The sequence below is a fragment of the Sus scrofa genome, chromosome 1, assembly GCF_054392235.1.
Source record: "Sus scrofa isolate SSC_HxYL_T2T_F1_AM1 chromosome 1, Sscrofa_HxYL_maternal_Yorkshire_Landrace_v2.0, whole genome shotgun sequence".
NCBI classification, from domain to species: Eukaryota; Metazoa; Chordata; class Mammalia; order Artiodactyla; family Suidae; genus Sus; species Sus scrofa.
The window spans coordinates 113,245,260-113,533,617 of NC_139383.1; the positions used below are offsets into that span (position 1 = coordinate 113,245,260).

At 38.3% G+C, this 288,358-nt stretch overlaps 3 protein-coding genes across 6 annotated transcripts; all 3 read left to right on the forward strand.

The window, feature by feature from the left end:
- Nucleotides 1–7,461: 7,461 nt before the first annotated feature.
- LOC146406302 (uncharacterized) lies at nt 7,462–142,239 on the forward strand. Of its 3 annotated transcripts, none has more exons than XM_084966689.1 (6): nt 7,462–7,733; nt 114,336–114,417; nt 120,121–120,272; nt 131,583–131,714; nt 136,311–136,475; nt 139,117–142,239. In XM_084966689.1, the coding sequence occupies exons 4-6, from the start codon at nt 131,658–131,660 to the stop codon at nt 140,389–140,391; spliced, it is 1,497 nt and encodes a 498-aa protein (XP_084822815.1). In that variant the 5' UTR covers nt 7,462–7,733; nt 114,336–114,417; nt 120,121–120,272; nt 131,583–131,657; the 3' UTR covers nt 140,392–142,239. The 3 variants fall into 3 exon arrangements, with proteins under 3 accessions (XP_084822815.1, XP_084822819.1, XP_084822818.1); XM_084966693.1 differs by lacking the exons at nt 7,462–7,733; nt 131,583–131,714 and adding exons at nt 7,810–8,032; nt 66,264–66,329 and having other exon boundaries at nt 138,392–142,017; XM_084966692.1 differs by lacking the exon at nt 7,462–7,733 and adding an exon at nt 66,284–66,329.
- A 2,913-nt stretch (nt 142,240–145,152) lies between these two features.
- On the forward strand, nt 145,153–205,064 carry DYNAP (dynactin associated protein). 2 transcript variants are annotated; one of them, XM_085003317.1, is made up of 5 exons: nt 145,153–145,313; nt 172,788–172,939; nt 194,601–194,724; nt 196,631–196,795; nt 202,242–205,064. In XM_085003317.1, exons 3-5 carry the CDS (start codon nt 194,668–194,670, stop codon nt 202,842–202,844), a joined length of 825 nt encoding a protein of 274 aa, XP_084859443.1. In that variant the 5' UTR covers nt 145,153–145,313; nt 172,788–172,939; nt 194,601–194,667; the 3' UTR covers nt 202,845–205,064. The 2 variants fall into 2 exon arrangements, with proteins under 2 accessions (XP_084859443.1, XP_084859446.1); XM_085003320.1 differs by lacking the exons at nt 145,153–145,313; nt 194,601–194,724 and having other exon boundaries at nt 172,903–172,939.
- Nucleotides 205,065–235,398: 30,334 nt separating this feature from the next.
- On the forward strand, nt 235,399–248,735 carry LOC106508962 (uncharacterized). Its single transcript, XM_013992880.3, has 3 exons — nt 235,399–235,534; nt 245,249–245,329; nt 246,194–248,735. Exons 1-3 carry the CDS (start codon nt 235,478–235,480, stop codon nt 246,536–246,538), a joined length of 483 nt encoding a protein of 160 aa, XP_013848334.1. The 5' UTR covers nt 235,399–235,477; the 3' UTR covers nt 246,539–248,735.
- The last annotated feature ends 39,623 nt before the right edge of the window (nt 248,736–288,358 follow it).

The window sequence follows — 288,358 nt, forward strand, 5'->3', positions numbered from 1 at the left end:
TCCTTGGAACAGAATAGGAAGACACTGGAGGGTCCAGAAAAGAATAGCGATGTCAAAGAGATGAGAGACCATGTTTTCTCCACTGTACTTAAGTTGGAACTGTTGGGAAAAAAGAAGTTAAGGGATGACTTAGAACGATGAGGTTATACAGCTGAAGCCACATATCATTTGGTGTCAATGCTTTAATTTGCAGAAATACCCAGTGAGACCTGATAAGGGTAAGCGAGCCAGTTTGCTATCTCAGTAAGATAGCTGAGATCAGAGTCCAGATCTTTTGAGGTGCCTCCCACCTTCTGTGTAGAGTTTTTTGATTATTGTCTTCAAGTGTGTAAAAGCAGAACTCTATACTAGAAAATGTACCATCTTCAAATGGGAGAGGTGGCTTCTGTTACCTCCACATCAGCAGCCCCAGGGCCAGCACTGCTTCTCCTTTTTGGAGCCTCCGAGGTACCAGAGCCTGGCCCCAGCTGCCTCTCTAAAGAAGTGATCAGAGTCTCCTGAGATCACAGGTCACTGTTCCTATCTACCCAAGTATTCACTGCTTGTGTTTTCATTTTAAATTTTTATTAAACAACTTTTATACATAACAAAAAATTTACCATTTTAAATGTATGATTCAGTGGCATTCAGTATATTCACATTGTTGTGCAGCCATCACCCCATCCAGAATATTTTCATCATCCCAAACCAAAACATATCCCAAACACAAACACAGAAATACCCTTGAAATGCTAACTCTCCACTCCTCTCTCCCCCCAGCTCCTATAACCTTTATTTTCTGTCTCTATGAATTTGTCTATTCTACATACCTTATGTAAGTGGAATATCAGACATAAAGAAGACGTGGCCTCAGGAAATGTGTAATTTATTTACTTTTTGTCCTTTGTCTTTTCTGAGGGCCCTGGCACATGGAGCTTCCCAGACTAGGGGTCTAATTGGAGCTGTTGTCGCTGGCCTACGCCACAGCCACAGCAACGATGGATCCTTAACCCACTGAGCGAGGCCTGGGATCAAACCCACAACCTCATGGTTCCTAGTCAGATTCATTTCCGCTGTGCCATGATGGGAACTCTAGGAAATGTGTAATTTTAAATGTTTCTTATTCAGTTCTATATTTTTCTTCCCTCCCTCCCCTTCCCTGTATTAACCCAGCCCTTATCAAAAATGTTTATTCATTCAGACTATGTTAGAGGAGTACATAGTAGCAGAGATGAAAGAAAATTAAAGAGGTGCATCTACATTACGCCTTCATATTTCCAGAGATAGCAACACTCTAGAAACATTCTTGCATTCCAGGATCCTAACAGTCCTTGACTCTCACATTTTTCACAACCCTCATAAATTGCTTTTCCCCTACTTTTTTCAGCATTCTACTCCCTAAAGTTTAAACATCCAGATAAGTGTTTGAATTCAGTTTTTTTTTTTTTTTTTTTTAAGTTAACAAGAAACCTCAAGTGCCCTCAGCAGGTGTTTTTTACATCTCTTATCTTGGTTCAGAAATGCCCAACTTCACCCTGCTGGCAATAAATCTATCCTTTTATTGTCTTAGTCTATTAAATTCAGATTCTTCCTTGGTTCAGAGTATGGAATAGCTTTCACTGAAAGGAAGCAAGCTTTGATGTTCAGGCTAAATGGATATTGTACCATGTGGGCCAGCAGTGGTGAGAAGGGGCCTGGACTCATGGAATGTCAGCCAAGGTATTAGCACACATCCCAAACGCCCACCTTGGATGTTGGGTCAATGAAGACATTTAAGAAATTGAAATAATTACCTAGAAAAAATTTTGCAAAGGAAAGAATATCTTTTTTGGGGGGGGTCTTTTCAGGAAATTTCACAAGTAAGAGGCAGTTTTTAATTTGTTTTTGTTTTGGTGTTAAGTATGTAGTGTGCTGTAGCTGTTATTGTCAAGGATAAATTAAATACAAATAGAACAATTACTACTAAAGTTGGTTTCAAGTGATTTGTTCAAAGCCTTTAAATGTCCCCTGTAACTAGATAACTTTTCCCCAGAATCAGTACCACTCAGACAGTTACTGTCCTGGGAGACAGTTTTGTTTTTCTTTGTAAGGAGTTATAGATAGTAAAAGCCAAGAGGAAGAAATTTCTGTCAACCAAGATGGATTGTCCTTTCAAATGTACTTTCTGAGACTATGTTGTAAAATAAACCACTGGAGACGAATTTATAAGTTTATAGTTCCTACCTGGCCTGGGTATGGGAAGGAGTTCTTAAATATATAGACAGCTACAGAACAGAGAGAAGGAGGAATACATTCAAGAAACGGAAAAACTGGAGTTCCTACTGTGATGCAGTGGAAATGAATCCATGTTGTTGCGGGTTCGATCCCTGGCCTTGCTCAGTGGGTTAAGTATCTGGCATTGCCGTGAGCTGTGGTATAAGCCAGCAGCAGCTCCGATTCAACCCCTAGCCTAGGAACCTCCATATGTCTCAGGTGCAGCCCTAAAAAGAAAAAAAAAAAAAAAAAAAAAAAAAAAAAAAAAAAGGGAAAGGAAAAACTGTGATTTTACTTGTTTTAAAATGTCATGACTTGATAAGGGCTAGAGTAGAACTCTTGATTTTCTTCCTATAAGATATATTCATTTTTCTCAAAATATTTGCTTTTGGATGGGATACTTTTCTAATCAGACACAATCTACATCAGCCCATATTTTAGCTACCACCCTCTTAGGTGTTTAACTTTTAACTTCTCACTTAACTATAGTATACATGAAGAAAAGTTTCCAACTGCTTAGTGATTTCTGCAAACAGAAATTACCCATTCTAGCAAAACTCTGATCAAGAAATACTACATTACCTGAAGGTCCTCCTGTGGGGCCAGCTTCAGTCGCCAGCCCATAATATGATAAACTTACTTGTGCCTGTTTTTGAACTTTGTGTAAATGGAATCATATTCTATGTGCTTTTGGGTACCTAATTTATTTTCCCCAATATTATGTTTTTGAAACACTCATGTTGTTGCTCTTCCTCTTATTAATTTTTAAGCTTCTTAGTTTTTTTCTTTCTCTTCAAGTAAACAGACACTTGGCTTCTATGTGTCACCTCCTTGATTCAATGTTGACAGCCATAACATGTATATGAGAAGAGTGACTCTAAAGCAGGTTCTCATGGTGGCCTTGACGTTTGGGGCTGTCCCTGTTCTTTCTCCTCTACATGGTTATTTGGGAAGAAGAGAGGAGCAAATGACAGGGTCGGCACTCTCTGCCTGAAGGGTCTTTTCCTTTAATTCTCTACTTTTTGCTCACTCCAGCCTCCTCCATCCTAGTCCCTAGAGTTGGAGGAATATGGTAGATGTCGGCTATTCTAGCCAAATTCAGTTCCACTGTGATGCTTCCCCAAGAAGGAGTCATTTTCTTCTAATTAGGGAGGGAGAAGTAGAGGAAGGTAGTCCGGGAATATATTACCATCTTTCACAAAGGGATGATTCATTTGGCTGGTAATTTGTTCATGACTTTTTTTTCTTTTTATGGCTGCACCGTGGCATATGGAACTTCCCAGGGCAGGCGGTAGAATCAGAGCAGCAGATGTGGTCTATGTCATAGCCATGCAGTCATGGTAACACTGGATCTGAGCTGCATCTGTGACATTTGCTGAAGCTTGCAACAACACTGGATCCTTAATTCACTGGGTGAAGCTAAGAATGGAACCTACATCCTCACAGAGACAATGTTGGGTTCTTAACCTGCTGAGCCACAACAGGAACTCCCATTCATGATTTCTTTCCTCTCCTGGTGTGCTTGCCCATGAGAAATGTGCTAATTCTTTATAAAATATAAAAATAACTTTAATGACATCTTTTTCAAGAGAGAGGTATTTAAACTTCACAGAATACAGCTTAAATGAAACAACCCAAGGGTTCTGATGCATTCAAATTTGAGCAGTTGATTTTATAAAGATTTCTCCCTAGAACTCTGCAGTATAAAATTTATAATAAAAGCTCTGTAATTTTAAGGTTATCTTTTTACTAAGTATTAGGCAATTGATTCATTTTTGTGCATTATGCAGAAGTAAAGCCAAGAGCTATCTGAATGTATCAATTTAAAATACTAATGCAGTTTCAAGAAAATCAATAGGATGTTTCAACACTCTTTCCAACTTATTCTTCTGACCTCAAAAGCAGAGAATATTCACTGGAATGAAGTCGACTTAGACTCCTTAGGTTATAGTCCAAGTGGCTATAAAACAAAGTATTTATAAGAGAATTCTTTTCTGGAGTTCCTATTAAGGAACCTGATGATGTCTCTGTGCAGATGCAGGTTCAATCCTTGGCCTTGCTCAGTGGATTAAGGATCCGGCATTGCTGCAAGTTGCAGTGTAGGTCACAGATGTGGCTCAGATCAGATGTTGCCATGGCTGTGGCATAGGCCAGCAGCTGCAGCTCTGATTCAACCCCCAGCCTGGGAACTTCCATAAGCTGTGGGTGCAGTCGTACATGAAACAAAACAAAACAAAGAGAATACTTTTCTGAATTTGCAGTACTGGGAGAAATGGAGGAGGAAGTGGGAGGAAGCCCAATAATGGTTGCTGTGTCTTTAGATGTTAAGAGAGATACAGGCCCTCCTGTAAATCTTCAGTGACTGCAAGAAGGGGTGTCAGGATAGTGGAATATGGTACAAGGGGCGGTGAATCCTTTTAGCCAGTCCCCTCTTAAGGTCCTTGACACTGGCTGCCTATTTGGAAAAGTCACTTTAGAGGCAACAGCTCATTTGGGGAGGCCCTCTCCATTCTCCCCTGCTTGGGGGCATAAGAACCATTTCAATTTGCAACATAAAACGTTAAGAATTCTATATATGTAGGCACTGAAAATTCCCTAAACCCAAAACATGAAGGTCAAATGGAATAGCAGACTTGACTTTTGAGGCCTTACTATAAAATGTGAATGGAAAATTTAAGTATTTTGGGACAGTCACTCCTAGGGGCAGCCTAATCTGAATGAGGAGCTAGATGCAGGGTTGGGGCTCCAACATAGTCTTCCATCCACAATAGGCATGTAAGAAATAAATATGAACTTGAATTAGTATCTGATGGCTTTATCTAAAGTACCTTTGAGGGAGAGAAAAACACCATCTATTAAATGTCACAGGCCAGATGACTCTGTCACTTGCTACGGCATCTCCATAACTGTCTGGAATGCCACATATCTTGTTACTGTGTTTTAGGGAATTCCTGCTGTGGTGACCCCACTTTCTTCATCAACCACCCCCATCCACCATGTGCTGCTGTATTCCCTGCCTTCCAGATCTTCACCATTGTTTGGCCTTACTCTACTGCCATATGCAGGAAGGCTATAAGAGAAATAGAGAACTTCAGAGATGGAAAGGGACCATATAGATCAGCTAGTCCAAGCTGTGCTCCTATAGTGCTCTAAGCAGCTTGCACACAGTTGGGACTTTGAGCACAGGCAGGCCAAACTGGGGGTGCTCAATGTCCCAACCAGCCTTCCCCCTGCCCAGCTTCAAACAAAACAGAAAACAGTTGGGAACTCAGTGACCTAGTTCAATCACTTTCCTTTCCAGGTCAGGAAATTGGGGCCTGAAAAGCTGACTTCCTAGATACAAAGTCCATGAGTGCTATAGTGACAAAAGTGCTCTAAAACGGATGATTTCTGGGAACCGGAAGTCCAGCTCTCACTTGTGGAGGAGGGAGTCAAAGGGCAATGTAACTTTGTAAAGTTTTGATTTCCCTGAGAGATATTAACCTTCCCAAGGATGTACTTGCCACCCTCTTTAGATTCTCTCTGTTTTTGGAACACAGCTTTGGAGAACTGTACCTGCTGTTTTAGGAAAAAAATCAATAGCAACTTTCAGCTAGTGCTTCTCATGGCGTTGTGAGGCTAAGAAGGACTATGATGAAGACTGTGAGTTTAGGCTTATCTTTAATCCAAAACTCCCTTCCCACACTTTAGAGAAGGCCATGATGAAACAATAAACATGGTTAATCCACGTTCCATGTCCTCATGGATACTACTTGGGTTTGTTACCGCTGAACCACAATGGGAACTCTGACAGCTTATTGACTTGTCATGGTACTGGAGATTTTTTGCTGCCACTCCCCTCCCTGCCTAAATCTGTCTCTTCTTAAGACCCTCCCTCTCCAACTCTAGACTCTGCTTGTCTAATAAACGCCTCAAACTCAACATGGCAAAAAGTGAGTTTTTGGTCTCGTCTCCCAGATCAACACCATCCAAGCACTTTTCATCTTGATTTATGGCCACCCTACCCTTCAGATTACTCAGGCCAAGACCCTGAGAGTCATTCTGGCCTCCTCTCTCTGTCCCACACCCTCCACCCACTCTGGATCTGACAGGTTCTCGCTCCCTCCATAGTGACAATCTCTCACCTTGGTCTGAGCCACTATCCTTTCCTCTCCTGTCTTGTTTCACGAAACTCTTAACACAGCTTTCCTTTTATGTATGTATGTATGTATGTATTATTTTTAGGGCTGCACCTATGCATATGGAGGTTCCCAGGCTAGGGGGCAAATTGGAGCTGTAGCTGCCAGCCTGCACCACAGCCACAGCAACAGCAACGCTGGATCCAAACTGCGTCTGTGACCTACACCACAGCTCACGACAATGCCGGATCCTTAACCCACTGAATGAGGCCAGGGATTGAACCTGCGTACTCATGGATGCTAGTCAGATTCATTTCTGCTGAGCCACAGGAACTCCACTTTTCTTCTATGTATGAATCTCACTTTCAGTGTACTTTTTTTTTCTTTCTTTTTATGGTTGCATTTGGAGCGTATTTAAGTTCCCAGGCTGGGGGTCAAATATGAACTGGAGCTTCTGGCCTACCCCACAGCCTCAGCAACACCGGATCTGAGCTGCCTGCGTCTGTGACTTACACCTTGGCAACTCCAGTTCCTTAACCCACTGAGTGAGGCTAGGGATTGAACCTGAATCCTCAGACACTGTGTGTCCGGTTCTTAGTCCGCTGACTCACAAGGGAACACCTCACCCTATTTTTTTTTTTTTTTTTTTGGTTGCATAACAGGGAAGTGTTTATTCATCCTATTCTTAACAAAGCAGTCAGAAAGGTCCTTTTTATAAGTGAATCAGCTCCTGTACGCCTTTCTTCAAAACACTCCAGGGGCTCCTCATTTCACTGGCAGAGATCTCTCCTCTTGATCCCCCGCCCTCTTCTATACCCCACCGCTGGTTAGCAGCCTTCCGAGGCGCCCCCACGCCCCTCCATGTCCTCCTTCTTTCACAGTCATCCCCTCCATGCCTCATCTCATACCTTCTCTGACCTCATGGCTCCCGCTCTTGCTCCTCCTGGTCACTCCCCTCCAGCCACGTCAGCTTCTGGGCCAAGCCTCAACTCCATTGGTGCGCTTCTGAATTAGGCCGATTGGCTGGTGGTTCCCTCTGCACTTGATCACTTCACCCAGATTTCGAAACCCCTCACACATTCAGGGCTTTGCTCCCATGTCCCTTTCTCAATAATCATCCTAGCTAAATACCTACCGTACGTGTCTCTCTCCAGCCATTCTTGCCTGTTGGTGCGAGTAGGACTAATAATAGTTTTAGAGACTACCTGCTGGAGGAAACGCTTGGAACTCTCGCGAGACCCAATGCTCAAGCAAAGGGCGGGAACCCGGGGAGTTCCCTGTTCTCCAGCGGCAGGATGCTGAGAGTGACAGGCCTTGCGGGAGTTCGTGGAAGCCCTTGCTGCCTTCTTCAAATGGTCCAAGAGCCGGAGTGTCGCTGAAGGGGTGAGTGCTGTGCTGTTAGCCGGCCAGCCCTGAGGAGAGTGCTTCCCACCTAGAGAACTGGTTCTCCACACCGCGCGGCCTTCCCTCACGGTGACTCAGTGATCCAGATGCCAGGGCACCACAGGGACGCAGCGTCCTGCCTCCTCAACCCAGCCCCAGGGCGTTGAAAGTGGTGGAAAATGGTGGAAAAGGCCCTAGATGCAGGCCACACACTGACACGTCAGGGACACAGAGATCTGGATGGGGTGATGGGACAAGTGGTGGCTGCCGATGAGGAGCGTTTGAACAGGTGATGTTGGGTGAGTAAATTGCCTCCTTCGTAAAGAGAACATAAAAATTAAAAAAAAAATAGCTGAGTTCAAGTATATATACTTCCATTTTTGCCAGCTATTACCAAGCCACCATTCAGAAAGATTTTTCTAATTTACATTTTCACCAACAGTGTGTTAATTCCTAGCTCCAAACCCTTGATAATAGTGCCTTATTTAAAAGAAAAAAAAAATCTTTGCTGATCCTGTAGGCAAACAATGATGTATTATTACTGTTTTATTTATTTTTTGCTTGGCCTGCGGCCCGTGGCAGGTGGAAATTCCCCCACCAGGTATTGAATCTGAGCCCACAGCAGTGACCGGAACACTGCAGTGACAACGTCAAATCCGTTTTCGTTTTTGTATCTTTGATTACTATTGAGGATGAACATCTTTCTACATCTTTATTGGTAATTTGTGATTTTTATTTTTATGAATTGTTCTTTTGTTTATTTTTTTTTAAAGTGGCAGCTTATGAAAACTCTTTTTGAATTAACCATTTCATAGCATTTCACATTGCATCTATCTTTTTTATGCTGTTTTTCTGGTGATGTGAACATTTTAAATGTTTAGATAGTTAGCTGTGTCCACCTTTTCTTTTATGGGATCTAGTTTTGTTGCTTTGCTCTTCATATGAATATTTATCCATATTTTCAGCTAAGTTTTCTGGGATTTTGGTCATTTCACCCAAGTATGTAATCTGGTGTTTATTCAGGTTTAATAGGTGTGATATGTTGCAAAAATGGCTATATTTCTCCATGCTTCTCAGTAGGAAATGCCCCTCTATGCAGTGTGAAGTTGCATCTCTGCCCATGAAGAGGTAGAATCTGTGTCGCCAGCTCTGAAGTCTAGGCTGGCTTTGTGACTTGCTTTGACCAATGGAATGGAGTGGGAGTGACACTGTATAGTTAGGAGGCTAGCCCTTAAGAGATCTTTTACCTCTTCCTCTCTAGGAACCCTAATCTGCCACCACATGAACAAGCCTGCTGGGTGAGGAGAGGCACCTTGTTACTCTCCATCACTCCAGCTGACAGCAAGTTAACTTCCAGAGATGTGTGTAATGTTGTTTTAGATCAGTTGGTCCCTAGCCAGGATATCTGTTGAGTACTAGCGACAGCAGCAGACATGTGAATGAGCCCAGCCTAGACCCAAGAGGAGCTGCTCTGCTGGGTCCAATTTGCTGCCCCACAGAAAAGCGAACTAAGTAAATGGTGATTATCTTTAAGCCCCTAAAGTTCGGAGCTTGCCTTGTTCTATAGTAAAAGGTAACTGTTGTATAAAGTAGGGAATCTCATTTTGTTTATCCAAGGGTTAGCATGTGGTCTAACATCATTAATGAATAGTTCATTTTTTCTCCACTAATTTGAAATGTCACTTTTATTACATGGTCTTGGTTCTGCCATTATGTTCTATTGATTTGTCTGTCCTTTGTGTAATAGCCTTGCTCAGTGATATGTTTCAGTATCTGGAAGGATAGGTCTCATTTCATTACTCTTTCATCCTACAATTTTTAGCTATTCTAATATTTTCATTCTTCCAGATAACTTGGTATTATTTTTCCATATTACAAAAAATATACATGTTGTACATGTTGGGCTTTTGAATAGGGTGTTATTAAGCATACAATTTGAAAAGTATTGGGAGTTCCCATTGTGGCACAGCGGAAATAAATTCAACTAGTTAGTATTCATGAGGATGCGGGTTTCAATCCCTGGCCTTGCTTGGTGGGTCCGGGATCTGGCATTGCTGTGAGTTGTGGTGTAGATAGCAGATGTGGCTTGGGTCCCACGTTGTTGTAGACCACGGAACAGCTGAACTCTGCAGAAGGCAAATATCTATGGACTCAGAGTTCTAAGGTACAGAGTTTCCTTCAAAGACAAGATAAAGGACTTATGCATTAACCATGTTTTTCTATAAACAGCTGCAATATATCCTAAGGATACCCCCTTTGGTATCACTAAGAAAATGACCTCATTATTGCCTACGCCTGTTTCTGCCCGCTAATCTTTTCACCTTCCTTAATCCCATTAATAATAACCTCATCACCTTCTTAATAAAAGTCATGTGGGCTAAGCCTAGGCACCTTTGTTCTGCGGAACAGAGTGCCTCCTGGTCCCCCACTTTCTAAATATAAGTGTCTTGTGTGTTCTGTTTTACCAAGCTATCCATCTTCCAGAATTTCCCGTTTCCCCGAAGTGCTGGACATGGCACCACTTGCTGTGGCTGTGGTGTAGGCTGGCAGCTGTATTTCTGATTCAACCCCTAGCCTGGGAACTTCCGTATGCCATGGGAGAGGCCCTAAAAAGACCAAAAAAAAACAAAAAACAAAAAACAAAAAACAAAAAAGAAAAGCATTGACATTTTAAAACTATTGAGCTATCTAGATAGACAATATTTTTGAATAATTTGTTAAGTCTTATTTTATGTAGTTCAGAAGAATTTTATAGTTTTTCTTATATAGCTTTCTCATATTTCCTATTAAATTGATGCTTGGGTATTTTATATTAAAAGTAGAATTTTTCATTATATTTTACAGTTAATTATTTTTAATTTTTAGGAAAACTATCAACCTCAATATATTAATTGTGTAACTGACTGCCTTATGAACTCTTTATTTTAAGGAAAATATTTAAAATTGAACTTTTTAGCTATTTGTAAATCATATCATTGCAAATAACTTTTCCTTCTTTCCAATATTTTTTCCTTTATTTTGTCATTGCATCTTATTGCTTTGGTTAGAACTTTCTGTTGCCTGACTAGGCTTGCCTGTGAGTGCATTTGAGACAGGGCTTAGGGATCTCAGAAATACACCAGAGGGCCTTAACGGGGCTTGAGGGTCTTCTGTGGCAGTTAAGTATAAGAGCCAGCAAAATGTGGGTGATGAGTTTTCCTATGATCCCTTGTGTCCCCATGAGCTATACTATATCAGAGGAGGCATCATGGTTTACCAGGTGAGGAAATTGTTCCCAAATAGCAGAACAACCATTTGCAACAGTCTCTGGGATTGTCTCTGTTTTAGCAGGACGTGCATACATGCATGTACACACACACACACACGAGTTCTAGGGTGAAATAATCTTGGAAACATGGCGTTAAAGAATATTGAACAGGTTTTCTTACATAGAACATTTTTTTTTTTTTTTTTTGGTCTTTTTGCTATTTCTTGGGCTGCTCCCGAGGCATATGGAGGTTCCCAGGCTAGGGGTCGAATCGGAGCTGCAGCCACCAGCCTACGCCAGAGCCACAGCAATGCTGGATCTGAGCCACATCTGCAACCTACACTACAGCTCACGGCAATGCCGGATCGTTAACCCACTGAGCAAGGGCAGGGATGAACCTGCAACCTCATGGTTCCTAGTCGGATTCGTTAACCACTGCGCCATGACGGGAACTCCTAGAACATTTTTTTAAGTGTCTCTGGTATCCTGACCCATTTGAGTCACATTCGTTGAGCACCTATCACGTGAACTAGTATAATGGTGAACACCAGAGACATGGTACTCTAGAAGGGGACACAATGCTAATATAGATTGTGACTCTCTAGGAGGAAGAGTAGAGTATCAGCATCCCCCAAATTTACACCATGAATCCTTTCTGGAGGAACACCTTTAACGCCTTTCATGTTTGGGACATTGCAATATCAAAGGAAAAGAAGTGGGAGGAAAGCTGGGAGGGTGCGGTATGGCTATTTGGTCTCTGACTAAAGAACATTTAACAAGTTGAAACAAAGACAAAGAAAGGAAACAATGCACACCAGGGAAAGTGTTTATAAATGAACAGTAGAGCCAAGTGGAGGTGAGGTGAGAGGAAAGAGATTCTGAATTGCTCCTACCCTCCAGAGCCCTTCTCTTTCTTTTCCTCCCTCCTTCCCTCCCTTCTTCCCTCCCTTCCTTTCTTCTTTCTTTTTCTTTCTCTTTCTCTCTCTCTCTTTCTTTCTTGCTTGCATTGCCTCCAAATTATTTGGAAACTTCTATCTCCCTTCTCATATATATACTTGATATTTAAACATTTTTTCGCATAAGCTTAGGTAGTGGCAAATAGGCAGTTACCAAATTATTGCATGTGGGCTTCAAATATATTTTTGAAGTTGTAGATTCACGTTATCTAGTCATAAAATATGCCTACTATGTACTTCATCGACAAAACTGTTCCTCATTTTCAACCCAAACAGCCAAATCATTCCAAAAAGGAGTGGTTTTCTTCATTTTTTTTTTCCCCAATTCCATTCAGAAACATTCCTTTGACAGCCATTCCACTTCCACTTCTGAATTCTCATTCTAAAGTGGAGGGAACAAGCACACAAGTAACAGAAGATAAAGGCTTGGAGACTGCCTTGAGTGTGTCACTGTGATGAAATAAGTGTTACCTCCTTCATATTTTCTACCTTACTCACTTTGCTTTGCTTTCAAGATATGCCTTCTCATGTTATCCACGAGTTTTGTGACCTGGAGGTTTTTTTCAGCCTGGGGCAATGCCTCAGAGTAAGACTGTCTTTCCTTTGTAAGAAGGGAGAGGATTGTGAAAGGGGAGGGAGCAGGTGACTGTACCACCATCAGAGGCCTGCATATAGCAATCACTTTTAGGAAAAGACAAGGAAATTGAGAATCTAGTGTCCATGACCACATATGTGTCCCCTGAAATCCTTTCAACGTCCTATCGTACTTGTACCCAGTTTAAAACATCACTGGTAAATTAGCCAGAAAGTAATGGAAGGAAGGCACTTCTGATTAAGTTCATGGTTGGTGCTGAGGCCTTTGTTCTTTGTTTCTTCTCAGGGAGGCACTCCTAAATTCAAAGCCCAGGTTCAGTGGTTTTAGCCCACTTGGAGGGATGAATCTGCTGGATGAAGAGCCTAGAGCTGGAACTCATAGACATTTGGGTTGGGAGGTAGGAGGTCCAATATTAGCACCTGGGGTTTCTCCTGTTACAGAGGAAAGAAATCCTTACTGTGTCTAACTTGCATTCTTCTGCTTTACCCTTTTTTTCTGTGCCGTCAGGTGTCCCTACATCCCCCAGCCCCCAGGTTTCAGTATAGCAGGCTGATTTATACCTACCACAGTCCTCCCTTTGCTGAGCCCACCAGTCCCAAGTAAAGGAAAGCTCCCCACCCCTGGCAGCAGTTGCCCCAAGTGATCTCGATCCCACATTTCATGCAAACTCTCCAGGTCCTCTCAGCCTTTCAGCTCTGAGAGAATGGATCATTGTCTAGATATTTCCCTAGATTCCTTCAGATTCCTCTTATTACACTTGTAATGTTGTCAAGATATTTTTTTTTTCCACTGCAAGAATGGAAATTCCTTGGGAACAAATTTTTTTTTCTCTTTATTCATTTTTGTTTCCTCTGCATTACCAAGAATGGGGTGTCACACATAGTGGGTACTCAACAAATATTTGAATCAGTGAATTTGGAGTGACATAGTATACATATAAATATATGACCTATGCCTTAATAAGACTTAGGCCCCACAAGTATAGAATGAAATTCATGTAAAGAAAAATATGAACATCAAATTTAAAACTAAAGTTTTTAGCAGTTATGATAGCTATTACTCGCTATGCATTATTGATGAAAAAAATCCATGGAATTTGAGTGGGTGGCTCCTTGTTTTGATACACACATTTGTGGTTAGGATGTTGAGCCTGAAACCAGAGACTGAAGCCACCCTGTCTCTGGGCGTCAGATGGCGCTCACACACCATTGGAGAACAAACTGCCCAAGTCTGAAGTTTCTGTTTTACCAAAGGGGAGTGCTGTGACTTTCCACAAAATTCTGCAGCAAATTGATTTCCTGCAGACTTCTGAGCTAGAGCTCAGTTCTCTGAAGGAGGTTTTAATACACACACACACACACACACACACACACACACACACACACACATGAATCTGATTGTAAGATACCCAACTCAGGCTGTATTGAAGGCCAAATCCTATTTCTGTCTGCAGCAGTACTGTCTCTTCTTGCTTGGTCTTTGTGCCTTTTAAACAGCTTTCTTAGGGAGAATGAAAAGACCAGAGGAAAAGCAGAGAAGGAGAGCTAGAGAGAGAGGGTATAATCTGGACTCAGGAATCACTGCCAACCTACAGAGAAACTCGAGGCGCAAGGATTTTGGACACAGCACTTGCCCTGGGCAAGCCTGGGTTTCCTTGTATAGTGAATGAGGATGATACCTCCTTAGTGCTGCTGGGTCTGTGGGGAGGTGCGTTTTTACTTCGTCTTATTAACTCTCATCCCTAGCCTTGTACCTTGATCTCTCTCCACCTGCTTTCTCTCTTCACTTATTCCTGGAGTCTTCATGATCAGTCTGTGGGGATAAAGTGGTTAAAACAAAACAAAACAAACAGAACAAAACACAGCAGGCTATACCACCTACCACCTAAGTTGAGGTCCTTTGTGAGCCTCAGTTTACTTATCTCTAAAATGGGGTAACAGTATATACTTAGAAAGATTGTTGTATAAGATTCGAACAAGATAATAAGTATGTGGTGAATAGCTTTCTTATACCTCTGAATAAAAACAAATACAGGCTAACACTAATGAAAAATTTGAGTCTAAAATCTTCATTGATTCATTTTCAGTCTCATGACTTCTAAGCTGTCTGTCTCATCTATTTCTCTTTACTTGAGCAGATGCTTTATGACATGACTGTTTTTCTATTCATTCTTTTTTTTTTTTTTAAGGGCTGAGGGCCACACCCATGGCACATGGAAGTTCCCAGGCCAGGGGTTGAATCAGAGCTACAGCTGTCAGCCTACGCCACAGCCATAGCAAGGCAGGATCCAAGCTGCATCTGCAACCTATACTACAGCTCATGGCAATGCTGGATCCCTGACCCACTGAGCGAGTCCAGGGATTGAATCTGCATCCTCATGGATACTAGTAGGATTAGTAGAGGAACTCCTCTCTTCATTTTTTTATGAAACAGATATTTAGTGAGCACTCAACATGTTCCAGACGCTTCTGAGTATACAACAAGAACAAAATCCCTGAATTCATGGAATGCATGTTTAGTGGTAGAAATAAATAATTAACAAGTAAACAAACAATATATAATCACAAATATTTACCAAAGAATGTTTAGGTAAGATATAGTTCATATATCTGACTGAAAACCAGTGCAGACTTATAGGGAATAAGTTATTTTTAGGTAACACTGGTGTTAATGCAAGTGGAATTATCCACACCACTTATACTCCACCCATAAAATCCTAGACAGGTTTACACCTGCCAATTGCTGATTCTTGGGTGTATGTCACAAAGCAATGATTAGCTCCAAAATTCTAATGCTTCTGTGAGTTGTTATGAAAGGACGATTCCAAAGCTTCAGGAAGGGAGCTCTTGTGGTGGCTCAGCAGTAACAAACCCGACTTGTATCTGTGAGGACTCGGGTTTGATCCCTGGCCTTGCTCAATGGGTTAAATGATCTGGCATTTCTGTGAACTATGGTGAAGGTCACAGATGCAGCTCAGATCTGTTGTTGCTGTGGCTGTGGCATAGACCAGCAGCTACAGCTCTGATTGGACGATTGGACCCCTAGCCTGGGAACTTCCTTATGCGACCCCCAAAAAAAGAGAGAGAGAGGGATAGACCAAAGCTTCAGGAATGATGTAGAGGCAGCATTTTGGCATATAGCAGAAAATCACTATTTTATGAGTGGAGTGATCTCTTCACATTCCCATCTGTATTCACCCCTCCTCTGTAAGAGATGAAGTTAAGAGAGATTTTATGGGTTTTTTATATGTTGGTGGATAACTAAAGAAATGCCTAAATAGAATGATTTGAAGTTAAGATCTCTGCTCAAAAAAAATCTGTTATGGGGATCTAGAATGCCACCCAGTGGCTTCGTTTCCTCATTTTAGGTAAAACCTTAGCCTTGTAGCCTTCCTTTGAGTACAGATCTGCTAATCAGTCATTGTATTAGGTTCTGGGAGAGATGAAGAGAATACAAGTTTTTCCACCAATCACTTGGTTCATTCATTCTACAAGTATTTTCTAAGCACACACCATATACCAGATACTATGCTAGGCTCTGGATAGATCAAACAGCTAACATTTTGAATGCTCACTGTGGACAGGCACTAACTGTTCAAAGTGCTTTTTGTGAGTTAACGCATAGGCTCACAATCTCGCTTGGTAAATCAAAAAGTAAGATCCAGAGAGGTTTAGGTGATCTAACCTGAGGTTACATGGCTAGGAGTAGCAGTGACAAGGTTCAAACTTTGGTATTCTGGCTTCAGAACCCCAGCCTTCATGGGTCCTGCCCTAGACTTCTAGCCTAGTTGGGGGGACAGAAATTAAAGAGATGAGCTAGAATCCAACAGGGCTGTAATGGGCGGGGAAACAAGGGGAACTACCACAGCTGGCTGCAGGGAGGAGCTGGGAAGCCATCACCAAGCAGGAGACAGTGGCGGTGGGGCCTCAGCTTAGTCACAACAATCAAAACGTGAAAAAGCACCTCTTCCCTAGCAACTCACTTTGCTGTTAAGGTATATCATGCTAATGAGTTCTTTGGTACTGAAGTTTTAAATTATTATTTAAAAAGTAATATGATACAAATAAAGTTTTCTTTTTAATTTAAAAATATTTTTTATTTTTGAAATTTTCCTTCATTCTTTCTTTATTTTAGGGCCACACCTGTGGCATCTGGAAGTTCCCACGCTAGGGTTTTTTATTTTTTTAATTTTTTTTTACAGAATAAAATACATATATTTAAACACAATTACATTCACACAGATTATTATATCATGGATCTTAAGAAAGAGATTAAGTGACTCCCTCTGGAGAAGTGGAATGGAAAATATGCTGAGACAAATAGGAAATTTATTCTATACTTTATCCCATTTTGTATGGCTTTCATCTTTACTACTTAGTATTATCTATTACATTTCAATTTTTCTTTAAAAATTAGCATTATATTAAAATTGTGTATATTATGCAACTAAAATTTATAAAAAAGAAAGCCTTATATACCATTAAATATTTTATATAGCATAATAAAAAGAATAACTGGTAAGAATAAAAAAAATATACCCTCTGAAAATAAGTAAAATATAAAATGCATAAATTGGTTAAAAAACAGTGTAAATATATAAATATGTCCTCACCATTTGTTACATCTTATCGATTCTTCAATATAGGCATTACACCATTCTAGGTGATGTGATAAACAAGACATTATAGACCTTACATTGTACCATGCAGAGAAATGGTTATTAATAATACAATTGTAGAACTGTATTATATAATTGTACAGTTGCATTATTTAATTATAATTATCATAAATACTTTGATGGAGAGGAAATCAGAATCAGATCTAAGAAGACTTCAGCATTCCAAGAATGATGTCAAATGACCCCCTTCATGGTGGATTATGCACTTATTTACTATGAGATATATTTCTTCTCCAGAGATTCCTTGCTTGTGTATCAATTGTAGATTTTTGGTTTGCAGTTACTCTGAAGTTTTGATATAAGAGTCTATATGTATATGAGATTGTTTTCAGTTGTTGTTCTCTTAATTGCAAGTTCATCTCCAGTGTCCTGCATTTGTACCCACCTCTTCTCATGATATCTGATTTTGGTGGTATAATTGTGCATGGATGATTTCATATCTTTACTTTCCTGGTGAGCCTTGTCATTTGTGGGATTTTTGTTTCTGATTGCGGCCTTTTCTTTTCTGCCTAGAGAAGTTCCTTTAGTATTTGTTGTAAGGCTGGTTTAGTGTTGCTGAATTCTGTCAACTTTTGCTTATCTGTGAAGGTTGTGATTTCTCCTTCAAATCTGAACGAGAGCCTTGCTGGGTAGAGTAATCTTGGCTGGAGGTTTTTTCCTTTCATCATGTTAAGTATATCATGCCACTCCCTTCTGGCCTGCAGAGGTTCTGTTGAAAAATCTGCCAACAGCCTTATCGGCAATAGCCTTCCCTTGTATGTGATTTGTTTCTTTTCCCTAGCTGCTTTCAAGATTTTCTCTGTCTTTAATTTTGGTCAGTTTGATTAGTATGTGTCTCGGGGTGTTCCTCCTTGGATTTATTTTATATGGTACTCATTGTGCTTCCTGGATTTGAGTGAGTGATTCCTTCCCCATGTTAGGGAAGTTTTCGGCTATTATCTCTTGGAATACTTTTTCTGTCCCCTTCTCTCTCTCTTCTTCTGGCACCCCATAATACAGATGTTGGTGCATTTAATGTTGTCCCAGAGTTCTCTGAGACTCTCTTCATTTGTTTTCAATCTTTTTTCTCTTTTCTGTTCTGCATCCGTAATTTCCACTAATCTGTCCTCCACCTTGCTTATTCGTTCTTCTGCCTCCTATATTCTGCTCTTAGCTGCTTCTAGTGAATTTTTTATTTCAATTATTGTATTTTGCATCTCTTCTTGTTTAAGTTTTATATCTTGTGTCTCTTTTCTCAGTGTTTCCTGTAAGTTATCCATCTTCGCCTCCAGTTTATTTCCAATGTCTTGCATCATCTTCAGCATCGACAGTCTAAAGTCTTTTTCCTGGAGGCTGAGAATCTCCTCATGGCCTAGCTTATTTTCTGGGATTTTTCCTTTCTCCCTCATCTGAGTTATAGTCCTCTGTCTTTTCACTTTTATAGGTTTTTGGTGTGGTGACCTTTTTACAGATAATAGAGTTGTAGCCTCTCTTACTTCTGATGTCTGCCCCCCTGTGGCTGAAGTCTGTATGGGGGGCTTGGTGTAGGCTTCCTGATGAGAGGGGCTGATGCCTGCCGCCTGGTAGGAGGAGAGCCTGGTAGGAGGAGCCGATTCTAATCCCTCTGGTGGGTGGGGCTTAGTCTCTGGATGGGATTAGAGGCAGCTGTGTGCCTGAGGGGTCTTTAGGTAGCCTGTTTACTGAGGGGTGGGGCTGTGATCCCACCTGGGTTGCTGTTTGCCCTGGGGCTTCTCAGCAGCTGGCTGACGGGTGGGGCCAGATTTTCCCAAAATGGCCACCTCCGGAGAAAGGCACTGCTGCTGAATATTCCCGAGAGCTTTGCCTTCCATTTCCTTCCCTCACGACAAGCCATGTTCATCCCTGTTTTCCCAGGATGTCCTCCAAGAACTGCAGTCAGGTTCGACCCAGATGCCTATGGAGACTTTGCTTTGCCCTGGGACTCAGTGCACGTGAAAGTCTGTGTGCGCCTTTTAAGAATGGGGTCGCCATTTCCCCCAGTCCTGTGGAGCTCTTGCGCACAAGCCCCACTGGCCTTCAATGCCAGATGCTCCAGGGGCTCTTTCCCCCTGTGCCAGATCCCCACATATGAGAGTTTGATGTGGGGCTCAGAACTCTCACTCCTGTAGGTGAGTCTCTGTGAACCAGTTAGTTTCCAGTCTGTGGAGCTTCCCACCCAGGAGATATGGGGTTGTTTATATCCTGAAACCGCCCCTCCTACTTCTTGATGTAGGTTTTTAAGGTTTCCGATCCATTTTGGCGAAGAGTGCTCAGTCTTTAGTTGTGAATTTTGTTGTTTTTAGGAGAGAATTTGAGCTCCAGTCCTTCTATTCCACCATCTTAACCCCCCTCCTCAAGGTATTTTTTTTAATTTCACTTTTGATTTCCTCATTGACCCACTGGTTTTTCAGTAGCATGTTGTTTAGTCTCCATGCACTCAGTTTTTTCTCATTTATTTTCCTGTGGTTGATTCCTGGTTTCATGCCATGTGGTCAGAGATTAATACCTGAAATAATTTCTATAGTCTTAAATTCGTTTTTTGCCCCATTATTTGGTCAGTCCTTAAGAATCCAACAATGGCATCTTGCTTCTCCTGCAGGCCCAGACCTCCTCTCAGATTCCCTTGACTGTGGTGCTCTGCTCCCCAGCCCCTCAGGCTGTCTCCACACAGCAAACCCTAGTCTTCTCCCTAGAACTGACCTCTGAAAACTGAGTTTCAGTGCCCATCCCCCACCAGAGCATCTCAGGGTGTGATGTCCAGGGGCAGTGGTACCCATGATCTGTACAGCTCTCACTCTGCTTTGTCCTCTTCAGCTGCTCCACATTTCTCTGAGACTTTGAGGTCCGTCTGTCTTAGCTGATCTCCCCTTCAGTTAGGTGGCTTCCCAGGGTGTGGGTTCCTTTCCTCTTCCACAGCTCCCTCTCAGGAGTGCTAGTCCTGTACTGATTCCTTTTCTCTCTCCCTCTTTTTCCCCTTTTGTTCTACCTAATTATGAGGAGGGTTTCTTGACCTTTTGGGAGGTTTAAGGTGTTCTTCCAGCATTCAGTAGATGTTCTGTGTAAATCATTCTACATGTAGATGGGTTTTTTGATGTGTTTGTGGGAGAAGATGAGCACCATGTCTTACTCCTCTGCCATCTTGATCCCTCTCCTCTGAGAAAGGTCAAATTTGATGTTTATGTTGGACTTAAATGAAAAACCTAATGTTCTACTAAAGCAGACTCTTACAAGGCACAAATGTAATATAAGCCAAAACAAAACATAATCATTTAATATTATTCTATCTGACCATACATCAGATCTTACTCATAATGAAAAACAAGTAGATGCAAAAAAAAAAAAAAAAACCCACCAAATAAACATCTACATAGAGCAAAAATAACTTTGGGGAGTAAAGTGAAGCAAGATGAATACTGTTCACCTAGACATCACCAGCTGGCTCCATGTCTCTAAATTTAATAGATCAGAAGTGACCATTTTGAATTTTCTCCCCCATTCCTCAGCTTCTGCCTGTCCCATTTTTAAAAACTCCCTTTAAAATACCTGGATTGCAGAGATAAATAGAACCAATGAGGCAAAGCTGTTAATAGTGACTTAGGAAATTTTACAAGTCAAATCTAAATCTTCCTGGTCTAAGCAGGAACTGTCCATGGTCCCCTGTTGTGAGTAGGAATTGTCCACAGTACCCTGGTGGAAAACCTTGGAGAGAAGTGGGGGTGGGAGAGGTATAGTGGGTCCAACCTTCATTTTCTCAGCCCCTCAGTGCACATAGGGCCAGCTAAGCAGTTCTGGAAGGCAGATGGACAGAAGGAAATTCTAACTCTACTCTTGCACCTGGGATTCCTCCTTTCTTGTGTACTTTTTCAAAGCCCTTAGTCAATCTAAATCCTGCTGGTCAGAAGTTTACCTCAGAAGACTGGAGTAGCAGAGCTCACCCCTTCACACTTTTCCTTCTGTATCTGCCTCACTGAGATGTGTCCTCACTCTGATCTTGCCTTTCTCAGTCACCTTATTTCCCACCCTACAGTGCACCTGTCTCACTTCACTTTGATCTAGAGGATTTGGAATCTAAACTTTATCTTTTTTACTCAATTCTCAATACTATTCACCAACTGTTCTCTCTACCAGCCAAGCATAAATGCTTTTAGAACCATTTTAAAATAAGTCACTAAACTCAGAATTGCATCCTTTGGAAAATATCGCTATGAAAATGTTGAGAGCAGATTTCCAACAGCAGCTGCACACTAAAATCACCTATTAAATCCTGGAGCCCAAGCCACAATCAGGACCAACTTAGAAGGACAAACTCAGAAGTCCTGGGAGAGACACTCAGGCATTTAGTGGTAGACATTTCTAAATACCCTCCTAGACATTTATAAATACCCTCCTAGTGGTCCCAATGAATGCCATGTTTGAGAACTACTCTGTGGAGACTCAGAACATGCTGCCAGAGATAAGCAAAGTGGACATTCAGTTCTACTTTGATTCTGAAAGAAAAAAATGCCAGTGATATGAAGCAAAAAGCCACTTTGGCCTTATTTCTAACACTCCTCTATAACATCTGTTCAATCTGTATTTTAATAGCATAATCTTTTAGACCCAAATTATCCATAAGTTTTAAAAACTTTATTGTAGTTAAATACCTCATCTGCTTAGAAAGAAAGATGCAAGGAGAGAAGAGAAAGCAAAGAGAAAACAAAAGCTATTTGCCTTAATGGTTGTTATTTATAAGTTTTATGTTTTTATATATCTCTGTCTTAGATATTCATGCTCTGATTTTGGAGGGGAACTTTTGAGAAAGAGAGCTCTTACAGAAAAGCAAGTCAATGTTTTAATTAAAAGTAGAAATTTAATAGCTGACAGAAAGGATGCATTGCACCCTCAATTAGAGAAGAGCTGGGACACAAAAGGTGATAACACCAGACAGAAGCACAAACAGAGGACTCATCAAAGAAAACTGCATCAAACCAGAAAAACTACCATTGCTGGAGGACGCACAAGCTCAGAGAATTCTCAAATTATAAAAGAACATTTAACCAAATATAATTATAAATACAACTCTAACTACCACACCCACACAGACCCTAGGGTTTACTCTGAAAAGAAGCAAATATATGTTATATTTTACTATGATCTTCATAGATTAGTTTGAGAAGATAGGCATACAGCTCGGGTAAAACTTTTAACTGACCCAGAGGGATAAAATTGTATTCAGAGATATTTAATATTTGAATAGCTGAAGAGTATCCCTAAAGATAAAAGGCCCTGAAAAGAGCAAAAGACTCTCCCATCAACAATAAAAAAATCATACTGTTCCACATGAAGCATAAGGCCCTCTCAACACTGTGCACTTCAGTATCTGGGTAGATTGTGGCCTTGGGAAAGCACTTCTCTTCATTAATTTGGACTTAGACTACACTGAATATAAGAATAGCTTTTGTCTACTTAAAAGAGACACATGCACCCGCATGTTCATTGCAGCCCTATTCACAATAGCCAGGACATGGAAACAATCCAAATGTCCATCGACAGATGATTGGATTCGGAAGATGTGGTATATATACACAATGGAATACTACTCAGCCATAAAAAAGGATGACATAATGCCATTTGCAGCAACATGGATGGAACTAGAGAATCTCATACTGAGTGAAATGAGCCAGAAAGACAAAGACAAATACCATATGATATCACTTATAACTGGAATCTAATATCCAGCACAAATGAACATCTCCTCAGAAAAGAAAATCATGGACTTGGAGAAGAGACTTGTGGTTGCCTGATGGGAGGGGGAGGGAGTGGGAGGGATCGGGAGCTCGGGCTTATCAGACACAACTTAGAATAGATTTACAAGGAGATCCTGCTGAATAGCATTGAGAACTATGTCTAGATACTCATGTTGCAACAGAAGAAAGGGTGGGGGAAAAAACTGTAACTGCAATGTATACATCTAAGGATGACCTGACTCCCTTGCTGTACAGTGGGAAAATAATAAAAAAAAAAAAAAAAAAAAAAGAATAGCTTTTGTCCTTGTGAGTGGGATATGAGTGTGTGTTGGTGTGTGTGAGTGTACACACACTCCATTAATTACCTAAGTGGTCCACTGGAGAAAGAAGAGGCATAACTTCACTGCAGCAAAAGCCAACACTGGGGTCTTCTGCTCATATCTCTTATGGGTAACTCCAGATGCAAAAACTCAGAATTTGGCAAAGGTACAGCTGGCTGCAGGTTGTCATGTCTAAGGACAGTGCTGGAGGAGAGATCCAAGGGTGAGAACTACTTCTGTAGAAGAAGGAGTACCCATTTAAAAGAATGAAGGTGTACCTTAGGACCTGTCTTTCTCTGTGTGTGAGTGTGTCTGTCTGTCTGTCTGTCTGTCTCTCTATGTCTCTGTCTCTCTGTACCTCTGTTTCTCTCTCTCTCTCTCTGAAAGAAGTCACTCCTAAGATAGTAAAGCAAACACTGTACCTAGACAATGTCTATTAAAGGACTGCATCCCTCTCAATTTCAAAGATTTTTAATAATTTGGTCTCTTCTCCTGAACTCTGAGAATAGTTACATTACCATCAAGGTTTCATTGTTTTCTACCTTTTTTTATGGCCACATCTGTGCCTTATGGAAGTTCCTGGACCAGGGATGGAATCTGAGCCCTAGTTGTGACCTAGGCCACAGCTGTGGCAATGCCGGCTCCTTAACCCATTGCACCGGGCAGGAGATCAAACCCATAACTCTACAGCAACCCAAGCCACTGCAGTTGGATTCTTAACCCACTGCACCAGAGTGGAACTCCTATAGTTTTCACTTTTTTTAATCATCCCTCTGTGGCAGAGATAGCTCACTATTCCTCAAAATTCATTCTCTTCTCTTTATTATAATAAAGTATTTTGAGTTTCAGCCAGCTACTTGGCCACCCAGAATATTGACAGCATTCCTCTGCCTCCCTTGCAGCTAGGCAGGACCATGTGACTAAGTTTTGGCCAACAGGATGGTTATGAAAGTAATGTGTGCAACTTCCAGGCCATTCCATTAAAAGACTCTAGCGATACAGACATGATGGTGCACCACACTGGACCTTACGACGGCAGAGCAATAAGGCAGAAAAGTCTGGGCCCCTGTCCCCATTTTGAAAGAGAGCTGCCCTAACAGCTCACACTTTTATATGGTAGAGAAGCAAATCCCCATCACAGTTAAGCCATGATTAATGTTGGGTCTCTGTTTCTATAACTAAACCTACATCCCAATGAAGGTAACCTCCAGTTTATTCTTTCAGCAATGTTTCGTGTTGGTAATATAGTAAACAATAGAATAACAGAGCAATAAAAGATACTGTGTCCTTCTCCACACCACCATTCAGCTGAAGCCAACACAATGGTAGCAGTGTCATATCATGAGGATGATGATTGTAATGTCCAAAAAGTGACAACCCATGTAATGAGCAGAGCTTCAGGGCCATGTTGAGAAAATTGACCAGGAATACATGCTACAGAGTAAATATGAGGTAAAACAACCTATCCCTAAATATACTAAAGGAAGAGATGTCTTCAAGAGAGAGATTGACACTTGGGTTATATTTCATTTTGGACAAACTGGGCTGGGAACAGATGGGTTAGTGCACAAACTTTTGTGAGGCAGACTTGAGATCAGTTTATTCTGTCACTGACTAGCTGTATGATTTTGGGCAAGTGATTTGACTTCTCTTAGCTTAAATGTCCTCATCTTAAGTTAGTAATAGCTACTTCATAGGGTGATAAGATGGATTGTGTTAAATGATGAAACTCAGTATTTGGCACAATGCTTAGCATGTATTAAGTGAACAATAAGTAACCTTAAAAAAATGCTCTAGCCAGGAAAAAATCTTACTTTTCCTCAAAGACAGACATTATTAATTATTGCTTTAGGTCACAATATACCTCTGCTCCTGAAGGACCCTCTTCTTCCCCACCCCTGCTGCCCAATTTGAACAGAATCCTACCTTCTCATAGGGTATTAGCTGATTACCCTCACCGTTTTCTGAGCTCTACAGCTCTCATCTTGTCTGTATCACTATTGCCACTTAATCCCACAATTTTTCATTATAACTTAAGACTTTTATATTTATCAGGTCTAAATATCAGAGCTCTTTTCCTTTAGTTCACACATCCTATTTAGCCCAACATGGTGTGCTCCTAAAATACTCATTAAAGGGATAAATGATACCCTTCAAACAAATGTGCATGTGCAGTTTACAGAGAGCCAAGTAGAATAAATGTCATTCTATTCATATACTGAGTAACCACATGGCAGAATACCTTAAACTTTAAAAAATCAAATTAATGGAATTTTGACATTTGCAATCATGTACAAAGCCAATACCATGTACTTTAAAGTTTTCCTTGACAGGAATAGCTGTTTCCCTTGACTTACCTCCCTAACAGCAGGTAGGTTCTAACTGAAAACTCAGCTCCCTGCACAGCTGCTTCCCCTGCCATTTCAATGCCCCTTGTGATGTTACATTTTATTTGGGTTCTAATGAAATAATATTTATTTATTTTTCAAACATTTGTGTGCTAAGTAACACTTAGGGCATCAAAAATAAATAATTGTTAGGAATTTCCAATATAGCAGAGTTTGCTACTCACTTATCTCTTGGTGAACTTTAATATTTGTGCCTTATATTCCAAGAACAAATCCAGGGGAGGATAAGAGACAACTGCATCAATTGTTGGGCTAACTTTATGAGAAGGTATAAACTGTTACTTGCACATGAATTGACTGGAATTAATGTTTTAGTACATAAACCAATCTGGGTAAATCACTTAGAATAATCCCTGGCAACACAGGAAGTACATGACAAGTATTAGCTACTACTGGTAGTAGTATTCATATTAGTAGTGTTATTTAGAGTTAAAATCACAATATTCAATGCAATGTCAAAAGTAATTCAACCTCAGCTATAAGTATTGACAATATTTGAAACCTAGAAAAGCGTAAAGGTAAAAAGCAGAGTGTAATAAGCTTGGTGTAGTTGTTCAAAACTGGGAACTTATTAAATTAAACTTTTGGGATCCAGAGTTAATTAGGAACACAAAAATTAGAGTGTAATGAATGTATTATGTAAATATATTTCTTATGTGTGTTTTCACTTTTATCACAAAACAGTAAAAAGGAGACAGGAATGTTCCAAAAGGATACATTTAATGAACGATATATGGAGCTCTACACATTTATGAAATATTATATATATAAAAAGAAGTAAATGTATTCAGATTATTTAGCTCATTGGAGATTTTAAAAGGATAAACAAATGTCTAAGATGATAAGTTGTATGTTACATATATATCAGGAGGAAAAAATTTTAGGTGTACACAAAGCAAGACAATATTCTCAAAGGGGGCAAAAATCATGCTGATACCTATACATTTTTGTAACTTTAACGTAAATGAAGTTTATGCAAATGTGTTATCAGTCCATCACAAGGGGAACTGATTTTTAAACAAAATAGGATTAGGAAAATTGACTTGCTGACAAGCCTAAAAGGAGAGAAATTTACAGGTACACATTCAAGATTCCCTTGTCTTGGAGTTCCCATTGTGGCACAGCAGAAATGAATCCAACTAGGAACCATGAGGCTGCAGGTTCGAACCCTGGCCTCGCTCAGTGGGTTAAGGATCCAGCATTGCCCTGAGCTGTGGTGTAGGTCACAGATGCTGCTCGGATCCCACGTTGCTGTGGCTGTAGCATAGCCCACCAGCTACAGTTCCAATTCAACTCCTAGCCAGGGAACCTCCATATGCCACAGGTGTGGGCATAAAAAAACAAAAAACAACAACAACAACAAAAAAGATTCCCTTGTCTTATAAAGGAAGACCTACCCTAGATATATGGTTAACTAGAAGCTTCTGTTCAAGGAAAAGGGTAACGAGTTGAGTTTAAAGAAATATGAAATATGATGTCATAATATGAAAATATCAGCAATTCAAAGCAGTGGCTGTTCACTAGTGAGATGAGTGGTATAGATCCTAAGCACCACAGGAGTTCGACATGAGGGTGATGGAACTGGTGGTAAGGGAGGCTTCCTTACAGAGGTGGACTATGAGCTGTGTCCTTCAGGACTCTAGACAGGCAGGAGGAATAAATGATGATGTTGTACTTCAGGGAAAAGAGATAAAAGATGCAAGATTCTGAGCACATAGAAAGTTAACTGATAAAGTCTCACAATGGTGTGCTAAATTTATTCATCCCTTTTCCCCTTCAATATCTCTTTCCATTTCTAGTCCTTGTAATCAAGTCCATGGGGTCATGGGAGAGCTACACACTATCTGGAGATATCCACTCTGTCCAGCTCCTACAATTGACCCAGAGAACAAAAAAGGCTAAGGGTGAAAAGCAAGAATATAAAGTGAGGCTCTTTACATACAGTATACCTGCTATGTCTTACAAACCCAAATGGCATTCATCACTTCAAAAAATACTTTGTATATGGGAATTCCCATTGTGGCTCAGATTCAAGAGCCTGACTAGTACCCATGAGGATGCAGGTTTGATCCCTGGCCTCACCCAGGGGGTTAAGGACCCAGAGTTGCTGCAAGATGTGGCATGGGTCACAGATGCAGCTTGGATCTGGTGTTGCTGTGGCTATGTTGTAGGCCGGCAGTTGCAGCTGTGATTAAACCCCTAGCCTGAATTTGCCTGGGAGAGAGGATTAAGATGATGGAATAGAAGGACTGGAGCTCAACTTCTCTCCTAAAAACAACAAAATTCACAACTAAAGACAGCACTCGACAGAGAGAGGACAAGATGGCGGAGGAGTAGGGAGACATGCTCGCCCTCTCCCACAAACACAACAAAAAAAGCACATTTACAGAATAAATGACTCACACAGAACAGCAACCAATCGCTGGCAGAGGAACCTAAACTCCAATAATGGCAAGAAGTTCGTGACATTACTGGGCAGAATGGGAGAAAAGAGGAGAGGGAGAGAAGGTGAATCCGAGCGGGACGGGCGCTCCCGAAAGGGAACTGCGGAGGAGAAAGGGTTCCAGCACCCTGGAAAGTCACCTACCGGGGGAAAGATCAAACAAACTGGAGAAAGATGCAGAGAAGAGTATAGCAGTAACTTGGAGTACGGAAAAGCCGATCAAGAACCCAACGGACCATCTGAACTACGGGCACAGTCACCAAAAATTGAGACGCCTGGGTGGGGACTGGGCACCGAGACCTCGCCTCTGAAGGTTAGTCCCCGAGAAAGGGCCGGGGGACGCCTGGGGGGGGGGGCTGGGCACGGAGACCTCCAAAGGTTAGTCCCCGAGAAAGGGCTGGGGATGCCTGGGTGGGGACTGGGCACCAAGACCTCGGCTCCAGAGGTTAGTCCCCGGGCTGAGGGGGCGGGGCAGAGCGGAAACTGCTTGGGAGGTCTAGAAACCATTTGACGGGGCAGAGACTGCCTGGGAGACTAGAAAACAAAGCTGTCGCAGAGGAAGGGAACAATACTCTAGGAGCGGGGAAGTGGAAAGCCGCATCAGAGGGAACCTGGGAGAAGAGCCTGGTCTGTGCCCATGCTGGGGAGGGGAGAGAAGAAGGGGTAGGTCCCCATAGAATACCCCCCACGCCACAGCAAGCTTACAGGCCCGCTAGCTAGCTGAAAGCTGTGCTTCCCAGTGCATCCCCTCCCCCCACCCCTGCCATGCCCTTTGCTCTCACCGGACCTGGGGCTGCCTGCCATCCAGGAGGGCTGGCTTCAAAAATCGCCTGAAGCCTACCACCGCAGGGGCTGTCCCTGCACAGGCCTGCTTGCCCTTTGGAGGGGCCACACTTCCGCAGAGCAGCACCAAACACCACCAGCTCCTGAGAAAAGGCCTGCAGCCCAGAAAAGCTAGAACAAGCCTAGCCAGGCCGTGAAGAGATCGGCCTAATTCTCGGATGGTTTTTCTGAGTCGGGCTGCCCCAGGGAGGAGCCTCTTGGGTCTCCAACGGCCCTGCTACCCGCCCAAGCCCCCAGGGTGTGCTGAGACCTAGTGGACCAGCTGCATAGGACTGCCAGCTCCAGGCAGGACCCCCTGCAGCCCAGAAAAGCTGCAACAAGCCTGGCTGAGACAGGAAAAGATCTCAGACGGTCTTTCTGAGTCGGGCTGCCCTGGGGAGGAGCCTCTTGGGTCTCCAACGGCCCTGCTACCTGCCAAAGCCCCCAGGGGGTGCCCCACTCCCGCGGAATAGCTGCTCAGCACCACCAGCCCCCTGGAAGAGCCCCTGCAGCCCAGAAAAGCTGCAACAAGCTCGGCCAGACTGTGAAAAGATCCGCCTACATTCTCAGGCTGTCCTTCTGAGTTGGGCTGCCCTAGGGAAGAGCCTCTTAGGTTCTCAGTGACCCAGATAGCTGCTCCAGCCCCCAGGGGGTGCTGCACTCCTGAGGAACAGCTGCCCAACACCGCCAACCCCCTGCAAGAACCCCACAGCCTAAACACACCAGAGCAAGCTCTGCATGACCAAGTGAAATCTGCTACCATCGTGGTGTGGACCTCCCAGTCCTGTCTGCCCTCAGGAAGCCCTCCTTTGCTTCAAAGAAACACTGTTAGCCTCAACACTCCAGAAAAGCCACACTGCCTCAAAAAAGATTGACCAACAACGCCAGACTTAGGAAATATTCCACGGCAGTGACAAGGCAAACACTGCCTGATAACGGAGAGTACAACTCCCTCAGGAGAAAGAAAACAACAAGCAAGATGAAGAACCAGTCAAACCAACAGGAGAACTCACCTAAAACAGTCAACAATGAAACAGATCTCTGCAGTCTGACAGACCTGGAGTTCAAAAGACAAATCATGAAAATACTGAAGGAATTAAGAGAAGATATGAACAGTAATGCAGATACCCTCAGAAAGGAGCTAGAAAATATAAGGAGGAGCCAAGAAAAACTAGAACATTCATTTGCAGAGATGCAAACTGAACTAGGGGCAGTAAAAACCAGAATGAATAATGCAGAAGAACGAATCAGTGATATGGAAGATAGAATAATGGAAACCACTCAATCTGGTCAAGAGACAGAAAACCGAATCAAAAAACTGGAAAGCAATATAAGAGACCTATGGGATAATATAAAGCAGGCCAATCTATTCATGATAGGAATTCCAGAAGGAGTAGAAAAAGATAGGGAATGGAAAATATATTTGAAGAAATTATCGATGGAAACTTCCCAAATCTAAAGGATACTGGGTTCAAGATACAAGAAGCACAGAGGGCCCCAAACAAACTGAACCCAAACAGACCCACACCAAGACACATCATAATAAAAATGGCAAAAGTTAGTTACAAAGAGAGGATCCTAAAGGCAGCAAGAGAAAAACAGAATGTTACCTACAAGGGAACCCCCATAAGAATATCAGCTGATTTCTCTACAGAAACACTACAGGCCAGGAGGGAATGGCAAGAGATATTTAAAGTGCTCAAAGGAAAAAATATGCAACCTAGAATACTCTATCCAGCAAGAATATCATTTAAAATAGAAGGGGAAATAAAAATGTTTCCCAACAAACAAAAACTTAAAGAATACAGCAACACAAAACCCAGGTTAAAGGAAATATTGAAAGGGCTTCTCTAAACCAAAAAGAAAGGAAGGAAAGGGAAGAAAAAAGAAAAGAAAAAAAAAGAAGAAGAAGAGGAAGAACTAGGACTGAGGAAACCGCAATCAGAGAGCAGTCACTCAAATAAGCCAGCATACAGATTTAATCATGAACATACTTCAAACAAAATAAAATTAAAAAGAAAAAAATAAAAAAGAGTCATCAAAACCATAAAATGTGGGCAAGGGATGTTAGGAAGTAAATAACCCTTTTTGTTTGTTTGTATGTTTCACTTCTTAATTTTAATATAGTAATGAAGTGTTTGAACTTACAGGACCATCAGGCTAAAACACACAATTATGGGAAGGGGTTAGCATACTTAAAAAACAGGGCAACCACAAGCCAAAACCAAATATTGCATTCGCAAAAAATGAAAAAAAAAAACCACTCAAGCAGATAATAACAGGAGACCATCCAACCAAAAAAAAAAAAAAAAAAAAAAAAGAAAGGAAGAATGGAGAACCATAGAATCAACTGGAACACGAGGTTCAAATGGCAAAAAATAATCATCTATCAATTATCACCTTAAATGTCAATGGACTGAATGCCCCAATCAAGACACAGACTGGCTGAGTGGATAAAAAGGCAAAAACCTTCAATATGCTGCCTACAAGAAACTCACCTTAGGACAAAAGATACATATAGATTGAAAGTGAAAGGGTGGGGAAAAATATTTCACGCCAATAGACAAGACAGAAAAGCAGGAGTCGCAACACTCATACCAGACAAAATAGACTTTAAAACAAAAGACATAAAGAAAGACAAAGAAGGACACTGTCTAATGATTAAGGGATCCATCCAAGGAGAGGATGTTACTATCATCAACATATATGCCCCAAATATAGGAGCACCCAGATACATACAACAAATATTAACAGACATAAAGGGAGATATTGATGAGAATACAATCATAGTAGGAGACCTTAATACCCCCCTCACATCAATGGACACATTCTCTAGACAGAAAACCAATAAAGCAACAGAGATCCTAAAGGAAACAATAGAAAAGTTAGACTTCATTGATATCTTCAGGACACTACATCCAAAAAAAGCAGAATACACATTCTTCTCAAATGCTCATGGAACATTCTCAAGAAGCGACCACAAATTGGGACACAAAGCGAATCTCAATAAATTTACGAGCATAGAAATTATCTCAAGTGTCTTCTCTGACCACAATGCCATGAAATTAGAAATCAACCATGGGAAAAGGAAAGAGAAAAAACCTACTCCATGGAGACCAAACAACATGCTACTAAAAAACCAATGGGTCAATGAGGAAATCAAGAAGGAAATTAAAAACTACCTTGAAACAAATGATAATGAAGACACAACCTCTCAAAATCTATGGGATGCTGCGAAAGCAGTGCTCAGAGGGACATTTATAGCAATACAGGCCTTTCTCAAAAAAGAAGAAAGATCTCAAGTTGACAACTTAACCCTCCACCTAAATGAATTAGAAAAAGAAGAACAAAAAAGTCCTAAAGTCAGCAGAAGGAAGGAAATTATAAAGATCAAAGAAGAAATCAATAAAATAGAGACTCAAAAAACAATAGAGAAAATTAATAAAACCAAGAGCTGGTTCTTTGAAAAGGTGAACAAAATTGACAAACCCCTGGCCAGACTCACTAAAAAGAGGAGAGAAAGAACCCAAATAACCAAAATTATAAATGAAAAAGGAGAAATCACAACGGATACAGCAGAAATACAAAAAACCATAAGAGAATACTATGAACAACCTATACGGCAACAAGTTTGACAATATGGAAGAAATGGACAATTTTCTAGACTCTTACAGCCTGCCAAAACTGAATCAAGCCAAAACAGACCAACTGAACAGACCGATCACTAGAAATGAAATTGAAGAGGTCATAAAATCACTCCCTACAAATAAAAGTCCAGGACCAGATGGCTTCACAGGCGAATTCTATCAAACATATAAAGAGGAATTGGTTCCCATCCTCCTTAAACTCTTTCAAAAGGTTGAAGAAGAAGGAATACTCCCAAAGACATTCTATGAGGCCACCATCACCCTCCTTCCAAAACCAGACAGAGATACCACCAAACAAGAAAACTATCGCCCAATATCATTGATGAATACAGATGCAAAAATTCTCAACAAAATCTTAGCCAACCGAATCCAACAACATATCAAAAAAATTATACACTATGACCAGGTTGGGTTCATCCCAGGTTCACAAGGACGGTTCAACATACGCAAATCAATCAGCATCATACAGCACATTAACAAAAAAAAATAAAAAATCATATGATCATCTCAATAGACGCAGAAAAAGCATTTGACAAAGTCCAACATCCATTCATGATCAAGACCCTCGCCAAAGTGGGTATAGAGGGAATATTCCTGAATATAATCAAAGCCATTTATGATAAACCCACAGCAAATATAATACTCAATGGGGAAAAACTGAAAGCCTTCTCACTCCAATCTGGAACAAGACAGGGATGCCCACTCTCACCACTGCTCTTCAACATAGTTTTGGAAGTCCTGGCCACAGCAATTAGACAAACCAAAGAAATCAAAGGCATCCATATAGGAAGAGAAGAGATCAAACTGTCACTGTATGCAGATGACATGATACTACACATAAAAAACCCGAAGGACTCAACCCCAAAACTACTTGAACTGATTCATAAATTCAGCAAAGTAGCAGGATATAAGATTAACATTCAGAAGTCAGTTGCATTTCTGTTTACCAGCAATGAAACATTAGAAAAGGAATACAAAAATACGATACCTTTTAAAATCGCACCTCACAAAATCAAATACCTCGGAATACATCTGACCAAGGAGGTAAAGGACCTATATGCCGAGAACTATAAAACTTTAATCAAAGAAATCAAAGAAGATGGAAAGAAATGGAAAGATATTCCATGTTCCTGGATTGGGAAAATCAATATTGTAAAAAATGCCATCCTACCCAAAGCAATCTACAGATTCAATGCAATCCCTATCAAATTACCCATGACATTTTTCACAGAACTAGAACAAACAATCCAAACATTTATATGGAACCACAAAAGACCCAGAATCGCCAAAGCAATCCTGAGAAACAAAAACCAAGCAGGAGGCATAACTCTCCCAGACTTCAAGAAGTACTACAAAGCCACAGTCATCAAAACAGTGTGGTACTGGTACCAAAACAGACAGGCAGACCGATGGAAGAGAATAGAGAATCCGGAAATAAACCCTGACACCTATGGTCAATTAATCTTTGACAAGGGAGGCAAGAATATAAAATGGGAAAAAGAAAGTCTATTCAGCAAGCATTGCTGGGAAACCTGGACAGCTGCATGCAAAGCAATGAAACTAGAACACACCCTCACACCATGCACAAAAATAAACTCCAAATGGCTGAAAGACTTAAATAGACGACAGGACACCATCAAACTCCTAGAAGAAAACATAGGCAAAACACTCTCTGACATCAACATCATGAATATTTTCTCAGGTCAGTCTCCCAAAGCAATAGAAATTAGAGCAAAAATAAACCCATGGGACCTCATCAAACTGAAAAGCTTTTGCACAGCAAAGGAAACCCAAAAGAAAACAAAAAGACAACTTTCAGAATGGGAGAAAATAGTTTCAAATGATGCAACTGACAAGGGCTTAATCTCTAGAATATATACACAGCTTATACAACCCAACAGCAAAAAAACCAATCAATCAATGGAAAAATGGGCAAAAGACCTGAATAGACATTTCTCCAAAGAAGATATACAGATGGCCAACAAACACATGAAAAAATGCTCAACATCGCTGATTATAAGAGCAATGCAAATCAAAACTACCATGAGATACCACCTCACACCAGTCAGAAAGGCCAGCATTAATAAGTCCACAAATAACAAGTGCTGGAGGGGTTGTGGAGAAAAGGGAACCCTCCTGCACTGCTGGTGGGAATGTCAACGGGTACAGCCACTATGGAGAACAGTTTGGAGATACCTTAGAAATCTATACATAGAACTTCCATATGACCCCGCAATCCCACTCTTGGGCATCTATCCGGACAAAGCTCTACTTAAAAGAGACACGTGCACCCGCATGCTCATTGCAGCCCTATTCACAATAGCCAGGACGTGGAAACAACCCAAATGTCCATCGACAGAGGATTAGATTTGGAAGAAGTGGTATATATACACAATGGAATACTACTCAGCCATAAAAAGGATGACATAATGCCATTTGCAGCAACATGGATGGAACTAGAGACTCTCATACTGAGTGAAATGAGCCAGAAAGACAAAGACAAATACCATATGATATCACTTATAACTGGAATCTAATATCCAGCACAAATGAACATCTCAGAAAAGAAAATCATGGACTTGGAGACAAGCCTTGTGGCTGCCTGATGGGAGGGGGAGGGAGTGGGAGGGATCGGGAGCTTGGGCTTATCAGACACAACTTAGAATAGATTTACAAGGAGATCCTGCTGAATAGCATTGAGAACTATGTCTAGATACTCATGTTGCAATAGAAGAAAGGGTGGGGCAAAAAATGTAATTGTAATGTATACATGTAAGGATAACCTGACCCCTTGCTGTACAGTGGGAAAAGAAAAAAGAAAAAAAAAAAAGAAAAAAGACAGCACTCTTCGCCAAAATGGACCTGAAACCTTAAAAAAGATACCCTACTCCAGAAGAAAAAGAGGAGGCCACATTAAGAAGTAGGAGGGGCGGTTTCAGGATATAAACAACCCCATATCTCCTGGGTGGGAAGCTCCACAGACTGGAAACTAACTGGTTCACAGAGACTCACCTACAGGAGTGAGAGTTCTGAGCCCCACATCAAACTCTCATATGTGGGGATCTGGCACAGGGGGAAAGAGCCCCTGGAGCATCTGGCATTGAAGGCCAGTGGGGCTTGTGCGCAAGAGCTCCACAGGACTGGGGGAAATGGCGACCCCATTCTTAAAAGGCGCACACAGACTTTCACGTGCACTGAGTCCCAGGGCAAAGCAAAGTCTCCATAGGCATCTGGGTTGAACCTGACTGCAGTTCTTGGAGGACATCCTGGGAAAACAGGGATGAACATGGCTTGTCGTGAGGGAAGGAAATGGAAGGCAAAGCTCTCGGGAATATTCAGCAGCAGTGCCTTTCTCCGGAGGTGGCCATTTTGGGAAAATCTGGCCCCACCCGTCAGCCAGCTGCTGAGAAGCCCCAGGGCAAACAGCAACCCAGGTGGGATCACAGCCCCACCCCTCAGTAAACAGGCTACCTAAAGACCCCTCAGGCACACAGCTGCCTCTAATCCCATCCAGAGACTAAGCCCCACCCACCAGAGGGATTAGAATCGGCTCCTCCTACCAGGCTCTCCTCCTACCAGGCGGCAGGCATCAGCCCCTCTCATCAGGAAGCCTACACCAAGCCCCCCATACAGACTTCAGCCACAGGGGGGCAGACATCAGAAGTAAGAGAGGCTACAACTCTATTATCTGTAAAAAGGTCACCACACCAAAAACCTATAAAAGTGAAAAGACAGAGGACTATAACTCAGATGAGGGAGAAAGGAAAAATCCCAGAAAATAAGCTAGGCCATGAGGAGATTCTCAGCCTCCAGGAAAAAGACTTTAGACTGTCGATGCTGAAGATGATGCAAGACATTGGAAATAAACTGGAGGCGAAGATGAATAACTTACAGGAAACACTGAGAAAAGAGACACAAGATATAAAACTTAAACAAGAAGAGATGCAAAATACAATAATTGAAATAAAAAATTCACTAGAAGCAGCTAAGAGCAGAATATAGGAGGCAGAAGAACGAATAAGCAAGGTGGAGGACAGATTAGTGGAAATTACGGATGCAGAACAGAAAAGAGAAAAAAGATTGAAAACAAATGAAGAGAGTCTCAGAGAACTCTGGGACAACATTAAATGCACCAACATCTGTATTATGGGGTGCCAGAAGAAGAGAGAGAGAAGGGGACAGAAAAAGTATTCCAAGAGATAATAGCTGAAAACTTCCCTAACATGGGGAAGGAATCACTCACTCAAATCCAGGAAGCACAATGAGTACCATATAAAATAAATCCAAGGAGGAACACCCCGAGACACATACTAATCAAACTGACCAAAATTAAAGACAGAGAAAATCTTGAAAGCAGCTAGGGAAAAGAAACAAATCACATACAAGGGAAGGCTATTGCCGATAAGGCTGTTGGCAGATTTTTCAACAGAACCTCTGCAGGCCAGAAGGGAGTGGCATGATATACTTAACATGATGAAAGGAAAAAACCTCCAGCCAAGATTACTCTACCCAGCAAGGCTCTCGTTCAGATTTGAAGGAGAAATCACAACCTTCACAGATAAGCAAAAGTTGACAGAATTCAGCAACACTAAACCAGCCTTACAACAAATACTAAAGGAACTTCTCTAGGCAGAAAACAACAAGAGAAGAAGGAAAGGAAAAGGAGCAGCAAAAAAAAAAAAAAATATCCAAAGTAATTAATAAAATGGCAATAAGAACATACATATCAATAGTTACCTTAAATGTTAATGGACTAAACGCCCCAGCCAAAAGACATAGACTGGCTGAATGGATACAAAAACAAGATCCATATATATGCTGTCTTCAAGAGACCCACTTAACTTCTAGGGGCACATAAAATGGAAAGTAAGCGGATGGAAGAAAATATTCCATGCAAATGGGGATCAAAAGAAAGCTGGAGTAGCAATACTCATATCAGACAAAATGGACTTTAAAATGAAGAATATTTTAAGGGACAAAGAAGGACATTACATAATGATCAAAGGATCAATCCAAGAAGATGATATAACAATTTAAAATATCTATGCACCCAACACAGGTTCACCACCATATAGAAGGCAACTGCTAACAACCTTAAAAGGAGAAATCGACAATAACACAATCATAGTAGGGGACTTTAACACCCCACTTACAGCAATGGACAGATCAACCAGACAGAAAATCAATAAGGAAACACAGGCCCTGAATGAAGGATTAAACCAGTTGGACTTAATAGATATTTATAGGACATTCCATCCAAAAGCAACGGAATATACATTCTTCTCAAGTGCACATGGAACATTCTCTAGGATTGATCACATCCTGGGCTACAAATCCAACCTCCGTAACTTTAAGAAAATTGAAATCATATCAAGCTTCTTTTCCAACCACAACACTATACGACTGGAAATCAACAACAAGGAAAAAACTGCAAAAAACACAAACACGTGGAGACTCAAAAACATGCTACTAAACAACCAATGGATCACTGAAGAAATCAAAGAGGAAATTAAAAAATACCTACCAGCAAATGACAATGAAGATACAACACTCCAAAATCTATGGGATGCAGCAAAAGCCGTTCTAAGAGGAAAGTTTAGAGCATTACAAGCCCACCTCAGCAAACATGAAACAAGCTAACTTTACATCTAAAGCAGCTCAAGAGGGAAGAACAGACAAGACCTAAATAAAGTTAGCAGAAGGAAAGAAATCATAAAGATCAGAGCAGAAATCAATGAAAGAGAAACAAAGAAAACCATAGAAAAGATCAATGAAACAAAAAGCTGGTTGTTTGAAAAGATCAACAAAATTGATAAACCCCTAGCCAGACTTATCAAGCAAAATGGAGAGAGGACTCAAATCAATAAAATTAGAAATGAAAATGGAGAAGTAACAATGGACGTCACAGAAATACAAAGGATCACAGAAGACTACTATATGCAACTATATGGCAATAAAACAGAAAACCTAGAAGAAACGGACAAATTCTTAGAAAAGCACAGTCTTCGAAGACTAAACCAAGATGAAATAGAAAAGATGAATGGACCCATCACAAGAACTGAAATGGAAAATGTGATTAGAAAACTTCCAACAAACAAAAGTCCAGGACCAGATGGCTTCACAGGCGAATTCTCTCAAACATTTAGAGAAGAGCTAACACCTCTCCTTCTGAAACTATCTCAAAAAATTGCAGAGGAAGGGATACTCCCAAACTCATTCTATGAGGCCACCATCACCCTGATACCAAAACCAGACAAAGACTCCACAAAAAAATAAAATTTCAGGCCAATTTCACTGATGAAGATTGATGCAAAAATCCTCAACAAAATACTAGCAAACTGCATCCAACAATACATTAAAAGGATTGTACAACATGATGAAATGGGATTTATCCTGGGGATGCAAGTATTCTTCAATATCTGCAAATCCATCAGTGTGATACACCACATGAACAAACTGAAGAATAAAAACCTCTCAATAGACGCGGAAAAAGCCTTTGACAAAATCCAACACTCATTTCTGATAAAAACCCTTCAGAAAGTGGGCACAGAGGGAACCTACCTCAACATGATAAAGGCCATATATGACAAACCCACAGTGAACATCATTCTCAATGGTGAAAAGCTGAAAGAATTCCCGCTGAGATCAGGAACAAGACAAGGATGTCCGTTCTCGCCACTACTCTTCAACATAGTTTTGGAAGTCCTAGCCACGGCAATCAGAGAAGTAAAAGAAATAAAAGGAATCCAATTGGAAAGGAAGAAGTAAAACTATCGCTATTTGCAGATGTCATGATACTATACCTAGAGAATCCTAAGGACTCTACCAGAAAACTGTTAGAGCTCATCCACGAATTTGGCAAAGTTGCAGGATACAAAATCAATACACAGAAATCGATGACATTTCTATACACTAACAATGAAAGAGCAGAAAGAGAAATTAGGGAAGCAATCCCATGTACCATCGCATCCAAAAGAGTAAAATACCTAGGAGTAAAGAGACAAAAGACCTATACTCTGAAAACTACAAGCCACTGATGAAAGAAATCAAAAGAGGACACAAATAGATGGAAAGATATACCATGCTCGTGGATGGGAAGACTTAATATTATCAAAATGACTATACTACCTAAGGCAATCTACAGATTCAATGCAATCCCTATCAAATTACCAAGGACATTTTTCACAGAACTTGAACAAAATATTTTAAAGTTTGTTTGGAAGCACAAAAGACCCAGAATAGCCAAAGACATCCTGAAAAAGACAAATGGAGGTGTAGGAATCAGGCTCCCAGACTTCAGACTATACTACAAAGCAACAGTCATCAAAACCGCATGGTACTGGCACAAAGACAGACATATAGATCAGTGGAACAGGATAGAAAGCCCAGAATTCAACCCACACACCTACAGCCAACTCATCTATGACAAAGGAGGCAAGAATATACAATGGAGAAAGGACAGCTTGTTCAATAAGTGGTGCTGGGAAAACTGGACAGCCACATGGAAAAGAATGAAATGAGAACACTCTCTTAACACCATACACAAAAATAAACTCCAAATGGATTAAAGACCTAGATATAAGACCAGGCACTATCAAACTCCTAGAGGAAAACATAGGCCAAACACTCTCTGACATAAACGACAGCAACATCTTCTCAGATCCACCTCTTAAGAGTATTGACAGTAAAAAGAAAAATAAACAAATGGGATCTAATCAAACTTCAAAGTTTCTGCACAGCAAAGGAAACCCCAAACAAAATGAAAAGACAACCCACAGAATGGGAGAAAATCTTTGCAAGTGAATCAACTGACAAGGGATTAATCTCCAAAATTTATAAACACCTTCTGCAGCTCCATACCAAAAAACCAAACAACCCCATCAACAAATGGGCAGAAGATCTAAACAGACAGTTCTCCAAAGAAGACATATAGATGGCCAAAAAACACATGAAAAGATGTTCAGTGTCACTCATTATTAGAGAAATGCAAATCAAAACCACTGTGAGGTACCACCTTACACCAGCTAGAATGGCTATCATCCAAAAGTCTACAAACAATAAGTGCTGGAGACGGTGTGCAGAAAAGGGAACCCTAGTACACTGTTGGTGGGATTGTAATTTGGTGCAACCACTTTTGAAAGCAGTATGGAGATTCCTCAGAAAACTAAACATAGAACTACCATTTGATCCAGCAATCCCACTCCTGGGCATCTACCCAGAGAAAACCACGACTCACAAAGACACATGTATTCCAGTGTTCATTGCAGCAATCTTTGCAATAGCCAAGACATGGAAACAACCTAAATGTCCATGGACAGAGGATTGGATCCAGAAGATGTGGTACATATACACAATGGAATATTACTCAGTCATAAAAGGAACGAAATAGCAGCATTTTTAGCAACATAGATGGACCTAGAAATCATCATGCTAAGTGAAGTCAGCCATACAATGAGACACCAACATCAAATGCTTTCAGTGACATGTGGAATCTGAAAAAAGGACAGACTGAACTTCTTTGCAGAACAGATACTGACTCACAGACATTGGAAAACTTATGGTCTCCGGAGGAGACAGTTTGGGGGGTGGGGGGATGTGCTTGTGCTGTGGGATGGAAATCCTGTGAAATCAAATTGTTATGATCATTACACAACTAAATTGTGTGATGTGATAAATTCATTTGAGTAATAAAAAAAAAATGGAAGAAAAAATACCTCGACATGTTCCTTTTGTGGCTCAGTGTTTATCAAATCTGACTAGGAACCATGAGGTTGCGGGTTCAATCCCTGGCCTTGTTCAGTGGGTTTAGGATCTGGTGTTGCCATGTGCTGTGGTTGTAGGTTGCAGACGTGGCTCAGATCTTGTGTTGCTGTGGCTCTGGCGTAGGCCGGTGGCTACAACTCCGATGAGACCCTTAGCCTGGGAACCTCCATATGCCGCGAGAGCGGTCCAAGAAATGGCAGAAAGACAAAAAAAAAAAAAAATTCCTCGAGACGATGATGAAAACATAACCATTCAAAAATCTATGGGATCCTACAAAAGCAGTGCTTAGAGGAAAGTTAATAGTGATACAGGCCTTCCTCAGAAAAGAAGAAAAATCTCAAATCAACAACTTATCCTACAACCTAAAATAATTAGAAAATGAAGAACAAACAAAACCTAAAGTCAGCAGAAGGAAGGAAATCATAAAGATCAGAGAGGAAATCAAGAATATAGAGATTCCAGAAAAGAAAAAAATCGATATAAACCAAGAGCTGATTCTTTGAAAAGGTAAACAAAATTCACAAACCTCTGGCCAGACACACCAAGAAGAGGAGAGAAAGAACTCAGATAAACAAAATAAGAAATGAAAAAGGAGAAATCTCAATGGATACTACAGAAATACAAAAAACCGTAAGAGAATACATAAACAATTATATGCCAACTCATTTGACAACCAAGTAGTAATGGAGAACTTTCTAGAGATGCATAGCCCACTAAAACTGAATCAAGAAGAAATAGATCAACCGAACAGACTGATCACTAGAAATGAAATTGAATATGTAATAAAAACACTCCCTACAAACAAAAGTCCAGGGCCAGATTGTTTCACAGTTGAATTCTACCAAACATACAAAGAACAACTTATTCCCATCCTCCTTAAACTTTTCAAAAAGTTATAGAAGAAGGAACACTCCCAGAGACATTCTTTGAAGCCACCATCACCCTAATAACTAAAAACCAGAGAAAGCTACTACCAAAAAAGGAAATTATAGGCCAATATATTTGATGAACGTAGGCACAAAAATTCTCAACAAAATTTTAGCCAACCAAATCCAACAATATATAAAAAAGATCATACACCACAACCAAGTGGGATTCATCCCAGGTTCACAAGGATGGTTCAACATATGCAAATCAATCAACATACACCATCAATCATAGACCACATTAACAAAAGAAAAGTCAAAAACCACATGATCATCTCCACAGATGCAGAAAAAGGATCTGACAAAGTCTAACATCCATTCATGATAAAAAATCTTACCAAAGTGGGTATAGAAGGAACATACTCTAACATAACAAAAGCCATGTATAACAGACCCACAGCAAATATAATACTCAATGGAGAAAAGCTGAAAGCCTTCCTGCTAAAATATAGAACAAGACAAGGATGCTCATTCTCACCACTTGTATTCAACATAGTATTGGAAATCCTAGCCACAGCAGCCAGACAAACAAAAGAAATTAAAGAGATCCAAATCGGAAGAGAATAGGTAAAATTGTCACTCTATACAGATGACATACTATATATAGAAAACCCTAAAGACTCCTCACAAAAACTACTTGAACTGATCAACAAATTCAGCAAAGTATCATGATACAAGATTAACATTCAGAAATCAGTTGCATTTCTGTATACTAATAATGAAATATTAGTAAAGGAATAATAAAAATTCAATACCTTATAAAATTGCACCCCCAAATTAAATACCTGGTAATAAACCTGACCAAGGAGGTGAAAGACTTATATTCTGAGAACTATAAAACATTAGTCAAGGAAATTAAAGGGTATTCAAAGAAATGGAAAGATATCTCATGCTCCTGGATTGGAAGAATTAATATTGTAAAAATGGCCATGCTACCCAGAGCAATCTACAGATTCAGTGTAATCCCTATTAAATTACCTATGACATTTTTCACAGAGCTAGAACAAATGATCCAGAAATTTATATGGAACCATAAATGACCCAGAATTGCCAAAGCAATCCTGAGGAACAAAAACCAAGTGGGAGGCATAAATCTCCCAGTCTTCAGACAATATTACAAAACTATAGTAATAAAGAGAGTGTGGTACTAGTACCAAAACAGGCACACAGACCAATGGAGCAGAGTAAGAACCCAGAAATAAACCCAGTCACGCACAGTGAATTAATCTTTGACAAAGGAGGTGAGAATATAAAATGGGAAAGAGACAGTCTCTTCAGCAAGTGGTGCTGGGAAAACTGGGCAGCCACATGTAAATCAGTGAACCTGGAACACACCCTCACACCATACACAAAAATAAACTCAAAATGGCTTAAAGACTTAAACATAAGACAAGACCCCATCAAACTCCTAGAAGAGAACATAGGCAAAACATTCTGTGACATCTACCTTACAAATGTTTTCTCAGGTCAGTCTCCCAAGGCAACAGACATAAAAACAAAAATAAACCAATGGAGCCTCATCAAACTGACAAGGTTTTGCACTGCAAAGGAAACCATTAAAAACAACAACAACAAAAGAAAAGACAACCTACAGAATGGGAGAAAATAGTTTCAAACGATGCAACCAACACGGGCTTTATCTCTAAAATATACAAACAACTTATACAACTCAACAACAATAAAAACAAATAAACAAAAACCCAATCGAAAAATGGGAAGACCTGAATAGATGTTTCTCCAAAGAAGATATACAGATGGCAACCAAGCACATGAAAAAATGCTCAACATCACTAATAGAGAAATGCAAATCAAAACTACATTGAGGTACCACCTCACATAGGTCAGAATGGACATAGTTAACAAATCAACAAGTAACAAATGCTAGAGAGGATGTGGAGAATAGGGTATCCTCCTTCACTATTGGTGGGTATGTAAATTGGTACCACCACTATGGAAAACAGTATGGCGGTATTTCAGAAAACTAAATATAGATCTCCCATATGACCTAGTAATCCTACTCCTGGGCATATATCCAGACAAAACATTCATTCAAAAACTTTCATTCATGCATGTGCCCCTATGTTCATTGCAGCACTATTCGCAATAGCCAAGACATGGAAACAACATAAATGTCCATTGACGGAAGAATGGATTAAGAGGACGTGGTCCATATATACAACAGAATACTACTCAGCTATGCAAAAGAACAAAATAATGCCATTTGCAGCAACACGGATGGGACTAGAGACTCTCACACTAAGTGAAGTAAGAAAGAGAAAGAAAACTACCATACTTATATGCAATGCTTATATCTAGAATCTAATATATGGCACAAATGAACTGATCTACAGAAAAGAACAAACTTATGGACTTGGAGAACAGACTTGTGGTTGCAGAGGGGGAGGGGGAGGGAGTGGAATGGATTGGGAGTTTGGGGTTAGTAGTTATGTTGTGACCCACATAGTAGATGCAAACTATTGCATTTGGAGTGGATAAGCAATGAGATTCTGTTGTATAGCCCCGGGAACTATATGTAGTCACTTGTGATGGAACATGTTGGATGATGATGTGAGAAAAAGAATTTATATATACCCATAAATACATACATATATATATGTATACTGGAACACTTTGCTGTACAGCAGAAATTGACAAAACATTGTAAATCAACTATAATAAAAAATAAAAATTTAAAAAATTTTAAAAATTTGATCTTTCTCTAGCTTTTTGTGTCACATGCTAGAGGCAACAGTGTGTAAAATTTATACTTGCCTTTGACCCCTTGTAGTTAAGGGTTCAAATTATTCTTTTCGATAAAGTACTGCAGATCTCTGAGCCCCACTTTCTCTTTTGTAAAATGGGGATTGTAATAGTTTCTGTTTTGTAGGGTTGCCTTTTTATTACTTTTTAAAAAATTATTAATATTATTTGTTTTTTTACAAAAAATTTTACAATGTGGGAATAATTTGGGTAACAACAAATAAAATAATAGTGAACTAAAACTCAAAGTATAAAATATCAATATGGATATAAATACATGATTGATTAATACATAAATAGAGGGAGACTAAGCAAATCTGTGCAGAATAATTGCAAATAATTCCAGAGACCAATCCCTTTTTCAATCTCAGGTCAAAATCAAAGTGTCTTATGATAAACAAAACAAACATTAATTTGAAAAAAACTCCAGGATATTTTTTAAAAATCTTACAATTTAACAATAATAAGTTAAACATTGGAAAAGTCAGTGTGTTGGAGAGAAACATTCTCTCTTGAAAAACAATAAAAACAATGTTAACTTTCTACTCTGAGCATGTAAAGTTTTTTAATATTTGTTTTAAGTGATGTTTAAGTTTGCAATCATGTAATACAGTGTTTTAGCTAATCCTTTAAAGTCTTTTTGTTTCTTCCTTTCACTTAGAAAAATGAAGCTGGAATAGTTATATTCTGCTGATGTCACAGAGTGTAGACTTTGACAGTGTCATTCCTTCTCTTTCTCTCCATCTCCTACACCCCATCCCCCAGCAGAATGTTATTTTATAGGTATTCACCAGCTCTTCCTTTAACTAAATAAAATAATTTTTGAAAAATGAAAAATATGTATTACTTCCTCTCCAGAGGCTATTTTATTTTCCTTTTGGCCATACCTGGAAAAGATGTCTATATTTGAAGGTGTGAAAAGAATCAGGAAAGGATCTGGGAGAAGATGGTGGGTGTGTCAGGGATTTTCTGGTCTTGTTAAGCAAGGCCTCATTAAGCATCACTTCTCACCTGCCTCCCTCCCAAAATAGAGGTCATGTTTATCTGGCAGCTTTGTACCATGTGTCCGTAGGGTCTGTTGGAAGTTTGTATTTACATAATGCTTATTAATGAGTGCTTTCAGCAGTGTTCATCTTCATAGTTTCAAGGATCCAGTCTTGTTAAATCTTGTTTTAAGTGAAATAGTTTAGCATCAATACCTTACTTATGTTAAAGACCTAAGAGCAAAATTAGTGTGGTGGGATGAATTATTGATATATTAGCTGATCATTTTCTACATTATTTCCCCTCCTTCTCTATTTGAGGAATATAGCCTGGATTATATTTTTTGTTTGATTAAAACAGATTTTTTTTCTCCCCTACACCCTCTGGAAGTTCCTGGGCCAGGGATGGAAGCTGCACCACAGCAGTGATCCGAGCTGCTACAGGGACAATGCCAGATCCTTACCCACTGCACCACAAGAGGTTTTGTTTGGCTTAACCCACTGCATCTGTTTGTTTTGTTTGGCTCAGAGATTTTTGTGTGATGGAAAGGGGAAGCAGCTCTTCCTCCCTTCCTTCCTTGGAAAAAAAACTTTATTATTTAAGACAATGGGGTATAATGAGGTATAATCTATAAAAATACTGAATCACTATGTTGTATGCCTGAATCTAATAATCACAAATCAACTATACTTCAATTAAAAGAAAAGACCTAGTGGGAATGTCCTATCAGGAGAAAGGAAATAGATAAAATCTATAAAGGACTGAAGAAATAGAGGCAGAAGTTTCTTCCCAAACTCAAGAAAGAGGTTTGAGGTCTTGTGGGAAAATAAATGCCTTGCTTTGGGACAATGGCTTAGGAGTTGGGAAGACCCTAGAAAAATGGCACTTAGGGGAGAAAAGACCTTAAGGATGAGGGTTGCCAGTTCAGGGAAGATGCCTACTGCCCCTGTATGGCAAGGAGGCCAGGGTTACTGGCCTTGTGGGACAACTCTAGGTGTGGAGGCTGTTCACCTGAGGCTATTTCTGTCTTTTCTGCATTCCACATGACCCTATTGATCTGATGCAACCTGAAAGTGTAAGGGGTGCTCATAATGATTGGATGAAATGCAGGCTTGGTACCATATTAAGTTGATTAAAAAGCAATAAAACTGCAATATTTCTTGAACACCTGAGCTTGTGGACTGAGATTCATATCTGTTACACTAGAATTAATTCATGGCTAATTGATTTGAGGGGAAAATATTGATCTTTCACACCAAAGGCAAATGTTTGCTTAAGTTCCAACAAAAGCAGGAACTGCATGTAACTTCCCATGTTAAGGGAAGAAGAGAAGGAAAAAGCATAAGTAAATATATAGGGTTTGTTTTTCCTGTGAAAACTCAGGGCTCAAAAACCCTAGTAAGAATTTCTTTTACAGAATATATACATTTTTAAATGCTAGGGGTTTGCAGTCATTTTTGGCCAAGTTTTGGATGTGAATAGGGAGGAGGTCATTGACTTATTTCCTGGTTGGTTGTCCTTTCCCTTCCATGTCTGACCAATGTATTGTCTCCTCTATGGAAAGAGCACTGAACTGGGAATAAGGACCCTGAATTCCAAACCCTAACCTTGGTGAGCCATTTTTACTTCTAAATAGTGAAACTTAGTGCTTGGCATATGCACGAGTCCTCTAGTTGTGGAGAAATGTGTAGAGTGAAGAACACTGGGCTTCCGCTGAGGAGCAAGACTGAAAGTTTGGCTTTTAATACTTACTAGCTTTTATGACTTTTGCAAATTCCTTAATTTTTATCAACCCCAGTTTCCTAAATTGGAAAATGATTTTTTTTTTTTTGGTGAGGAGTAAATGAAATGGTATATACTTGAGTGCTTTGTAAACTATAAAGTACTATACAAATTTAAGGCCTTAATAGCAATTAGTCCACATAGATCTTCGAGAGCCTGAAATACGGTGTTTGGATCTACAGGAGAGATGAGAAGAGCCAACATGACTTCAGGTCTCAGTGAACTTTTCATTCATCTGAGGATAGTCCTAATATACAGCAAATGATCAGAGGACACTTAGCAAAAGAAAAAAAATTAAAAAGTCTTATTGGGACAGGCCATAAAGAGCTGGGGGATATTATTAAAATTATAACATTAAAGAAAATAAAAGCCAATTATGTGCCAAGCCTCCCAAAATAAACCTAGATGCATCTTCCATTTTTTAAAATTTTATTTTATTTTTCCTGAGACTTTATATATCATAGCAGTAAGTCATTCCCATCCTAATCAGAAAATGCAGGAAGCCTCTCTGGGTGAGACTCTCCATGCCTGTTAAATCTCAGATCTGTAAAGATTCTTACCCTTTGAGTTATTGAAAGTGGCTTGTCTGCCAGCAGTGTATGTTTCTGGAAGAAATGATAGTGCCAGGTGTCACCATACTTTTACATAAATTAACTTGTTTAATTATCACAACAGTCTTATGAGTTAGACACTATTATTACCATTAGTATCCCCATTTTGTAGAGAAGAAACTGAGACATGGAGAAATTACAACCAGTTGAGCCCAAGTGTGAACCTGGGTGGCCTGATTCCAGGACCAGTATTCTATGTATTAACAAGCATTCTTTGTTGCTGCTGAAACGCAGAATCATCTCTGATTTAACCTTTGAAAGAGTGAAATTTATACCCTGTACAGGGTAGAATTATCACAATTCTCAAAGATAATATTTTGGAAGCACTTTTATTTCATTTAAAGTGAGATATCAATGACAGTCTGTTCATTGGTGGCACAATCAGTGAAGACAGTGTCCCAGAAAGATAGTACTTTCTTTTGTGTTAAGAATTCTCTAGAGTAATAATACTGAGATCATGAATCCTAAATTCATATATAAGTGACAGTTAAAGAGAAAAATAAAAGAAGGAAATGGACAAAAAAAAAAAGGAGTTCCTGTTGCGGCTTGGCAGCTAATGAACCTGACTACTACCCACAAAGGTGTGGGTTCAATCCTGGACCTTGCTCAGTGTGTTAAGGATCTGGCATTGCCTTGAACTGTGGTATAGGTCACAGACACAGCTCAGATCCCTCATTGCTGTGGTGTAGCCGGCAGCTCTAGCTCTGATTTGATCCCTAGCCTGGGAACCTCCATATGCCGCTAATGTGGCCCTAAAAAGACAAAAGACCAAAAAAAAAAAACAAAAAAAAAGGGAAGTGAAGGAGTTCTTGTGGTTCAGCAGTAATGAACTGGACTAGTTTCCATGAGGATGTGGGTTTGATACCTGGCCTCCCTCAGTGGGTTAAGGATCAGGCACTGCCACAAGCTGCAGAGTGGAGTAGGTCACAGACACAGCTTGGATCCTGCATTGCTGTGGCTGTGGTGTAGGCTGGAAACTGCAGCTCCAATTCAATCCCTAGCCTGGGAACTTCCATATGCCCTGGGTGCAGCCCTAAAAAGAAAAAAAAAAAAAAAGGAAATGAAGGAAACAAGAGAATGAGATCTTGAAAAGACAGAGTAGAAAAACAACATATGTCAGATTTATTTTAACACAGTTCACTTGAATTCAGTGCATATTGTGAATAGTTTTGACTGAGATATTTGAATTTCTGGAGACTTTTTTCTTCCTACTAGTACATCTTTAATTTTTAATTTTAAGTCATGTATTTGCATGTCCAGATACTTATCTTTAGGGCAAAAGTAGTTACCTATGTACTTAAAAATAAATCATTTGTATGGCAGACACATTGAATAAAAAACACTAGGTCTTTGGGCAGAGGATTCTGTTCATACTTAATTCCTATTAAGAAATTCACATGTAATTACAAATCATTTTGAAAATATGAAGAACTGTAGCAAAGCTATTATATGAGCAACAATAATAAAATTTTACAGCTGTGATGGAAAATTGTGCTGGGTGTTTTTATCTCTCTATTAAGTCCTTCAAACATTTAGAGCACTTCTGAGGAATGAGGAAGAAATTGGGAACACCTAATGATAATTATATTAAATCACCAACACCTATTCGATTGTAATACTAAAAAAACATGATACTAGGTGGCAAGTTTAGATGGAGAAACTGGGGCTTACTTAAGGAGAATGAGACAGACTTGCAGAAAATTGAGAAATCAGACAATACAAATTCCCAGTGTGTAATTGGTTCCTCCACATACACATACAAACCCAGTTTTATCTCCTTACCTTTCTCCTTCATTCTCTCCCTTCTATTTGTCTTTCTCCTTCCTTCCCTCCCTTCCCCCCTCCCTTCTTTCCCTTTTTTCTTCTCTCCCTTTCTTTCCTTCTTTCTCACACATTTCTTGGGTGCCTACTATATTCCAGTCATTGTTGTCATTCAGTGCAACAAGACAGATGTGATCAAGACAGATGTGGTTCCTGCCCTCTGGGGATTACGTTCAAATCAATATCTCTCCAATGCTATTCCCATTTTCTTCATTTTTACTGCCATCTCTCATTAATAAATGTGAACTACCGTAGCTAAAATTCTACCTGATTTCTTAGTTTCAGTTTTCTCTTCTTATTCTGTTTAGCATACTGCAACCAGATAACTCTTTGTAGTATGTTGCTTAGCTGAATTCTCCATAGAGTCAGGGCCAGAATATTACCATATGGTTAAATGAAACTTGCAGGTAAAGACTTAGCAAGGTAAGTCCCCATTAAATATTGGTCCATGCTATTATTCTAGAGCCTCCATTGGCTTCTCCCTCTCCAGGGAGGAAAAAGTGCCTCTCATCCACTTGCACTCCTCCAAGATTTTTTTAGGTCTTGACATATAACATAGGCCATTCTGTTTGGTTTACAGTTTGTGGCATAGTGAGGTTCTGGTTAGACTTACGACTTACACATAAAAGTAATTAAATCTCCAAAGTGATGCTCCTTCATGGGTAACAATAGGGAGACAGTATTTGTCTAGAGTACTATTCAGTATTTCAGATTCTACTCCGTCAGCCTGTGTTCAGCCTCTGTAACAATTAGGATATTGTTTTTACTAAATTATGCTGCTAACTTGTACATGTCTAAAATACAACCCATGGTTTCCCTGCCCTAATGCCTTCCCCCATCCTCCACCTATGCTTCCCACATTGGTAAATGGCACTGCCAGGCACCTGCTCATTGAGTTCAGAGACCCTAGAATCATCCTTGATTTCTTTCTTTCTCTGTTACCCCATACTGAGTTCCTAAATAAAACTTGGGGGATCTTATTTTAAAATGTATACCCACCCTGACCCCGTCACCCCAATTGAGGTCCAAAGCATTACCTTCTCTGGCCAGGGTTCCCCTAAGAACCTTCTGCCTTCAAGGTGTTTTGCTTGTCTTGCTCCCTACAGTCTTTTCTGAAACATTAAATTACATTAAGAACCTGAGTCATTTGTTCTCCTAGTGACTTCTCATCACCCTTAGAATCAATGTGAATACCTTGCAGAGGTCCTCCCTGACCTGGCTCCTGGTGTGTCTTTAGTTTTGTTTTCTACTCCTGTCACCTCTTTCTCACAGCTCTTCAGCTACACTGGCCTTCTTACTATTCCTCTGACTCACTGTCTCTTAAGAGACTTAACCTCTTGAAGCTTCAGTTTCCATTGTATAAAGAGGGTATTTGTATTGTTGAGAGTTTCTGTCTCATCATGCTTGAGGAGATTATAATGGATTAAACTTGTAAAGTGTTGGGAATTGTGCCTAGCATATAGCAATTTATTCATTAGTTTTTGCCATTGTTTTTCTTTTAATATTACTCTCAATTCTTCAGATGTCCTAGATATGTCAGTGGCAAATAAAATTTGGTATTCATACCCTGAATTCATAACACTTCCCAATAAGCCAGGTCTTTTTCTTGCCATTCCTATTCAGGTTAAGGCCATCACCTTTTCTCAAGATCCTTGTCCTCAAACCTATGCCCTCACTGACTCCTCCATCACTCTTGCTCAGATGTTACCTCTAATCAGTCACCAAGTTCTGTTGCTTCCATTTCTGAAAATTTCCATTTGTCTCCTTCTTCTTTAATGTCACCACACTAAATTCTCACAGTAGCTTCCTAACTGATCATCCTGCTTCTGGTCTCTCCTTCCTGAAGGATCCAGTTTTCCCCTCTCAGATTCCTACAGCCCAGCTAAGCTCTGATAATGCCAGTCCTGTGCTCTGAAATCTTCAAAGTCTTCCCATCACCAAAAGAAGAAAGGCACTGTGACCTCCTTTGTTATTTAAGGTCTCTTTGTCAGGATTCTCCAGAGAAATAGAACCAATTGGATATGTGAGTGTGTGTGTGTGAGAGTGTGTGTGTGTGTATCTCTGTGGTAATGATTTGTGTGTGTGTGTATGATGTATTATATGGAATTGGCTTGCATTTTAAGGGAGATGGAGTATTATATGGAATTGGCTTTCATATTAAGGGAGATGGAGGCTGGCAAGTCTAAAACCTGCAGGGTGGGCCAGCAGGCTGCCAGTGCTGCAGTTCTAATAGGAAGGCTGGCAAACTGGAGACCCAGAAAAGCCAATGTTCCAGTTTGAGTTGAAGTCATTCTGTTGTAGAACCAGGAGAGCCAATGCTGCAGCTGTGTGCTGGAGAATTCTCTCTTGCTCAGGCAGGCTGGTCTTTTTTGTTTTACTCAGATTGTTGGCGGAGACTTACCCACATTATGGAGGGCAATCTGCTTTACTCAAAGTCCACTGATTTAAATGTTAAGCTCATCTCAAAACACCCTCACCAAAACACCCAGACTATGTTTGACCAAATATCTGGACACCCTGTGGCCCAGCTAAGTTGACACTTAAAAGCTAATATCTTAACCAGCCCTCTTTGTATGGGCCAGTACTTGCCATTTACTTATGACTCCTATTTAGCTCATTTTGGAGTTTAAATCAGCAGCTGTCTGTCCTTCTTGGTTTTTAAAAAAATAATAAATAAAATATAATTAAAATAATTCTTTGTGCATAGAGGAATTTAGTACAACTGTTGGCCTCTGTCCTTTTTATTTCTGTCCCCAGGCAGCAGAGGCTGCTGGGTATGAGCTGCCACATAATCACCAGAAAGCCCCCTGAAACCCCAAACCCAATAGCCATCTAGCAATATATATATATATATATATATATATATATATATATATATATATATATATAATTTATCAAGCTGAACTAAACTGTGTCCTAGAGTTACACCAGATATCCCTGAATGATAGTTACTAGTCATCCCATTTTGCGGTTGACAAAACTGAGGCTCAGGGAGACTGAGAGGGTTTAGGTAACTTTCCTAAATATATACTATAAACTGGGATTCATCCTGGGAAATTAAAAACAACAAAACAAAACACACACCTAGAGTTATTCCCACTCCTGAGGGATTTTAAGAAGTGGATTTTTTAATGAGCTTCTCATGTGATTCTGATATGTGGACCATCCTTTGAGAACACTAACCAATGGGAATGAGCTTGTGAACATGAAGAAATGAGCTAACAGACACGGCACTGCTATGCATTAGGGTTCAGTTCTCTCAAACAGCCATTTGATATTTCAGATGAATTGAAAGGAGTGTGATAGAATTCACTTTATGGGGCTCAGGGAAGAAGAGTTCAGGGCAACTCAAGGAACACATTTCTCAAGTTAGCCGATGTGGGATAAACTTCCAACAGAGAGGACTTGAAATGATTATAAAGGAGTACCCTGGGAGTTCCCATCGTGGCTCAGTGGTTAACGAATATGACTGGGAACCATGGGATTGCGGGTTTGGTCCCTGGCCTTGTTCAGTGGGTTGGGGATCCGGCGTTACCGTGAGTTGTGCTGTAGGTCACAGATGCAGCTCAGATCCCGTGTTGCTGTGGCTCTGGCGTAGGCCGGCGGCTACAGCTCGACCCCTAGCCTGGGAACCTCCATATGCCGCGGGAGTGGCCCAAGAAATGGCAAAAAAAAGAAGAAAAAAAAAAAAAAAAAGGAGTACCCTGAGCTGAAGAGTACTCCCTTTTAGGAGTGGATTTAACTGGGTTACCTGGACATGTCAGGATCCCGTGCTCCTGCAAAAAGAGAAACCAGTGTCAGCTCAGACCCCACCTGGAAGAGATCTGAGAGGAACTGTTTCCTCAGTCCACAAAATACAGCACCCACAGGGAGGAGTCATTGTTTTCTGTTTAAAGAGAGGTATTTTAGTGTGATTTCTGGAGGACATCATCTGTCCCCCACATCAAGTACAAATAGTAACTCCAAATGAGCTTTGAGCAAATTCATGAAAAACTAAGTGTATTTTGCCTGTTCTGCTAAGCATCCTAATACAAGATCAAAACACCCAAGTTTAGAGCTGAGCCACACAGCAGGAAAACATTTATAGAACCCAGGAAATGTGGAGACCAGAGGCCCAAGAGCAAAGATATCTTGGTTCTCACCAGAAACTCGACACTCTGAATCACATTCATTATATATATAGTATAAGTTAACTACTGTGTAAATGTATATATTTAATATTCTAGGGTAGTTTCTTTTCTAGTTATTTCCAGATAATCCATTTATGGCCTTCAAAAACTTTGAGTGCTTCAAGTTTTTGAATGACTGGATTGAGCAGGTCTACTGGATTGAGTGGGTCTAAACATAAAAATGTTATAATACGAAAAATATAAAAGTGAAAAATGACTTGTTAGTAATTGCTTCATTTTATTTAAAAAAGTACTAAGAGGGAGTTCCCGTCCTGGCGCAGTGGTTAACGAATCCGACTAGGAACCATGAGGTTGCGGGTTCGGTCCCTGCCCTTGCTCAGTGGGTTAACGATCCGGCGTTGCCGTGCGCTGTGGTGTAGGTTGCAGACGCGGCTCGGATCCCGCGTTGCTGTGGCTCTGGCGTAGGCCGGTGGCTACAGCTCCGATTCGACCCCTAGCCTGGGAACCTCCATATGCCGCGGGAGTGGCCCAAGAAATAGCAACAACAACAACAAAAAAAGAGACAAAAAGACAAAAAAAAAAAAAAAAAGTACTAAGAAAAAGAATTACAGAAAGTAGGCTTTGCTTATCTCAAATACTGAAAACAGAAAACCGAAGGGGGATAAAAAATGCAAAAACAAATTTAAAGGTTTACCTATAGCAGTGATGTAAATTACTTTCTAAATAATCTTATTTCTCATTTTAAAACCAGTATAATATATTTGCACGTTCTAAAGTAAATGTTACCTATTTGAAGTTACAAGATATGCATCAGCTTATTTAAAATAAAAGTAGGATAACAGATTCTACTCAAGAGAATTTTTAGCAATACCACAGAATACTAACACTACTTTTTGCATATCAGGGATTTTTTTTTTTTTTTTTTGGCAACAAAGAGTACCACGAAATAAGAACATATTAAGGAATTCATCTGTAAACTTTAACTGTAGTCTTGCAAATGTCAAATGCTTACTTAAGGTGTTTGATATTTCATGGAGTTGGTGAAAGGATTAGCTTTCTTCCTTTCTCTAGCTTGTATTTTATTCCTGCACTCGGCCAGCTTCTCAGAAATCAAAATTTGCCAGGCTGTATCATCTTTTGTCTCAATTTCTAGAAATGCTGTTCCTGCATTAATAGCTAATGCTATATCATCTTTTTTAAAAAGTAGAAGGCAGATAAAAAATACTCCTTTGGAGAATGACTCAGAATTACAAAATCCTAGACAAAGATATTTTATTTTATGCCATAAGCCTATTAGAAGGATTAAAATAATATTTGTTCTTCTTCTTTTTTTTTGGTCTTTTTGCCATTTCCCAGGCTAGGGGTCTAATCGGAGCTGTAGCTGCTGACATACGGCAGAGCCACAGCAACGTGGGATCCGAGCCGAGTCTGCAACCTACACCACAGGTCACAGCAATGCCAGATCCTTAACCCACTGAGCAAGGCCAGGGATCGAACCTGCAACCTCATGGTTCTTAGTTGGATTCGTTAACCACTGAGCCACGACAGGAACTCTAGTATTTGTTCTCCTTAAAAGGAAATACATGTGTTCCGCCAAGTCCAGGGTGCAGCATAGAGTGGATGCTCACTAAATGGTAGTAGTTTTTCAAAATCTCTTTTAAGATATATTGTCAGAAAAATATTTGACTCTTCTAAGAAACTTGTTTGCTTTTTAATAGAATGAATGATGGAAGTTGTATATTCTCACTTGTTTAACTTTTATAAATGTGATAGAAACTTCAAACTAAATTTAGTGCTTAACTTCAATAATTGTCATATTCTATATACTTAACATATCTATTTCTAGTTATTTTACAGTTGTAAATAATTAGATGTCTTATTTGGGTTTTAACATTCTTATCACCTTCAAGTGGTTTTAGAAGGTGATGAGGATAATGAAAACAAAACAATAACAAGAAAGAATGCTGTAAGGCCTTTAACTCCTGCGACTTTTCATAGACATGATGATGCATTCAGACAAAATATAGAATGTTCATGTCTTTAAAACAAAATCAGTCTAGATGCCAACAATGTGTATTATTTATGTTTTCTACTATAGTGTTGAGTGTTTAAAATATTTAAAATATCACAGGAAAAATAGTTTGGTAACTGATTTATGCCCCACTTAAAAAACAAAACAAAACAGAAACAGTGTTTTACAAATTTGGAACTTTTCTGTTTTCTAAAGATAATCCTGAGAGAAACAAAATATTAACTTATGCTGTGTTTAACCCTTTAAAATATAAAGTTTAAAACATAAAATGTTAAAACACAGAATCCCATGCACCTATGCTCTGATCCAATTGCTGTGCTTCCTACTGGGTGATCTTTACAGAACCAGTTCACCCTCTGTGTCTGTTTTCCTATCTGTTAGATTAAAAAAAGAATTGCTACCATTCATAGTTGTAGGGATTTATGACAGTTTATGCAGCTATCCTGAGACAAAGTCTGGTACCCTAAATATTCCATAAATGGTGGCTGTCAAAGTAATAATAAAAGTAACAATACATGCCTCTGCTAGCTTAGAAGTGTGAAGAACACAAATCTTTGAAGGACCTTTGGTAGATAGCACTGAGCAAGCTGGGTAATACTGACAGCAAAACAAGCTGGTTTTTCCTTCTAAGGCAATTCTAGCATGACTGACTTGATGAAATTGGATGTAAATATGGAGACTTGATTCTATTTTCAATAGAAAGAGTTATTAAATGTTGGTTTTTGCTTATAGCAAATATCAAAAGTAACTTTTAAGAAAATAACATTGTGTTATTGACATAGCTCTACTATTTTTCATAAGGAAGAAAGGAAAACACCTTAATCACTTATAATAATCATGATGAACATGTCTTTCAGGCTGTGTTGTTTCCTGTAACACCCTGGAATAGTTATTTACTTTTGCCCCAAATCTGTTTTTGGTTAATTGTGTACAATTTCTGTTGATTACCTTAGAGGTGTGCTGAGATTCCAAAAGGCTGACTTTTAACCATAATATAATACACCAATTGATACTGACTCAGATGGTGCGTTATAGCATGACTAAATATAGTCATGTACATGCTTTTTCATCTGTTATATCTCCTGCTGTCATAATTGTATTTTTTTTTGCTCCAGAAGAAACTGATAATATGATTCTAAATTTGTCAAAGCTGTATAGTCCACTAATATAACAATTTAGCTTCAGTATTCAACATTTTTGCAGCTTTTCATACCTGAAAAATTGAACTAAGCAGAGAATAATGAATTAAATATGTATCAGTTTTGGCCCTTTAACTTTGTTTTCTCTAGGAAGATATAAAACAAACAAGAGGGAGGTGCTATTGTGGCGCAGTGGAAAAGAATCTAACTAGTATCCATGAAGATGTGGGTTCGGTCTCAGGCCTTGCTCAGGGGTTAAGGATCCAGTGTTGCTGTGAGGTGCAGTTAGGTTGCAGATGTAGCTTGGATCCCATGTTGATGTGGCTGTGGTATAGGCCAGCAGCTGTAGCTCTGATTTGATCCCTAGCCTTCCATGTGCTGCGTGTGTGACCCATCCCCCCAAATAAGCAAAAACAACAACAAAAGAACAAAAAAATTAAAAACTCTGCCTGTTGATTGGTAAACTTTATAATGTACCTATCAAGTTTAGGAACACACCATGTTTGATTCTATCAAGACACCCAGTAATGACTGCATTAACCTGCTGGGGGAAAGTTCCTGGAGTGGTTAAGATACTGGTGGGATGACATCTGCCAAAAGTATATTGGACTATGTAGCTGTGTGGAGTGGGATGCATGCTTCTCAGATGTGAAGCCCATGCTTATTTCTTCAGGGTAGACTAAAGTCATAGTTTTATTTAATGAATACCAAAGGTGCAAGTCACCTGAGGCAATGCATTGCAGATGTGTATGTGTGTGCAGGGGTTGATGAAAATGCATTAATGCACTACATTCATTGGTATTTTTCATATTGTACTGAAAAATGCATTGCTAATGAGGGACAATGCATTGAAATTTCCTGTATGTGTTGAGCACCCCATGTACTTTAATGCTATGTCACCAAATATATATTTGTCCATGTTTCCAAAATAAATGATGACCCTCTATAGCTCTCTGATCCCTCAGTAGCACAGTGTCTAGAGTGACCAATCATCCTTATTTTCCTGGGCCTGAGGAGTTCGTCAGGATCAGGACTTGTAGTTTTTTGTGTTTGTTTGCTTATGGCCGCACCGGCAATATATGGAAGTTCCCCAGCCAGGGATTGAATCTGAGCCTCAGCTGCGACCTACGCACAGCTGTGGCAATGCCAGATAGGACTTTCAGTTTTAAAATCAGGAAAGTTCCAGTAAAAGGTAGACCAGTTACTTTAATGGTTACCTGCCAAGATGTGAAAAAGTTGGTCAATATGTTTCATCTTCAGTACTAGTATAGGAAGTGTGAAATCAACTGAATGTAAATTCTAATGTTCATTTACACGAGAGTGGTACCTGTGCTCTCTGCTATAAGACCTGTGGTTGCTCTAGGTCTCAGGACTATTTTCATCATTATTCCATGCATGGTATTTATAATCTACAACAATGAATAATAACTACCAACCAAGAATTTGTGGACCAACTCAGCTAGCCACTTCAAGTTGCAGCATGGAGCCAGAAAGGTCCAATGTCTAAACAAAAGCAAAATTCATATTGCAAGGATTAGTAAACCTTTTCCTGAAACCTAAAGGGACACTTATAGGAAATATTAAACTAGATGGGCTATGAATGGGAAGTATAATCCACCACAAAGAATCTTCTTGGCTTTCTGACTGCCTCGTTTTTCTCATGCAGTTATCTTAATGATCCTGGGAGAAACATAAGGAAAAGAGCAAGAGCTCTGGAGTAAGGTAGGATTAGGAAGGAATCCTACCTCCAGGACACCTTGGCTGTGTAACCTTGGTCAAGTTACTTAACCTCTGTCAGCTTCTGTGATCTCATCTCTGAAATGATGCTTAGTCTAAATCAGTTTCCTTTGTTATATACTCTCAGAGAATCTTATTTCTTTTCATTAGAGCATGAGCTTAGTCGTGGTGATTTGCTCATTGTCAGTCTCCCTGTGAGAGGAGGGGCCATCTCTCTTTTATTTTAACTGTGTTGCCATTGTGGGCACTCAGTCATTTCTTGCTGAATGGAGGGATAAGGGACTTTTGTGAGGATTACATGAAATAACTTACATGTAGGATTCTGGAACTTTCTTTTCTTCCTGTCTCTCTAAACCTACCAAAATGCTAAAGTTCCAGTCTTGCTTTGGTATTTGTAGAAAAAGGTTTTAATTAATAGATATTTTGTACATATGTAGAGAAGTTGAAAACTCAAGCATCTGATGATATCTGCATGTTCATCAAATGTGTGTATTTGGTCAAAATGCCATTTCCTATCCAGTTATTTTGGGGTAATGTACATTCAAATTTAGATTATGGCCAGGGATTGTGACCATGGAGAATTGATGGTTTATTTTGTTGTGACTAGTGGTCCCTATTCCTATGGCAAGAATGAACTGATTACCAACAATTTAGATAGATTGCATACATTTTCAAAATATCCGTTTATGCCAATTTTGAGCCCAGTTATTGCATTCCAGATAAGAATTGTGTCTGAGCAGGCAGTAAAAGTGAGGACTGGCAGGAAGTTTATTTATTTTATCCAATCAACTCAATATTTCAGCTGTATGTGATTTTCTGTCCAAATTATGTGGTTGATTGCTTCAGTTTTTTACTTCCTTCTGCATGTCTAGACACATCATTAGAACTGACAAAGAAGATGAGAGAATTTAAGTGGCATGACTATCTCTACAGCACAGGGCCTTATAAGGAGGATTATTCTTGGAACTTACTTCTTTCTAAAACAATCCATATAAAACAGGCCATACCATTTATTTGCACAAGGAACACTGTTCAGCTCACCAATAAGTTAATATGGGATAGATAGGACAAATGCAGTTACAGGCATTTTTTATAGTGGGCTTATTCCACTATAAAATTGCAATATTCTTTGAAGGAGTCTTTTAATTTTGCATGTGTTTTAAAAAGTTATCTAGCTATAACAGTTCACACATTTTAATGGTTGTTCTATGATGTGATCACTAAAAATCAAACAGTGGATGGTGTGCCCTCACTATTTTTGTCCAGAATAGTCTTGTTGTCATTTTGTTGTCTCACCACATACTCTGCTCTTTCTGAATAGATTGTAGTCAGCCATGCTTTCTTCATGTTTGGAAGTAAGGATGAAATTAAAGATATACAAACAAAAAATAATTGTTTTATGCATAAACTCAATAAGAATGCAAAATATAGGTTGCTGCTGACATAAAAATACTCAGAGTTTGCCACAAATGCTATTGAAATTTCTACATAGTTGGTACTGATGAGGAGAGAAAACATTTTTCTCCACCCATCTTGGGTTCTCTCTCCAGCTGGAGTCCTATAAATTAGACTGGCCAAAGTCAGATTAACAAGGAAAAAACAAACAGATGTTTACTAACGTGTGCACCATGCTGTGAACCACAAGGAAAGTCCTAATGTGTGCCCCATGCATATATCATGTGGGAGTACCAGTGATGAGTAACTCAAGGGTTTTGTTAGCATATTTGCAGAGGAACAGTACATTTCAGAGAAGAAACAAAACAAAGGAAAAGGACATTGTGTCTCTAGGGGCAGCAAATTGTGGAAAGGCAAATATATGAGAAACTAATGGAAGACAAGTCCTGTTAGTAAAGTTTGTTATGTAGATTCCTCTGCTGCTATCTCTAGGCTGACAAGGGTCTGAAGTTTTTTCTGGTGATTGACTTCAGTCCTTCCTGGTAAAGGGGGTTCTGTTTTAGGCAAATAGAGGGCAAGCAGAAAGCTTTTTTTTTTTTTTTCCTGTCTTTTGTCCTTTTTAGGGCCGCATCGTGGCATATGGAGGTTCCCAGGCTAGGGGTCTAATTGGATCTGTAGCTAGCTGCTGGCCTATACCACAGCCACAGCAACGTGGGATCCAAGCCACATCTACGACCTACACCACAGCTCGTGGCAATGCCAGATCCTTAACCCACTGAGGGAGGCCAAGGATTGAACCCGCAGCCTCATAGTTCCTAGTCAGATTCTTTTCCACTGCTCCATGATGGGAACTCCAGAAAGGTTTTCTTGTGTCTGCTTTTTCTCAATTGCCTTCAGCTCATAAATAATCCTTATGCCAAAGTGACACACAATCAACCTATCCATGGATTCATTCTGGAACTGGGGATTCAAGCGACCACGGAAACTGCAGAAATGGAGGAGTTCGGAATCTGTGGATTTTGGTATCTGAGGGGTATCCTGGAACCAATCCCCTTATGGATACTAGGGGTTACTGTATTTGGGGATGGTGTGTTTTGCTACCCCACAATGCCATTGGCCTTCTCTTACGCTACTTTTGTGTGTGTGTGTGTACGTTTTCTCTTTTAAACTGTCAGATGAAACTGATAGAATTCAGGACTTATGTGATAAGCCTCTGTATAGAACTCATTGGCATATTCAGGGTTGAAATTAGATACTTTTACATTGCAGAGATCAATTATGTGATCTGATATGAAAACAAATTCTAAGTGATTTTTAAAATAGAAAAGTATACCAAGGTCACCTTTTTTACTCACTGTATCAATTTATTCTCATAATTTAGGACTAAGTTTAAAAATACTGTTAGGCAAAAATGTCTATTCAAGTCTTTTGCCCATTTTTCAATTGGGTTGTTGGCTTTTTTACTGTTGAGTTGTATAAGTTGCTTGTATATTCTAGAGATTAAGCCCTTGTCAGTTGCATCATTTGAAACTATTTTCTCCCATTCTGTAAGTTGTCTTTTTGTTTTCTTTTTGGGTTCCTTTGCTGGGTAAAGTCTTGTCAGTTTGATTAGGTCCCATTGGTTTATTTTTGCTTGTATTTCTGTTGCTTCAGGAGACTGACCTGAGACATTTTTCCAAGGAAGATGTACAGATGGCCAACAAGCACTTGAAAAAATGCTCAACGTTCCTGATTATTAGAGAAATGCAAATCAAAACTACCACGAGATACCACCTCACACCGGTCAGAATGGCCATCATCAATAAGTTCACAAATAACAAATGCTGGAGGGGGTGTGGAGAAAAGGGAACCCTCCTGCACTGTTGGTGGGAATGTAAGCTGGTACAATCACTGTGGAGAACAGTATGGAGGTATCTTAGAAAACTATATGTAGAACTACCACATGACCCAGCAACCCCACTCTTGGGCATATATCCAGACAAAACTTTCCTTAAAAAAGACACATTCACCCTCATGTTCATTGCAGCTCTATTCACAATAGCCAAGACATGGAAACAACCCAAATGTCCATTAACAGACGAGTATAATAGGAAGATGTAGTGTGGAATACTACTCAGCCATAAAAAAGAATGAAATAATGCCATTTTTAGCAACATGGATGGACCTAGAAGTTATCATGCTAAGTGAAGTCAGCCATGCAATGAGACACCAACATCAAATGCTTTCACTGACATGTGGAATCTGAAAAATGAATACAGCCAATATTTTGTAATAACTGTAAATGGAGTGTAACCTTTAAAATTATATAAACATATATGACTGTATCACTAACTATATACTATTTATAGTCTTAGCTATTAAACAAATATAAGACCAAACAATTTACAAATTAAGTAAAAACAATACTTTAAAACAAACAAAATTCAGGTCAACATGATTAATTTAATATGGTGGATGATGTTATATTCCTGAAATTAAATCGCCTCTTTTTAACAGAGACGTTTCAGACTCCATGTGCACAGACCTCAGCTGAGGAAAGCCCGACAGTAATGCTACGACTCTCTTTATGTCATCCTAAGGAGAAGTGTGACCTAGTAGATACCATGTGGAATATAGGGATAATCAAACTTCGATTTGAATAATCTTCTCTGACTTTTTTTTCTGTGAGCAGTGTGACCTTGGACAAGTTAATTTAATTTCTTAAGCCTCATTTTTCTCATCTGTGAAATGTGTGGGTAGGTGGGTAATTTCCCCCTCCCAGGTGTTGTTTTGAGGATTTCGTGAGATCATTTAAGATGCCTGGTATATAGAAGGTATTCTGGAACTATTAGTTCATTCTCTTTCCCTGATTAATCTAGTGTTTTTTTGGGAGTTTTTTTTGTTTTGTTTTGTTTTTTTTGTAAAGTTCTTCACAAGTGTGGATTTGCAAAAACAATTACAGCCTATCAGACTAGTTAAGACTTAATTTTTGGAATTACAGTGTAGTCTAAACTCATTACCCTCCATTCCTCATTTTTTTTTTCTCTATGGTTGCTTATGCTTTCTTCCTCTATTCTAATGTCCTTCCAGACATTACCATATGTCCAAATCTAACTCCTAACTTAAGGTCCAGATCAAGTGCACTGCTATCCAGATAACTTTTTAACATTCTTGACTAGAATGATTGCCCCCTTCTTACAATGCCCAAAACACATCTATACCTCTCATGTGTTACTCAGATTTGAGTAGGGCAGCTGGATATGACTTACACAACGGCACAGCCTTGAATATGTTCTTAGAGAACAGCTTTCCCATAACACAGCCCAGCCAAAGACTGCTGGGAAACAACTGCGGACACACCCATCCCACGGGAGCACCCACAGCTAGGCCCCTCAGCACTCCAGTTAGGTAGGCAGTATCAGAGCTGTGAAAGTCTTTTGTTCTGAGTATTACTGGCTCCCATTGACCCTTTCAGCCAGTCACGCACAGAGAGCAGTCCTGTCAGCAGCCTCATTTTTTTACAGGGAAGCAGGTGATCAATCAGTGTGTGGTAAGGTGTGGCTCAGCATCCTAGAATCTCAGTTGTAAGAAGCTGTGTTTCTGGAAGCTTCTCTACTGGCAAGTAGACACTGCTCCGTAGCTGAAACTGCTGATTTGGGCAGGAAGCTGAGTCAGCTTGTGGGTCAGCCACTGAGGAGGAGGTTGTTAGGTAGAGTCATACATAAAGGCCCAGGGAAAGATGGAAGAGACCAGAAAATGAATCAACCACTGGGGACATGAGATCAGCTAAGGAAGGGAAGTCGTTAGGCCAAAGGAGTGGTTTCTGCTGCCTCTGGTGAGGACAACCAAAGCGAGGTAACCAAATATGCATACCAAAAAGGGTCCAAGGTGTACCATGCCTGGAGTGGAATAGGCCAATCCCCAGCCAGAAGACCTGTTCTGCCTTGGTTAATCTTAATGTCTGAAAATCTAGTAATGACTGAGAATAACTATCTCTCCATAAAAGGGGTATATGCAACAGTGTTAGTTAGGGTTTCTCAAACTGACCCCATCATAAGAATCACCTGGTGAGGTTTTTTTAAAAGATACAAATTTCCAGGCTTCATTCTGATTCTGTGGGATCAGAATCATCAGAGAAAAGACCAATTTGAAATTCAGAATTTTTTCTCAAGCTTCTCAGGGGATTCCTTCAATCAGGCCACATTAGGATGCCCTATTGTACACGGAAGAGCACAGACTGGACATCAGAAAGTCTGAGTTTGAATCTGGGTTTTAACACTCACTCATTGTGGAATTCTCTTGTGACAGGGCAAATATCACCCCTGGCCTGGGAACTTCCATGTGCCATGGGTGTGGCCAAAAAAACCATCCCAAAGCACTCACTCATTGAGAGGTCTTATGTGAGCTACAGACATAACTTCTATGAACTTCAGTTTCCTCAAAAGAAAAAAGGACATCCTTTTCTTTCTACTTCACAGGTTTGTGAGGCTCAAGTGCCTTCATATGTATGACTGTACATGGAAAGTTCAACCTATTTTTCTCAAAATGTCAATAAAATAAATTCTCATATATTACAAAAGTTTCCCATTGATTTTCAGTATATTTTGTTGATTTTTTTTTGCATTTTTAACTGAAGTATTGTTGATTTACAATGCTGTGTTAATTTCTGCTGTACAGCAAAGTGATTCAGTTATACATACGTATTTTTTAAAAAATATTCTTTTCCATTATGGTTTATCATAGGACATGAGTGTAGTTCCATGTGTTGTACAGTACGATCTTGTTAATTATCTCCTCCATGTATTATGGCTTATATCTGCTAACCCCAAGTCCCACTACATCCCCCCCCAAACCTCTCCCCCTTGGCAACCACATATTTGTTTTCTAAGTCTGTGAGTCTGTTTCTCTTTTGTAGATAGGTTCATTTGTGTTGTGTTAGATTGTTGCTGCAAATGGCATTATTTCATTCTTCATTTTTTGGCTGAGTAATATTCCGTGGTATATATGTACCACATCTTCTATATCCATTCATTTTTTCATGGACATTGATGGTTATTTCCATGTCTTGGCTAATGTGAATAGTGCTACTCTGAACATAGGGGTGCATGCATCTTTTTGTATTACAGTTTTGTCCAGATATATGCTCAGGAATGGTATTGCTGATCATATGGCAGTTCTATATTTAGTTTTCTGAGGAACTTCCATACTGTTTTCCACAGTGGTTGTACCAACTTATGGTCTCATCAACAGTATAGGAGAGTTCCCTTTCCTCCATATCCTCTCCAGCATTTGTTATTTGTAGACTTTTTAATGGTGGCCATTCTGACTGGTGTGAGGTAGTACCTCCTTGTAGTTTTGATTTGCATTTCTCTAATAATTAGTGATGTTGAGCATTTTTTTCGTGTACCTGCTGGCCATTTTTTGGGAAGTATTCATTTAGGTAAAATTGGTCATAGAATGACAGAGAAGGGTTTGTCTCGGCTTGTCCATTCTTCTTATTCAGCGTGCACTGGTGAGGAAGTTATGTTTCTTTGGGGACTGCTTGGGATATTTATTGCCCTCTTGGGGCTTTGTGACACATGACAGGTCAGCCCCAGACTCTAAGAATAGTTGTTTTTGTCTTTCTCTGAAGGTCGGATGGGAGCAGACTATAGGATGTAAGAATTGAAGATATTGATCAGGAGATTCAGGTATGTAGGTATGTATGTAAATATTTATTAAATTTTTTTCTCATTGTGATCACTATTAAGAAATTGGTATACAAGAGGAAAACATTATATGTAATACCATTACTGAGTGCTAAACATTTTTTTTTTTACTAATGCCTTTATTTTTATTTATTTTTTGGTCTTTTTGCCATATCTTGGGCCACTCCTGCAGCATATGGCGGTTCCCAGGCTAGGGGTCGAATCTGAGCTGTAGCTGCCGGCCTACGCCAGAGCCACGGCAACGCGGGATCCGAGCCGCGTCTGCGACCTACACCACAGCTCACGGCAATGCCGGATCGTTAACCCACTGAGCAAGGGCAGGGACCGAACCCGCAACCTCATGGTTCCTAGTCGGATTCGTTAACCACTGCGCCACGACGGGAACTCCCTAAACATTTTTTATACTTGGTATCCATGTTTACATATATAGCACTCACACCTATATATGTAAAGACATATATGTGTACATGTATAAATATATATAAATATAGAGGTATTAAAAATATAAAGCAAAATTGGGATAAAAAGTTTGTTTTTCAGTTAATACAGCTTTGATAGCTTTCACATTAATATCGATTCATAACATTTTTAGTGGCTGACTACTAATACTTAAATTAATGAATATGTCATAATTTAATTAACTAATCCCTATTGGCGAATACCTGGAAAGTTTTCTTAAAACGTTTGCTAACATAAATGTTGCCTTGTGCATATATATTTGCTTACTTGTTCAAATATTTCCTTAGGAAAAGTATTTAGAGATTGAATTGTTGGGTTAAAGATTATGCACATATAAAAAAGACTTTTGATTTATTATTTCAAGCAATTTTTCAGAAAATTTGTAACAATTTATATTTACACCAGTACCTTCTATGTGCCAGTGCCTACCCTCAAGGAAACCACAGTCTAACTCTATATTAACCCCTTTTTTACCTTATACATTTGGAAATATTATCTGGTGTTTTAAGCTCTCTTGTTCTCTGACTGGACTGGGTAAATCCTTGATGTTCACTTAAATTTCATAGTGTACTTCATGGTTTGAAAAGCGATTAAAAACTTTTCTCTCGGAGTTCCCGTTGTGGCTCAGTGGTTAACGAATCCAACTAGGAACCATGAGGTTGTGGGTTTGATCCCTGGCCTTGCTCAGTGGGTTAAGGATCCGGTGTTGCTGTGAGCTGTGGTGTAGGTTGCAGACGTGGCTTGGATCCAGCGTTGCTGAGGCTGTGGTGTAGGCTGGCAGCTACAGCTCTGATTAGACCCCTAGCCTGGGAACCTCCATATGCCACAGAGCGGCCCTAGAAAAGTCAAAAAGACAAAACAAAACAAAACAAAACAAAACTGTCCTCTCATTTTGATCAAACATAAGTAGGGAGGTTATTATTGCCACCTAAATAAGATTACATAATTTCGGATACTTGAGTTCCATCTGGGTTGGTTGGCAAAGTCATTCATTCATTCATTATATCAAATCTTTATTGAGTGTCCTAAAGTTTTCTAGCTGTTAGGTATATACCCTTAAGTCAAACATGATTCTAACTCTGAGGAATTTGATAATCTAGTAGAGAAGACAGACAAATCCACAATATAGTATAATATGCAGTGTGATAAGTGCTATGATATCAGAATACACAGACTGCAATTCCCATTGTGGCTCAGTAGGTTAAGAACCCGACCAATCTCTGTGAGGATGTGGGTTCGATCCCTGGCCTCGCTCAGTGGGTTAAGTATCTGGTGTTGCCACAAGCTGTGGTGTATCTCACAGATGCGGCTCAGATCCTGCGTTGCTGTGGCTATGGTGTAGGCCAACAGCTGCAGCTTTGATTCAGCCCCTAGCCTGGGAACTTCCCTGTGCCACAGGTGCAACCCTGATAAGTAAAAAGAAAAAGAAAAACAAAAAAATTCAGAATACACAGACTGCTCTGAGAACACAGAGTAAGGAGGTCTCTAACAAGATGGGAAGGCCCTTGGGTCATTTAGAAATTTTAATAGGATTTGGTGGATATAGGCATAGAAGGGTAGAAGGAACAGTATGATTGAAGATGCAAAGGCATGATACACCTTGAAACATGTAGGAAATATGTATTGTTTTTATTTGTCTGAATCAAAGAGTGTTGGAGAGTGGCAAGAGGGAAGTTAGAAATGAAGTTGGGGCCAGGATAAAAGGGGCCTTTTGTGGGCTGAGATAAGCATATTGATATTCACCCCGGGAGGAAAGAGGAGGAGGAGTGGAGTTGCAGAGGGAAGAGTGGGACTTTTCTTAACAGTCTTTCTTTTTTTTCCCTTGATAGATAACTTTAGATTTAGAGTTACAAAAATAAAGAGTTTCCACATTCCCTTTAACCACCTTTTGCTTATGTTAACTTATCTAAACTAAGAAATTAACCTTGGTACAATACTATCGATTAAAGAACAGGACTTTATACAACTTCACCAATTTTTCTACTAATGTTCCTTGTCTGCCCCCAAATCTAGTCTGGGACGCAGCATTGTCTTTAGTTGTTACATTGCTTTAGTCTGTGATAATTCCTCATGCTCTTCTTATCTCTCATGAGCTTGACACTTTGGAGGCATACTAGTAAATACTAGTTCTGCAGTGCTCCTCAGTTTGGATTTGTCTGTTGTTTTCTTTTGACTAGATTGAGGTTATTCATTATTGGGAAGGATAACTCAGAAATGATGTGTCCTTTTTTGTCATATCAGGGTGAGCACTGATTTTCTTTATTGCTATCTCATAATGTTAACTTTGATCACTTGGCTAAGGCAATGACTACCAGGATTCTCTACCATAAACTTAATATTTTTGCCTTTGTAATTACTAAATATTTTCTGAGTGTCAACTAAAAATGTGAAGAACATCCTGTTGATTTGGATACATCTAATAAATAATATCACTGTTATAGTTATAATAATATATTGTTTATTTATTTATTTCCTTTTTGGCTGTACCTCTGGCATGTGGAAGTTCTGGGGCTAGGGATCAAACCCACATCACAACTGTGAGCTGAGCCAGGGTAGTGACAATTATGGATCCTTAACCTGATGCAAGTTGAGGTAAAACAGCTTATGTAGGCTCACACCAAGGTTTGTTCAAAATGTTGCTATTTCGACTGTTCTGATTACTGAAAAAAATTGGGGAGGTTTATTTGTTTTGCTAAGAACAAACCCTCTCCCTCCTATAGAGGAAATTTATCCTTCCACTCTTTGAAGTGTGGTGACTGCTCTTCATTTTGAAAATTTCTTTGCTTAACTTTGTAGGTTTGGCTAAACCAAGATGTGTGACAAAAAGTGCTGCTGAAATCCAGGTCTTATTTTGTGCTTTGAGATGCAGTGCTGAGTAGGACTTGATTGAGATCATCAATTTCCCTAAGCATTCTAAGAGAGGTGTGGGGAAGTAAAAAGATGTGGTGTCTGTTTTGGTTAAGCTCCATGCTATTTGATGATGTATTTATTTTACTCATCTTCTTTAGAACATTCTGACTTTTTTGTTGTTATTCAATCTCTCATAGTAACAACTCTTATTTAAGAAGTGTTCAGGACAGACTTAAGAAGAAAGTATGACAGGATCTTGGACTTGCATTGTCTCTTGAAAATTTCAAATAGTCCAGATGACCAAATTTCTTTATATGACTTAGATTAGAACTATCAGCTTCTCCAGGTACTATATTTTTTTCATAAATAAGATACTATTTAGCAGGTTAGAGTTTTGGAGCCTATTTAATTCATTACACATCTTTATAATATTTTTTTGTTATTTTGTATAATTTAGTTAATTCATATAGTAGAATTTAATAGTCTAAATTCTACAGTATAAACCTATGCAAAGATTTCCCCTTTTCTGGATTTAGGAAGCATTATCTTGGATGACTTTTATCATTGCAAGCATTTTTGAGCTCTTATGTGTAACAGCTAAATGTGCAGTCCTGGCCCCTGTTTCTAGGCCAGTATGAGAGGCAAAACAGGTAGGAAAAAAAATACGAAATGGATAGGTTACATATCTGATGACAAATACTAATAGCAAGAACTTACTGAAATTTAGAGAAGAGAGAGCTCAGGATGATGCATTAAGAGCAGTTAGGAGAAATGAAGCAGAAACAAAACAAAATAAAACAAAAAACAAGACTCCATACTGATGGAGAGCATGAATATCTGATGAATTTATAATCCATCTCAAGGAAGAGGCATTCTTGAAAAAATTATTCTTGTGAAGAGTGAAAGAAAAGGGAGCATAGATGTGGACATGTAGGGAAAGTATATGTAAACTGCCGGTGGGCAGCCCTTTCAGAGCCCCTGGTCCTTCCCCAGTTGCCCAGCAGATGAATAGCTGTGCTTTGTGCTTGTCCTTCATGATCTCTTACCCCACCAAGATCTTCAGGAATTTGCTGTTGATGCCCAGCTGAGGAAAACCTTTTTAGATTGTGTGAGACACAGACAGACAGAGAGACCCCCAGGACAGATGTTCTTTTTATTCTGCAGGGAGGTCTTTGCACTTATAACCACTTAGGAGAGGTATGGTACAAATTATCCTCTGAGCCCGTGAACTGAGACAGGATTATAGCAGGATCAATTCTTCATTTGTTTTCTGTGCATTGTTGAAGGGCTTAATTACTTTACAAAAAATGAGTCATTTCCAGAGGATATAAAATTATCTAAACTCACAGAGACCAAGAGGTACCTGATTTATGGCCAGACTCTGAATGAAAGTTTATCTTTTACATGGTATGATATAAATGAAAACTGATTCTTTGGAAGTTATTTCTTGGAGTGTAGCTTCTATTTCAGTTACACAGGAATTCAGAGTCTCTTTTGAAAATAATAGCATCATAGTGTTCGATGTTATTTATTTATTTATCTATATAGGGCTTCAGGTGAGGGAGGCATATGGAAATTCTTAAGTGAGGGGTCAAATCAGAGCTATAGCTGCTAGCCTAAACCACAAGTACAGCAACATGGGATCTTTAACCCACTGAAGGAGGCCAGGGTCAAACCCACATCCTCATGGATACCAGTCGGGTTTGTTTCTGCTGATCCACAATGGGAAATCCATTTGATGTTATTTTATTTTGAAAAATTCAAAGGCCTTTATTTTTCACATATTATATTGATAAATATACATTATTAGAATATTCATATTTTGATAATGCACTTTAGAATTTTATAAAATATGTAATTAAAATATCTCAACTGTTTAAATAATGGTCTTGAAAGGTAAACTTGACTTCATAAATTATTAAGTGAGATCAGTAGATATACTCATACCTTCATTTCAAATTAATTGAGTCAGCCTGGATTTTATTTATTTATTTATTTATTTATTTATTTATTTATTTATTTTATTTTATTTTTTTTCTTAATATTTTTTTAAATTTTCCCACTGTACAGCAAGGGGGTCAGGTTATCCTTACATGTATACATTACAATTACATTTTTTCCCCACCCTTTCTTCTGTTGCAACATGAGTATCTAGACAAAGTTCTCAATGCTATTCAGCAGGATCTCCTTGTAAATCTATTCTAAGTTGTGTCTGATAAGCCCGAGCTCCCGATCCCTCCCACTCCCTCCCCCTCCCAGCAGGCAGCCACAAGTCTCTTCTCCAAGTCCATGATTTTCTCTTCTGAGGAGATGTTCATTTGTGCTGGATATTAGATTCCAGTTATAAGTGATATCATATGGTATTTGTCTTTGTCTTTCTGGCTCATGTCACTCAGTATGAGAGTCTCTAGTTCCATCCATGTTGCTGCAAATGGCATTATGTCATTCTTTTTTATGGCTGAGTAGTATTCCATTGTGTATATATACCACCTCTTCCGAATCCAGTCATCTGTCGATGGACATTTGGGTTGTTTCCATGTCCTGGCTATTGTGAATAGTGCTGCAATGAGCATGCGGGTGCACGTGTCTCTTTTAAGTAGAGCTTTGTCTGGATAGATGCCCAAGAGTGGGATTGCGGGGTCATATGGAAGTTCTATGTATAGATTTCTAAGGTATCTCCAAACTGTTCTCCATAGTGGCTGTACCAGTTTACATTCCCACCAGCAGTGCAGGAGGGTTCCCTTTTCTCCACACCCTCTCCAGAATTTGTTATTTGTGAACTTATTGATGATGGCCATTCTGACTGGTGTGAGGTGGTACCTCATGGTAGTTTTGATTTGCATTTCTCTTATAATCAGCGATGTTGAGCATTTTTTCATGTGTTTGTTGGCCATCTGTATATCTTCTTTGGAGAACTGTCTATTCAGGTCTTTTGCCCATTTTTCCATTGATTGATTGGTTTTTTTTGCTGTTGAGTTGTATAAGTTGTTTATATATTCTAGAGATTAAGCCCTTGTCAGTTGCATCATTTGAAACTATTTTATCCCATTCTGTAAGTTGTCTTTTTGTTTTCTTTTGGGTTTCCTTTGCTGTGCAAAAGCTTTTCAGTTTGATGAGGTCCCATGGGTTTATTTTTGCTCTCATTTCTATTGCTTTGGGAGACTGACCTGAGAAAATATTCATGAGGTTGATGTCAGAGAGTGTTTTGCCTATGTTTTCTTCTAGGAGTTTGATGGTGTCCTGTCGTCTATTTAAGTCTTTCAGCCATTTGGAGTTTATTTTTGTGCATGGTGTGAGGGTGTGTTCTAGTTTCATTGCTTTGCATGCAGCTGTCCAGGTTTCCCAGCAATGCTTGCTGAATAGACTTTCTTTTTCCCATTTTCTGTTCTTGCCTCCCTTGTCAAAGATTAATTGACCATAGCTGTCAGGGTTTATTTCTGGGTTCTCTATCTGTTCCATTGGTCTGTCTGTCTGTTTTGATACCAGTACCACACTGTTTTGATGACTGTGGCTTTGTAGTATTTCTTGAAGTCTGGGGGAGTTATGCCTCCTGCTTGGTTTTTGTTTCTCAGGATTGCTTTGGCGATTCTGGGTCTTTTGTGGTTCCATATAAATGTTTGGATTGTTTGTTCTAGTTCTGTGAAAAATGTCCTGGGTAATTTGATAGGGATTGCATTGAATCTGTAGACTGCTTTGGGTAGTATGGCCATTTTTACAATATTGATTTTCCCAATCCAGGAACCTGGAATATCTTTCCATTTCTTTCCATCTTCTTTGATTTCTTTGATTAAAGTTTTATAGTTTTTGGCATATAGGTCCTTTACCTCCTTGGTCAAATGTATTCCGAGGTATTTGATTTTGTGAGGTGCCATTTTAAAAGGTATCGTATCTTTGTATTCCTTTTCTAGTATTTCATTGCTGGTATACGGAAATGCAACTGACTTCTGAATGTTAATCTTATAGCCTGCTACTTTGCTTAATATATTAATCAGTTCAAGTAGTTTTGGGATTGAGTCCTTAGGGTTTTCTATGTATAGTATCATGTCATCTGCATACAGTGACAGTTTGATCTCTTCTCTTCCTATATGGATGCCCTTTATTTCTTTGGTTTGTCTAATTGCTGTGGCTAGGACTTCCAAAACTATGTTGAAGAGCAGTGGTGAGAGTGGGCATCCCTGTCTTGTTCCAGATTGGAGTGAGAATGCTTTCAGTTTTTCCCCATTGAGGATTATATTTGCTGTGGGTTTATCATAAATGGCTTTGATTATATTCAGGAATATTCCCTCTATACCCACTTTGGTGAGGGTCTTGATCATGAATGGATGTTGGACTTTGTCAAATGCTTTTTCTGCGTCTATTGAGGTGATCATATGATTTTTGACTTTTTTTTTTTTTGTTAGTGTGGTGTATGATGCTGATTGATTTGCGTATGTTGAACCGTCCTTGTGAACCTGGGATGAACCCAACCTGGTCATGGTGTATAATTTTTTTGATATGTTGTTGGATTCGGTTGGCTAAGATTTTGTTGAGAATTTTTGCATCTGTATTCATCAATGATATTGGGCGATAGTTTTCTTGTTTGGTGGTATCTCTGTCTGGTTTTGGAAGGAGGGTGATGGTGGCCTCATAGAATGTCTTTGGGAGTATTCCTTCTTCTTCAACCTTTTGAAAGAGTTTAAGGAGGATGGGAACCAATTCCTCTTTATATGTTTGATAGAATTCGCCTGTGAAGCCATCTGGTCCTGGACTTTTATTTGTAGGGAGTGGTTTTATGACCTCTTCAATTTCATTTCTAGTGATCGGTCTGTTCCGTTGGTCTGTTTCTACTTGATTCAGTTTTGGCAGGCTGTAAGAGTCTAGAAAATTGTCCATTTCTTCCGTATTGTCAAACTTGTTGCTGTATAGTTGTTCATAGTATTCTCTTATGGTTTTTTGTATTTCTGCTGTATCTGTTGTGATTTCTCCTTTCTCACTTATAATTTTGGTTATTTGGGTTCTTTCTCTCCTCTTTTTAGTGAGTCTGGCCAGGGGTTTGTCAATTTTGTTCACCTTTTCAAAGAACCAGCTCTTGGTTTTATTAATTTTCTCTATTGTTTTTTGAGTCTCTATTTTATTGATTTCTTCTTTGATCTTTATAATTTCCTTCCTTCTGCTGACTTTAGGACTTTTTTGTTCTTCTTTTTCTAATTCGTTTAGGTGGAGGGTTAAGTTGTCCATTTGGGATCTTTCTTCTTTTTTGAGAAAGGCCTGTATTGCTATAAATGTCCCTCTGAGCACTGCTTTCTCAGCATCCCATAGATTTTGAGAGTTGTGTCTTCATTATCATTTGTTTCAAGGTAGTTTTTAATTTCCTTCTTGATTTCCTCATTGACCCATTGGTTTTTTAGTAGCATGTTGTTGAGTCTCCATGGAGTAGGTTTTTTCTCTTTCCTTTTCCCATGGTTGATTTCTAATTTCATGGCATTGTGGTCAGAGAAGATACTTGAGATAATTTCTACGCTCCTAAATTTGTTGATATTAGCTTTGTGTCCCAATATGGGGTCGATTCTTGAGAATGCTCCATGAGCATTTGAGAAGCATGTGTATTCTGCTTTTTTTGGATGTAGTGTCCTGAAGATATCAATGAAGTCTAACTTTTCTATTGTTTCCTTTAGGATCTCTGTTGCTTTATTGGTTTTCTGTCTAGAGGATGTGTCCATTGATGTGAGGGGGGTATTAAGGTCTCCTACTATGATTGTATTCTCATCAATATCTCCCTTTATGTCTATTAATATTTGTTGTATGTATCTGGGTGCTCCTATATTTGGGGCATATATGTTGATGATAGTAATATCCTCTCCTTGGATGGATCCCTTAATCATTAGATAGTGTCCTTCTTTGTCTTTCTTTATGTCTTTTGTTTTAAAGTCTATTTTGTCTGATATGAGTGTTGTGACTCCTGCTTTTCTGTCATGTCTATTGGCGTGAAATATTTTTCCCCACCCTTTCACTTTCAATCTATATGTATCTTTTGTCCTAAGGTGAGTTTCTTGTAGGCAGCATATTGAAGGTTTTTGCCTTTTTATCCACTCAGCCACCCTGTGTCTTTTGATTGGGGCATTCAGTCCATTGACATTTAAGGTGATAATTGAGAGATGATTATTTATTGCCATTTGAACCTCGTGTTCCAATTGATTCTATGGTTCCCCATTCTTCCTTTCTTTTTTTTTTTTTTTTTTTTTGGTTGGATGGTCTCCTGTTATCTGCTTGAGTGTATTTTTTTTTCATTTTTTGCGAATGCAATATTTGGTTTTGGCTTGTGGTTGCCCTGCTTTTTAAGTATGCTAACCCCTTCCCATAATTGTGTGTTTTAGCCTGATGGTCCTGTAAGTTCAAACACTTCATTACTGTATTAAAATTAAGAAGTGAAACATACAAACAAACAAAAAGGGTTATATACTTCCTAACATCCCTTGCCCACATTTTATGGTTTTGATGACTCTTTTTTATTTTTTTTCTTTTTAATTTTATTTTGTTTGAAGCATGTTCATGATTAAATCTGTATGCTGGCTTATTTGAGTGACTTCTCTCTGATTGCAGTTTCCTCAGTCCTAGTTCTTCCTCTTCTTCTTCTTTTTTTTTTCTTTTCTTTTTTCTTCCCTTTCCTTCCTTTCTTTTTGGTTTAGAGAAGCCCTTTCAATATTTCCTTTAACCTGGGTTTTGTGTTGCAGTATTCTTTAAGTTTTTGTTTGTTGGGAAACATTTTTATTTCCCCTTCTATTTTAAATGATATTCTTGCTGGATAGAGTATTCTAGGTTGCATATTTTTTCCTTTGAGCACTTTAAATATCTCTTGCCATTCCCTCCTGGCCTGTAGTGTTTCTGTAGAGAAATCAGCTGATATTCTTATGGGGGTTCCCTTGTAGGTAACATTCTGCTTTTCTCTTGCTGCCTTTAGGATCCTCTCTTTGTCACTAACTTTTGCCATTTTTATTATGATGTGTCTAGGTGTGGGTCTGTTTGGGTTCAGTTTGTTTGGGGCCCTCTGTGCTTCTTGTATCTTGAACCCAGTATCCTTTAGATTTGGGAAGTTTCCATCGATAATTTCTTCAAATATATTTTCCATCCCCTTGTCTTTTTCTACTCCTTCTGGAATTTCTATTATGCGTAGATTGGCCTGCTTTATATTATCCCATAGGTCTCTTATATTGCTTTCCAGTTTTTTGATTCAGTTTTCTGTCTGTTGACCAGAGTGAGTGGTTTCCATTATTCTATCTTCCATATCACTGATTCGTTCTTCTGCATTATTCATTCTGGTTTTTACTGCCCCTAGTTCAGTTTGCATCTCTGCCAATGAATGTTCTAGTTTTTCTTGGCTCCTCCTTATATTTTCTAGTTCCTTTCTGAGGGTATCTGCATTACTGTTCATATCTTCTCTTAATTCCTTTAGTATTTTCATGATTTCTCTTTTGAACTCCTGGTCTGTCAGACTGCAGAGATCTGTTTCATTGTTGACTGTTTTAGGTGAGTTCTCCTGTTGGTTTGCCTGGGGGTGGTGTCTCAGCTTCTTCATCTTGCTTGTTGTTTTCTTTCTACTGAGGGAGTTGTATTCTCCGTTATCGGGCAGTGTTTGCCTTGTCACTGCCGTGGAATATTTCCTGAGGGCTGGCGTTGTTGGTCAATCTTTTTTGAGGCAGTTTGGCTTTTCTGGAGTGTTGATGGGGCTAACAGTGTTTCTTTGAAGCAAAGGAGGGCTTCCTGAGGGCAGACAGGACTGGGAGGTCCACACCACGATGGTAGCAGATTTCACTTGGTCATGCAGAGCTTGCTCTGGTGTTTTTAGGCTGTGGGGTTCTTGCAGGGGGTTGGTGGTGTTGGGCAGCTGTTCCTCAGGAGTGCAGCACTCCCTGGGGGCTGAAGCAGCTGTCTGGGTCACTGAGAACCTAAGAGGCTCTTCCCTAGGGCAGCCCAACTCAGAAAGACAGCCTGAGAATGTAGGCAGATCTTTTCACAGTCTGGCCGAGCTTGTTGCAGCTTTTCTGGGCTGCAGGGGCTCTTCCAGGGGGCTGGTGGTGCTGAGCAGCTATTCCGCGGGAGTGGGGCACCCCCTGGGGGCTTTGGCAGGTAGCAGGGCCACTAGAAACCCAAGAGGCTCCTCCCCAGGGCAGCCCGACTCAGAAAGACCGTCTGAGATCTTTTCCCGACTTGGCCAGGCTTGTTCTAGCTTTTCTGGGCTGCAGGGGGTCCTGCCCTGAGCTGGCAGTCCTATGCAGCTGGTCCACTAGGTCTCAGCACCCCCTGGGGGCTTGGGCGGGTAGCAGGGCCGTTGGAGACCCAAGAGGCTCCTCCCTGGGGCAGCCCGACTCAGAAAAACCATCTGAGATCTTTTCCCAACTCGGCTAGGCTTGTTCTAGCTTTTCTGGGCTGCAGGGGGTCCTGCCTGGAGCTGGCAGTCCTATGCAGCTGATCCACTAGGGCACCCCCTGGGGTCTTGGGTGGGTAGCAGGGCCGTTGGAGATCCAAGAGGCTCCTTCCCAGGGCAGCCCGACTCAGAAAGACCGTCCAAGAATTAGGCAGATCTTCACGGCCTGGCTAGGCTTGTTCTAGCTTTTCTGGGCTGCAGGCCTTTTCTCGGGGGCTGGTGGTGTTTGGTGCTGCTCTGCAGAAGTGTAGCCCCTCCAAAGGGCAAACAGGCCTGTGCAGGGACAGCCCCTGCGGTGGTAGGCTTCAGGCAATTGTTGAGGCCAGCCCTCCTGGATGGCAGGCAGCCCCAAGGTTCGGCGAGAGCGAAGGGGGTGGCGGGGGTGAGGGGAGGGAATGCACTGGGAAGCACAGCTTTCAGCTAGCTAGGGGGCCTGTAAGCTTGCTGTGGCGTGGGGGGTATTCTATGGGGACCCACCCCTTCTTCTCTCCCCTCCCCAGCATGGGCACAGACCAGGCTCTTCTCCCAGGTTCCCTCTGATGCGGCTTTCCACTCCCCGCCCCCCAGAGTATTGTTCCCTTCCTCTGCGACAGCTTTGTTTTCTAGTCTCCCAGGCAGTCTCTGCCCCATCAAATGGTTTCTAGATCTCCCAAGCAGTTTCCGCTCCGCCCCAGCCCCCCAGCCCGTTCTCAGGATCTAACCTCTGGAGCCGAGGTCTCGGTGCCCAGCCCCCACCCAGGCGTCGCCTGGCCCTTTCTTGGGGACTAACCTTCGGAGGCGAGGTCTCGGTGCCTAGCCCCCACCCAGGCGTCTCAATTTTTGGTGACTGTGCCCGTAGTTCAGATGGTCCGTTGGGTTCTTGATCGGCTTTTCCGTACTCCAACTTACTGCTACACTCTTCTCTGCATCTGGAGATTCCTCCTGTTCGTTTGATCTTTCCCCCAAGTAGGTGACTTTCCAGGGTGCGGGATCCCTTTCTCCTCCTCAGTTCCCTTTCGGGAGCGCCCGTCCCGCTCGGATTCACCTTCTCTCACTCTCCTCTTTTCTCCCGTTCTGCCCAGTAATGTCACGAACTTCTTGCCATTATTGGAGTTTAGGTTTCTCTGCCAGCGATTGGTTGCTGTTCTGTGTGAGTCATTTATTCTGTAGATGTGCTTTTTCTGTTGTGTTTGTGGGAGAGGGTGAGCGTGTCCCCCTACTCCTCCGCCATCTTGTCCTCTCCCTCCGCCTGGATTTTATGATGTTAGATTAGTCATATAGGAGAATTCCAAGGATATAAGCAACAAAAAATAAAAGAGCATATATATCATTAATAATGAAGAAATTTTTTGAAATAATTTCTCAAGTAAACTGCTTAACCTGTTAGAAAGGTAAATTAAGTTGGATGTATCTTGTTATAGGCTCCAGATTTTAGAAAACTTCCTACATTATTTTATGAAACATTTCAGTTAATTATCTGTCTTTTTTATTGGAAGAAAAATCTGTATAAATTGAAGTACATTAAAGAAAGAACAGTTTAAAAACACACAGCACCCAAAATAAGTATAAAATAAAATGTGTTGATGTAGTGTTCTAAGATTTATAAATGATTTTAGTGAAATTTTAGTAAGTGCCCAAGAGAAAAAAAGAAAACACTTCTGGTTTTTAAACTATCTGAAATTCAGCAGGAATGAAAATTATTTCAGATATAATTCAGTTAAACCTTGGCAAAGTTCTTTGCCTGGATACAATGAGAATTATTAATAAATATTACATTATAGAATAATTATTTAAACTACCCTCGAGTGAGCCATAGTTATTTTAATTAATAGGAAACTTTTGGTATCCTTCCTCTTATCTCTTTCTGAGGGAGTGCCAGAAACCATTCAGGAGTGTTCACTGAAGTAAATTGAGAAATAAGCTGAAAGGGATAAGGAAACAGGGCGACAAGGAAAAAATGTCTGATCTGTGTGCAAATCTATTGGGAAAATAGTGTTTTTATTTTTCCAAGCATTTGCTGTAGTTCAGATAAATAGCAGAATAAGAGTCTTTTCTTGGGGAGTTCCCACTGTGGCACAGTGGAAATGAATCTGACGGGAACCATGAGGTATGTTCGATACCTGGCCTTACTCAGTGGGTTAAGCATCCAGCTTTGCTGTGAGCTGTGGTATAGGTCCCAGACATGGCTCGGATCCTGAATTGCTGTGGCTGTGGTGTAGTCCAGCAGCTGTAGCTCCAATTCAACCGCTAGCCTGGGAACCTCCAATATGCTGCAAGATGGGCTCTAAAAAGCAAAAAAAAAAGAAGTCTTTTCTTGGGAAGAAGTGGCACGCCTATCTTATGAAAATGAAAATCTTGCAGTATCATAACATACTTTCATTTGTAATGCATTTTTCTTTATTAAATTTTTAAGATTTATTTTTAAAAATAAAAATCATATATATTTAAAGAATAAAATATAATGATTTGGCACATATGCATATTACTACAGTCAAGCTAATTAAGATATCTATCTCCTCACATAGTTATCTTTGTGGGGTTTTTGTGTATATGGGAGTGTGTATGTGTGGTGAGACCATCTGAGTTCTTTATACTCTTTTAGCAAGTTTCCAAGTACAATACAGTATCATTAACTGTAGTCACCAAGCTGTACTTTAGATCTCTATAATTTATTCATCCTGCGTAACTGCAACTTTGTACCTTTGACAGACATCTCTCCATTTCTCCCACCTCCCTGCTCCTGGTAAGCACCATTCTACTCTGCTTTCATGAATTTGACTTTTTAAGATTCTGCATATAAGTGAAATCATGCAGTATTTTTTTCTGTGTCAGGCTTACTTCAAGTAGCATGATATAGTCAAGGTTCATCCATGGTGTTACAAATGGCAGGGTTTCCATTTTTATTATAGCTGAATAATATTTCATTGTATGTATATACCACATTTTCTTTATCTAATCATCCACTGATGGACACCTAGGTTGTTCCTATGTCTTGGCTGTTGTGCATAATGCTGCAGGGGACATGAAAATACAAATATATCCTTGAGATAAAGATTTCCTTTGTAGTATTTAGTACAACTATTATTAAACATTTATTTGTATGTGTTTTTCGCTAAGCTCTAAGAGAAAGGATTGAATCTCTGGTGCTTTATCTAGTTTTAAAAACTCAGCATAGTGGCTAACACCTATTGAGGCACAGGAAATAGTCATTGCCTGAATGAATGTTACAAATAAAATGGAAAACTGAACCCATAGAGAAGGTTAAAGAGAAAGTTTATTTTATTCATTAAGAAAAGACTGATTAAAGATTTTGTGGAGATAAATGAAGACCTCCCATGTGAGAATAAACAGAGGCTCTTCATTCAGAACTCACTATATAGCAAGGGTTTTAGCCACCATCACTTGAGTTTGATTGAGACTCAGAGGAGATAGGGGAGAGGGAAAACTTTATAGTGGAAAAAAAGGAAGGCTTCAGGTGAACCCTAATTGGAGGCTGTTGATGTGGGGAAGATAGAGGTAGGCTAAAATCAAGTCTTTTTTTTTTTTTTTTTTGTCCATGCCCTCAGCATATGGAAGTTCCCAGGCCAGGGACTGAACCTGTTCCATAGCAGTGACCTGAGCCACAGCAGTGACAACACCAGATCCTTAACCCACTAGACCACCAGGGAACTCACTTTTATTTACTTTTAGGTCATCGTATATAGTCGTTTGGGGAGCATATTTGGCTTTCTCTGATTGGTTCTAAGTTGGGAGAGGAGGAAAAATTAGGAAAGCTGTCAGTCATTGGCCAAGTATTGACCATTCTAGGTCAAATATTTATTAAATGTTCTGATGGTAATATTTAGGTATATTAGGTCAAATAAATACATCATTTAAATTAATTTAACTGTTTCTTTCTATCTTTTTAATATAGTTACTAGAAAATCTAAGATGTATGTGGCTTTGAACATACACAGTGTTGACCCGTTTCATGAATATGTTTCCTCTTTAATAAAATAAAGAAAATAATTTTAATAGCATGTCCCCTTTACATTGCCTCAATATAAAGGTATTTGAAAAGGCTAGAAACAAATTTGCATTCAATTATTCATTCATCAAAATATGCAATATGTTTACTATGTTTCAGAAATTAAACTAGACACTCCTGAATAATTGTCTGCCCTTGCTTTTGCCACCTTGCAGAGAGAGAGACTTAAAGGGCAGTTTGTTTGGGAAGCATACAAAACTACTTAAACCCAAGAAAATTTCTTAGGAAAATGCTCTTGTAGCCTAATTCTCACAATTATATATCAATAACATTGTAATTCACTTTGCTAAAGCAAATAAAATCAGCATCCGAAATATCTGAAAATTCATTTTAGGAAGATCTTTAACACATTTTCATGAATCAAAACCCCTTTCGGTTCTGATTTTTTTTCCCACTTACAAGCTGTTTGACCTTGATAAGCCTCTGAATCTTATGGGAATCACAGTCTTCTCCCCCATAAACTAGATTTACCTCAGGAGATTGCTATGAGGATCAAGCAAGATAATATGCATGAAAAGCCAATATAAATATGAAGGGTAATTATAGTTATTATTAGAAACAATTATGACCATTAGGTTAAAATGAGGGTCCTGGGAATAGAGCAGTTTGGGGATCTAAAAAATAATTTTTAGCTTGTATAGATTCTAATGGAACTAGAAAAAGCCAAATAAAGAAGCATAAACATGCATGTTAAGATCTAACGCTTTATATGCTTCTAAGTCATTTTTAAAAATTGCCTTCAAGATTGCAGTGAACCAGTTGATGACAGAAAACTCTTGGGAAGAAATTGTTTCAAGGCTGCATTTTTGATTAAAGTTATGGCCTAAGGACTTATTTTTTGCAGGAATCTAAAAGAATAGAAAAGAAAAGAAAATCAGTGCTCCTTGTTAATTCTGGTGGTCTTTGGATAAATTTTTGTTCTGTCTCTTTACCTAGCCATATAAAGATAATAACATACTTCACTATAAAACTGGATTACAAAAGGATAGATGTTACATGACTAGTTTAGGGTGTGTAAAGGGAATAGCTTCTTTCTAGATCTTCATAGTCCATTATGTTAGCTATATATGGCTACTGAACACTGGATATGTAGTAAGTATAGAATACACACCAGATTTTGAAGATTTAGTATGAAAAAGAATGCAAAATATTTCATTAGTAATTTTTTGATATTGACTCATGTTGAAATAATATTTTTGAAGATATTAAGTAAAATTCATTATTAAAATTAATTTCACTTTTATTTCTGCTGTGGCATCTGGGAAATTTAAAATTACGTGTTGGAGTTTCCGTCGTGGCGCAGTGGTTAACGAATCTGACTAGGAACCATGAGGTTGCAGGTTCGATACCTGGCCTTGCTCAGTGGGTTGGGGATCTGGCATTGCTGTGAGCTGTGGTATAGGTCATAGACATGGCTCTGATCCCACGTTGCTGTGGCTCTGGCATAGGCCGATGGCTACAGCTCCGATTCGACCCCTAGCCTGGGAACCTCCATATGTCATGAGAGCAGTCCAAGAAATGGCAAAATGACAAAAAAAAAATTATGTGTTATATTTCTATTGGACAGTGCTTCCCAAGACTCTTCATAATGCATTTTAAAAGCTCAAGTACTTGCCTGGATGAATTTTGGAATCCTTTCCCCTCTCCTCACATCCATCCTTCCCATTCCTTTCTTCTGGCAGGCATTAATGAAGCTGCCAAAACAGGTTAATCACCTGAAAAATAAGACCCTCAAATATTCTTTCCTTGTGGGTTTTTTTTTTGTTGTTGTTGTTGTTTTTTTTACTTTTTTTTCCTAGTTGGAGTGGAGACAAATTTTGGTTGGAAATAACTTGCTTAGAGTTCCTGTAATAGTTTCTTCTGTTAATAAATAGTTGGAAACCGTATGATGATTTCTTTTTGCAAATCAGTGGCTTTTAGTTTAGTTTGAGATCATCTGTCTCTGTTCATATGTGTAATGAACCCAATTTGTTAGTAGTTTTCCTGGCCTATTTCTTTTCCACTAGGAATTCCATTGAAGTACTTGTCTGACCATAGATCTGCACCAAGAATGGAATCTCATGACAGAAATAGTTATGAACACTTTTTCTTTTCCTGCTCCTTAACTAAGAAAAGGCAATAAAAGTAAAAGAGGAGCAGAGACTTATGGTATTATGTTTAAAAGTCAACAGAAGGAAGAAAGATGTTCAAAGTTATCTAGAATTCCTGCAAGTGAAATTCTCAATTTACTGGGTTTTGTGCACACAGTGTGCCCGGAATGGCAGTAGGCACTGATCTTAACAGACAAAAATTCCTTCCCTTATTCAGTTTATACTCTAAAGTGTGGAGATAGGCAATAAATAAAGTGTTAAAATATAGTTTTCAGGAGTGTCATATAATGACTGTCATGCCACCATAAAAGGGACATGTGTCAAAGATTGTATTTACTTCATTAATTAACAAAGGAACAAGTAAGATGTTAAAAGAACTTTAAAGATCATTCTAGAAGTTAGGTATTTGTAGCCAGTGTTAGAACAAGTTTGTTTAATTAGAATCAAAACTGGTTAATGACCAAAAGGAACATATAATCAAACCTATAAACATTGGTTTCATCTGTCCCACTAGACCAGAAGTTGTTTGCATCTTTATCAGCAAAAAAATCTACAGTTTAGCCTCTGCTAACAAATTTTGCCTATTTTAAAGTTTTGGTTAATTTTCTGACACAAGTAACTAAGTAAAATATATAGTATTTTGTATGATAGTAATTGCTTTAGAGAAAAATAAAGCAGGTAAACAGATGAGTGGGCAAATATGTGTTTGTGTTCAACTTTAAATCAGGAGATCAGAAAGGACTTCTCTGAGAAATTCACCTTTGAATAAAGATATGAAGGAAGTAATAAAGTAATAAGTATATCTGGTGGAAAAAAGATCCCTGAAAAAATGGAATAGTGAGTACAATATCCCTGAGATGGGAGTGTGATTGGCATGATCTCCAAGAATCAAGGAGGCCAATGTAGATGGAGTGAAAGTGTAGGAGCTGATGTCAGAGAATTTATGGTAAGGGGTGGGCCAGATCCCACTGAACCTTGTAAACCAATATAGTGACTTTGAGTTTCTCCTTGATGGAGATGAGCAAATAGTGAATGATATGTTTTGACTCCCATATTAACAAAATTACTCTGGCCGCTATACTGAGAATAAACCAAGGAAAGTTAAGAATGAAAGGAGGAGAACCAATGAGAAATGATAGTATCTTGAACCATGGTGATGGTGCAGGGATATGAGATGTAAGATTGAATTTTAGATGTGTTTTGAAGAAAGTGCCAAAAATACTTGCTGGTGGATCACATATGGGGGATCAATGATGAAACCAGGGTTTTTGGCCTGAGAACTTGGAAAGATAGGATTGCCATTAGTTGTCATGGGAAGTGATGTCTTTAGCTGAAGGCCATGTAAAGATTCTGAGAAAATAACCAGTTATTTTATTTTTATTTATTTATTTTTTTGCTTATTCTATCTGAGGAATACAAAATGTAGATTAACAAATTTTGTTAGGCCAAAGTCTTCAAGGGAATTTGTTTTTGTTTTTGTTTGTTCTTCCTTTTTTGTGTGTTTTGTTTTGCTTCACCTAGTCATCTTTCAAAAGCCAAAATGAACAAAGGTCAAATATCAAAGAGTTGATGTCCCTTTTGTCTAGGAGAAGAAGGGGAAAAGGATGAGAGGGGAAAATTCAAAGTCTGTTTACTCATGTACATTACTACCTAAGTAACATATTAAAAAACAGTGTATGCTTATTATAATCAGTGAAGATATTCAGAATTAGAGTTCTAAAAAAAGGTAAGGACAACCTCCCATCCTTTAGGGTAAACTGTTAACCATATGTTGTATATTCTTCCACACCTTTATCTATCCTTACATATAAATGCTTCAAATATATACACATTAAAAGTGGAGTAATGAGTTTCCATTGCAATTCAGTGGTTTACGAACCCAGTGTAGTCTCCATGAAGAAGCGGGTTTGATCCCTGGCCTTACTCAGTGGGTTAAGGATCTGGCATTGCCCCAAGCTGCACTGTAGGTTGCCGATGCGGCATGGATCCAGTGTTGCTGTGGCTGTGGTGTAGGCCTGCAGCTGCAGCTCCGATTCGATGCCTAGCCTGGGAACTTCCATATAGGGCAGGTGCAGCCATTTTAAAAAAAAAAAGAGGAAGAATCTAGATTTTAAGCAGAATAACATTTTGTAGTTTTCACTTGACATCCTTCCCAGGCCATATGTAGGGCTGGACAGAATTGATACATGCCTATGGCCATTGGCGAGCTGGAAACATCTCCTACTAGCTTCTGAGATCTGTCAGCATGTCTTTCCAACTCTGCACTGAATGATATCAGATTGAAACTGACCATGGTGGGAATATTTACACTCTTGAAATTGTCAAATGCTACAAATTGGGTCCCCTTCTTCTAAGAGCCAGTTGTTAAACACACTATCATTTCTGACCAAGATGTCCTTAATATTCCCCTCAACCAACCAAATTTTAGACATACTATCTCATTCTAGGTCTCTGACCTCCACCTTTTTAGAAAATTTTCTGTAGAGACATTCTATGTGAAATTTTTTTTCTGTTCTTTTTGAGATGTTCTCGCAGCCTCTTGCCAGTTGTGGAACACAGAACTGTCTTTTTCAAGGACCTAGGGTCCATCCTTTGAATTATAGTCATCAAGGAAGTTAGCACCTACTACCTCCCAATCTCTGGAGGAGCCTAACTTCAATTTTCACTGATTAGCAAACACAGATAGCCTAATCACATTCATTAGTTCCCCCCCCCATTTTTATGGGAATCTCAGTCCTATATTCACTTTGATCTCCCTGAGGCAGTTAATACCCAAGATGATGTCTTCATGGAAGCTGTGACTTCAGGGCCTCTTTTTAACTATCAAGTCCTCTTCTTCCACGGCTCTCATCCTGTTTATTATTTTTGGTGTTTTTGAGTGGGAGGGATTTTCTGAGATATGCAGTCCCTACATGGCTGACTCTATACCTCAGAAACCATATGCGTACAAATGGGTGCTGTCCCTCTATTATGTAGGCCTAATATTTCTTCTAGTAATTTCCTTGTTTATATTTAACTTTGCAATTGAGCTGATCTATTTTAGCATGTGGTATATGGTAAGAATTTCATTTGATTTATTTTTCCAAGAAGTTATCTATTGATATAGAACCATTTGTGATTACCTGTCTAGCACATACTAAATTATATACACTTGGGTGTATTCCTGGACTTCATTCTTTTTACTAAATCTGTCTCTGTATTTGGGAGCAGATGACATATGTAAAAGATTTTCTAGATTGTGGCTTCATAATACTTTTATTAACTATTAAAGAAATTTTTCAAAACTTTAATGCTCTTTTCATTCATTTAGTCCTCCAGATACATTTTAGATTTTGTTCTGAATGTCTATCATAAATTAATTTAAAATATTGATATCTTCATAATATTTACTCAAGAATTATGTTAAAACTCTACTCAAGCCTAAGGAACATTTAAGCAAAGTGATTATTTTAGAGATATATTTTTTAGATAGCTTAACCCAAAGTAACCAGGGTGGCAGGGAAATTTTATAAGGATATGAGTTTTCTACATCTGCTAGTAAAATGTTGCTTCTAATTTAGTATAAAGATCAGAGAGGAAAAGAGAAGGAGGGAGTGAGATGGGAGGGAAGAAAATAGGTAAGTCACCATTGATTAATGGCTTCTAAATCCTGCTTTTGATTTCTGATTTTAGTTCCATCAAATTCATATAAAAACAGCTTATAAGTATTACATGTGACTGACACTAACATCACAGTCTCTTCTTTTCCCTCTCTTTCTCTGGGTGAGGAGGAGGAATATGGAAACCCCTGAGAAATCATCAGTCTGGCTAGCTGACCCTGCAATTATTATGAATTCACTAGTGAACTAGGGTTTTAATATCCAGTGTGATGAGCTTGTGATAGTTCTTTGGTAGCACACTAATGACAGGACTCTTCATGACAGCATAGGCTTTTGGTCAAATGATTCATTTATAAATTTGGTATTGATAACCTCTGGGGGCCTTCTAGTAATTAATATGATCTAAGTTAATTTTTGGAAAAAGGTCTTGTACATGGCTTTGATTTTTAAGTCATGAGTGCAGTTTGCAGGTATCCTCTTTTGCAGCTTATGATCCATCCCAGGCTATCTGGGAGCTTTTAGAAGCACTAAATACTCATGTTTTTGTTGCTTTACTCTCAAAAAATAACCACCCGGCTATATTCCTTCATTCTATCTCAGAAGTTCAGCTGGTGGTTGTTAAACATGTCTCTTGTTAAAGGTTATTCTATGGTCCTCCAGTGTGTTGGAAATTAAGGGGAATATACATTGCTCTATTAATGCATTATATAAGAGAGATGAAAAGTGTTCTAAATGTTATCCTCCACTGGCCCTGCCCTAGTTTCTCCTACTTCTTTGTATTAAGGTACTAAGACTCTTAAGTTAAAACAGAAAGATTTTCATGAGAAAGAAAACATTATCATCTTACTGTACTAGAGAGTGAGAGGAAAAACAGAAGGACCAACTTGGATAGCCTCTTCTTTTAGATCCTACCAGTTCTTTAGAACCCATCTCTCCTTCCCCCATGCCTCTGGCATCTTCCTTGGCTGGTCTGCTTCCTGTGTGTCTGCTCTCCTCTGACTCCTACAGCACTTAGTTCTACGGCTTCATCAGGAGTACGGAGTACAGTAGATCTTCATTATTCCAGGACTCGATATTTGCAAATTTACTTGCTCTCCAAAATCAGTACTGGCTGCGTGTTTGCAGTCATTTGCGGACATGAGCAGAGTGGTGAAAATTTGAAAAAATTGAGTCTCTCATCTTGCATGTTTGTAGCTGAGATCAAACAAGAGGACACTTTACCTTCCTGTTTTATCTCTCATACTGTCAAGTGTACTTTTTATGGTCTGTTTTGTGCCATACTCTTTTTTACATTTTTGTGCTTCTTGTTGGTGATTACATTGTTTACAGTGGCCTCCAGGTGCAAGGCTTGAGTGCTATCTAATGTTCTATAGCTCAAGAAGCCTGCAGTGTGCTTTATGGAGAAATCACATGTTAGACAAGCTTTGTTTAGATATGAGTTAAGGTTCTGTTGGCTATGAGTTCATCTTAATGAACCAATGATATATATTATTTAAGATATCTTTAAATAGAAACACACATAAAACAAGGTTATGTTTTGATCAGTTTATGAAAATATTATGACCAGAGGCTTGCAGAAACCCAACCCTTTATTTTTTCTATGAGCAGTGGTTCAGTATTTGCCAATTCAGTGTTGGCAGTGAGTGACTTTATAGGACATAACTACTGTGAATAACAATAATTAACTGTATGTTTTTATCTCTAGGACCTGAAGAATGTAAATCTCAGTGTGTGTTTATTTAGTGGAATAGGCAGTAGCTACTAAATATTTGCCAGGTCAGTGAAACCTAAGGAAGTAGGACAAGGTACAGAACAGGAAAGAGCCCTGTTAGGCCACAGGTTTGGGATCTGTTGGCCAGGGCAATCACTGCATGTTAGGGAGGTCCCATGCAACTAGCCAGGTGAATCCTATCCAGTGAGGCAAGGAGCCAACCATGAACATGAGCACAGACCTTGGGTCATCAGATGGAAACGACTCTGGAGTGAAGGGGCTGGGCCCCTGGCTGGGCTCTGTCACTACTGAAATGTGTAACTTAGGTAGAATAATTTGACCTCATTCTCTCAGTTTTCTTCCAAGCAAAATGAGAGAGTTGGGCTAGGTTACTATTTAGGGCCCTGTGAACTTGGAATGTGAAAAGAGGGTGCTGGCACTTCCTGGGGGGTACAGTGAAAGCTTAAACCCCACACCATATTCTTTCCATGTTGCTCAAATGCAGAAATACAAATAATCACAGATGTTTCAGTGTATGAATTTTGCCTTCAACTGAATGCCACCTTGTTCTGACAGTCTCATTGACAAGTTCTGCAGAACATGTGTTCTGATCATACCTTTAGACACAAGAAAGAACTACTTCTGCAGACCTCCTGGCAAGATCTGTGTGATGCTTTCAGTCATATTCAACTTGAAGTTTGTAGTTCAGGTCAAATGAAATATTTTCAAAGCTCAATATATATTCCCAGAACAGCAATAAATCACTCAGAGTGTTATGTGCTCATTTGCACATGGCTTCAAATTACTGAGTTAGCCAGCTGAGGGCACATATTATGGTTTTTCAGCATATGATTTTTTTATTTCTGGTGTTCTGATCATCCAGTAATTAGTGGATACAGATGAAATTACAAGCTGCTGCCATTGCCTCAGATGGTCAGGTTTTCAGGATGCCAACTCCCAGCTCCTCTGGAGTTGACATAAATATTATGGAAGCAAAAAATTATAGTCATTTGCAGGGAAATCATGTGTTTAATTGCCAAGTGAAGCAGAGGAAAAATAGCAGAAGCACACATCATGTATCAGTTAATGTGAGCGCATTATTGCATGTTGCAAAGGGGTCTTAAAAGGACTTTTCAATAGCAAAATGAAAACAAAACTATTCTGAAAAATGCCATCTGTGAAGCCTCCAGATATGTCTGACTGGCTCATTTCCTTTCAAAAATAGTCCCTGCATTCCAAAAGCTGTTAATAATGAATGGAAATAACCATGGAGTAAAAATGGACCATGGCTGATGGTGAGAGACTTAATGTTAAGGATTTAGATGCTGTTGAAATCAACATGGAGAGGAATGTTCCACAGACACATTTTGTGCAGATATTTCAATGTTTGCTGCAGATGGCACTTTAACACAACTTAAGACTCCTCAGATCCTACACCTAGGCAGATAATTTTGATAATTTTAAACTCATAATTTACTTGTACAAATTTATTTCTAAACATATCATTTATAAAAAAAATGTATTTTTTTTTCCCTATTTTCCCTCTTTTCCCTCTTTGTTATTTGGTAGACTGTCATCGTGGGAAAGATAATTGATAATAATGTAAGATTTTATAGCTGGCCATAAGTTAATCTAACTTGAAAATTCTGTTATATATTTCTGTATTGGGATGACAGCCAGTCATCACAGAAAATTAATATAATAATAATAATATGTTACATTTTACTCCTCTTTTTAAGTTACATATAAAATTGGAGACTTCATCTATTATTCTTAAAGCAAAGATAAAAAACTCTTACAGGTTCTATCACTGCTAAGTGATCCTCATAGAATAGTGGTCAAGGTCAGATTCTCTGGTTTTCATTTCTGTTCTACCACTTACCAACATGTGATCTTGGGCAAATTCTACTTTTATATGTCTTCATCTATAAAAGAGGGATAATACTGGTACCTACCTCATAGGTGTTGCGAATTGTGTGAAACCATATGCATGAAGCAGTTTCTCATCTCTGTCATATATGAAGTGCCATTACTTATTTATTTTTGTCTTTTTAGGACTGCATCTGTGGCATATGGAGGTTCCCAGGCTAGGGGTCTAATCAGAGCTATAGCTGCCAGCCTGCGCCACAGCCACAGCAACGCCAGATCTGAGCCACGTCTGTTACCTACAGCATGGCTCACGGCAATGCCAGATCCTTAACCCACTGAATGAGGCCAGGGATTGAACCCGCACCCTCATGGTTCCTAGTCAGATTCGTTTCCACTGTGTCACAGTGGGAACTCCAGTTCTCACCATTATTATTTTTTTTAACTATTTTTTTTTTTAATTTTCCCACTGTACAGCAAGGGGGTCAGGTTATCCTTACATGTATACATTGCAATTACAGTTTTTCCCCCATCCTTTTCTCACCATTATTTAAGTAGCAGCTGCAAATACATACAGCAGGAAACTAAGTGGTGACATTCTTTGTTATGTAACAATTTTTAGGCAAGATGATGAACTGTTATATTTTGATGGTATATTACTGTCATAAACCCATTATTTTATCTTTTTTAATCTCCACAATAAATCTAGGTTGTAGGTTTCATTATCTCATATTAGAGGTGAGGAAACTGCTGTTATTTGAGGCTAACAATCATGCCTTTCAAAACAAAATAATAGCTAGTGCTTATTGAATGATGGCTATGTGCCAGGCACTGTTCAGTCACTTAAAATTGTAGTCTCTCAATTCTTACAGTGTTCTATGAGGTAAGAATTCTTAATATCAGTATTTACATAGGAAGGAACACAGGCACGGGGAGATTAAGCAACTTGTACAAAAGCACATAATTAAAAAGTGTTAGATGTCAGATGTTATTCCATCAGTTTACTTCCAGAATCCTTGTTCTCAACCACTATGCTGAAAGAAAGAAAGAAAAAAAAAAAACAGAGGATTCCCAGCTATGTGAAAAAGTTACTTGTAATAAGTAATAAAAGAAATAAATGAGACATGTGAGCAAAGTATAGAAACAATTTATAGTGGAAGAAATAACGAATAGTATATCCATATGATATTGCCGTTTTCTTTTTTTTTTTTTTTACTGGATACATCATATTTATTACTAAAAGAAAAAGTTTGCCATTTTCAATTTCTCTAAAAAAGACACAAATTGAAATTATAATGATATGATTTTTCACCTATTAGATTTTGTGAAATATGAAAAGATTGATACTGCTATTAATACAAACTGTATAGAGGTCAGTTCATTGAGATCTATAAAAAATGGGAAATGCACATACCATTTGATCTAGTAATTTAACTTATAGAAATATATTTTAAAGAGGAGTTTCCACTATGGCTCAGTGATAATGAACCCAGCTAGTATCCATGAGGACATGGGTTTGGTCCCTGGCCTTGCTCAGTGGGTTAAGGATCCAGCGTTGGCGTGAGCTTGATGTAGGTCGCAGGGGTGGCTTTTTTCTCGCATTGCTGTGGCTGTGGCATAGGGTGGCAACTGTAGCTCTGATTCGACCCCTAGCCTGGGAACTTACATATGCTGTGGGTATGGCCCTTAAAAAAAAGAAAAAGAAATGTTCACACAAATATTTGTACAAAGATGTCATTGTATTATTATTTGTAATAGTGAAAAATTGAAAATAACCAAAGAATATAAACAGGGGAATGCTTTTGATAAATTATAGCTTTTTTTCATGCTGTTGAATATTATGTAGCTGCTTAAATATAGGAATGAAGTAGTATGAAATGCTATTTAAAGAAGTCTGTAACATTCTATTCATGGTAAATATCAAATTGCATTATGTTATATATTTGGTATAATTAATTTTTGGGGTAAAAACTATTCATTTAGCTTCTATATTTGTGTATTTATAGAAATAAAAGACTGGAAGGAAATACATAAAATATTAACAATTATTTTTTAGGGTATTCATGGATGGAAATTTATAATAGAAAGATTTCAATTTTACTTAAAATGCTTTGGACTTTATATATATTTAATATGTATTATAATGACCATGTACTGTCATAATGTAAATATTAAAGTAAAAGTATAATGTAGAAAAAAGTGAAAAAGGAAAGAGAAAGTAAGAACTATGCCAAAGTTACAGAGCTCATAATGGCAGAACCATAATTCAAACCAAGTTCTGTGTGACCCAGAAGTGTTTTGTCTTCTCCACTAACCCATTCTCTAGGATAACATAGAGCATTATTAAACACTACTTCAGCTTTTCTATACATAATATATAATTATATAGAAGTTGTTTTCCTGGAGACCTTTATATTATAACTTGTCAGAAAGGAGTTGAGACTATTTTCCAGCTTATTTTCATTTTTAGATTCATGTCAAATTTTGACCATGCAGTGTAATGGGGCAGTGTAAAGCTTTTTAATGAAGGCTGAAACAGTTCTGCTTCTTTCTTCTGTGCCCCCAGATAGGGATGAGTTTATAGAAGTTCACTAAGTACTCACCTGTACTTTGCCTTAATTTATGAATGGTAAATCAAAGTGGTAATTTTCATTATGACTTCTTCACAAAGACAAAGATAGTAATAGATCAGTAAAATGCAAGTGTCAGCTAAGTTGTAAGGTGAAGGATATTGGGGGATTAAATTGTTCCTTCTGCCCCATTCATGTGTTGAAGTCCTAACCCCAGGACCTCAGAAAATGTGACCATATTTGGAATTTTGCAGTTGTGATTGATTAAGATGAGGTCACATCAGAGTAGAGTGAGCCTCTAATATGAGTGATGTCCTTATAAAAAGAGGAAACTTTCACACAGACACATATACACACTGTACCATGTGAAAATGGAGGTAAGATTGGAGTTCTGTTTCTAAAGGCAAGAAGCATGAAAGATTGTCAGCAAACTACCAGAAGCTAAGAGAGAGGCATGGGATATATTTTCTTTTTTCACATCATTCAGAAAGAACCAACTCTGCTGACACCTTGATCTCAGACTTCTCAAGAATTGTGAGACAATAAATTTCTGTTGTTTAAGCTACTCAGTTTATGGCCCCTTATTATGGCAGCCTAACAAATGAATACATTGGGTATCAAAGTAAGTTGTGAGAGAAATCAGTAAGAATAGAGATATCTTCCTGGGCCAAGTGTGTGGTAGGGGAGAGGTCCCAGGAATGTGGGCAGTAGAATCTAGGCAGAGCCCACACTACCTACCAGTGAGGGAAATTTCAGTTTCTAACACCTGCAAGCCTAGAGAGTGTGAAGTCGTTCTGTAGCAGTGCCAATCAAATGAGAATTTCTATGTTCCCCTTGCTTTCACAGAGGAGTAGAGAAAAGCAATTGACCTCACCTCACACTACTTCCACCCACTGTAGCCCTCTTTCCACAGCCAAACTTGTCTGGGGGCCAGAAAAGGATTTAGCTTTGTAGCACATTTGCTTATATGTGACTGGATATTCTGATTTCTGAATTGCAGCAGTATTTGGCACTTAAAACAATTCTAAGACATTCTGTTAATCATTTTAAAGTGATTTTAACAGTCATAAGACTGCCTGAGCTGTGATGTAGAGGCAGAGAAAGGGCTACATTTCCCTCAAGAAATGCTAAAAGGCAGAGGGAAGCAAAACGAGCTTATAATATGGTTATAGCCCATAGGTTGTGCTTATTCAAATGCTGATTATCTTGATATACAAATACTTTGAAATGAGTATCTTTGGTAGCTTTAGGTATTAGAATACGTTATTTTTTTTTTAAGAATACATTATTATCAGAATTCTATGTCAACAATTGACATCCAATTAAATGCAGCTCTATTCACATCCAGACTTATAAATTCTAGTGTAAAATGACAAACACTGGAGTTGCTTTCAACATATTCAGGACTAGAGCATGGATGAAAATAGAAATACAGAGAAAGTTCTATGGGTATAAACAACTGAAAAGACCGTCAATATGTTTTTGAGGTAATATTTAAATATATTTTATGTTTTTTAAATAATATTTAAATACATATTACAGTCTTCTGTTTTTGTTTTCAATATTAGCATTCTCTTCTCTTGCTGTCTCTGTATTTTTTCTTTCCATTTAAACCATAATTCATTTCTAGCACAAATGTGGAATGAAATTTATTGTACAGTTATTTTTTCATACAAATGGTTAGTGGAGAGGCAGAGACAAAAATATATTTCCATCTCAGACTAGGTACTGTTGAAACTTGACTTTACGGTGTTTTTTTTTTTTCTTTAAATCTGCTCTAGTACTATTGATCTATTCTATCACCTCATCATTTTCCTGGGACCTACAATACCCTCCCTTCTAGAAAAGGCAGCTATGCTTCTTCTTCTAGATATGTATTTCTTATTTAGTCTTCTTTGTAAGATAGTCATCAGCTTTATACCAGAATTGGTCTCAACAGTGCAAGAAAAGAGCCTGTGGGGTTAGAACAGATGGGGAAGAATTATTTTTTTCATTTTATTTGAGGAGTTTTAGGTTTCTGAAGAGCTACAGATATCATATCATTAAATGTTGGTATTGACCTTGGGTTAACATCAAACAAAAGAAGTACTGGATTGGATCCTAACAGTAAGCCAATGCTCAGGTACTTCTGACTATAAGGTTGAACCTAGGCTGTATAATTTCCTGAACAGAAATTATACCAGGCAGTTTTAACAAACATTATTTTATTTAGCATTTCTTCTGATCTTGTGAAGCATGTGAAAGTTTTGATTTTCTTTCTACTCTTCCTTCTGTCTTTGAGACCTAATTTTTTTCATTAGCTTCTACTAGCTCCAAGTGCTTGTCCAGGGGGGCCTTTCCTTGTCAGAACATTTCTGTCATAGGAACTTACCCACCAACACTGCTAAGTGGTTGAAATTAATTTTTAGAAGTGAATCAGTGTTTATGGTAATAATGGTGTGTGTGTGTGTGTGTGTGTGTGTGTGTGTGTTATTCTCCTAGGATAATCCATGATATGAAAGAGAGATTTTGGGGCCAGTGTCCTGAAAGGCATCCCCCATTCCCCAACTTTACTCTGAGTACTGCCTGGAATAACAGCTTATCACCCCTTCTCATTGATACATTTTCATCAGCAGACTTCCAGAATGGCCCACCCTCTTGATTTTCTTCCTGCCTCACTGGCTGTCCTTCTCAGTCGCCTTCCTGAGGCCTCCTCCGGATCCTCTTCCCACTGGAGTCCCTGATCTTCCTCTTTATCCACAGTCACTTTCTTGGTGTTTTTTTTTTTTTTTCCAGTTTTAATGCTTAAACTTCCATTCATAGGGCAATGGCTCTCGAATGGGTGATTGGCTGAAGCAAAGCTTGAATGGAGATGAATGAATTCCTAATAGGAATGTCAAATATGCTTATACTACCTCAAGGAAAGCAGTTCAGGAGTTTAGATTTATAGGAGTGCAAGTTCCTTTGGGACATTAACTATTTTTGACAAGCCAAAGATGACTTTCCTCCTATGGTAAGAAATTGCAGTGGCTTCCTTAGTACAATATACAAACTCATGTACTGTTCTGAGTGCTTTACGTGTATTCATTATATGATACTTGTGCCATGAGGTAGGCACTGTTATTTTCCCATTTTATAGATAAGAAACCTAAGAGACAGAGTGATTAAAAGTTTGACCCGTGTATTTTTGCAATGAGCAAATAAAAAGCGGGGATTTGAGCCAAGGTAGCCTGGCTCCAGTCTTTACATCTTTATCCACAATAGAAGAAATATAAGGGAAAGTGGGCCAATTTGGGAAGATTTGCCTTCTAATAGAGGATTGGCTCAGGGAGCATCATTTCAGGTTTTAGTACTAACATTCATGTTGCATGCTGTGTGACTTGGAAGATGTTCCTTAACCTCACTGAGCCTCAGATTTTCTTTCTAGAAGTAGAGATACCTGTTCTTATTTATCTAGCAGAGATTTAGTGAAACTCTATAAAAACAAAACATGAGAGAATGACTTAACTTTAAAGAGGAAACTTAAACTACTAGGAGAAAAAAATTGCCCAAGGATATTTATTATGTGATTCTTGAAATTAGCATATTTTATTGATTAAAAGTGTTTAAGAGAGAGTCTTTTTGGCTTATCTTCGTGCATGTGCACTCACCACTGGATTAAAAATACTGGGAGAAATTCTATAGGACTGTGGAAACTATGACATTCACCAACAACTGATCAGATACCACTAACTGATCTTAATTTGACATCAGCTCCATTTACTGAAACATTTACTACTCTAAGTTCTACAACTTTAAGTCACAGAAAAAGGCACCAGCACAGTGACTGCAACCCCTATCATTCCAAATCAAGGCCTCACTTGTAGTAAAACAAAGACACAGGCATCACACATACAACTTTTTGGACAAAAGCCACAGATTCCACATCAATGAGTGACATCATGTTTCCCTACTTAACAAGCATAACTTATAAGACAGATGTCATTAGCACTGATGGCACCACTGATTAAATATGCTATGATTTTTGTAGCCTCAAATGTAGCCAGTAGCTCAGAATCTAAGCCTACCATTCTAGTGACAAGTGCTAAAGACCAGGCATCAAAACCCATCAGCATTAGTACTGGAACCGTACACACCACCTCCATGTCAAAGGGCTCTAATACTCTATCTTCTAGTGCAGCAGCCTCATCTTCTGTAACTAAAACTAGGATGTCAGAGACAATCAGCTCTAGAGAAAACACTCCTATGACATTAGCAGTGACAGATGATATAGTACTCTATCATTTGTCACTGATACCATAGCAGCCAAAGCAACTTTTAACACTGGAGAAACATTTTCAGGAAGTCTCGCTGTGACCACAGGAGGTCTCACTGTGACCACAGGAACTAAGACCACAAGGGCCACAGAATCAACCTTCTCTATAGCAGCAAAGGCCTCTCTTGTGAGTCGGGTTACAACGGTATTAACAGGCACATCTGAAGAGCTACGTCATTGGATTAAAACTTCACTCCTCTTACTTCAGAGACGTCGAGAGTACCCATGGTGTCTGTCATTACTCATTCAGGTATAAAGACTATTAAAACATCTGCAGGAACAGCTGAAGGCTTAAGTTCAAGTGTCTCATCCCTCTCTACATGCAAACATGCAGGGCATCTACAACTCTTGGAAATGAGGCAGCAAAGGAGATGATAATATATACCACAGCGTTCACTAAGACTCTTATTCCAACAGGCTTAAGAAGTACATCCATGAAGCAAACTGCATAAATTCCACTGATGGCAGTAAAAAAATAATGTCATGTTACAGTCCTAATAGTGAATCATTATGGTCCACTGTCCTTCCTGGCTCCAATGAAACTGTACTTCCAGAGAATAAGACTGAAGAGCCCACTCAAGCATTGCCACTAGTGTCACCAAAAACCTACACAACAATCTCTGTTTCAGCAGGCTCTTTTGAGGAAGCTGTGTCTTCTGCAAGAAACAACACAGATCTCATTTGTATCATCACTACTCCATGAAATGTACCTCCTACAACTTTGTTTTTTTATTTTTTTATTTTATTTTTTGTTACTCAAATGAATTTATCACATCTGTAGTTGTATAATTATCATAACAATTTGATTTCACAGGATTTCCATCCTACAGCGCAAGCACATCCCCCCACCCCCCAAACTGTCTCCTCCGGAGACCATAAGTTTTCCAATGTCTGTGAGTCAGTATCTGTTCTGCAAAGAAGTTCAGTCTGTCCTTTTTTCAGATTCCACATGTCACTGAAAGCATTTGATGTTGGTGTCTCATCGTATGGCTGACTTCACTTAGCATGATAATTTCTAGGTCCATCTATGTTGCTAAAAATGCTGCTATTTCGTTCCTTTTATGACTGAGTAATATTCCATTGTGTATATGTACCACATCTTCTGGATCCAATCCTCTGTCCATGGACATTTAGGTTGTTTCCATGTCTTGGCTATTGCAAAGAGTGCTGCAGTGAACACTGGAATACATGTGTCTTTGTGAGTTGTGGTTTTCTCTGGATAGATGCCCAGGAGTGGGATTGCTGGATCAAATGGTAGTTCTATGTTTAGTTTTCTGAGGAATCTCCATACTGCTTTCCACAGTGGTTGCACCAATTTACAATCCCACCAACAGTGTACTAGGGTTCCCTTTTCTGCACACCCTCTCCAGCACTTATTGTTTGTAGACTTTTGGATGATAGCCATTCTAGCTGTGTAAGGTAAGTACCTCAGAGTGGTTTTGATTTGCATTTCTCTAATAATGAGTGACATTGAACATCTTTTCATGTGTTTTTTGGCCATCTGTATGTCTTCTTTGGAGAACTGTCTGTTTAGAACTTCTGCCCATTTTTTGATGGGGTTGTTTGGTTTTTTGGTATGGAGCTGCAGAAGGTGTTTGTAAATTTTGGAGATTAATCCCTTGTCAGTTGATTCACTTGCAAAGATTTTCTCCCATTCTGTGGGTTGTCTTTTCGTGTTGTTTGGGGTTTCCTTTGCTGTGCAGAAACTTTGAAGTTTGATTAGATCCCATTTATTTTTCTTTTTACTGTCAATACTCTAAGAGGTGGATCTGAGAAGATGTTGCTGTCATTTATGTCAGAGAGTGTTTGGCCTATGTTTTCCTCTAGGAGTTTGATAGTGCCTGGTCTTATATCTAGGTCTTTAATCCATTTGGAGTTTATTTTTGTGTATGGTCTTAAGAGAGTGTTCTCATTTCATTCTTTTCCATGTGGCTGTCCAGTTTTCCCAGCACCACTTATTGAACAAGCTGTCCTTTCTCCATTGTATATTCTTGCCTCCTTTGTCATAGATGAGTTGGCTGTAAGTGTGTAGGTTGAATTCTGGGCTTTCTATCCTGTTCCACTGATCTATCTTTCTGTCTTTGTGCCAGTATCATATGGTTTTGATGATTGTTGCTTTGTAGTATAGCCTGAAGTCCGGGAGCCTGATTCCTCCAGCTCCATTTGTCTTTTTCAGGATGTCTTTGGCTATTCTGGGTCTTTTGTGCTTCCAAACAAACTTTAAAATATTTTGTTCCAGTTCTGTGAAAAATGTCCTTGGTAATTTGATAGGGATTGCATTGAATCTGTAGATTGCCTTAGGTAGTATAGTCATTTTGATGATATTAACTCTTCCCATCCACGAGCATGGTATAACTTTCCATCTATTTGTGTCCTCTTTTGATTTCTTTCATCAGTGGCTTGTAGTTTTCAGAGTATAGGTCTTTTGTCTCTTTAGGTAGGTTTACTCCTAGGTATTTTACTCTTTTGGATGCGATGGTAAATGGGATTGCTTCCCTAATTTCTCTTTCTGCTCTTTCATTGTTAGTGTATAGAAATGTCATCGATTTCTGTGTATTGATTTTGTATCCTGCGACTTTGCCAAATTCGTGGATGAGCTCGAACAGTTTTCTGGTAGAGTCCTTAGGATTCTCTAGGTATAGTATCATGACATCTGCAAATAGTGATAGTTTTACTTCTTCCTTTCCAATTGGATTCCTTTTATTTCTTTTACTTCTCTGATTGCTGTGGCTAGGACTTCCAAAATTATGTTGAAGAGTAGTGGCGAGAACGGACATCCTTGTCTTGTTCCTGATCTCAGCAGGAATTCTTTCAGCTTTTCGCCATTGAGAATGATGTTCACTGTGGGTTTGTCATATATGGCCTTTATCATGTTGAGGTAGGTTCCCGCTGTGCCCACTTTCTGAAGGGTTTTTATCAGAAATGCGTGTTGGATTTTGTCAAAGGCTTTTTCCGCGTCTATTGAGAGGTTTTTATTCTTCAGTTTGTTAATGTGGTGTATCACGCTGATGGATTTGCGGATATTGAAGAACCCTTGCATCCCCAGGATAAATCCCACTTGATCATGATGTACAATCCTTTTAATGTATTGTTGGATGCAGTTTGCTAGTATTTTGTTGAGGATTTTTGCATCGATGTTCATCAGTGAAATTGGCCTGAAGTTTTATTTTTTTGTGGAGTCTTTGTCTGGTTTTGGTATCAGGGTGATGGTGGCGTCATAGAATGAGTTTGGGAGTATCCCTTCCTCTGCAATTTTTTGAGATAGTTTCAGAAGGAGAGGTGTTAGCTCTTCTCTAAATGTTTGAGAGAATTCGCCTGTGAAGCCATCTGGTCCTGGACTTTGGTTTGTTGGAAGTTTTCTAATCACAGTTTCCATTTCAGTTCTTGTGATGGGTCCATTCATCTTTTCTATTTCATCTTGGTTTAGTCTTCGAAGACTGTACTTTTCTAAGAATTTGTCCGTTTCTTCTAGGTTTTCTGTTTTATTGCCATATAGTTGCATATAGTAGTCTCCTGTGATCCTTTGTATTTCTGTGACGTCCATTGTTACTTCTCCATTTTCATTTCTAATTTTATTGATTTGAGTCCTCTCTCCATTTTGCTTGATAAGTCTGGCTAGGGGTTTATCAATTTTGTTGATCTTTTCAAACAACCAGCTTTTTGTTTCATTGATCTTCTCTATGGTTTTCTTTGTTTCTCTTTCATTGATTTCTGCTCTGATCTTTATGATTTCTTTCCTTCTGCTAACTTTATTTAGGTCTTGTCTGTTCTTCCCTCTTGAGCTGCTTTAGATGTAAAGTTAGCTTGTTTCATGTTTGCTGAGGTGGGCTTGTATTGCTCTAAACTTTCCTCTTAGAACGGCTTTTGCTGCATCCCATAGGTTTTGGAGTGTTGTATCTTCGTTGTCATTTGCTGGTAGGTATTTTTTAATTTCCTCTTTGATTTCTTCCGTGATCCATTGGTTGTTTAGTAGCATGTTTTTGAGTCTCCACGTGTTTGTGTTTTTTGCAGTTTTTTCCTTGTTGTTGATTTCCAGTCGTATAGTGTTGTGGTTGGAAAAGAAGCTTGATATGGTTTCAATTTTCTTAAAGTTACGGAGGTTGGATTTGTAGCCCAGGATGTGATCAATCCTAGAGAATGTTCCATGTGCACTTGAGAAGAATGTATATTCCGTTGCTTTTGGATGGAATGTCCTATAAATATCTATTAAGTCCAACTGGTTTAATGCTTCATTCAGCGCCTGTGTTTCCTTATTGATTTTCTGGCTGGTTGATCTGTCCATTGCTGTAAGTGGGGTGTTAAAGTCCCCTACTATGATTGTGTTATTGTCAATTTCTCCTTTTAAGGCTGTCAGCAGTTGCCTTCTATATGGTGGTGAACCTGTGTTGGGTGCATAGATATTTTAAATTGTTATATCATCTTCTTGGATTGATCCTTTGATCATTATGTAATGTCCTTCTTTGTCCCTTAAAATATTCTTCATTTTAAAGTCCATTTTGTCTGATATGAGTATTGCTACTCCAGCTTTCTTTTGATCCCCATTTGCATGGAATATTTTCTTCCATCCGCTTACTTTCAATTTGTATATGCCCCTAGAAGTTAAGTGGGTCTCTTGAAGACAGCATATATATGGATCTTGTTTTTGTATCCATTCAGCCAGTCTATGTCTTTTTGTTGGGGCATTTATTCCATTAACATTTAAGGTAATTATTGATATGTATGTTCTTATTGCCATTTTATTAATTGCTTTGGATTTGTTTTTGCTGCTCTTTTTTCTTTCCTTCTTCTCTTGTTCTCTCTTCTTGTGGTTTGATGACTATCTTTAGTGTTGTATTTGAGTTGGTTTTTATTTGTTTGCATATCATTTGTAGATTTTTGGTTTGCAGTTATTCTGAAGTTTTGATATGAGTCTATATGTATATGAGATTGTTTTAAATTGTTGTTGTCTTAATTGCAAGTGCATCTGCAGTGTCCTGCATTTGTACCCACCTCTCCTCATGATTTCTGATTTTGATTGTATAATTGTGCATGGATGATTGTGTATATTTACTATATATATACCTTTACTGGTGAGCCTTGTCATTTGTGGAATTTTTGTTTCCTGTTGGTGTCTCCTCCTACAACTTTGGATGTTACCAGTTTCTCCCATACTACATTACCTGCCACCAGCAACACAGCTGACAATATACTGTCTCCCACTTAATGGAAGAAATCAAAAGAAGTCTCACTGTAACTGCAGGGGACAAGGATACAAGTTCTTTGGATACAGCATCCACTAGGATCCCAAATTCAAGTCAGACAATTATTTAATGATAAGGACAATTGGTCTGCCTCACTTGCTTGAAGCAACGTAGGAGTCAATGCAAAACCTTTACTTAATGAATATCTACAGGATATGCAGCTGAAATTACAGATACTTAAGCTACCAGGGCTACACCAATACCATTCACTACTCTAAGTCCTTCTGCAGGAAAACTCATTGCAACCACAGGAGCGTAAAGTCTCAATTGCCTTAGCACATTTAATATAGCATCAACTATGTTTCCATCTCCAAGTCAATCTATGCCTGTTGTAATGAGAATAATCCAAGAAGGTAAGAACTAGTGCCACTGTAAAAAATTCATGCTTTTATATTTTTCTCTAATCTTGGGATATTTGCTGTTTCTATTGTTATTGACTCAAATATAAAAACTATTTCTAGTCATCAGTACTGAAGGCCTCAAATCAAGCCCTGGTGTGGAACCACTATGGAAAAATAGGAGGTTCCTCAAAAAATAAAAAATAAAACTAACATATGATCTAGCGATTCCATTTCTGGGTATTTATCCAATGAAAATGAAAACTGTAACTCAAAAAAATGCACCCCCATATTCACTGCAGCCCCATGTCCATTAGATATGGAGACAACCTAAGTATCCACTGACAGATGAACGAATGAAGAAAATGTAGTATGTATACACAAAGGAATATTATTCAGCCATAAAAGAAGCTAATCTTACCACTTGCAACAATATGGATGGACTCTGAGGTCATTGTGCTAAGTGAAATAAGTTAGAGAATCTGGAATCTAAAATCCATCACCAAAGAAAAAAAACAACAAAAAAAAAAACCGTGCTCATAGATATAGAAAACAGATTGGTAGTTGCCAGAGGCAGGGCTTAGGAGGTGGGTAGAAAGTGTGAAGGTGATCAAAAGGTACAAACTTGCAATTATAAAATACATCATGGCTAATATTATTAATAACACTGTATTGCATATTTTAAAGTTGCCATGAGAGTAGACCTTAAAAGTTTTCTCATCATAAGAAAATAATTTTTATAGTTATAGATAGTGATGGATATTAATTAAATGTATTTGCAGTATATACCATTATTGAATCATATGTTGTATACCTGTAGCTAATATGATGTTATATGTAAATTACATCTCAATAAAAAATTATGCAAATGAACAAAGTGCAGATTGACAAGGAGATACAACTACGTGAAAAAGAGAGGCAAAAAGGATGGTAAAGGAAAGTTATGAACAATTCCAAACTAAAAGCCTAGATGAATGGGTATGTTTATGGAGAAATATGAAATGATAAGAATGGATCAAAAAGAAAGGAAGGAGTTCCTGTTGTGGCTCAGTGGTTAATGAATCCGACTAGGAACCATGAAGTTGCGGGTTCGGTCCCTGCCCTTGCTCAGTGGGTTAAGGATCCGGCGTTGCCGTGAGCTGTGGTGTAGGTTGCAGACGCGGCTTGGAGCCCCCGTTGCTGTGGCTCTGGCGTAGGCCGGTGGCTACAGCTCCTATTCGACCCCTAGCCTGGGAACCTCCATATGCCAAGGGAGTGGCCCAAGAAATAGCAAAAAAAAAAAAAAAAAGAAAGGGAAAATATGACTAACCCACTGCTATTACGGAAATTATAAATGTAATCAAAGACCTCTCCCCTTAAAAGGCTGGACTGAGGCAGTCTTATCAGACTTCAAGGAGTAGATCATTACAATTGTAGAACATTTATTCCAATAAATAGAGAAGAAGAAAATCTGCCAAACTCATTTTATTGGAAGCTTGAATCTCAAACCAGGTAAATATAGTATCTGCAAAAGAGAGTATTTTCCAATCTCACTTATAAAAAATAAATACCTTCCTTAAATAAAACATTAGCTAAATAAACCTAATTGTATATTAAAAATAATATATCATGTAAGGTCAACTTTACTCCTGGAATGCAAGGATGCTTTAACATCTGACAGTGTATTAATTCATGTTAGTGGGCTAAAGAAAAAAAGTAACCTATAGTTATAACAACAGATGTAGGAAAAGCACTGGATGCAATTCACCATATATTTTTTTTATTAAAAGTAGATCTCATGAAACCATAAATATAAGGTATAGGGAGGTGCTTTTGTGCCCTATCTAAACCTCTGTAGTGCTGTTCCTATACATACCAATAGCTTCTTCTTTTTTTTCTTTTTTTGGCTGCCTGTAGTGACAATGCTGGATCCTTAACCCACTGCGCCACAGGGAACTCTGCCAATAGCTTCTTAGTGTATGCACCGAGGTTTTACCTCTGGTTACTGCAGTATGGTTAGTTTGTGTGGGGCAGGCTGGAAATGTTGGGGAAGAATATGGCTCTAATAGTAACCCTTAGTCAATGACAGACAGGACGTGGTGGATAAATACTCCAGCTTCCTTATCCCATGTTTTGGCAACTCTGAGGTGTGTTCTATATCAGGGAGTGTTTTTTTTTTTTTTTTTTTTTTTGGTAACAGGAGAAATAGTAAATATTTTAGGCTTTGTGAACAATGTGGTCTCTGTTGCAATAACTCAAAACTCTGCTACTGTAATACAAACACAGCCATAGATGGCACCTATAAGATGAGTATGGCAGTTTTCCAACAAAACTTTATTTATAAAAACAAGCTACAGTTGGATTTGGCCCTTGGGTGTAGTTTGTAGAGCCCTTTCTAAGTAGTTTCCCAGAAGTTCTCAGCGTTATTGTGTCCCAGGTGCCCACAGTATACAGTAACTTGATCATTTACATATTGTATTTAATTTTTCCCCTATTTATTTATTTATTTATTTATGTCTTTTTGGCCTTTTCCAGGGTCGCTCCCGCAGCATATGGAGGTTCCCAGGCTAGGGGTCGAATCAGAGCTATAGCTGCCAGTCTACGCCAGAGCCACAGCAATGCGGGATCCGAACCATGTCTGCAACCCACACCACAGCTTATGGCAATGCCGGATCCTTAATTCACTGAGCAAGGCCAGGGATCAAACCCACAACCTCATGGTTCCTAATCGGATTCGTTAACCACTGCGACATGACGGGAACTCCAATTTTTTTCCCTTTTCCAACGTCATTTTCTCACTCTTTGTGCTTCCTGGGATAACTTCCTATGTTGCCTACTTATCAGAGTCTTTTCTCAGTGTCTGCTTCTGGGGAAACCAAGACTAGGGCAGTTGATATCAGAAGTGATCCTCAGAAAGAGAACCTCAGGATGGGATTCTGGAAACAAGAACAACAGCAAGGACCTGGAAGGCCATGAGGACCCCATTGCTGTCCCAAGTGTGGCAGTGACAGCCCTCAGCACTCTGTAGCATTATAATTGCTAGGACTCTTACCTCCAGTGGGTTTTAATGAGATGCAGGTGTAAAGGGATGGACTGGCTAATGTAAACTCTTGTGCTTGAAATAAATGAAGACCGTGGTAATTCTAAGGCACATGTCATTGGTTAGCTGTTATTAAACTCAGAGAAAGCCCTAAATGAAGAAAATAACAGACTCAAGAAAGCCAAGTGTCAATTTGGGCTACTCTGAAAATCAGAAGGCCTCCATGGCTGTGGATGCTCATCTCCTAAATCCAAAGGACTACTGAAAGTCTCATCCCAACAGCCTTCAGTCAGTGATCTGATGTCAGTCAGATCTTATTGTGAGAGTGGCAGCATTACAAATAAGGCTGAATACAGTGCCCTCAAAAACATCTCCTGTAGAAAAGTTCAGGATCTAAAAGAATGGGACTCTTAGACTTGGGATGGATTTATCTGAGGATGTACTTAAAAACATCAAACCCCAGATTTCACTGAATATCTAGGTTGCCTTCCATTTCATAAAGAGCATACAAAGGTCTTCTTGAGGTAATTTTTTGTTTTGTTTTTGTTTTTTGGCTGCGCCTGAGGCATATAGAAGTTCCCAGGCCAAGGATCAAACCCACACCACATCTGTAACCATAGCTATAGCAGTGTCAAGGCTGGATCCTTAACCTGCCAAACCACAAGTGAACTCCTTGAGGTAATGATACTTTTGATCCTTGAGGTAACAAAATGATACTTTTCCTTCACAAGATCAGTTCCCACTTTTTCTTAATACTTATAGGTAAGTAACCAAGGTCAAGTCTCAACATGGCCCAATTGAGCAACTCTTGTCCCTGTATTGGAGAAAAGGGGTTATTCACACAAAGAGCTGAAGGGCCTGGCAATAGGTAGCAGCAGAACTGGTAGAACATGCCTGGAAATGGGACCTGAGGGTGTTGGACCAGAGAGGGCAGGCTCTGAGGTTGAAGATGATGGATGTGCTGATGACTCAGGATTTAACATCTTGTTGAGATACCTGGAGCTAATCCTGCTGGAAGGTCTCCTTGAGAACATTGAGGCATTATCAAGGCTCTGTAAATTTGTTCACTGAGCCCAGTGTTATACCATAAATACATCGTTTCCTTTATAAAAATTTGCTCAATTTTCTTTTTATGGCTACACTTGTGGCATAAGGAAAGTCCTGGGCCAGGAGCTGAATCAGAGACCTACACCATAGCCACGGCAACACCAGATCCTTAACCCACTAAACCAGGCCAGGGATGGAACCCACATCCTCATAGAGACAACATGATCCTTAACCCACTGAGCCACAATGGGAACCTCTGTTTTGTTTTCTTATAACAGCAAAAAGAAAAGGACAACATACTGTACAATCTAAATGCTTGACAACATAGAAATAGTTTAATAAAATTTTTGTATGGACAGTACTGGAAAGTTGTCTGTTATATTGTTTAGAGTGAAATAATGAAGCTGTTTTCTGATTCTCCTTACTCCTCTCTGTGCGGAAGGGTATCTGTGAAACTATTGTCAGTGGTTATTAAAAGTAGGAAGAAAATTGCAAGCAGAAAAGGATGACTTTCAATTTTTTACAGTCTTTAATAAACAAGTGAAAGGAAAGTTAAGAAAATTTGGTGGAATAATCATTTTGCTTGTTGTTTTTTCCCATTTCCAAATTTTATATAATGAACATTTATTCTTTCATAATAAAACCCCAAAAGAAACAGAACTGGTATCACTGTTGAAATCAATGCTTTTGTATTTCGAATGCTCTTGGTATTACTGCTATATGTAACACTTTCTTGAGGGCAATTGGGCCTTACTCGTAAGATAAAAATACTGATGCTCTTTGACCCAGGAAACCCATTTTGTAGACAGTTAACCTACTGAAATCTCATACATGTTTTCCAAGATATACGCTTAACTGATTTTCATTATAGTATTGCTTGTAACAGCAAAAATCTAGAAACACTCAACTCTCTACCAAAAAGTGATTGGTTAATTACCTTTAACCAATCCAGTATGATGATGAAATACTAAAAGGCTGCTAAAAAGAATGAAGTAGATTTATATATGCTCTCATAGGGGATTGTTCTACATATATTATTAAGAGACATAAGTCAGCCTCAGTATACTGAGATTATATTACCATAATTTTACAAAAATGTCCAAAAGAATATATGGTAAATTGTAAATATGTTACCTCTGCAGTTGGGATCAGGACAAGATTTTCACCTTCTGTGTGAAATCTTTTCAGCCAGCATGGTTTTCTTTTATAACTGAAGAAAAAACAAAGAAAAAAATTAAAGTAAATTAGGGTGAGGAAATAATAAAAGAATGTATTAATTTCTCAGAAATTAAATAGAATAATCCAAAATGCTCTAGGAAGAGATGAAACAAGACAAGTAAATAAGCTTACAGTGATACCTAAAATAGCAGGAAGATGATAATAATAGCAATAGTAATAATAATAATGGCTATGTTTATTAATTACCTTCTAGCATCAAGTATTTATTGAGTAGTTTTCATGTGTTGCACCATTTAATCCTCAAAATAAATATTATGAAGCAGATATTGTTATCCACTATTTTACTGATAAATCCATAGCTTTTAAGAGACCCAGAAATTTGTGATCCAGTTAATAAAGACAAAACCACACCTACACACGTTATTGTGAAACTATCAAAATTCAAAGATGAAGAGAGAATCTTAAAAGCAGCCAGAGAAAAAAGATAGCAAAATAGTAACACTAAAGACAGACTAAAACTGAGTGCACTGGTTACTCACAGACCCTCACAAAAGCATTTTCTGAAGGATGTACTTCAAGCAGAAGGTCAATGATTCTAGAGGGAAAGTTTGAGGTACAAAAAGGAATGAAAAACAAAGAAAGTGGTAAATAGGAGGAAATTGTAAATATTGATTATATAAAGAGGGGCGATAATATACAGGGAGATTAAGAAACATCCCAACAGGATAGAATTAAATACCAGAAAACAATAGTATGTATGTCGAGAGAGGGAAATGGAGTTAATGGGTTCAGCATTCTTGCCTTTTCTTAGATAAGGCAAGGATTTGAATAAGCTTAAATTTTGAAAAGTTGTAAATTCTAGGATAAATGTAAAAAATTAAAACTTATGAAGAGATAAATTGAAGTAATAACATTGTTCAGACTTGCACATGTATGTGTAAAACTACAAAAAAAAAAAAGCAGGAAAATGACTACCATAAAAATGAGAATACTGATTACTTTTAGACAGGGGAATCCCTATGATCTGGTAGAGATATAGAGGAGTTCTGGGATACTAGCAAGTTTTTTCTTTCTTTTTTTTTTTTCTTTTTTTAGTTTCGAGTTCTTTAGATAGCACCTTAAAAGAAGTAGGCAATACATGGACCAAAAGGCAAGAATCTATCACTTTATACATGACACAAACTGTAATCAAAATTGACAATAGGAGGAGCAATGTCATTAGTAAAGTTTAAGCCAATATTCTCCTAAACCATAATATTTTGCTAGTATTTCTCCTCAACTGGGAAGAGGATAAGTCAGAACTGAAATTTGGTCCTTCATATGTAGCATAAAGTGAGTTACATTAGAAGACTCATCTAAAACTACACAAAACCCAACATTCAGTATGTATCATAGTACACGTTCTCCCTCTGGAAGCTGTTAGACTATCTAGGGCCCGGTGATTCTGTAGGACTGATCTTCTCATCATGAAGATTTTTTTTTTCTTTGCTTTTTAGGGCCACACCTGCGACATATGGATGTTCCCAGGCTAGGGGTCGAATTAAAGCTACAGCCCATAGCCTACACCACTGTCACAGCAACGCTGGATCCCTAACCCACTGAGCAAGGCCAGGGATCGAACCCGAAACCTCATGGTACCCAGTCGGATTTGTTTCTGCTGAGCCATGACGGGAACTCCATGAAAACTTTTGAATTGAGCAAACTAATGACTTGATTACTATCATTCAGAGTTTGCTTTTGTTAAAGCCTCCATGTGGTTAATGACATCTACTCCAAACGAAGGACAAATATCCCAGCCAAATGGCCATACCCTGAGAAAGCTGAGAAAACCTGATGTGCTCCTTTTAAAGGCAGATTGGCAGGACTGTTTGCAAATCTTCCCGTAGGTGACCTGGAGCCCATTTGGTTCATGAGCCAAAGTGCGAACCTATCAAAGTAAGTGGTATGTGAGCCTAGCCCAGCATCTCGGGTCTAGTTTTGCATCAGATACTGTTGTCTTCTCATCCTGGTCTGGTGGACCTGGTCTTAGTTGAAAGAGGGTGTCAGGAGTTGCAGTTCATTCAGGAGAGGCCTGATAGGGTCCCTTCTCACCTGGCTGTAAGGACTTTATCTGATGCCTTTTCCAGTGGGCAGAATCTCCTGGTTGCCCATCACGGGGCATCTGACCTTCCTCCAAAGACAGAGTACTATGATCAGTTCCAGAAACAAACTTAGAACATCCTTTTAATTGGGAGTTCCCATTGTAGCTCATTGGTAAAGAACCCAACTAGTATCCATGAGGACACATGTTTCATCCTGGGCCTCGATCACCGGGTTAAGGATCCAGTGTTGCCCTGAGCTGTGGTGTAGGTCCAAGACACAGCTCAAATCTGGCGTGGCTGTGGCTGTGGCTGTGGCTGTGGCTGGCAGCTACAGCTCCAATTCGACCCTCAGCCCGGGAACCTCCATATGCCTCGGGTGGAACCCCAAAAAGAAAAAAAAATAATGACTGTCCTTTTAATATAATTCAATTAAACTTAACGATAATGAAACACAGTAACAAGGACCTATCTGAAAAGTGATTCTTAGGCAGTAAATACAAAACAACAACAATCTTAAAGACAGTAACACTAGAACTTAATGTCCACTGAAACACAATTTTTCTCTAAAATTACTCTCAAAAGAGAAACAAAAGAAAAAGTTCCTGTTGTGGTGCAGTGGAAACAAATCCCACTAGTATCCATGAGGACTCAGGTTCGATCCTTGGCCTCGCTCAGTGGGTCAGAAATATGATGCTGCCATGAACTGTGATGTAGATGGCAGATGTGGCTCTGATGTGGTGCTGTGGCTGAGGCTGTGGCCGGCAGCGCAGCTCAGATTGGACCCCTAGCCTGGGAACTTCCATATGCTGCAGGTGTGGCCCTAAAAAGCAAAAATAAATAAAATGACTCATGTGTGTCAAATAGAGCCCAATTAAGACTAATTGATTTGCAAAATCAATAAGCTTAGCCTGTTTTTTTTTTTTTTTTTTTGTCTTTTTGTCTTTTCTAGGGCCACTCCTGCGGCACATGGAGGTTCCCAGGGTAGGGGTCCAATCGGAGTATAGCCGCCGGCCTACGCCAGAGCCACAGCAAGTCGGGATCCGAGCCACATCTGCGACCCACATCACAGCCCATGGCAACGCCAGATCCCTAACCCACTGAGCAAGGGCAGGGATCGAACCCGCAACCTCATGGTTCCTAGTCGGATCTGTTAACCACTGCGCCACTACGGGAACTCCTTGGCCTGATTATTTACATAAATGTAACTGATCTTACCAGTCATGATATGATGAAATTTTTTATAAAGAATCTCAAACTGAACTTTTAAAAGGCCTCTCAGGGGCAGGAAAGCCTCACCAAGGGCTTGTCATCAGATTCCATCTGTGATATCTGTGGATTTGGGTGGATTCTTTTCTCCTAGAGAGCTCCCCAAATATCTTGAGATCCTTGCACCTGTCAGGAGGTGGTTATCCTTATCCACCTGGAAAGGCTGCTGGGAACTTAAGCATTTCCAGTTTCTATCCCTTTGTCTTTCGCTGGCCTCGCTCAGTGGGTTAAGGATCCGGCGTTGCCATGAGCTGTGGTGTAGGTCGCAGACGCAGTTAGGATCTGACGTTGCTGTGGCTGTGGTGTAGGCCAGCGGCCGCAGCTCGGACTAGACCCCTAGCCTGGGAACCTCCACATGCCTCTGGGGCAGCCTTGGACCTGGAGGCTTTGGGTCAGCCCTCGGCCTGCCGGGGTCGCAGCCGCTCCCGGCGCCGTGGCCGCTCCTCACCCGCCCGAGCACCTGTGGCCGTGGCACGTGGGGCGCGGGGGCCCCAGAGCCTTTGCCTGACCCCTTCCCCGGGGCAGAGGCGGGCAGGCGGGTGTTAGGAGGCCTCGCGGCGGCTGGAACGCGGCCCCCCTCCCCTCCCCGCTGTTTTCCGGCTTTGCTCTGGGCCCGGCGGGCCCCCGACACATTTGGGAAGCGTTTGTGCCCACGGTGTCCAGGCGGTTGTGGCCTTGTGTTCTCTGCCTCTGTGGTGCTGGCCGGATTCGGGTCCTCGAGGGCTTGACCGCTGGGCTTGGGAGTGAGGGCGCGGGGGCAGGGACCCTGCAGGGGGAGGGGGGCTGGGCCCCCCCAATATTGCGCATTTTGGGACAGCGGACAGAGCTCGTACCCTCGCCCCGGGGTCCTCCGGGTTCTGGCGTTGGGTGGGTGCCCCTCTGGCAGGATGAGCCGGATCGCTCCTCAGCCTCATTCTGGAACCTTTTTCCACTCCTGCTGTCGTTGAGATACCAGCAAGTTTTCACAAATCATTTTGGGTGGTGACTAGGTGGGTATTAATTTTATCGTTATTTGTTAACATGTACATGCATACTTGATGCAGTTTATATAAGTGTGTTATATTTTTAAAAAATTAAATTCATTTTAAAAATATAATAAAAAGCTAATAAATAGCCCCAAGGTGGAAATATGCAGATAACAGGAACTTTCTTGAGTTGAAAACAGGCAAGAAAAAAAAATATTAAAGGAGTTGAAAACAAAGTTATCTGCATTTAGCAACCAGTGTTTACTGAGTGCCTGTTGTTTGCTGGGCATTTTTCTAGGACTTCAGATGCATCACTGAACAAAACCAATAAAGATCCCTTCCCTGGGGATTCTGGGTTAGGGAGTAGGGCCAGAAAGTGAACAAGAGACATAAAAATTGGTATATCACATTTTCCGTTTTTTGTGACAAGTACCAACTGAATGTAAGAGGGAAAGCATAGAGGTTTTTTAGTAATTGAGGCACTAGTAGACTGTGAATTGAGGCAAAATTGTTTTCAATGCATTTTGAGAGAAATAATTTATACCCACTATTTATGGATATGGTACCTATAAATTAATAATAGAGAATTACATCTATATAATAATCACTTATTTAGAATATCGGATTCTATGATTGGTATAAAGTTTGTGACAAAAAAGTGTTATAATAATAAGTGCAAGTATCAACCATAACCTGAGATTTCTGAAATGACTCACTTCATCTCAGAAAAAACTTGGCAATAAAACAAAGGCTATATATATCAGGAACGAAAAAAAATCACCCATAGAAAGATTTTATTTCTTTTAGTAAGAAGCAGTTCAGAGCTGCAGCAAGAAAAAAGTCTTGTTAGTAACACAGAAAACAAAGGAGAAAATGTGCTGCTGGAACAGAAACTGCATTTCATATGTTCAGGAGGATGTCAGAGAAAGGGTGTGGACCGCTGGAATTTGGGTGACTCTTGGGTCAGCTGGTGTCCTTGGAGCAGAGTAACTGAGGATTGTTCCTGTTCTTCCAGGCATCTGGGCACATCACCCTTCCAAGCAGATCACAGGTGAAGTCCTGTCCTGACTCTGTCATCCAGCAAATCGGTAAAAGAGGTAATGGCAACAGAAAAAGATTTCCTCCAAGTTGACTGGAATAGAGACAATTTAGGGGACAAAGAGGAAGACAAAACAGTGGGGCAGAAGGTACTGCCTGTCAGTGAATCCAGATGCAAAGGAGGCATGAAAATTCAGCTCTACTTTCAGGACCAGCTGGCCCACTATGGCACAGCCCATTCATTCATTCTAAATTATCATTTCCCATTATGCATACTGTATTTAAATATAGCTATGTGCTAGAAATAACTTTGGATGATGTAGTCTTTTGTATAAATTTTAGAACATGATGGTAATAAATTACAGTATATTAGACAACCAAATTTACTTATTAAGGGTGTGTTATAGGAATTTTCCTGTGGCACAGTGAATTAAGAATTTGGTGTTGTCACTGCAGTGGCTTGAGTTGCTCGTGGGGCATGGGTTTGATCCCTGGCCTGGGAACTTCTACATGTCATAGGCATGGAAAAAAAAAAAAAAAAAAGGTGTGCTATAGATTTTAAGATTTTTTTTAAGTCTCAGTCAACATGAGTTATTACTTATGAATATGTAAGCTCCATAATTTTAACTTTTACCCCAAACTCAGTATAAGAAAATAGTTAATTGGAATTTTTGCATATAAAACTTGAGAGAATTTGATTCAGAAAATAAAATATTTTTAAAAGCCTGGACAAGTTTTATCTTCTTTCATTTTTTAGAAAGCTAAAAAAATTATATTTGATTTACAATGCTGTGCCGATTTCTGCTATATAGCAAAGTGACCCAGTCATATATGTATATACATTCCTTTTCTTATATTATCTTCCATTATGGTCTATTCCAAGAGATTGGATATAGTTCCCTATGCTTACAGTAGGACCCCATTGCTTATCAATCCTAAAGGTAATAGTTTGCATCTACTAACCCCAAACTCCCAGTCCATCCCACTTCCTCCCCCCTTTCCCTTGCCAACCACAAATCTGTTCTCCATGTCCATGAGTTTGTTTCTTTTCTGTAGATAGGTTCATTTGTGCCATATATTAGGTTCTAGATATAAGTGATATCATACAGTATTTGCTTTTCTCTTTCTGACTTACTTCACTTAGTATGAGAATCTGTAGTTCCATCCATGTTGCTTCAAATGGCATTATTTTGTCCTTTTTATGGCTGAGTAGTATTCTATTGTGTATATATACCACATCTTAATCCGTTCATCTCTCCATGGACATTTAGGTTATTTCTATGTCTTGGCTATTATGAATAGTGCTGCAATGAACATAGCGTTGCATTTATCTTTTCAATGAAAGTTTTGTCCAGATATATGCCCAGGAATGGGATTACTGAATCATATGGTAGTTCTATATTTAGTTTTCTGAGGAAACTCCAAACTGTTTTCCACAGTGGTTGTACCAATTTACATTCTCACCAACAGTGTAGGAGGGTGCCCTTTTCTCCACATCCTCTTCAGTGTTTGTTATGTGTAGACTTACTAATGATGGCCATTCTGACTGGTGTGAGGTGGTACCTCGCTGTAGTTTTGATTTATATTTCTTCAATAATTAGTGAGGTTGAGCATTTTTTATGTGCCTTCTAGCCATCCATATGTCTTCTTTGGAGAAATGTCTATCTAGGTCTCCTGCCTGTTTTTTGATTGAGTTGTTTGGTTTTTTGATGTTGAATTGTATGAGTTGTTTGTATATTTTGGAGAATAAGCCCTTTTAGGTTACATCATTTGTAAATATTTTCTCACATTCTCTAGGGTTGTCTTTTTTTTACGGTTTCCTTTGCAATGCAAAAGCTTGTAAGTTTGATTAGGTTCCATTTGTTTATTTTTGTTTTTATTTCTATTGCTTTGGGAGACTGACCTAGTTATCTTCTTCCATTTTGATTAACTTTGTGTAGTGAATGGAAATTACTGATCGAATAGCAATACTTGCCACAGCTTAATATCGAACACAGACTAATGTTCATAACTGGGAGGAATCATTGGCAAATTCAGGACTGATTTTGATTGTATTGATTTTCCTTTTCTAAGACGAAATTGTTAAACAAGAAACTTACAACCTCATTATTAATTTGAGAAATGACAATGTTATTGAACTTGGTTTTAAGGGTTTGAAATTTAAGATGCTGAAATTTGCACATGAGTATAATGCAAAATTTTGGTAATGTTTAAATTATATTTAGAACAAAACCATTTTTCTCAACCAATATTTATCTTGGTGAAGAAAAATTGTCTTGTGGGTGATTTCTAACGTAAGCCTCAAGGGAAGAATGTTGATTGCTCATGTATATTCTATCCCACACCTCATGTTCAAAAGATTCAAAGATGAGAAAATTCAACTTCTAATTCCAAAGTTCAGATTGAGGACTGAGACAGAGAGGCTGCACTTTAGGGAACAGTCTCATTTTTCAGTCCCCTGTGAATCTGTGGAATTGTTGGCTTCATGTCCATGCTTGCTGACATCTTGAACTCTTCTTGTATTTGCCATTGTGAATTTGGAGTCATGTATTTCCAGTTCTGACACATCAGAAAAAAAATCCTGAATCAAAACATTGTCACCCTAGTGCTTTCAATATTCTCAGTAATTAACAGTCCAGATGATCCAGCAAACTATTTTAGAGCAACTTCCCTGTAGAAACATTGCTTAACTGGGGTCCATTTTGTCTTTGACTCCCATAAGATCCTTCATCTCATAGCTGGGTTCTGGTGAAGTTAAGAGCAAGGAGAGAAAAAGATGAAAGCATTCTCGAATTTAGCACTTGTCAAACTTGCTTCTTATTGAAATCACCTGGGAGTTAAAACTATCCTGATTCTCTGAGTACCATGTCCAGAGATAATTATATAGCTGGGGTGGGAAGCAGCACCAATAGTGGAAGTTTTAAAAGCTCTCCATGTAATTCTCTTATGAAGCCAAGAGACCCATGCTGGCTTATAGGACTGATGTTATTAAAATTTATATCTCTTTAATCGACAAATTGGGTTCCAGAGACATAGACAACTTGATGCTTAAGTGCCACTCTGATCTTTTCTTAGGCTCACTGGTTTTCTTGGACCATTGAAGACCTTATTATCCCAGAAGCATTCATGTTCCTGGTGTTTCCACTCTACCTCATATTACATTAAAATGTATCCACATCCCACATTCACTGTAATTGATACATAATTATGTGAGTCAAATTGTAGTTTGAATTGTTAACTTAAAAAAGGTTGTGGTCATTTGGGGACAGGTCTCAAACATCACTGTAGACCCTTGCAGTTTCTTGGCATCAGTGAATAACAGAGCTAGAGCCCTTAGTACACTTCCCTAAGAGTACAGGTAGAGAACAAAGAAGTGAATCTTGCTTACCTGCACTGCCTCCATGAAGTACAATAAGTTTGCAACCTGATTCTGAATCTTTGAGCATGTTCCCAGACCCAGTCTCAGATGTTAAGCACCTTCAAAGCCCCAAGCTATCAGGCTTAGCTGCTGGCAACATGAATGAAGATAATACCTTTGCCTTTGCCAGCTCACTTGTGGACACCCAGAGTTCTAGCTGCAAAGCTGGCCCAGCAGCTACTTACAGAACTCTGTGACATGCCTGGGTGGGGACAGTAACTGTCTCTCATCCATTGCCAGTCAGTGATGACAGCAGAGCTTCTACCATAATAGCTGTGAGGCACATCTCCAAGTGGCTGGCCCTGGTCAGTCAGCCAGGGCAGACCACTAGCCAAGAAAGCACTGTCTGAAGGTACAGCCTGTACAAGCCTGTACCTCATTATCATTTAAACCTACTTTAACTATGCAAATGCACTGGAGAACAATTTTACTGAAGAAGAAACCCGAATGTTAACAAGGATATAAAGAAGTACTCAAAAACACAAGTAAACAGAGAAAATGGCAAATTAAAACAGTAAGGTAACCCTATATACCAGAGATTCCCAATCCTGGCTGTGCTTTAGAATCACTTGGGAAGATAAAACAAGCAAACAAACAAAACCCAATACCCAGGCCCTACCCTAAGAGATTTGGATATAAATGTACTGGGTGGGGCTCCAGCATTGGTTTTATTTCAGAGTTCCTGAGGTGTTTCTCCAGGTATTACACAGCCAGAATTTAAAGGCCTATTGCTACTGGTGGTAAATACAAAACTGGGTAAGTGCTGGCAGGCATAGCAGTGATTCTTGAGAGAATCTGGCACTACTTGGTTGAATTAAGGACATACAAATCTCTGCCTCAGCAATTCTGCTTCTAGCTATATGTATACCAAAGAAGTTTTTCTTTGGATCCATCAAGGGACTTGTACAAGGTATTTATTGCAACATTGTTTGTAGTGACCAGAAGCTGAGGACAGCCTGAATGTCCAGGTGGGAGAGTAGATGGGCCAATGAAGTGGCTGCACAAACAGCAGTTAATGTACCAAGTGCACTATCAATGGGTCTTGAGTGCATAGTGAAAACAGCAAGAATCTAAGACAATCATACTCATTTTGCAAAACCATTCATAAAAAAACACATAAGAAGTTCCCTTTTGGAGCAGTGGGTTAAGGATCTGGAGTTGCCACAACTGTGGTGAGGATTTGATCCCTGGCCTGGGAACTTCCACAAGCTGCAGGATGGGCCAGAAAAAAAAAAGCGGGGGACGCATTAAACATATGAGATGGAGGAGAATGAGATCAAGATGTAGAGATAAAGGTGAATAGAATGAGAGCCATGCCAGGATCAATGATGATGTGCTGTGAATTGATAAGCAAGATTAACTTGCCCTCTGCACCTATGTTAAAAGAAAAGAAATAAGTACTTGGGGATAGCAAGGAGGAGTAGGGAGAGCAAAGGAACTGAGAAAGAAACACAGAGAGATCTGATCTCTGGACAGTTCAGTTTGAGGCTCGATGCAGGATACACATTTGAAAGGAAACAAGAAGCAGGAGTGAACAGTTCAAGTCAGAGTTCATTTGTGCATAATTGAAAACTCTGACCCTGGCTCAGAGGTGGAATTCAAGTGGAAGGAAACTTGAAGTTGAGACTTTTGAGGAAGTCCCTCTGGGATGATCTCCAGGCACTGAGCAGATTGATTTGGCCGAAAGATACATGTTGTAGGAGAGTGAGGTCATGAGAAACAAACACAATTGAACAGGTGAGAGATGAGACCACTGGGTTTGAAAGCCAGACAGGAGGAGTCAGAACTCAGTAGTCCATCAGGAAATAAAAAGCTGTTGCTAAGGGACAGACCTTGAAGTTTAGGAAGCAACATGTTAGCTGAGTGGGGGATAGAGAGATTGTTAGCAAGGAGGCCCTGGTAGCTGCTGCAGGAAACACTCTGGAGAACTGGCTAGATTTAAAAGATTGTTAAAATTGTTGCTAGTGTTTCAGGATTTGGGACATTATTTTAGCATGAAAATATTATGCTGTTTTAAAATATGAGGCAGCATGGTATAGTGGTTAAAAGAATGGACTCTGAAGCCAAACTGCTTAGGTATATATTTTGGCTCTGTTGCTTCCTAGCTGTATGACCCTGACCAGTTGCTTAATCTCTATGCCTCAAAAATGGTGCCTTGTCTGTAAAATCAGGAAAATATCTGCTGGGATTGTTCTGAGAATTAAATGAACTAATGTTCATAAAGTGCTTAGAAAAATTGCCTAGGACTTACTAAGTACTATTTAAGTGTTTGTTAAATAAATATAAGTGAATGACTCTCTTTTCTTAAGTTTGGGATACAGATGCCTTTTTCCCCCTACTTCAGGAATGGTGCAGGAGGGCTTCTTTGATGGAAAGATGTCAGACTCTGAGCATCATGGGATAAGGATGGCTTCATGGATTTTAGATCCAGGGCCTTGAAGCCACTAAAAGACTGAGCCCTTATTCCGGGACCAACAACCTGAACACCCAAACCAGGTAATTCTTACATCCTGGATTTTCATCTCTCCACAGCTCCTCCCTTAATCCCTGGAGCAAGGTCCTTTTGTGTGGCTGACCTGGATTTTACGGTGAGTGCAGTTACCTGGACAAAGTGTAAAGACACAAGGTGTCTTTGGTCAATGGGGACTTCGAAGCAGGATGGCCTGGCCCTGTGAGTGGGCTGGACTTTGAGTGAGGCAGCACTTACATGGGGCCTGACACCTAGAGAAGGGAAGGCATGACCATGGGTCATTCAATATTGAGCCTGGTGGGGAAGACTTTCTTATTTAATTGAATTAATTTTCACATGTTCTTTAAGCCTAAATTGTTATCATCAAAAATGAGAGATAGGAAAATGTCCGCCATTATACATTATGACCTTATGACCTTGTGGACATCAAATTCTTTTCATCTTTGTTTAATTTCCTAATTTTTTACCTAAGAGATAATGGTGAAAACATACCCCCCCCCAAAAAAAAAAAAGATTTCTCTATCATTCTTTTCCTTAAGAAGCTCAAATTTCTGAAAGAGATATGGGAAAATAATTACAAATCCTTGACTTGAGAGTCATTTAGAGACAAGACTGAGGGGAAGGAGCAGGCAGGGGACTCTGCCTGAGGCCATGTGGAGAGACTGTGCCTAAGGGGTGACAGTCAACCTGGGTTTTGAAAAAAGAGTAGTTTCCAGAAAACTGAGGCTCAGTTACCCACTGGTTGTGTGACTTTAGGCAAGTTACTTATACTTCTGAAGCTCAGTTTTCTTATGCGTGAAATAGGGTCACTAGTATTCACCCACTTGTAAATGTAATCATGAAGATTTAATGGTAAAATGCTTATGAAGTGCTAACACAGGCCTGGCATGGAATAAATCTAAGTGAATACTTGCTGGATGCATGAATGAATGGATTAGTGTGTATTGCATAGTCCTGAAAGGTCATGGCAAAGCTGGCAATACAGCATCACTGCCTAATTATTGTTAGAATACTGTCTAATTTCACTTCATGTAGAATCTGAAAATTTCAAACTCATAGAAACAGTGTAGAATGGTAGTTGCCAGGGGTGGGTAAATGAGAATATGTTGGGTAAAAACATCTGAAAGGGTAAAAGCTTACAGCTATAAGGTGAATAAATTTCTGGGCTAATGTAGAGCATAGTGACTAGTTAACAATGTTGTATTGTATATTTGAAAAATGCTGCAAGAGTAGACCTTTAATATTCTTTCCTAACAACAACAACAGAGTGAGAATTATGTGAGGTGAAGAATATGTGGACTAACCTTTCTGTGGTAAACATTTCATAATGTGTATGTATATCAATCATCACATTGTACACCTTAAATTTATACAATATTATATGCCAATTATATCTCAATAAATCTGGGGGGGGGGAGGTACACACAAAAAAATGAGATCATTTTTTCGTCGATCATTTATTAAGTTCTTGTCCTGGTCACTGTACCAGATGCTGGATTGAAAACTAAACTCACTTCTGTGAATTGTCTGAAGTCTAAAATGTGAAGTTTGTAAACTAACAGTAAAATTCCACTATATATATAGACACAATGAATCTCTGACCTTCATCCTTTCACACAAAGGTGAAAATTAGAGACTAAGATTCTTTGTTGTCCTGTATTCAAATGTTCTTTTATTTTTGAATACACATGGGATTTTTTTTTTTTTTTTTTTTGCCTCAATGAGTTTTGGTTCAAGTTTAGATGCTGTAGTCAGTAGGTCTCAGTCACTTCTGGAGGATGTTGAGTGTGAGCTGCAAAACTCCTTATAGCTGCTTTCAAGGCATGAGCTATTGAAGAAAGAATTGCACACTGAGAGAAAATAACTCAATATGAGTTTCTTCCAGAGGTTTGTTAGGAAATGGAACATGAATGACCCAGCCACAGACCTATACAGGGGTCACCTGAGTCTCAGGATCATATCTCTGGTGTTCAATTTCCAAATCTGTAACACAGTTGCTGTGTACCTTAAGTAAATTACCCAACCTCTCTGAACTTCAGTTTTCTTTTTATCTCCTTTTTTACCTGTAAAATGCATTTTGGTCATGTGGAATTCTTCTAAGTATTTATTCAATAAATCCTTATTAAGGGCTGACCTCCAGCAGAGCACTGTGCCAGATGCTGGGGATACAATGATGCTAAAAACTGCACAGTCTCTGTCATTGTGGAAATTCGAGTTCAAGAGGGATGATATATATTAAACAGACAATCATGCTCTATCTATCTATCCATCCATCCATCCATCAACTATGATAAGTACTAAGAAAGAGCACAGTGCTAGGAAGATTATAAAAGTAGAAGGATAAATTTAAATCAGAAGGGGAGATTTAAACTGAAACGATGTGTATTTGTTTTCAATGAGTATTATAAGAAATACTAAAAACTTTGTGGTTTAAAAAAAGCACAAATTTATTATTGTACTGTCCTGAAAGTCAGAAGTCCAACATGGGTCTCCCTGGGTTAAAATCAAGGTACTGTCAAGGCTATGTTCTGGAGGCTTTAGCAGAGAACCTGCTTTCTTGCTTTATCCAGCTTCTAGAATCTATCTGCAGTCCTTGGCTTGTGGCCCCCTTCCTCCTCTTCCAAGTCACCAAAACCACATTTCTCCATTATTTTCATTGTCGCATCTCTCTCTCTCTCTCTCTCTCTCTCTTTTTTTTTTTGTCTTTTTTTTTTTTTTTTTGTCTTTTTAGGGCTGCACCCACAGCATGTGGAGGTTCCCAGGCTAGGGGGCGAATTGGAGCTGTAGCCACGGGCCTATGCCACAGCCACAGCAACTTGGGATCTGAGCCATATCTTCGATCTACACTCTACACCATAGCTCACAGAAATGCCAGATCCCCAACCCACTGAGCGAGGCCAGGGATTGAACCCGAAACCTCATGGTTACTAGTCGGGTTCATTAACCACTGAGCTGCAATGGGAACGCCTATCACATCTCTTTTTCTGACTCACTTCTGTCTTATTCTTCTGCTTTTAAAGATTCTGTGGTTACACTGGACCCACCTGGATAATCTTCCTACTTCAAGGTTAGCTGATTAGCCATCTCAATTGTATCTATAACCTTAATTTCCATTTGCTTATGTAACCTAACAAATTCATGGGGATTAGGATTTGGCCATCTTTAGTGGGTCATTATTTTGTCTGCCACAGATGGGTAGAAATGAGACTATGGGTTTTTCTTCTTTTTTTTTAGGGCCACACCTGTGACATATGGAAGTTCCCAGGCTAGGGATAGAATCAGAACTGCAGCTGTCAGCCTATGCCACAGCCACAGCAACACCAGATCTGAGCCATATCTGTAGCCTATACCACAGCTCACGGCAATGCTGGAGCCTTAACCCACTGAGTGCGGCCAGGAATCAAACCCACATCCTCATGGATACTAGTTGGGTTCTTAACCTACTGAACCACAATGGAAACTCCCAGAAGAACATGTTTGAAGGGTGGTGAGAGTGGGGAGTAGTGATGCAATGTAAGGTTTTAGAGTAGGTGCAGTTAGAACTTGCAGGATCTTTTTTGCCTTTTTAAAGATTTGCGATTTCTTCCTACATGCAGTGGGAATCCTTTAGAGTACTGAGCAGGATTTGGCATGATGTGATTGGCATTTAAGAATCACTCTATGTCCTTGGAGGAGAGTAGACTGGGTAGGCTAATGATGCAGCTACTGTAGTTACCAAAGGAAGAGATATGTATGAGAGTCTTTAATACAGAGCCTGGCAATCAGTAAGAAGTCTCATGTCTGTAGTTCTTCTCCATTATCAGGCTGTTTTCCAGAGTCTCCCTCACAACACAGATTGTTTTTCCCCACTTTGCTTGTCTCTCAAAGGCTTTCTTCATTTATGATGTACACCTTCACTTCTTTTTGCCAACCTCCATATCACTTAAGATCTTGTTCAAGATTCATACTTCTAAGAAGCCTTCAGTGACTGATCTGCATTAGTCACTGCCTTTGCTTTATGCGTATTTTTTTTTGTCACACCCATGGCATATGGAACTTCTGAGGCCAAGGATCAAACCTATACCATAGCAGCAACCCAGGCCACTGCAGTGACAACACTGGTTCCTTAACCTGCGCCAGAAGAGAACTCTGCTTTATGTGTATTTTCAACATCATTCTCTGCATGTTTATTGTCAGTTTTACCACATTCCTCCTAATTGAGTCTACTCCAGCATCTCACAGCAGCTTCTGTCCTGACCAAATTCCAGAGCTACTGTAAGTGAGACAGACCAGATAGTTAAAGCTCAATTTCTAACACTAGGGTCCTGGGGTCTTAAATCATCTACTATGCCCTAATGTTCCTAATAGTTAACCCTTGAGATGAGATATAACAATCCAGTGCTGACCACTTGGAGGCCTGCTTTATTCAGGATACGTTAGGTTTTGCTGCAGTAACAAATAGCATGCATATTATAATGGCTTATGACAACAAAGACTCAGGCTAATGGAACCTGGCCTCTTTGTGGAACATTGCCATTAACCATGACTTTTGACCTGTCTCAACCTTAAATGCTCCAGCCTCAAAGTGATATGCCTCTCTTCTACTGACTGTTCTGGCCAGAATAAACTTGACCTCAAGGAGACTGAAAAGAAATAGAGGAAGACAGAAAGTGTAATTCTATCATGTATTGGAAGGGCTTGTATGACTAATACTACTTTCATTGTGGTCTGGGCATCAGTGCTCATCTCAACATTTTTCTTTTTAGGGCCACTTCTGCAGCATTTGGAAGTTCCCGAGCTAGGGGTCGAATCAGACCTGCAGCTGCTGACCTATATCACAGCCGCAACAACGTGGGATCCAAGCAGCATCTGTGGGCTACACTGCAGCTTGCAGCAATGCCAGATCCTTAACCCACTGATCAAGACCAGGGATTGAACCTGCATCCTCACAGAGATGATGCTAGGTTCTTAACATGCTGAGCCACAATAGGAACTCCCAACATTTAATGCTGTCCTTGATTTGAGACCCAAATTATGATAGTGGAGTTTACAAGTCAAAGTCCTTTCTCTATGATGCATTCTGTAGGTCTAGAGATCCCCCTGAATCTCCTTTCTGAGGTCCTATTCTAGAATTAGCTTGTTTTCCTTGGGTTCATGAATAGGGCTGGTAGCCTTGTCCCATCCCTTAGAACTAGGGTCTCATCTACCCAGGTGCTAGAGCCCTGATTCCTGTAGGCAAATCAAGACAGATGACAATGAATGCTCAAACTTCTGATCATTCTCTAACTGAATTGCATCTATGGGGAAGCCTTGATATTTTACTTTGGTTTATCTCATACTCATTGTTTTCCTGAATGCCAGACAGAGATTCAGTCTTGTAACTCTTTCCTTCTGCATGGGAATTTCAAAGACTGTAATGTAATTTGGGTCTAAATTCCAGCATCCTTTCCCTGGTAGGCAAGTCTGCTCTGGGCATTAATGACACTCCTTTCTTGCTGCTGGAAAACAAACATGCTGTCTTGATATATCCTAAGGTATATCCCAAGAATCTCTAGGTTTTTTTTTTTAATTTTTTTCTATCCATAGAGATTGTTTCTAAATATTTTCCCTCTCCTTTATCTCCCAAAATTTTCTCAGCATTTGAAGTGCCACAGTGAATGTAGTAAGCATTTAATAACCAGTTTTTGCGTGAATGAATGCAGAGCCACAGACTTATCTTGAAATTCATGAAATATCACTAAATGATTTAGTATTTAATCAGGAAAATGAGGTAATGATACTTAATTCAGGAAGGTATTAGGAGGATTAGATATGATCAGTGTGGTATGTACTAGAAAGGCACCCCTTCACAAGAAATGTCAGTAGTATTAATGACAAAATATGGCTGAGTCAGAAACCACGGGGTAGAACAGCACCCATTTAGTGTGACATTTTTCAACAAGGGACAAAATTTGTTTTCTTTCTTTCTTTCTTTTTTTTTTTTTTTTTTTTTTTTTGTCTTTTTGCCATTTCCTGGGCTGTTCCCGCAGCATATGGAGGTTCCCAAGCCAGGGGTCTAATCGGAGCTGTAGCCACCGGCCTATGCCAGAACCACAGCAACTCGGGATCTCGGGATCTGAGCCTCATCTGCAACCTACACCACAGCTCACAGCAACGCTGGATCCTTAACCCACTGAGCAAGGCCAGGGATCAAACTTGCAACCTTATGGTTCCTAGTCAGATTCGTTAACCACTGTGCCACGATGGGAACTCCCAAAACTTGTTTTCTTATCTCTCCTGTAGCTTTCTCTTTATGTGAAGGAAAAATAACCTCTTAATTTATTTAAATTTTTATGGTTTTTTGGGGAAGGGCAAGAGAGGTAGATTCTCAAATATGCAGATGGTTTAATTTGTTCACTCTCTCACTTGATCATTTTTTTGCATGTTCATTGCATTGGTTTGATTTTGACTTCATACCTAAACATTTGTTTTACAACTTCTTTGTATTTTGAATGATTATCTTATCAAGTTTAAATTAATAGGAAATACAGATCTAAATACTGTACTGAAGCCTTTGAAATCTTCTGTCTGTTTGTTATCGTTTTAATCACTCAACCCAACATAATGAACTATAATAATGTCCTGGCCTAAAAAATTTGCTAAAGATGACAGAGCTGGAGCTGTCATGTTAGTTGTCACCACACAGAAAGACCAAAGCAAAAATACAGAAGTGTTTTGATTAGTATCAGATCATGGTGAAATTTCAGTCATGGAGGTATTTGAGGTGGGTAACTTTATCAATAAATTGTTTTTGTTGTAATCTTTAAGAGTACAGTGTGTTTCATTTTATAACAAATAATATTTTAATGGGCTCTACATTCTTTTGGCTAAAAAAATTGCCAGTTGTTAAAGGTCTGTCAACCACTCCAATTAATATAGACTTCTAGATATTTTTTCTTGGCTTAAAATTCTACAGATATCAATGAGCTTTTCTAGGAGATATTCAGCATACCAATGAGAGTTACCTGTATTTCTTTTTGTGTTGTAGTAATCCAGGTGTGCTTCACTCTATTGGTCTGAGATGTGGAAAAAGCACAGTGTTCTTTAGAAAATAAAGTTTCAATTTTACTGAAAATTTCTTTTACAGCTATTTAATTTTTTATTCTTACTTGGGCTCTTATAACAGTTCATCAGTTAAGGATAGTGAGGGTGAGACTTTGATTTTATTTTGCCAGTGACTTATGGTATACACTATGGAATTTTACCAACTCAGTGGTTATGGAACCCCAGGGCAGAATTTAAATATGTCTTAGTACCATAAAGCCATGCTAGATATTTTAAAAGCTCAAGTAAAATATGTATTCTATTCAAATGAAATTTGTTCACAAGACATATTAAATTGATTTTTAAATTTATTGACTTATCCAGTGGTCATGGTCAGTACTAGTGAATATCCTAACTCACATGGGTTCCTTATAGCTAAGTGACTAGATGTCTTGGTTTGCATGGGATCCTGTTGCTTCTGTAAAATTAATTGTTAATACTGCTTCCTTTTGTTCTCAGAAGTATTTTCGGTTTGGAGTGATAAAATATGTGATCACTCTAGTTATACTGTCACAGAAGCCATAGTTTCATTGCCTTAGTTTCATTATAGAGGGGTGAATTGTTGTCTCTTCTTAGAACAAATCCCTTTCCTAGCTTTTTCATGCCTTTTTTGTTCTGTAGATCCCAAGACTGTTTTACTTTGCTTCTGTGGACTCCAATGGAAACTTTTAGCTAAAGGAGGCATATGTAAGAGAACTTTAGATATGATAAAAAAAAGTTTTGATGTATAATGAGTATGTGCTTTACCACAAAAGAGCAGGAATTTTTGCTCTTTTGTTCACCACTAAGCACTCAGCATCTTGCACAATGCTTGGATATAGTAAACTCAATAGTGCTTAATGAAGGAAGAAGCAATTTAAAAATTTACTCATTTTTTAATTTAAGAAAATTCAGGTTTCTTTACACACACAATTTTCTTCCCTCAGGATATGAAGACACTCCATAAACACCCTTGGAATCATTATTTAGTAAAATATTCCTCAAACATTGTTTGAATAAATATTACTTGACTTTCGGCCAGAAAAGTCAAACTCCCAGACCCTGCCGCTAAAATTCTGGTTCAGTAAGTCTCAGATGACTCCAGGTCTATAACAGCCATCATATTTAGGATCCTTTCTAAATCTAGGTCTTTGAAATATTTGTTTTACTTTGTTTTCAAGAGGACCTTTGTGTGACTTCCTACTAGGCTGTCCATCTTTCTACAAAGCCATTATTAATAAGCTAATTATAGAGAGAGTATTAGACAGGAAGAAAACTGGGTTCCCCACACAACTGATTTGATCACTTCTCCTCTTTGGACACAAGTTTCCTCACCCTTAAAATGACAGACTTGTGGTTGCCGGATGGGAGGGGGAGGGAGTGGGAGGGATCGGGAGCTTGGGCTTATCAGACACAACCTAGAATAGATTTATAAGGAGATCCTGCTGAATAGCATTGAGAACTATGTCTAGATACTCATGTCGCAACAGAAGAAAGGGTGGGGGAAAAAACTGTAACTGCAATGTATACATCTAAGGATGACCTGACCCCCTTGCTGTACAGTGGAAAAAAAAAAAATGACAGGGCTTTTTTGTTGTTGAGTTATATGTTGTTTTTATATTTTAGAGATTAAGTCCTTGTCTGTTGCATTGTTTGAACCTATTTTCTCTCATTCTATAAATTGTCTTTTTTTTTTTATGGTTTCCTTTGCTGTGCAAAAGCTTGTCAGTTTGATTAGGTGCAATTGATTTATTTTTGCTTTTATTTCTGTTGCTTTGGGAGACTGACCTGAGAAAACATTTGTAAGGTTGATATCAGAGAGCGTTTTGCCTTTGTTCTCTTCTAGGAGTTCGATGGTGTCTTCTCTTACATTTAAGTCTTTAAGGCATTTTGAGTTTATTCTTGTGCATGGTGTGAGGGTGTGTTCCAGTTTCATTGATTTACATGCAGCTGTCCAGTTTTCTTAGCAACACTTGCTGAAAAGACTGTCTTTTCCCCATTTTATATACAAGCACATGAAAAAATGCTAATATTATTGATTATTAGAGAAATGCAAATCAAAACTACCATGAGGTACCACCTCACACCAGTCAGAATGTCCATCATCAATAAGTTCACAAATAACAAATGCTGGAGGGGGTGTGGAGAAAAGGGAGCCCTGCTGCACTGTTGGTGGAAATGTAAGCTGGCACAACCACTATAGAGAACGCTATGGAGGTATCTTAGAAATCTATACATAGAACTACCATATGACCCAACAACCCCACTCTTGGGCATATGTCCAGACAAAACTTTCCTTTAAAAAGACACATGCACCCGCATGTTCATTGCAGCACTATTCGCAATAGCCAAGACATGGAGACAACTTAAATGTCCATCAACAGATGAATGGATTAAGAAGATGTGGTGTATATATAAACAATGGAATACGACTCAGCCATAAAAAAGAACAAAGTAATGCCATTTGCAGTAACATGGATAGAACTAGAGACTCTCATACTAAGTGAAGTAAGTCAGAAAGACATACAAATGCCATATGATATCACTTATATCTAGAATCTGTGGCACAAATGAACCTTTCCACAGAAAAGAAACTCATGGACTTGGAGAACAGACTTGTGGTTGCCAAGGATGGGGAGGGAGGGAGAGGGATGGACTGGGAGTCTGGTGTTAATAGATGCAGACTATTACCTTTGGAATGGGTAAGCAATGAGATCCTGCCATGTAGCATTGGGAACTATGTCTAGTCACTTATGATGGAGCATGATAATGCGAGAAAAAAGTATGTATACATGTATTTGTAACTGGGTCACCCTGCTGTGCAGTAGAAAATTGACAGAACACTGTAGACCAGCTATAATGGAAAAAAATAAAAATCATTATACGTGAAAAAAAAATGACAGGGCTGAACTATGAGACTTCTCAGACCTCTTGCAGCTCTACATTCAGATAATTCTTATCTTTGAAAACTAATAGATATTTGGCCAGTTAAAAAGTACTACATAAGACATTTTCATCAAAAGAAGTGTAAGTACTTTGTTGCTTTATTTGTAAGAAATTATCTATGGACAAATTACAACTGAAGAGGTATTTTTAAACTTTTAGGTTACTTAAGCATCATTCTTCATAAATAACTTTCTACACTGACTAAATTTGGAATTCCCTCTATACATGTGTTGAGAGCTGATTGATAACTTTTTAATTTGAGGTCAAAAATGATTTCTTAACTTTTTCCAATTGTCTTTTAGATTCTGCCAAAGATATTTCCACAGATAAAAAAAAAAAGTCCTTTGCTTTTGAGTGTAATTTATAAACGCTAGAAAAGTACCACATACCTAAGTGTCCAGTTACTGAATTTTAAGCAGAAATAGAACTAATCTTCTGGGTAATTGTGCCAAATAGATCTCACAAGATAGAAAGAGAAAGGGACCCTGTCGATATGTTCCCAGAAACTTGTCCATCAGATTAACTATCTGTATTGAATTGGGGCTTGGAGAAGTATAAGTCAACTTATTTTTTTTGGAAGTGTGGACCAAGTTAGATTAACTTTTTTTAGAAACAGAGAAAGAGAATATATTGGGAAACTGAGGGGGAACTCAAGAAGATCAAGACTTGATGAGCAGGGGTGCACAAAGGCCTAAAATTTTTTGCCATGGAGTTCCTGTCATGGCTCAGTGGTTAATGAATCCGACTAGAAATCATGAGGTTGCGGGTTTGATCCCTGGCCTTGCTCAGTGGGTTAAGGATCCAGCATTGCGGTGAGCTATGGTGTAGGTTGCAGATGCGGCTTGAATCTGGCATTGCTGTGGCTCTGACATAGTTTGATGGCTACAGCTCCAATTAGACCCCCTAGCCTGGGAACCTTCACATGCCCTGGCTGCGGCACTAGAAAAGACAGAAAGACAAAAAAAAAAAAAAAAATTTGCCAATAAGAGGGCAGAGATGTTCTTGTCTGGTTAGTCAAGAAGCAACAACAACATTCATGTATTTCAGAATTCTATCTTGGGCTATTCCTGAAATTAGAAGGAAGAGTTTGGTGAAATGATTTGACAGGAGAGAGAAAAAAGAATTGTATAACTGCAGTTTCGTTCTACCAGGCGGGCTGCCTCGTGATGTAGTTTTGAGGGTATAATCACAGAGGTGGGATTAATTTTCTTGTATCCTTATGTAATTGCTTAACACCCCACTTCTTCCTCTAAGGTGTAGCCCATGTAAAGAGTAATTATTTATTGTTTAGTCTAATCCACACTAGCACTGATGTCTCATAGTAGATGTTAACTCAGTTATTTCTCAAGGTTGTAGGTATAAAGGGCAAAGAACAAGCTGAAAAATGTTTCTGGAGCTAAGCTTGTAACATTGGTACTTCAAGAATGGACAGAAAACATGGGAAATACATAGTGAATACTGAGCACTCTGGAAACCAGCCAGTGAGTATTGGTAGAACCATGGTGGTATGTTCTGATAGCTCAGAGTCTTGTTTTCAATAATAATACAACTCTAATTTTTTTTATTACAGCCTAGTTCTTCCCCAAAGTAAGTTCTTAATCAACATTGTATGTGGAAGACAATTTTTAGCTATTCTATTGTTTCTTTTTAGTTAAAAAACTTGTATTTTTTTCTGTATATCAATACTGCATTATTGAGGATTTTTTTTTTTTTTTTTGGTCTTTTTAGGGCCACACCTGGCATATGCGAGTTCCCAGGCTAGGGGTCAAATCTGAGCTGTAGCTGACAGCCTACACAATAACCACAGCAATGCCAGGTCCAAGCTGAGTCTGCAACCTATACCATAGCTCACAGCAACGCCAGATCCTTCAATGGGAATCCTTAACCCATTGAGTGAGGCTAGGGATCAAATCCTCATCCTCATGGATACTACTCCAGTTTGTTACCACTGAGCTATAATGGGAACTCCGAGAAATTTATTTTACTACTCATTAATCTAAGATATTAGCAATTTGGGGGTAACAGTTTAATAAACTGTTCAAATAATTCTCTACAGTTGTCATAATTCAAGTACAATGAGCCTTCAATTGATTGTATTAACAAATCATGTTTTTAAAATGTGATGTATAGATTTTTGTGTTAACCTGGATTTTTAGTGTAATGTGTAGATTTGTCAGAACTCAAAGATTTCATATATTCTTGAATGTCAGAAGTTAGTCTTGTAAGTGGCCTAGAAAGCAAATTATCTAGCAAGTCCTTTAGCTTAGCCTCTACGTAATTGCATATGAATTTTTTTTTAGTAAAGAATTGTATTCAAGTGAAATATTAGAGGTCAATTATATACAATGTTATTGGACTATTGCTTATGTTTTGAGAAGAAACAATTTAGTACTCTGTGATTTGAGACTGCCTTTTATGTAACCATGCATCTGACTAGAGCCCTTGATACTAGAAACAAATTGAAATATATTGAGAGAAATCAGCATAAGTTTGAATGGACAGTTACATTCTGTAGGTAAAATATTTTTGTTCTCCTGCACTAACAAGGTAGTTATAAGGCAGATAAATTGTTCACTTGATTTTTGGTCAGCATCCCTTTCCCCTAAAGATGTTCTTCATGGTTTTTCTAGTCTTGCAGCCATGTCACTGTATCTTTACAGTGTCAACATACTCAGATAAAAAGGTCCCTTTAGTAAGGAGTTTGTCATCTTGAATATTTCCCCAGACAATCCTGAGAATTTTCAAATAAAGGGCACATATCTTTGTCATTGACTATTTCACTTTACATCTGGATATTTAGATATAGTGGTAGAGAAATTCTTTTTTTTTTTCATTGAGAATCATTTTCACCAATGGATTAAAAAGCAGTTGAAGGCTACATAAAAAAATAAAAATCTAGGAGTCTCTTTTTCCCTTTTATTAAACATGAATTGGTAATCTCTTTTAAGTTACAGTGTAAAATTTAAAATTTTATTCCATGAACATAACTAATGCATATTAGATGTATATAATGGAGATTATTGGCTTCTACTAAGAGCTAATTAACTATAATTTATAGCTACCCAGCTGCTCAAATTTTAACTTTAGAGACTCTAATCTCAGTATAGTCGTCCACCATCTTCCTTCTCTTAAATATTTTCAATTCTGATAAGTTTGGCCAGTGAATTTTTATTTAATTACAGAAGTTCCAAAAATACTGAAGTTTATCAGCTACAAGCAAATTGAATACCTGAAGAATAGTGATAGTAATAATACACAGAAACACAAAGTTTTATAGAATATAAATCTTTATGATTTTCTCAAAGTTACCTGTTTAAAAAGATGGAAATTTGTTAAAAGTGCCTGTGTGAACCATATCTTCTCTTAGTATCACTGCATAGCTATCTTGTTTATTTCTTTGGTGTGATAGTGTACCTTTAGAAAAACAGAATTTTTTGTGCCCAAGTATATTACTTCTTGACTGTATTTACTCATAATATACCCTCTTTTATGCTTAGTTATAGTTGCTCAATGGCCAGTATTGGCCCATCTATTTAGCCTGATTGTTTTAATAGAAATTAGAGATTAATTGAACTAGCAACCTCAATAGCATTTTTTGGGGTGGGGGGCAACTGTGGCATATGGAAATTCCTAGGCTTTTGAGCTGGGGGTCAAATTAGAGCTGCAGCTGCTGGCCCACACTGCAGCCACAGCAACGCGGGATCTGAGCCTCATCTGCAGCCTACACAAGACCAGAGATGGAACAGCGTCATCATGGATACTAGCTGGGTTCTTAACCCACTGAGCCACAGTGGGAATTCCTCAATAGTATTTTTAATAACCATTTAGGATTGTGTATTTAATCAGTGTAATTGAGAGAGTATAGTTAAATAATACTTTCATTGTCCTATGAGAAAAAAATTTAGATAAGTCTATAATATTTTTTGGCTGCAGCAAATTACATTTAACAGTTTACACCTCCTGTAAGTTTGTAACACAGATTGCTCTCCTTCTTTTTCTTAAAACTGTATCTGCAGTTAATCTCGCTTCAAGAAAAACCTAACTGCCAAAACCTTTCTTATTTGAACCCAACCTTTTATTCATTTACTTAAAAAAATTCAACATGTGTTTAAAAGACTTTCATGTAATAGGCATACATGTACCAAACACCAAGTATAAGCATTAAACTACTACAGATATAGTTCAAAACTTTGTTTTTCAGGGTTTTTTATTGAATACATTTGACACATAACATTGTGTAAATTTAAGGTGTGCAGTGTACTGCTTTGATATTGTTATATATTGTAATATGATTGCCACTGTAGTGATAGTTATCACATTACATACTTATAGTACAAGAATGTTGTCTATATTCATTATTCTGTGTATTAGATCACTACTCATTGCAAGTTTGTAAAATCTTTTCTTTATATCTTCCCCAAACTATTCCCTTCTTCCTTTGTTCTACCTACTCCATAAATACTTTGGTTGATATAGTTGTACTTAAAACATTTTCCAGCTTCCAGTCTTTATCATATTTATCTGCACATATTTTATCAAATTCAAACTAGTCAGTTGTGCTTAACCAATGAAGTATAAGATCTGTTAAGAGTAGAAAAATTAAATAAAACTAGAAAATGCATGTTGAGAGACTGCCAAATGGCTTGTCTTCCACAGGTCTTTCATGGACTGCCTAGTTCCGCTGAAAACAGAGGATGGTATTACTAATATTAAGGCTACAGGACCCATTCTGGTGTGAGGAATTTTAGTTAATGGGATATGCACAGATGGATACTGGTCTTATTAGACTTAGAAATCCTGGGTACTATAACCTGAATGTAACTTTGTTATTATTTTGAAAACTTCATTTTAAAAACTAGTTATAGCCTTGTAGAAAATTGCAAACATAGTACAGAGAGCGCCCATACACATAGCATTCAACTTCTTCTGTTTTTCTTCCAGTTTTATTGAGATATAGTTGACATATAGCACTGTATAAGTTTAAGATACTTGGCATAATAATTTGACTTACATACATTATTAAATGATTATCACAATAAAGTTAGTGAACATCCATCATCTTATATAGATACAAAATTAAAGATATAGAATTTTTGTGATAACTCAAGATTTACTTTCTTAACTTTTGTATATAACATATAGCAGTGTTAATTATATTTATCGTATTGTATATTACATCCCTAGTACTTATTTATCTTATAACTGGAAGTTTGTTCCTTTTGACTGCCTTTATTCAGTCCCCCCTCTCTTCCATGTTCCACACCTCTGGTAACCACAACTCTGATCTCTTTTTCTATGTGTGTGTTTGTTTTTGAAGTATAGTTGACCTACATATAGCATTACATTAGTGATTTGGTATTTGTATACATTTCAAAATACTCACCACAATAAGTCAAGTTATCACCAAAGATATTACATAGTTATTGACTATATTCCACACACTGCCTATATTATGCTTATGATTCATTTATTTTGCAACTTGAATTTTTACCTTGTACTCTCCCTCACCTATTTCCCTTACTAGTTCCCTCTATTATTAATAGCTTACATTAATATATTTGTTACAATTAATGTACCAATGTTGATACATTGTTATTTTAAAAACTCCGTACTTCATTCAGACTTTCTCAGTTTTTACTGATTCTCCCCTTATCTGTTTTCCACAGCAGTGGCTGCACTAACTTACATTCCCACCAACAGTGTATGAAGGTTCCCTTTTCTCCATATCTGATTGTGGGGCTTTTTAAAATAAGATCTTCCTCCATCAGTTTGCCATCTAATGCTATTTAACAAATCCATTAAATATTGATGAAGACAAAAGATAATGCCTGAATTTTAACATGAATAATTATATAAAATAATTAAATGTAACTTATGATGACCCAATTAGATTCTCTTGTTTTGAGAAGAAATATAATAAATGTATTTATTTATTCCTCAGTCAGGTTTCAAATAATCTTATTTGATCAAATATGCTGTAATATGTCACAATCTGATTTATATTTGTCAGAAGTATATTACTTTAGACATAAAATACAATAGTTTCTTATTTTCCTCCCATTCTTTTCTGCATACAGCCATTCTCGTACCTTAGAAACCATGAGGCTCACAGTTCACCATGTGGTTTTACAACACCACTTGATGTAACTGGTGATGCTGGTACCAATTTAACTGATGTCTGCACCAACAGAGAGACTCTTGGACCCTCGGAATTTCCAAACAGCGAACTCCAACATTGTCAGGTAATGTTTAGGGCAATACTTCTCTGGGTTATGATATAATCCATATGGAAATGCTCTTGATCTAATATTAGAGAAAAATATTCAATTTCAAATCATTCTTTTGAAAATCTACAGCATTATTTGAACATGTCAGATCACTGAGATGGAATGCAAAAGAGGTAGATTTATGGGCTCTTCATTTGAGCTAATAATCTTGATGTAAAGAAAAAATAAAGTTTAGGAAAAATATTGTAAGGGTCAAAACAAAGGGCAAAGATTGAGGTTCCTTTGTTTGCAGAAATGAGTAGGTGATGACAGCAAATACATTGCCAATGACTAACATTGTAACTCTTGCTCAGTGGAAGGTGAAGGCGTGTGATAAGACCTTGGGGCCCTAGTCTGTGGGTGATCTGCCTCCCTCTTTTCCCTTCTTGCTTCTAAGCCTAATTGAGCGCCTTCCATTAGCCTCCTGTTTCTGACTCTGTGTTTTCAACCTTGACTTAGAAACTGTTTAGTGCCCAGAAGCAATTTCCTGTATTCTTTACCTTGTTTCTCATTATTCTATTTTCTTTGCCTTAAGATCTGATCTCTGTCTTCTTCTCATTACACTCCTCATTGCCCGGTGAAAACTTGAATTTGATTCATTGCTAATAATGCCTACCAGTTTGGTGCAATTCTTCTGGCTCTGGACTACACTTCTTCTCTGATTTATCCTGCTATAGAGACAGTTTGGAAAGACTTTGATAAAATAAGAGAGGATAACCTCTTTATGACAAGAGATTTTGTGCAAGAATGCTTTGCTAGGAAATTATTTAGTGAATATATCTCTGATGACCCCAAACAAACCAAACCAACCAGCAAACTGAAAATTATTTCAGATGCTTCTACTTAGCCATGGATGGAAAACAATGCAGTCTTGGAGGTTTAGGTTGTTTGCAGTAATTCACACAGCTAGATAGCAGCAGTAATCACACTTGAGCCCATGTCTGAGGTCAGGTTAAGAGGAATATCTATCAATCTTGCTCCTCTTTTTAAAAATTGAAGCAAAAAAGTGAGGGTAATTTTGCCTTTGGTTGTGGGCATTGTCCTTCCTCTCTTCCACCTTTAATTTCCTTTCTAAGGCTTAGATGACATGGGTATTAGTCTTCAGGCTCTCTTAGTTGGTGCCCTGAATTCCCTTAGCCTTAGTACTCAATGCCCTTGAACTGTCTGATTGCCTAGTGAGTATCACTCTCAACACCCAAGTGGAGGTTATTATCTGAGATAGTGTCCCATATTTTGAGACACCTAAGAGCTACCCTACATGCTCCAAAGACATATGCACTCTTTAGCTACTTTAGTGATCATTTTCAGTCATCAGAAAAGGGATAAGAAAGAGCTAATTAGAAAAATTAAGTGTTTTTGAGTGCTTAGAAAGTGCTAGGAAAACATTCTCCATACTATTTTATCTACTATTTACAACAACCTTATGAAATAGATGATATTATCCATTGCAAGGGAATCAAGGCTTTGCAATACAATTCAAATTTTCAAATGTCGTTATCTAGTAAAAGGTGAATTTAAAATTTAAATCTAAATTTGTTGGATTTCAATCCTCATGCCCTTAATTACTATAATGCACTGCCTTTTGCAGAAATCTAATTTGGAGGATGTTTCTTATTCTATTTTTCTCAGTAGCAGTTGGAGGTAGATATTATTAACCCCATTTTTAATATAAGGCATGTTGAGAATCAGGCAAGTTAAACTTGCTCAGAATATTAATGGTATGGAATACAAATTAAAGACCTGATTTCAAGGCTAACATGTTTTATAATATATGATGTTTGCTCTACAATAACAAATTATAGATAAATAGATAGAGGAAGAGAGACAGAGACAGAGAGAGCTTACAAAGTAATTTTACTAAAATTCATCTCTATTTTAATCTTATCACATAGATTTTGATGGATGAAAGAATAGGATCAAAGAGGAAAGGCATCTTATCCAAGGAAAAGAGCTGGTAGCAGCAGAAGCTGGATTTCAGCAAATGTTTTCAACTCCAAATTTTATGCTGTCAAATACTAACCTCTATGAAGAGTTATCTAGAATATTTGATTAACTATTAGTTAATGCATTTAAAATGGAAGGCTACAAAGCAGACACATTTCTGATAGTTGATGGGCCAAAAAGGGGAAAATTTTATCAGATGACCTTTTGGGTCCCTCAAATCACTATACAGCAGTGAGCTACACATCTATAGATAATTCTTCTGATAGAGGGAGGAAAAAAGTGTTTTTTATTATATATGTTTTAATGTTAAATACAGACATATAAAAAGAAAGCAGAGATATCAGTGAAAACTTCTTTATTCCTAGTACGAGAACCAAGTCTTTAAATGAAAACTTAAATTTATGTCAGTATTTCTTTTCTTTTTTTTCTTTTTTCTTTTCTTTTCTTTTCTTTTTTTTTATTTCCCCAATACATTATTTTTTCTACTGTGAGAAAAAAGAATGTATACATGTATGTGTAACTATGTCAATATTTATTATCACAGGTTTTAATCTATTTTATGTCTATATATTCTTTCACTGAAGTAGTCTATCTATAAAAGGATTATTAATGGCATTAATTTTACTTGTAAAATTTGGTTTCAACTTTATAATTTTACTTAAATCCTTGCCAGGTGACACGGTATTTCTTCAGTGGCTGGTCTCTGTGGAGAATATTCCTGGTTTGTCTCTTAGCTTGTGTGATAACAACAGCAATTGGAGTACTCATAGTGTGTTTAGTGTATAATGGGAAAAATAATAATGCTTCCATTGTTATCCAACTTCCTGAAAACCATGGGACAACCTCATCAACAACTGCAACAACCTCATCTGCTAGTTCTGAAACTACACTTGCTGCCACAATAGAGTCTACCACAACATCCATCTCCACCCCCATTACTACAAACACTGCTAGCACTTCAACAGAAAATACCAGTGTAACACAGATGGAATCAACAAAAAGTACAGTAGCAGCAGCCATCACTTCATCTGAACCAACTACAACAAACACGGGTAGCATGACCACCAGGGCCACAACCATGAAAAACACTGCTGCTCCTCCCATTTCTACTGAACCTACAACTATCACAGTTCCCACCACTTCAATTGTGCCAACTACCACAACAACTGCCAGCACTACCCCTGAGGCTTCACCCACAAGTGCCGCCACCACTGCTTCCCCCACTTCTTCTGAACCTACAGCCACTACAGTTGCCACCACTTCAACTGTGTCAGCTACAACAGCTGCTAGCACTACCCCTGAGGCTACAACTGCAACAGCTACCACCACTGCTTCTCCCACTTCTTCTGAACCTACAGCCACCACAGTTGCTACTACTTCAACTGCACCAGTGACCACAGCTGTTAGCACTACCCCTGAAGCTACAACCACAACAGCCACAACTACTGCTTCCCCGACTCCTACACAACCTACTACCACTACACTTGCCACTACTTCAACTGCACCAGCCACCACAACTGTTAACACTACACCTGAGGCTACAACTGCAACAGCCACCACCACTGCTTCTCCTGAACCTTCAGCCACCACAGTTGCCACTACTTCAACTGCACCAGTGACCACAACTGTTAGCACTACCCCTGAAGCTACAACTGCAGCAGTCACCACCACTGCTTCTCCCACTTCTACCCAACCTACCACAACCACAGATGCCACCACATCAGCTCTGCCAACCACCCCAATAACTGCCAGCACTAGCCCTGAGGCTACAACTGCAATAGCCACCACCACTGCTTCTCCTACTTCTCCTGAACCTTCAGCCACCACAGTTGCCACTACTTCAAGTGAATCAGCCACCACAACTGTTAGCACTACCCCTGAGGCTACAACTGCAACAGCCAGCACTATTGCTCCTGCACCTATGACCACCAGTTTACCTGAGCTATAACCATTGTTGTTACTACTTCACCTGCACCCAGTACCACAACAACCACCAGCAGTACCTCTGAGGCTACAACTGCAGCATCTATCACTACAATTTCTCCCAATTCTACCTAAACTATTACCACCATAGTTGCCACCACTTCTAGTATTTCAGCTACCACAACAACCACCAGCTGCAACTGCAACAGCTACCACTACTGCTTCTCCCACTTCTACTGAACCCCCAACTACCAAAGTTCCTACCACTTCGATTGCACCAACTACTATAACATTTAGGACCATTCTGTAACTTGAACCTACCACTGTAACTCAAGTGTTTTTTCTCAGTCGAAGTCAATTGTAAATACCCTTTGAATTGTATTCATCACCATGGCTGTCTGGTTCAATTTAACTGAATCTGTGACCATGATTACTTTTTTGAATCTACTATTACTGTATTATAATACAAGTTCAAGCCCTTCTGTTCCACAATGGTAACCCCTTCCTCTCAACTGAAGCTCCAACTATATAAAACATTCAACAACTTGGCCTCAATTATGAATTTTTTCATTTTAAATGCACCTACAGAATTAGGTTAACACTGTCTTCAGACACTACTACCTTCTTTTCCACTGAATTTACACTACTGCAATACCTACCTTCATTTCAGTGAATGAATCTAGTCCATATTTTGGCATACTATACCCATCATCTTCAACTCCTTTTGTCACCTCCTCAAGTAAATATAAAGTCAACAAAGATGCTACCAACTCAGCTGAATTTATGCACAATACCATCATGACCTCAACTGAAATTATCTTCAAAATCTTGTAATAGAAAAAACAATACCTGTTAATAGGAAATTCAAACATAGCTAAGTAATTTACTATCTCAATATAGTTAACAATTTCACTTCCTCTTCAGATGAATCCATAGCCACAATGACATTGCATCAACAATATATGTTAACACTTAACTTCTATGGAAACTTTGTGATAGGGACCACCACATCATTTAATCCTATACTCTCTCTACCATTTCTACAACACCGCCATTTCTACTATACAAACTACCACACCTACAGACCTCACCAAATCCTCCAATACTGAATCTATAAGCTCTGTGACTTTTACTATATGTTATTCAAAGCTATCCATTACTTTGTCACCTGACTCTATGCTTCCTCTATTTATGGTATATCCAGTACGTCACTACGTAACACACATTCAACAGAAATGGAAAGTTCATAATGATCCCTTCTTTGGAACTACAGTTAGGATGCTTGCAAATTAAATCCTAATATTCATTCTCATGACTCCCACCCCAGAAACTATACCTACTATTTATACCATAGGTGATTTCAATTTCAGTAACTATGAGCATATAACTAAACAATTACCAAAATCACTTCTAAAACAAGGTTATCTAATATCTATTTCAGTTGTCATGAAAATGATAATTAATTTCATCCCCAAACAATATTTAGATTTAACACAACTGTATATTAGACCTGATCATTTAATGTGGATAGTCTCTACTTTGTGAGGTTTTAGATAATACAATTTTCAGACAAAGTAAGTCCAGTCCATTTGCTTGTGTTTGAAAAGTGTTATGATTAAATAAAAAGTTATTACATGTGAATATTCCAAAATTTTAGTCTCTAATACATGAATTCCATATATAGTAGGGAAAATTCATTCTATATTGTAAGAGTGTATTAGGTATGTTTACTTATTACATAATCTTTTTAGATTGTGCCAAAATTATTTTCATTTCATTCTCTTTAAATCATTTGTCAAAATACTTATATATCAATATAAGTAATATTTTAAATGTGTTTTCACTATTTTCAACAAAGAATTTTGTTTTCTACTACTTTTTTTGCAGTAATTTTTTTTTTTTTTTGTCTTTTTGCCTTTTCTAGGGCCGCTCCCGTGGCATATGGAGGTTCCCAGGCTAGGAGTCGAATTGGAGCTGTAGCCACTGGCCTACGCCAGAGCCACAGCAACGCAGGATATGAGCCGCATCTGCAACCTACACCGCAGCTCACGGCAACGCCGGATCCTTAACCCACTGAACAAGGCCAGTGATCAAACCCTCAATCTCATGGTTCCTAGTTGGATTCGTTAACCACTGAGCCACGATGGGAACTCCTTTTTTGCAGTAATCTTATAAAGGCATTCAAGAAATGCTTTGAATAACTATTTACTTATGCCTGCCATCTGCTGAAATATAGGAAAATTCAGAAAGATAAAATAGCAGTCCAGATAGTAGTAAACTCTTAAATCTGGACCCTGTTATTTAGGATAGTTTAAATCAATGCTGATGGTATATGTACTCCATTGCAGTCCTATTGATCAAAATCATCAAGGATGAACCAGAAATCTGCATTTTTCAAAAAATGCACAAACAGGACTAAAAACCACTACTTGAAACAGTGAATTTAGAAGTGTGTTGTGACTTGTATCTTTGATGTTAGTGAGACTGATAGAAATCAGTAAATATTCTTTTAAAGCATTAATAAAAGTCAGTTCCCTCTGTTAATGTTAATTTTACCTATAAACAAAGGATGTTACATAGTGTAGACACATAAGCACATGGTTAGAAGAGGGTGTGAAAATGCTTTCCTTACCCAAAAGGAAAAATGTGTTTGCAAGCAATTTAAAACAATTATTTTAATAGCCACTATGCTAATTAGAAATAATTTTTAACTGTCCTTTCAGGTCAGTCCTATAGAGGTACTTTCCCCCTGTGTTGCTGACCTGCTTACTGCAATTAATATAATAAAACTATTAGAGCCCTTTAATTCTATTTCTTTCCTCCATTATTTTTCAATTAGTAATATTTGTTTTTATTAAAAGTATCACTGACTGAACTTTTCATTTTTTGTTAAAGACATAACTTTTACTACTTTATTATTTTTTCTTTATTTTTTTTTTTCATTTTAGGGCCACATCTGCAACATTATGGAAGTTCCCAGGCTAGGGGTCGAATTGGAACTGAAGCTGCTGACAACTTTTACAACTTTCCAATTCTGTATCTCTGCTTTTAATCACGATGAGAACTGTTCTACTGTAGATCTATTGTGTAAATAAATACAAGTTTGCTTTGTAAAAGATGGAAGATTTTCCCAATTTAATGTATTTTAGGTCTCAATAGATATTTGTTTAATAAATGCATAAATTCATCACAGCAATGGTATATTAGGTAAGCTTCCTTAAGATATGGATCTGGCCTCTATGTTTAACCAGTGTATGTACCTGGAAACTAGTAGGTAATAAATATTTGTTCAATAAATGAAAATAGCAAAAAAATAAGAATTTATTATTCAATGAAGATTTTAGAATTGGAATTGTACTGTTAATCCTTTTTAATATACTTTTTAATGTTAAGCTTTTCTAATTAGTATTTTTTCTAAAATGTTTTTAAGTTGAAGTACAATATATGTGCAGAAAATGCACAAATCGTAAGGTACAACTCAATGAGTTATCACCGAGAAAACATACCCAAGCCCAAATCAAGAAACAGAACTTTCCTAGCACTTCTGAAGCCTGCCGTGTATCCACAGTCAAACACTACCTCCTTTTTCTTTCCCCCAACGTAAACACTGTTCTGATTTCTAACATCACAGACCACTCTACCCAATTGGGAATGTAGTAGGAATGGAATTATTATAGTATGTATTCTTTTGTGTCTGACTCTTTTGGCTCAGCTTTTTATTTGTGTGATTCATGCATGTTTTGTAATGATTTGTCTCTGAAAATGGGTGGTAAGAGTACATATATGTGTTCAATGTGAAGTTCTTCAGATCTCTCTGTATTTTTGAACTACTTCCTAATTTCTCCAAAATAGTATGGTTAGGACATAGCAAGTATCTTCTACATGAGTGCACAGCGAAGTCAGCAGGGGCTAGCTTACTTATGGTCTTATAGATTATGCTAAGTTTTAGTAATTTTCCTTTCCTCAGAGGAAATGCCTTAGTCCCTGTCTTACCCCAGCTTCTGCCTTAGTCCCAGAACTGACCATATCAGAGAAAAAAGTTAAGTGCTCCAGTGTTGGGCAGGCATGGTTCATATGCTCATCTCTGCTAATTTCAACTCAGATGAGGTGAGCAAGTGTCAAATCTCAAGCTCCGAACACTGTGACAACAGGATCCTGCAGTGACCACTTGCTGCAACCCTGAGCAGGGGGTTGATGCTTGCTTCTAAGCCCTTGTCTATGAGCTGGTTTGTAGCTTCTGATAAGATGCAGGTTCCTTTTGAGTTACTGATGTGTATCTATCTAATTGATTCTCTCTTATTTCCCAGTAGGGCTTGCAGTTTTACCTTGTTCTTTTAAGACCCCATTCTTCTTCTTCTCTTTCTTCTTTTTCGGCCATCCCTGTGGCATGTGGAAGTTCCTGTGCCAGGAATTGAATCTGAGCCAGAACTGCAACCTATGCCACAGTTGCAACAATGCCAGATCCTTAACCAAATGTGCCAGGCTGGGGATCAAACTGGCGCCTCCACAGAGACAAGCCAGATCATTAACCCGCTTCACCACAGTGAGAACTCCTAAGGCCCCATTATTGAAGACTGATTCTTTCCCAGGAACTTCAGCTCCAGGGGCTAGGGCCCTGCTGACTCTTGGCAAACCTTGACAAAGACTACAAAACTGCAGAGCTCTTGTTTTCTAATTTCTGTATTCAGGGCAGCTGTTGGGAAAAAAAAAATTATTCTCCAATAATTCCAATGTGGACACTCAAGTGCTAATCATCTATCTTCCTGAATTCTGGTCAGAGATCATAGACTTTGCATGGACAGGAGGCAAGCAACCTTGACTGCATTTGCCAAGCCTTTTCTCTTTAGAGATAGATTTCTGTACCTACTGTCCCCATGGGTGATCTATCTCCAGCCCCCAACACCACTCCTGTCTTGTTAACATCCAGGCTCCCTGATGCATTTTGAGGTAAGTCACCAGCATCTTTATTATTTTCAAAATTTTATTTGATCTGTTTGACTGATTCACTTCTAAATATTTTTTTTTTACTCCAACGCCTTCTACCTCCCTGCTATTAATCTTTTTTTCTAAGATCGTTATTGAGATATAATTCACATTGTAAGATTTATCCATTTAAAATGTACAATTCTCCTCTTCCTGTTATTCCTAACAAAGTGTACAATGATTACAGAATGACCTTAATTAAATGATTGATGGATGAATGTCTGGGTCAACCTCAACTTCACACACTAAACTTAGTTTGGGACTCATTAAGTTTTTTTTTAAAGATTTGATATTTAATCAAATTTCTGGTGATATAACACAATTCTTGAGAAGTTATGAAGATTAAATTATGCTCAGAGGAGTGCACCCACTTATAAAGTCACATTTGTCTATAGTGAATGTCAGTCCTGCAGAGGCCTTAAAATCCAGGTGTTAAGACCCATTTAGGAGGCTGCAGTGATATTTTACAACAACAGATGGTGCTATGTTGCTACTTTTCCTTCCTCTCTTTCTCTCTTCCCTCCTCCCTCCCTCCCTCCTTTCTTTCTTTCTTTCTTTCTTTCTTTCTTTCTTCCCCTTTCTCTCCCCTTCCTTCCTCCCTCCCTTCCTTTCCCCCATTAAAAATAATAACAAGACTTAGGTAATACTCAAGTGCCTAACTTTTGTCTTTTAAGAGGTAGATTATTTTTTTAAATCCTGAATAATAAGGGACATGGTGGTGGCCCCCAAACAATTAAGGCTTAGTATTTAAGAGAAGAATTGTATTTATGCCATATCTCTTTCTAGAAAGCAGAACCCAGGTAAACAGGTTGAAGTTACTGAGATGTAGTCTTTGACCCAACAAAGAGAAGAATAATCTAGCATGAGAGTCAGCTGAGAAAGGAATACTGAACCTTAGAAAATGGCACATGGCACGGAGGGGCTGAGATTAAAAGTTCACTTCATTTACTGTAGTCTGACCTGAATGTCTAGGATCTTTTTAACTCAAACTAATTACATTCATTTGTGAAAGCATTTATTATATTTCCCACAATAAAACACAACTACTATTATTTAAATAATCTTTGAAATGTATAATCAAAAGTAAAATGTTACATGTATTGCAAATTGTAGTAAGGCTAGAATGTAAACTCCAACAGGACAAGTGCTTGCCTGTTTTATTTATTGCTATATAAATCCCCATTGCTGAGTTCCCATTGTGGCTCAGTGGTAACAAACCCGGCTAGGATCCATGAGGATGTGGGTTCAATCCCTGGCTCCACTCAGTTGGGTTAAGGATCTGGCGTTGCTTCAAGCTGTGCTATAGGTTGAAGAAGTGGCTCAGATCCTGAGTTGCTGTGGCTATGGAGTAGGCCAGGAGCTGTAGCTCCATAAGACACCTAGCCTGGGAAATTCCATATGCTGTGGATGCAGCCCTTAAAAAAAAATCCCCATTGCCCAGAAGAATGTCTGATGTATAGTATGTTCTCAATAAACATTTGCTGAATGAATTAAAAACCCAATATTTTATCAGTAAGAATACGTTTGACATTTCTTAGTAGACTTTTAATGGAATTTACTGTTAATGTGGAATTAGAAAAAATCACTGGCGTGAATCAAACAGTTGCTTGTTTCCATCACATTTATAATGATACTCATTATTGTTGGTCCAAGATGTCACCTAAATAATCCTTCATTATTTTAAATTTGTTAAAATGACTTTCTGTCATAGATATTGGAAACTGAATTGAGTAAAAGAGATAACTATCCTTATATTTTACAATCACATAAGAAAATATATGAAATTTTCCTTTTTTTGAACTTGTTTTATCGATTTTATGCGAAGCACTAATTGAATAAGTACCAATTCTGAATGGGCTTTTGGAAATTTCTTTATACCTTTGTGTATTTTTTATGATGATTTTTCTTCATGCATTCAATTTAGCTGAATAACACTAGAAATATAATTATGACTAACTGCACTGTATTTTTAAACCTCTTGTCTGGCTCATTAGTTATTATGTCAATCAAACATTAAAGTGATTAATTAAAAATAATCCTGAAGTTCCCACTGTGGTACAATGGAATCAGCAGCATCTCTGGAGCACTGGGACACAAGTATGATCCCCAGCCCAGCACAATGGGTTAGGGATCAAACCTTGCTGCAGTTGGGGTATAGGTCGCAACTGTGGCTCAGATTTGATCCCTGGCCTGGGGACTCCATCGCAGGGAGGCCAAAAGAAGAAAAAGGAAAATAAAATAATTCCTTTGGCAAAAAATTGCCCAAAATTGCAGAAGACTAGCTATCTTAGTGGTCTCAGCAAAATAGTGGACCAAGGTGATTTAAATGTCATTAGACCGTAGTGCAATTTAAGCCAAGGAGTTTTATTGTGTGGAGGGAAGGGGAAAAAAAAAGCAATTCGACCTAGCATTAATAGGTGAATTTGAAAGAGACCACCAAATTCTTTTGGATAAAGAATGGCCAAATACAAAGCACCTTTACTACTTCATAAGCAAACTTTTCCAAATTCTTTTGGCTAAGAATCCACCAGAAGCCGAAGAGTCCTTATGGAGAATCCTGACGTAAGTGTGACTATGAAGATAGTTGGAAACATGACCACAAGAGTCCTCATTTTCACAACCTAGGATGCAAAAAGCAACCCCAGTTTTGGACAGAGTGTCAGTCTTGGATTTACTCGTACACTCTTTGCACTTTATATTAATCCAGGTGTGTTCTACTCTGTTTTGTTGAGTAATGTAGTATACCTGCCCATAGGTGTTCCTTCACAAAGAAAGATCATATAAATTTCACGATAACATATTTTCTTCAGTATGTTGAAATTTAGTCTTGCAACTCTTTAACTGATTAGGTATTTTGAGAGTGGAACATTCCAGTTATTGCAGAAGTATTTATTTATCCCTCTGTAGGCTACCAAAATAAGGAGTCGATGCAAATGAATGCTTGTGAAATTTTATCTACTGTGTGGTTATGGTGCTCCAGGACCAAATTAAGATAGTGTCTCCCTACCATCATATGATAATATATTACCAAAGATGCAGTTCAGCTAATAACAGGTGGCTAGGTGCTACTGTAGCTCTTTATTAGTAGGAATTTAAGAGGTTCAGACTTCTTCCAGCTGGCAGCTTTGCTGTTCCTAGGATATTGCCCTGAATCTCTATGTTACAGGATGGCTCACTCACTCACCTTCATTTGAACAGAAGGGAAGGGAAAGTAAGGGCATACCCCTTGCTCTTAAATACACAACCCAGAAGTTGTACACGTACCTCCCTCTCTCATACCAGGGGACAGGATTTAGTCATATGACAACATCTTTCTACATGGGTGGTTAGGCAGGGAAGTATTTGTTGTTAGCAAGCATGCACCCAGCTAAAAATTCTGGAGTTTGCTTACTATGAAAGTGAAGGAGAGAATAATTTTAGGGATAACTATTAATATGTCAAAAATGCAGCCAGCCTGGAAAAAAGCCCAGTTTGTAGTCATTTCAAATGTTGTTGATGCTGATCTTATCATCAGTGTTCAATACTATTGAAACATTTTATTCCCATGTTCTCTTATAGCCTATAGGCCCAAGAGTCATTTCTTGGCAGGCATTGTGTTATACTGCTTATTGAAACAAATCACTCCCCCACCTTCCCCTTCCTCCATAACTTTTTCATCACCTATTTATTTTAGACACTGAGGCAATGATGTTCTGTTTTCATTAATTCTAGTTAGAACTTTTAAGCTAAAAATGATGAATACATTTATAAGGAGGCTTTTGAAAGAGTTAAACTTCACAAAACACGTACACACTGCACCCCTCTGTATAGCTTTAAGAGGGCAGAAAGCTTGTTCGCTTAGCCTCTAGCATAATGTCTGGTGTTTGCTGAACAAATAAAGATTAGCCAGAAAATTTGAAAAGTTAGGGTTATTTTTTCACACACACTCAAAATATCTCTTTCAAATTATATCAGTGAATTCCATCACTTTTCTTTAAAACATGTTCTAAGATAGTGGTTCTCAGACTTTGATGTGCATTAGAGTCATCTAAGCAGAGTACAGGCTGCCCACCCTGATTTAGTTGGTATGGTGTGAGGCCCAGGAATAAACATTCCCAAGATGTTTTCCCATTCCTTTCCAACTCTGGAACTTACTTTACCTGCTTCTCCTTGTTTTCAAAAAAGAGATCCAAGAGCTGTTTAATGGGCTATCTGCTTTTTCTTCACCCTGAGCTGGAACAGTGGGTAGCTACTAGCTTGAAAAACAGCAGGAGGTTTTGATCATGATGATTAAATTGGTTGTGTCACTTCTCCTCTTGGGGCCTCAATTTTTTCGTCTTCTTTTTTGGCCACACCTGCAGTACATGGAGGTTCCCAGGCTAGGAGTTGAATTGGAGCTGTAGCTGCCAGCCTACACCACAGCCACAGCCACATGTGATCCGTGGGATCCAAGCTGTGTCTATGACCTACAGCACAGATAAAGGCAACAGCAGATCCTTAACCTGTTGAGTGAGGCTGGGAATCAGACCTGCGTCCTCATGGATGCTAGTCAGATTCATTTCTGCTAAGCCCTGATGGGAACTCCCTCAATTTTTTCAATTGCAGATTGGCAGAGTAGGAATAGATGGTCCACATGTTATTCGTAGATAGAGATGTATTAAATTAGATGAATCTCTAACTAGTCAATTAGTGGTAATGATACATCTATCATAAAAGAACATTTTTGGTTTTGAATTAGTTTTGATTACTCATTGTATGAATCAATTTTTAAAACTGTTAATGTTATTTAAATACCATTCTTTACCAAGAACGTTCTGTGCCACTTTTATGATGATCTCTCTGGATATATGTGTTGAATACTTGTTAACTTCTAAATTGACTGTTATTTCTAAACTCCAGTTAGATTTTGCTGAGTCACAGGGACATTTCTACTTATGTAAAGCAAAGGCTGCATCAGCAGTTAAATATGAAGACGTTGGAAGATCCTTGTTTAATCTAATTCCCTTAATGAAATTTCCTAGTGTCCTTCTGAAAGATGGAAGACCTTGGTAAATATATTAACAATTACCTGTATATCACATTTGCCAGTTTCCAGAATTGGGGCTCAAAGGAAGTAGACTCAGGATAGAACATTTTTCTGGACACTGGAGAAGGAGGACCAGAAAGTCCTAGAGTATGGGAGGAGAGTCCGAAAGTGTCAAGCCTAGGGAGGAGAGAGCTATGCATCCATAAAAGGAGGTGCCAGTAAGGGGAGAGGTGATCATGCTTAGTTGGAAGGAAAGCAATGGCAATTATCACCTGCTTCAGAATTTTATCATAAAGATGGCCCCAATGTCAGAAGGAAGAATAAATGAGAAATGTTGCTAGAAGTTAAGAGAATGTAACATGACCTATAATTTGAGATTTTTTTTTTTTCTGTTTGGAGGGCCAAGAGGGAAGTCACAATAGCTCTCAGAGGCAAGATTGGTTTTCTTGTTCCTTGTAATAATTACTCCCTTACTTTTTCCTCTAGGGTGGATCCCATGTTGGTGAATGATAGCTTATTACTTAATCTAGTTCATACCTGCATTGTTGCATTGTAATTGATAATGTGGTAACATCAATTAATTGAATTATGTCTCAAGATTCCATGTATAGAGGGAAATGTTCAAATTGAAAATTGTTCCTAGAGTTAAGTGTGGTAGTCAATGTTCAAGAATTGAGAAAGAGCATGGAAAATATATAGTGAGTATTGAATATCTTGGAAAACAGCCAGTGAGTATTTATTTTTCCATTTTGATGGATTGCTTATATAAGTCTTACACGTAGTCTTTATGGAAAATTCTAGTAATCTTCAAAAAAGGGATGAATACTTCCAGTTATTGAGGAAAAGTCAACTTATCAATTTTTCAACCACTCATTGTCAACCACAAATCTAGTATTTTTATTCAGATAGTATGCACTCCATACATAGTTTAAAAATTATTTTAAATATTTATTAATCTTCTAGTGCAATTTTCTGTCAATATGACTTAATCAAAATTTTAAATAATGTTCTACACTCATAATTCAAAATAATTATGTAATTTTGGCTTTAATTTCTTCAACTTTACTTAGTTGTTTTTAAAAGTTAATATCCAGATTGAGGTATGTATCGCATAGGTTTTTATTTTGGCCAAATTTTAGACCTATCAGAACTCAAATGTTTCCAATATCCTTGAAAATCAGGAGCTAATCCTGGATATGGTCCTTAGATCTAAGAGTGATCCTTTCTAAAAAATTCTGTTTTATTTATGTGCAATTTGTTAGAATGATTGTTTATGTTTTTATACCAGTGTTAACCATTTGCTAGGTAATATCTAAAATAGCATTTTGGGAGGGTAAATAGACAAAACTAATCAAATTGCTCTTGATATTTAAAAATTTTTAAACTATTTAGAATAATACAAGTGCAGTTTGAAATTAATAGACCAAAGGAAAAAAAGTTTAGAGTAACATATTTCTGCATTGAAGAGACAGATCAAAGAAGAAGGTCCTATCGCTCAATAAATATTTGCGGAATGTACAGTTTTTAAGGAAGATACTTCTGCCTCAAAAGCAAGAGTTTTTTTCCTCTTAGTTCTGGGTAATGAGACTGCCCCTCCCCTTACCCCATGTGCAAAATATCATCTCCATATTCTTTGTAATATTTTTACTTCACTATGATGCCAAAATACTCCAATTAAAATAAAAGAAAAAATTTCCCTTTATGAAGCTATTCATTAGTTAATATTATGATTTCTCTAGATAATGCAAAACTTACAAATGTTTTCAAATATAATTTAAAATAAAATAACAAACACATTTTTCTCTTTTCAACTAGATTTGGTTTTTTGTTTTGTTTTGTGTTTTGTTTTTTTGCTTTTTAGGGCTGCACCTGCAGCATATGGAAGTTCCTAAGCTAGGGATTGAATCAGAGCTGCAGCTGCCAGCTCTGCCACAGCCATAGCAAGCATGATTGGAACAGTGTCTGCAATCAGTACCACAGCTCATGGCAACACTGGATCCTTAACCCACTGAGTGAATCCAGGGATTGAACCCACATCCTCATGGATACTATTTAGGTTTGTAACCTGCTGAGCCACAGTGGGAACTCCTCAGCTAGATATTTGAACATAGCTACGGAGAGAGTTTTTCCACTGGGGTAAAGTTTGACTAATGGAATAAAATATCAATTGAAGATTATAGGCAAAAAAAATGCATGAAGATGGTTTAGGTGATTTTATTTTTCCACCTAGGGAAAATATGAAATATTATGTTAATCTTCATAAAGGTATAAACAGAATATAAAACTTTATTTAATAGACATGGTATTAGTTTTATTTTGTGGCCATTATTTGTGAACACTAATGAGCTAATTAGTGTTATATTCAATGCTGCAAGAGCTGAAATTTAAAAATTCAGCTCCAAAGCAACCTAACACACACCTATTACTTCCTGTACTTAAGTATTTGTGATTACAGCCACAACCAATAGTGAGGTCTGACCCCAGTGTCACAGTTACTCATCTTGGAGTATACACAACTCATCATCTTCCTTTGAAAGAACTGGGTTTCTAACAACTCAAGAAGACTGGTAATTGGCCTGATGAGTCAGTTTTATTCTGCTTTAAAGTATATTCAAATAGCCTCAGTTAATCAGCCTCAGCAAATAACTGAAGACCAAGCAAGCAATGATATCAACACAAGGGAAACTATGTGAAATCAGATTTCCTCAAAATTCTCTAGTGAATAATAGATGGAATTTTGTTGAAAATGCAAGGATATATCAGACCTTCTCTAATTCAGTGACGATGTATAACTGCTATCTCCATTTCTTTCAAGTAGTACTAAACTGTATGAACATTTACATTGTCTAATTGTCCGTAATTTTTGTAGCATGTTTTCTTTAATTAGTTGTAATTGCTTTTACTCTTAGTGATGATCACTCAATGGGCCAGTGTTTACACACATAGCTAGTTTTAATACAACTGGTTGTTATCTGTTTTAATACACCGGTTGTTATCTGATCAACAAGGCAGTAGATGTAAAGAAACTTTTCTCCTGAATTTCTAATAAACTTCCTGACTTTAACACCATATCTCAGGTTTCTCTTTCTTTAACCTGTTTTGAAGAAGCTTATTCTCTTAAAACTTTCTTTATTGACCCCTCCCTTTTATTACTTTAAAAGTTATTTATGAAATATTTCAAACATTCAAATATAAAGGGTAATCAAATTATCATACTATGCATTAAACACCCAGCTAAGATATAAAACATATTGAAGGATGTCACTTCCATCCTCTTCAGCACTTTCTTATTCAGATTTCAGCCACCATTCTCAATGTGGCTAAACTCAGATTTCTTTGCTACCCTTATCCATACTTCACTCATAGCAATGCTTTGTTATTTCTCTTTTTACATAATCCTATTTATTGTATGCAGAGCTCCTTGAGGTGAGATAGTGACCAAGAAATGCATGTTAACAGACTACATAATACTTGATCTTTCTTAGCTCTGTTTTGACTCAGACTCTTCTGTTCTGTTAGGTAGAGCATTGAGTTACTATCAACACAGGGTGTGTCTTTGCATGGGGCTTTTAAAGTGGTGGTTTAATTGCAGGGAACTCAGACTCTGAAGGAGAAAATTGGATTGTTAGCACTTTCTAAATTGTATTATGAAGGGCAAGGCTCTGTACCACTATTATTCTTGGTATTTTTATTTCTAAATAACTGGCAGAGGATGCTTTTGGTAAGCAGTCAGTTCTCTTTTAGTTCTGATAATCTGTAAACATTTATTTTTATATCTCATAGAAGCTCTGTGGTGGTATACTTTCGCAGGTTGCATCTGTTATATATGCTTTCAATAAAGAAATACTATGATGATTATTGATGATGTGTAATCTTGACACCCAAACATTAAAAAGTATTTAAAATAAAGATAATGCCCTGAGCACAGTTAATTATTTAGAGGGAAAACATTATTTGAAAAATTTATGTATTCATTAAATAAAGCAAATCAATTTGATTTATTCAGTATTAAAGTCTTGTTTTAAATACTGATCTTCTGATAATGATCTCATGACATGTCACAAGCTGATTTAGAATTTTCAGAATAATTTCACTCCAAAATCCAGTATGGTGGCTTCCTTTTCTTTCAGTTTGTCCTACTGTTTTGCTCCTGTAGACATTCCAGAGTCCAAATGGCCATGAAGTTCACCAAATGATGGTCAATTTCCATCATCATTGGATATCACCAGTGAGGCTTGTACCAATGTCACTTCTGGTTGCATCAGATTAGAGAGAAGGTTCCAATATGGAGAGGTAATGTTTGTGACAGCCCTGCTTGATTCTCCAGTGTTACCCCTATGGCAGTATTCTTGGTTCAGTATCTACTGATCGATCAATCGATCTATCTATCTATCTATCTATCTATCTATCTATCTATCTATGTGTTTAAAGGGGGGGTGGGACAACATATGTGGAATAGATAGATAGGTAGGGAATGGACAAGTGGACATGCTCAAGTGCCACAAAGGAGGTGTAGAGTCAGTGCTCCAGGACTCAAAGGATCTGATCTGTGGGGACTTGCCTCACATTCTGACCCTAATTCAGCCTGAGTCTGAGCCTGCCTTGATGCCCTTCCTTTAGTCCTCTGAACTCTGACCTTAGGGAAAATTTAAACCAAAACAAAAGTAGAGAGAAGAGTATAAAAATAACCAACAGTTGAATCACCTGCCTTCAAAAGATATCAACATTTCCCCAATCATATTTCATCAACATGCATTAAGTCATTTCACCTGCAAATAGCTCAGCATGCTTCTCTACTTGATAAGGGCATTTTTAATAAATTAGCTACCTTCCTGTTATCACAATAAAAGTGACAGTAATTCCCAAGTATCATTTTTTATCTAATTCATGTTCAAGTTGCTTCTCATCTCAGAAATTATACTTGTTTGGTGTTAATTAGTATCTAAATAAAGTCTACATGTTGTTTGGATTGTTAGGTATCTACATCTCTTTTAGCCTGAAGTAGTCTGTCTTCTCCCTGCGTTTTCATTGGATGTCATGATTTGTTTAAGAAACTAGCTTATTTGCCATATGGATTGCTCTGCATTCAGGATTGGATTGGTTGCTCCTTCACGATAGTTTTTAATTGTTCCTTTATCCGCTGTATTTCGTGTAAACCAGAGGCAAGAACAATTTAGAAGTGATGCTGTGTGAATTTTTCTGCATAAAAACATGTATCACATAAATCTGATTTTCCTACTTTTTGTGATGCTAAGCTTGTTTATAGATTCAGATAGAATCAAACCTTTATCATATTTCATACCTCTATCATATTTCTCCTCAACTGTTTCACCTAATGGCTTTAATATCTCTTGATAATCTTTGCCTAGATCCACTTTTTTTTCATTAAGGGCTGGTAGATGGTGATTTTTTAATTTTATATTTCCCTCTACATTGCAGCTGAAGTTTTTTGGTGAAGATGAACAAACTGAATTCAATTGAATACAAACTGACTTGAATGCAATACAATTCTCAGAGAAAAGGCAGCATAAATATTTTATTTTTCATTTTATTTATTAATTTGCAAAGAAATGAATTGGTTGATTCCCTAGCATCCTCCAGTGGTGACCAAAGAGTATTTTTTTTAGAATCAATTTAGTCATTAGTTTTTTGGTGCTTGAATTTTCCTTTTATGCCAATTGGGAACCTTTTCAAGTTGGCTCTCCTGTCTTCTTGACAAAGCCTGATTAGTTTTTTGGCAAATTCCCTGGTTTTTGGCATAATAAGCTGTCCTAGGAATATCGCTTTTTACTTTCTCTGACCTAGACTTAAAATTAGCTATTCCTCCAATGATCCATGGTCTCTTTCAGTCAAGACTGTTAGAGACCACAATCTGTCTTTAGCACTCCTGGTTCTGTTTTTTTTTTTTTTTTTTTCCTAAACCTTTACTTAGAATCCTCACTTAGTCCCCTTGATTTGTTGCCCAGGCTCAGATCTTCCATATTTCTGAGCTCTTGTCATGCTTACTGTATTCCCTTACTCTCATAGCACAATTTCTAAGCCCTCATTTCTGGTAGAAAATTGACATTTCTTAATGGGTGACACATATATTTGGGCTGAGTTATTCTGGCTCTGAATCTACCTCTGCTGTTTCTTGCTACTGTGGATCATGTTTTGGAGGATCTGAGTCCTGGTCCTTGAAACAAAATAGTGAAATGTCAACTTTGGCAGAGCTGAGGCAAGGTATCAGGAGGGGTGATCTTAAAAGGAAGAAGTGAGAGGATTTTTCTTCTTGCTTTGCAAAGGTAAAATAAAGCAGTTCAGTTTTAGAGCTAAGAGTGATTTTAGATACCATTTAATCCCAGCCAATCTCTTCATTTATTGACTGAAGAAAAAAATTCTTCAGGAAAGTTGAAACTTTTGCTGGAATTTATACAGCTACAAACTCACTGATGTAAGATTGGTATTCAGCAAATTAAGAAACTTCTAGATCTCATAATTTTGAGACTTAACACCTAAGAATACTTGATACAAAGGCCTGTTCTTTTCTTACTATCATGTTGCCTGTCCACTAAACAATAATAAAAAAGATTTGGTGCAGCATAATGATAATCATCAATGTTCACGTGATTGCAAGCATTTTGTAGCATTTACTAAGTGCCAGAGTGATATAAGCATTTTACCCATGCCATCTCATTTAATCTCCACAACAACTCTGTGAAATAAGTTTCTATTATTATTCCTATTTTAAGATGAAGACTCTGAGGAACAGAGTTGAAGTAACTTACCCAAGACCACACATTCAGGGAGTTCCCGTCATGGCGCAGTGGTTGACGAATCCGACTAGGAACCATGAGGTTGCGGGTTCGGTCCCTGCCCTTGCTCAGTGGGTTGATGATCCGGCATTGCCGTGAGCTGTGGTGTAGGTTGCAGACGCGGCTCGGATCCCGCGTTGCTGTGGCTCTGGGTAGGCCGGTGGCTACAGCTCCGATTCGACCCCTAGCCTGGGAACCTCCATATGCCGCAGGGGCGGACCAAGAAATAGCAAAAAAAAGACAAAAAAAAAAAAAAAAAAAAAAAGACCACACATTCAAAACCAGGTTGAAACCCTAGTTGCTTCTGGCTCTAGACTCTATGTCATTCAACCACCCATGTATTCAGTCTCTCACTTGCATATAGCACTTTGTAGAGTACAAGAAATTTCACCTCCGTTAATCTTTATGGCCATTACTATAAGTCATGTGTTTCCGGTGCTAGCATTTTCCAGATGAGGATTTGAGCTTAGAGAGGATAAGCAATTTTCCAAGTGAAAATAGCTGATAGCTTACAGAAACTTGTTTGTCTGAAAAATTTCATGCTGATAAATACTATCTGAGCTGAGGATTAGCAGAAAGATGTGCAATAATTAAAATGCACATTGCTGGAAGACTTCCAGGGAGCCTGATTATTGGGGGGAATTTAGGGTATTAATAGATTCTAACCAGGAGAATTTGAGGAGTTCTTATTTATACTATATAGCCAACAACTTACCAGTACACTCATCTTTATTTGGGGATTTGGGGTAGGTATTGAGTTTTTATTTTTATTTACCTGGGTTTTTTTTTTTTTTTTTTTTTTTGGTAATTTCAACCAAACTGTGGTCTTTTTAGGGCCACACCCACAGCATGTGGGAGTGCCCAGGCTAGGTGCTGAATTGGAGCTGCAACTGCCAGCCTACACCACAGCCACAGCAATGCCAGACCCAAGCCTATGCAGCAGCTCATGGCAATGCTGGAAGTTTGACTCACTGAGCAAGGCCAGGGATCAAGCCTGCATCCTCATGGACACTAGTTGGATTTGTTACCACTGAGACACAACACGAAATTCCTAGGTATTGAGTTTTTAGCATTTTTTTTTTAACCTTTAAAAGATTCAGACATAAGAATTAAAAAGAGTGGTAATTGTGTACATGTTTCTTTCTTCCAGTGATGAGGAAAGCACAAAACCAATCCTTTCCTAGGATGAAATGTAGAGATTAATTTAATATAATATTATGAAAAGATAATAAATAATAATGACATTTATACATTTCTTTGATGAAGCTAATTACAAATAAATGACCAATTACAAATATAAACACAAATGCTAATTATAAATAAGTATCAGTGACCTTTATTTTTCTTAAATTGTCTAACTTCATTCTTACTATTTTTATTTAAATCCTTTTTAGATGACACAAGATGTAGCCAGTGACTAGTCTTTGTGAAAAATTCTCCTTATTTGTCTCTCAGTCTGTGTAATAACAACAGCAATTGGAGTACTCATAGTGTGCATGGTCAATAAAGGGGGAAATAACACTGCCCCCATTATTACCTGTATACCCCTGAGTGATGGGGAACCTATACAATCATCCCTAGAACAACCTCACTGCCCTCTTCTCAACCTACAGTGACCAGTACGACTACTATGATCACAGAAAAGGTACCTATGGCCATCACATTTGACAACTCCACCACTTCAACTGAACCCATTACCATAAAGCTCACTATCACCATGTTACCTGAACCTACAACCAACACAGTTTCAACTGAACATACAAACACAACCACCATAACCTCCATTTCAACTGAAGTTGCTGCTGTAATGCAAACCACCAGCATTTCAACTGAGCCACCTACTATCATGGCTACTACCACCACTCTGACTGAATCAACTACTTCATCTGAGCAAAATACCACCACAACAGTTATAACCATGTCAACAGAAATTATACCTAGCATTACTCCAACATCCCTTACAACAATAACCACTTCAATGGAGCATACAACTCCTGTACTTACAGCTACCACAACCTCTTCAGAACCTACCACAACAGCCATCCTGATTGCTAGTAAATCTGTAAGTATTATCTCTTCAATTGATCCTAGAACTCATTTGACTACATGTACTTCAACTGAATGCACAACAGAAACTATCATTTCCACTGAATCTGAAAATACAACAATCTTCACTGAACCTACTACTATTACAAATATAACAGCCTCTTTAGTTGAAATTACCAAAAATGCATTAGATACCACCTCATTCGCTGACTCTGAGAGCACCACAATTTCCACTGAACCTACTAAATTAAAGATATAACAGGCACTTCAACTGAAACTAAAACTATAATAATTACAACTTCCACTTTTACTAAACCCTCCACTACAGCACCAGCTGTCCTTGAATTGAACTTAAACCTTCCACCAATTCCACTGAGCCTACAGCTAAAAAAGTCACTCACATTTACACTGAATCTCTGAATACCACTAAATGTACAGAGACAACAACAAGAACAAAAACTTCATTCATAGACACTCATAATTTTTAGGATGTACTATTAAAATAACAACAGCACTTAAACATAATTTACAACACTTAAAATGAATCTATAATCTCATGGCTCTAACTACTTTAACAGAAGCTATATCCATAATGCAAACCAATACTTAAGCTGAATTTACAACCACTACTACCCTACTAACAGGATAGCCACCACCACTCCCAGTTTATCTCAACCCTCTACAGCTAGTACTTGAAGTAAATGTATAATTTGCAATCACATTAACCACTACTAGTTATTTATTGAAACTCATCTCTCTTGCAAGACAGCCACCTCAATATCACGCATTCACTCTGCTCCACATTTACCTCAAGCTATGACCACCATTACTGTCACTAAACTTACGACCATCACCAAACCAATACAACAGCCAAACTGAAAGCTACCACAAAAAACAATGCTATGGATTTATCTGAAGTGATGGGAGTAGCTGTGGTTCTTGTGGGATCAAATGATGTAATATTTCTCATTTGAGGCTAAAACCACCACAACTACAACCACCATGTTAGGTTAATTGACCACCATAATAGTTCCCAGCACTACTTACAAAACAAAACAGAAAAACATGGTAACAACACAATGATCTCCTTATAGCAAAATAATTTTTAATTATTATCTCTAATTATTCCATTATCTAATCCCCCTTCCAGCCCTCATATTAAATTCATACCTAAAACTATTCTAGGTGACTCTCTAACCAATAGCAATACTCCATTAGAAGTTTATCACCCTTCCAAGGTCAAAAGACAACTGTTTAGCCCATCACTAATCTGCTATCACTGTAATTACATAAAACCCACATTATCTTCCACACTTATTAGACCACTATTTTACAAGAACTAAATTTTTACTTTAAAAAGTGTCTCAGTTTCCCTACAGTTTCAGACCATGTAGTTTGCATGAAAGTAAGCCTAATTTGTTATCGAAGAAAACTTATCTATGAAGTATATGATAAAATTTCATAGTAAATTACTATTAATATCTGTTGGTAAATACCAACGTGTTTAAAGGATGAACCCTAGGTAGAGAAATGAGTTTAAATAAACTTACACAGGATAATTTTAATTGTTTTGCTTCCTGTGAATGCAATTCAAAAATGTGGTTATTTTTCTCCTCAAATTGTTTTTTCTTTAGCATATTGGTTGCTATTAAGATTACTATAACTTTGTTTTTTGCTGTTTCAAATGGAAGCATTAATTAAATAGTGGAAAAGATTCCAAGGAAGAAAATAACTGTGCAGGATAATTAATAAATTTATTAATTTGGACTTTGTTTACAATTTCTGCTAATTGATGAAGTTTAAATTGATGCTTATAATGACCAGGCTCCACTGGAAACTGCTGAAGAAAAAACAATGAGAGAGGAGTTCCCTTTGTGGCGCAGTGGTTAACGAATCCAACTAGGAACCATGAGGTTGAGAGTTCGGTCCCTGCCCTTGCTCAGTGGGTTAACGATCTGGCATTGCCGTGAGCTGTGGTGTAGGTTGCAGACGTGGCTCAGATCCGGTGTTGCTATGGCTCTGGTGTAGGCCGGTGGCTACAGCTCCGATTGGACCCCTAGCCTGGGAAACTCCATATGCTGCGGGAGTGGCCCAGGAAATAGCAAAAAGACCAAAAAAAAAAAAAAAAAAAAAGAGAGAGAGAGAGAGAGAATCAGAAATATATATTTTACAGATCAATAGACATTGAAAAATTATTAATAAAAACAAGCTAGTTTTTGAGACTGTCTCAGTCTAGTCAGGCTACTATAACATAATATCTTATTCTGGGTGGCTTATAAACAGCAGAAATTTATTTTACATAGTTTGAAGGCTGTAAAATTCAAGAACAGAACACCAGCAGATTTAGTATCTAGTGAGAGTTTCCTGGTTGATAGACAGCTGCCTTTTCTCTGTGGCTTCATATGGTGAAAGGAGCAAGGCAGCTCTCTGGGGTCTCTTTATAAAGGCACTAACCCTATTTATGAGGGCTTCACCCTTATAACCTAATTAACTCCCAAAAGCTCTGCCTCTGAATTCTAGTATATTAGGGGCTGGGATTTAACATATAAATTTGGGGGACATATTGTATAATCACACAAAAATACCATAAAAATTTAGCCTTATTCAGACCTATTTAGAATGGACTGCTATTTGTTATGTGATTACGTTCTGACAGGAGTGAGGAAAGAATATTTTGCTTACCAAATAGGAAAGAAAGGATGTATGTTTAAGCAAAAAAATTCAAATAAACCATACTTAATTAGAAATTTTAAAAATCATGGCAATAGGAATATTACTTTTAGTATATTATCCTAGTTACCATAAATACCATATGCTTAAGAATGATATAATTATTTTTGGATATTTTAATTTGGATTATACTTACACAAATTGAAATTCCCTTTTCTTCAAGTCATTTCAGTTAAACACACACACATACAAAACTTACCTTGAAAAATTATGGTAAAATTTCCCCAGCTTGAAGTATAGTAGGTGCAAAATAAATATCTGTTGTATGGATAGCTACCTACCTACATAAATATGTAAATAGATAAATGTTAATTGATTTGTGTATTAGTTTCTTATTGCTGCCAAGTTATCAAAAATTTAAGGCTTTGAAAATGCAATTTTACTATCTTTAAAATAAAATAGACATAATAGAAATTATTATCTCTGGGGAAGTATCTATTTCTTTGTGTTATTTAGCTTCTGGAGGATGCCTGAATTCCCTGGCTTCACTTCAGCCTCTGCTTTTGCAGTCACATTTTTTTCCTCTTTTACTGATCCTCTTGCCTCTCTCTTATAAGTAACCTTGTAGTTACCTTTGATTCATCTTGATAATCCAAAATGATCTCCCTATCACAAGATTTTTAACTTAATCAACTGCCAAGTCTCTCTTGTCATCCAAGATAATATAGGGATTAAATGTACATGGGGTGACATTCTTCATGCTGTTCATTTGCGGGCCCCCCCCCCAAAGATTCACATCCACACAAATGTAAAAGACATTCACTCCATCCCCAGCTCCCAGTTGCAACCCTTTGCAGCATCAACTCAAGTCCAAAATATCATATAACCTTCATGAACCTGTAAGTGCCCAATTTTATCATCTTAAATTAGGCATGAATGAACCTCTGGATATAATCCATTCTGGGACAATATAACTTTGCATCTATTGATCTATGAAACTGAAAAAGAAATCTGCTTCCAAAATACAATGGTGAAACAGTCATAAAACAACATTTATAGATAGTCACATTCAAAAAAGGAGAAAAAGGGAAGAAAAAAGTAGCCACAGGTCTCAAGCAATTTAGAGATCCAGACAGAAAAGCAGCATTAGGTTTCAAGGCCTGAGAATGGCTCTATGAATCGATGCTCCACATTCTGGGTCTGCCCTTTTACTTGAAAAGCAGTCATTCTTCCTTTTTCTTAAAAAGTTGAACATGTTTGCAGCTGAGTAGTGTTGTCAGCCTGTTTGAGAGTCCAAGTAACTTTTTATTTCATCCTCTTTCTTTACTTCTCATCCTAAGTTGGCAGTGTTTCTGCTGGTATAAAATTCTCAAGGACCTTGTGGTCCCCTGTGTATGTCACTTCCACCGGACAAGAGATTCCTCGACATCTTTCATGGAAAAATCTGATCTCTATTCCTGGCTTCTGCTGAGCTGGCTGAGGGGATTCATGAATCACAAGCCCTTCAAAGAGCTGTCTGTGTAATTGAACACCCTTGATTTTCTATCCTTCCAAGGCAATAGTAAAAGGTTGTCCAACCATACTACTGGCTCTCTCTGTAGCATGCTTTCCTGACAGTGAATCTCCTATTTTTAGCTTCTTTTGCAATCTGGATAGGCTGAGAATTTCCCAAATCATCAAGTTCTCAATTTTTTATACCTTCCCTATATTTATCTATTTCCTCTTGCATTTTACTATAAATAGCAAAATCAAACCATTTCACACCTTCAACATTTTGCTGGGAAATCTCTTCAACTAAATGTCCAAGTTCATTGCTTACAAGTCTGCTTTGCACACAACTAAATTATGAAGGACAGTATTCAGCTAAGTGTATGCCATTATATAACAAGGATTCAATTCCACTACTTTCCAATAATATGTTTCTCATTTTCATCTGAGCCTTCATCAGCAAGACCTTTAAGTTCTATTTTTTTTTTCTGCCAACAATCTGTTTATGATGATATAAATATTCTGTAAGACAATACAGGTCTCCTCCACCATGCTTCCTACTTTGTTCTAAAACTGCAGTAACAGGGTTATTAACATCTGTATATCTACTAATGGTCAGTTCAAGGCAATCTTGGTTTTTGTATCAGACCCCTCAAAAATTTTCCAGCCTCTTTTTATTGCCTAATTCCACAGCCATTCCACTTAGGTAGTTGTTATAACAGCACTTCACTTTCAGGTCCTAATATCTGTATTGTTTCCTATTTCTGCTATAATCACCACAAACTTAGTGGCTTAAAGCTACATAAATTTATTGAATTATAGTTTTAGAGGTTAGAAGTCCTGAATGGGTGAGTCAATTTATAGTTTTTTCACTCCACAGTAAGTGAATACATATTTTTTTCAAGCTCATAGTGACATATGCAAAAATTGACCATACTCTTAAATAATGCTCAATAAATTTCAGAGTTTGCAATATTCCAATTATTTTATCTTATCATAAGCAATTAAGTGAGAAGTAAATTTTATAAAGAAAACTAGGAGAACCCTAATACTAGAGAGTATTTTTTTTTTGAGATTTATTTATGTTTTAATTGAAGTATAGCCAACTTACAATGATGTGTTAGTTTCTGGTGTATAGCAAAGTGATCCAGTTTTTTATATATATATAAAATACATATATATGAGTTTCCATTATGATTTATTATGGGATTTTTTTTTTTATTTATTTTATTTTCCCACTGTACAGCAAGGGGGTCAGGTTATCCTTACATGTATACATTACAATTACAGTTTTTCCCCCACCCTTTGTTCTGTTGCAACATGAGTATCTAGACATAGTTCTCAATGCTATTCAGCGGGATCTCCTTGTAAATCTATTCTAGGTTGTGTCTGATAAGCCCAAGCTCCCGATCCCTCCCACTCCCTCCCCCTCCCATCAGGCAGCCACAAGTCTCTTCTCCAAGTCCATGATTTCTTTTCTGAGGAGATGTCCATTTGTGCTGGATATTAGATTCTAGTTATAAGTGATATCATATGGTATTTGTCTTTGTCTTTCTGGCTCATTTCACTCAGTATGAGATTCTCTAGTTCCATCCATGTTGCTGCAAATGGCATTATGTCATCCTTTTTTATGGCTGAGTAGTATTCCATTGTGTATATATACCATCTCTTCCGAATCCAATCCTCTGTCGATGGACATTTGGGTTGTTTCCATGTCCTGGCTATTGTGAATAGTGCTGCAATGAACATGCGGGTGCACGTGTCTCTTTTAAGTAGAGCTTTGTCCGGATAGATGCCCAAGAGTGGGATTGCAGGGTCATATGGAAGTTCTATGTATAGATTTCTAAGGTATCTCCATACTGTTCTCCATAGTGGCTGTACCAGTTTACATTCCCACCAACAGTACAGAGGGTTCCCTTTTTAGAGAGTATTTTTAAAACTTCAAAATAAGCTGAGTCAAATAACAATATAAATTAGAAAATTCTAAGAATCTTATGATAATGAAAATATTATATTTCCTCCAGATGAATTTGAAGTCATAAGTGTAATTTTTAATTTTTTTCCTTTTTAAAATTAAATTATAACTTACATAAAATATACAAATATCAAATTATAGCTCAATAAATTTTTATACACGTATGTATATATTTAGATTAAGATAGAAAACATTTCCATCACCCCTGAAACTCCTAATTCCTAATACTAGTGCCCCATTTCCTCAGAGGTAACCATTATTCTGAATTCTGTCACCATAGATTAATTTTGACTGTCCTTTATCTCCACATAAATGTAATTGCATAGCATATATGATTTTGAACATGACTTCTTTCACTCAACAAAATGTTTCTATCATGCTTCTATGGGTAAGTGTAAGTTTAGCTCTATTCAAACATAATTTTCACATTATTTTCCTGTTTAAAATACTGCTTTCTGACTTGCCATTTCTACATAAAATATCAAAATTCTCAAACTGTCATTTACCTTCTATTTTAAATGTAATATTTAATATCATTTCTCTCTGTTCTCCAAATAGCCTACCATTCACAGGGGACCTCTATCAATCTCTGTCTTTCCCTTTAAAGCCTTCCCTTTTACCTTTTCTGCAATGCTCTCCTTTTTCTCCTCTACTAGCCTTGCCCATCATGACCTTTAGGATCCGGATTAGAACTTGAATCATACCTACCATGGTCAGAATCACAAGATTTATCTTCGCTTTTTAAATTTTTTAATGACATCATTTCAGACCCACTTATTGTTAGCCCCATCCCACTGTCCCTGACTGAGCCTCCCTGGGCTCCTCCCTCCTCAATCAGATGAAACTTCCCAAACACAATGCTAGAGTTAGGTCCTGTCTCATTTCCAGCCTCAATTACAATTGAGAAAGGAGTTATATTCATCATGCCACCATGATAAATCAGAAAGTATATCACTGGAGTCTTATTTATTTTCATTATTTTTGTTTGGTCTTTATAATAGATCTAATACATTAAATGTCTTTCCTTCCCTGCTCTCCCTCCCCCACCCCAGCGTTATTTTCCTTCTTAGCTTTGGGTGATGCCTCATTAATGGAGGTGGCATTCTAAAAATACCTTGGAATTCAAGAAGTATCTCTTAAAACTTTGATATCCCATCGGGTAAGTGGAAAAAACAATCCTTCATGCATGAAGGATTGTAATTAGAATTAGATTGTGATCACACGGTAAACCCATTGGTAAAGTATAAACACATTTCCATAGGAAGTGTCACTAATATTAATGGCAAACTGCATCTGAGTCAAGCACTTAACCACAGTTACTGTCCAGGAAGGGTAATTCAGTGACATTTGATAATAAATATAGTGATTTATTTTCCCCCGACCATCCACATATTTTAAAAGAAGTTTGAATATCAGACTTAAGTATAAGGTAAAAGTCAAATGATCAATTTTAGCCTTTAAGAAATAATATTTTTAGAGTAAAAAAAACTTTACTCTTGTCATCAAATACTTAAAAGCTTTTATTTATAAGAAAAGTTATTTGTCTAGAAAAAAGAAAATAGGGGAAATAAAGTTACAATGAAGAATATTTCAACATAGCATGAGAGGATTTTTCTGACAATAATTATCATCAAAAAATAGAATGCCAAAATTCTAGATAATTCATGAACAGCAGTCTCTGGTACTGGTCACAGGAGGTTGGATGATGCAGTTGATTTTCATTCAATGGAGGACTGAATTTGATATCCAGGGTCTTAAAAGCTTATACATATAACCATAACTTTATAAATAACAAAACAATGTTATCCATGATATACCCAAATATTACAATTTAAAAAGCCTGAAAGTTATAATCTAAATTCCAGTATGTCATTTATTAATGAGGTGACCATACATCCCAATTTTCCTGGGACAGTTACAGATTACATTGATTGTGCCAGAATAATACTAATAGTGAGTTCTTTTGCTCTCAAAAGTGTCTTGGTTACGATGGTAAAATATATGGTCACCCAATTTATAAGTAAAGACTAGATTGTAAACTCTGTGATACAAAGGATCATATCTATGTTAGTTACTGTGCCCAGAAGAGTGACTGGCACAGAGTAGCTGCTCAATAAATCTTTGTTGAGTAAAATGACTATCTGTTGTGTACATGAGAGGCAATATTCCCTCAATAAAAACATATATACAAGTTTTAAACCAACATGGATTAATGCTCTTGAATAATTTGGAATTAGAAAAATCACTGAACTAATACTGAAAATTGTTTCTATTTTGATTAGTGCTATTAACCGTAGTACCATAGTGTCCCCTTAATTGGTTTTATTTCAGCAAATGAACACTCTCCTCTAGATACTAGAAGCAGATCTAGGAAAAATAAAATTAAAGCAAATTTATTTTATGATAATCATATATATTAACAGAATTATATGGTTTAAAATAATTATATTTTATGTAATGCAGTAAATGCTCTAATAATGATTTTGATATTGTTTGTGAGTTTCTTCTGTATCTCCTGTGAATTTTTCACAGTAATATTTTTATACATTGGAACTATTTAGGAGGTCACACTGTGGCTCAGTGGGTTAAGAATTGGACTTGAGTAGCTCAGTTGCTATGGAGGTACAGGTTCAATCCCTGGCCTGGCACAGTGGGTTAAAGGATTCAGTGTTGCCATAGCTGAGGCATAGGTCTCAGCTGTGGCTTGGATTCAATTCCTGGCCCGGGAACTTCCAAATGCTGTAGGTGCAGCCATAAAATTAAACAAAAACAATTTAAGTGGTATAGGAACTTCAAATAGCAATTGTAGTGAGCTTTTGAAATCTGATATCTGGCTAGTTAATTGCTATATCAACTACATAATAAAACATGATGAATATAAGAATCCCTTTGCTTACCTGGTTGCCAGTGATCAGAGAACTTGAGCTAGCGTACTGGTTCTAAGTGTCAGCAACAGAGAAAAGGAAGAATGCACAGATGTTTTAATTATCATTATGATGCTCATGGTCAAATTTTATCCACAAAAGTATATGATACAGATAAAATGATTTTTTTTAAAGTCAATGTTGACCTAGCATTTAAGGCAATAGTGGTTTCACTTATTAATAGATGACGCCCAAATAATCCATTGCTAACAAATTCAGCTAACAATAACTCAAATATCAATGGTCTTAGTTACTCTGTTATACAAGAAAATATTCAACTAATACATTTGACTAAAATGTCTGCTTAAAGAGCTTTCATGAGAGAGGGTGATAAATAGTGAGATATATCCATATACTTTTGTACATCTTCTCATTCAGTTATTTTGATCTATGGAGTAAGAAATGCACAAAACATATGGGCTAAATATCTGCACATCACAGCACATTATTTTACATGATCACATGGCTTTTTAAAATGTTTCATTTTATTTTATTTTTTTTTTTGGAACTTTGTTATTGGGTCATTTAGGATTTTGAGGATGGGACTTAAAAGTTTCTGTACAAGTGATAGAATGATATACCACTCTCCAGGCTATTGGATAGCACAGAGGTACAAACAAATGCTTTTGGAATCTTATTTGCTTTATGGATATGGTACCTTGGTGCCAAATTAAGGTGTGTATTTCAGTATCATAGTAAAGTGGTATTTTAGGCTGCTCTTGAGTTTTGAGACATGGAATTGGTCTAGGGTCTTCTCACCTTGTCTCCTGATGCTCCCCCATCCTGAGGGTGTTGTCCTTGAACACATGGTCTGAGATGATGTACCCCCATGTCTGTATTCCATCTTCAAGAAGTGAAAAAAAGAAAGGGGTTGCATGAATCTTTTTTTTCCTTTTTTTTAATATAATGATTTTATTTTTCCATTATAGCTGGTTTACTGGAGAATTTGCTAACAAAACAGAATCAAACTCAAAGATTTTGAAACCACAAAAGGGAAAATGTTGATTGGGGGAATAAAATGGGAGGTTGGAGTTGATATATGTGTACTACTATGTATGGAATAGATGAGTAAGAAGGACCTAATGTTTAGCACAGGGAAATCTACTCAATACTCTGTAGTGACACATATGGGGAAAGAATTTGAAAAGGAATGGATATATGTATACATATAACTGATAACTGACTCACATTGCTGTACAGCTGAAACTAACACAACAATGTAATCAACTATACTCCAACAAAGTTTAAATAAAAGAAAATAAACAAAAACAAAAACAAACCAAAAACAGCAACAACAACAAAAAAAGAAAGGGGTTATATATGCCTTGCTTTTCAATGACTATCTTTATTGTTGGCAACTTAGCTGATATCCCATTATACAGAACTTGGTCATATGGTTGCACCTGACATCAAAAGGGACCAGCACATTCCAGCGTTAGTCTGGGTGTCCATGTGCCAACTCAAAATATGGGGTTCTCTTAAAATGAAAATGAATGGAAGAATGATTGTTTAGAATAACTTGTACTTTTGAAATACATAGCCAGATTTTAAAGACAATCTAGTTTAATTTCTACTCTAAAGTCCATAAATTTAGTTGACTAATGATAGCCTAGTAATTTTCAGTTGAATTAGTTAAACTCAACGTTCATGTTCATTACCATGGAAACTTTCACATAACATGGGCCCCTTATAATTCCCTTGCCCAGAGGACACACAGTAGCATCATGGGTTAGTTTTCCTGCTGAGCAGACATCATGTTTTCATTGCTCCTTGGAAGAAATCCCTTCCTTACCTTCTTTCCATGGTTTTTTCATGCTCATTTTCATATTTCCATATTCTACAGCAGTTTCTCAACCTTGGCACTACTCAAATTTTGGGTTGAACAATTCTTTGCTATTAGGGATGTTTAGCAGCATTCCTGGCCTTCTGCCCACTAGATACCAGTAGCAACCCCTCCTTATAGTTGGACAATCAAAAGTGTCTCCCAACATTATCAAATGGCTCTTGGGGGACCCTCTTTTTAAGAAAAATTCACTCTTTCAGAGGCTTTAAACTATGTTATTTTGCTTCCATTTGCTCCAGTAGAATTCCACAAGCTAATGGCAGTGAATAAATTCTTGAAATTACCTTTGCATATCTTTGATTTAAATTCAGTATTGTGTCTCAGTAGAACAGGGCTGCTGTCCATTTCTCACTAAATACTTAGCAATTAGCATACTGCATAGACGAAATAATTCTTTTATTTTATTTTATTTTATTTATTTGTTTTTAGTCTTTTTGCCATTTCTAAGGGCGGCTCCCACGGCATATGGAGATTCCCAGGCTAGGGGTCTAATCAGAGCTGTAGCTGCTGCCGGCCTACACCAGAGCCACAGAAACATGGGATCTGAGCCGCATCTGTGACCTACACCACAGCTCACGGCAACACCGATCCTTAACCCACTGAGCAAGGTCAGGGATCGAACCTGTAACCTTATGGTTCCTAGTCGGATTCGTTAACCACTGAGCCATGACGGGAATGCCAACGAAATAATTCTTAACAATTTTTTTTAATTATGCATTTCTAAGTTTAAGAAAAAATAGACATATTTAAACATTCCTCTTGAAGGAATTTTAAGGAGTCTATCTAATCTATAATAAACATTTTCATTTAAGATTTCCCCAGAATCTTTTGGGTTTATGACCAAAACCCCTAACTTTAGACCCATTTTATCAGTAAGTCTGGGATGAAAACAGAAATCTTACTTCTGAACCAATTGCCACTGGGTATCTTTTCCAACTTTGAGACCTAAATCCTTGCTTTTCTCTGTTTAACAAAAGACCTAGTATTGATATTTACTAGAATGTCTGCCTTTCTACATAATCTCTCATGAGACAGTCAGTGTGGAAAGGGCACTAGACCAAAAGGGGAAGCAATCAACTTGGGATTCACACTACCTAAATTGAGTGACTTTTCCTTCCCAGACTTCAGTTTCTTCATCTGGAATTCACTTTCAACTCTGTTAATGGTAAATTTTATTTCTCTTCTTTTTTATTGAAGGATAACATTCATAAAGTATATTAATATGAAGTATAAAGCTAGATTATTTTTAATATGCTTATGCACATTTGTAACTAACCACCCAGCCCAAGACAGAGAACATTTCTAGTGCCTCATGAGATTCTCTCATGTTCCTTTTCTGTCATCTTCTCTTACCTCACTCTAGGATGAACAGCTGTTCTGACCTCTATCATCATCTGATTACTTTTCATTCTTGAACTTCATGTAATAGAATCATACATGTGTCTGATTTTTTTCCACTAAACAGAGTTGCATGTAATAATAGCTTATTTTAAAATTATATATGTGTGTATGTTTTATTTATTTACTACCTTGCACTATTGCATTGTTTTCGTTTGTCTGAGGACATAGTAGGTTCATGTTGGAATTTGGTGTTGAAACAAATGTAGCTTTTCTTTTTTTTTTTTTTGTCTTTTTTGTCTTTTTTGCCATTTCTTGGGCCACTCCCACGGCATATGGAGATTCCCAGGCTAGGGGTCTAACCGGAGCTGCAGCTGCCAGCCTACCCCAGAGCCACAGCAACGCAGGATCCGAGCCGCATCTGCAACCTACACCACAGCTCATGGCAACGCTGGATCGTTAACCCACTGAGCAAGGGCAGGTACCGAACCCGCAACCTCATGGTTCCTAGTCGGATTCGTTAACCACTGCGCTACGATGGGAACTCCCAAATGTAGCTTTTCTAAGAAAAGAGAGTATGCCACAAAGTATTTATGCATTGCGGCATTTGGGTCATTTACAATTTATGGTTGTCATGAATAAAGGTATATGGGAAAATACTAATACATGTCTTTTTTTGACATGTGCACTCAGTCTCCTAGTGATATATCTAGGAGTGGAATGGCTAGGTTATAGCATAGGCATATAAAGTAAAAATTGCCAAACAGCTTTCCAAAGTGGCTGAATCATTTTCTAGTCCTGCCCATAATGTATGAGAGTTCCAGTTGATCCATATCGCATCACCACTTTGTAATGTCAACTTTGGTGTCTTGATAATACCTTTTAATTTTAGTCTAACACTAGGTGATTTTGATCTGACAAGTTTGATAGCTGTCTAGACAATGATACAGGCATTTATCCAAAGGGAGAACTATTTTACCTTGATTGCTTCATTTTCAAAGAATTGTTTTTGATTACTTTAATCTGCTGGATATATTTGTTTGAAAACTTTAAAATATGTAGTGTCTAGACATATATGTGTTTGGTTCTGTTGAGTAACTTTTCAGCTCAGTTGCTAACTTATTTCTTAACTCCTACAAGTGTCTTGCTAATAAAGACATTTCTACAAAGAGGAAATGTTTCCCTCTGAGGTAGAATGAAAGAACTAAAAAGGAATGTTTACATAAATACCTTTTGACTACATTTCAAGGTGTCAAAAGTGCACCAAAAATCTAAAGAAATTAGGCTTATATGTCACTGAAAAGGAAAAGAATGAACAATTACTGATTAATTAGGTTCTGTTGCTCTCATTTTAGAAAACAGAAGGTTGGAGCCTAAAGAAGTGTGACTCAAAGCACTTCCTTTTGCTAAACTTCCTTTTGCTAAAGTTCATAGCATTGAGGACAGCTTGAGAAGGTCAAGGCCAGAAGATCAGGAAGCAAAATGCCTTAAAGATGGTATGGACAAGGTAAGAGAATATGGTCATTTTACATTTGAAAGGAAGCAACTGGAAATTTCATTTACTTCCGAATACTATCATAGATTGTCCTTGAACACCAAAGGGACTGTATCTGAAATATGATGACAAAAAGGGAGGGAAAGAGGCTGTAAGTTTATCACAGTTTGCAGAGAGGGGGAGAATAATATCTCTCAGAGGCAAGACTGTTTTCTTGTTCTCATTGTTATTAATTAATACTTCACTTCTGACTCTAAGGTGGGCTGTCTGTTTGGACTGTTATTTAACAATTAATTTAATCAACACCTGCACTGATGTATCATAGTAAATTTGCCATGAATTAACTAAACTATTACTCAAGGTTGCAGATATAAGTGTAAATGATCAAAACAAAGAATAGTGTTAGAGGTAAACTTGTGATGGACAGCTCAAAACTGAAAAGGAAATGCGGAATATATGTAGGAAAAGGGGAACTCCCTAGAAACCAGCTGGTGAGAATCTATTTTTCTGTTCGATATCTTGTCTAAGTGAATCTTGTTTCACTTCTAATGGTCTGGTCTTAATAGAAAATTTTCATGCTTTTCTTATACTATAATAGAATAATACTTATATATTCTTTGCAAAAAAGAATGAATCTAATTGCTAAGGGAAAGAAATTTGTTAACTTTTCAGCTATTAGCTGTAAATCAGAAATCTGACATTTTTGTGCTATCTGTAAGCCCAGTTTAGATTTTTTTTCTGTGTGTGATTAATCTAAATATTAATGTTAGTATTTTACTGGGAATATATAATTACAATGAGGATATGCGGTTATAATCATGTGTAAATAGGCTTTAGCTACTTTAAGTATTTTTTAAGTATTTTTAAAAGTTTGATATGTAGGTTTTGGTGTATAATTCATAGATTTTTGAAGACAATTATAAAATTCCATAACTCTAATAATTCTAATATCTTTGAAATTAATCTTAATTATATACTAACGGTCCAAAAGAAAAATTTTTAAAAACCTTGGTTCATAATAGATCTCATTTTGGCTGATACTTTTTCTGTACACAAGAGGTAACTCCTTGTTTAGGTTTTTTTTTTTTTTTTTTTGGTCTTTTTGCCTTTCCTACTGCCGGCCGCTCCCTTGGCATATGGAGGTCCCAGGCTAGGGGTCTAATTGGAGCTGTGGCCGCCAGCCTACACCAGAGCCACAGCAACGCAGGATCTGAGCCGCATCTGCAACCTACACCACAGCTCACAGCAATGCCAGATCTTTAACCCGCTGAGCAAGGCCAGGGATCAAACCCGCAACCTCATGGTTCCTAGTTGGATTCGTTAACCACTGTGCCACAACGGGAACTCTGAGTTAACTCCTTATTTAGCTTTTACATTTGCTTTGCTAACAGAAACCCATGTGGAAAATGTAGTTTGAAATGTAATTAAAAAAATATTTTTCTCCACCTTGAGATAGACTAAGGAGGAAAGTCATGTTGCTCAATAAATATTTGTTAAGTGATGGAACAACAAGGAAGATACAGAAGAGGCTTTTTAAAAAACCTATTGATTGCAGTTCATGTGACTCAAAACAAACAAACAAAAAACAAGACAGTTTCCAGATATAGCTTAATCTTTTGAACAGGATTTTCATCATGTATATTAAAAAAAAAACAAAGAAAAAAACAAGTAGTTGCCTTTACTAAAGTGTTAGTTATGGTGATGGTTTTCCTAGATAACAACAAAGTTGTAAATGTTTCAAAGCCTATGTATTGCTCTCTGGCTAGAAATTTACCTTCATGTGGATATTTCTGCACAATGACAGAGAAGCATTTTCCACATAGGGACAATTTCAAACAATGGAATAAAATGCTACTTGAAAGTTACACCTAAAAAAAAGCCATCTAGGTGCTTTCTTCTTGGGAAAATATTATATCTTAAGTTATGACATCATAAATCGTCAATAAATATACCTGATACATTTCAATTGCAATGACTGGCATTGTTGACTAATTCTGATTAGCTGATTAAACACTATCCTAAGCTCTCCATCTATTCGAAATTAAAATTTAGAGTCAAAGCGGAGCCAGAACAAAACAACAATGAAAATTATAATTTGGATTGCAGTATTTGTGACAAAATCCAAAATTCCCCTCCAGTGCAGTCTGGCCCCAGGATCATTGGTTTCTTACCATTGATAAAGACACCACCTGTCATCTTCCTTCTTAGAAAGGGGTGAGTATCTAACAGTCAGATTTAGGAAGCTGACCTGATGAATGAGTTTTCTCATTTTGATTTGATTGACTTGATTAGAGAGTGCGTTAAATGTTCAGGTTCATCAGCCTCAGGCAAATTGAGTAATATTTGAAGACTGAATGGTAGTATCAACATATTAGAAAAAAAAGCACTGTTATTTATAGAGCTGAATGCAGATTTCCTCAGTGCTTCTACGTGATTAGCAGAATTTTGGTGAAAGTTCGAATATTCTGTTGCAATTGTTACCTTTGAAAGTGCATTTCTTTCTTTCTCTCTGTCTTTCTTTTTTTTATTGAGTTTCTAAATAAAGTTTTATTAGATTTCTTTTCTTTCTGTTCTGTATAACAAGATTGAACTCCACCTGAACCCAATCCAAACATTTTTTTAGATTTATTTTTTATTGTTATTTCCCCAGACACAGTTTTTTTTTTTCCGTTGTATATTTCTGATACTTTACCTAAGAAGAATACTTGTCTATATTTCATTACGATAGTACCTTTATTTTTTCGCAATGGTGCCACAATGGACCAGTCTCCTACCCACACAAATAATTTAGCTATTTAGCATTGTTGATCAGCAAATTTAATAACCATTTAGGAATTTTGAGCTGTATAGAGAGAGCATGTAAATACTATATATATACTAACCTATTATGAGGAAAATCCTAGATTATTCTATGGTATTTCTAGAGGTAACAAAATATCCCCCTGGATACTGATATAAATGATTCTACTCCTCTTTAAAACATTATATTGAATTTTCCCCTTCTTGTAAGCCTACTTTAAAAAAAAACACTTTTTTTTTCCAAAAAAATTTCTATTTTTTTTCACAAATTAAGTATAAATTTTTTCTGATGTTAAAAATCTGTAAAGACGGAACACTGTAAACCAGCTATAAGGGAAAAAAATTGAAATCATTAAAAAAAAAAACCTGTAAAGACAGATATAACACCCTGCATCCACCACTCGGCTTAAGAAATAAAACATCACAGAATTCTTTTAAAATCAATGACAATTAGGGTGTGCTTGATGGGTGTCTTGAACCAGATTTCTCGGGATTGAATTTCAAGGGAGGAGCTCTTGGCACCCAAGGCACCCAGGATTTTGCCAAGATCCAGCAAGGTCTGGCTACCTCTGGGAAGAATGGTCGGTCAGGGCAGTGGTGTGTGGGGCCTGATTCTGTCAGACCTCACCCTTCAGTGCTCCAGGCCTCCCAGCCCATCCTCACTCTGCTTCCATCAGAATCTGCGCCCACTTCCCCTAACACCCCAGTGCCTTGGAGAGCAACTGGTGGGCTTCACCTGTATCTTATATGCCTTTCTGAGAATCTCCATACTCTACACACCTGGACCAGACCCCTGACCAGGCTCTGGACCAGACTCACTGGCTTTCCTCCATGATGTTCAAAGACATTTCCTTTGTTGGTGGTATACTGGTGAGCATAGCTGCCTTCGAAAGACAACATTTCCTGGTGGAGGTGTTTGAGTGAGGGAGCCAAAAAAAAATTAAAAAGCAGGTAAGAGCAATGACCTGACAGTCTCTGATGATGGGTGGGACTTGTTTCGTAATAAGCTGGAAGATTTTTATGACTTGGTTCTATAGCAGCTTTCCATGGCATGTAAATTGGCCTGCCAAGGCTCAGATAGTAGCTGACCCCTAATCAATTACATATTGTACAGTATAGTCCTCTCAACTGCAGTTGCTGTTACCAATTTTGTTGACACCAAACCTTTTTTATCCTTAATTATTCCTTACCATTATGTATCTTCTTGGTACTACTGTGTGTGTGTGTGTGTGTGTGTGTTTATAAACCTTATACACATATGTATGTATTTGCATTTGTATGTGTAACTTCTATCTATATTTTATTAATTTGAAAGGAAAAAATCATTGAATTTTTGTTCTTACAAAATCACTCTTCCCTCCTCCTGCCTCTGAGACTGACTCTGGCCTTTTCTTCAGCCCTCTTGTCTGGACTCCCCCCAATCCCATTTTTCCTCTTTGCTTGATGACTTGATTCAGATCTGTGTACTTGATGGCATATTCACTTCACCTTATTTCTGAGTCCTCCTCTCCAGGGAGAACTCTGATTTTGACTGATTATTGATGGTACTCAGCTCTTTAGTAGGATGTTCTGGGTTCTAGCATTCACCCCCACACTATGCCTCTACCCCTGCCTAGGAGCTAATAAAGGAGGATCTACGCCTAACTTCGATGCAAAAAAAAAAAAAAAAAAAAAGACAGAGTCTTAACTTTGAGGGCAAAGTGAACAATGAAAGACCTGTATCTGGTGGAGTTACTTACAGTGACTTTTCTTGCTTGCAAATTTATCTACCATTGAACAGAAGGAGATTGTAGTTACCATCTGGTCTTAACACATTATTTAACAGATGGGAAAAATATTGTTCTGGGAGGGCCACATTTTTGCAAGAATTCACGTGGCTAAGTTAGTGGTAGACTCAGCCCGTGTGCTCAGTTCTGTTGCAACATTCCAATCTGCCTGCACTTCATCCTGCTTCTGGTTTTGATTCAAACCCAAGTGAAAACATGCCTACTCTGAATTGGGATGGCAATTACTTGTTTTGCTCCTCCTTCAAGCTTCCTTTGGCCAAAACCATGGCACTGTAGTACAATGTGACATTGAGTGACCATTGGTGCCCCTTGTTTCCTTGGTTTTGGTGTTCAATGTCTAGTTTTCCTTGGTTTCCCAAGAACTGGCACCTCATACTCCCAAACTGGGGTGTCCCTCTCATGACTGGGGCCCCTATTTTCTAGTGGTAAGTGGTATCTCCCTTCCTTTTGAAGATACCAAATGAGTGCTCACCTCTGCTCCTTCCCTGACCTCAGCCATGAAATCCCAAGTGACAATGAGCTTATCTGTAATCACAGATTTTAAACCTGAGCAATTGCTGGAAATGCATCAAGTATCTTATATACATTGTTATTTTTTTTAAGCCTTATAATTATCCTTTGTAGAGGTATACTCTTTTTTTTGTGAAGAAAGAGGCTAGGACACTAAGACAATTGCCAGATACTAGTCTGTTTGTGAGTTAGAGACAAAATTCAACCCTGTATCTTTAGACTCCATAGTTCTTAATCACTATGCTACACTGCTTCTGATAAGGACTAAATAATTTAAAAAATAAAATACAACTTCTTTTTAATTCTTTCCCTAAAGACTGCTTTATTACTACTATATTATTCACCACGTTAGAGATTTTAAAAATCCCTCAAGACTCAGAGGAGTTAAGAAACTTGCCTTAGATACCAGAGGTTTTTTATTTTAACTCAAATTCGACTGCAGAGCTTGCATTTTTTATGTCTTGTGGCCTGTTCAATAATACTAATAAACAATATTTGCTGCCTCGACACCACCACAATCATCATCATTATCATTGTAATCATTATCTCATAGACTATTACATAGCAAGCTGTGTTCTAACCACTTTGCACATATTATCTTATGTTTGCTTCATAAAAATCCTGTGAAGGAAATTCTCTCACCATTCTGATTATACAGCTGAGGACCCGCAGGGTCAGGGACCTTAATTAAGAGTGCACACAGCTGTCTAACTCCACCATCCTTCATCTCACTTCAGCCTCACATTTGCACAGTGCTTCATAAATTGCAAAGCTATTTTATTTGCACTAATCCTTATATGAGTTTTACAAGTTAAGCATCTTTATTTCCAGCATCTTACAGATAAGAAAATAGATAATCAGAAAGGAAGCGAAAATAGCCAACAGGAACTGGACTCCAACAAGGGCAGTCTCAGTTCAAATTTCATGCTGCCTATTAGTAATCAGAGTTGAAACCTTACCCAGAGAATGTGTGAGGATCCATACTTAGCCCTGTTATAATGCACATCACTGAAAGGCTCTGAGGGAGCCTGTTAATAGGATTTCAGGTATTGTCAGGATCAGAAAGCAGGGGATTTTAATCAGCCTTTCAGTGTTTCTCAGATATAAGTGCCCCCTACAGTGTTTTGACTTCACTCTGTGTAGAGGTAAATGTTTAACAAATTTCTATTAACTCCTTAATTTTTTTTTTAACTTGAGAGGTCCAGATACAAGAATATCTAAAAGATAATAGCATTTCTTACTTCTACTGTTAGGCAAAGTTTAAGAGCAATCCTTTTCTACAATGGAGGCTTAGAACGTAAACCCAAATTTATTATTAAAGGACTTTCTTCTAATATTGATGTGATATTGATGATGATATATTTCTCTGATAAATTATACTTTTAATAAAATAAAACAAAGAACACTTTGTTTTCTTTGAAATGTTTTGTATCATCTTTGTATTTTCATTTATATTCCTGAGGGATGAAGCACAGTTTCTTTTCTTTTTTTAAATTTTTTTATGGCTGCCCTCACAGTATATGGAAATTCCTGAGCCAGGGATTGAATCTGAGCCTCAGTGGCAACCTACATGGCAGCTGTGGCAACGCTGGATCCTTTAACCCACTGTGTTGGGCCAGGGATTGAACCTGAACCTCCACAGTGACCCAAGCACAGTCAGGTTCTTAACCCTCTGCACCGCAGCTGGAACTCCCAGTTTCTTTTCTTTTCTTTTTTTAATTGAAATGTAGTTGGTTTGCAATGTTATGTTCATTTCAGGTGTACAGCAAAGTGATTCAGGTGTGTATGTGTGTATTTTTTTCTTTCTTCAGATTCTTTTCCATTATAGGTATTACAATATATTAAATACAGTTACCTGTGCTATACAGTAGGTCTTTGCTCTTTATCTATTTTACCTAGTAATGTGTACCTGTTAATCTCAAATTCCAAATTTACTCCTAGCCCCATCCCATCCCTTTTGTTTTCTATGTCTGTAAGTCTATTTTGTATTATAAAAAAATTTCATTTGTATCATTTTTTAGATTGTTCATATAATGATGTATATTTGTCTTTCTCTGATTTACTTCAGTGTGAGGATCTCTAGGTCTATCCACTTTGCTGAAAATGGCATTACTTCATTCTTTTTTTATGGCTGAGTAATATTCCATTTTCTTTATCCATTCATCAGTTGATGGACATTAAGGTTGCTTCATGGCTTGGCTATTGTAAATAGTTCTGCTATGAACATTGGGGTGCATGTATCTTTTTGAATTAGAGTTTCTGCCTTTTCTAGATATATGCCCAGGAGTGGGATTGCTGGATTATATGTTAACTCATTTTTAATTTTTAAGGATCCTCCACACAGTTTTCCATAGTGGCTGCACCAATTTACATTCCTACTAACAATGTAGGAGGGCTCTTTTTTCTCTATATCCCCTCCAGCATTTATTACTTTTTGATGATGGCCTTTCTGACAGGGGTGTAGTAATAGCTTGCTGTATTTTGATTTGCATTTCTCTAATACTTAGGGATGTGGAGCATCTTTTATGAGCCTTTTGGCCATCTGCATGGGCTCTTGGGAGAAATGTCTATTTAGGTTTTTTGTCAATTTTTTTTTTATTTTATTTTCCCACTGTACAGCAAGGGGGTCAGGTTATCCTTACATGTATACATTGCAATTACAGTTTTTCCCCCACCATTTCTTCTGTTGCAACATGAGTATCTAGACATAGTTCTCAATGCTATTCAGCGGGATCTCCTTGTAAATCTATTCTAGGTTGTGTCTGATAAGCCCAAGCTCCCGATCCCTCCCACTCCCTCCCCCTCCCATCAGGCAGCCACAAGTCTTTTCTCCAAGTCCATGATTTTCTTTTCTGAGGAGATGTTCATTTGTGCTGGATATTAGATTCCAGTTATAAGTGATATCATATGGTATTTGTCTTTGTCTTTCTGGCTCATTTCACTCAGTATGAGATTCTCTAGTTCCATCCATGTTGCTGCAAATGGCATGATGTCATCCTTTTTTATGGCTGAGTAGTATTCCATTGTGTATATATACCACCTCTTCCGAATCCAATCCTCTGTCGATGGACATTTGGGTTGTTTCCATGTCCTGGCTATTGTGAATAGTGCTGCAATGAACATGCGGGTGCACGTGTCTCTTTTAAGTAGAGCTTTGTCCGGATAGATGCCCAAGAGTGGGATTGCGGGGTCATATGGAAGTTCTATGTATAGATTTCTAAGGTATCTCCAAACTGTTCTCCATAGTGGCTGTACCAGTTTACATTCCCACCAGCAGTGCAGGAGGGTTCCCTTTTCTCCACAGCCCCTCCAGCACTTGTTATTTGTGGATTTATTAATGATGGCCATTCTGACTGGTGTGAGGTGATATCTCATGGTAGTTTTGATTTGCATTTCTCTTATAATCAGCGATGTTGAGCATTTTTTCATGTGTTTGCTGGCCATCTGTGTATCTTCTTTGGAGAAATGTCTATTCAGGTCTTTTGCCCATTTTTCCATTGATTGATTGGCTTTTTTGCTCTTGGGTTGTATAAGTTGCTTATATATTCTAGAGATTAAGCCCTTGTCCGTTGCATCATTTGAAACTATTTTCTCCCATTCTGAAAGTTGTCTTTTTGTTTTCTTTTGGGTTTCCTTTGCTGTGCAAAAGCTTGTCAGTTTGATGAGGTCCCATGGGTTTATTTTTGCCCTAATTTCTATTGCTTTGGGAGACTGACCTGAGAAAATATTCATGATGTTGATGTCAGAGAGTGTTTTGCCTGTGTTTTCTTCTAGGAGTTTGATGGTGTCCTGTCATATATTTAAGTCTTTCAGCCATTTGGAGTTTATTTTTGTGCATGGTGTGAGGGTGTGTTCTAGTTTCATTGCTTTGCATGCAGCTGTCCAGGTTTCCCAGCAATGCTTGCTGAATAGACTTTCCTTTTCCATTTTATGTTCTTGCCTCCCTTGTCAAAGATTAATTGACCATAGGTGTCAGGGTTAATTTCCGGATTCTCTATTCTGTTCCATCAGTCTGTCTGTCTGTTTTGATACCAGTACCACACTGTTTTGATGACTGTGGCTTTGTAGTATTTCTTGAAGTCTGGGAGAGTTATGCCTCCTGCTTGGTTTTTGTTTCTCAGGATTGCTTTGGCGATTCTGGGTCTTTTGTTGTTCCATATAAATGTTTGGATTGTTTGTTCTAGTTCTGTGAAAAATGTCCTGGGTAATTTGATAGGGATTGCATTGAATCTGTAGATTGCTTTGGGTAGGATGGCCATTTTCACAATATTGATTTTTCCAATCCAGAAACATGGAATATCTTTCCATTTCTTTACATCTTCTTTGATTTCTTTGATTAAGGTTTTATAGTTCTCGGCGTATAGGTCCTTTACCTCTTTGGTCAGGTGTATTCCGAGGTATTTGATTTTGTGAGGTACAATTTTAAAAGGTATCGTATTTTTGTATTCCTTTTCTTTTTTTTTTTTTTTTTTTGTCTTTTTTTTGTCTTTTTGTTGTTGTTGTTGTTGTTGCTATTTCTTGGGCCGCTCCCGCGGCATATGGAGGTTCCCAGGCTAGGGGTTGAATCGGAGCTGTAGCCACCGGCCTACGCCAGAGCCACAGCAACTCGGGATCCGAGCCGCGTCTGCAACCTACACCACAGCTCGCGGCAACGCCGGATCGTTAACCCACTGAGCAAGGGCAGGGACCGAACCCGCAACCTCATGGTTCCTAGTCGGATTCGTTAACCACTGCGCCACGAAGGGAACTCCTGTATTCCTTTTCTAATGTTTCATTGCTGGTATACAGAAATGCAACTGACTTCTGAATGTTAATCTTATATCCTGCCACTTTGCTGAATTTATTAATCAGTTCAAGGAGTTTTTGGGTTGAGTCCTTAGGGTTTTCTAGGTATAGAATCATGTCATCTGCATACAGTGACAGTTTGATCTCTTCTCTTCCTATATGGATGCCTTTGATTTCTTTGGTTTGTCTAATTGCTGTGGCTAAGACTTCCAAAACGATGTTGAAGAGCAGTGGTGAGAGTGGGCATCCCTGTCTTGTTCCAGATTTGAGTGAGAAGGCTTTCAGTTTTTCCCCATTGAGTATTATATTTGCTGTGGGTTTATCATAAATGGCTTGGATTATCTTCAGGAATGTTCCCTCTATACCCACTTTGGCGAGGGTCTTGATCATGAATGGATGTTGAACTTTGTCAAATGCTTTTTCTGCGTCTGTTGAGATGATCATATGATTTTTGACTTTTTTTTTTGTTAATGTGGTGTATGATGCTGATTGATTTGCATATGTTGAACCATCCTTGTGAACCTAGGATGAACCCAACCTGGTCATGGTGTATAATTTTTTTGATATGTTGTTGGATTCGATTGGCTAAGATTTTGTTGCGAATTTTTGCATCTATATTCATCAAAGATATTGGGCGATAGTTTTCTTTTTTGGTGGTATCTCTGTCTGGTTTTGGAAGGAGGGTGATGGTGGCCTCATAGAATGTCTTTGGGAGTATTCCTTCTTCTTCAACCTTTTGAAAGAGTTTAAGGAGGATGGGCACCAATTCCTCTTTATATGTTTGATAAAATTCACCTGTGAAGCCATCTGGTCCTGGGCTTTTATTTGTAGGGAGTGATTTTATGACCTCTTCAATTTCATTTCTAGTGATCGGTCTGTTCAGTTGGTCTGTTTCTGCTTGATTCAGTTTTGGCAGGCTGTAAGATTCTAGAAAATTGTCCATTTCTTCCAGATTGTCAAACTTGTTGGCATATAGTTGTTCATAGTATTCTCTTATGGTTTTTTGTATTTCTGCTGTATCCATTGTGATTTCTCCTTTTTCATTTATAATTTTGGTGATTTGGGTTCTTTCTCTCCTCTTTTTAGTGAGTCTGGCCAGGGGTTTATCAATTTCGTTCACCTTTTCAAAGAACCAGCTCTTGGTTTCATTAATTTTCTCTATTGTTTTTTGAGTCTCTATTTTATTGATTTCTTCTTTGATCTTTATAATTTCCTTCCTTCTGCTGACTTTAGGACTTTTTTATGCCCCAAACATAGGAGCACCCAGATACATACAACAAATATTAACAGACATAAGGGGAGATATTGATGAGAATACAATCATAGTAGGAGACCTAAATACCCCCCTCACATCAATGGACAGATCCTCTAGACAGAAAACCAATAAAGCAACAGAGATCCTAAAGGAAACAATAGAAAAGTTAGACTTCATTGATATCTTCAGGACACTACATCCAAAAAAATCAGAATACACATTCTTCTCAAATGCTCATGGAACATTCTCAAGAATCGACCACATATTGGGACATAAAGCGAATCTCAATAAATTTAGGAACATAGAAATTATCTCAAGTATCTTCTCTGACCACAATGCCATGAAATTAGAAATCAACCACGGGAAAAGCAAAGAGAAAAAACCTACTCCATGGAGACTAAACAACATGCTACTAAAAAACCAATGGATCAATGAGGAAATCAAGAAGGAAATTAAAAACTACCTTGAAACAAATGATAATGAAGACACAACCTCTCAAAATCTATGGGATGCTGCGAAAACAGTGCTCAGAGGGAAATTTATAGCAATACAGGCCTTTCTCAAAAAAGAAGAAAGATCCCAAATTGACAACTTAACCTCAAACTAAATGAATTAGAAAAAGAAGAATTTTTTGATTTTTTTTGATACTGAGATGTTTGTATATTATGGAAATTAAGTTCTTGTCCATTGTATCATTGTGTTAAAACATCTAAAAATAGTTCATGTTGCCTCCAAAATTCAAAAAGACTCACTAAGCAATATACTACCAACTTAGTAGACATGGAAGTGAGGGGTAAAAGATAAAACAACTTGCCTTTCACTTTAGAGTGTTATCCTATGTGCATTTCCCCAGCCTACAGAGGACAGTGTCCAAAGAACTTTCCAGGGATGGTGCTGCTTCCTTCACAGATTGTCTTTTGCACTGTGTGGAGATGGTCCTCCCAAGGAAAGCAATCATGGGATGCATGAGAAACTCATATGTGATGAATCCTGAGCAACATGTTTATTCCCACACCTTTGGATTTTTAATTTTTTTTTTTTTTTGGTCTTTTTAGGGCTATACCCACAGCATATGAAAGTTCCTAGGCTAGGGGTTCAACTGAAGCTGTAGCTGCCCGCCTACACCAGAGCCACAGCAGTGCAGGATCTGAGCTGCGTCTGCAACCTACACCACAGCTCATAGCAATGCCGGATCCTTAACCCACTGGGCAAGGCCAGGGATCGAACCCGCCACCTCATGGTTCCTAGTCAGATTTGTTTCCACTGCACCAAGCATGACAGGAACTCCTGGATTTTTAATTTTTAAAAATATTATATTTAAGAAGTTGTGTCATTTTAGCTCCATTAAACATAATCCACCACTGTCCAGGTTTTATGCAATCAAATGAGCAAATGGTTAGTTACTCCAAGCCCCTCAAGCTAACATGTTGGACCAGAACCTTGAGCAGGTGTCTTTATACTATTGCATTTGGCCCAGTCCAATTTCAGGATCCTTTGTCTCAGAACCAGCACCCTTGGATTATATTCCCATGTGTATTTCCTGTCCTTCTTTCAATATTATTTAGCTGTGTTTTCCCACTTTTTGAATACTGGTCACTGGAAAATAGCTTGAAATATGGATAATAACATCTTCCAGTATTACTCATTATTGAAGACACACAACAATCTAACAGGTTAGCTCAACCAAGTTGCACCTGACATAATGCCACACCCAACCCTGACTCTAAATGTGCTGTTGTTTTGGAAAAGATTTAAAATTACTGGGACAAATACATATACTAAAATGATCAATGAAAAAGAAAATACTATGTGAATATATATATATATATAGATAGATATATATAATGTGATCACTATTCAACAATGTATGACAAAAAGATCGAAACTTTCTAATTCCTATAGCAAGAAAATAGCCACTAGGTTCTGAATCTCCCCACATTTATTTCCAAAATTCATATAAAATGAAACAAAGAGTAAACTGATACAGAAACAAAGACACCTATAAATTCTAATTTACAGGTAAGCAAGGGTGGAAAAAAAGATGAGATCAGTAGAATACTTTTTATACTATACATGCTAGAAAATTTTTTAATTTGATCACATTGTGTTAGTTCTTATGAAAAGATGGGGATACTTTTACAAGAGTGAATATTCATACAACTTTGGAAACAATTTTAGGAATATATGGTATAATTAAAAAATACACACCTGCTGATCCAGGAATTTCACTTTTATTTGTAAATCTAAAAACATTTTAATTAATATTCCCAAGAAGACATACATTAGAATAGTCATAGCATGTTTATTTATTAGAGTAAAAAATGGAACCAAACTCAATTTCTACTAGTAGGGGGCTAGACTATTAATTGTGATGTATTCAATCAAATAACTACTATAACACAGTAAAAGCAAATAAAATAGAATTACAGCTGTCAGTGTAGTTGAATTTTACAAATGTAATCTGGGCAAAAAATTGTGGAAAAGGCATTATTTTGTTCTTTTTTATGGCTGAGTACTATTCCATTGTATATATGTACCAAATTTCCTTAATCCATTCATCTTTCGATGGACATTTAGGTTGTTTCCATGTCTTGCCTATTGTGAATAGTGCTGTAATGAACATATAGGTGCATGTATCTTTTTTAGTGGAAGTTTTGATCAGATATATGCCCAAGAGTGGGATTGCTGAGTCATATGGTACTTCTATATTTAATTTTCTGAGGTACCTCCATACTGTTTTCCATAGTGGTTGTACCAATCTACATCCCGACCAACAGTGTTAGGAGGGTTCCTGTTTCCATTTGCAGCAACATGGATGGAACTAGACTCTGAGACTAAGTGAAGTAAGTCAGAAAGAGAAAGGCAAATACTGTATGATATCATGTATATCTAGAATCTAATACACATCACAAATGAACATTTCCACAGAAAAGAAACTCAAGGACTTGGAGAACAGACTTGTAGTTGCCAAGGGAGAAGGGGAGGGTGTGGGATGGACTGGGAATCTGGGGTTTATAGATGCACACTATTGCATTTGGAGTAGATAAGCAATGAGATCCTGCTATGTAGCACAGGAACTATATTCAGTCACTTATGATGGAACATGATGGAGGATAATGTGAGAGAAAGAATATGTATGCATGTATATATGACTGGGTCACTTTGCTATACAGTAGAAATTGACAGAACATTGTAAATCAACCATAATGGAAAAATAAAAATCAAAAAATATTCACAAAGACACTCACAGAACCTGTAAAATAGGATGGCATTCCCTTTGGAGAGGATTGAGGATAAATCTTTTGGATAAAACATAGTTTGATGGATCAAAAAATTGTGAAAAATGACAGTATAATAGGTTTCATATAAATTTTGAAACATGCAAATAATAATATGTTTTTGGAATTTACTAGAACATTAAAAAATACACAGGAAATAGAAACATAAAGTTGAAGAGAGCGATTACCACTGGTAGGAAGGATGGGAGAGAATATAATCAGGAACAAGGACATTATATGTAAAAAAAAAATTACCTATGTGTTATTTTCTAGAGATATTTATTTGGTCTTTTATCTCTAGTTGTGACATAAAGCTCCTAAATCCCGTGTAGTTTCCTGAATGATAGAGGTGATAAGAATGTCTTTTTCTGTAATGAGGAGACTCCTGGCATGTGCCTCCACAACTCCAGGATGGTGGCGGGTTATCAAAAAGACCAGACTTTGATTAGAAGCCTGGTGTTTTTAGCTCCACTCCTCAGATTGCAGGGAGGTAAGAAGGGCTGGAGATTGAGTTAATAATCCATCATTCCTTAGTGATGAAACCTCCATAAACCTCCCCCCCACCCCAAACAATGGAGTTTAGTATCCTTCTGAACTGGTAAACTTATCTATGTGCTGGGGAGAGCCACAAACACCAGCTTCAAGGGGACAAAACTGTGCTTGGGACACTTCTAGACCTCACTTTCTATGTATCTCATCATCTGCCGTTCATTTCTCTCTATTGTGAAATCCTTTATGGTAAACTGGTAAACATAAGTAAACTGTATTCTTGAGTTCTGCGAGTCTTTCTAGAAAATTATCAAGCCTGAGGAGCAGAATCCTTGATTTATAGTCCATTGGTTGGAAGTACAGGTGGTTTGGGACTTGAAGGTGGTGTCTGGATCAGGGCAGTTTTGTGGGACTGAGCTCTTTAATGTGTGGGATCTGACACTAACTCTGGATGGATAGTGTCAGAATTGAATTGAATTGTAGGACATCCAGTTGGCATCTGAAAAGCTGGCAGATTTATTGGTACAGAAAATACTCATGCATCTGGTTTCAGAAGTGTTGCAAGTAAAAACAATCCTGAGACTCTTAAACTGGGAAATAATGGGAATTTGGCTATTTAGCAGGTTATTTTTATACCTTTTTGTATATCTGAAATATTTCTTCAACCATGTTTTAAGCAGTGTGGCTAGGGCCTGTGAAATAGTGCAGGATAAGAATTCAGAGGTAGGCAGAGTCCAGAAAGCACAGAGGCTTGTCGGCCATGGAAAGAATCTGCATTGTACCTTAAGAGAAATGGGAAGTCATTCAGGGGTTTTGAGCGGGGCAGTGATATAAGCAGGCTGATATTTTGCAAAGAGTATCCTGGCTGCCTTGTGAAGAATGAACTGGAGGAGAGCGTGTGGCAAGTTGGGAGACCAGTTATGTGTGGTCCTCTTGGGGGATGATGGGATCACTATTTCATATTTCAGATCCAATGCACAGCAGGAGACATAAAAGGCAGCCAACAATAGGAATAACTGTGTTATTAACTGTAATTAATTCAAGAATATTCACAATCTTTCTTTTTTTACCAAAACTAATGGCTACAAAATTAGTCACTCCAAACATTTATTTTCTTATACAAAATACTGCTGTTTTGTTAACTCTCAATTCACATTTTAAAGGTCACATCATGACATTTACCTATTTCCCTTTGTCTATTCGATCTAATATTTCTCTTTCCATTACAGCCTTACACTACATCCAGATTGTTCTTCAGAATATCCCCCAAAGCCTTGCCTTTTTCTGCTTCTCTGTATGTGTCTCAACTGCTGTCTTCTTCCAAGATTTTCCTTCCTCCTCTCTATGCATCCAGGTATTTAAGGACCTTTAAGATATGGATGTACAGTAGGAAAAAAAATGTATTGGGGAAATAACTATTAAAAATAATAAAATAATAAAAAGATATGGATCAGAACTTGTTTCTTGTAAATCATGACCAGTTTCATCCCTTAATAAGCGCTGCCTTGGCTTTCCTGATATTTCAAACATTGGGTTTATTCTCAGCTGCCCTTGTCTACCCTGCTTAGCTCCCCTCTCCCCACCTGCTCCTCAAAACTGAATTCACCACTCAGATAGAAGTTCTGTGAACTGCTTCAGCCCTATATAGCTCTCATTTTTATGCCTCAACTCCTATCTTAAGTGAGGTTGATAAAATAAGCAAAGCATCACCTTTGAACTCTGGTACTGCCAGGTTCTGAACTGTCCACCGTACCCTGGATACATTATGATGTCCTACTGATGAACAACTGGATTTTAATTTTTTTTTTTTTTTTTTTTTTTGCTTTTTAGGGCCACACCCTTGGCATATGGAGGTTCTCAGGTTAAGGGTCGAATTAGAGCTACAGCTACCGGCTTATGTCACAGCCACAGAAATGCAGCATCCGAGCTTGTCTACACCTACACCACAGCTCATGGAACGCCTGATCCTTAACCCACTGAGCGCAGCCCACATCCTCATGGATCCTAGTCGTGTTTGTTAACTGCTGAGCTATGAGGGGAACTCCTGGATTTTAATTTAATGCCAGGTTTAGGGTTGATTTCCATCCCCCATGGGGCCTCATTTCTGATAACCTAATTATAGTTCCAGATCTTACAAACCCCAGTTTCTATCCTGACCCACCTTGTAGCCTTGAGTTGTTCAAGTTCCATGCCAGGTTTCCATTCTAATAACCAGTCTATTTGCTGCAGTTGCTTCATGAGGCCTGCCTTTGTCTTTTTGCGTAGTTCCCTCAGTGAACCTCATCCCCTAGATCCTGCTGTCCTGAAAGGGCTAACAGTCTGCGTGACTGATCACCGTCCCCTCCCTCTGTGAACCTCTTAGATGTGACAGAAAATGCAGGGTCAGCATGAACAATGAACCATGTCTCCACCCTGGGTGTTGCCAAGTCCTTGCTCTTATGTGGAGCCTGATTTCCAGTCTAATTCCAGGAGGCAGCACCGCCCTGGTCTTGCTTCCAATAAACATCCATATTTCCCTGATGTAGCCTGACGGATGTCAACAGAGTTTCTAAAAGTTCAAGAGTTTATGGTGTTTGCAATAAATTTAACCTCTGAATTGTCTTTCACTTTTTCTCTCCATCCTTCTTATGATACATTGTGGTGCATATTAAACAATTCATAAATGGCAACAGGCAATAAATGAATGGGAAGCCTGATGGCCACACACTCTAATCTTATCCTGGGTTTATAAAAGTTCACTTAAACATATGTGTCTCATCAGGAAAGTAGGGAAAATCATATTTAACTCTTGCAGGTGTTGTGAGGATCAGCTCTGAGGAGTGTGGCACACCCACTAAAATAGGCACAGGCATCTTTATAAGGTTAATAATATTACGTTGATCAGTCTTATGTTAGAGGCTGCCTAAAGGTAGCACTGTTTGCCATGATCCAGCAATGGCTGAAGCTTTACTTTTTAACTTGTCTTCTCATCCACATTTAAAAAATGCCAGTTATGAGTCAGCTTACTAACTAAAGTCTTTATGAGGTAGGTTTTCAGAGCAATAAGAATAAAGATGTTACTTGCCTTTAAAAAACTGAAAATTTCTACAAGCCATAGTCCTTCATATGAAGTGCTTGAGTGAGATGTGTTTCATAATTTATATTTTTATAAATTTTATAAAGGTGACATGATACATATGTTGTATATTACACAACTCCTGCAGTAGTATTGTGGTGGTAATCTGCAATAGATATTAATATTTTTATAATTAAGCATATGAATAATCATGTTAAATTTATTAAAGGCTAAAAGTAGCCTTATGAATTTGGATTAACTTTTGTTGTCAAGTAAATTTATGCTCAAGGTACAAAATAATTTTTACTTTTCAAAGCCTTTTGGATTTTGGAATTGTGCATCAGGGATCACAGACTTATGGTCTGAAGAAAAAAATGGTTTTGTTTTGGGCGTCCCCATATGTAGCAGGATCAGAGTATAAGTCAGCTAAGAGAACAAGAAGATTTTTGGTTTAAAGAAAAAGAACTTTGAAATAGTTAATATCACATTAAAATAAATTACTAACCCCTGAAAAGTCATAAATTCCCAGTCACTGTGGTCAGAGATGAATCATGCAGCTGACCTGTTGAAGCTGATATACTTACCATTACAGAACCAATTTCCCAACATACAAAAAAATACATATCTTTAAATAAGTTTTAAAAATCCTTCTCTTTGTTTAAACAAAAATATTACATTTTCAACAAATTTGAAAATTAAAGTCAAAAGTCAAACATTCAACAAAGAGAGAATAGGGTGTAAGTGGAGTTCTTGTCTGACTCAACCGGTGCTATCTGGATATCCATGTTCAAGACATACCTGGGGTGTATTAGTTGGTACTGGCACTAAGTTAATGAAAGACCATGTTCTGTCATTATAAACATATTTAAAATTTCTAAGTGCATTTTATTTTATTTTTTGTCTTTTTAGGGCTGCACCCTCGGCATATGGAAGTTCCCAGGCTAGGGGTCAAATCAAAGCTGTAGCCGACAGCCTACACCACAGCCACAGCAATGTTGGATCCTTAACCCACTGGGCAAGGTCAGGGATTGAACCTGCATCCTTATTAGTCAGAATCATTTCTTCTGAACCATGACGGGAACTCCCCACATTTTAAATTTGTAATTAGGAAATTCAATGATGTGCATCAAAACATGCTTTTTCCTCCAGAAGTTTTAAGTAGGGCTAATTATTGTAGTCCTGTTGTATTACTGAAATATCTTTTAATTACTCTTTATTTAGTGAAGGAACACATGCTTTAGGAATTGGCTCATTTGTAAAAAGTATAATAAAGAACATTCTGATAGTGTTATGATATCCATATATAAAAGCACATTTTCAGAATGTTTCAGGTTTTAAAAAATTTTACTTTTAATAATTGCTTCTAATTGCCTTGATAATAAAACTTGATAGAGCAGTTTATTTTTATTTTCTATTTTTTCACAATGATCTTTCAAATTTTTTAAATAATTGGGTTGCATGTCAGTATTTTCATTATGTGTGTGTGTGTATATATATATGTATATTATATATATGTATATATGTAATAAAATATTACTCAGCCATGAAAAAGAATGAAATAATGCCATTTTTCAGCCACATGGATGGACCTAGAGATTATTACATTAAGTGAAGTAAGTCCGGACAGAAATACACAAATATCATATGATATCACTTATATGTGGAAACTAAAAATGATACAAATGACTTATTTACAAAACAGAAATAGACTCACAGATTTAGAAAACAAACATGGCTGTCAAAGGGAAGGGGGGAAGGAGAGATAAATTAGGGTTTTGGGATTAACAGATACATTCTATTGTATATAAATTAGGTCAACAATAAGGATCTACTGTATACCACAGGACACCATATTTAATATCTTATAATAAACTGTAATAGAAAAGGACATATATATATATATATATATATATATATATAAAACTAAATCACTTTGCTGTACATCTGAAACTAATACAACATTGTATATCAATGATACTTCAACAAAAACAAATTCGTTTTGCCCTAGCTTTTCAGATAACAATGCAATTAACCTCTCTATTGGATGAACAAGAAATAGACTTTTCCCCTTAAAGACTGGTCAGCTACCAAAGAGTTCTCTCTACTACATGTCAGCAGATTTTCACCAGATTTATTTTTGGCTATAAATCCTGTTCAGTATGAGTATCTTCAAGGAGATTGTGATAGGACGGTGATAGACACCTATTCTCTCTGTTCATTATAATAATCCAGGTGTTTTCTGTTTTTCTGTTGACCTCTGGATTGGGATAGTTACAGGACTTGTTAATAATACATGGTAAAATATTGCTCTTGGCCAAAAAAAGAAAATTCTGATTTTTACATGGTAAATTTTGCTATAGAGCAATGTTTAATTATTTTTTAATTTAATATTTCCTATATTTTCTTCCGAAATACAGAAGATGACCTGCGATGGAATCTAGGTCAGTTAGAGATTGTAAGCATTAAACTCAAGTTAGAGTGAACTTTCCCTCTTTCTGCTATTGATAAAATGGGTGGATGCTGTTAACAATGATCAAGTTTTAGTTAACGCCATGACTATATTGCTGTGGTATCAAATTAAAATAGACATTTCTGCAGAATAAATATAGTAATATCAAACAAATAATTGTTTGATAATTATATCATTCTGATGTTCAAATAAATCAGTTTATTAGGTCACATTTAATATCATTGCTAACTTCAACTCATGTGTGTCCTTTGTGTCCCATAGCCAAACAATGACATCACTGGTTTTGTTTCAACAAGAGTAAAAGTCATGTTTTTACTCCTCTTTAGAATAAATTCCTTCCCAGCTTTTCAGTTTGTTGGCACTTTTTCTGTTATTTATGTTCTAAGGCTTGAGGCTATGCCATTTCAGTTGATCCAGTAAAACTCATTAAACTGAAGGTGTTGAATACATTTATAAGAGAAATTTCCAAGGATTAAATGTTTGGAAAAATTCAGAATCTAAAAACATGAGCTACAAAGAGGATAGTGGTATAGTTGTTTTATTTCCTACTGAACTTTTTTTACACTAGAAAATACCTGGAACTTTTAACAAACACGATATTCTCAATTGTTGAGTTAATATATCAGTAAAAGAGTTAATCTTTTTTCAAGTTGAGACAAACTAGATTTCTTCGCAAAAAAAATTTTTTTTCCTCACGTTTTCAGCCTTTCATCACTGCTTTGGCATTATCGCCTAGAATTCCAATGTTTTTTAAATTCACATGAATTACTGAGCAAATAACCAAGTAGACTTCCAGACACCAACTTTGAGACTGAAAAGATGAAGTCACACTAAGGCCATGAGTGACTCAGAGTCACCCATGGAGTTCACAAGGCATTTGTGCTTGGGTAGAGAGAAAGCAATGACAAACTTCCACCTTACTTTTGGCGGGGGGGGGGGGGGGGGTTGGGTCCTAAAATAGAAGGCAGGTATCTGAAAGATGGTTCCAAAAGGAAGAAAAGGAAGAATTGTGTAATATATTATAGTTCCTTCCTGTCAGGTGGATTGTTGAGGGGGTAGTCACAGTAGCTCTCTGAGGCAGTATCGGCTTACTTGCGTCCTTCATGATTAATTCCTCATTTCCTTCTCTAAGGTGGATCCTGTTTTAGTGAATAATTATTTATTATTCCATTTAATCCACACCTGCACTGATGTATCAGAGCTGATTTTTCTACCAGTCATTTTAATTATTTCTCTGGATTGCAGATATAAAGGGCAATGCACAAATTGAAAACTGTTTTAGAGTTTAGTTTGCAGTATTGCAAAGTCAAGAATGGACAGAAAGCATGGAAAATATGTGGTGAATATTGAACACTCAGAAAACCCAGCAGTGAGTATTGTTGCTCTATTTTAGTATTTGCCTATATTGCAGCTTTACTTTCAGCAGTTATCAGCAATCTAATCTCTTTTCTACAATGCAGTCAATGTCATAATTTTGCATTCTTCTCTGAAAGGAAGAGTATCCATGGACTAATTTTTTTGCTTCAACTTTTCATGTTATATCTGCTGTATTATACTTTAGAAGTTATTTTATATATTTACTGATTAGAAATGTTTCTATGACCACATGATATAACATAAATTAATTTAACTTTCTATTTCACCATCATGTAAACGTAAAGCTCCAAGGATGTCTTTGGTTTAGTTTTGAAGTTAAATTTTTACAATTTCATTCTTAGGTTTACATATATAATTTCTAAGCCTGTCAGAACTCACCTTTCTAAATACGATAGAAATCCAGATACTAATCCCAGATAGTTTCTTTAAGCTTAAGAAAGAAATACTCTAAAAATCCCTCTTTTGTATGAAAATATCATTCAGTCTATTTTAAAAAGTTTTACACAAAGACTCAAGTTTTCACTGTATGGTTATATGGTCTCTTTGATATCAGAACAAAGGATAGAAATATGCTAAAACTTAAAATGGTAAGTTAAAATCACGCCTGAAGAAAAAAGGCAATATTTTGACTTTGCAATTTGGAGCTAACAGTGGCAATCAGCCTGTATTAATCACCTACAAAATAAGCCAAAAAAGATCGTCTTGTTGTTCAGTAAGTGTGAGTTGAATAAGAGAATCCCATAGAGAATTCCTGGTTTACAGAAAGAGATGGGGTTTGCCCTTTGAAGTCAAAGGACCTTTCCAAAGCTGTTCTCTGTCTCATTCGTCTCCGAGTTAGACGCTATCTAATTAAATCTTCAGTTGCTGGAATATTCAGATAGAAAAAAAAAAATCCCTTTAGTCAAGTGTTTGTCATCTTGTTAGTTTCTCTAGATAGTAAGAATGTTGATGATGTTTACAAATATTATCTTAAGCATGTTTATAGCATATGTCTGGATAGCTGATAATGTTTCAATTACTATGGATATTTAACACATAGTAATAAAAATATTTTTCTCTTAAGACCAAATTCAAAAATAGAATTTTAAAATGACTTGAAAATCATAAGAAGAAAATAAATTTTGGTGCATCGTTGTTGCTGTTGAGAACTGTTTTTCTCAACAGAATAGAGTTTTTATACTGCTCTATGCCCAAGAGGAACCCAGCAAAGACATAACAAAACTGGACAAAAGATTCATCTTCTGTGTTCCTGTTATAGGTATCCAAATTCTACTGCATAAAGCATGGTGTGGATTATGCAGAGGAATCTCTTTATGTGAGAATTTTTCATTTGTATAGTGTATTATAGTATACACTACATTAATATATTACCACAGTTTGATATAATAATATGCCATATATAGTGCAGCAGAATGGAAATTACACTGGTCTTCACTCCGGAAGGCCTGGGCTCCAGTGATTGTTATTGGGTCATTATGGGATAATAATAATAATAATAATAATAATAACTTTAACTCTTTCTTCTTCATTATTCTCATTTCCAAATGATCTGAACAAGTTGTACCTGGAAAGCAGCAAGAACTTCTTCAGCTGTTACATTTTATTCCTCCTATGAATAGAAGCTTCCTAATATATACTTCATCCACAGCAACTTCAACATAAGTATATTTAATACATGTATGTAATATGATGGAGCAGATGGGATGATACATATTTCCTTATCTAAAATATTGATAGTTTAACAGAAATTAGTGAAAACGTAACACAGAATAATCTGCCTAGATAAGAAAACACTATTCCTTCTAAAAGTCTCACTCTTGTTTATTTTTGAATGAGGAGTTGAATTTTACAAATTCAGTCTCATGGCTTCCTATTCACTTAATGCTTCGTTTTTATAGTCAATCATGTGTTCAAATGACCAAGAGGCTCACAGCTCTGCATGCTGGCGTCCACCTTCAAATAACATAACCAGTGATGTCTCTTCCAACTTAAGTGGGGTCTGTGTGAACCCAGGAGTCCTTACACAATCAAGATACCCACACACAGACCTATCCCACATACAGGTAATGTTTGGTTTAGCAGCTTTTATCAGGGTGGGATGTGTTCTATATGGGGATGGATTTGGTCTATTCTTTCCACTATATGTCGTTAGGAGGCAATTTACAGGAATGAGAATATTTAATAGTCTCTGTTTTCAAAGGGTAATGTTCTAGCTGGGGACTCAAATATTACCACAGATAAGAGAATGTATATAAAAATAAAAGGAATAAATGTAAAATGCAAGGCTGGGGAGGGGCAGAGAAGCAAATACGTCAGCAATGTAGATACTAATTCACTAATTAGACTCTAATGAGAAACAGAGTCATAGTTAAAAGTTCAAGGGTACTACTCTATTGTGATTACCTTATTTCCTTATACTGTTCCAGCCTCTGAACTGTATGTGACACTTTCTAAGACCTTCTTGGTTCTGACCTTTGATGCATACGGCCTTGACATAGAAAGCTGGCTCTGTTCTCTAGATTTTCTCCACTAGTTTTGAAAACTACATCTAGCTCCCCCTGGTTCTTGATTTTATCTGTTGGCTGAATTAACTTTACCTCAGGACTGTATCTCTATATCTTCAGCCATAGTGTAGAAATTACTTATTCTACTTGGCAGCTTTGTTGGGTTACCCTGACTCTGGAATTCCTGTCCTTCATTGCCTAACCCTGCTGTAGATGTTGAATGACAAGAGTGAGCTTTGTTTCTTGATTTTGATTCTGAAAGATGTAAACTGTTGATACTGTTGCTAGGTCACTGTGAAAGAATAAATGAGCTAAAATGGGTGGAGGTAGAAAATGTTTCTTCTTGTTTGCAGAGATAAAAAGTAACTCCCATCAATCATAGAATTGAAAGAGGTCTTAGATAACATCTAGTCTGACAGTTCTTAACCTAGCTGCATATTAGAATCACCTGGGGATTGATTAAGGAAAACCGATGGCTGCATCCCACCCTTGACCAATTAAACTAGAAACTGTGAGGGTGGAACTTATGTATCAATATTTTTTAAAAGCTTCAGGTGAATCTTTTGTGCACCTAGTGAAGAGAATGAGTAATCTTGTCCCATTCTATCATTTAACAATCAGGGAAAACATGGGCCAGGAAATTTAAGAGATTTGCCAGAACCTACGTCATTTTTGCCAGAGTGGCTGAAGCAGGAGGAGAACTTAAGTGACCTATTGTCTGCTTATGTGTACTTTATTTCACTAAGCTGCTTTTTTTATAATTATTTCCTGAGGCATTATCCTTGTCCCAGATGTGCATAAGTCTCTTTTCCACCTTCCTTTCTTGAGATTCCTTTGTAGTACCTTCGGTCCAAGTAAAGAAGATGATACGATACTTCTTCTGGGGCTAACTTGGTCATTTTAGTGGCCCTCACTTCCTTAGTCTAGGGGACCCTTTTCTTTTTTCTTTTTCTTTTTAGGGCCGCACCCGCAGCATATAAAGTTTCCCAGGCTAGGGGTAGAATCAGAGATGTATCCGCTGGCCTACAGCACAGCCATAGCAAGGTCAGATTTGAGCCATGTCTACAACCTACACCACAGCTCATGGCAATGCCATATCCTTAACCCATTGAGCAAGGCCAGAAATTGAACCTGTGTCCTCATGGATACTAGTCAGATTCATTTCCGCTGAGCCACAACGAGAACTCCAGGGGACTCTGTTCTCATTTGGCTCCTGTTGCCTTGGAGCTTCCATCCTTTGCACGAAATCCTGCCCTTTCAACAAACACCATGGCCCGTATTTTATAACATTTAAGACTGGCTCTAGCCTGTCTGAAAGTCGTGTGTTGCATTCTGTTCTTCAAAGGTTTTGCTCTCATCCAAGTGATGACAAAATAATCAATCATGTTGAACAATTGAAAATTTATATAGGTTTCACTGTGCCGGATACTTTATATTTTCTTATTTTATCCTCTCATCTTTCTTATTAGATAAATATTATTACCTCATGAAGAAACCAAAGCTTAGAAAGATAAAGTTGCCAAATGCTACTTGACTAATAAGAGACAGATAAAAGTCAACTCCAAATTCATTGGATTCCAAAACTCTTGATTTCAATTCCTGCATTCTACTGATTTCCAAATAAAAATATTTTTTAGAAATAGTGACTATATGTATGTTATTTCTAATCTTCCCAACAACAATATGAAATAGATATTTTTATCCTTTTATTTTAAGATAAGGAGATTTGAGGCTGGGAGATTTAAGATTTCATAGCTCTGACATTTATAACATCTCTCTAATGAGGAAGACTGTGCTATTCCGCTATGCTGGTTGACTGTTTAAGGATAGTAGCCACAAATATTTGCCAAAACACTTTAGAATTAACAAAGCAACTTAATTTTGTTAATTGTTAAGGTAATCCTATAAGTCATTTCCCCCACAATTCATAAATAAAGCTTAATGGGAAAATGAGCTGGGCTTTGGTTTCCCTTGTTAAGATGCACATCCCTGGGAAGCTTCTGGGAATTCTTCTCTCAGGGAGTAAGCCTGCAAAGGATATAACACAGGTAGATTCTTCAAGTCCCTCCAGGCATCCTAGCTCCCAGACAGCTACCTACATGCTGGATGGTAGGAAGTTAAAAGGCTTGTTATTGGGAGCTGATTCATCATCATTTGGTGATCAATGTTACCTCAGGAGTCATGAACACTCTACTAACAATTATGAAAAAACTTCAGAGTGTATCATTCCTCTCCTGGTAATGCTGATACTCAGGTATTGGGGCAAAACTGGGTGCCTGAAGAGACTGTGCTGTGTGAAAGTGAACCATGCAGACTTCTGCATGGTAAATAGAAGAGGAGAAAAACATCCCCAATCGACAGGACTATTTGTGCCAAAGTCCTACCTTAGACATAAGCTTGGTGCATCCAAGACACTGAGTGGAGGCCAGTGTGGCCCAAGGCTATCATTGCACTAGTCTAAGGACTAAAGTGGTATTAACAGAGATAGAGAAAAGTCAGTAATACCGGAAGATATTCAGGACATAAAGTTAAAAGGGCTTGGTATTGGACTGGGGGATTTCAAGGATGACCACTTTTCTCCACTTCGCGAAATTGAATCAAATGGATGGCAGTGGCATTTAAAGAGATGTGGGAGCTGGCCAGGTTTCACAGAGAAGATCATGACTTTGGATTTGGACACAGTGAGTTTGAGACATCTTTGAGACATCTGATATGAGCTATTATATAAGCATTTGAAAGCTAGAGGAGGGGTGGATTGGAGATAAATTTGAGAGTCATTCAGATATGGATAGTAATTAATTATTACTATCATAGGAGGGACAAAGCACAGAGTGGTTAAATCCAGCCCACTGCCTATTTTTGTAAAAAAAGCTTTATTGAAACAGAGCCAAGCTCACTTGTTTACTCACTGTCTATTGCTGCTTTAACCCTATAAGCAGACTGGTGTAGCTGTGAAAGAAACTGTATGGCTTACAAAGCTGAAAATATTTACTATCTGACCCTTTACAGAAAAGGTTTGCTGACCCCAGCCCTAGTGTGAAAAAAGACAAGGGTCTAAGAATACAACAATAAAGGCTAAAAGTGGACGGGAACCTTCAAAAGAAACTGAGAAGATCCTGGAGGTTAGGAGGAAACCAGTGAGAATAAAATATCACAAAAGCAAAGGGAGGAGAATGTTCAAAGGAGAGGGGAAGGAATGATTTTCAGGGGCAATTGCTATAGAGGGCTTAAGTAAGATGAGGATGAAACTAAATTGGATTTCAGTGACTGCATGTCAGTGGTGACTTCAAGATGTGTTTCAGAGGCATGGCAAGAGCAGAAGCCAGACTGGATTGGGCTGAAGAGTGTGCAAACAGAGATGATGCGTTTAGATACCTCTCAAGAAATTTCATTTTTCAAAGAGAGAGAAGTTAGCTAGATGGGCATTTAAAAAATTTTTTTTAATTATAGTTGTTTTACAATGTTCTGTCAACTTCTGCTGTACAGCAAAGTGACACAGTTTACATATATATATATATATTCATTTTTTCACATTTTGAAACCAAGGAGATTTTTTTTTGTTTAAGATGGGAGAGATTTGAGTGTATTCAAATGTTAAAAGGAAGAATCCATTTAAGAGGAAAATAGGATTCAGCCCTCGAAAAGGATAAAAAAAAAAAAGTTGCTGAGGAGGGCAGAGGGGAGAGGATCCAAAGGAGAGACTGGCAGATCAGCTTCAGGCAGAGGGAGTATGGCTCCTTTTGTGTCAATCAAGGAAAGAGGAGAGTGGAGTCCAGGCATGTTTCGATTTGCTTGTCTGGTACCTAGTAGGGCTTTGAAAGAATTTCCATCCGATGGTTCAAGTTTCCCAACAAAGTAGAAAATATGAGAGTCCCCGTCATGGTGCAGTGGAAACGAATCTGACTAGGAACCGTGAGGTTGCGGGTTCGATCCCTGGCCTCGCTCAGTGGGTTAAGGATCTGGCGTTGCCATGAGCTGTGGCGTGGGCCGCAGATGCGGCTCAGATCTGGCATGGCTGTGGCTGTGGCATAGGCTGGCGGCTACAACTCTGATTCTACCCCTAGCCTGGGAACCTCCATATGCCGCAGTGTGGCCCTAAGGAGAAAAAGACCAAAAAAAAAAAAAAAAAAAAAAAAGGAAAGAAAATATGAAGTCACTTCATAGGAATGAGGAGGGAAAATTTGTGTGTGAGAGTCGGTGGGTGGAGGTTACAGGTCTAAAGAGAAAGAAGAAGATTAAGAAAGTATTTACAAAATGAGAGCACATCTTAATCAGCGTACTATAATAGGGTGGTAGAGCAGTACCGAAAATCCATCCAAGGATGATCCTGAATTTATAGTGATTCTGATCTGCCCAGGCATGTGACTAGTGTGACTGTTCAAGGGAAGGTCCCGAGTAAGCAGATAGTCATTTGTTTGCCAACTGGAAAAACCAAGGAGAGGGAAGTGCAAGAGATTTTAAGGAATTAGTAAGTATATTGAAATAATGGACTGTGGAACAAAAGGTGGATAAGGAGTGATATGAGTGAAGCCAGGGCTGCTGGGGTGGAGGTTGTAATAAAACAAGGATGGTTGTCACAGGAATAATTGAACAAACAAGCTGGAAGGAGAGGACATGGTGGTGAGAGCACAGAATTCTTGAAGAAGTGATTTTGGAAGTGGAGCAGTTTGGAGTAATGACAATATCCAGTGGAAGATCAGGTGTTTAAGAGAATTTGCCAATTAAGTGTTGTTCTGCTGATGTGAAAGGACAAAAGTCTCCACACTCACCACTGGAAAACAGAATAGAATAAGATAAGGTATAGGCAGATTCTGATTTCTGCTAGTGATAGAGAAAGCATGTAATTATTTCCATCTGGATACAGATGTGGACATTTCAGCCTAAATTTCCTCAGAGACATATAGGGATTCAAATGATACTAATGCACTAGGTTATAAATAACACAAAAAAATGATAAATCACAAACTTTTAAAATTTCTTATATTTTTATTTATGCTCTTCTTAGGTGAAAGAAAATTGCTGCAGTAACTCATCTCTGTGGAAAGCCTTTTTGGCTTGTCTCTTAGCCTGTGTGATAACAACAGCAATTGGTGTTCTCATAATATGCCTGGTGAATAATAGGGGGAATGACAATTCTTCCATTTTTATCCAGCTCTTCCCCAAAAATGGGGAGCCTATAGTTATCATTCCTGGGGCTACCTCTACTACTTCTCAACCTACAGTGACCCCCAGTTCAACTGAACTGACGACTGCAACCACTTCAACAGAATCTACCAGTGCCCTGTCCACTGAAAGTACAATCACAACAGCCACAAGCATGGCTTCAACAGAACCTACAACCACAACCATCACTTCAGCAGAACCTACAACCACAGCATCCACAACCATCACTTCAGCAGGATCTATCACCACAACAGCCACAACCATCACTTCAGCAGAACCTACAACCACAGCAGCCACAACCATGACTGCAGCAGATTCTACAGCCTCCACCACTTCAAATGAACTTTCAACAACAGCCACCATTACAACTTCAAGTGAAACCACAGCTGTCCCCACTTCACTAGAATCTTCAACTGTTGCAACTTTAGCACGGGATTTTTTTTAGAGCTTAATCTTAGCTGACACCAGAACAATCACCACTTTCTCCATCTCTTTGACTGAACTCACAACTACATTCACTTCAACTGGATCTATAACCACAACCACTACCACTTAATCTACAACTACTGTAACTTCTATTTAGCCTACCAAGATAATGATCATCACTCTCCAACAATATGTAATATCCACCTATTCATCCGAACCTGTAACAGATGACACCATTCTAATGAAACTACCTGCAGTCATCAAAATGTTTTCTTCTGTGGCAAGTTAACCTTTGGTTATTTTTCACTACAACTATCTTCCCTTGCTGGCTCCTTCCACAAATTGTAGCTACCTCTTCAACAGCTGAGTCTATATCTATACACTTCCATTGCTACCTTATATTTATAGCAGGTACCCTAATGCCATTTGAAGAACAACAATTTAGACAGTAAAAAATGGAAAAATGAATTTTCATCACATCAACACTTAGGACTTCTAAAAGTATTAAACTTTTTATTTTTAAAGAACTGCACATTTATGCTATAAGAAGCTTCTATTTCTATAGTTCAAAGTAATATAATTTTATACAGAAAAGTAACCCAATTTGTTCATTTAGAATGTCTTTAAAAACTTTATGAAAAACTCTTAAAGTAGCCTTTTAGATTTTAATATGTATGGATTCAGCTCAGAACATTGCATTCCCCTTTAGACAAATTACACATATAAAAAGCAAACTTTATATGGCAGAGACTTAAATTTATATAGGAAAAATTTTAGAGTTTATAATAATTGTTTCATTTATTTTGAAGTTTGTTATATTTCTTCAATTTCTCTTTAGATTGTAATTACCTTTTAAACATCTATATTCTATTTGCATTAATATTACCAAAAATGCATTTAAATCTTTATTTTAAAATCAAGTGATTAACGGAGTTCCTACTGTGGCACAATGGGTTAAGTATCTGGTATTGTATCTGCAGTGGTTCAGGTTCGATCCCTGGCCCAGCAAAGTGGGTTAAGGATCCAGCATTGCCACAGCTGTGGCATAGGATGCAGCTCAGATTCAGTCCCTGGCCCAGGAACTTCCATATGCCATAGGGTGGCTGAAAAAGAAAAATAAGGCAAAAAATTTAAAAAATTAGAAATAAAGTGTTTGATTTTCTGCAATCTTGTAAATCAATTTATTAAAGACTTAAGTCCCAACTATGTTCTTAAGATGATACAGCAAAAGAAAACAGCAATGTAGATGAAGTAGTAAATTCATTAACTTAGACTCTGTTAATTTGAAATCTTAATAATTCTAGCAGATTTAAATGATACCCCAGACTTATTAAACCAGATCTTTAGATTGAACCTAGTAATCTATAATTTAAAAAATTTTACAGATATTTTTAATGTCCAAGTATGTTTGAGAATCACTGCTTCAAAAGTCATAGTCTAAGAATGGCATGCATTAGAGCAACACAAATTCTAATTATTGAAAATCAGAATCATTCTAGGCATGCAAAAAAACAAATTATAGACCTAGCTATGTACCAAAAAACTTATTAACCAATTATATAAATGATCAAGAGGGGAATGTTTTATTTACCAAATAGTAAAGAAAATAGTTTCAAGAAAGATGTTTAAATTAAACTCCTGAGAAAACCTTAAATCTTTTAAAATCTCAAGCTTGGACCTAAGTAGATCTTATTGTTAATTTTTATAAGCTGAATTGTTTAACTATATGTGCCTAGAAACATTGATATTTTAGTAACTACATAATATAGATTTCTAATAATGTACATTGGCATTTCCCTCTTTGCTGTTTTAATTAGGAATATTTTTTGAGATATTTGAAACATCACTGATGAGACCATTCAATTCCTTATTTGGAGTTACAACTTTCTAATTCTTTCAGAGCTCTGATAGTCATCAGAATAATACCCATATTTGTAAATAAATACATGTAACAGCTTATTTTATAAGGAATAATAATATTTCTTTAGCTTTTAACATTAGTCCTTAAGAAATACACATTAAATAAATAAATGCTAGCTCACTTGTACTACATGAGATCCATGAGAAGAGATCCTCTGTATTACTTATTGTTGTATCCATATGGCATAGAGTAGACCCCAATAAATGTTTATTTCAAACTTCAAATATTTATATTTGAAACATAATTTTAAAGGTATAATTCTGAAGAGAAGACTATTTAGCTCTTAAATGTTTGTATTAATAAAACACTTTCAGCCCATTTTGTTCTATATTGAATCATCACTTACTTCCCACCTCTGATTTACTTATTATTTATTTTTTGCTTTTTAGGGCCATACCAAGGCATATGGAAGTTCCCAGGCTAGGGGGCCTACGCCATAGCATTGTGGGATCCAAGTCACATCTGCAACCTATACCACAGCTCACAGCAATGCTGGATCCTTAACTCACTAAGCAAGGCCAGGGATCGAACCCACATCCTCATGGGTACTAGTCGGGTTCGTTACTGCTGAGCCACAGTGGGAGCTCCCCATCTTTTAATAAATGCTTTATTTTCTGAACATTCACAGTTTCCATAAATTTGGAGTCATACATTCTCATACTATCTAGTGAAGGCTTTAGGTCACTGCTGATCATCGAAAGGGGAGCCATGGTGTGGGGGAATGGGAAAGAACAATAGTCATTATTAATAAACTATATACCAGACAAAGATTATAAGGATTTTCATACTAATATATAGGCTCACATATGTTTCCTGTAATGTTTTTTTTACCAAAGGATCAGTTTATAATCCTTCATAAGCCATAGTGCTTCTCCCATTCCAAAAGATATCCGCAACTAAAGAAACTTCTATTTGTTTTCTTCTCAGCATGAATATATTTAATGAACATTATTTGGAAGTTTTCTCTCTATGTTAACTATTTAGAAATGATCATCTTGGTTTATAATTTCATTATTCCTAAAGCCATCCGAAGGGGAGGGTGTGGTAAGGGGATACTTAAGGGCCATACCTAAGGCATCCGAAGGGGAGGGTGTGGTAAGGGGCACTCTTGTCTTATGCAAGTAGGAGGAAGATCACTTTTATTCAGTTATAAGCCACTGGATCATTTAAAAGATTTCATCTTTTTTACCAGCATTTATGCCAGTAAATAAACAGTATAGGTTAAGAAATTTAAAACATTTTGTGGGTACATCCCAGACAATATCTAGAATGATTGTAGTTGGCTGCTGCATAGCCCTTCTTAAACTGCTTTAAGATAGATAAAGCCCTGCTTCCTAGATAAATGGCACATAGCTTTCTAATATTAAAAAAAAAAAAAAAAAAAACTGTGGAAACCTTCTCTACCTGACTTCTTTTCAAGGCCACCCATGGTGGAGTCCAATTCTTATTTTTACCTTAAGTTCTCCTGGATGCTACTATATCTCTTATTTGTTCGGCTGCCTTGGCATGCTTTTCTGGTTTTCTCATTTGGGTTAATATTTCTGGCATTTTCTGGGTTTTATTTCTTTGATTTTCTTCAAGTGTCTCCCATTTCTTTCCTCTTCAGATTTGCAATGACTTCTACTCCACTTAATCTTGGCCCACAATTCAATTTCTTTCTTGTTTACTACTTTAAGATGACTTCTCAGCCTTTTGACCAAAAAGAGGTAGAATGCCTTTGGAACTTGGCGCTCTAGTTGTCATTTTGGTGTGCCCATGGGAGGAGATGAGTTCAGGGAATCCCTACTCCACCGTCTTGACTACCAAGTTCCGAACTTGGCAACCGAGGATTCTGTTTTGATCAGCACATGTGTTCCCTCTTCAGGGTAAAAGGTGGGGTCACTTGCAGTCAAGCTAAACATATAATACAATTCATTTAGGAGTATCATTGCTAGAGTCATAGCAACTGTATCTGTATTAGGACAAAATGTTGCTCAGCAGCTACCATGAATTTCTTTCTCAAAGCTAATATTAAAGGCCTACTTCCAGAAAGTTGATGTTGATGTTTCAAGTAAAGATGAGAACAGTCACTCCCTGGGCCATTGGCTATCATGGCTGAAATTCAGATGCTTTGAATCAGCTCAATTTAGCCCAGCAATTCATTTTTTTATATATATATTCTGAATAGATCTCTACAATTTTGCTTTATTTATATGATATACATTTTCACCTTTTTTTTTTTCCCACTGTACAGCAAGGGGGTCAGGTTATCCTTACATGTATACATTACAATTACAGTTTTCCCCCACCCTTTCTTCTGTTGCAACATGAGTATCTAGACAAAGTTCTCAATGCTATTCAGCAGGATCTCCTTGTAAATCTATTCTAAGTTGTGTCTGATAAGCCCAAGCTCCCGATCCCTCCCACTCCCTCCCCCTCCCATCAGGCAACCACAAGTCTCTTCTCCAAGTCCATGATTTTCTCTTCTGAGGAGATGCTCATTTGTGCTGGATATTAGATTCCAGTTATAAGTGATATCATATGGTATTTGTCTTTGTCTTTCTGGCTCATTTCACTCAGGATAAGAGTCTCTAGTTCCATCCATGTTGCTGCAAATGGCATGATGTCATCCTTTTTTATGGCTGAGTAGTATTCCATTGTGTATATATACCACCTCTTCCAAATCCAATCCTCTGTCGATGGACATTTGGATTGTTTCCATGTCCTGGCTATTGTGAATAGTGCTGCAATGAACATGCGGGTGCACATGTCTCTTTTAAGTAGATCTTTGTCCGGATAGATGCCCAAGAGTGGGATTGCGGGGTCATATGGAAGTTCTATGTATAGATTTCTAAGGTATCTCCAAACTGTTCTCCATAGTGGCTGTACCCGTTGACATTCCCACCAGCAGTGCAGGAGGGTTCCCTTTTCTCCACAGCCCCTCCAGCACTTGTTATTTGTGGATTTATTAATGATGACCATTCTGACTGGTGTGAGGTGGTATCTCATGGTAGTTTTGATTTGCATTTCTCTTATAATCAGCGATGTTGAGCATTTTTTCATGTGTTTGTTGGCCATCTGTATATCTTCTTTGGAGAACTGTCTATTCAGGTCTTTTGCCCATTTTTCCATTGATTGATTGGTTTTTTTGCTGTTGGGTTGTATAAGTTGTGTATATATTCTAGAGATTAAGCCCTTGTCAGTTGCATCATTTGAAACTATTTTCTCCCATTCTGAAAGTTGTCTTTTTGTTTTCTTTTGGGTTTCCTTTGCTGTGCAAAAGCTTTTCAGTTTGATGAGGTCCCATGGGTTTATTTTTGCTCTAATTTCTATTGCTTTGGGAGACTGACCTGAGAAAATATTCATAATGTTGATGTCAGAGAGTGTTTTGCCTATGTTTTCTTCTAGGAGTTTGATGGTGTCCTGTCGTCTATTTAAGTCTTTCAGCCATTTGGAATTTATTTTTGTGCATGGTGTGAGGGTGTGTTCTAGTTTCATTGCTTTGCATGCAGCTGTCCAGGTTTCCCAGCAATGCTTGCTGAATAGACTTTCTTTTTCCCATTTTCTGTTCTTGCCTCCCTTGTCAAAGATTAATTGACCATAGGTGTCAGGGTTTATTTCCGGATTCTCTATTCTGTTCCATTGGTCTGTCTGTCTTTTGGTACCAGTACCACACTGTTTTGATGACTGTGGCTTTGTAGTATTTCTTGAAGTCTGGGAGAGTTATGCCTCCTGCTTGGTTTTTGTTTCTCAGGATTGCTTTGGCGATTCTGGGTCTTTTGTGGTTCCATATAAATGTTTGGATTGTTTGTTCTAGTTCCGTGAAAAATGTCCTGGGTAATTTGATAGGGATTGCATTGAATCTGTAGACTGCTTTGGGTAGTATGGCCATTTTTACAATATTGATTTTTCCAATCCAGGAACATGGAATATCTTTCCATTTCTTTACATCTTCTTTGATTTCTTTGATTAAAGTTTTATAGTTCTCGGCATATAGGTCCTTTACCTCCTTGGTCAGGTGTATTCCGAGGTATTTGATTTTGTGAGGTGCCATTTTAAAAGGTATCGTATTTTTGTATTCCTTTTCTAATATTTCATTGCTGGTATACAGAAATGCAACTGACTTCTGAATGTTAATCTTATATCCTGCTACTTTGCTGAATTTATTAATCAGTTCAAGGAGTTTTTGGGTTGAGTCCTTAGGGTTTTCTATGTATAGTATCATGTCATCTGCATACAGTGATAGTTTTATCTCTTCTCTTCCTATATGGATGCCTTTTATTTCTTTTGTTTGTCAAATTCCAGCAATTCTTTTCAAAAGGGTCAGTTTTCATCTCATTAACTATTTACAATGGCCAAGACATGGAAATAACCTAAGTGTCTGTTGACAAATGAATGGATTAAGAAGATGTACACATATACAATGGAATACTACTCAGCCATAGAAAAAGAAATAACACCATTTGTAGCAACATGGATGATTTACTAAGTGAAGTCAGAAAGAGAAAAACAAATACCATATGATATCACTTGTTTGTGGAATCTAAAATATCTACAAAACAAACAGATCACAGACATGGAGAGCAGACTTGTGGTGGCCACGGGGAGGGGGGAAGGAGTGGAATGGATGAGGAGTTGGGGGTTTGTAGCAAACTATTACATTTAGAATGGATAAACAATGGTATCTTACTGTACAGCACAGGAACTATGTCCAATCTCTTGGGTTAGAACATGATGGAAAATAGTATGAAAAAAAAGAATGTATATATATATATATATATATATATATATATATATATATATATATATATAAATGACTGGGTCACTTTGCTATATAGCAGAAATTAAAGAAACATTGTAAATCAACTATACTTAAGTAAAAAAAATTAAAAAGTAATATAACAACTGTTACTGCTTTTTTTTTTTATTTTTAGGGCTGCAGGTGCGGCATATGGGAATTCCCAGGTAGGGGTCAAATCGAAGCTACAGCTGCTGGCCTACACCACACCCACGGCCACGTGGGATCCAAGCTGCATCAGCAACCTACACCACGGCTCATGGCAATGCTGGATCCCCAACCCAGTAAGCAAGGCCAGGGATGGAATCCACATCTCATGGATACTAGTCGGATTCAGTACCGCTACACCACAATGGCAACTCCTATTAATACATTTTTTATATATTTTCATCAACTGAACATTCCTTTTATAAAGTGTTATATTTATGTCACTTTAGGGGGACAAATGAAGGTCCTTCTAACTCTAATCTTCGTTTTGAGGAAACTAGATTTTTGAATAATTCACCTGCTCTAGCAATAAAGAGCAGCATGGGGACTCAATTCTGAGCTTATGGCAACTAAATTCCTATGCCTTTTAGAAAAGTTCCTCTTTTTTCCAATTTAAATTTGTTCAAGATACACAAGAAATTCCTCCAAGGAGTGAAAATTATCCTCCTATAGCTGTGATTCCTTAGAATTTGAGGGGAAAACCTTAATCTTTGCAGTAGGGGTACAAGTTCTCCCCTGAAGAGAATATTTTTCTAAAAGCTAAAAGATAATCATTCTCTCAGAAAATCCCTGAGATCTCTTCAATTACATGTGCAAAGGATATTAACAAATAATGTGAAAAGGCAGAATAATAATTCAGTAACAAAAAATCTTCAACATAAATAACTTTAAAACGAAGTAACAAAGACCTTTTTTTAAAAATGACTTTGGGAATAAAATACACTCAACAGTGGTAAGCAGGAAGTGAAATACACAACCTTATATTTGGTTGATGACAGTATTAATCAGTCCAAATGTACTGAAAGAAAAAATTTGGCAATATGTACTGTGAGCTTTAAAATGTTATACTCTTTATCCGAGGAAGTCAATTATTGGAATGCTATGCTAAGGATATGCCTAAAATATGGAAAACTACTTTACAGTATAAATAATTTTTTATAGTTTTCCTTATAAATGAAAACTATTGGAAAACAGATACTCCAAAAGCAGAAGGATTACATGATGAAATACAATAAAGACATGATATTTTCCAACATTTTGAAAATGTGGTAAAAAAGCAGATTATAAAATATACAGTGAAATTTCAAGATAAAAAGACAGGAATATACTAAAAGATGGTTCCCTCAAACGTGATTTTCTAGGCATTTTTTTTCTGTGATTAGACCTTTTGTACTTTCTAAATTTTCTAACGAAATTTTTTTTTTTTTTTTTGTCTTTTTGCCATTTCTTGGGCTGCTCCCGCGGCATATGGAGTTTCTCAGGCTACGGGTCTAATCAGAGCTGTAGCCGCCGGCCTACGCCAAAGCCACAGAAACGTGGGATCCGAGCTGCGTCTGTGACCTACACCACTGCTCACGGCAACGCCAGATCCTTAACCCACTGAGCAAGGCCAGGGATCGAATCCGCAACCTCATGATTCCTAGTCAGATTCGTTAACCACTGAGCCACGACGAGAACTCTTCTAATTAAATTTTTAATAAAATATTTTCCAAAAAAATGACATGAAAGAAATCACATTATCTTTTCAGTGAATACTGATAACCTATCTAGAACATTTTTTCTTTTGAAAATAGCTTTATGAGTTTTGTAAAAATGACATCACCTGGACCACTTTGGGCAGAAGCTGTCTAGGGTACAGCCATTAGGAAAGATAGTTTTGAGTGGAGTGGTTTGGGCTTCTCAGGTTGTCTATGTGGTGAAGTGAATCTGGGAGCAGATGGCAGAGGGGCAAGTTTTGGGAGGAAAGCAGAGCTGACAGTATTCCAGCTTCATAGAGATGCTCTTCAATGTTGCCTCCCCTTTTTGCTTTGAGGTGAAGTGGTAACCGAATTCATCATTTGTTCTGATTTCAATAGGATTACTCTTACTTGTCCTACCCTGGGGTCTGCTTCTGTCTATAATTTCCAATTGCATCGAACCTTTCCTAGCTTGTCATGTCCTCCTGTAGGTTGAATAGGACCCTAGAGGCCAGGCTGAAACAATATCTATCTTAGCACAGAGTAAGAGTCTACTATCTCATGTTGACTAAATGAAACAATTAAGTGAATAAAAGGTAAAAGAAATCTCATGCACCCCCTATAATGTTAGACCTACCATGATCAGAGCACTCGTGAGAATGTGTTTTGTTTTTGTTTTTGTTTTTTTTGTCTTTTTAGGGCCACACCTGTGGCATATGGAGGTTCCCAGGCTAGGGGTCCAGTTGGAGCTACAACTGCGGGCCTACACCAGAGCCACAGCAACGCCAGATCCGAGCCGTGTCTGTGACCTACACCACAAATCAAGGCAACACCGGATCCTTAACCCACTGAGCAAGGCCAGGGATCAAACCTGCAACCTCATGGCTTCTAGTCAGATTCATTTCTGCTGTGCCACGGTGGGAACTCTGTAATCCCTGTATCTTTATCAACTATTGTAATTTTGGAAAGAGTGAAAATTTGTGTTGAAATAGGTTGTATGAAAGGGGTACCAAATCACTACCCAGTCATTAGAGTATGTAGAAGTAACATGATTTATGCAACAGAGATATAATGAATTTGTAATAAACACTGGTGGGCAATTTTAGGCTGGAAGTACATTGGATAAGCATATATTGTGAACTATGTGCTTTACATCTCAAAAAACCCTCATGACAATTCAATGTGGTAAGTGCTGATTTCCTTATTTTATTGGGGAGAACATTGCAATTTAGAGCAGTTAAGGAAGTTGCCTAAAATACCAATGAACTTAGATGTAAGATGCTGAAAAGAGCATCACTTTCCAATAAGAAAAAGTGGATAGGATAACCTGACCCCCTTGCTGTACAGTGGGAAAATAAAAAAAAAAAAAAAAGAAAGAAAAAGTGGATAATATACAAGATCATTACTTTCTTTCTTTTTTTTTTTTTTTTTTTTTTTTGGTCTTTTTAGGGCCACACCTGCAGCATATGGAGGTTCCCAGGCTAGGGATCGAATCAGAGCTGCAATTCCAGGCCTGCACCACAGCCACAGCAATTCCAGAACTGAGGTGCATCTGCAACCTACACCACAGCTCACAACAAGGCTGGATCCTTAACCCACTGAGCAAGGCCAGGGATTGAACCTGAGTCTTCATGGATAATAGTCAGATTTTTTTCTGCTGAGCCGCAACAGGAGCTCCAAGGTCATTACGTTTTTGAATGCATCAGAGAACTGACAACACAGAGCAACCCACTAGCCTAAAATTCAAATAAAGACAGATGCCTCCAAGGAAATATGGGAACCATGGGGTTACCATACAAGCAGGCAGGATTTCAACTAAAATTTTTAAGAAATTGCTAAAGGCCAAGTGTGAGTTCTTATGAGAATATGAAAACACAACAGTCACAGACACAAGGGGAGTTTGTACCACTAATTGGCTCTTCTTCATGGATTGACACTGGGTGCACATGAGAAACATTGAGGACAGTGCAGGAGATCGGAGAAACTCCCTTGGTGATGTAGGCATGGAGAAGTGGGAAAACCACCAACCACTTCTGGAAAGATGTTAAACACGCTGCTCTCCACAGGCAAAGAGGGATTCAACATAGTACAGTTGAAGACAACTTTTGTGAAACATGTATTTATAGAATTCCCAATAAGCTGGTTAGACACACTAGTGGGTATTTTCAGCTATTAATTTAAACTAGGTCAATCACAAAAGCTACAATATCCAAAATCCCATTAGCTGAAATTTTAATATCAAATATTGGGTTGAACCATAATTAAACTTATAAAGAACACATAGATTTTACCTCTTTACTCTTTCTTTCTTTTTTTTTCTTTTCTTTTTTTTTTTTTTTTGTTTTTTGTTTTTTGTTTTAGGGCTATACCCACGCACCCATGGCATATGGAAGTTCCCAGGCGAGGGGTCAAATCGGAGATACAGCTGCAGGCCTACACCCCAGCCACAGCAATGGGGGAATCCAAGCCTCGTCTGCAATCTACGCCACAGTTCATGGCAACGCCGGATCCCCGACCCACTGAGTGAGGCCAGGGATCAAACCCGCACCCTCATGGATACTATTTGGATTCATTTCCACTGTGCCATGAAGGGAAATCCCACCTCTTTCCTTTTTCTTAAAATCAGTTCTTTTTCTAAACTTCCAGCCTGGACTCCCTCTCTGTCCTTTTGTTCTTTCAAACCATTCTCTTTGCTTCAGGTAGATTAAGCTTCCAAAAATACAGTTTCTATTTTGTCATCTTCATACTTAAATGAATACTATAGTTTAAAATAGCCTTCAGAATAAAATCTAGTTTCCTACATGAGATCTGTCTCCTTCTTTCCATTCCAGCATGCCTCTAGTGAACTTCTTAAAGTTCCACCAGTTTCCTATAAGGCTGTTGGCTCCTCCTGAACCTCTCACTCCTCTTTCTTCACCTGGCTTACTTCTTATCCATCACTTAAAACTCAGCTTAGCTGCTGAGCTTTACAGAACGCCCTTCCTAATATCACCAAGTGGGTTATGCGGTTTGACATCCTCCTTTGGGTGCCCAAAGAGGTAAGTACCTTTTTCAAAGTACAAACCACCAGGCATTAAAATCCCCTGCTTGAGTACCAGCCCTCCTACTGGGCTAAGCTGACCGTCTTTTTATCTCTGAACCCACAGCACTTAGCACGGGACTCTACCTGGCACAAAGTTGATGTCAGTTAAGTGTTACTTAAATGAAGAATGAGTAAATGTTTGTTCTTTGGTAATGAACCAAGTTTTGTTGACTAAGTCACATCTGGTGAAATGTAGTATGACTCAAAATATTAGGCGAGATAAATATAAGATGTCAAGTTGTCTATTTAAAACCGCTCCTTATTTATTTGAATTTTATAAATATGAACTAGAAGGTGAAGTCATCAAGAAATGATGTTGTGATTATGGATTCTTTATTAGCTCACCAGGCCAGATTTAGTAGAAAATGTAGGTCTTGAGCAAGATTTCCAATTCAAAGAAAAATGTGTGTTTTCTAGGCAGACAAAGAGGTAAACACTAATGTAACTTGCTTAGCAAAATTTATTTACACAGTATACACAGTTCCATCTTTGCAGCCAGCCTACTTTCAGTTAGGAAGAGGATCTTATCTTTCCATTTTGTACTTCATTTTAATAAGCTGGCTTCTCAATTCACTCTGATAAATTTATTTTTACCCCAGCTTGGTTATTTTTTTGTAACTTCTCAAAAAAATGCTAACTTACCTTTGACTTAGTGAATGTTTTAAAACAAAATCAAAAGGACAGAAATCCTGAATGGTGAGGTTGGTTTTCAACAAATCTATTCTGCCACAACTCTGCAAATCTGTTAAATGAGGAAATGAAGTTAAATAATTTCTCTGGTCTCTAAAGCTTTGTTTTTCAATTAAAGAAAACAGTTGAGTAATTACATAAGTCAAGATAATAGTTGAGAAACACGGTTTTAAGTAAGACACTGACAGGTATGCTAGAAGTTTGTTTTCTTTCAATAGGACATGATTGACAAGAAATGTTTTGGAGTTAAGAAAAAAATCTGGAACTTAAAGTGGTTTGGGTGGATGCCAGTAGAGTTTCCTAATAATTACACAAAGAGATTTAGCCTTTTGCCAAGATAAATGGTCCATCTCTTTTTGGAAATTTTAATCTGTGATATTAATAGTGACATTAACACAGTAGTACATTGATTGAAGAAAGTTTATATTAGATTTTGGAGGCATTTTCTTGCTAAAAAGTCTCTTTAAAAAGTAGCTATGTGTTCTTTTAGTCAAAAGGTAGCATGGATAATATTATTTTTTTACAGCATATATATGCTCCAAACATTCTATCCCAAAAGGTCTGGCAGTAGAATAAAACATAATTATTGAATTAAATCCACCCCTGAATAGATGTATCAATTTAGTATTAAGTCCAGTATTTCCTGAAATCTGCAGCTATAAAAGGCATTGAACAAAGTGTCTAGAGCCGATATTGTGAAATTGGTTGCTATGGAATGGAAAGAAAATATGAGACACATCCTACAGATGTTGAACAACTTCAAGTCCAAACAGCGAGTAGTAGAAATAATATTTCTAAATCTTGCATTTAATGTGTACTTGAGCTTTCGATCTGTCATGAAATATCTAGACTTCTATTGCTAAATCAATATGTTTGGAAGAGTTTTTGTTTCACTTAATATATAACTGAAACAAAAACCGTATTAATATTAAGATAGGCACAATTTCATAGGGAAGGACATTTCTAATATATGAATATTTCATTATATGACTAAATGATAATCATTTAGATATATTATTAAATTGTTTTTCTATTTTAACCATTTGAGCAACCAATTCCTGCAGATACAGATTCAATGTCACATTTCCGCAATATTAACTATGTGAACACAGCCAGGAAGAAGACAGAATATACGATTTCAGAGACCAATTTCTGGACTCATTCAGGATTTAGCTAAAGTTCTTGGATCATAGTCTCAAACTGAACATAGTTTTTGCAGCTTAAACAGAAAAGTTATTAAGAAACAGCCCTTTGATTACCATTTTATTACAAATAGTGCCACAAATAGTATGCACTCTAAAAGACCACTGCTTTTCTAGATTTTCCTCTGCAGGAATAGCAGAGTGGATTTGTGCTTGTAATCCTTATATAAAACATTTAGGAAAGATCCTAGAGTTAAGGCGGGAAGTCTTGTTCTTCAAGAGTTGAAATAATATGATGTGAGAAAAGCAGTTCACTTAATGTGTTGTCAGTGGATGCTCTATACCCCTCCCCTTTTTTTTTTAATATTTGCTGTAGACTGTTTTGAGAACTAGATCTCCAACAGGGAGATCTCTTGCTGGGAGAATCTGCAAAACAGGTATGCAGAGAGAGAGAGCCTGAGTTTGCTTTTGTGTTTACGAAATACTTCTAATTTATTTTTCAGAACTTTCGCCCTTGGGAAAATTGAATAATCCCTGAAGATTGAGAACAAAGCCAAAATTTAGGGAGATCAGAAATTGTGCTTATTTGAGCATGTTGGGACTATAAGCTAAACTGTACAAGTGTTTAATCACTAGTGCTTAGTCTAATGCCTAGTTCATAGTGCATGGTTAAGAAATGTTTACTAAATGTGTTACCTTAGAGCTGATTCATTCTGTCAATGTCTCACCATTTGGAACCCTGAGATATCAGGCCTTGGCTTGTTAACACATTGAAACCGCTTTAACCAAAATGCCCTTTGGAACAGTGAGGTCTGCCAATTCCTCCTGGCCTGTGACTCAAGTATAAGTAATCACTTTTCGTCACCAATCTGTTACCTGACTTCCATCCCCATCTTCTTTGCTTCCTCTCTCCTAGGTCACTCTTCAATCCTTTCCATTTTTCCTCGTCTTCCCCATGTGACCTGTGGAATTCCTATTACAGTGTGAACTCCCTTATCTTCTGAGTCTTTCAACAATGATTCCACCATCTTTTTGCCTTCATGAATGCTGTCTTTTTCCATAGGATTATGTTTTCCTTTGTATTCTTTATTGATTATTATTGCTTGGTGTCATTTACCGCATGTTTTGGGCAGATTGGGGTGGCAGTTGGGGCTAAGGGGAAAGCAGACATTCTAGTTTCCCACCATTGCTGGCAAATCATTACTTTTCTCATTAAAAACACAATTATTTGAGACTTTTTCTACTTGGCTATTCCACTTTCTACCCTCCCCTGTTATAGCTATCCTTCAGCTCCTGGGCACTCTCATTTGACCCCAATTAGTCTTTTTTCATACTCAATTCCTGCCACATCATAATTCTTTGGCAAATACCAATGACCATCACTTTATGCAGTTAGCAGTCATTTAGACTTCAATAACCCATGACCATGTCCTTGACCCTGTCATCTACAGAACAGCTCCCCCCTGAAAGGTTAACCTCCAATTTATATCTGACCACAAACACCTCTTTTTTCCAGATATTCCATTTCCTGATTTCCATTATGCTGTTCTTGGAATTCTTTGGAACCACTGACAACCTTGTTTTCCCCAATAACTCACTGCCCTTCAGGCATCATTTCCTTGCCTGTCAATGCTAAGCCAGGACCATCACTTTAAGCATAAGTGTATCACCATCACTCTCCTAGTGAAAACGCAATTCAGGTTAGGTCAATAATTCATCTTCTGTATACCTCCCCCGCAGTGAGTGTTCCCAAGGGCACCTAACCATGCATGTTAGGGTTAATTCAAGTTCAAGAGCTCTGGCCCCAGCCAAATCCACATAAGTGCATGCTGAGTTGTATTTGGGATATATAAGTCAAGATATCTAGTAGGCGCCAGATGTACGGACCCTAGAAAAAGGTCTGAGCAGGAGGTAATGGTTGGGATTATATTCTCCATTAGATTGACTCCTTCACTACTTTCTTCTCCTTAGTGAACATTGCCACCTCCACTAAGTCACAAGCCAAACACTGGAAGTCATCCTTCATTTTCTCCTCTCCTTTAATCCTGATACTAATTGGTTAAATAATTCTGTTCAATTCTACCTGTTTACTGTTTCTTCAATCAATTCCATCTTTTTTAATTCTACAGGTAATATTTAATTTCACTTGTCACCTATATTACTGTCACACTTCCTAACTTTCCAGCCCTCTTGTCACACACACTCTTCCCTATTTACGACTTCCAGAAATTTTTTTTTATTGAAGAACGTGTTTGAACTTTTTTCTTCCCTAATTGAAAAATCCATATTAGGTTTCCATTTCCTTCCCATAGACTTCAAGGCCCAGCATGGTCACAAATTTCCACATGTCTCCAACCTCACCACTTTTCCCTTTTCTTTTGCCATATACCCTGATGCTGAGTCCCACTGGCCTGCAACAATTCCCCAGATGTCACATGCCTTCTCCTTCCTCCCCTTCACAGCCCATGAGCTCCTTCTTCCTAGACTCTTCCCTGCCCTCTTCTTTTCAATAATGCCTGACTGCCTTGCCTTTATGTTCAACTCAACAGAACATCACACCACACAATCATGTCAACATCTATCTGATGTTTCCACTTGTAGAAAGTCTTTTATTTACAACCAAAATGAGAACAATTTCCCTATTTTTAATTTGATATATTGGCTTTTTAACAATTTTTCTCTTTAGCAATACTAATGGTCCATATCAAGAAATTTAATAGGACTATTACATTTTGGAAGAAAAATCCCATTAATCCAATAACCTTTCATTATTGCACAGTGTGCTGATCTAACTAAAGCAAAGTGAGTTTATTTCCATCAAGGATATCATGAGGTTAGAAGGAGAGAAATTCAGGCATGCAAATAAAAATAATGGAATCAATTTTTGGTAAAAGCTTTAGTCTACGAATTAAAAAAAAAAAAAAAAAAGTGCCAGAAGGCCAGAGGAAGGAATGCATTATTCTCATCCCAGATGATCCTCCCATACTCTCTCTCTCTCTCTCTTTTTTTTTTTTTTGCCATTTCTTGGGCCACTCCCGTGGCAAAAGGAGGTTCCTAGGCTAGGGGTCAAATCAGAGTTGTAGCCACTGGCCTATGCCACAGCCACAGCAACGTGGGATCCGAGCCACCTCTGTGACCTACACCATAGCTCACGGCAACACCGGATCCTTAACCCATTGAGAGAGGCCAGGGGTCGAACCGGAAACCTCACAGTTCCTTGTTGGATTCATTAACCACTGTGCCACAATGGGTACTCCCATCCTCCCATGCTTTCTCTCTGAGGTCATCTCCTCACTTTAGTGGCTGTGGATACTGCATGTTTCATGCAAAAAACTTTGAGCAAGTGAGGTTGATCCCATCCTATCAGGTCTGTGCCAATCCACAAACTCTACCACTGGTCCCCATCCCATCTGGCCCCACCATCCCTGAAAGAGCAACCACACCTCCCAAATCTCCTACAGCAACGGACACACAGACTGGCCATATGGACACTCTCCAGCCAACTCTAGGCTAGGAAAATAGCCACCACGATTTTGACCACATCAAAATGGAAACAAGGGGCACTTGTCTCTGTCTCCAATAAATCATCTGCCACTTTAATTTCACCTGTGACTGCTAATGGAGGCACCCACTAAAGCAGATGATTTTATAACTATTGCCACAGCCAAAACAACACTCATATAAATGTCTGTCACCTGGTAAATGCTACCATAATGTGTGGACCTATGACAGTCACTAATACAACTGTCTGGAACAATTACAACTCCGATTTCTTTATTTAATACATGGTCATTGATTACTTGTTATGTGATAGACACTTTCTAGACCCATCTCCATACCCATGAGCATATGCTCTAGTATGGAATACTGAAAATTAAAAAAAAAAAAAGAAACATACAGATTTTCAGCTGAGAATAAGTGTAATAAAGAAGTTTTTTAGAAACAAAATAAATAAAATGAGGGGGTTTCAGCGGCCAGGGTGCTCATTTATATAAATTTTTCAAGAAACTCAGAGACTAAAGGGGTCAACTATATAGGTGACTGGTGTTCCATCCAGAAGCATCAGCAAGTACAAAGGCCAGCATGACCACCACAAAGTGAGTGAGAAAGATGGTAGGAAATGCAGTCAGAGAAGGAAGGAGTGGGAGGCAGATTTTATAGGGCTTTTCCTACCATTATAAGGATTACCTTCTACTCTAAGTGAAATGAGAATCTATTGGAGGGTTTTAGCAGAGCACTGAAATGAAAATAATTATTTTGGCTGCCATGTATTGAATGGTTTATAAAGGGGCAAGAGCAGAAGAAAGACTAGTTTGGAGAGAGTTAAAATAACCCAGGTGAGAAATAAGTATGGCTTGGACCAGGATGGTAGCAGTGGAGGTATTGAGAAGTGCTAGGATTTAAAGTCTATTCTGATGAAACAGCCATCAGAATGAAGAGTCTGATTTCTTCTATGATGTTTCACTGCTGATAATTTCAAGCCCTACAACTCCCGGTCTCCTTTCTGTTCCACATCTGGGCAAGCTGATATGAAAGGTGTTCTCTTCTTTGGCCCTGGTGGGAAGTTAAAAACATTCAAGTCACGGCCAGCATACAAAAGCCCTCAACCCAGCTCCACTTCCTAATCATCCCTTATCTCTCTCTCTCTCAATCTCTCCCTCTCTCTTTCTCTCTCTCTCACCCCCCCCCCCAAACATATCTGTTTTCCTTGCTCTCTCAGGCCATTGCCCGACCTGCTTGCAACTCTGTGTGCTCTCCCCAGAAAGCCTCGTGTGTGAGTAATTAATCTCTTTGTATCCTCATAATGTTTGTGTGGCATCATCAGTCCCAAAATCCAAATCAAATTTTGGGTAGGGAGATCCATCCCACCCAGGCAGGACATCTACAACAGAAACAAAGAAGTTTTGTGAAATTGGCAGGGGAGTGAGGGGAGGAACAAAGAACTCATTTTTGGACAGAAGCATTTGAATTGCTTGTTAGATATCAGAGTGAAAATGTTGGGTAGGCAGTTGTATGTGTCTGGAGTGTAGAAGATAATTCCAGGCTGTAGGTAGAAATTTTGGAGTCATCAGCTTGCAGATAGCACTTAGAACTGTAGACTGAATGAACTTACCCAGGACATTAGAGTAAAGATGGGTCCAGGAACTGAGCCCAGGATTCCAATAATTAGAGGTTGGCAAGATGAGAAGGAACAAGCAAAGCTTTCAGAGAAAGAGTTGCTGTCTTGTGACATAAAAGGAGAAATAAGAGTGGTGCCCTCGAAGCCGAGTGAATACATTTTATGGAGAAGAGGAAGAGTCAGTGGGGTTCCCACTGTTGCTGGGTGAATGTACGTTCTTTCCAGACAAATTTATTTTGTAAGGAAATAAAGAGTCCCAGCAATAGGGGAAAAAAGTCTGACCATAAATTTAGGGCAACTAACCACAACATTCTGTAGGCTTTTGCCCATGTCACATGACTGTTTTCCATGTCCTTGTGCTATCCACACATATTGCTTGATATCCAACTAAGTGCTAGCGCTCTAAATGTCTCATCTTTTTGTTTGTTTATTCATTGTTTGTTTTTAGTAATAAAAAAAACCTCTGTCAGTATCACCAGCTTGGCTTACCAGCATTATCTGAAAATATTTGTTGGACTGCTTATGCAAATGCTCACTGGGCCGCCCAGGCACCTGAGACCAGGCACCAGCAGCTCTCTATGGACTGTCCCAGTCTCTCCCCAGGCCTGTCCTGCAGGGCAGGGCACGAGGTGTACAGCTGTGGCTGTGAAGTCCCTGACTGGTGGGTGATGGCGGAAGATGCGGCTCATTTCTCTGACTTGTTCGTCGGCTGGGTGGGAGGAGCTCCAGCTTCCTTGGGTAGCTGGGTCAGGAGAACCTCTGCTAGCAGCGGTGAGCCATAGCTGTCTCCATCCACACTCTGCCTATGGCTGTCTAGATTTCCATCTCTGACAGGAGAGACCCCCATATCTGCCTGTTCCCAAGCTCCTGAGTACCAGGCTGCTTCTCTCTTCATTTCCCCTTCTTTTTAATCTTATGCTTCAGAGAGGCTTCCCCAGGGTTTTGGTGAGGCAGACCCCTCTGATACACACCACAAAACCCCGGGAAAAAGCTCATGGTGGATGAGGACTGGAGAAGAGACCCGTCGGGGGAGACTCTTCCTCTTCCCATTTCCATGCGACTCGGTTCTCAGCAAGGCCCCAGGACCGCAAGGCCCTAGGATCCCAAGCCCAGGAGAGAAAAGTGAAGTCGAATGATTGACTCTTTCTACCCACGTTGCAATCTTTACCTCTTAGAGCACAAATGACCGCTAAGTCTGATCCTTTCCAGGCGCTGTCAGCATTGCTCTTTCCCATCTATATTGTGAACTCCGACGGTTCTGAAGGCTACGTTCATTCACTCTTCCATTCATTCCTCTGTTCAAGGAAACTTTATGGAGGAGAGCTCCTTCTGTGTGCCAGACCTCATTTAAGTGTAAGGCGTACAGTAGCAATGGAGGGACAAAGTCTGGACTTATGGGTATTACGTGTTAGTGGTAGAAAATGCAAGTATTTATCTCCATTCTGTAAGGAGGCACTCTGATGAAGGGGAAAAGCATGGGTTAGAGCCACTTTGCCTGTGGGTGGTAATCTGACCTCTGCCAGCACTAGATCTGCTATCTGGAGCCTGTTATTAACCTTCTCTGTAAAATGGTGGGAATCATTGTATCTCATTTAGCTGTTGTAAGGAAGGAAGAGCTTAGAATCCTGGTATGAGTTCTATAGACACAGAATACACAGGGTACGTCTTGGTGTATTCAGTGCCCAGATACAAGCTCTGTGTGCCTGGAGCTATTTAGTCAAAGGAGATGAATTTGGAAAGGAGGCAGCAGCCACATTATACTGACACTTTATAGATTCCATTCTCAGTGAAATGTAGTCATGGAAAAGTTTTAAAAAGTTTTTGTTTTTTCTTTAAAATGATGGTAATAGCTTGGAAAGACATTGTTACTGCAGTAGCCTGGATTGCTGCTGTGGCGTGGGTTTGATCCCTGGCTGGGGAAATTCTGCAGGCCACGGGTTAGGCCAAAAAAGAAAAACAAAAAAACAGGGGGCACTGTGTTATAAGCATTGAAGGACCAGTGAGCAAAGATGTGTGTATCTAGCAATTGATGAGGTCTACCTTAAATGGTATTTTTCTGTCCTAAAAAGGAGTTTTTCTAGTTCACCAGATTAATCAGCAAGCATCAATTGAATGCTAATATTGTCAGGGCAGCATGCTAAGCATTATTATTATTATTATTATTATTATTTTTGTCTTTTCTAGGGCCACACCCACATCATATGGAGGTTCCCAAGCTAGGGGTCTAATCAGAGCTGTAGTTGCAGGCCTACGCCCGAGCCACAGCAACGTGGGATCCAGGCCACGTCTGCGACCTACACCACAGCTCATGGCAACTCCAGATCCTTAACCCTCTCAGCTAGGCCAGGGATCGAACCCGAAACCTCATGGTTCCTAGTCGGATGCATTGACCACTGAGCTGGGACAGGAACTCCAGCTAAGCATTATTTTTAATAGGAAATATTTCACGTATTATTCATTCATTATACAAATACTTATGAGATATTTTCTATGTGCCCAGCATTGTGTCAAGTGCTGAGAATTCAAAGGAAAATGCAATAGGATAAACTATTTTATTGATGTGTGAAAAAGGCTATGGTAGAAGTAAGCACAGGCAGATGTGGAAACACGCAGAAGGGCAGCAGCAAACATAGTAGTGGGTGATCGTATTTAGTTTTTGTTGTTGTTGATAACCAGGCTTGCATTTGACTAAGCCAAGCATAGAAATAAATTCTCTTTGATCTCAATAACACTAATAAGGTTCTTTTTTTTTTTTTTTTTGTCTTTTTGCCTTTCCTAGTGCTGCCCGCTCCCGCGGCATATGGAGGTTCCCAGGCTAGGGGTCGAATCGGAGCTGCAGCCGCTGGCTTACATCAGAGCCACAGCAACACAAGACCCGAGCCGTGTCTGCAACCTATACCATGGCTCACAGCAACGCTGGATCCTTAACCCACTGAGCAAGTCCATAGATCGAACCCGCAACCTCATGGTTCCTAGTCAGATTTGTTAACCACTGCGCCACGACGGGAACTCCAAACATTAATAAGGTTCTTTTCCCTCATCAGGTAGTGAAATTTTAGTGCCCCTTGTAGGAAGCTGAGGAATGACTCCCTTCAAAATGTCCACACCCTCATCCCTGGAATCTGTGAATGTTACATAATATGGGAAAAGAGACTTGGCAGTTATGATTAAATGAAGGATTTTGGGATGGGAAGATTATCTTAAATTGGTACCCAATGTAATCACAAGGGTCCTTGTAAGAGGGATATAGGAGAATGATAGTTACTGGTAAGAGATATGATGATGAAAGCCAAGGGCAAGGGGGAAGAGGCCACAAGCCCAGGAATGCAGGTGACCTCCAGAAGATGAAGGAGACCAGGAAATGGATTCTCACCAAGCCTATCCATCAATGCATTCCCAGTCAGTAAAATTCCTTGTTTAGGGAATCTCATAGTCCACAAGTCTCCACATTTTATTTCTATAGACCATCACTGTCATTCTTTAGGAGTGAGAAGCTCTCAGTCTCTGGCTCAGTTGATGGCTCTTATGAAGGAATTTCAATCTGAGACATAACTGCAGGGATTGGTAAATTTTTGTGAATCATCAAATCATCAGCTTATTCTGAATGTTGTAATTCATAGAGTGACTTATGACACTTCCCAATGTCTCTCAGGAATTGGAGCCACCCTAGTCTGGGGCACTTCCCAGGTCTTCTAGCCATTGAATGCACCCTGCTTCATGTTGTAAGAAAGTATAAGTGGCCAATAAACATCTTGTTCAAGACATTCATCCCCATTTATTACCGGGAATATGCAAATTAAAGCCACACTGAGATAGTTTATACCCAATAGATTGGAAAATATTTTTTAAAAGTTTACAGTCTTAAACATTGACAGTGATTTAGAGCAATGGACATTCTCAGACACTTCTTGTAGGCATGCAGAATAATACAAACACTTAAGAAAATATCTTGGCATTTTCTAGTAAATTTGAAGTGAGTATACCCCTGTAACACATCAACTCCTCTTCTAGGCATGTGTACACACACACACACACACACACACACATACACACACACACACACACGCATATTTAGAGAAGTACCAGAAAACATGGATGATGTTCATAACAACAGTATTTATCTTAACAAAAATAGAAATAATAAATAAACAATTTCAAGTCAAGAAATATACAGTTTAATATAAGTTTACCACTTATGTTTCAGATGAGGAGTCTAACTTCAATGAAAAACAGGTGAATGACAAATAGAGTCTGTGCCAGTTCTGAAGTTTGGGAACATTAGCTGGGAAGTATAATGGGGCTTCAGTTGTATTAGTGGTTTCTCTTTATTATGATGGGCAGTATATACACAGATAGGTGTCTGTGTTACCATTCTAGATTTCATATTATTGGATTTTGTGTGTGTGGATCTCTGAACAAAATCTCATAGCATTAGTAAGTATAATTGTCTTTCTACTTCTCCCAACTCCTGCCACTCTGTCAAATTGGGCTGTTTGACTCATTCTGGGAATGGGTGGTTTTAGGAATAGTTGTAGCTGTGGGAACAATGGTCACAAACTTTATGCTGATCAACCCAAGACGGGGATGGGGAAATATATTAAAGGTAGAGCCACAAGAAGATGCAGGATTGGATGTTCCTATCAAAAGAGCCAAAGTGAAACCTGAAAACCTTCATCATAATGGAAATTTTTATAGGGTAGATAGAATGCTTAGACCAGAAAAGTAATACCCAATACTCAACACGTTTCCTCAAGTCTGTAGAGTATCACGTATTCACACACAAGAGTAATTGCTCCTTAGTAATTGCCATAAACTATATTTTTATGGAAGTTTGTAATCTTGAACCAGTAATTTATCAGTTAGTCATCCAGTATTGATTAAATTCTGGTAAATTGTGCAGTTGGGTAATGACCACTCAGGAAATTGATTTAAAAAAATAGGCCTGGCCTCCCCTTCAAAATACTGACATTGTAGTGTTGTGCTCAGTCATATAGAAGAGCTACCCTGGTCCTGTACCATCTGCATGGAGAGAATTAAAACTTTCAGGATAAAAATGCAGAAATACAGAAGATAATTAAAGGGTGGAAACATTTTCGAAAAAAGTGTCATATGTCAAATTTCCATTTTGGTTGATGAGAACTAGGGGCATGATGGTGCAGGACAGCAGTCACTGGATGTCACCTAGATGTGTAACCAGTTATTAACAAAAGTCATAAGATGTCACATATGTAGACCAATTTCCTAATTCTCAAATAACACATAGAAGTTTTGATGTTCATTTCATATTTATGCCTTGAATGTGGTAGCCAGAATGCCTACAATATTTTTTTAAGTTTTTGAAATATAGTTGATTTACAAGGTTATGAAAATTTCTTCTGTACAACAAAGTGATTCGATTATACATGTACACACATCCGTTATCTTTCAGATTCTTTTCCCACATAGATTATCACAGAATATTGGGTAGAGCTCTCTGTGCTATACAGCAGGTCCCTGTTGACCAATTATTCCAGGGTGCATATGCCAATCCCAAACCCCAAGTCCATCCCTCCTCCCCCCACCTGTCCCCTTTGGTAACTGTAAGTTTGTTTTCAAAGTCTGCAAGTCTTTTTCTGATCTGTAAATAAGTTCATTTGTATCCCTTTTTTATTCCACATATAAGTGATGTTATATGATGTTTGTCTTTCACTATTTGACTAACTTCACTTAGCATGATAATTTCTAGGTCCATCCATGTTGCTTCAATTGACATTAATTCATTCTTTTTTATGGCTGAGTAATATTCATATATATCACATTTTTATTCATTCCTCTGTTGATGGACTTTTAGGCTGTTTCCATGCCTTGGTTATTATAAATAGTACTAGCAGTGAATATTGGGATGCATATGTCTTTACAAATTAAGGTTTTCTCTGGGTAGATGCCCAGGAGTGGGGCTGCTGGATCATATGGTAATTCTATTTTTAGTTTTTTGAGGAAATCCCCACACTATTTTCCATAGTGATTGTACCAATTTATATTCCCAACAGTGTAAGAGGGTTCCCTTTTCTCCACATCCTCTCCAGCATTTATTTTTCGTTGACTTGCTAATGATGGCCATTCTGGCTGGTGTAGGTGGTACCTTATAATAGTTTTGATTTGCACTTCTCTAATACTTAGTGATGTTGAGCATCTTTTCATGGGTATTTGGTCATCTGAATGTCTTCTTTACAGAAATGTCTACTGAGAACTTCTACCCATTTTTTTTTTTTTGGTTGTTTGGGTTTTTGTTATTTTGATATTGAGCTATATGTGTTGTTCATGTATTTTGAAGATTAATACACCTTGTCTGTCACTTCATTTACAGATATTTTCTCCCATTCTGTGGGTTGTATTTTCATTTTGTTTGTGGTTTCCTTTGCTGTGCAGAAACTTTTAAGTTTAATTAGGTCACATTTGCTCATTTTTGTTTTTATTTTCATTACTCTAGGAGGTGGATCCGAAGAGATATTGCTGCAGTTTATGTCAGAGAGTGTTCTGCCTATGTTTTCCTCTAAGAGTTTATAGTATCTGGTCTCATATTTAGGTCTTTAATCCATTTTGAGTTTATTTTTGTGTATGGTGTTAGAGAGTATTCTAATTTCTTTCTTTTCATGTAGGTGTCCAGTTTTCCCAGCACGACTTATTGAAGGGACTACCTTTTCTCCATTGTATTTTCTTGCCTCCTTTGTTGTAGATTAGTTGACTATAGGTGTAAGGGTTTATTTCCGGCCTTTTTATCTTGTTTCATTGATCTATATTTCTGCTTTTGTGCAAGTACCATACTGTTTTCATGACTGTAGCTTTGTTAGTATATTCTGAAGTCAGGGAGCCTACTTCTTCCATCTCAGTTTTTCTTTCTCAGGATTCCTTTAAGTATTTGGGGTATTTTTTGTTTTCATACAAATTTAAAAATTTTTTGATGTAGTTCTGTGAAAAAATGTCCTTGGTAATTTAATAAGGATTTCATTGAATCTGCAGATTGCCTTGGGTAGTATAGTCATTTTGACAATACTAATTCTTCCAATCAAAGAGGATGGTGTACCTTTCCATCTGTTGTGTCATCTTTTATTTCTTTCATCAGTGTCTTATAGTTTTCAGAGTACAGGTCTTTTGTCATTTTAGTTGGGTTTATTACTAGTATTTTATTCTTTTTGATGTGATGGGATTGTTTCCCTAATTTCTCTTTCTGAACTTTCATTATTTGTATATAGAAATGCAATTGATTTCTGTGTATTAATTTTGTGTCCTTCAACTTTACTAAAATCCTTGATGAGCTCTTACAGTTTTCTGGTAGCATCCTTAGGATTTTCTATGTATAGTAGCATGTAATCTTCAAGGAGTAATTTTTTACTTCTTCCTTTCCAATTTTGATTCCTTTTATTTCTTTTTCTTCTCTGATTGCTGTGGCTAGGACTTCCAAAGCTATATTTAATAAAAGCAGTTAGAGTGGACATCCTTGTCTGGTTCCTGATCTTAGCAGGATTTCTTTCAGCTTCTCACTGTTGGGAATAATGTTAGCTATGTGTTTGTCATATACAGACTTTATCATGTTGTTGTAGCTTCCCTCTATGCCCACTTTCTTGAGGGTTTTTATCAGAATTGTGTGTTGAATTTTGTTGAAAGTTTTTTCTGCATCTATTGAGAGTATCATATGGTTTTTATTCTTCAGTTTGTTAATGTGGTCTATCACTTATTGATTTGTGGATATTGAAAAATCTTTGCAAACCTGGGTTAAATCCCATCTGATCATGGTGTATGATCCTTTAATGTACTGCTGGATTCAGTTTGATAGTGCTTTGTTGAGGATTTTTGCATCTATGTTCATCAGTGATACTTGCCTGTAATTTTCTTTTTTTGTGGTATATTTCTCTGATTTTGGTCAGGGTGATGTGCCCACAAACAATCTTTAATTGTCCTCACCTCTTTATTAGATAACTACATTTGTTTGTAATTAGGTTAAATTGTTTATAAAACTTGACTAAAGTCATCTACAATGGAAAAGTGCATATATCAACATGGGTAGGAAAAAAAGTGAAAATTTATGCAAAAACTGTTCTTGGAAAATTAGTTAATAATTGGGGAAAAACAGGAATTGATTTTAAGTGTACTCAAGAGTTAATTGTTAAAAATGAAAATGTAAAAATCAGAGATAATTAGTTTAATCTTCTAAGTTTTAAAAACTTCTGAAAGTCATAAAATCATTTTAAAAAACAGGGAAAAAACTCCCGGAAATATATTTACAACATAGAGGGTAAAAAAGTCATTGGTATCTTGGTACTTAAAATGTTCACTAGAAAGAAAAAACTATAATATTTAAACTTCCAAACATATAAATATGAAGAAAACATAATTTTAATATGAATAAATGCATGTATGTTATTTTTTAAATATGACTATTGAATAATACATAAATGATTATTACAAAACAAAGGTAGTGAATACATACACATGCACACATATTTTTTCCTGATTTTATAACAAAGATTGAGGAAATGGTGAAAAAAGTTCAAAGCAAGGAGAACACAGTGAGTAGGGTGATCTTGTTACTTTGCTAGTGACAGTGTAATTTGGCACAATTTTTATCATCAATTTGGCAACTTTTTTATCAAGAGTTTATGATCTACTTAATTCCACTAAGAAAGTAATCCCAGATCTGTAAAAAGAGATGTTAAAAAATGACTATTATATTGAATGTTATGCCTGCAAAATAGAAACAATCAAAGCACATAAGGATGGGAGCAGAGTTAAGTAAACTATCTTGCTTTTTATGTAACAGACTATTATATAACCAATGAGACATGTTAAAAAGGAACAAAAAATAAATATCCTTAGATGTGCATTTAAAAAAGTCCAGGGGGCAGGGAAGAGGGGGAGACTAAAATAGTTTCAACAGTGGGTAGGTGATTATTTTAAGTTTTCTGAAATATCTTCAAAATAGGCTTATATTACTTTCTAATTGTAAAAAGGTGTATGAAGTCAGATATTTCATAACCTAATGAAAAATAATAATAAGAGAAACAGAGACAACAAATTGGGGACAGTGAATAATAGAAACTAAAGTTAATGGGAATTAAAGTGTAATAATGAAGCATTGTGTTTGGAGGCCTCTTTTATTTTTAATTTTCAAATAGTGGTCATAGAATATTGTTTTAAAACTGAGGTACAAGAGAAATCCAAAAGATCACAAGTGAATCCAGTCACATATGGTACCTGATGTCTAATTTATATCAGAGTATCTGGCTACTGAGTGTCTATTAGATTTGTGTCTGAAGAATCAATTTTCTGATTCTATATGAGTTTTGACTTGGATTAGGGATTTAATTTCTGCTCTGCAGCAACTATTGGTTTTGCAACCTAAAGAACATTTCTTAAACTCTTTGATCCTTAGTTTCCTCATCTCTAATATGAATACAATACTTTTTCATAGAGGATTTTTGAAGATTAAAGTGGTTTATGTAGCTGTCATAGTCCTTGACAAAGAAGTCTTTGTTTTTATTGGTATAGGAAAAAAATATTTCCACAAAGAAGCATTGAATTAAATATATGTGTATATATATATATGTATACACACACACACATATATATACATATTTATAATATTAGTAAGTATGAGTATTCCACTCAATTCCAGAATTGTTAATATTTTAGTATGCATGTGTACTTACATACTTACATAGTATATATAGATATATAAATATATGGTTAATATTTATATTTGCTTATATAATTGCTAATATTTTGATATATATGTATACTTAAATACATATACATAGTATAGACAGCTGAACAATGCCGGTTTGAACTGCATGGGTCCATTTTATGAGATTTTCTTCAGTAAATACTTACTATGGCACCACACCATTCACAGTTGCTTGAATCCACAGATGCGGATCCATGGATTAGGAGAGCTGGTTGTAAAGTTATATGTAGGTTTTTGCCTGCAGGGTGTTGGTGACTCTAACCCCCCTTGTTCAAGAGTCAACTGAATATATATTTTACTATATATTTATATAGTAAAATTCTTCTATTATGTTGGTTTTTCAGTTTTTATATTACTCTACTGGGCTTCTGGATAACCTCAGAATCCTACATTTTCCATGTAGGAGTCCATAAACAAGTTGACACAGCAATGGGAGAGTCACATATTAATCTTCTTTTCTTTTGATTTCTAGATGATATTTAGAGCCAAGAAGAAGCACTAATAGTCTCTATATCCATGTTCTCTGGGCTACATGTTTCATTTCTTTGAACTATTATCAACTGCTTTGAACAGTTGACATTTCTGGGATTCACAAGTGGCTTCATAATTATGGCATATGAATAAACTTACAACAGAACCCAGAAACATAATATCTACGCTTTTTCTAAGGATTCTGAATAATTCTCTCTCCCCCCCCTTTTATTTTTCCTTGTGGGTAAAGCAAAGGAAGCCCAAGAAATGTCACCAGAAATCCAGATGTAGGTTGGCTGTTATGCTGTAATGCTTCATGATCCTGGCTGATGAACCAGCATTTTTCATAGCTGGGGAAAGGGAACAGCCCTAGGATTTTGCCACCTTCCCTCAGGAACAATATTTCAATTTTTGGTGGTCAAGGTGAAGATCAAACTCAAACGGTGGAGCAAAATGGCTTAAAGCATGAGAGCTTGGATCAGTTCATAAATTTTAAGGTTCAGGAGTAAGTTCAAGGATTGACAAGAATAAACATGCTTGCAGAATCAGCATAGGATGCACATGAGTTGCTACAAAGAATGTGGCCCTCCAGTGTCAACCTTGTTTCCTACTGAGAGGCACCAAAGTTCTTTGGTCTCAGTAAGTTTCATGAAGTGAGAAGCCATTAGGCTGGTGTTTAAAGAATAGGCAATGATCATGCAAACATCATACCTAATTACCTTAAAGTAATTGTATTTGGTCAGGCCACAACAATAGTAACTACTTTATTTTGTGTTTTACCTCTTCAATGCTTTTTATTTATTTATTTTTCATTTTTAAAAGTTTTATTAAAGTACAGTTGACCTAGTGTTGCAGTATGTTTTACTTCTTAATGCACCATTAAGCTTTGCAACCAGAGGTGGAAGTGCATCGAGCCTTGAGAAAAGGCAAATGAGCCTTCAAAATTATTTTTCAAATAGATTCTATGAACACAGAGGAAAGAGAGGATGTTGAAAAAAATTCAAAATGATTTGTGTAATATGAATTTTATTAGAGCTCACCAATATAGTTTGGTAAGTCCTTATTTTTAGCTTTTATCATACTTGAGGAATTTTCATGTGTAGTTGATGTTTATTAAATAAACATCCAGGTTATAATAATCAGGTCAAAAGCAGAACACTTCCAGAACACCCAGAGTCCCTTCATGTTGTATTCAGCCCCAATTTTGCTTTTCTCCTTCCCCTTCGAGGTAACCACTATCATGAGCTTTACATGAATTATTTCTTTGCTTTTTAAAAATAGCTGTTTCACCTACCTATATATCTCTAAACAAACTAATTTAGTTTTAATGTTCTGTTATTTTCCCACTACATTATATTTGTAAGATTCATGCATTTGACATGTTTAAGAATAGTTCATGCATTTTCTTTGATGAAAGTATTTCATTGTATACATAAAACACAATTTACCCATTTATCCTGCTGTTGTGTGTTTGGGTCATTCTTTTCTAAAATGACAAATAATATTGCTATGAACATTTGTGTGTGTGTGTGTGTGTGTGTATTTCCCTCAGGAACATACTAGGAGTGGAATTGCTTAATCATAGACATAAATATCTTCAAGTTTACTAAATAATGTCAGATGTTTTCCAAGTCATCTTACCAATTTATACAGCTGCCAGCATCATGTTTATTTAGAACTTCATTAATGATTTAATCAATAATATTTCATAAGTTTTCCATTAAAATTATCACACATCTATTAGTAAGTTTATTTCTAGGTATTTGAAAATTTTCATTCAGTATCTTTGTTTAATTTTCTGAATATTTGTTTCCGATACACAGAAATATGAAATAATTGCTTATACAAATACAAAATGCTCTCAAATAATTTTTATACTCATTTGTATTCACTAATCTTGCTAAATTCTTACTTATTCTAATAGGTTGCTTGTGGGTTCTTTGGATTTCTATGTTTACAATCATTTTATATGCAAAGAACAGCTTTCATCCTTACATCATTGATTTCTTATTTTACTGCCCAGGTTGGGACCTTCACTACAATACTGGGTAGCAGGATCATGGGGGACATTCTTTTCTTGTCACCTTTCCTTCTTTTCTTTTTACATTTCGACCCTTTCGTCTGAGATTCCTTTCCTTCTGCATTTCTACCCTTTTGCATTTATTTCACGGAGTGCCTGTTGGTGATAAACGTACTCAAAAAACTTTTTCTTTTTAATTTTAACAAAGATGATCTTATTTTAGGCTCAGTGGAAATGAATCTGACTAGTATCCATGAGGATGCAGGCTCAATCCCTGGCCTCACTCAGTGGGTTAAAGATCCAGCATTGCCCTGAGCTGTGGTGTAGGTCGCAGATGCTGCTCGGATCTGGTGTTGCTCTGGCATAGGCTGGCAGCTACCTCCAATTCCACCCCTAGCCTGGGAACCTCCATATGCCATGAGTGTGGCCCCTGCCCCCCAAAAAGATCTTATTTTAACTCTTTACTTGATAGATATTTTTGCTGAGCATAGAATTCTAGCTTGCCAGTAATTGTTTTCAGTAGGTTGAAGACCATTTAAACTGTTTTCTGACTTTTGCTTAAGAGAGGTCATCTGTCACCGCAATTTATTGTAGTACCCTACACTTTTTCTTTTTTTTTTTAAAAAAAGGTAGGAAGCCAGGTTCTTGATGCTGACTTTCCCAAGTACTTTGTCTTATTCTTTGCTGTTCTAAGCTATACACCACCACTGAGAAGTTTAGAATTATAATTTGAAGATCCGAGTTCCTCAACAATTACATAATTGTGGGCTCAGATACAGTCAGATCAACATGACTAATGAAACACGATTTGTTTTGGCCATAAGGCAAAAAAGGAAAAAGAAAGAAAAAAAAAAGAGAGAGAGAGAAAAGAAAAAAAGGCAACTAACAGTGATTTAAAGCATGTCATTTATAGTTTACTTAATAAGAAATTTAGAGATTTGAAATTCATACATTACATAACATTTTTTGTGTGTGAATACAGCTATTACAAACAAGAAGACACGTCTGCTCTTGAACAGTGTATGTGTAACTAACTCTATTAATATTTTGGAAATCTGTGTCACTAACTACTGCCTCCCCACCCAAAGTTTGCCTATAGTAAATGCATGACTTAAAAAGCTCTTTAAAGTCATTTTTTCCTCCATTCTATACTGCATGCCACTTTGACAAAGGGTCAGAGTGCATCAGCACTCAGATTGTTGTGAAACACCACCTCACTTTTGCAGGATGTATCATATACACTTTTCCTTGTGAGAAGCGAAAAAGAACTAAGACAGTCTTTCTTTTCTAGTTCCCAATGATCTAAAAAGATTAGGATTCATCAGAAACAGTGACAAAATCATTTTATAGCCTAAAGCAAGATAATGTGCTAAGAAGCAGGCAAGATTTACCATCTCTAATCCTTAATTTACGTACTTAAGGGCTACTAAAGTATACTTATTTCCTATTATCTTTAAATCTAGCTAAAGTTATTTTAATGGTTTTATCCCCTTGTCCATCTCAATAGTGCCACTGTCTTCAATATGGAACTCTTACTCACCATTCACCTACATTGAGCATGATCCAGTAATGTCAATATTGTCTTATTTTGGGGCAGTTTAGAAATGAGTCATCACTATAATCCCTCTGTTTGTTTAGCCACAGAATTCTGCAATCTCCCAAATCAAGGAGTGGCATTGCGGGCTTTTTTAGAAGCAAAAACTAATTCCTAACCTGTGAGAAATCAGGTTTTTATGAGTTTAAATAAGTTCTGTGAAATGAGGGCAAGGCATGCATCGGCTCAGAATCCTAGGGCTTTCTTCAAGTTGAGATAATTTTCTACAGGTCGTTTTGGGAAGGGAGCAAACTTTTCTATCTACATTTTCCCAGCTGACATAAATTGTGTACTCTGGGGTTGCATTTGGAAATTTTCCCAGAAAACAGACAAATATTAGTTTGCACAATCCAGATGGTGTAAATACTTAACTATTAATTTAACATAAATTCAGTATTTCCTAACTGAAATTTACAAAGGGAATACAGACGTCATTTGAGCTCCTTTTGGAATGGATGGCAAACAAAGACAGGATGCTATGCATATTGAACAGAATACGGCTGAGTTGGTGAGTGTTGTACATACATTTAAATTGCTTTCATGTTGAACGTTCTTGCTTTCCACATTGAATGTTTAACCCTCCCAAGAAATTAAGTTGCGTCTTTTTTCTGATGTTTGCTATTAGAGGATGAATGCAGGAATCACAAGAATTGAGGGAGTTATTTAGTATGCTCAGTGGTGCCTGCCCATAATTTGGGAATGGTGCATTAGACCTCCTGCCTAAATTTTTGTATTTATATTAGAAATCCATAATAAGATATCAGTAGACATGGTTTTAGTAGCTGATTTGAGATGTTATGTTTATAGCAAATATTAACAATATTATTTATATTTATATACATTTTGATCCAATGAAAATATTTACCCTCATTGGCCTACCTGTTTCCAAAGTAGGAATTTATGGAAATGTTTCATTGTGGGGGAACTTATGCTTAAAATATGTTACTCTAGTAATGTAAAAATCATATTTCTTAGAACATGTCAAAGGTCCTATTCACCATTCAAACAAATCCTTTCATTTAGCAATTGACTAGCGGCAGAGTTAGACATTGAACTCAGGTTGCTCACATACAACCTTTTCCTCATAAGAAAACTATGCCTCAAAAATTTTGACTACTATGTTTCTAATAAATAAAAATGAATTTTTGTAATTAACTTGAGTGTGTAGAACCAAGAGAAAAGTCAGACAAAATAAACCCAAAGATAGGATTTGATATAAGGACTTAAAGGTTGTATTTGTGTTCAGTGGGAATTCAATATCTAGACAACCACAAACTTAATTTATAGGATGCCTCATATTTCAAGAAAGCTGCAAAATGCCATTGCTTTAATGCCATATATACATCATTTTATTTCCTTCTCCTTTTCTTAATGTATCAAATATGAGTTATGGTATTTCCTCCTATGTTAAAAACATTTATGCAATATTCCATTAAGTCAAATAATTTGTTAATTATGCCAAAAAAAACCCCACAGTAAAACCAACTTCTGAGATTGTGAAAAGGAAAGATTTGAATTTCCCTTTTTTTTAGTAACCTGACAGGCAACCTATAATCTCCTAGAGTCCCCCAAAACAAGGGGTTGAAGGTTTTTAAATAATTGCTATGAGTTTATATGCTATTTTAGAACATTTGGAAAATACAGAAAATAAATTTTTTAAAAAAATCACCCATTACCCCTCTCAGAGAAAACCGCTGCTAATATTTTTCCTCTTGTCCTCCTAACCAATTTAATTTCATTTTTTTGATTGCTTTATTTTGCCACATGAAGTTTTGTCAATTTACCTATGTTTCTGCTCCAAAAATTCCATGAAGATTTTAATCCAAAATTTAGAGATTTGAGCACTTATTCAACAGAAATCTTTCATAAAAGGACATTTGTTCAAGTTGTGTTTGTGTTCCTCAGTAAGGTTTTGAGGTTTTCTTTACATAAGTCGTATGGCATTTTACATCCTGAGCCATTTAAAATGCTTCATTACGGGAGGAGGACAAGATGGCGGAGGAGTAGGGGGACACGCTTGCCCTCTCCCACAAACACAACAAAAAAAGCACATCTACAGAATAAATGACTTGCACAGAACAGCAACCAATCGCTGGCAGAGGAACCTAAACTCCAATAACGGCAAGAAATTCGTGACATTATTGGGCAGAACGGGAGAAAAGAGGAGAGTGAGATAAGGTGAATCCGAGCGGGACGGGGGCTCCCAAAAGGGAACTGCGGAGGAGAAAGGGATCCCGCACCCTGGAAAGTCACCTACCGGGCGAAAGATCAAACGAACTGGAGGAATCCCCAGATGCAGAGAAGAGTGTAGCAGTAAGTCGGAGTACGGAAAAACCGATCAAGAACCCAACGGACCATCTGAACTACGGGCACAGTCACCAAAAATTGAGACGCCTGGGTGGGGGCTGGGCACCGAATCCTCGGCTCCAGAGGTTAGTCCCCGGGAAAGGGCCGGGGGACGCCTGGGTGGGGGCTGGGCACCGAGACCTTGCCTCTGAAGGTTAGTCCCCGAGAGGGGGCCGGGGGACACATGGGTGGGGGCTGAGCACTGAGACCTCGCCTCCGAAGGTTAATCCCTGAGAAAGGGCCGGGGGACGCCTGGGGGGGGTTGGGCACCGAGACCTCGGCCCCGGAGGTTAGTCCCCGGGCTAGGGGGGCGGAGCAGAGCGGAAACTGCTTGGGAGGTCTCTAAACCATTTGACGGGGCAGAGACTGCCTGGGAGACTAGAAAACCAAGCTGTCACAGAGGAAGGGAACAATACTCTAGGGGCGGGGAAGTGGAAAGCCGCATCAGAGGGAACCTGGGAGAAGAGCCTGGTCTGCGCCCATGCTGGGGAGGGGAGAGAAGAAGGGGTGCGTACCCCCCACGCCACAGCAAGCTTACAGGCCTGCTAGCTAGCAGAAAGCTGTGCTTCCCAGTGCATTCCCTCCCCCGACCCCCGCCACCCCCTACGCTCTCACCGAACCTGGGGCTGCCTGCCATCCAGGAGGGCTGGCCTCAAAAATTGCCTGAAGCCTACCACTGCAGGGGCTGTCCCTGCACAGGCCTGTTTGCCCTTTGGAGGGGCCACACTTCCGCAGAGCAGCACCAAACACCACCAGCCCCCTAGAAAAGGCCTGCAGCCCAGAAAAGCTAGAACAAGCCTAGCCAGGCCGTGAATAGATCGGCCTAATTCTCCGATGGTTTTTCTGAGACGGGCTGCCCCGGGGAGGAGCCTGTTGGGTGTCCAAGGGCCCTGCTACCCGCCCAAGCCCCCAGGGGGTGCTGAGACCTAGTGGACCAGCTGCATAGGACTGCCAGCTCCAGGTAGGACCCCCTGCAGCCCAGAAAAGCTAGAACAAGCCTTGCCGAGTCGGGAAAAGATCTCAGATGGTTTTTCTGAGTCGGGCTGCCCTGGGGAGGAGCCTCTTGGGTCTCCAAGGTCCCTGCTACCCGCCCAAGCTCCCAGGGGGTGCCCCACTCCCGTGAAATAACTGCTCAGCACCACCAGCCCCCTGGAAGAGCCCCTGCAGCCCAGAAAAGCTGCAACAAGCTCGGCCAGACTGTGAAAAGATCCACCTACATTCTCAGGCTGTCCTTCTGAGTTGGGCGGCCCTAGGGAAGAGCCTCTCAGGTTCTCAGTGCCCCAGATAGCTGCTCCAGCCCCCAGGGGGTGATGCACCCCTAAAGAGCAGCTGCCCAACACCGCCAACCCCCTGCAAGAACCCCACAGCCTAAAAACACCAGAGCAAGCTCTGCATGACCAAGTGAAATCTGCTACCATCGTGGGGTGGACCTCCCAGTCCTGTCTGCCCTCAGGAAGTCCTCCTTTGCTTCAAAGAGACCCTGTTAGCCCCATCAACACTCCAGAAAAGCCACACTGCCTCAAAAAAGATTGACCAACAACGCCAGCCCTCAGGAAATATTCCACGGCAGTGACAAGGCAAACACTGCCCGATCACGGAGAGTACAACTCCCTCAGGAGAAAGAAAACAACAAGCAAGATGAAGAAGCTGAGAAACCACCCCCAGTCAAACCAACAGGAGAACTCACCTAAAACAGTCAACAATGAAACAGATCTCTGCAGTCTGACAGACCTGGAGTTCAAAAGAGAAATACTGAAAATACTGAAGGAATTAAGAGAAGATATGAACAGTAATGCAGATACCCTCAGAAAGGAACTAGAAAATATAAGGAGGAGCCAAGAAAAACTAGAACATTCATTGGCAGAGATGCAAACTGAACTAGGGGCAGTAAAAAGCAGAATGAATAATGCAGAAGAACGAATCAGTGATATGGAAGATAGAATAATGGAAATCACTCAATCTGGTCAACAGACAGAAAACCGAATCAAAAAACTGGAAAGCAATATAAGAGACCTATGGGATAATATAAAGCGGGCCAATCTACGCATAATAGGAATTCCAGAAGGAGTAGAAAAAGATAAGGGAATTGAAAATATATTTGAAGAAATTATCGCTGGAAACTTCCCAAATCTAAAGGATACTGGATTCAAGATACAAGAAGCACAGAGGGCCCCAAACAAACTGAACCCAAACAGACCCACACCAAGACACATCATAATAAAAATGGCAAAAGTTAGTGACAAAGAGAGGATCCTAAAGGCAGCAAGAGAAAACCAGAATGCTACCTACAAGGGAACCCCCATAAGAATATCAGCTGATTTCTCTACAGAAACACTACAGGCCAGGAGGGAATGGCAAGAGATATTTAAAGTGCTCAAAGGAAAAAATATGCAACCTAGAATACTCTATCCAGCAAGAATATCATTTCAAATAGAAGGGGAAATAAAAATTTTTCCCAACAAACAAAAACTTAAAGAATACAGCAACACAAAACCCAGGTTAAAGGAAATATTGAAAGGGCTTCTCTAAACCAAAAAGAAAGGAAGGAAAGGGAAGAAAAAAGAAAAGGAAAAAAAAAAGAAGAAGAAGAAGAGGAAGAACTAGGACTGAGGAAACCGCAATCAAAGAGCAGTCACTCAAATAAGCCAGCATACAGATTTAATCATGAACATACTTCAAACAAAATAAAATTAAAAAGAAAAAAATAAAAAAGAGTCATCAAAACCATAAAATGTGGGCAAGGGATGTTAGAAGGTAAATAACCCTTTTAGATTGTATGTATGTCTCTCTTCTTAATTTGAATATAGTAATGAAGTGTTTGAACTTACAGGACCATCAGGCTAAAACACACAATTATGGGAAGGGGTTAGCATACTTAAAAAACAGGGCAACCACAAGCCAAAACCAAATATTGCATTTGCAAAAAATGAAAAAAATAAAAACACTCAAGCACTCAAGCAGATAATAACAGGAGACCATCCAACCAAAAAAAAAAAAAAAAAAAAAAAAAGAAAGGAAGAATGGAGAACCATAGAATCAACTGGAACACGAGGTTCAAATGGCAATAAATAATCATCTATCAATTATCACCTTAAATGTCAATGGACTGAATGCCCCAATCAAAAGACACAGGGTGGCTGAGTGGATAAAAAGGCAAAAACCTTCAATATGCTGCCTACAAGAAACTCACCTTAGGACAAAAGATACATATAGATTGAAAGTGAAAGGGTGGGGAAAAATATTTCACGCCAATAGACAAGACAGAAAAGCAGGAGTCGCAACGCTCATACCAGACAAAATAGACTTTAAAACAAAAGGCATAAAGAAAGACAAAGAAGGACACTATCTAATGATTAAGGGATCCATCCAAGGAGAGGATGTTACTATCATCAACATATATGCCCCAAATATAGGAGCACCCAGATACATACAACAAATATCAACAGACATAAAGGGAGATATTGATGAGAATACAATCACAGTAGGAGACCTAAATACCCCCCTCACATCAATGGACAGATCCTCTAGACAGAAAACCAATAAAGCAACAGAGATCCTAAAGGAAACAATAGAAAAGTTAGACTTAATTGATATCTTCAGGACACTACATCCAAAAAAAGCAGAATACACATTCTTCTCAAATGCTCATGGAACATTCTCAAGAAGCGACCACATATTGGGACACAAAGCGAATCTCAATAAATTTAGGAGCATAGAAATTATCTCAAGTATCTTCTCTGACCACAATGCCATGAAATTAGAAATCAACCATGGGAAAAGCAAAGAGAAAAAACCTACTCCATGGAGACTAAACAACATGCTACTAAAAAACCAATGGGTCAATGAGGAAATCAAGAAGGAAATTAAAAACTACCTTGAAACAAATGATAATGAAGACACAACCTCTCAAAATCTATGGGATGCTGCGAAAGCAGTGCTCAGAGGGAAATTTATAGCAATCCAGGCCTTTCTCAAAAAAGAAGAAAGATCCCAAATTGACAACTTAACCCTCCACCTAAACGAATTGGAAAAAGAAGAACAAAAAAGTCCTAAAGTCAGCAGAAGGAAGGAAATTATAAAGATCAAAGAAGAAATTAATAAAATAGAGACTCAAAAAACAATAGAGAAAATTAATAAAACCAAGAGCTGGTTCTTTGAAAAGGTGAACAAAATTGACAAACCCCTGGCCAGACTCACTAAAAAGAGGAGAGAAAGAACCCAAATAACCAAAAGTATAAATGAAAAAGGAGAAATCACAACGGACACAGCAGAAATACAAAAAACCATGAGAGAATACTATGAACAACTGTACGGCAACAAGTTTGACAATCTGGAAGAAATGGACAATTTTCTAGACTCGTACAGCCTGCCAAAACTGAATCAAGTAGAAACAGACCAACTGAACAGACCCATCACTAGAAATGAAATTGAAGAGATCATAAAATCACTCCCTACAAATAAAAGTCCAAGACCAGATGGCTTCACAGGTGAATTTTATCAAACATATAAAGAGGAATTGGTGCCCATCCTCCTCAAACTCTTTCAAAAGGTTGAAAAAGAAGGAATACTCCCAAAGACATTCTATGATGCCACCATCACCCTCATTCCAAAACCAGACAGAGATACCACCAAAAAAGAAAACTATCACCCAATATCATTGATGAATATAGATGCAAAAATTCTCAACAAAATTTTAGCCAACCGAATCCAACAACATATCAAAAAAATTATACACCATGACCAGGTTGGGTTCATCCCAGGTTCACAAGGATGGTTCAACATACGCAAATCAATCAGCATCATACACCACATTAACAAAAGAAAAGCCAAAAATCATATGATCATCTCAATAGACGCAGAAAAAGCATTTGACAAAGTTCAACATCCATTCATGATCAAGACCCTCGCCAAAGTGGGTATAGAGGGAACATTCCTGAATATAATCAAAGCCATTTATGATAAACCCACAGCAAATATAATCCTCAATGGGGAAAAACTGAAAGCCTTCTCACTCAAATCTGGAACAAGACAGGGATGCCCACTCTCACCACTGCTCTTCAACATCGTTTTGGAAGTCCTAGCCACAGCAATTAGACAAACCAAAGAAATCAAAGGCATCCATATAGGAAGAGAAGAGATCAAACTGTCACTGTATGCAGATGACATGATTCTATACCTAGAAAACCCTAAGGACTCAACCCCAAAACTCCTTGAACTGATTAATAAATTCAGCAAAGTGGCAGGATATAAGATTAACATTCAGAAGTCAGTTGCATTTCTGTATACCAGCAATGAAATACTAGAAAAGGAATACAAAAATACGATACCTTTTAAAATGGCACCTCACAAAATCAAATACCTCGGAATACACCTGACCAAAGAGGTAAAGGACCTATATGCTGAGAACTATAAAACCTTAATCAAAGAAATCAAAGAAGATGGAAAGAAATGGAAAGATATTCCATGTTCCTGGATTGGAAAAATCAATATTGTGAAAATGGCCATCCTACCCAAAGCAATCTACAGATTCAATGCAATCCCTATCAAATTACCCAGGACATTTTTCACAGAACTAGAACAAACAATCCAAACATTTATATGGAACCACAAAAGACCCAGAATCGCCAAAGCAATCCTGAGAAACAAAAACCAAGCAGGAGGCATAACTCTCCCAGACTTCAAGAAATACTACAAAGCCACAGTCATCAAAACTGTGTGGTACTGGTATCAAAACAGACAGACAGACTGATGGAACAGAATAGAGAACCCGGAAATTAACCCTGACACCTATGGTCAATTAATCTTTGACAAGGGAGGCAAGAACAGAAAATGGGAAAAAGAAAGTCTATTCAGCAAGCATTGCTGGGAAACCTGGACAGCTGCATGCAAAGCAATGAAACTAGAACACACCCTCACACCATGCACAAAAATAAACTCCAAATGGCTGAAAGACTTAAATAGACGACAGGACACCATCAAACTCCTAGAAGAAAACATAGGCAAAACACTCTCTGACATCAACATCATGAATATTTTCTCAGGTCAGTCTCCCAAAGCAATAGAAATTAGAGCAAAAATAAACCCATGGGACCTCATCAAACTGAAAAGCTTTTGCACAGCAAAGGAAACCCAAAAGAAAACAAAAAGACAACTTACAGAATGGGAGAAAATAGTTTCAAATGATGCAACTGACAAGGACTTAATCTCTAGAATATATAAGCAACTTATACAATTCAACAGCAAAAAAAACCAATCAATCAATGGAAAAATGGGCAAAAGACCTGAATAGACAGTTCTCCAAAGAAGATATACAGATGGCCAACAAACACATGAAAAAATGCTCAACATCGCTGATTATAAGAGAAATGCAAATCAAAACTACCATGAGATACCACCTCACACCAGTCAGAATGGCCATCATTCATAAATCCACAAATAACAAGTGCTGGAGGGGCTGTGGAGAAAAGGGAACCCTCCTGCACTGCTGGTGGGAATGTAAACTGGTACAGCCACTATGGAGAACAGTTTGGAGATACCTTAGAAATCTATACATAGAACTTCCATATGACCCTGCAATCCCACTCTTGGGCATCTATCTGGACAAAGCTCTACTTAAAAGAGACACGTGCACCCGCATGTTCATTGCAGCACGATTCACAATAGCCAGGACATGGAAACAATCCAAATGTCCATCGACAGATGATTGGATTCTGAAGAGGTGGTATATATACACAATGGAATACTACTCAGCCACAAAAAAGGATGACATAATGCCATTTGCAGTAACATGGATGGAACTAGAGAATCTCATCCTGAGTGACATGAGCCAGAAAGACAAAGACAAATACCATATGATATCACTTATAACTGGAATCTAATATCCAGCACAAATGAATATCTCCTCAGAAAAGAAAATCATGGACTTGGAGAAGAGACTTGTGATTGCCTGATGGGAGGGGGAGGGAGTGGGAGGGATCGGGAGCTTGGGCTTATCAGACACAACTTAGAATAGATTTACAAGGAGATCCTGCTGAATAGCATTGAGAACTATGTCTAGATACTCATGTTGCAACAGAAGAAAGGGTGGGGGAAAAACTGTAATTGCAATGTATACATGTAAGGATAACCTGACCCCCTTGCTGTACAGTGGGAAAATAAAAAAAAAATGCTTCATTACTACTGTGAATAGCAGTTAATACACACACACACACACACACACACACACACAATCGCTTTTATATGTTTAAAACATATTTTTACAATCAGCCACATTGATGAGTTATTGCTTTTGATAGATTACATGACTAATCATTTGGGATTCTGTCTATAAGCAATCCTATCACCTGCAAATAATGTTAATTGTATCATCACATTTCCATTATTTATACACAATAATGAGAACTTCTAGAAAAACATTACTTGATATTGATGATAGGAGACATTCTTCACTTTTCCTGACATTAAAGGAATGTCCCTGATGTTAAATATGGTGTTGGTCATTGCTTTGAGGTAAACCTTCCTTGTCACATTTGGGAATTATTCCCTTCCTTTTAGTTCTTTGACATTGGTATTGTTTGCCTACTTTTATCATTTCCAAATGCTAAAATTTGTTAAATGAGTCTTGGGCATTGAGATGATTTTTATTTTTCTTCTTTGATCATTTTAATATGAAAAATGCATTTATATAACTCCTATCACAAAACCATTATGAGAGTTTCAGATTTCCCTAGCTCTTGGTTAGCTCTTCATTTAATACCTGTTGGGCTCTCATAATTTTTTACATATAATGCATTTATGTTCCTGGCTAAAGTAAATTTTCCTCATCCTTAAAAATCAGGATTGATTGAAAATTTGTTTTAATGTTCTTTTTCTAAAGTTACCCAGAAATCCATACTGTTCAAATGAAGGGATGCCCTGTGGTTGCAGATCGCCCATCGTGACCTTACAGCCGCAGTGGGTAAGAGGTGGGGCCCAGGGTCCAGGGTGTAGTGGGGAGTCTTTAGTAGTACTGTGGATTGACGGTAAAAAACGGGGCCAGCAGACCCTGCTCCATCAGCTCCTCAGAAGGGTTCTCCTCTCCGTGAACCTGTCTCTGGCCCTCCACCTTTCCGTGGCTCTGCCCTTCTCCCTTGCTTACCCCCCTCAGCACTGCAACTCCACAGTCTTGGGCAACAGCCAGAGACTTGTGGCCCCAGCCATTTTTCAGTGCTGTAGTCTATTACTGTAAGATCCCTCTCCATAACAGAGCTGGTTATTTTTCTATTTTGATGTGTTTCTAAGCTCAATGAACTTCCTTTTACTCATGTTTAAGAGATTACAAATGTATTTTATAAATCATTTTCTAGTTATAAGATCTCAATATGTCAGGTGAAAATGGGAGATGACAGTGAGCAAAAGAATACCTGTAATTTTCCATCACTCAAGTTAACCAATCTAAATGTTCTGATATGCCTTGCCTTCCTTTTTCTGGCCCTTTTCCCCCAACCCAGGGCTGATTAGATAGTTTAATTTATACTGCACTTTTAGTAGCTGATAAAAGATAATAATTTAATGTGATATATTCCTGATGCAACCTATTTGCATTTGAGATGATGCCTTTTGCTTTAGTGCAAAGGGTTGACCAAGGGGGGACATTTTGTCCTTGTAGACATGTGGACAAGGTGGGCGTATGTATGTGTGTGAGAGAGAGTTGATAGATTTGTGCATTTTAGTTACAGCATTTGGAGTAATGAAAAAGGTTAGTCATGTTTAATTGAAATTATTTACCTAAGTTACCACTATGTAATTTGCTAAAATATTCACTCTTTATAATCCTTTGAAGGTGACAGCAAAACCGTGGTCACTCTGGAAAACATTTCTGGTGTGTCTACTGGCCTGTCTAATTGCTACGACCCTTGTGGTTCTGCTCTTTTATTTTGTCCACTTTGGCAAGCCCACCAATGGCACCACCGTCATCATTCATGCAGACAGCCATTCCAATCATGTCACCTGCATCCCTGGTTCTTCCACATCCTCTCTCTCAACATCCTTATCTGGATCTCAGAGTACCTTACCTTCTATTGCTGTGGCCAGTCAAAGCCCCTCTACCAAAGAGCCTCCACCTCCTATGGAGACAACTAAATCCACAACGTGGGAACATGAAGTTATCATTGAAGATAAAGAATGACATTTGGGGGGCTTTTAGCCCTCCTAAAGCCAAAGCAACACCCTTACCCTGAAAGAGACATGTCCAAGGTATTCTCTTCTCCTGCCAAGAGGTTCCAAAGCATTTAGCACCATGAGACTTTGCCCCCTTGCTTAGTCATCGTTGTATTCCCATATGATAATGACTCAGTCTTGGGCCCTCCAGTGTTTAAATAATTGGAAAAGAAAATATTCAGCTGAGCCTGGTTGATTCTCCAGGCTGGAGTCCAGAGGATTTTTTCTTTTCATCCCTCCTACACAACCAATCTCAATTTCGCTAATGAGGATTTCGACTGCTTAAAGGGCTGTCTGCTTCCTGTGTGCTGGTTCTCAAGCCAGTATTTACCACCTGGTTGTTGATTATTTTCCAATTGCATGCACTTGAATATTTTCAACTAAAGAGGTTAATGAACATAAATTATTACATAACTATTGATTATTACGGAAGCATTTTTCCTATTGGAGAGTTCAGAAAAGAGGGCAGATCAGTGAGGTTAGGTATAATCAAGGAAGATTTCAGAGAAGGGCTGCAAGTTGAACAAGGGTGAAAGTTTAAGTCGAGATAATTAAAACATAAAATGTGAGGGCTAAGGGATTTCATAGATTTAAAATCAAAACACACTTAGAAACACTTCAAATGTAACAAATGATGTATTTTATATATCTGTACTTTTTCACCAATGTTATCAATATTATTTTCTATACTTGATATTTTGCTTAATCTCTTAATTTTTTTTTTTTTTTTTTTTTTTGTCTTTTGACCTTTTAGGGCCTCACCTGCGGCATACGGAGGTTCCCAGGCTAGGGGTCTAATCAGAGCTGTTGCTAGCCTATGGCCTAGACCACAAACACAGCAACACCAGGTCCCAGCCACATTTGTGAACTATCCCACAGCTCATGGCAACGCCAGATCCTTAACCCACTGAGCTAGGCCAGGGATCGAACCTGCAACCTCATGGTTCCTAGTCAGATTTGTTTCTGCTGGGCCACGATGGGAACTCCATCTTAATCTTAATCTTAACTACTATAAACTACTACTTATAAACTTTTAAATTGTTTTATACTTTGGACTGTACTTTTGAGGGCACATTGTTCATACATAATTTGCTATGAAACACCAGATTTTTGTTCAATGTTACTTCTGTGGGTTTAATACTCACTAGAAGCATATGTATTTTATTCTGGAAAAGACTTTAGGGTTAAATCAACTTGCCCATTTCACCCTCAAATTCAAAATTCTACGAAAGAGTAAAACTATTCCAGAGAAAGTCAAAGACTCAGACCTGTGTGTGGACACTGGAGCCTGGATCTCCTGTGAAGGTATCATCTCACAACTGTTAGAATGGCTGTTGTCAAGAAGCCAAAAGGTAGTCGGTATTGGTGAGGACATGGAGGAAAAGGAACCCTTGCCTAATGTTATTAGAGATGGAATTTAGTGCTGCCATTAAAAACAATATGGAGGTTCCTCATATTGTTTGAGCCATAACTACTGTATGATCCAGCAATTCCACTTCTGGGTATATTTATAAAGAAAATGAAAATAGGGTCACAAGGAGATATCTGCATTTCCATGTTCATTGGAGCATTATCCCCAATAACTAAAATATGGAATCCACCTCAGTGTCTGTGAACAGATGAATGATAAAGAAGATGTGGTACATACATACAATGGAATATTGTTCAGCCAAGAGAAAGAAAAAAATCCTGCCATTTGCAACAACATGGATGGAACTGGAAGGTGTTATGGTAAGTGAAATAAGCCAGACAGAGACAATTATTATATGATCTCACTTATATGTGGAATATAGAAAGCTGAAATCAGAAACAGAGAGTAAAATAGTTGTTACCAGGTGCTGGGGAGTAGGAGGGAGTGTGGAAAATGGAGAGATATTGGTCAAAGAGTATAAACTTTATAAGATGAATAAGGTCTGGGGATCTCATGTTCAGCATGGTGATTATAGTTAATAGTACTCTATTATATACCTGAAAGTTGCTAAGAGAGTAGATCTTAAATGATAGTTACATAACATGAAATATGTATTAACTAAACTATGATGCTAATTGTTTTGTAATATATGTGTATCAAATTAACATGTACATCCTAAACTCACACAATGTTATTCATCAATTATATCTCAATAATGCTGCACAAAATAAATAAAAAATAAAATAATTGTTCACAATAACTAATGTCATCTTTTCCAGCACAGAGTGGATGGTTTGCTCTGAAGTATAGTTTGACTTTAAGAAATGCTTTAAGCACAGATACTTCTGCATCATTTGTATTTATTTCTTCAATTTGTTTTTTGTTTTAGTTTTGTTTCTTTTCCTTTTCCTTTCTTTTCTCTCTCTCTCTTTTTTCTTTTTAGGGCCATCCCTGCGGCATATGGAAGTTTCCAGGCTAGGGACTGAATCAGAGTTGTAGCTGCTGGCCTGTGCCAGCAACACCAGAGAGAAAGGCCAGAGACTGAACCTGCATCTTCATGGATACTAGTCGGGTTTGTTACTGCTAAGCCAAAACAGGAACTCCCATTTGTATTTGTTTCTACGTTTGCAATTCTCTAAATGGAAGACAAGGGCTAATCTTACAAATGGAACAAGAAAACCCAAATTATTGTTTACTACTTACTACATCAAGGACCCCTGGTATTGGTTAAGATAAAATTCATCTGTAAGTGACAGATGTTCCTAAATAATATGAAAGTTATAGAAATTGTAGAATAATAATATACAGAAACTTCTCCCATACAATTAAAAGACTGAAGGTAGCTGATTGGAGCTGGAAAAAGTAGTTTTTTGGTCATCAGAGACCTGGATTCCTTATATCCTTGTTCCACATCCTCAGTATCTGGCTTCTAGTTTGCAGTTCAAAATGGCTGCTTAAGCTCCAATCATTACACCTATATTCCAGCCAACAGAAAGGAAGAGGGATGAGGGCAAGAACCTTCTCTCTAAGAACATTTCTCAGAAGTTTCAGACAATTTCATTATGTCCCATTGCAAGAAATTAGTCATTCAGCTACACATAAGTGTAAGGAAGGCTGGGTAATGTAATGATTATTCTGGATGTTTGTATGACTAGCTAAAACTTAAGGTTCTATTTATGAAGAAAGTAAGAATAATAAATATCAGGTCACAACACAGAGTCTCTGCCCAACAATGAAAGCCAAACATTTTTTAGATGAAGTATTTCACTTCAACTCTTAATCCCTTTATGAGCCTCAGGTACTCTCTAAAACCCTTTTTATAAAACACTGTGACATCTGCAAAGTTCTAGCAGTGTCTAATAACTGTGAATTAGATATGGTCAGTTATAGTGGCAAAGTGAGCTGGTCTCAGGTGCAAACCACACTGGCTGAGGATTCAAATATCCAGGAGTTTTATCTGGCACAGGTGAGCACTGAGAGCCCCTTCTAGAAGGAGAGAGATCATGCTTGAGGCTTTTGTATATCTGCACAGAACCCAGCCCTGTCGGACACAGAGAAACTGCAAAGCAAGCAATTGCTGAACTAAATCACTGATTACATCCCAGAAACATCAAGCAGAAAGGGACCACAGAAATGATCCAATCCAAACACTTCACTTTTGAAATGAAGGATCTGAAGCTTGAGTAGAGCCTGGCAAGTGCTGGGTGTGTGCAGATATTGTGTAAAGAACTTTAGCCATGTTATCTTGCCTGGCAGTACATTGGTGTTAAAAGTGAGACTGCATGACCCGACCTGGGTCTGCACTAACCTGAAACCTTCTCACTTCGCATTTTCTGACTACCATGTTACTTTCTTCCTGCATAGATTAATGTGTTTAACTCACGTTTTCCTTTTTCTTTTCTTTTCTTTTCTTTTCTTTTCTTTTCTTTTCTTTTCTTTTCTTTTTTCTTTTCTTTTCTCTTTTCTTTTCTCTTTTCTTTTCCTTCCCTTCCCTTCCCTTCTCTTCTTTTTTTTTTAGGACCTCACCAATGGCATATAGGAGTTCCCAGGCTAGGGGTAGAATCGAAGCTGTAGCCACCGACCTATGCCGCAGCCACAGTTACAGGGGATCTGAGCTGTGTCTGTGACGGAGCTGTGTCTGTGCTCTACACCACAGCTCATAGCAACACTGGATCCTTAACCCACTGAGCAAGGCCAGGGATCGAACCCGCAACCTCATGGTTCCTAGTCAGATTCGTTAACCACTGAGCCATGACGGGAACTCCCTTAACTCATATTTTCTTGATAGCGACCTCATTTTTATGAATTTTATTTCCAGGTGGGAGAAAGAAAACCATGCTCTCCAATGCCACTTTACTCTTTATATTTTTTCCATCACATCTTCAATTTTACTTTTCATTTCCTCCAAGAACCAGTTTTTCTTCTTCCCAAGCCTCAGGGGATTTTATGTTTATCTCTTAACATAGTGTTAGAGTAGCTAAAAAGTACAAGTTCTAAACTTAGCTCTTTCATTTACTATGTGACCTCTGGCAAATTTCCTACCTCTCTATGCCACAGTTTTCTCATCTATAAAGTAGAGATAAAAAGACCACTTATTTCATAGGTCTACTGCGGAGAGTAACCAGACTAAGGTTTGCAAAATACTTAGCCTGGCACCTGGCAAATATTTGATAAATGTTATCTGAGAGTAATAGTAGATTCTTAAGTCAGAGATGTTATTTGTCTGAGAATAATGGTGAATTCTTAAGTCAGGGATGGCGTTTTTGGTCATCTCTCCTCCTTTAATAAATAATTTATTCAAAAAATTACAACTAATATTGACATTCAACTGAGAAAAATGTCACAAGACAATTTAAGCTTCTGAGAACGTATTATTAAATGGTTACCTTGAAGCTGAATAGCAGTTAAGGGTTGGCAGAATAAAAATTAAAGTGCATGTAGAAAGACCCTGCAATGATTGGAGATGAAGGTTGAATGGAGGTAAGAGGATTCACCTTCACTCCTGCAAGAGCAGCAGGGTGAATGTGCTACCAGCTGGCTTAGTCATATTAAGACAATTACATTTAATGCATCTCCTCAAAGTAAATAATAGTTTAAAAAACAAATTTAGCTGTTTTTTATCATGAATAAATTAATTTTAATACAGAAAATTAATATTTAAAATTTAAAAACTGTTTAAGTGAATGAAATACATATTCGTATATTTTCGTTTATATAGAACTGCAGCTTCTCACACCCCCATTCTCCCAAGGACATCTTGGTAACAAATATATATTTAAATCGATTGCTCCTGACAAATAAGTTGGAAGTCCTGGAGGTGATTCAGGGCAGGTGGGTAAATCCAATACTTTTACAGGTCTCTCTTCTCTTGTGGAAAGTGTTTTGATCATGCCAAGATTTCTCATGAGGGGATGATTCCCAATAAGTTGGAAAGATTCTCCCAATGGTCCACAGTTGGTAAGCAGCAGAATTAAATCTTCCATCCTGTCTTCGTAACCACATGCAGTATATGAGAGGACCACTTGGACTGGGGAATTTCACTTTCTACATTGTTCTAGTTGGAAAAGCCTCACCAACAGCCAGCAGAGACTGGGACATAACCACAGCCTGTTCTGTAGTATTAATTTTCCTCAGGAAATTCTAAGTGCCTCTGGTTAGGAACCACAACTTCAAGCCTAGATCTGTGTGAGAATGTATGTAGGTCTGAGGAGCTCGGTCTGAAAGGGGTCCGTACTTAAAATATCACTCCTACCATTTACGAGAAAGCTTGTTCCACTGCTCAGGGGAAAGTTAAGTGCCAGTCTCTCCCAGAAGAGCTTTCCTTCTCCAGGCTTTTTCCAGGAACTAGATTTTGACAACACTGATGACAATTTTCATTTGGTTGCCCATATATTTATCAAGGTAAGGACACTCAAGGCATACAGCTACCATTTAAAAGTAATCTCAGTTCCCAAGGAATCTTCATCCAGGATGAAAAACACAGGTTCCCCTATATCTGTATGATCAAAGTGGTAAATCTAAGGGCTCTGAATTTGTATAATCTCTTCCGGTGAACTCAATGATGATTTCACGGAAAAGGTAGCATTTAAGCTGAGGCTTGAAAAATGTTTAGGATTTGGGGTGGGGTTTTTGTTTTTGTTTTTGTTTTTTTCTAATTTAAATGAATTAACTCATTTAAATGAAATACATGTTCATTATGAAAAAAACAAATTGGAGAGTTTAAAGAAGTATGTGGGAACAGAAGGGGAAAAAAAATCAATTAGCACCAGAAGCAGCTTCTTTTGTTTCTTTCTTTTCTGCATTTTTAAATACTTGAGACCATATGAAAACATACACACTTTGGTCATATTTATCAAGATTTTTTGAAGTGCTCATAGCCTTTAGCTCAGTAGTTTTGCTTACAGAATCTATAAAGGTTATAATTAGGAATGAAGATAAAGACCCATGAACAAAGATATTCATCATGTCATTTTTATAGTGACATATATGGAAACAATCTAAGAGCTCCCCAAAAGAAAGTGATTAAGAATGACCAGCAGGAGTTCCTGTTGTGGCTCAGTGGTTAACAAACCCAACAAGCATCCATGAGGACTCAGGTTCGATCCCTGGCCTTGTTCAGTGGGTTAAGGATCCAGTGTTGCCATGAGCTGTGGTGTAGGTTGCAGGCACGGCTCGGATCTGGCATTGCTGTGGCTGTGGTTTAGGCCAGGAGGTGTAGCTCTGATTGAACTCCTAGTCTGGGAACCTCCATATGCCGAGGGTGCAGCCCTAAAAACAAAAAAGACAAAAAAAGAATGACCAGAAGGAAGTTTTTGAGGACATGGAACTTTCCTTGGATAGGAGATGTTGACAATAAGCCCCCCAAAGCTAAAGGGTGAGAGAGGCAAGGATAAGAGTATACAGTAGTATAATATACAGCAAGTTGTGGGGGCATAGAACAGGAACAGCATGTTAAATTATCATCAGACGTTACACCTCAACTTGAATATAATTACTAGATTAGCTCTGTCAACAGGAGGGAAAGGACCAATATTGAGCTCCATTGGAGAACACTGAGGTGAGGGCTTCAAGACAACCCGGCAGTAGCTTAGCTCACAGCCTAGATTTCCAGTCACTTCCTGCCCACACACACATGATGCAGAGTAACTTACCTATTTCAGGGGAGAATTTGCAAAGAATAAACATTGGTTTCTACATCAGGCAGGTCCTGAACCATATTGTCAAGAGATGACCAACCCCCAACTACCCCTGTCTGAATCAGTAATCCTTACTTTAGACTCATTTTCCCTGACTGTTGAAACTTCAGTATTCTTTCTTAGGCTTCCTCGAATTTCTCTTTTACAGAAATAATTAATTGACAAGATAACCCACACTAAATGGATTCTGGAATTTAAGTTTCCTTATTCTGTACAATATTGATATTTTACTAGCAGTCCTCTGGAAAGAAGGTAGAGAAAATGTAAATTTCAGTTTAGTTTCAGGCAGGGAGATGCTTTTAAGACAATGACTCATCCTCATGAAAATGATGTTACTAACTCTTTGGGCTGATCTGGAGCTGGGGTCCTCAAACTCTAGAAGTCATCAGAGTCAGGAACAAAGCTCGGAAAAACAGATTGCTGGGCAGCACACCCAGAATTTCTGATTCAGACCTTGAATATTTGTATTTCTCACATGTTCAAGATGATGCTGATGCTGCTTGGTGAGGAAATCTTACTTAGAGAACCAATGATCTAAAGGGGCAAATTCCTCTAAACCTTGGTTTTATGACTCGGACTCCTGAAAACCTGCTTGCTTATTCTAGATGCACCTTTTCTTGTCTTCTGTATTCCAAGTGGGTTTTCTGCTTTGTCCTACTCTCTTCCTAGGTCCTATCCTGGTCCCAAGCTATTTTTTAATCTGCCTTTCTCTTCTACCCAGAATTAAGTCACTGAATTCATTAACTAGTTCTAACAGGTTTGTGTGTGGGCGTGTGTGTGTGTGTGTGTGTGTGTGTGGTGGCGGTGGTGGGGGTCTTTAGGGTTTTTATATATAATATCACATCATCTTCAAATGGAGACAGTTTGTCTTCCTTTCTGATTTGTATGCCTTTTATTTCTTTTCCTTGTTTAATTGCTCTGGCTTAAACTTCTAGTACTACGTTGAAAAAAGTGGAAAGAGTGGGCTTGATCTTAGAGGAAGTCTTTCAGCTGTTCACTATTGATTATAATGTTAGCTGTGGCTTCTTGTAGATGGCCTTTATTATATTGAGGTATAGTCTCTCTAAACCTACTTTGTTGAAAGTTGTTTTTTTTTTTTTTTTTCCCACTGTACAGCAAGGGGGTCAGGTCATCCTTAGATGTATACATTGCAGTTACAGTTTTTTCCCCCACCCTTTCTTCTGTTGCAACATGAGTATCTAGACATAGTTCTCAATGCTATTCAGCAGGATCTCCTTATAAATCTATTCTAGGTTGTGTCTGATAAGCCCAAGCTCCCGATCCCTCCCATCAGGCAACCAGAAGTCTCTTCTCCAAGTCCATGATTTTCTTTTCTGAGGAGATATTCATTTGTGCTGGATATTAGATTCCAGTTATAAGTGATATCATATGGTATTTGTCTTTGTCTTTCTGGCTCATTTCACTCAGGATGAGATTCTCTAGTTCCATCCATGTTGCTGCAAATGGCATGATGTCATCCTTTTTTATGGCTGAGTAGTATTCCATTGTGTATATATACCACCTCTTCCGAATCCAATCATCTGTCGATGGACATTTGGATTGTTTCCATGTCCTGGCTATTGTGAATGGGGCTGCAATGAACATGCGAGTGCATGTGTCTCTTTTAAGTAGAGCTTTGTCCGGATAGATGCCCAAGAGTGGGATTGCAGGGTCATATGGAAGTTCTATGTATAGATTTCTAAGGTCTCTCCAAACTGTTCTCCATAGTGGCTGTACCAGTTTACATTCCCACCAGCAGTGCAGGAGGGTTCCCTTTTCTCCACAGCCCCTCCAGCACTTGTTATTTGTGGATTTATGAATGATGGCCATTCTGACTGGTGTGAGGTGGTATCTCATGGTAGTTTTGATTTGCATTTCTCTTATAATCAGCGATGTTGAGCATTTTTTCATGTGTTTGTTGGCCATCTGTATATCTTCTTTGGAGAAATGTCTATTCAGGTCTTTTGCCCATTTTTCCATTGATTGATTGGTTTTTTTGCTGTTGAGTTGTGTAAGTTGCTTGTATATTCTAGAGATTAAGCCCTTGTCAGTTGCATCATTTGAAACTGTTTTCTCCCATTCTGTATGTTGTCTTTTTGTTTTCTTTTGGGTTTCCTTTGCTGTGCAAAAGCTTTTCAGTTTGATGAGGTCCCATGGGTTTATTTTTGCTCTCATTTCTATTGCTTTGGGAGACTGACCTGAGAAAATATTCATGATGTTGATGTCAGAGAGTGTTTTGCCTATGTTTTCTTCTAGGAGTTTGATGGTGTCCTGTCGTCTATTTAAGTCTTTCAGCCATTTGGAGTTTATTTTTGTGCATGGTGTGAGGGTGTGTTCTAGTTTCATTGCTTTGCATGCAGCTGTCCAGGTTTCCCAGCAATGCTTGCTGAATAGACTTTCCTTTTCCCATTTGATGTTCTTGCCTCCCTTGTCAAAGATTAATTGACCATAGGTGTCAGGGTTTATTTCCGGATTCTCTATTCTGTTCCATCGGTCTGTCTGTCTGTTTTGATACCAGTACCACACTGTTTTGATGACTGTGGCTTTGTAGTATTTCTTGAAGTCTGGGGGAGTTATGCCTCCTGCTTGGTTTTTGTTTCTCAGGATTGCTTTGGCGATTCTGGGTCTTTTGTTGTTCCATATAAATGTTTGGATTGTTTGTTCTAGTTCTGTGAAAAATGTCCTGGGTAATTTGATAGGGATTGCATTGAATCTGTAGATTGCTTTGGGTAGGATGGCCATTTTCACAATATTGATTTTTCCAATCCAGGAACTTGGAATATCTTTCCATTTCTTTCCATCTTCTTTGATTTCTTTGATTAAGGTTTTATAGTTCTCGGCATATAGGTCCTTTACCTCTTTGGTCAGGTGTATTCCGAGGTAATTGATTTTGTGAGGTACAATTTTAAAAGGTATCATTTTTTTGTATTCCTTTTCTAATGTTTCATTGCTGGTATACAGAAATGCAACTGACTTCTGAATGTTAATCTTATATCCTGCCACTTTGCTGAATTTATTAATCAGTTCAAGGAGTTTTGGGGTTGAGTCCTTAGGGTTTTCTAGGTATAGAATTATGTCATCTGCATACAGTGACAGTTTGATCTCTTCTCTTCCTATATGGATGCCTTTGATTTCTTTGGTTTGTCTAATTGCTGTGGCTAGGACTTCCAAAACTATGTTGAAGAGCAGTGGTGAGAGTGGGCATCCCTGTCTTGTTCCAGATTTGAGTGAGAAGGCTTTCAGTTTTTCCCCATTGAGGATTATATTTGCTGTGGGTTTATCATAAATGGCTTTGATTATATTCAGGAATGTTCCCTCTATACCCACTTTGGTGAGGGTCTTGATCATGAATGGATGTTGAACTTTGTCAAATGCTTTTTCTGCGTCTATTGAGATGATAATATGTTTTTTGACCTTTTTTTGGTTAATGTGGTGTATGATGCTGATTGATATGCGTATGTTGAACCATCCTTGTGAACCTGGGATGAACCCAACCTGGTCATGGTGTATAATTTTTTTGATATGTTGTTGGATTCGGTTGGCTAAGATTTTGTTGAGAATTTTTGCATCTATATTCATCAATGATATTGGGTGATAGTTTTCTTTTTTGGTGGTATCTCTGTCTGGTTTTGGAAGGAGGGTGATGGTGGCCTCATAGAATGTCTTTGGGAGTATTCCTTCTTCTTCAACCTTTTGAAAGAGTTTGAGGAGGATGGGCACCAATTCCTCTTTATATGTTTGGTAAAATTCACCTGTGAAGCCATCTGGTCCTGGAGTTTTATTTGTAGGGAGTCATTTTATGACCTCTTCAATTTCACTTCTAGTGATCGGTCTGTTCAGTTGGTCTGTTTCTACTTGATTCAGTTTTGGCAAGCTGTAAGATTCTAGAAAATTGTCCATTTCTTCCAGATTGTCAAACTTGTTGCCATACAGTTGTTCATAGTATTCTCTTATGGTTTTTTGTATTTCTGCTGTATCCGTTGTGATTTCTCCTTTTTCATTTATAATTTTGGTTATTTGGGTTCTTTCTCTCCTCTTTTTAGTGAGTCTGGCCAGGGGTTTGTCAATTTTGTTCACCTTTTCAAAGAACCAGCTCTTGGTTTTATTAATTTTCTCTATTGTTTTTTGAGTCTCTATTTTATTGATTTCTTCTTTGATCTTTATAATTTCCTTCCTTCTGCTGACTTTAGGACTTCTTTGTTCTTCTTTTTCCAATTCGTTTAGGTGGAGGGTTAAGTTGTCAATTTGGGATCTTTCTTCTTTTTTGAGAAAGGCCTGGATTGCTATAAATTTCCCTCTGAGCACTGCTTTCGCAGCATCCCATAGATTTTGAGAGGTTGTGTCTTCATTATCATTTGTTTCAAGGTAATTTTTAATTTCCTTCTTGATTTCCTCATTGACCCATTGGTTTTTTAGTAGCATGTTGTTTAGTCTCCATGGAGTAGGTTTTTTCTCTTTGCTTTTCCCATGGTTGATTTCTAATTTCATGGCATTGTGGTCAGAGAAGATACTTGAGATAATTTCTATGCTCCTAAATTTATTGAGATTCGCTTTGTGTCCCAATATGTGGTCGCTTCTTGAGAATGTTCCATGAGCGTTTGAGAAGAATGTGCATTCTGCTTTTTTTGGATGTAGTGTCCTGAAGATATCAATTAAGTCTAACTTTTCTATTGTTTCCTTTAGGATCTCTGTTGCTTTATTGGTTTTCTGTCTAGAGGATGTGTCCATTGATGTGAGGGGGGTATTTAGGTCTCCTACTGTGATTGTATTCTCATCAATATCTCCCTTTATGTCTGTTAATATTTGTTGTATGTATCTGGGTGCTCCTGTATTTGGGGCATATATGTTGACAATAGTAACATCCTCTCCTTGGATGGATCCCTTAATCATTAGATAGTGTCCTTCTTTGTCTTTCTTTATGCCTTTTGTTTTAAAGTCTATTTTGTCTGGTATGAGCGTTGTGACTCCTGCTTTTCTGTCATGTCTATTGGCGTGAAATATTTTTCCCCACCCTTTCACTTTCAATCTATATGTATCTTTTGTCCTAAGGTGAGTTTCTTGTAGGCAGCATATTGAAGGTTTTTGCCTTTTTATCCATTCAGCCACTCTGTGTCTTTTGATTGGGGCATTCAGTCCATTGACATTTAAGGTGATAATTGATAGATGATTATTTATTGCCATTTGAACCTCGTGTTCCAGTTGATTCTATGGTTCTCCATTCTTCCTTTCTTTTTTTTTTTTTTTTTTTTGGTTGGATGGTCTCCTGTTATTATCTGCTTGAGTGCTTGAGTGTTTTTATTTTTTTCATTTTTTGCAAATGCAGTATTTGGTTTTGGCTTGTGGTTGCCCTGTTTTTTAAGTATGCTAACCCCTTCCCATAATTGTGTGTTTTAGCCTGATGGTCCTGTAAGTTCAAACACTTCATTACTATATTAAAATTAAGAAGAGAGACATACATACAATCAAAAAGGGTTATTTACCTCCTGACATCCCTTGCCCACATTTTATGGTTTTGATGACTCTTTTTTATTTTTTTCTTTTTAATTTTATTTTGTTTGAAGCATGTTCATGATTAAATCTGTATGCTGGCTTATTTGAGTGACTGCTCTCTGATTGCAGTTTCCTCAGTCCTAGTTCTTCCTCTTCTTCTTCTTCTTTTTTTTTTCTTTTCTTTTTTCTTCCCTTTCCTTCCTTTCTTTTTGGTTTAGAGAAGCCCTTTCAATATTTCCTTTAACCTGGGTTTTGTGTTGCTGTATTCTTTAAGTTTTTGTTTGTTGGGAAAAATTTTTATTTCCCCTTCTATTTTAAATGGTATTCTTGCTGGATAGAGTATTCTAGGTTGCATATTTTTTCCTTTGAGCACTTTAAATATCTCTTGCCATTCCCTCCTGCCCTGTAGTGTTTCTGTAGAGAAATCAGCTGATATTCTTATGGGGGTTCCCTTGTAGGTAGCATTCTGGTTTTCTCTTGCTGCCTTTAGGATCCTCTCTTTGTCACTAACTTTTGCCATTTTTATTATGATGTGTCTTGGTGTGGGTCTGTTTGGGTTCAGTTTGTTTGGGGCCCTCTGTGCTTCTTGTATCTTGAATCCAGTATCCTTTAGATTTGGGAAGTTTCCAGCGATAATTTCTTCAAATATATTTTCAATTCCCTTATCTTTTTCTACTCCTTCTGGAATTCCTATTATGCGTAGATTGGCCCGCTTTATATTATCCCATAGGTCTCTTATATTGCTTTCCAGTTTTTTGATTCGGTTTTCTGTCTGTTGACCAGATTGAGTGATTTCCATTATTCTATCTTCCATATCACTAATTCGTTCTTCTGCATTATTCATTCTGCTTTTTACTGCCCCTAGTTCAGTTTGCATCTCTGCCAATGAATGTTCTAGTTTTTCTTGGCTCCTCCTTATATTTTCTAGTTCCTTTCTGAGGGTATCTGCATTACTGTTCATATCTTCTCTTAATTCCTTCAGTATTTTCAGTATTTCTCTTTTGAACTCCAGGTCTGTCTGACTGCAGAGATCTGTTTCATTGTTGACTGTTTTAGGTGAGTTCTCCTGTTGGTTTGACTGGGGGTGGTTTCTCAGCTTCTTCATCTTGCTTGTTGTTTTCTTTCTCCTGAGGGAGTTGTACTCTCCATGATCGGGCAGTGTTTGCCTTGTCACCGCCGTGGAATATTTCCTGAGGGCTGGCGTTGTTGGTCAATCTTTTTTGAGGCAGTGTGGCTTTTCTGGAGTGTTGATGGGGCTAACAGGGTCTCTTTGAAGCAAGGAGGACTTCCTGAGGGCAGACAGGACTGGGAGGTCCACCCCACGATGGTAGCAGATTTCACTTGGTCATGCAGAGCTTGCTCTGGTGTTTTTAGGCTGTGGGGTTCTTGCAGGGGGTTGGCGGTGTTGGGCAGCTGCTCTTTAGGGGTGCATCACCCCCTGGGGGCTGGAGCAGCTATCTGGGTCACTGAGAACCTGAGAGGCTCTTCCCTAGGGCCGCCCAACTCAGAAGGACAGCCTGAGAATGTAGGCGGATCTTTTCAGAGTCTGGCTGAGCTTGTTGCAGCTTTTCTGGGCTGCAGGGGGTCCTGCCTGGAGCTGGCAGTCCTATGCAGCTGGTCCACTAGAGCATCCCCTGGGGGCTTGGGCGGGTAGCAGGGCCATTGGAGACCGAAGAGGCTCCTCCCCGGGGCAACCCGACTCAGAAAAACCGTCCGAGAATTAGGCGGATCTATTCACAGCCTGGCTAAGATTGTTCTAGCTTTTCTAGGCTGCAGGCCTTTTCTCGGGGGCTGGTGCTGTTTGGTGCTGCTCTGCGGAAGTGTAGCCCCTCCAAAGGGCAAGCAGGCCTGTGCAGGGACAGCCCCTGCGGTGGTAGGCTTCAGGCAATTGTTGAGGCCAGCCCTCCTGGATGGCAGGCAGACCCAGGTCCGGTGAGAGCGTAGGGCGTGGCGGGGGTGGGGGGAGGGGATGCACTGGGAAGCAGAGTTTTCAGCTAGCTAGCGGGCCTGTAAGCTTGCTGTGGCGTGGGGGGTATTCTATGGGGACCCACCCCTTCTTCTCTCCCCTCCCCAGCACGGGCGCAGACCAGGCTCTTCTCCCAGGTTCCCTCTGATGTGGCTTTCCCTTTCCCCACCCCTGGAGTATTGCTCCCTTCCTCTGCGACAGCTTTGTTTTCTAGTCTCCCAGGCAGTCTCTGCCCCGTCAACTGGTTTCTAGATCTCCCAAACAGTTTCTGCTCTGCCCCATCCCCCCAGCCCGTTCTCAGGATCTAACCTCTGGAGCCGAGGTCTCGGTGCCCAGCCCCCACCCAGGCATCTCAATTTTTGGTGACTGTGTCCGTAGTTCAGATGGTCCGTTCGGTTCTCGATCTGCTTTTCAGAACTCCAACTTACTGCTACACTCTTCTCTGCATCTGGAGATTCCTCTGGTTTGTTTGATCTTTCCCCCGAGTTGGTGACTTTCCAGGGTGCAGGATCCCTTTCTCCTCTGCAGTTCCCTTTTGGGAGCGCCCGTCCAGGTCAGATTCACCTTCTCTCACTCTCCTCTTTTCTCTTGTTTTACCTAGTAATGTCACGAACTTCTTGCCGTTATTGGAGTTTAGGTTCCTCTGCCAGCGATTGGTTGCTGTTCTGTGCGAGTCATTTATTCTGTAGATGTGCTTTTTTTGTTGTGTTTGTGGGAGAGGTCGAGCGTGTCTTCCTACTCCTCCGCCATCTTGTCCTCTCTCCTGTTGAAAGTTTTTAATCAAGAATGGATGTTGAATTTTGTCAAATGCTTTTTCTGCTTCTGTTGAAATGATCGTATTTTTTTTCTCCTTCATTTTGTTAATGTTGTGTATCACATTGATCCTATAGTGCCTTTCTCTGGCTTTATGTCAGAATAATGCTGACCTTGCATAAATGTTTACAAATGTTCTATCTTCTTGTTGGATTGACCCCTTTATCATTACATGGTGGCTTTCTTTGTCTCATATTTGTCTATTTTGTCTCACAAAAATATAACTACACCTGTTTTAGTTTCCATGTGCATGGAATATCTTTTTCTATACCTTCACTCTCAGCCTGTGTGTGTCCCTAACACTGAGGAGAGTCTTTCTTATGGAACATATACTTGGGTTGGGCTTTTTTTATTCATTCAGCCACTCCATGTCTTTTGACTGAAGAATTTACTGCAATTGCCCTGAAAGAAATTATTAATAGGTATGGACTTGCCATTGCCTTTTTGTTCATTGTTTTCTAGCTGTTGTGTTCTTCCTTTGTTCCTCTCTTCTTGTTCTCTTCCTTGCATTTTTATTATCTATAGTCATATGCTCAGATTTCCTTTTTAAAATTTTTTTGTATCTACTATAAGTATTTGCTTTGCGTCTACCATGAGGCTTACATAAAATATCCTATAACGGTCTGTTTTAAGCTGATAACAGCTTATATAAATGCATAGGACTGCCAAGCCAGGTTCTGCCCAGTGATGCTTCCCATGGAAGTTTCTCAACATTCCCAGGAGCTAGGACCGCCCCTTAGGGACTCTCCTTTCCCACTCCTCTGGGCCCCAGCTGTCCTCCACACCCACTGCCAGAGAGGCTCAGGGCTTCTGGGAAAGTAAAAGCAGCTCTTGCAAAATTCTTTAGTACCTTGATGTCCTAATAACTTTCTTTAAAGACCCTGTATTACCACAGAGTTAATTAGAGGAAAACCTGTGCATTGAGCAATATCTTCCTACTTGGATATGCTGGCTCAGCAGGACAGGACTCCTACCTCAGACATTCAGGAAGAAGATCAAAAGGAGCTGTTTTCTGAGCAGCTACTGACCAGTGAGAGTCACCAGAGGTTCCAGCCCAACCCTGCTTTGTGGAAATGACAATAATACACATTGCTCTATAAAAGACACTTCTCTGAATGGGAGAAAGAAACTAATGAGAGGGAAAAGGGTTCTTCCCCTGGAGACAGTCTTCTGCCATGCTGGGGAGAAATGGAAATCTGAACTTGTCTACTCTGTCAGCTCCAGGGAGTCCTGATCAGCCTCAGGCTGAAGTTAGTTGGGCTTAACATAAATAAATTCAAATGTCTGTATGTTTGGTGCTTCCATGTTTTAGTAGTATTTTTAATTTGAAAAATAAAATTTGTCTAAGGCAAAAGACTTTTTAGAAAGGAAAAAACAAACATTTATTCATATTATCATCATACATACAGCAGCAAGCACTATTCTGACATGTTGGTGTATGGTTCTTTAAACTGTTTTTTTTGTATGTATGTTTCAAACCGCCTCCCCACTGGCAATATAATAAAGTACCTCCCTTATTGAGGTCAATTTTTGTACCTATGTAGCAATGTCTCATAAACTCTATCCATATCAAAAACAGTATTATTCTACCACATGATGGTTTATTCTACTACATGATGGTTTTAAATAGCTTTTAAATTTTCCATTTGTAGATTGATTTTGTTTTAACCAACTCCCTACAGTTAGACATTTAGGTTGATTTCCAAATTTTATAATATTTAAAAATATATATTGCAATAAACATCTTTGGACCCATGAATAATTTTTCACATAAGATAAATCCCTGTATCTGAAATTTGTGGCTTAAAATGTATGTACATTTTTAAGAACTTTAAAACATTTTGCCCAGTTGTTCTTCAGAAAGGTTATATAAATTTTCTTCCCCATCAAAAATATGTGTCTAGCTTCTTCACATCATTGTCAAAATGAAAGGGCATTGTTTTAAAATCTTGCCCAAATTGATAAAAGATCAGTTAAACATCAAATGTCTAAGGTTTTTTTGTTCATTTACTAGTGAGGCTGGACTTGCTTTCATGCTTATTTGTACTATTTCATGTTTATTTGTGTATTCTTAAATAGACTGACTTGTTCTTGTCTTTTGCCCATTTAAATGAGATCTTTATCTTTTTTAAATTGAATTGTAAGCTATTTTTAAACATTAAAAAGGTAAATTTCTTCTGCCTGTTACACTTATTGCAAAAGTTCCCTAACATTACAATTTATATTCTAGGTTTTTTTTAGATTGTTGTTGTTGTTATTGTTGTTTTGCTTTTTAGGGTCACACCTGCAGCATATGGAAGTTCCTAGGCTAGAGATTGAATTAGAGGTGCAGCTGCCAGGCTACGCCACAGCCACAGCAACATGGGATCTGATCTGTGTCTGCAACCTGCACCACAGCTCATGGCAACACTAGATCCTTAACCCACTGGGCAAAGCCAAGGATTGAACCCGCATCCTCATGGATACTAGTTCAGGTTCTTAACCCATTGAGCCACACAGAAGTTCCTATATTCTAGTTTTAATTGTGCTTTAAGTTCAGAAGTATGAAATTGTTCTCTTTGCAGGTCTTTCTATCTTTTCTTTATTTTTCTACTGCTAGTGCTGTACCTCTAAAGTTTTTTCCTACAACACTAGAGATTATATAAATATTCAAATATCATATCTTCTCCTTTAATATACCTTTTCTTTCTTATTGGTAACATTTGAATCCATTCAAATTTATTTTGATGGGTTTTGTAGGGTAATGTTCAATTGTCTGTTTTTAAAGGGCTAGGATTTTTGGAACATGGAGGCACTAAAGAGCAAAGGTGCCACACATAGAAAAGATGGCCTAGTGGTGGAAATACCTGTGAGTTCTGTGTCTGGTCTCATGTCAGGTAGGATGGAATGTAGGCAATAGGAAAGTTCCTTAACCTATCTCTCTAGGTTTCAATAATACCTGCAGAGTTGCCCTGAGAATTAAAGGGAATAACACTATGAAAAATAGGAGTCCCAAGATTGTTTTATATTAGAGGATTTGGGTGGTGGAAGGAGTGAGGGTAGGAAACACTGTTTTTCTTTTGTAAGCTTGATTCCAAGGAAAACACTTGCAGGGAAATAAGAAAGGTGGAAGGAAATGGGAGACTAGAGGTTAAAAGCAACAACAACATATGGTTCTCCTTTTCTACTTTCCTGTTTTGAAGAAGAAAATGATTTGACTGCATCTTAAAAGATCTTTGGCCTGTGCGTTTCCTGACAGCTATTGCTCTCCCGTGGCTACGTAGGTGCTCAGTAAGTGCTATGTACACAGCATAGTTGTGTTCTCCCCCAGGTTACTTGAGCATCTCCTTTCTCTCTTCCCACTCCTCCTGCTTGCATAGCCATTTCACAAATGTGGCATTTTGTGCTGTTTTTATAAAACACCTGCCTGTTCTAAGTGATACAGGCGATTTTAAAAGTAGGTGTTGTGCACATTATTTACATAATTTGGCTGCACTGGAAAGAGCTCACCCTTGAGAAACTTAGAAAGTATTCAATAGGGCTCTCTTAAAAATGTAAGTTGGTTTGGAGTTCCCATCGTGGTGCAGTGGTTAACGAATCCGACTAGGAACCATGAGGTTTCGGGTTCGGTCCCTGCCCTTGCTCAGTGGGTTGATGATCCGGCGTTGCCATGACCTGTGGTGTAGGTCGCAGATGCGGCTCGGATCCTGCATTGCTGTGGCTCTGGTGTAGGCTGGTGGCTACAACTCGGATTCGACCCCTAGCCTGGGAACCTCCATATGCCGCGGGAGCGGCCCAAAGAAATGGCAAAAAGACAAAAAAAAAAAAAAAAAAAAAAAAAAAAAAAAAAAAAGTAAGTTGGTTAAACATATGATAAGTGACTGTATCCTTATTACACCAGAACAAATTAATTCAGTTGGCAGATTCTCTTAAGTAAATCAATTTTATGTTATTAAAGTACATCCTCTCACCTTATGTAATAATGTTTTCCTAAAAAGCAAAAATATTTGTTGTTGTGGGTAGAGTCTTTTGGTTTTTTCAAATATTATGAGAAGAAATGTTATTAGTATCAAGACATTTTCATTCATGTTAGGTAGTAGTTCTAAAAGAAGATTTTTAGTGTTTGTTTTTAAAAAGATGAAAAGTACCCTGAAAAAAGATTCAATGAAGGAATATTTAGACTCACCAATAGATGCTTCTGAAAGCCATAGGCAGGTCTGACAAGCACACCTTAGTGGAGAAGAGGAGACATCTGGTGGGCACCAGCTAGAAAGAAAGCAAAAGAGTTACCAGATAGCAGGTCTGCAGAGGTATAGTTTGTTTAATGCATCTTCCTAAGGCAATAATGAATAAATAAAAATAAAAGAAGGAAAATGTTGAAGATCTTAAGGCTGACTTTATTTAAAGCTTTGTTTATTTGGCAACAGTAAAATTATTTTATTTTTTATTTTTACTTTTTTTGTCTTTTTGCCATTTCTTGGGCCGCTCCTGCGGCATATGGAGATCCCAGGCTAGGGGTCCAATTGGAGCTGTAGCCGCCGGCCTACACCAGAGCCACAGCAACACGGGATCCGAGCTGCGTCTGCGACCTACACCACAGCTCACGGCAACGCCAGATCCTTAACCCACTGAGCAAGGGCAGGGATCGAACCTGCAACTTCATGGTTCCTAGTTGGATTCGTTAACCGCTGCGCCATGACAGGAACTCCTAAAATTATTTTAAATGAGACTGAGTTTTTAAAAATTTATACACATACATGTGTGTGTATATATATTTGATAATGTGTGTGTATTTGTTTTTCCTTTAGCTAGTTAACTCCTCTAAAATTTTTGAGTACCATATTTAGTTCTGATGCAAGAATACCTTTTTTGGGGGGAAAATAAAAACAATTATGAGTCATCCAAGGATGTGAGAAAAAAATGTTCTCATAATCTATTTTTTGCATTGTTATTGGCAATTTTTATCAAAGTTTAAAAGGCAAAGAAAAAGCAACTCTACCGCCAGGAAAGTATGCCACTCATACACTGTCAAAAGTACACAAAGATATCTATAAAGTTATGCTCATTAAGCATTGTTTGAGAAAAGCAAAACACTAGAAAAAACTTGGATTTCATTCTAGGGGTGCGATTAAATAAATCAGTGAGTGGCAATATAATGAAACATAACTGTTACCAAGAATGAGATAGATCTGTAATGTCATCAAGTTATTTTCTGAAAGTATTCTAGTGTTAGATCATTTATGTAAAAAGGATATGTGTGTATGTGAATATTTGTTTAGAAGTCCACAGAAGACATATGTTGACTGAATGCTGAATGATCAAGGGTTAACATCCACATTCGGCTAATGCTGAGGCCAAAGGCAAACTCATTATTAAGAGAATGACCTTCTGGGCTAAAAGAAAAAAAATCTGACATTTTACTAAATATAATAATGGTTAAACTTTTATTACTTAAATATTAGTAGGAAAATAATGGAAGTTTCATATTATAGTAGAGGTGAAATAAGTTCTCAGTGTTGACACAGCTGCGTTGTCCTTAGGTCCCCTTACTGTGCATTAGGCCTAAGAAGACGTTCATTTTCAAATGGCACATTTTATAATGTCATTTAATTTTAGACAGCAGAATATAAAAAATGTTAATTAATCTATTCTCTAGATGGAACGTTGTATCTGGGTTTTGTAACTAAAGTTTGTATAGCAATCTTTTGACAAGATTTCTGCATAAATTTTGGGTGCCAGAGATTCAAAGTTATAAGAGATTGTCCTAAAATATTTTTCATGAAGTATGTTGGTTTAAAATTTGAAGAGTGAGGGCAAAATAAGATTTTGGATTTCTCATTTTTCTGTATAATTTTTGGAATATTTTTCTTTAAACTTTTTAATATCTTTTATTATGTTTCAACTGAAGATGATTCATTAAGTTCCATGTTCATGATTTTGGAGTTTTTTTCATCAAGCAATTCTGAAGTAGAAAATTGACACATTCTTTTTTATTAATTCTCCAAATAACATAAAGAATTCTCACACACAAACTTTTCTAGGAAGACTTATAACTGGAATTAAATAGCTAAAAATGAAGAGGTATCCATAAGGAATATACATTATGATAACCAAAGAATGCATACACTGTTGTACAAATAATACCATGAATTATTATACTGTATCTATATTAAATAACCAACAATGTGATAAAATAACTTAATTCACATGTATAATAATAAATAAAATAACACAAATTATAGGCACTCAAAACTGGAAAGACCTTAAAAATTGCTCAGATACATTTGCTTTTATTTATTTTATTTTATTTTTTGTCTTCTTAGCTATTTCTTGGGCCGCTCCCGCGGCATATGGAGGTTCCCAGGCTAGGGGTCCAATCGGAGCCGTAGCCACCAGCCTACGCCAGAGTCACAGCAACGCAGGATCCGAGCCGCGTCTGCGACCTACACCACAGCTCACGGCAACGCCGGATCGTTAACCCACTGAGCAAGGGCAGGGACCGAACCCGCGACCTCATGGTTCCTAGTCGGATTCGTTAACCACTGCGCCACGACGAGAACTCCTCAGATACATTTGCTAATTTTTTAGTTTTAATTTCCTAAGGCTTCTCACAAAAATACATTTCTTAAAAATCCTCTTTGAATTTTCCCAAATAATCTTATGGTTTTGCACGATATATAATAAAGTTATTTTGAGTTTAAAACATTTTACAGTAGATCAGTATATTGTTAGAGATTTTATTGTGAAGTTTATTTTAATAAAATACTTAATAATACTACAAAATTACTTTTCCAATTAGATATTCCACCATATTTAAATACCTTTAATTATATTAGAAAACACAGAATATATCAAGAATAATTTGTCATATTATTTTTGTTTAGAGACTAAATATATATAGTGAGTTAAGTTGAACTGTATCATGATATAAAAAATAAAACCAAACCTGCTTTGTGCTCTGGTGGGCAGAAAAGAAACTTCATTCATTGTCATTTATTCATTAAACAAGTGTTTAGGGATTGGACTATGTGACACAGGAAACACAACACCTAGGAATACAGTGGCCAGTTGTCCTAACTAGAAGCTGCAAGTTATTGAGCCTGTCCACCCACAGCCACTTCCAAGAACTGTTCAGCTCAGAGCGCAGGCTGCAGCCATGGACTGAGGGCTCCTATTTGAGCGGTAGCATCATGTTCCTTAATTGCTGATTCCCTCTTCCAACTGCTTCACACAGGGGTAAGTGCCTCGGCTGGTACTTAAGACAGCTGCCCTGCAACTCAGACATGGTTTGCTAAGAAAAGAAGAGCTGGGTTAATCAAACTGCCTGTATTGGGAATTTGGATAAAATCATGCCAAGAGAAGAAGGCGAGTGTTTTCAGCACGAAAGATCGTGATGTAGTGAGGGGTTGGAGACACTATGTGAGCTGCTGAAGGAGAACACACGCTTGTAATCCAGATCTCTGAGCTAGGTGGAAAGGGTGTGTGTGTGTGTCTGTACATGTTATACATAGCCGTGGTGGGGACGAGATAAGGAAGACGATCAGTACGAAGAGAAGAAGAGAACACACCTGCTGAAAAGGAGCAGAAAGACCTTCAAGGATGCTGTGAGGTATTATCCCTGGGAAAGTATAGTATCTTAGATGGAAAGTTCTGGGGGAAATAATTCCACCTCCACTCCATAGGAGCCTGCGTGTTTTGGACAGCCAGCTTGGGCAGTAAGGGTTGGCAGCTCCTTTTTCTTCCACAGGGGAAGCCAAACTCCTCCTGGGAAAACTATCTTGAATAGAAAAATAAATTTCTATGGTTTCAACCACCCATTCTGTGGTATTTTGCTATGCCCTCCCTAGCAGATTAGTACATTTTTGGCTCTTCAAATGTAATATTGATCAGCACTCTCCAAGTACTTACACACTCTGCCCCCCAACCCCCACCCCTAGCACTCTTCCTCCCCCTAATGTCCCCTCATCCCAATCTTACACCTCCCTAGTTCCTGCTCATCCTTCAGGACACTGGGACTTCAGGACACTGATGCGGAATTTTCTCTAGGAGGTATAACTTGGTCTGCCAAATTATCATTTTCTTTTTCCTTTTTGCTTCTCTAACATCCTGGACCTCCCTTCTTATATAGAATTTCATAATATGAATTTTTTTCTATTTAATTATCTATATCCTCCTCCAGCCTGGTTTGCTAGAAGATAGAAACCACAAAATTATAAATGGCATATATCTGTCATGTAGTTTGATTTTACCCAATCATCTTAGGTTATCTTTCGCAGATATCATCGGTTTTATTCTTTAGCTTCACTAGCATATAAGTGACTCGATTTTACTCATTAGTCCTTATTATTCAGAAAATACTAAGACATTTTGTCTTGGCTTTCATTCCAAAGGTCCACTGGTAATTAGACCTCTTACTTCTACAGATCCATTCCTAAAAAACAACACAAATTCAGCTCTATCACCATTATCAGGGACCATTTTTATCTGGTTTCCCCTTATTTTTCCAGTACTTAGAAGTTAGTATCTGTATGTAATAAATATTTGAGAATGAAACGAACGCAGCCAGTTACACTGGCACAAGTTCATAAGCAATGATGCAAAGTACCTATAATGTAGAATAAATAGTATTCAAAAAATTTTCACTTTAATCATCCAGATTATAAGCTTGGTGCAGAGGGTTCAATTTTGGGGAAACACTCTATTTCATACCTTCCAGATATCATAATCTATAATGAACAATGCAGCTATTAAAATATATTCATGGAGAATTATGTTTACAGTGACAAATATCCAAAGTTTTAATGTTTGCTTTTAATTAATCATAATTTCTTTAAAATATCACAATAATTATTCATACGAATAACACTGCAGTTTGAAATTCTACATTATTACATTTAACACCATTCTCACCATTAATTCCTATTCTATTTGTTGACCTATGTTTCAAGGCCTGACTCAAATTTCAATTCCTTTTGGAAGTTGTCTACTTATGTTCTCACGTGGCATTCATAGGTATATTTATTACAGCATGGCTCATAGTACACTGCTATTCATTACATACATATAATTTTCCTGATGGTCTATAAGCTCGTTTGGGGAAGGCGTCTATTCATGTCTGTAAACCCAGATGTCTAATAGGCACTTGTTGGGTGAATGGAAAAGAGAATAAAAAAATTTCCTTACACTGATCCAAAATCTTCAAGAAAAGGATATTTCTCAGCATCCTTTGCAGCTGGAGCAGACTTGTGAATGGGTCCTAGTGAACAGAAATGATGTGTATCCATGTGCAGGTGGAGCCCCTGAAAACCTCCCTTGTGCCCACCTTAATGCTCTTTTCTCTCTGGCTAATGGAACTGTTAACCCCACAGTGAACCAGGAAGATACCTGCGATGGTGGAGCTGCTGTCAGCAGAGGGCAGCCACTCTGCCTCCACCCTCTCTGACCTAGAACCATCTCTGCTATTTCAGAACTTAGAAATTAAGAGAAAATAAGCTTCTATCTATTTTTTACTGGGGCCTAGAAGACACTAATAAAGTAGGCAAGAGGGAATTGACCACATCTAAATGATTTAGTCCTCTTTCTTAATTCAGGCCAAATCAGAGATGAATGTCTAGGATCCATCCATCTGTTCATTTAGCCCATATCAATTGAGTACTTACCATCTGCCACACTCTCTGCTGTGTGCTGAAGACACAACAGTGAACAAGAAAGGCACTGACCTGCCTTCATGGGCCATAAAAATAATGAGACAGACAATCCCAAAGTAAGCACAACACAAACAAAAACAAAATAGAGTTGCAATAAGTGCTCTAAAGGAATGAAACAGCTAGGTGAAGACAGAAAATCAAAAGCAAGCATGTGGAGAATGTTCATAACCAACCACCCCAACTCAGCACTTTTTTATAATAGCTAAGACATGGGAGTACTCTAAATGTCCATCAGCAGAGGAATGGAGAAAGATGTGGTACATACATACAGTGGAATATTACTCAGCAATGAAAAATGAACAAAATAATGCCATTTGCAGCAATGTGGACCTGTAAATTATCATACTAATTGAAGTTAGTCAAAGACAAATATTATGTGAAATCACTAATATGTAGAATCTAATAAAAATGATACAAAAGAACTTATTCATAAAAGAGAAACAGAATCAAAGATTTGAAACCAAATTTATGGTTACCAAAGGGGAAATGTTGAGGTGGGGGATAAGTTAGGAGGTTGGGATTAACATATACATACTATTATATGCAAAATAGAATAGTAACAAGGACTTACTCAGTACTGTGTAATAACCTATATGGGAAAGAATCTGAAAAAGAATGGATATATGTATATGTATAACTGATTCACTTTGCTGTATACCTGAAACTAACACAGCATTGTAAGTCAACTGTACTCTAATAAATTTAAACGATAACCAACTACCCCAACTCATATATTAATTTTTAAGTAAATAGCTAAGTTTCAAGTCTAATTTCTTTTTTTATTTTTAATGATTTTTATTTTTTCTATTATAGTTGATTTACAGTGTTCTGTCAATTTTCTACCATATAGCAAAGTGACCCAGTCACACGTTCTTTTTCTCACATTATCCTCCATCATGTTCCACCACATGTCAAATCTAATTTCTTAAATGAAACTATTATATTACAACATAAAACAAGAGGCCAGCCTGGCACTTGGAGTGTGAGATGATGTTAATTGAGCAAAGGTAAACTCCTGAGCAGTTATCAGCTGGGTAAATAAATATGTCCACATTCTGGCTCCCTGTTTACTCCCTGTTCATAAGTCTACTGTTGGATACTCACATGATCTGTTTTCTCTACTCAATTATTTCATCCTATGTAGACAGATGTCACTGAAGGGGATAACACAGGGCCAAAAGCCAAAGTGGTCCAATATATTTCATTCTACTTTTTAAATTAAGGGTTACTAAATTAATTTTTTTTTTTTTTTTGGTCTTTTTAGGGCCGCACCTGCAGCATGTGGAGGCTCCCAGGCTAGAGGTCTAATCGGAGCTGTAGCCGCCAGCCAATGCCACTGCCATAGCACTGCGGAATCTGAGCCATGTCTGCGACCTACACCACAGCTCAGGGCAACACTGGATTCTTAACCCCCTGGGCAAGGCCAGGGATCGAACCCACAACCTCATGGTTCCTAGTTGGATTTGTTTCCACTGTGCCATGACGGGAACTCCCTAAAGTAATTTTATAAAAGAAAAGCGGAGTTTAGTCTATGAAATTTTTTTTACTTTGTTTTATGCATAGTCACATAAATAAACTTTACTGATTAGGGTTAATCATTTGGAAATATGAATAAATACACAGTCTCTTCCACTAATTAGATCTTCCACAATATTTCGTTATAATATATTGATAGAAAATTATCACTTATTTTCATCACTTTACTGTTACTCTTATTTGATTACCCAAAGATAACCTCATACATCTAAGATATTGAGACTTTATTCTTCTCTTCAATGTGCCAATGACTTTTCATTTTACAGCATTCATTTCAATGATTTTCTTAACAACCATGTCCAACCTCAGGTTAGCCTCAGTGCTGCTGTGACAAATTGTCTTGCCAGTAGCTGCATGTGTAATTAGCTCCATAGACTTCTCACAGTTTTATGCACAATGTGTTGCCTAAAGGATTCTTCACTGAATGTCATGAGTCAAGGACACCTAATATAAAAGCCATGGGATATCATTTCAACGGCTTTATGGAGATGTAAAAGACAACCTTCCATCTTGGAAATAGACCCCGGGCTTTTTCCTATTAATTAATCTTCCTCATTGGCAGGGACAGTTTGGAAATGCATTCAGCAGGTTACAGGGCAAATTCAGGATCTACTGAGCTGCTGGCCCAGCGCTCTGATGGATTGGCATGTTGACAGCCTCAGGGTTATTCCAAGGCAGCTTGCCCTGAAAATGAAATCACCTTATATAAATAGAGCCATCACCTTGGCCTCCTCAAATTGTTTCTCAGTAGCTTTGCTCTGGCAGTGGCTTATTCTTTGGGTTTTCAAGCCACACAAATGCTATTAAATATTTCCCAGTTGTGTGACACCATAGGAAAGGAGGCATACTGGGTTTCATTCATTTTCCATACCATGGCATGGTGAGAAGTGCTTTGCTAGAGCAAATCAGGGCTTTATTTCATGAATGGTCAGAAAATCCAGGATTCCACATCAAATGTAAGTGAGGTCATATGATGTGCTTTATGTGAAATATTTAGCGCTGTGCCAGGCAAACAATGAGCGTGAGATAAATAGCAGCTGCCATTGTTATCACTGTTATTATCAGCTCTTACAAAATCTGTTAGAGACTGATTGCTTGAACTTCAAACCTACATCAATCAAATTAACAGATGTTTATTGGGAGCAGAATATGACTAATTGCTAATTCTGTAAATATCCAGAGAGTGTTACAATAACTTAGAGAGGGGCAGTTCACAATGGGGTAAATAATAATATTTCACACACACATGTAGCCTTTAAGCCAGGATTTAGAAGATACTTAGATTTCCCATAGGTAACAAGACTATCTCCTTATCCCTTCTCCAAATTTTATTTTGAAAAACTATAAACTTGCAAAAAAAGGGAAAAAAACACCCATTTATTTATTCTTGATCTAGATTCCCTCATTGTCATCATTTTATCACATTTGCTTTATCTTCAGACTTTTTTGGCTAAACTATTTGAAAATAAGTTGTAGGTATCCTGACATGTTATCCTCATATTTCAGCATGCATTTCCAAAATAATTACAATACCATTAGTTTACCCAAGAGTATGAAAAAATACTGCCATAATATCGTCTAGTATGTAATACATCTTCAGATTTCCTCAGTTATCACAAAACTGGTTTTTTTATAGCTCTTATTTTGGACACAGAGAATAGTTAATAAAGAAGCTTTTGGTTGTTATCAGCAATGCATCTCCAGTTCCAGGTGATTCCCATGAAGGTAGACTCAAATGGTTTTCTACATGTGGATAGAGGGGCATGTCTTTCAATCTTTAAATTAACCATTTTGGGGTAGTAGATCAATCCTCAGAGTTGAATTCTCATTTGCTAGGACTTCCTAGATACATAAGGCCGAATATTAAAACAATTACTCATGTAATTCACTGTTTAAAAGAAAAATATTTCATGTTAATTTTCTGATAATTGGAAGGATAAAGTGGAAAGGGGGGTGAAAATGACTGTTTTCCCTTTAATTATCTGCCTAATTGCTTTCATTCTCTGAGATGCTTTGTCATTGATGATGTGGACTCAGCATTAAAATGGGAATACAGGTGGCCCATAGATAAATATTGTCTTTCTATATTCCATGGGTAATTTGGGATAGTTAGAAACAGACCTATTTCTTTTCTCTGAGTGCACTTTGGTTGGTAGCAGATAGATCACATCTCCTTGGAAATAATTAGATTAAGTTATAATGCTTCGCAGCTGCTGAGTTATTAGCCAAATGGTCACCAAATGGGATGTCTCATTAGGACTTGCGAACAGGTAATCTTTTTTGATAGATGCACTTATAATTTTCATATCCACGGAATATCTTCTTTTATATTGATTTCTAATGTCTTGGCACATAGGATGCTGTATTTGATTTCCCCTTTTAGAGGATGTAAAATTACTGACACTTGATTAAGCTCATTTTCAAAGTGGCACAAGGATCCACTAGGAATTAAATCCTGTGGATAGTGATACTTTATGCATTAAGACTTATTTTTTCCAGTTTTCACTTCAGAGGGAAGCCCTGTCTTCTGATGAATAGCTTGATATCTTCGCCATTATGCAAACACAAATGATAATTACTCTTCACCTAAAACTAGTTCTCATGTCCTTATTTAACCAAAACTGATGAAGAGAAGTTAATGTTAAGTTACAAAGGAAAACAGGTGAAAGTGTTCTTTTTTTTTTTTTTTTTTTTTTCCTGTTCAGAGCCAGATAGTTTCAGGATCTAAACTGCTCCCTGATAGTGATTTATTAACTTGAAGATGGTGCAATCTTTTTCTTGATAAACTGAGAAAATTCCAGTATCTTCTCTCATTACAAGTAGAAAACCTTGCCTCATTTACAGGAGTTAATAAATACACCTGCAGCATCTTCATTTTTTTTTAATCATTAAAAGACAATGTTGAAGTTGGCACCCTCTTACCTTGCTGGTGGAAATGTAAAATGGTGCAGATGCTCTGGAGAACAGTCTGGAAGTTCCTACAAAGGCTAAACAATTTCCATTTACCTGAAATTCCACACACAGGTATATAACCAAGAGAAATGAAAATACAACTTCAGAGTTCAGAGTGGCAATATTCATAAAAAACAAAAATGGAAACAACTCAAATATCCATCAATCATGTACAGAAAAATGAAACTTGAAATAGTCATATGATGGAATGTTATTTGGCAACAAAAAGAAAGGACATCCTAATTCGTGCTCCATCATAGATGAACTTTGAAAACAACATGTTAAATGAAAGAAGCCACTTATGGAAAAAAATCGTATTTTAATTCTATTTAAATGATCAGAATAGGCAATTCCATAAAGACAGAAAGTTGGTTAATTGTTTCTTAGGGCTGGGTGGGTTGGGGAATAAATGAGTAGTGAAAGTTAATGAATCCAGGGCTTTTTATTAGTGATGAAATTTTTCTAAAATAGATTGTGGGAGGGAGTTCCCTGGTAGCCTAGTACCTGAGGACCTGGCACTGTCACTGCTATGGCTCAGGTTCAGTCCCTGGCCTGGGAACTGCTGTACACTGTGGGCACAGCCAAAAAAAAAAATTTTTTTAAATAAATAAGATAGATCATGGTGGTGGTCATACAACTTTGTGAATATACTAAAAATCATTGAAGTGTACATTTTAAATGTACACACCATTCATTGATCCACACCATATTCATTGGGGAAGAAAGGGTTTGGGGTTAATATTCTGGATTTTCATTCCAGTGCCGCTTTTCTGAGGGGAGGAGGGATTTTTGTCCTTATTTAGCCTTGATCAAAGTGTCATGGCCTTGGTGCATGATGGGTACTTCCTAAGTGCAAGGCTAATTTTATTGTAATGAGGGCATAAAGGGCAAAAGGTTACATCTGGACATCAGAGATTCCTGCCTTTTCCCACTTTTCTTTGTCTGCCTCCAGGACACTTATCCCAAATGTGTGATTTCCTGTCAATCTGGAGGTTCTCACTTTTCTTTGCCTATGGACCCCTGCTGTTTACAAGATGTGTGGTTTCCTGCCATTGGGCCTGAGCCCCCTTTCTCTGCTCAAATCTATCTACCTGTCTGCTTTCCCATTCCCTCCTCAAAGAGTCTGGACTCTTAAAATCTTTTAAGAGGTCGCTGGTTCATCTTCTATAAATGCTCCGAGCTTGGCATGGGTGTTTTCCCTAGCTGTGGTCCAGATCTCCTTGCTATCTATCAGAGATAGGGTCTCAGAGTTGTTTACAGTAGCAGAGGTGGAGATTAAGAAGTAGAAGGAGTTAGCAGCCTTTTCCAGCAGGTGTTCCAGCATCTTCAGGTGGGATGGGTGGATCCTGATGCATCATCATTTGAAGTCAGAGGGAGTTTTTTTTTGAAGCCATGTTTTTTTCACCTTGGCATTTCAGGTTTTAACACAGCAGCTGTAACAGGGAGAAACAGGAGTATATTCGAGTATAGCCATGAGTTAAACATTAGTTCAGAATATTGTCTAGTTCCTAAATTGGCCTTCTCTTGCAAATGTTAACTGTTATGTTTTGGGTTTTTTTTTTTTTTTTTAGTTGTAACAAGTTTCTTTTCTTTTTTAACATACATGTATACATTCTTTTTTCTCCCATTATCATGCTCCATCATAAGAGACTAGACATAGTTCTCAGTGCTACACAGCAGGAGCTCATTGCTCATCCATTCCAAAAGCAATAGTTTGCGTTTATGTTTTTGTTGTTGTTGTTGTTGTTGTTGTTGCTATTTCTTGGGCCGCTCCCGCGGCATATGGAGGTTCCCAGGCTAGGGGTCGAATCGGAGCTGTAGCCACTGGGCTATACCAGAGCCACAGCAACACAGGATCCAAGCCGCGTCTGCAACCTACACCACAGCTCACGGCAACGCCGGATCGTTTAACCCACTGAGCAAGGGCAGGGACCGAACCCGCAACCTCATGGTTCCTAGTCGGATTCGTTAACCACTGCGCCACGACGGGAACTCCCTGCGTTTATGTTTTGATTGTGTTTTAGTTTTATTTATTCTAGTCCCTAGATTCTTCTGCCAGATAGTGATGTTCCCCACATGTTAGATATTGGCAGTCTGGCTGGTGCCTCTCACCCAGCTGTGATTACTAAAAATTAGAGTGTGATTGTAGTGTATTTTATTAAGCCATCTTAATTTTTTTTCCCCAGATGCAAGGACCAGTAAAACAGAGGCTAGTTTTGTCTAAAGGTTGATATAATACCCTTCACTCTGATTTGGAGGAGGGTATGTGTTTCAAAATTTGGCCTCCAGTTGGTTCCTGCCCTGTCCTTCTTTCCTTACTGCACTGGGTGGTAAATGAGGACCCAGTATATTTTGCTATTAGCCCCAGCAGGTCCCCCAAAGAGAAAGGAAGTCCTAACAGACATAGCTCCTCTAGGGAGACGTGGATGTGGGGGAAGATCCAAGAGTCAGATGAATGAGTGACTTTAGCAATGGCTTTTATGGTATTGGATAGTGGATGTTTGTCATCTGGAGCTGTGACGAAGTGAACAACAAGGAAGACTATTACCACAGGTGTGGTTAAAGAAGAAGACTTCCTGAGAAGCACAAGAGCAGAGAAACAGAGAGTTTACTGGAAAAAGAGGATATTGACACCTGGAAGGGAAATCATCAGCCTCCTTTAAGGTAATATTTATAGGAATAACAAACTTCGTTTTCCCTGGGATTCCCTGATCCCAAATCCCAATAAGCTTTTTAAATTCTGGGGGAATATCTTAGGTTGGACTGTTCTTGTCCTATATAATACATAGACCAGCCAAAAATATTCCTTGGTTTTGGTTTTCAGGGATAGTAAGAGTCACCCCCAAGGCCGAGAGAAAAATCCCTTCCAGATAATGGGCTGAAGCATTCAGGCATGACAAGAAATGTGTGAGTTATAAGGGTCTATCCCCAGGTGCAGGTTAGGAGTGGTAAAATGTTTTAGTTTTGTTTCCTTCTACCCCAACAACAGAGCAGTTTTCAGGGGCAAGGGGCCAATTGTCAGAAGTCAGGACAGAGTAAGTGGCTCCCGTGTCAACTAGAAACTGGACAAGCTTACTTTCCACATCAGTGGTCACCCTCAGTTCTTCCCATGTGATGGTAACTGTCTTCTCAGGAGCCTTGGGAGGTCCCGGGTCCCATCAGTCAACCACTGCCATGACTGACAGGGGGGAGTTTCCTCACTCCCTTCAGAGCGGGGGACATTCCTTCCTCCAGGGGCTCATCTTGCAGAGAATGGCATTTTGGGTGTAGGCTGGGACCTGTTTCCTTAGCATTCCTTGCTCCAGTGTTTTGGGCCCCCACAATTCAAACAGGCTTCCCCTTCCTGGCAGTGGTCTTCTGGGAGTGCTGTTGGGGTGACAATGTGGTAGGTTAGGTCTTGTCATGATGGCTATTAAAAGCTTGGTTTGCCATCATTCCTTCCTTAAGTCACACTGTTCCTCCTTTCCTCCTCAGTCTGGTCTCTATCGTTAAAGACACTGAAGGCTGTGTCCATAAGAAATCTGAGGGGGTTTGGGGCCCCATGGCAAGCTTTTGAAGCTCCCAACAATGTCAGGCTGATTGGCTAATGAAGTGGGTTGCAAATACCTGTCCCTCAAATGTGTTTGGGGTCTACATTCATATGCTTTCTGAGAGCATCTACCAATCAGGCCTTGGGCCATCTCTTTAAGCTTACCATAGTTAACAGGTTTAATTCTGTATCATTTCATCCCTTCAGTGAGGTGAAGGATCATGTGATCCTTTCTAGTGATACCACGCTGGCCTGATAGTCCTAACTGGGATCATTAGAGGCATTGCTGTCATGCTCACAGGGTAAAGTTGGGCAACGTGTAATCCATCAGTCTATGTTTGAGCCTGGAACCAAATACAGGTCTTTTCCTCAGTGGTACAACAGTGGGAAAGGACAATATTGAGGTCCTTCCAGGTAAGGTCAAAGGAGAGCATCAGACCCCAGAATTCTTTGGTGAAGAGGTAAGAGTCTTCTGAGAATCCACCTAAGTGAGTGAGGCAGTGGCTAGTGTCAGACAAAGAAAAATGGGTATGGACTCTGGCAATTCCCTGAGGCCTGCCTACCCCTTCTGGAAGCTCTGGCTGCACTTCTGTTCAGATGGGGAAAGAGGCTTACAGTGTGGGGGAAAGGCTGAAGATGATGTAGGAGTGTTGGAGCTTGGGTCTTCTGTCGGAGGCTTGTGTTCCTCCAGGAATGCCATGAGAGAAGACTTCTGTTTAGCCTGCATGGGTGCAAGCTGGCAAAGTTCCCCAACATAGGACTCGTATAGCTCCAGGTTCTCTCTTGGGGACATAAAAGCCTGAACATAAGGAACTCGTGTCTATTTTCCCTGCCTTTTGCAAAAATGTCTAAGGGCAGGATGGCATGATAGGTGAGGTTTCCACTTTCTGGCCAGGCCTCATTGTCCTCAATTTTATATTGGGGCCAAGCTGGGTTATGAAAGAAAAAGAGATTTTTTTTTGTTTTTGTTTTAAAGAATCTGGAGAAAACTTGTCCCACTGACTCAGAATGCATCCTTGGGAGGAGGAGGTGTTGCCTACCATTTCTTCCAGGGGAGGGTGCTCCTGTAACAGAAAGGGAACTAGCCTGAGGAGGTCTCATGGGGGCCCCCTAAGACAGGATTGGTTCCAGGCATCCCCGTTCACCTCGTCTTGTTGACCCTAGTCACGCTGGGAGTTAGGTACCCCCCCCTACGTGGCAGTCTGTGGCCCCAGCATCCTGGGGCCTGTTTACACTGGAGATCATGGTACCCAGGATGAACGGCATTCCTGAAGGCTTCTGTAACCAATGATTAATCTCTGGGTTTGGAGGTACGTCCCCCGGAAGGACATCCTCATAGTTCTAAGACCTATTAAGGTCCCAGCCTTTTTTTGTTTTTGTTTTTATCCCCCCCCCAAAGGGTGGTAAATTCTGAAAACTGGCACTGGCCATTAAGGGAGCTGGTTTATGAAAAAGCCTCTTTTCCCTTCCCTTTTGTGGGTGGCGCTCTCCCCCAACCCTTGTCCACACAGCTTCCATCCAGCGGGGCGGGGACAGGGGTTCTGGCAAACAGGGGTTCGGAGGCACCAAGTCTCCACTTACGGGAGGTAGGGGTAGGGATTGGAGGCTCTGCAAGGACAGTCCCAATCTCACAACACTGGGAAGGAAGGCACAGGCACGCAGGTCCCTGTCTGGGCAGCATCCCTGGGGGCGTGGCCAGGTGCGTGCCCCGCCCCCACGGTGCGTTTGGAGGCGGGAGGGTCCTCTGAGGAGCTGCGGAACAAATGTGGACTGGCCGCGGGAACCGCCAGGCCGGAAAGCGTGGAGACCAAATACAGGGCTGCTCCTCACCTGCGGTGGGTCCCAGCAGTGCTTCGCTCTTCCCAGCACCCGAGTCGAGCACAGCCCTTCTGCGTGAAGGAGCTCGGGAAGGGACTGCAGCCATGCAGCCACAAGCGAGAACTCTCAGGCTGCATTTTACATTTCCACACAGTTGGACCTGAAGACAGTTAATGAAACGACGGATGAGGCAAACCCAGAGGGCAAATTTCCTCTGGTGGGAGTCCCTCGCTGCCTGTAAGAAGGGCTGGAGACTTCCTGACACCCCCCCCCCCGCTGAGAGAAGGTCACAGTGGGAAGCCGAAGACCCAGTGGCAAGGTTGGAAAATGCCAGGCAGATTTCTTATCCCTCGTTTTTAGCAGAGCAAGGCAGGAAGAAAGAGTGAAAAGTAAGAGTGAGGCAGGGATGCAAAGATGAGACAAAGGATGGGCAGGCATAGATGGACCATTAATGAGCCTAGAGGGGGTGGCAGTTATTTTTAACTGGGTACCAAATAGTGCCTGGAAATTGCCTGGAGAGGGGTGGACAGCCCCGTGCCCGCTCTGGTCCATTCCAAGGCCCACTCATCCTCTCCTGGGAGAGGATTTTACCCCTCCACGTGGTTATAGCAATAGGTCCGAAAACATGACAGACAATAAGAAAGCAAAAGAGAGAGGAAGAGGGTAGCAAGCCCAAGGGAGGCGAGAGGCTGAGGCTTACCGAACTCTCCAGGGTCCTGCAAAGATGTTACTGGAGAGCAGGTTCCTGTCTTGTAGAAAGAATTCAGACGAGACAGGGAGGTCAGGAAAACAAGTTGAGGATTTAGTAGTAATATGCTCTCAAGGGGAAGCGGGCAGTCTCAGGTGAGTAGCTGCCCGAGTTTCTCTGGCAAGCTGGATAAGTGGGGTGCAGAAATGAAGGGGCAGAATATTCACTGGGGAGGGAGGGGTTGGGGGAAGGTGTCCTATTCCGGATTTTCACCCTAGCGCCACCTTCTGGAGAAGAGGAGTCATTTTTGTCCTTATTTAGCCTTGAGTGGATGTGTCAGGGCCTTGGTGCATGATGGGTACTTCCTAAATGAAAGGCTAATTTTATTGTAATGAGGGCATAATGAGCAAAAGGTGACCTTTGGACACCAGAGATTCCTGCCTTTACCAACCTTCTTTGCCTCCAGGACTCTTATCAGCCCCAAAGTGTGATTTCCTGTCAACCTGTAGGTCCTTGCTTTTCTTTGTCTGCCCATGGACCCCTGCTGCTTACAAGATGTGTGGTTTCCTGCCATCTGAACTGTGCCCCTCTTTCTCTGCTCCGATCTATCTACCTGCCTTTTTTAACAAATCCATGGCATTACATGTTTTTTTTTTTTTTTTTAAACTTGTCACAGAGTCAAATTTTAAATTGGAGCAGAGAAGCAGTGGACAGGAACTGAAAAGAGACTGAAGAGTCTAAGTACTGCTTTGTTTAGAAGCTGAGCTCTTAAAAGCATACCTGTTCCTCCTTCCCTGTAGTGAGAATATTTCCTTTATTTCACAGATAAGGCACTGGAAGCCAAGAGAAAAAGCTTCAAATGCCATATCCAACAGGTTTTCATGGGAAAAGGTAAGAACAAGATTTGCTGTGACCAAATGATCCCATTTTATGATTCCATAATTAGCACCCTCCACAAGCCTAAGACACTTAGAATCCTAGTCAAAACTCAACTATGGGTTTCTTGGTAGCATTTTGTGATTTTATGTCTGTTCAAAAAAGATATGTATCTTCAGGAAATGTTGTAAGTGAAACTGAAAACACCTCTGATTCCTGTACCCAGCAAAAACTCAGACTGGGACTTGAACCCACTTTTTTTTTTCCCTCTAATTAGAATCACCCACATGGTGTCTGGACTCACTGAGGCTTAGGTTCTTTGCTTCTCAGCAGAGAAGGAATTCAGGGAGAGACAAAGTGATAGGCAAGAAATAGACTTATTAAGAGAGGAAGTTTGTCAGAGATACAAGAGGGCAGGTGAGGAGCCTCCACCCTGAGGATTGGTTTTATAATCCAAGGGAAGTGGGGAGGGGAAAGGACTGCCTTCTTCCTTATTCTTCAAGTAGACATCAGGCTTACATCATTAGGTCCTGCTTCATATAGGGTAAGAGGGTATTTGACCCTATGAGATTAAACTAGGACTGTCCTGGTGCTTGTTCAAATCAGCAGAAGGGCGGTAACATATGCTAAAATACGCTGAATCATCTCAGGTTTCCATATAATGAGGGTCTCCTTCTTTGGAATGTCATCTTTCCCTTAAATTCCTCTCCTTGGTCCTAAGGATCATTACCTTGCTCAACTTGAATACAGGTCTCATTTTAATCTTTCACTTGATGACTTGAGGTATATCTCATGCTGTAAGTAAAGTTTATGATTTTATAGTTAAGCAAGTCTGCTTCCTTCCACAATGTTCTGATAGTTTTCTTGAGCAATTATTAAACTTACTTAGTGGTCTCCCAAAGTTCCCTAGGTTTCTCTCTCTCTATGGTCCCTACTGGGACTTCTACAACTACCTGTATAACTATCTTACTCTATCCCTATCATAAATAATAACTATAGGGGGTAAAAGATACAAGATCTAAAGTTGTTGATGTTATAAAAACACAAACTACCCAGCGATGTATAAAAGCAGATTCAACAAGATGGGGACAAGGCGGTAAAGTGCACTGCCGTCAAAGCTATCTAGTGTTTGACTATGCATTTTTATGGTTTAATATATACCAGCTTCTAAAAGAGAGTGAAATATTTCTATAGGATGACACATATCTCCACATTTACAAATATCATGGCCTATTTCCTGAATCTTTGAACTTTCATCTGAAGTGTTGACTTTTTGTAAATAAGTTACAATATTTCTAATTTTATGAATTGATTTATAAGCTCAACTTTTGGACAAAGATTGGTGTAAATGATGGGATATCCTAAAGAAGTGAAAGTGTTTTTATATTCACCTTAACCCACCAACACTTGGTCAGGGGGTAATTATAATTATCAGTTCAAATTACATATAAATTATTCCCCTGGAATTCCTTGTCATTATTGTTTTGTTATTGTTGTTTTGTGAACTCCATTTTCTCATAAACATTGAGAAAACCCAGGCCCTGGTTAGATTTAGTGGATTCTTAATTGGTGGAATTCAAATCAGTATAATTTAATCAGAAGAATCATTTATACTTCACCCTTAGTACTGAATTGTTAATAATCTAGCTGCTTGCCCTGTGTATATAAAATGACTGTGGAAGAAACATTTCTTGAGTAAATAACCCCCATTTGTACTTCAGTATCACCTTAAATACAATTTATGTACATTGGGATTAGGTCTATATGTCTGACACAACTGTTCCATCAATTCATTAGAATTCTTGGTTTATTTTCTTGACCTGGTATAATGGCATTGTTAGAAAAAATTTGACAGTTGTTTAGTGCCATCTAGTGGATAGTTTGTTGCAAAGAAAAATTCTAAAAATCTTTACCAAAAAGGCTTTTTGTATTTTATTATTTTTTAATTAACACCACTGTATATAATTTTAACTTCAAGTTTTATAAATTTGGATACAATAAAGCCATCAAATTTTAAAATTATTTACTATTGCATTAAATAACTAGTTTTTTGCTTAGCTAAGAAGTATACTTCAGATTGCCCGAAGAGCCTATAATCACTCTTATTAAAAAAAAAAAAAGTTTTCAAACCTAATTTAAAATTCCCCAACACATAGTTTTCACTAATCAAAAATTTCAAATTATGCTATTCAGAAGTGAGTTGATAGTGCTATTAAATGTACAAGTGTTAATAACAAGAATGTAATTTCTTACAAAATTACTTAGTTTGGAGAGCCTATGATTTACTGAAAAATAAATATTTTAGGGAAATAACCTAGCATATTTTAGCATAACATTCATGATGTTAATTTTATAAAATTTTGCTCATTAGTTTCATAAACAAAATAGCAGTTTATATTCTGCCATCATTAAATAAAAAATACCTTTTAAAATAATCACTTTTTGTAGCCTGTCATGGCATATATGTGGACACCCTTTGGTCAGCATTATTTATTGAATAAATGGTGCTGAGAACTGCTAAGTAGGCAGAAAACATACATTTGCTTAGGACATTGGTGTGTGAGCACAGTTGAAAATATGGAAAGATGCAGACAACTAGAGGTCATGTGTATTGCAAATCTGAAGTATTCTCCTTTCTCAGTTGATTGGAGCTTGGTAATAATGAGAACTAGGCAGCAGTGAAAAGAAATGCATTGCCTTGTGAGATGTAGATCTTCACCCAAATAGGAATTGGATGGTGATGATGATGATGATGATGATATGATGATCCTTCTGTTATATCCTCTAAGGAAACTACCATTGAATGCTTACTGATTTTCATGAATGGTATTGATTCTCTCTACTAACATGTGAGTTGGTAGCAGCAGTTTTTCCATTTTATAGAATGGAGAGTGAAGATACAGTGTAGTTAAGTAGCTTGTTGGAGGTTCTACAGCTAGGATGGTGTTGGAAGGATTTGAACCCAGGCCGATTGACATTCAAAACACACACTTTTAATTATGCTGTGTTACTAATTACCACAATTATAAATATTTCAATTTCATTTGCTCATTTCCTTCAATTATAAATGAGTTTCTGTTGTGATATGTGTGATTGAATTGGAAGTTTCTAGAATACTCCTAACATTCTAAAATTCTCTGTTTCCATGAAAGGGGTTTTTTCCATATAAGACAAAAGAAATATTATGACCTTGCATTCTTTTAATTTTTAAGAAATCAATGTAAAATTCCACTCGTGGATAAGAATTGGCATAAAACTTGAATACAATACATTTTGTCATCTGAGTTTCCAGGAAACTAAAATTTCTTAATCCTGGAGACCCCCTTTATGTAAGTCTAGGCTTCATCACCCAAATAGGCACTGGCAAGTGACCAGTTCTGGGTCAAATAGATGCTCTCTTCTGGGGCTCTGAATCATGGAAAATGATAAAAGGAAGAAGAGATAGCTACTATTCATAATGGTGGTGATGCCTGAAGATGGTTGCCAGAGAAGGGGGCCTGTGCAGACCGGACCTACTAAAAATTGATGTCCTTTCTGCTCCTTTGTCCTCTTATATTTGACCAGCCTGGTTGGGCAGCCTCCCATCAATTCTTATGAAGCCATAATATGTTTCCGATAGGTCCTGTTTCTGCTTATGTAATCAATTTCATTGCTTGCAGCTAAGGACCTTGAGTGACACCCCACATCTTTTCTTTTCTTTTTTTCTTTTTTTTTCTTCTTAGGGACACACCCACGGCATGTGGAAATTCCCAGGCCAGGGGTGGAATCAGAGTTACAGCTGCTGGCCTTCGCCACAGCCACAGCAACTTGGAAACTGAGCTGCATCTGAGACCTACACAGCACTCACTGCAACACCTGACCGCTGACCCACTGAGTGAGGAGGCCAGGGATTGAACCTGCATCCTCATGGATACTAGTTGGATTCGTTTCTGCTGCACCCCAACGGGAACTCCTTTCACCCCACTTTTAACATTAACACAGTGACCCCTATAGCTACTGATATTTACCAATATCAAAGAGATGATTTTGGTGTTATTTCCAATAAATTGTTTAAAAATATGAGTGTAGTTAATTGATTATGACTTCCTAGTATAATAGAAAGAACTTTCAAGAGAAATTTCCTGCCTTTACTATCATTTTTCTGTACATCTCAGGATAAATATAATTTTCCTTCACTTACAGAATTATCACTGTTGTTTTCAGTCTATCAAAGCATGTGAGACTAAGATATAGAAGTGAGGAGTTCCCGTCGTGGCGCAGTGGTTAATGAATCCGACTAGGAACCATGAGGTTGCGGGTTCAGTCCCTGCCCTTGCTCAGTGGGTTAACGATCCAGCGTTGCCATGAGCTGTGGTGTAGGTTGCAGACGCGGCTCGGATCCCGAGTTGCTGTGGCTCTGGCATAGGCTGGCAGCTACAGCTCTGATTAGACCCCTAGCCTGGGAAACTCCATATGCTGCGGGAGCGGCCCAAGAAATAGCAAAAAGACAAAAAAAAAAAAAAGATATAGAAGTGAAAGACCAGTATATCTCCCTGTTTTATTAGGACTGAGGATTTCAGAGAATGTAACAATTTTCATTACTGGATTTTGTGGATTCTTCTAGATGTGAGAGGCAGTATAACATGATGCTACTGTAATACAGATTGTGGACTCTGGAGGCACAATCAAGCCTGGGTTTGACTGCATCTCTGCTCTCATTACTGTGTATAATCTTAGGCAGGTTACCTACCTTCTCTGTGCCTCCATTTCCCCAATTTAAAAGTGGCAATAATCATAGAGATTATTTTCGTCATCTTACACCTACATAACTTGAGTCAAAATCCTTGTAATTTTTCATCAATACCTGGGATAAAGAAAAAAATGAATACATACATTTAATATATAAAACAAAGGTGTAGATTATCTATTTCTGTTAAGGAAGAAACAACCTTCACAAAGTTATCTCCAGAGCTTCGATAGCTTGTTTACATTACTTAGCATACTAAAAGAGTACCAGTGTTGTGGAACCAGGATTTAACATTAGTTTGGTATTCTTATCTAAAGACCTTGTTCAAATTTCACCAGTTTCTCTGCTCATATCCTTTCTCCATTTCAAGGTGAATAAGACATATTTGGAAACCATCTACACTATTTTTGCAACTTTTCTGTAAATCTAAAATGAGTTCAGAATAAGGTCACTTTTACATAGGAAAAAAGCGACAAAAGACAAAAAGTTTAGAAGAATAAAAATAATAATGCTTTGTTTTTCCCTCTTAAGAAACATAAATTGATGAATAAAAGTGATGTCTTGGGACAAAATTATGTGAAAGGATTTTTTACACATAAAT

Bases quoted from the DNA above. Each gene is read 5' to 3' on its own strand.
- LOC146406302 (XM_084966689.1), top strand. From the start codon at position 131,658: ATGGACAGAAAACATGGGAAATACATAGTGAATACTGAGCACTCTGGA. The intron at 131,715-136,310 runs GTGAGTATTGGT...TTCTGCATACAG, and splicing joins AGCACTCTGGAAACCAGCCA to CCATTCTCGTACCTTAGAAA. The intron at 136,476-139,116 runs GTAATGTTTAGG...AATCCTTGCCAG, and splicing joins GCGAACTCCAACATTGTCAG to GTGACACGGTATTTCTTCAG.
- DYNAP (XM_085003317.1), top strand. From the start codon at position 194,668: ATGGACAGAAAGCATGGAAAATATGTGGTGAATATTGAACACTCAGAA. The intron at 194,725-196,630 runs GTGAGTATTGTT...TCGTTTTTATAG, and splicing joins AACACTCAGAAAACCCAGCA to TCAATCATGTGTTCAAATGA. The intron at 196,796-202,241 runs GTAATGTTTGGT...TGCTCTTCTTAG, and splicing joins CAGACCTATCCCACATACAG to GTGAAAGAAAATTGCTGCAG.
- LOC106508962 (XM_013992880.3), top strand. From the start codon at position 235,478: ATGGATGGCAAACAAAGACAGGATGCTATGCATATTGAACAGAATACG. The intron at 235,535-245,248 runs GTGAGTGTTGTA...CTTTTTCTAAAG, and splicing joins AACAGAATACGGCTGAGTTG to TTACCCAGAAATCCATACTG. The intron at 245,330-246,193 runs GTAAGAGGTGGG...AATCCTTTGAAG, and splicing joins TGACCTTACAGCCGCAGTGG to GTGACAGCAAAACCGTGGTC.